The sequence below is a fragment of the Hippopotamus amphibius genome, chromosome 5, assembly GCF_030028045.1.
Source record: "Hippopotamus amphibius kiboko isolate mHipAmp2 chromosome 5, mHipAmp2.hap2, whole genome shotgun sequence".
In the NCBI taxonomy this organism is placed as follows: domain Eukaryota; kingdom Metazoa; phylum Chordata; class Mammalia; order Artiodactyla; family Hippopotamidae; genus Hippopotamus; species Hippopotamus amphibius.
This window is the reverse complement of record NC_080190.1, coordinates 122,475,475-122,712,227: the sequence shown is the minus strand read 5'-3', so window position 1 is coordinate 122,712,227 and position 236,753 is coordinate 122,475,475. Positions and strand designations below refer to the sequence as shown.

Here is a 236,753-nt window from a genome sequence, read left to right as displayed (position 1 = left end):
ACCGGGGGGCTTAACAGAAAATTACTGTCTCACTGTTCTGAAGGCTGAAAGTTCAAGATCAAGGTGTCAGGAGTCCTGGTCCTTTTTGAGGGTTGTGAGGGAGGACTGCTCTAGGCCTCTCTCCTTGGCTTGTAGATGGCCGTCTTGTCCCTGTGTCTCTTCACATCATTGTCCCTTTATGTGTGTCTTCGTATCCAAATTTCCTCTTTGTATGAGGACACCAGTCATATGGATTGGGCCTACCCTAATGACCTCATTTTAACTGGATTACTTCTGTGAAGATTCTATGTCCAAGGGCTTCGCTGGTGGCATGGTGGTTAAGAATCCACCTGCCAATGCAGGGGACATAGGTTCGATCCCTGGTCCAGGAGGATCCCACATGTCGAGCAGCAACTAAGTGCTTGTACCACAACCACTGAGCCTGTGCTCTAGAGCCTGTGAACCGCAAATATTGAGCCCTTGAGCCACAACCACTGAGCCTGTGCTCTAGAGCCTGTGAACCGCAAATATTGAGCCCTTGAGCCACAACTACTGAAGCGCGCTCACCTAGAGCCCATGCTCTGCAACAAGTGAAGCCCCCGTTCGCTGCAACTAGAGAAAGCCTGCACACAGCAACAAAGACCCAACACAACCAATTAATTAATTGTTTTTTAAAAAAAGACTCTATGTCCAAATGAGGTCACACTCTTCAATACTGGAGTTTAAGATTTCAACATGTGCATTTGGGTGGGAAGGGGAGGTACACTATTCAGTCCATAACAAATGTGGTTATGGATTATGGGTTTTAGACAGTATGAAAGGAAGGCAGCCAGCTCTTTAATCAGCCTAGTCTTTGTTTACGATGAAGCTGGGATTTGGGGACCACTAGGTGACATGAACAAGCTAGGCGTAGAGGTTTTAAAGAATGCTCCCTTCATGTTCCTTATTTTCATCTGTGTCTACTAAATCTAGAGAAGAGCCCAACCATGGAATAAGCCCCTTCCTAATTCTGAATGTCCCATTCCTTAACCGAGACCCACTGGAACCCAGGCCCTTTGCCACTTGAGCCTCCACGACTTCACCGGGTCGGCACATGTGGGTCTCCGTGGTGCTGCGCAGTCTGAAGGCCACATGTCATCCTATCAGGCAGCATCACCATCTGTGGAATGAAATTCTTGAAAACAGGACATGTGCAGCGGTACCAAGCTTCCTGATTCTTCTTGTCTTGCCACTCCTTTCTCAACCAGAATACTTTCTTTTACACTGAGGTGATATTCACGTAAAAAAATTAAGCATCTCAAAGTGAACAATTCAGGAGCATTTAGTACTTCACCATCTGTGCAACCCACCCCTTCTATCTAGTTTCAAAACAGTTTCATCATCGCCCCAAAGGAGACCCCATACCTATTCATCAGTTACCCCCCTTACCCCTCCACCCAACCCCTGGTGACCACTAACCCATGTTCTGTCCCTGTGGGTCTGCCCATTCTGGACATTTCGTATCAATGGAATCATATGATATGTGGCCATCTGTATCTGGATTTTTCATTAAGCGTAATGTTTTTGAGGCTCACACGTGTTGAAATATGCATTAGTATTTCGTTCCTGGTTATGACTGAATAATATTCCAGCGCATGGATAAACCACAGTTTGTCCATTCAGTCACTGATGGTCATTTGACTGGTTTTCACCTTTTGGCTATTATGACCATGGCTGCAGTGGACACATGTGTATGTAAATCAATCTGATTATCTGATAGCACTTGGCGCCAGCCTGGTTCTCATTTTCTCATACATTTAAGAAACAAAAGCATGGCTTCGATATTTTATTCTTCAAGTATTAAAATGATATCTGCACATAGTTTTTAAAAAGATGAATAGTATTAGAAGGCTTACAATAAAAACAACCATCCCTCGTCCCATCCATCCCTATCTCGTAATCTCCTCCCCAGAGTCCTCAGCCCTGCTCCTCACCCGCTCATTGGTATCTGGCATCCCTGGTCAAACTCCAGCCCCTGTGCTGGAGGAGTGGAGGTGGGCACCCTGGCTCTGCAGCAGTGGGAGGTGACGTGGAGCCAACCCCATGCCTCTAGCTCCCCTTCCTGTGTGACTGGCTCACTGTTCAGTCAGAATAGTGTGGGCATTTTTTTTTTAAGATTTTTTTTTTTTTTTGATGTGGACCATTTTTTAAAGTCTTCATTGAATTTGTTACAATTTTGCTTCTGTGTTATGTTTTGGTTTTTCCGACGGGAGGCATGTGGTATCCTAGCTCCCTAATCAGGGATCAAACCCATACCCCCTGCACTGGAAGGGGGCATCTTAACCACTGAACAACCAGGGAAGCCCCAGGCATTTCTTATACACTGCCAATCTCCTCTCCTGTCCTCTTTGCCCTTGTGTATTTGTACATTTTACTCTTCTAATGCCATTTATTTAGGTCTTGGGGAGGAGATAAATGCATGTGTTCAATCCACCTTGTTTGACTAAAAGTCCAGTGAATTCCTTTAAAAAAAAAAAACAACAAACAACTCTCTTCCTTTATAACTTGTTAAAATGCAATCTACTTGCCGCGGAGAACATAACAAAAGAAGAATTGTAAAACTACTGTTCAAGTTTGGATACCCCACAAAGCCGACTCAGAGACAAGAGCCTGACAAGTGATTTGGGGGGAGGGGATCCCAGGGGCACAGCGAGGACCCGCAGAAGTGAGGAGGCGAGGAGGCCATGCAGGCGAGAGCGCTATGGGAGCCATCACTGCTGCAGGTGCCCCGGCGCATTCCCGCGGGGACCCTCTGAGAAACGGAAGACACGCCCCGGCCAAGGGCCCCTCTTTCACTGGCGGGCGTTGCTCCTGGGACCTCGGCCCCCCGCCTGCCCTGTACACCGCCACGCGGGCCTTTAGGCAGGAAGCTCTTGGCCTGTAATAAAGGACTCGCGCTGGTGACGAGGGTGGGGACCAGGGCACCGACAGCACCCGCTCAGATGACGCAGCATCTCAGCACCCAGAGAAAACAATTTCACAACTTGCTATACTTCTTTCCTGTCTCTTTCTGTGATTATGTCTACATATATTGTTTTACACTAATGGCATCCCACAGTGCACACGACTTTTTTCTCACTTATTCCCATGTTGTTAAAGAATTTCCTTAGTGTTAGTGAGTAGGAATGTGGGCTCAGGAGCCCCACTGTCTCATTCAAATACAGGCTGGAGGACTTCCCTGGTAGCACAGTGGTTAAGAATCTGCCTGCCAATGCAGGGCACACGGGTTCATTCCCTGGTACGGGAAGATCCCACGTGCCTCAGAGCAACTAAGCCCATGAGCCACAACTAATGAGCCCACGTGCCACAGCTACTGAAGCACGTGCACCTAGAGTCCGTGCTCTGCAACAAGAGAAACCACTGCAATGAGAAGCCCATGCACGGCAACAAAGAGAAACCCCCGCTTGCCACAAATAGAGAAAGCCCGCACACAGCAATGAAGACCCAACGGAGCCAAAAAAAAAAAAAAAAAACAACCCCACAAATACAGGCTGGACCGCTGACCAGGGACCAGGGAGGGATGGGACCACCTCTTTCAGGTTCCTCATCTATGGCATGGAAGGAATGATCGCCCCACCTCATACGGTGGCCGTGAGTGTAAAATGCTGTCACATGGAAAGTTCTTGAAAATTTGCCTGACACATAGTAAGTACTCAGTAAATGTTACCTTGTTTTTCTACATGGTGTTGATGGCTGTATGGTATTTCACTGTGTGGAGGTGCTGTTATCTAATCATCCCATCCTGTTGACTAGGTTTATAATATTTAGACACAATAATCAACACAGTTCACATCCTTACTGCTAAATTTTGGGGCACATCAACAATTATTTCTTTAAAATATATTGTTAGAAATGGAATTACTGGTTCATAAAGTATAGACATTGTTAAAGATTTTATATATGTAATTCCCCTCCAGAAAGATACCAATTTATAATCCAACTAGACCTTGAGAGTGGTCTGTTTCCTGTACTCGATTACCAGCAATGGGAAATTTTATTTAAAAAATATACATTTGGCACCTTGAAAATCTTTAGTTTCAGTGTCATTTATTAAGCAGTTCATCTTTTCCTCATTACATTTAAATGCTTTAATTTCAGACAAAAAATTTTATGTGCATATTTGGACTTGTTTCTGACATTTTTATTGTGTCACAGATTTCCACATTTCTATGTTGGCACCACCTCTCAAAGCCCCAAAAATTCTATTGGGATTTTTAAAAATTGTTTTAAATGTGTACTTTAATTTTGGGGGAAATTGACATCATTATGATAGTAAATGTTCTCATCCAGGAACAAAATATGTCTTTCTGTGCAGCAAGGACTTTCTAAGATAATGATATTCATTCTAGAATCAGAGTTTTGAGGAGCTCAGTTTGTTTGCAACAGTCAGAAATTAATCTTACTTCTGCATTTTCAAATTTGCTTTTTTTCTTTTTGGCCGTGCCCTGCGTCTTGTGCGATCTTCGTTCCCCGACCAGGGATTGCCCTCAGCAGTGAAAGCACTGAGTCCTAACCACTGGACCGCCAGAGAATTCCCCCATTTTGCTTTTTATTTGGCCAAATCTAAGGCATTTTATGATTTCTAGTCATTTTTATCATTTCTCATCTATTTTTAGTTTTCAACTGCTTGTTTTCTCTTCTATACTTCTCTTAGTTCATTATCCTAAAAAACAGCCTTTCTCTTGTTTTAGCTATAAAATGTCATCCAGAAATAAACAGCAGATATTCACTCAGTGTGCATTTGATTCAATTCAATATAAATGAACATTCAGCAAATACTGGGTATTTGCCAAGTAAATACAGTAAATCATATGAATGTGCTACTTGATAACAAAATGAGATATTCTTTCATATTTAGCATCCAAATCATTGGAAAATAATGACTATCGGAGTCCTTGCTTGTGGCCTAATTGAGTTTTCCACATGGTGTCCTGCCCAGCAGGCCAACTCCTGTAGCCTTGTCCCCAAGACAGATTGCACCGATTGGCTTCACGGCATCCTTCTACCTGAGAGACACTGTAAAGACGAGTGCTCTCTGCAGACCGCCCACCTGCCCATCCAGTGCCCTTGGTCCTCTTTCTCCTACCTGGCTTGGTACTTTCTCAGTCCCTCTGCACTGCTTTCCTGCCCCTCCCTTCTTCAGGCATCTTGCCGTGTCTCTGGGATGTTGATTGCAGCCAAAGAGTAGAAACAACTTAAACCTATCGATAAGGGAATTTTAGAATAAATTTTAAATCTGTTCTGCAACTGACTAGCACTGTGATCTTGAGCAAGTTACTTCGCCTTTTTGTACCTGTTTCCTTGATAAAATGGGGATACCAGCAATACCTATTCCATGGGGCTGCTGTGATGATGAAATGGGCTACTCTTTATGAAGCACTAGAAGAATGCTTTATGCCCGGTAAGTAGTATATACATGTTGACTCAACAGAAAGAGAAAGAAAAAAAAAATTCATGTAATACTAAACAATGATAAAAAAATCAGGATTCAATATATATGACATTATTAAGTAAAACTTTTTATAATATATAAATCTACATATAAGACATTGTTAAGTTAAAAAGTGTAATGCAGAATAATACATATATTATGATCACATATATACATATATACACATGTATGTATTATATGTATCATGTACAGATGGAAAATTCTATAGAGGAGTATATCCTAAACTTTGAGCCTAATAACTAATTTCTGGATGGAGAATTCTTATTTTAATTCTGTACACTTCTATGCTATTTGAATTTCTTAATAATAATATTACATTAATATATTGCTTGTAAAAATGAAATTTTATTTTAAAAGAAAAAAACAGGCAAAAGGCATGAACAGACAATTCACAAAAGAATACAAATTACTTCCAAGCATGTGAAAAGATGTCAAGATCAGTAAAATATAAGTCAAAACGAAGAGACTAATTTTTGCCTATCGAAAAATAAAAATGCTTAGTAACATCCAGGATTAAAGATTTACTTGTTGATGAAATGTTGGAGTTTAAAGAGGAAAGAGGGGAAATTTTATTTCTAGCTTTGTGTCGTGATGTCAAATACTGACAAACTCACATCAAGAAAGAAATTGCATGTAGCATAATATTTTAAGATAAAAATGTTATGCTGCTTTTTTTGCATTGGAAGTTTTACACAAAAGGAAGAGTTTCTTGAAAGAAAAATATAAAGGTTCAACATACTCTGATCATATGATCCTTCAATAACTCTCCTTAGTATTGACCCATATAAGTTGAAAACTTACATTAACACAAAAACCCTACACACACTGGGCCTTCCCTGGTGGCGCAGTGGTTAAGAATCCACCTGCCAATGCAGCGGACATGGGTTCGATCTCTGGTCCGGGAAGATCCCACATGCCTCGGAGCAACTAAGCCCGTGCACCACAGCTACTGAAGCCCAAGCATCTACAGCCTGTGCTCCTCAACAAGAGAAGCCACTGCAGTAAGAAGCCCGTGCACTGCAATGAAGAGTAGCCTCTGCTACAGAAAGCCTCAGCTACAGAAAGCCCACACGCGGCAACAAAGACCAAATGCAGCCAATGAATAAAAAAATAAATCAAACAATTAAAAAAAAAAGAATGGATGCTATTTAAAAAAAAAAAGCAAAAAACAAAAAAACTCTGCACACAAAGGTTTATAGCAGCTTTACTCATAAATGCCAAAACTTAGAAGCAACCAAGATATCCTTTAATAGATTAATGGAAATACAAACTGTGGGACATCCAGACAATGGAATAGTATTCAATGCTAAAAAGAACTGAGCTATTAAGCATGAAAAGACATTGGAAGAACTTTCAATGTGTGTTGCTAAGTAAAAGAAGACAATCTGAAGTGCCACATACTGGATGGTTCCAACTATATGACATTCTGGAAAAGGCAAAAACTATGGAGGCAGTAGAAAGATCACCGTGGGGAGGGAGGGATGAATAGGTGGAGCGCAGGGGAGTTTTAGGGCAGGGAAATTATTCCATATAACCCTCCCATGGTGGATACATGTCATTATGCATTTGTCAAAACCCACAGAATGTGCAAATGCAAAAGAGCGAACCCTGATGTAAAGTACTGAGTTTAATAACAACATATCAATATGCATTCATCAATTGTAACAAATTATCACACTGAAGCAAGATGTTAATCCTGGAAACAGGGATGGCCAACGAGGTACCTGGAAACTTTTCTATAAACCTAAAACTCCTGGGGAAAAAAAAGTCTATTAATTTTTTAAAAGTGTAAAGATTGAGGTTCATGCTTGCCAACAGATCTCCTGATGGGAGAGGCACAGGCAGAGCCCAGTAATCTACCACAGCTGAGCTGCTCCCTCGGTTACAGGCACGCCCAGACACTTGAAGAAGGAAGAAGGAAGCATGCAAATGGCAGACAGATTTAGCTGGTTTCTTTGCATGAGCAGAAACCCCATCAAAACATTAAAAATCACTCTTCTCTCTGCCCGGTAATATCTCTCCAACCGCGGCCTCGACACCCCTCTCTTGCATTTTTACTCACACCTGGACCAAATTCTACTGTCAGACTCTGTTTCTCGAGTCGGTTCAGAGCCACACATGAAGACACCCAACTGGCCCTCCTGGTCTGGTCTCTGATGGGTCCTGAGCAAGACAGGTGGGCTGCTTGTAAACTCATGCCACTTTTGTGCCACGTGTGTCTGCAGGACACCGGGTGGCTCTTGGCCACAGAGACATCCTCTTCCTTCAGCTTCATCCACCTGGCTTCCTGTGTCCCAATTTCAGATTCAGTTTTCACTGAAACATAAAGTCCAAGAGGGCAGGGAATGCTCTTTTCACTGTTTTGTTCTCTGACATATCTCCTACACCTAAAACAATGACTCATTCATAAAAGCAGTGTGAAGAATAAATGGATGAGGGCCTTCCCTGCTGGCGCAGTGATTGGGAATCTGCCTGCCAGTGCAGGGGACATGGGTTTGAGCCCTGGGCCAGGAGGATCCCACATGCCACAGAGTAGATAAGCCCGTGTGCCACAACTACTGAGCCTGCACTCTAGAGCCCAGGAGCCACAAATTTTGAGCCCACGTGCTACAAATACTGGATCCCATGCACCTAGAGCCCGTGCTCTGCAACAGGAGAAGCCACTGCAATGAGAAGCCCACACACCGCAAGGAAGAGTAGCCCCCACTCTCTGCAACTAGAGAAAGCCCATGCACACCAACGAGGACCCGATGCAGCCAATAAATCAATTTATTTAAAAAAAAATGGACGAATAAAGAAAGGAAAAATATAGACATATGTTTTTTCCCCAACGGTTACTTTTTTGGAAAAAGCTCTCTCTTTCTCTAAGATTATATCCTTCCTACTTCTTCGGTGTTAAAATGGCTTTTTCAAGACATAGTGGTTGTCCCTGTGGGAGGGACATTTATTTTTCACTGTCATCCTTCAAACCTTTTGATGTTACCTGTTCAAAATAAATACAAATTTTAAATAAAAACAAAGTAATTAAGTCCTTGTTTTTATGATGGCAATTTTTTTTAAAAGTCCATAATTGGCAAAATAAAAAAATTTAAATTACAACCTTGGATTAATTTCCTAAATTTACTTAATTTGATGTTTGTTTCTAATAGCAAACCCCCCAAACCCTGCAGCGCTGAGTACAAGGTCTTGCACCTACTCGGAGTTCAAATACTTGAGTGAGTGAACCGCCTATAGTTTGAAATGCCTGAGGTGGCTGTATGGACCTCACAATAAGTGTGCGTCGTGACACGGTTAAGGGACCTTGCCACTGTCACTGTACTCTAATGACAAACTCCTAATTGCTTCCCCCACCACGAGGCTCTCCCGCTGCTTCCATCTCACACTCCCCATCCATCTACAGCACCTTTGGGGCCGCGCGGGGGCGGGGGCGGTGTGGGCTGGGAGGATGGGGCCCTCCGCCAGGCTCCTGCTGCGCGTGGCGCTGGGTTGCAGGTGTGGCTGTGTCTGCGTCACAGCCACTTGGGGCTTGTTCCAGGGTCACGGAATCGAAATGGGGCTGGGGGGGTGTCCTGAAATCAAGTTGGAAAGACACCCTGCCAGACTTTGACGCCGCTCTGCCCGCTCCCCTCCAAAGGGGGTCGTCCTTACCTCCGCATCCTGCCAGCTGGAAAAGCGTGACCTTATTTGGAAATAACATCGTTGCAGATGCAGTCACACTGGAACTGGGAGAGAGGGGGCTTAACCCAACACGACTGGTTTTTCCCGAAGAAGAAAACACCCTGTGAAGAGGCAGACACCCAGGAGAGGCCACGTGCCACCCCCCGGCGGAGATGGGAGGGCTGCGGCCGCGAGCCAAGGACCGCGGCGCATCCCCCAGGCTGGCCCAGGCCTCGCGCATGCGCCCAGCGCCTGGGAGGGGTACGGCCCAGCCCGCCGGCCCTTCTGCTTCTGCATAGAAGCTAGGCCGCGGGGTCCGCGAGCCTACGGTTCTTTGTTACATCAGCACTAGGAAATGGGTGCAGATTTGAAATGTAAGACTTCTGCATTGGGTGAAAAGCAGGCCCACCAGTTTTTTTGTTTCGTTTTGTTTTTTACCTTCAGTAATGTAATTTGAACTCCATGTATTTATCGAGCTCTGTGAGGTAAGTACTTTTTTATTCCCCCCAAATTTCGCACTCCCTGGAAACAGATGCTCACATGGCACTCAGTATCCAAGGGGGTTCCTGCTTCAGCAGCTCTGGACACTCTGGCTTGGTCTTCAGCTGGGGTTGGAGGTGGGGAGGGGGGACCCCTGCGGACCTCGTTCAGGTGCAGGTTAGGATTCTGCAGGTCCGAGTACAGCCTGAGCATCTGCGTTTCCAGCGCGGTCTTTGATCACATGGAATTGTTCTGGTCATTCCAACATGCTTGAAGCCCCAAAGCTTTAGTTCACCGCCCGTCAGGGTCCGGTGGGAAACTGCGGGCTCCTTTAGAGGACAGCCAGGGCCTGACTGGGAAAGTGTCCAGAACAGGCTTCCCAATCATGGGTTGGATCAAGGGATAGACTCCTGCCAGCTCTGGGATGCTCGCTCCCACAGTGACAGGGGACAACGTCCCTTCTCCAGGGTTATTTATTTTTATTGCCAAGGTCTTATCTTTTGGATTCCAATTTACTGATGAAGAAACGGTTAAAATGCCTTGCATGAGATCGTGGAGATTTTGTTATCAGCTCCACAGTTTCCAGCTTGTCAGTGCCTCTGATTCCTCTCTGGGATTTCAAAGCTGTTCCTAAGTCCAGCTGCCCTGAACACTTAAAGCTGCTTTAATAGTAATAAAACTAGTAATTGCAATATTTAAATTAAGTAATAATTGGAAAAGAAGTCTACTTTTTTTTTTTTCACTTGCCAAACATCTAATGGTTTAAGCAGAGAAACTTATTGTTGGGACATTTTAACCACCTTAGGAGTGATGGTGGGTGGGATAAAATTTAAAAAGCTAGCATTGCTTTTTTATGTTAACGTTTGACAGTGTGAAAAAGGGTCTTTGTCAGATTAAGAACAGCCTTACCCTTACATCAGAAGCATGTACCTCGAATAAGCTTTTGTTCCTTCTGAGGACACAGCATTGAATCATAACCCCCACTTCATCGCTACTGAAAAGTGCAGGACACTGAAAGCACCCCACTGTCCCCAGACGGCCTCTGTGCGGACAACTCCCTGATTGCATTTCTTTAGGGGGGTTTATTACCGTGAAGAAAACCTCTTTTACTTCTACCACATGATTTGACACTAAAAATTATTAGAAAGAACTTAAAACCAAAGCCACGACAAAAAACAAAACACAACCAAAAAAACCCAATGTGTTGTGTATGTGTATCATTTTTATCCTCGGGACCGGTTTTATTGTTTTTGGAACTATTACAAGACTTCTGTTAAACATGTTGAATGTTAAGAGGAAACAGACTCTTGGCAAATGTGGAAAACCAATTACGGAAAACGTCTCTGCTAGAGCTGGAGAAACACAGGGAGGGACAGAGGAGCAAGTGCCCCTCCCTCTCCAACCACCGAAAACACACAGACGGTGCGTTGCCTTGAGGAAAAATACGGCTGTTACATCGTTGTCTTTACTTTTATATTTACAGGCAAAAGACAGTAAAATGATGCTTCTCAGTTAAATCTACTTGTAATGGAGTAGAGTACAACATACAATTACTTTTCTTAAGGTGAATCTGATGTAAGGGAAGTAATATTTCCAAAATAAATAACCTAGAGTATGACTATTTGCTCTACAAAAAGAAAAAAAAAAGCCTCTCCACTAATGAAGAAATCAAATTACCTTAAATTTTAAACATTTGAATTGGAAATATTAATTCACTTAACTTTTGAGAGCATAGCTATTGTATCAAGTGTGGTAAGAGCATGCTATCGTGTGAATATTAATTATAAGATGTACTTTTATCTATGTACATACTGACAAGATTGAAATAAATGACACTTCAGTTTTGAATTGATTAAACTTTGAAAAGCTAGAAAACTGATCTCAGGAAAAAATGAATAGAGGAGACAAAATCTTTTCGGCTGTGATTCATTTCGTGATGTTATTTGTGTGTTCCTTGCTGTGATTTATTTCATGGTGTTATTCATGTGTTCCTTGCTGTGCTGAGTGCCAAGATGTACAGGTGAATAAGACATGGTCTCTGACCTCAAGGAACGTCCAGTCTTGGAAAGGCAAGGCAGCAGTTCAAACATGATGTGGTCAGGGAACAGCAGAGGCAGCCCGAGAGGAAGGGGCCTGGGACGTCTTCATAGCATATTTGGGACAGAAAGAGCAGCAGGCTCGAGGGTCCAAGTGTGTGAGGAGAAGGAGGAGTTTGCTGTGGGAGAGAGAAAAGATGCAGAAGGGCCAGGCTGCAGGCTGCACTGGAGGAGTGGGTCTGGGTCAGATCCTGGTGGATGTGGGAGGCAGGAACAGCCAGAGGAGGGAAGGAGAGAACCATTCATTCAGGTTTTTTGAAAAGACTTTTAAGAAGTGTGGGCAGACTAAAAGGAATTGACAAGGGAAGGCATCTGGGGACCAGCATTCCCACCAAGGCTCAGGGTTACAGAGAGAAGATGGCATTTCCAGAACCTGGCTGTGTTCTGGAGCCCAGGAAGTGACGGCGGCCACCTGTTGAGTGCTGAGAATATTAATACAAAGACAAATGAGAGTGGGTGCTTGTTATTAGATTTAACGTAGTTTTACATGTTTGTAAGGTGTCTTAATACTTGGATTTGAGAAATATCAGATGGTAAGAGCTTAATTATGGACCTTTGTAAAAAAAAAAATGATAAAAAGACAACCACTGGCTAATAAGAGGCCAGATGGTTCTCTCTGTGGGGCCTGCAGAAGCGTCTCTGCTGCCCCTCTGGGCACCTGGGCTGTTGAGACACTGATGGTGGTTGTGCCCGTCACCCACTGGTGGCAGCAGGAGTGGTCGGGCTGGGTTTGCAGGTGCTGTGCTGCCCTCCACGCTGCTCTATGGGCTTCCCTGCCAGTGTCTCACTGGAGATGGAGGAGGCCTGTTGACCAAGGACAAAGAGCGCAGAGTGCTGTCATGGGTGCTGGGTAGGGGAGTGGGGGACAGCCAAACACGATGCTGTTATCCCTCTCAGCCCTCAGAACGTCAGATCCTAACGCTGATCCTTCGTCACAGAAGTTAAAAAGGCTCAGCCAACTCAGTTTCCAGGACAGTGAGCATCAGAAACCACATGGGTTACTGAGTCACACATGGTCCCCTTCAGAATAATTTTATTTCTAATTTCTTAACCCTCCTCATACAGACACTTGGAATGAGCGAAGACAGGGACAGAGCCAGAATGCCCTCTTTCCACCTGTCTTGGGCAGAGCTACAGATGAAAACTGTAGTGGCCACTAACTATAGGACCAGCGTCCAGACAGAGCAAGGTAAATGTGAGGGACAGTGACCCTGTACCCTTGATTGTCAGTAAGGATGTGCCACTTCTCAGCTAAGGTACACACGGAAGAAAAAAGGCAAAAAAAAAAAAAAAAAGTCTTAAAGGCACAGCCCTTTGCCTCAGCTTTATGCTACTTAGCCCCCCAGATTCCTATCTTGCATTCTTTTTTTTATTATTTTTATTTATTTATTTACTTATTGGCTGTGTTGGGTCTTCATTGCTGCGTGCGGGCTTTTCTCTAGTTGTGGCAAGTGGGCTACTCTACCTTAACGGTCTTCGGGCTCCTCATTGCGGTGGCTTCTCTTGTTGCAGAGCATGGGCCCTAGGTACTTGGGCTAAAGTAGTTGTAGCACTCGGGCTTAGTAGTTGTGGCACACGGGCTTCGCTGCTCCGCAGCATGTGGGATCTTCCTGGCCCACGGATTGAACCCCGGTCCCCTGCATTGGCAGGTGGATTCGTAACCACTGCACCACCAGGGAAGCCCTTGTCTTGCATTCTTGATTCCTCCTCCCTTCTCTGTCTTCTAAAGGACTGGCTGATTTTTAAGCATTCAGACACTAACCTGAATGACAACAGCACCTATTCTGGCACTGACACCAATTAGATGCCGCTAACACGGCCAGTAGGTATTATGGGGGTCCTGAGAAGCAATATGTCAGAAAGAAGAAAAAGAAGACAGAAAAGCAGAGAGTGAGGGGACTTGCTCATGTGCTACTGTCCATGTACAGGTCTGTTTGAAAGAGAACAGGAGATGCAAATCTGAGGGGATGTTTCTCTCTTAAAAATGATAGGGATGCTTGACTTTCTGTAGAAACATAAGTACAGGTGGCAACCTTGTATCTATGCAGTCACCTGAAAGAAAAATGAATGACAGGGCTAATGCAAAAATATTTAAATACATTACTGTCGAAAAGAACTGATAAAAAATGAATAATCGTATGCATAGAAATAATTGTCTGTCTAGTGAGTGACTGAAAACACAGAGCCAGCTGCTTTGAGCAGACTCAGACAGGATTTTAGGCCTGAGTCCCAGCTCTACACCCACCAACTCTCTGACCTTGGGCAAGCTACCTGACCTCTAGAGCTTCAGTTTCCAGATCTTTAAATTGGGGATACTTGTACCTGCTCCCAAGATTTTTCTTGAAATCTGTTTTAAATGAAAAGTCCTCCTTTTTTAAAAAATCTGTTTTAAATGAAAACATGCTTCTGTTTATTTATTTATTTGTTTATGCTGCATTGGATTTTTGTTGCTGTGCTGTGCACAGGCTTTCTCTAGTTCTGGTGAGCGGGGGTTACCCTTCAGTGCGGTGCACGACTTCTCATTGCCGTGGCTTCTCTTGCTGCAGAGCACGGGCTCTGTGCACCCGGACTTCAGTAGTTGCAGCATGCGGGCTCAGTAGTTGTGACACACGGGCTCTAGGCATTCTTAACCACTGTGCCACCAGGGAAGTCCCCAAGATCAAAGAAGACACTTAGAACAGGATTTGGCATATACCAAGTGTTCCATAAATATTATCACTCTATACAGACTAACCTATAGTTTACACATCAAATACCACAGCAAAAATCTTAAGGAAAAAACTTTCTGGAAAAGTCTCAAACCTATTTGGTAAGACATTGCATGCCTTGTAGACTGTATCATATTACCTGCTGCTTGGGTTCCTTGTGAACAACTTATTTTTATTTCACTCAGCCTAACCTCTAAATTTAATAACTCAAGTAAAATCAATTTAATTAGAGAAATCAACAATTTATTTGAAGTTTAAATAATCAAAACTAAATTTGCTTCACTCACAGACATCCACACAACTATTCATGTTTCACTTCTGGAGACAGCTAGAATCTTTATGCTGATGATTTCTGCTTTTTCTTTTCTCCTTATTATGATGGGAAAGGGTGAGGAGCCTGCAACAATTGTCATTGGAGGAAGCTGCAACAGTGTTTAAATTTTTTCCTTGTATTTCTCTCTTTCCATACCAAAAGGGGGGGGGCATATCAAATTAGCATACTTTTGAGGAAAGTCTGTAAAACAAACTCAGCATCAAATCTGGTTTAGTGGAAATCCCTCTATTAAAGAATGAGGTCATGTCTCTTACAATGAATCATGTCCATTAAATTTATCTTTTCTGGATACTTTCCTTCCTGCATTTGTTTGTCATTTCCAAGTCTCTAGTTCTTGTTGATCGCTCAATTAAATGAAAGCACTGATTTTTTTTTTTAATTTTGAAGAGGGCAAGAAACAAGCTAGAAAATATTGTCTGTATCAACACATCTGCTTTTAACTCTACAATAATTTTTCCTATCCAGTTTTTCTAAAAAAGCAAATACCGACAAAACTCTCCAAACATTTTCCATTTCTGTATCTCTTATTTCATGGGTGCCTTCTCTCCTTTGCCACTTTCCTATTCCTTTGATACTGGGAACAAAATAGAAAAGATAGTTATTCCTTATTGTAACATTCCATTACCTTGAAAACTTCTTTAGGATGAAAGAAAACCTTGCTCTTCAAGTTGACTAATAACTGATTGATCTCTGTACATTTCTCTACTGCTCATTTTCCTTTATGCCAAGATTACACACTGAAAGATTACAGCTCCACTTAACTCCCACGTATTTTCCAAGACAATGGAAGGAGAACTATAATCTCTTTAAGGGTTCTTTATAAGGTCTCATCTATTCCAAGGCCTTGAGATATGATCCAGTACATAGGATGTATCAGGATTTTACGTCCAGAATCAGAATCAAGAATTATTTTAACAGTGGAAGCAAACTTGGAAAGCTACCAGCCCAGTGTGCTTTTTTACATGTAAGGAACTAAGACCCAGAGAAGTTGTAGTGTCTAGAACAAGGTTATTTCCTATATGGATGTATATATAATATATATATTGCTTAAATTTTTATAAAGGATATTCAGATGAATTAGCACAGATTCTAATTAAACCTTGACTAAGCCGTCTTTATAACTGTCGGCGATTTTCATTTACCTTAACATGTTTTATCTTAAAGGAAACCTTTATGTCAAACACAAATGATTTTATTTCCTAATGGAGATGATTTTGTATTTTGAAACAGCACCTTGATTCCATTCTCTGATGCCATGACCTCGTAAAAGTTTGGTTTTCCCGCGCCGGGTTGCCACCGCGGCAGGGCCTGCGGGCCGGAGGGCACCGGGCCGCCCAGAGCCCACGCTCCGCACCCATCTTGCTCGGTGGAAGGGCGGCGGGCAGGGACAGAGACGGCCGCGACCAGACAATGTCCTGCATTCACGGCGGCCTCGGCCAATCACAGGCCGGCGCCTCCCGGCCCCGCGCGGCGCCACCGGCCACGCTCGGGCCGGAGGAAAACCTGGCCTCCGGGCGGCCATCTGTGGCCATGCCCGGGCCGGGCGCCGAGCTCCACCGCGCCCCGCCCGGAGCAGGGGGCCCGGGGCGGCGGGCGCCGCGGCGTCCCCCGAGACGGGGGTCGGGCACGGAGGGCAGGACGCGCCGCCCCCTCCGGCTCGAACGCGGCGCTGTCCCTTTAAGACGAGCCTCCTCCCGGGCCGAGGAGCGCGTCGGCGGCCCCGCCGCGGGGGGCAGCGACATCCGGGCTACCGGGCTGGCGACGGCGACGGCCCCTCGGGCAGCTCCCGGCCCCTGCGGGACGCCCGGCTGGCCGCGGCTGGGGGGGGGGAGGGGCGCCGCCGGGGAGTGCGGGGGGCCTTCGGTGCCACGTGAGCCCCCAGCCCCGGTGCGCCCCGCCGTCGCCACCGCCCGCCCCCGACCTCCGGGTCGCCGCGGCCCGGACGCCCGGGCCCGGCACGCGGGTCACGGACGCTTCGTCCTCGGGGCCGCGCAGCGCGCGCCCACGTCGGGCCCGCCCCACCTCCTGCGCGTGCACGGGGGGGCGGGGCGCCGAGGAGGCAGCCAATCAGCGCCGGCCAGCCCGGGACCGCCTCTTAGGTCCTCGCGGGGGGCGGCGTGGGAGGCAGAACTTCGTGGGGGTCGCGGTGGGTGGGGGAAGCGGGAGTGTGGAGCGGCGGGGAAGCAGGGCGCGGAGCCCACCGGCTCCAGCTCCGAAGCTCCGCGGAAGTGAAAGGGCGGGAGCGGCAGGGAGGGGCGCGGGTCGCGCGTGAGAACCGGCGCGGGCGAGCGGGCGAGCTGGCGGGCGGGAGGAGGGGGGCGGCGCCGGGAGCAGGTGGTGCGGCCGGAGGGGGGGAGGGGAGGGCGGGAGGGGGTGGGGGCGAGTAGGCACGTCCCGGAGATAGGAAAACCGGGATGGACGTGCCGAGTTAATGAGCGTAAAGCCAGAATCTGTCAGGGCTTATTTATGCAGCACGGAGAAAGAACTTAAAGAAGTTGTGTGCTTACTGGTGAGAGATGCTCTAAGATCTTCCTCTGTCCGAGTTTTTCTAAAGTGGTTACATGTTTTTAATGTCTGGTAATATTTATTAAAATTGAGAGTTGATCACAATATTTTATCATGGGATTTGGGAGGTGGGGGGGAGAACCAAAGGCATTTTAAAAGTGATTTCATTTCTGTGATCTCTTCCACCGAAAATTTGAGAAAATAAATGTTTCAGCAATCGGATATACTGAGCTAATTTTTAGGGTAGAGTAGGGGGTGTATTTGAACATGAACAAACCCCTACCCTGAAGTGTCATTTTTCTCACCTGCACAATGAAAGCCATGAGCTTCTCTACCTAATCTCGCAGCATGTTTTGTGATTCGATGTGCATTTGAGGAAAAGTGGAAAAGAGCTTTGGCCGGTCGCGCCAGAGGGATTCCCTGGGGAGCTGTCCTGTGCCACTTCCTCCTCTGAATGGTCTCGTCCACTCGTAGAGCGTCGTCCTGCTTCCAGCCCGCCCCGTCGTGAGGTCCAGGCACAGTTAACTTGGGTGCCACGGAAATCTCATCATCTGAGTGTCCTAAAGTGTGCTCCGCACGTCCCCTCCAACTTCCCTTGTTTCCCATCTGAGCAACTGCATCACTGCAGCTGGGTCCTCAGTCCCTCACCCCATCCTCCAGTCGTTAAGCCCCAGGATCCGTCTTACTTCCGTCGCCTGTTTGTCACTCCTGCCATGCTCTGGCTTCCTCCGTGCAGGCCACGGGCGTCTCCCACCTGGTTTACCGTGGTTACATGCTCACTCGTGTCTCGGTCTCGGGTTTTGACCCACCCCCATCTCGACATTGCAACCAGAGAGATTCTGTATTGCAAAGTAAATCGGATCGTGTTACCCACGTTTCAACCCTTTTAGAGAATGTCTGTAAGATAAAGTCCTATCTTCTTAAATTCTCTTTATAAGGCCCTCCTTATCTGTCTCCAGGTGGATCTTTGACCAGCGGCCACTTCTCCCACCCGTCCCCGGTTCCAGCCTACCTGAACTGCTTTCAGTTCTCTCAACGTGCCCAGTCCTCTCCAGCTTCTGCAGCCCTCCCCGATCTCCTTTTCTGAGAGGTGGCTTCCTTCCCTTCCCTCACCTCCTTCCCCAAAGTGAGAATTAGGGACAACCAATGCACCCCTACGTCTGCAGCAAACCATAGCCCTACACTGCAGTTGCTTGCCGTCCTGCTCAACTTTGCTTCCAGCTGCTAGGAAGATCCTGGCGATACTGGTGGAAGCCCAGTGACCCTTTTAGAGTACACAGTGATGGGCTCAGGAAACCGGTAGCCTTAGGTGTCTACTGATAGATTCATTTTGTATTGCTGTATTTTTCAGTTTTGAATTCCTCTTCTCTTAGTTACAGGTTTCTCTGTAAAGAATAACATTTTAAAAAATGCTAATTTTACTTAAACCAATGCAATGTTTTTGTCACAATTAACTGTAAATGTCTTTTAGCAGAAATAGCGTGTGTGGTTTGTGAAATGAAATTCTGGACCAGTGGTTGCTGGTCAATGCAAATGGGCGGAAATGGGTTCCTTTTAAGCTCAGACTCTGAATCTTTAAAACTGAGTTGAAAGTAATGCCCCAGTAATGATTGGGGGAAGGCATGGAAGGAAAGAATATTAAGCTGAGAGTTCTGGTTCCTTGTTTATTATTATTATTAATTTTTAGGATAGCAGTATCCATATATTAAGAAGTTGCTCTGAAACTGACTTTAACAAACAACTCCTGATACATTTAGTATTTTTCTTTTGCTTACATGAGATGTCAGTGTAACAAATTGAAATTCTCATTTTCCTTGTGTTCATTGGAGCTCACAATGCTAGCATATGTACGTTGAGATCTGTAGTATTTCTAAACACCACCCTGCTACACATTTTCCAATAAAGTTAAACAAGAATTCTTTGTTGAGAGATGTAATATTTGGAGAGAGGATAGGGGAATAAATCTTAACTACTACAAATTGTTTCCCTTCAGCCTTGCTCTGAAGGAGATCCTTGTTGGTTTTCTCATTACTGTACAACCAGTCTGTTGACTTTGTTACACTTTGGTGGAAGGGAGTGGAATTTAGTAAGAAATAAAAAAATTTTTAAAAGAAGGGAGGGCAAGTTTGTTTCTTCAGTAAAATAAGCAAAAAAAGGAGATTATGTAAAAGTAAAAGCAAGTAATGTATTTAAACCATACATAAAGCAGAAAAATGTGCATTATAACTATTTACTATTTATACAGAAAAGTATTCTCTCAGTATGTATCATATCTGTTTACAGGACATGCCAAATGATTATTATAAACAAATGATAAGGGGAAAAAATGCAGGAGAAATGGCTTCTCTTGTGTATGTAGGCTTGGATAATTTTGAGTTTAGAAAACATTTTAGGTACTGTGATTTGTTAAAAATCCCATAAGTACATTTTACTTACATTTTAGCTAATTGTGTTTTTTCAGTTTTTAAACCTTTTAAAAAATATTATTTCCCAACTATTGAGTGGTAAAGGATTTTTAAAAACTGTTTATAGTGAAACTTTTTTTTAAATAGCTACTTTTTTTTCTTAACTTTTTATTTTATATTGGAGTATAGCCGATTAACAATGTTGTGATAGTTTCAGGTGCACAGTAAAGGGACTCAGTCATACGTATCGATCCTCCCCCAGACTCCCCTCCCATCCAGGCTGCCACATTAACATTGAGCAGAGTTCCCTGTGCTATATACAGTAGGTCCCCGCTGGTCATCCTTTCTAAATATAGCAGTGTATACATGTCAATCCCAAACTCCCCAACTACCCCTTCCCTCCACCCTTCCCTCCCTCTGTCCCTGGCAACCACAAGATCATACTCCAAGTCTGTCTGTTTCTGCCCCATAAATATGTTCATTTGTATCATTTCTTTTTAGATTCCACATGTAAGAGATATCATATGGTATCCCTCTTTGTCCGATTTACTTCACTCAGTATGACAATCTCTAGGTCCATGCATGTTGCTGCAAATGGCATTATTTCATTCTTTTTTAAGGCTGAGTAATATTCTGTTGTGTGTATGTACCACATCTTCTTTATCCATTCCTCTGTCGATGGACTTTTATGTTGCTTCCATGTCATGGCTATTGTAAACAGTGCTGCAATGAACATTGGGGTGCATGTATCCTTTCGGGCCACGTTTTTCTCTGGATATGTGCCCAGGAGTGGGATTGCATGGTCATATGGCAGCTCTATTTTTAGTTTAAAAATAGCTACCTTTTTTTTTTTTAAAGCTCTTTATTGGAATATAATTGCTTTACACTGTTGTGCCAGTTTTTGAGGTACACCGAAGTGAATCAGCTGCATTTATACATATATCCCCAAATCCCCTCGCTCCCATGATTCCCTCCCACCCTCCCTGTCCTGGCCCCAAAATAGCTACTTTTAAGAGCATATCGGCAATTCCCTGGCAGTCCAGTGGTTAGGACTCCAGGCTTTCATAGCAGGGATTGAACAATCCCTGGTCGGGGAACTAAGATCCCACAAGCTACGCAGCCTAAAAAAAAAGTTTAAAAATAAATTTAAAAAGCATATCAACAGTGACATACATTTCAGCCTTATTTAAGCATGTCAAACCTGATTAGGTGACCACATGAAAGAAACACACATTGAAGGTGAGATCTAAGATTGCCATTTACTACATTTGTTGGTTTTGGCAGAGATTTCAAGTGAATTGGGCATTGAAAATAAACCATCAGCTTAGTAGAGAGATGGACATAGCAGACTGGAAAGAGGGTGGGATTTGGAATTAAAAGACTCAGGTCTAAGTCAGATAGCTTTATACCTTCTGCAGTTTATGTCTGAGACCTAGTTCCCACATTTATAAATTGGGCAACTCTTTACCATCTTGACCACTGTGTATGTGAGGATCAAGTAAGGATAATTCACCCTGCTAGCCTTGAAACACTGGCTGAGACATGGTACTGGTACTGTCCTACACTTTCTGCTTTGGAATTGGAGATATTTAGTTTTCATGGAAATCATAAAATTGTATATGTATTTTATATATATATACACACACACACAAATTATATGTATTTATATATAATACATTATATGTATTTACAATTGTAAATATATCAATATATATAAATATTTACAATTATAAATATATAAAATGTATTTACAATTATATATATATTTATATAAATTTTCACATAAATAAATTATATGTATAAATATATATATAAATCTAAGAAGGAAATAAATTACTTTTTCATAAGCTCTGACTCCTAAGGAGAATTCATATATACTTGCATTTGTTCATGGGTAATAGCTGATATTAGAGACAACTGGAGCACTCTATATAAAAATAATCATTGTAGTAAGGGTGCAGAGGCTTCTGGTACAGTCTGGATTTTGTTATGTTCTGTGTTGAATGCAAGAGCAAGGTGATATGTGTATGTGTGAAACTGATAAGAATGGATAAAGAAAAATAAGGCAGATAGTGAAATATATCTTACTCAGTGCTCACTGTCAAAGGCTAAAAAAGGAAGGTATTCTTCAATGACAGTATTTATTTGTTATTATTGACCCACGATAAATCTGGAGGATAAAGTCACAAAGTGGCGAAAGAAGCACTTCTATTATCCTTGACTCCTTCACCCAAGTTTGAACTATTCGGCCAGCGGTTAATCATCCTACCAGGTCTGACTGAGAACTTATGTGCAGAAAGCTATAGTGCACACAGTGTGGATGGTAAAATAAATACAAGATGTATTTCCTCTCAAGGAGGAGTTCTGAAAAAGAACAGAAACAAAGCCCTAGACGTTTGCGAGTGAGCCTATACTCTTTGCCAGGGAGGGAGGCTGGACAGGCAACTTCCAGCCACTTCTAACAAACGCCCCCAGCAAACAGAGGAGGTGACTGCTGCCTGAATACAACACCCTCACGCTCTGCCCTTCTACTCTCAGGGTCTCCTTCTCTTGGGCCCTAAAATTGTCTGTTTTCTGAAGTTGCCCATTAAAATATGTCTCCCTCGGAGGGGTGTAGCTGGCACTAGGAGCTAACACCTAAATAATCTTTTACCTGCTCAGCAGAGACGGTTCTCATCCTGCTGAGACCAAGAAAGGGAACGAAATGGACATGTAAGAGCACGTGAACAGCCAAGGTAGAAAGAAGGGATGGGTGATCCAACAGAGAGGGGACCCAAAAGCACACTGGCAGTTTTGCTGGGGACAGTACCCCCAGCTCCATTTCTGTGCAGGTGCCACATCCTGCCGTGGGGTTCCAGCCTCTGCTCTCAGGCTTTTGGATCTCTGCCTCTGGCACTACCCATAGTCCTTGACTGTCTTGGGGTCCAGCTAGTTTCACACTAGCTTAAGGGAAACATGGCCTAGAAGAAAAAGCAGTCTGAAGGTCAGAAAACCCAAGTTCTTTGCAACTTTGAGCCATTCAGACCTGCTACAGATTTCAGTTTCCACATTTGTAAATGGAGAGAGAGGATTATGTTCCTCTTGCTGCTAACTTCTCTCCCAACTCTTTTTACTGTAATTAAGCCTCCACCACAGGTAGTTAAAAAACAAAACAACAACAAAAAAACACAGCAGCCCCTAAAAGGTGGAAACAACCCAAACGTCCATGGATGAACGGATGGACAAAATGTGGTCTGTACATATGATGGGATATTTATTCAGCCTTAAAAAGGAAGAAAATTCTGACCCATGTTACAACATGGGTGACACTTGAAGACGTTATGCTGAGTGGAAGAAGCCAGATATAAAAGAACAAATACTGTATGGTCCCATTTTCATGAGACACATAGAGCAGTCAAATCCCTAGAGGCAGAAACTAGAACAGAGGTTCTCAAGGGTGGAGGGGGAGAGGGTTTAGAGAGTTACTGCTTAATGGGTAGGGAGTTTTAGTTTGGGATGATGAAAAAGCTCTGGAGATGGACAGTGGTGACAGTTGCACAGCAATGTGAATATAATTAATGTCACTGAACTATACACTTAAAAGTGCTTAAAGGACTTCCCTGGTGGTGCAGTGGTTGAGAATCCGCTTGCCAATGCAGGGGACACGGGTTCTATCCCTGGTCCGGGAAGATCCCACATGCCGCAGAGCAACTAAGCCTGTGTGCCACAACTGCTGAGCCCATGTGCTGCAACTACTGAAGCCCATGCGCCTAGAGCCCATGCTCCGTAACAAGAGAAGCCACCACAATGAGAAGCCTGAGCACTGCAACGAAGAGTAGCCCCTGCTCGCTGCACCTAGAGAAAGCCCGCATGTAGCAAGGAAGACCCAACACAGCCAAAAATAATAAAATAAAATAAACAGATGTCCCTTTAAAAAAATGGTTAAAATGGTGCATTTTGTCTTGTGTGTATTTTACTACAAAAATATTTTAAACAAACAAATCTGGATGTGCACAGTGGGAAACTGGCTGAGGACCCGTTTGTGTGGTCTGCCTGGTGCCTTGCACCTGACTTTCCTGGGTGACTGTTTGAGTTTTGACCCAGCCTCGGTCTCTGCCCACATGACAGGCCCCCCTTGGTAGCCCTCTCCAGGGAAGGCTGCTCACCCTCCCTCAGTGTACAGGTCTCTCCTGTACCTGGCCTGCTGTCCAAGTTCCCCCAGCTCCTCCCAAGCAGAACTCTGAGCCGTGGCCTCCGTCACCCTCCAGAGCTGTCACTCCAGCCTTGAGTCTGGCTCTCCCATGTCCACTGAGGACAGTGCCTGGAACCACCCCACTTCTCAAGTGCATCCATGTGTAGCCTGTGTCCGAAACCTCCGTCCTTTCCCGTGACTTTGATTTTATTACACCTACTCTTCAACCCCAATGGAGACCCAACCCCTTAGCCTCTCTCTCCCCCAGCACTCACTCTGCCCTCTGGGGGTTGTCACAAGTGATCCCCATTCTGCACAAGTTCAAGTACAGATAGAGTTGGGCTGGTATGTACCTCACTCCAAATCTTCAGAGATCAATTCTCTTTCAGCTCCGGTTGGCCGTCCCGAGGCTGTGCCACTATCTTTGTGCTCCAAGATGGAGGCTAGGCTGAACTCCAGGAAGGAATCAGGCAAGGGTGTAGGGCGCTCACCAACTGTCTTTTTGGAAGCCCCTTAGAAGCTCACATGCAACATTCTTGCTTATACGCTGTTGGGCTGGTTTAATCACATGTAGCTGCAAGGGAGGCTGAGATACACAGTCTTTGTTTTGAGCAGCCGTGTACCCAGCTAAAAATTCCCATTGGTATGGGAGAAGAGAGGCACTGAATATTGAGGGGACAAAAAGAAGCGTAGGCCATGCCTGAGTTTTAAAAAGTCATAAATATGTCAACACCATAATCCAGATTTTAGATGTCTTCTTCCCAGCTTCTAATCTCCTTTGTTGAAAAGTCACGACATTTACCAAAAATATTTATTTATTTATTTTTGGCTGCATCAGGTCTCAGTTGCGGCACACTGGATCTTTTGTTGTGGTGCACAGGCTCTTTGTGGGGGCACGCAGGCTTCTCTCTAGTTGTGGTGCGTGGGCTCCAGAGTGCGTGGGCTCTGTAGTTGTGGCTGCGGGCTCAGTAGTTGTGATGCATGGGCTTAGTTGCCCCACAGCATGCAGGATCTTAGTTCCTCAATCAGGGATCGAACGCGTGTCCCCTGCATTGGATGGTGGATTCTTAACTACTGGACCACCAGGGAAGTTCCCAGTCATGACATTTAGATTCAGGAGTTTTCACACTAAGTAAATCCCTTAATTTCCAGGCTTTCTCCTATTACCAGGTAATGAAAGAAACAAGTACTATCAGCTTGTCCTTAGGATAAGGCTCAGAGATGGGGTAGAGGGGGGTGGAGGTGAGGGGTGTCAGTAGAGAAAGGGCTCAGTAGGAACCAAGGCAGGATGTCATGTCTTAACATGTCTCGTCTGGCCCCTGAGTCTAACAGGCCGGCCTGGCTGTGTCCTGTTTTTCCATGGCTCAGCTCTACAGGGCCTGTTTCTAGTCCTTCCTGTCCTTGAGCACCTGCAGTTCCACCCCGGGAAGCTGGAGGTCTCTGCTCCTCCATGGGCCACTGTGGATGCCCTTCTCCAATCACTCAAGAGGAGGTGTCCTCAGAGGCCACAATCTCTGCCACGAGGCAGGGTGCAAATGCTGCCTGCAGGGGACCCCAGCCTGCGCCACAAACCCGCTCTTGCTTGTAGCCAGCCTTGTAGCCTCAGCCGCCAGCCCAGATGGCAGGCCTTTCACTCACCTACGCTTTCACTTTCATTCCAACCTTCTCCCTTCTCCATCGGATCTTTTTTCCTTCCATTATTTTTCCTCCCTCCCAGTCCCTTCCAGTGTCCTTCCAGGTTTCCAGTCGGAAACCCTGACTCCTCTTATGGCTTTGTGTTGCTTTCATCCTCCAAGCTTAACTCACTGTAAATCACCTCCCATGAATCTCTAAGCTCACAGCAGGGCTGGCCCTCCATCCCTCCTCTGTAGCTGAGGACACTGATCCTGGCTCTGCATCCTCCATCCTCCCTCCCTGTAGGCTTCTTCCTCTCCTTCTGCAGACTTGTGAGAGCTCTCTTACCTTAAGGAAGGGCTCCCTTGTCTTTGCTGCTCTGTCCCTTTCCTTTCTTTCATCGCCAGATAAGGAAATACACAGTATCTACTGCTCCCAGTGTTTCCTCACCGCTCCTAACTCGATTCCCTGTCATTGGGTGGCAACACCACATCTTTGACATCATCAGTGACCTCCAAATTACCTCATCCAGGGAAGGCACCAGATTCCTTGCTTATAACACCACACTAAGGTCATTGCCCTTCCATCAAAATATTCTCTTGCCTTCCATCACACTACACACTGCAGTTCTTTTCTTACCTTTTATGTTCACTCTGGTCAGCGATAAAACATTGATGCTAACAGCTAGTGTTTCACGAGCACTTATTCTGTGTCAGGCAGGAGGTAAGGTGCTTTATATACAGCATTTCCTATAACCCACAGAGTGTTGACTGTGAGGGAGATGCAATTATTATCCCCACTTTACAGATAAGGAAACCATGGCTTTCGAGGTACAGACATCAACAATGTGCTCATGATGACAAAGCCAGTAAGAGTTAGAGCTCAACTCGAACCCAGGTTTGCTAAATTCCAAACCAGGAGAGCACACTGCTTCGACTCCACTTGTTGTTCCTAGTTTCCTGATTTCACCTGAAATGGGAGACTTTCCCAGGACTTTCTACTCTGGACTACCTGCTCTCTTGCCTATAGATGTTTATTTTACAAATCAGTGTTCTTTAATGGAGTGAACACTCTCCTTTATTCATTTATTTTTAACCTATTTATTAAGGAACATTTAAACACACAGAGAGAGAGAATTGTGTAATGACCCCCTCCCCTGCCCCCAGGCACCATCACCCAAGCCCAGCACCCATCCACGTACGCCACTCTTATTTCATCTGCGCCCCATTGCCCATAACCTCCCCCCCTGGATTATTTTGAAGCAAATCTCAGAAATCATATCAGCTCATCTGTAACAGTCCAGTATATTTTTTTAAATATAAGGACCCTTTAAAAAAAAAAGGAGCCTTAACGACAAAAACATTACTATATCTTAAAATGAAAAAGAATCCCTTAATACCAGCAAATATCCAATTAGTCATATTTCCTCAGTTGTCTCATAATTTTTTTAGAGTTGCTTTGTTCAGATCAGAATCCAAATAAGGTCCACACATTGTACTCTTTAAATCCCCCTTAATCTTTTGATTCCCCTTTTCTTTCCATCCCCCCACCCCACCCCCACCCCACCCCCGCAGTTTATTTGTAGAAAACACCAGCTCGTTGGTATTCAAAATCCACATTCCGGATTTTGCTGATCACATCTCTATGGGGTTGTTTAACACACTGGTCCCTCCACCCACCCAAATTTCCAGTAAACTGCAGTCAGATCTAGAGGTGGGGGGACTTCCTAGCTCGTGCAGTAGTTAAGAATCCACCTGCAAATGCAGGGGATACAAGTTTGATCCTTGCCCCAGGAAGATCCCACATGCCACAGAGCAAACTAAGCTCATGCGCCACAACTGTTGAGCCTGCGCTCTAGAGCCTGTGAGTCACAACCATTAAGCCCATGTGCTGCAACTACTGAAGCCCATGCACCTAGAGCCCGTGCTCCACAACAAGAGAAGCCACCGCAATGAGAAGCCCGTGCACCACAATGAAGAGTAGCCCCCTACTTGCTGCAACTAGAGAAAGAGCCGGTGTGCAGCAACAAAGACCTAACGGAGCCAATAAATTAATTAATTAATTAAAAAAAAAAAGATCTAGAGGTGCAAGCTGATTCAAGTGCATTTTTTGGCAAGATGATTTCATAGGTGAAATGATGTCTTTCCATCAGGAATCTTGTCTGTGTCCAGCTTCATTCCTTTATCTTCAGCTAACCGATATTTGGCCATCATCTCAAACTCATCACATCTAAAAACAAATTTATCTTCCCCCACACAAGCTTTCCCTCTTGACACTGTCTGTTTCTGCCATTTCTTAAAAATGTTGATTTCTTTTTAAAATTTTATTCACTTATTGATTTATATTGGCCATGGCATGGTATGTGGGATCTTAGTTCCCTGACCAGGGGTCGAACTTGCACCCCCTGAATTGGAAGTGCAGAGTTTTAACCACTTGTTTCTGCCACTTCTACTGTCCTTTTAAATGACTTGGGCTTCCAGTCTCAGGGCCATCCTCCACTTTCCCTCAGCTCCCACATTCAGTCACGAACACCCACCCACTGATTCTCTCTATAGGGTGTTAGCATCGTTTCCCCTTGATTCTAACACCCGTTGCTCTCGTACAGGCTTTAAAAGTATTTCAATACCCCTCCCCCTACTGTTCTCTCTTTCCTCAGTTCCACTTCATAAACAGCCACTGGACCAAGGTCATACCTGACATCTTCTTTTAGCGTTGAATATTGGAGAGTCAAATAAACAATTACGCAAGCCCTGGAATAAGGCAAAGCTTCTCTCTGAGGATAATTCTGGATTTGTCTCAAGGGACACCCATGGCCCCACAGTAGGGGAAAGGCGAAGTGTCCTGTCACCCTGGCAAAACTCCGCTTGCTAGCTTTCTCGATTTTCCTGGTAGGCTGTTCACACTTGTGTTTGTCTGGTCCTAAAACATGTGCCTGGCTGTCGACCAGCGATACAGATTGCCAGCCACCTAGGCTCTGCCCTCACGTAAACCCACTCTCTGGCTCTAATTACAAACCAAACACACAAACACCCAACAATACAAAGAACTCCCAGCTGAGAGAGGGACAATCGGGGAAAATTCTCTAGGAGACATGATATCTATCCACTCGTCCAAGAACTTTGTTGAGGTAGATCCGTGACCCTCTGCATCCTGCATGACCTTCAACCAAGATGCTCTTGAACATGAACCTGCTAACAGGGGACACAACTTACTCTCTCCTGTGAGAATGCCCATGTGACACTTTCTTGTAAAATTCGACAGAAAGAACTGGTATTCAACGAGCTGGCTAGACATCCTTCTAGCCATAGGAAAAGCTATGGGTTTATAGTTTCCCTTTCTACCCTGGCCATCAGGAGCCTCAGATATTGTACAATTGCAAAGCTCAATAACCAGTTAATCTTTTTGGTTAGAAACTCTATACTTTCTCCGTGGTCCTGAGCTCAGTTTCTATTTTTACTTGAATAATTTTGTGCTGTTATCTTCTAAGCTTCTTAAAATGCATTTTGGAATGAACCCGTGTATACCTTGAGTAAATAAGAAGCTACTACATTCCTCCGCCCAGGCAAAGGTCAATTGATTTACCTCATACGACTCCAAGGGTGCTTATTCTGTGCCTTCTGATTGGAATGCTGCCCCATCCTCCGGTCCCACCAACACCTCTCTCCCTAAAGCCCACCCACCCCAGATACCCCAGCTCCAGTGTTCTCCCCTACGAACTGTCCTGACTGCCCCAGCCTAGAGCAGGCCTTGCTTCCTCTGAGAGCCTTTCGTGCTGTTTGTACACTATTCACTTACCACTCCCATGCACTGTCTTTTATTTTTAGTTTTATAAACTTTTTTTTTTTAATTTGAAAGTAATTTGCGCACACAGTAGAAAATTCAAGCAGGACAAGACAGGTTGCACAGGAAACAGGTGTTTGTCATCCACAGTTGCCTCAGAGGCAATCACTGTTGTGATGGTGTCCTTTGTGTATCATTCCAGACATACCTATGTATTCACAAACACACACATGAATGTACATATAGGCACACATATATGTACATATATGTATATATGTGTGTACTTATAAATCCTTCTGTCCTTTTTCCCACAACTATGAACATACCATATACATTCTTCTGCATCTAGACTTTTTTTTTTTCATACAACAGTGTAGCTTGGCGATTATAGCAATCAGTACATAAATATCTACCTCATTCTTTCTAATACCTGTGCAGCTTCTATTGTAAAGATAAAGTCTAATTTATTTGATTAGATACACCATCATGGTCCATATCTCTCTGATTAAATGTACTCTTTCTGAGGGCAATGGAGGGAAATTAACCACATTTAGTATAGTCCTCCACAAATCCAGAGTATGGTACCTTCCACAGAGGAAAAGCTTCATAAATAACTGGTTATCAACTTTTATCAGTACATAGTCAAGCAGAAAGTAATTCTACTTTATACAAATGTTTTAGGAGTAATTGGAGAAAGTCTTACACCATTAGCCAGTCGACTGCGTCCATGTTTCACTGACACTTTCCATGGTCTAGGCTTGACCTAGCTATACTAGGTCTCAGCTCATGAAGAGAGGGCTGCAGGGCCCTTAGCCTGGGGCAGAGCTCCCAGGGGAGGCAATGGGTCCAGCCAAGGCCCTATGTCCAGAGTGAGGAGCAGGGAATCCACAGAGAAACACTCGAAGAAGAGAGAACAGGAGTGCATGAGGAAGCCAGTCTCTATTCGGCTTACGGGAGCTGAGGCCTTCACCAGGCAGTGGGCAAAGGAAGTAGCTTGAACTGATCTCAGGAAAGGAGGAGTTACAAAGTGCCAGGACCTCGCTGGAGGGGTCCTAGTCTTAAAAAGGGTGAGGCTACACCCATCTTCATAGATGTGTTATTCGTAACAGCTACAAGGTGGAAACGGTCCAAGTTTCCATTGACAGAAGAATTGATAAGGAAAGTGTGGTCTCTACATATGATGGAATATTATTCAATCTTAAAAAGCAAGGAAATTCTGACACAGGCTACAACAAGGATGAACGTTGAAACATTGTGCTAAGTGAAATAAGCCAGATGCAAAAGGACGATATGGTATGAGTCCACTTATGTGAGGTACCTGGAGTTGGCCAGTTGATAGGGACAGAGAGTAGAATGGAGGTTACAGGAAGGGGAGAATGAGGAGTTAATGTTTAGTGGGGGCAGAGTTTCTGTCTGGGATGTTGAAGAGGTTCTGGAGATGGATGAAGGTGATACTTGCATAACATTGTGAATGTACTTAATGCCCCTGGCTTGCACACTTAAAACTGGTTCAAGTGATATGTTATATATATTTTATCACAATTTAGAAAAGGTATGAGGGAAGGGAAATGTATATAATTCTAGAACATGGTATTGTTTCCCGAAATGCAGTCATTCTTGTTCCTCTGCCTTGATCTGTACCCTCTCTGAGCCCTCATGGACTATTCGACCCTTGGTGGGAGAGGTCTGCTAATATTACATTTTCCTTTTCTGAGACAGGTAACAAAGAAATCGGTTATTGGGGAAACCTGTGTAGCCATACTTATGCGACTTTCAACCCAGGTGACTGAGGAGTGACTGAAGGGCAGTGGCTTGTGAGGGCCCCACAACAGCCCTGGGAGGATGGGATGGGGACCAGGTGCGTGGTGTGCAGCCCTGAGTCCACTCAGCTCCTGCCTTTTGGATCCCAGGAAGCTCTGCCTGGAAACTGAAGTCAGTGTGTGGAATGACATCCAGAGAAACTGCCAAGAGGATCACTTAGGAGACGGGTTGACAAGGAGTCTTGCTAGCTTTCTAAATGAAAAGCCCCAGTATAGCAGCTCCATCACATTAGAAACACATTAGAAACATATTAACAAGTAATTACTTTGGAGGAAGTTAACTCTGTTAAATTACAAATTAAGATACAATTAGGAATGTTTCTCCTTTCAGATTCAAGTACACAGAATATTTTTTTAAAAAATGATTCCTACCTTTCTGTATCCAGCCATCCTAGCACCTTAAATGCAACACTCATTCCATAAACATTTGTCACGTGTCTCCTCTCTGTCCGGCACCGTACCAGGTGCCGGTCCTGGACCAGCCTCTCACAAATCGGAGTGCTGTACTGGATGGGTGTGTTCCCGTGACTACCATATTTCACCGTGGAGCAGTTAGCAGAGAGCAGTCTGTGATTCCACCCAGGAGAAGGCATTCGTCATAACTGGTTTCATCACTCTCAAGACTGTCTCATCCAGAGCTGCAGCCTAAAGGAGATCAGGTGAAAATCAGGGTGCAGATTTGTCTGTCAAATGTGACTTTCCCACCTTCAGAACAGAGGAGAATGTTCACAACTGGATGTAAAGTTCAGTTCACAGCGGATCGTGAGAAAGGCAAGGCGTCTTTTCACAGTTATTGGATTTCTGTTTGGGGTTGAGAAGACCTGGGTTTGGATCCCACCTTTGTCATTCATAGCAGGGCAACGTCTCAAGCTGCAGATTCCTCATCTGTAAAGGGGGGTCTGCAAAACCCAAATGCAATATTTTTTCTACTCTGGGTATCTTGACCAGGGAGGCAAAGGGCTGGAGTACCACGTGCTAGCAATCATTTTTGGCAAATGCCTAAATGTAGGAGTATCATGAGGTCTGACGCATGGGGTATGAAATTAGGCAACCTTAAATTATGACCTGTTCTCCTTTTACATACCAAAGCACAACTTTGAGTGTGACACAGTTCAGCCTAGAATTGTCCAGGAACTTGTAATGATAATATTGTGTCCCCCGTATGACACTGACACTGCTGAGATCACCAGAACAAAAACAGCACCCAAGGGCTTGAACTGCTTAACACTGGAATCCAACCAAATGAGCCGACAATGACTCCCCTGGGTGAACTGGCAATTCTCTAGTCAGACTCCTTTTCTCCAGGGTGGGACATCGCTTAAGAAAGTTGCATTACAACTTGGTGCCTCTACAGTCTCAGCTCAAGATTCAAGGAGTCTCAAGACCCCAACGAGGGTCCTTTTACTTTCTTTTCACAGCTTCTTTCTTCCCCATAGAGACTGTTCCAAGACTTGAACCCTTGCCTCAAATCTCGTGACTCTTCATGAACATTTCAATCTTAGTGGATGATTAGCCACTGAATTAAGAAGAAAAACAGGACTTCCTAGGTGGCTCAGTGGTTGAGAATCCACCTGTTAATGCAGGGGACCACAGGTTCGATCCCTGCTCCAGGAAGATCCCACATGCCACGGAGCAACTAAGCCTGTGTGCCACAGCTATTGAGCTTGTGCTTTAGAGCCCAAGAACCACAACTATTGAGCCCATGTGCTGCAACTACTGAAGTCCACGCACCTAGAGCCAGTGCTCTGCAACAAGAGAAGCCATCACAGTGAGGAGCCCGTGCACCACAACAAAGAGTGGCCCCCGGTCGCCGCAGTCGCAGCTAGAGAAAGCCCGTGTGCAGCAACGAAGACCCAAAACAGCCAATAAATAAATAAATAAATTTATTAAAAAAAAGAAAAACAGAAGCTGTTATAAATGCATTTGCTTAACTCTCTGGCATCTCTCTCTACCCCAACCTGTGAACTTCTTGCTATTGTCACCCTGTCTTTCTTTGATTAAAAAACACAGGTGTTGCTTCTCCCACCCACCCTCAGCTGGACACTCCTTCCTCCCCGTAGGCCCTCCTGTCCTATGTGGTCATCCTCACCCTCTCCCAGCTCCTGCCTCTTACTTTAAAGTAATGCGTATCACCCTGATATTAGAAAACAAAACAAAACACAAAAACCCCCAAACACTATTTACTCTCTCTTTAATGTGCATTCACCTCTAGATACTACCCCATCTCTCTTCATTTCATAACCGAGCTTCTGAGAAAGAGTCTGAAATCTGCGCCATCTGTTTACATTTCCTCAACACCCATTCACTTTCTCTCCCCTCTGCCATTCAGTTTTCACCCTCAGCTCTTGAAACTGGGGAGGTTTACAAAGACCAAGTGCCGTGAACACTTTTTATTCCTTCTGTACTGGTTCTCTCCGTGACACTTGGCACTCTTGCCCCTTCCCTTCTAGAAGCTCTTCTTCCTTGATGTCTTACTCTTTCTTTCAGACAAATCTCTGTGTGGTTTCTCCAATGGCTTCTCTTTGGATGTCTCCCTTGATTATTTTTTCTGCATATCTCGTAATGTGTTTTACATGGGTAAGTAATGGTCCCAATGAATCACTCCTCCCGGCTCCCGGGGTGTTGAGCCTGGGCTAGACCACGTGAATTGCTTTGGCCAGTGGGACATCAGCTAACATGAAGTCTGCAGAGGCTTGATAAGGGCTTGTGTCTTGGGGCTTACCTTCTTGGAGTCCTCAGAAACTTCCATGTCTTCTGGATGACTAACATGAAAGACCAAGGAGAGAGAAAGGGAGAGAGAGAGAGAGAAGATGTCAACGACCCCAGGTTTTTCCAACTGAGCTCAGTGCCAGCTAGCCCACCAGATGAATGATACCTTTTTGTTTCCAGCCACCGAGGTTGGGGGTGGTTTGATATTCAGTAACAAACAACTGAGGACACCTGGTATTTTAAAGATTCCTGTTGTCAGCCCCCTCTCCTCCCATGTTGTATGTTTTTCCAAGCATCCATTCCAATGGTTTTAAATATCATTCATACCTCGTAATTCTTACACCTACATTTCTAGACCAGATAAATCTTCCAGGTTCCCATCTCTTATTTAATGGACATCCCCACTTGAATATTCCACAGACCACCTGGAATTCCACACCAAAACACCGTGTTCTTCCACAAACTCCTTCCCGTTTATTCCTTACCTTGGTTAGTGATGCATCTATTAACTACTTACTCAAGGAGGGAACTTAAAAGTGAATCTTCACCTCCTCCCTCTCATGCACTTATCAACAGTCAAATCTTTTTTTAAAAAATTAATTAATTAATTAATTGGCTGTGTTGGGTCTTTGATGCTGCACATGGGCTTTCCCTAGTTGCAGAGAGTGGGGGCTACTCTTCCTTGTGGTGCGGGGACTCCTCATTGAAGTGGCTTCTCTTGTTGTGGGGCATGGGCTCTAACTGCATGGGCTCAATTGTTGTGGCTCACAGGCTCTAGAGCACAGGCTCAATAGTTGTGGGGCACGGGCTTAGTTGCTTCACGGCATATGGAATCTTTCTGGAGCAGGGCTCGAACCCAAGTCCCCTGCATTGGCAGGTGGATTCTTAATCAGTGCACCACCAGCGAAGTCCAACAATCAGTCAAGCATCACCAAGTATGTCACCTAAATCTCTCTCACATTTATTCCTTTATCTCCATCACCTTGAATGCTGCCCTGGTCAAAGGCCTCATCATGTTGTGCTCTGACTATCACCAGCGTCTGCTCACTGCCTCCCTGCTCTGAGGTTTGGTCCAGACAACTGGCACATCTGTATGTGTCCTGATCATTGTCCTGCTGACATCAACTATGGAATAAGGTAAAAATTTCTTAATATGCTACTAAACACTTTCTGACCTGGCGCTACTTATATTTCCGTTCTCATTTTCTGCCCTTTCCCTGTGTACGCCGTGCTCTGAGCCAAATTACTCGCAGTGCCGACACTAGCCATCTGCCCCATGGATGTCTCAGACAGTTTTCCTGCCTGGTGTACCTCCCCACCCCTGCCATCTGCAGAGTCCTTGAAGACTCAGATTAAATGTCACATCCTCTGTGAAGCCTCCCCTGCCTATCTGGGCAGAAGCAAAATGTGGCGTCTCTTCTTCTGAACAATCATGTACCCAATGGTACCACAATTGTACACATTTTAATTGTAGTGACATGCTTAAATGTCTGTCACCCCTAATAGATTCAGAGAGCTCCTCCAGGGCAGGGGTGGCTTTATTTTTATTTTTGTAGCATCCAGCACAGTGTGTGATGTACAGCAAACCATTGAATGAATAGGACACTGTATTTTCCCACTTTTACTGTTCTGTAAAAGTATCTTATTATAATTGGCTAAGCTAGCACCGCGAATTTCCATTTATTAGTCTAGAAATAGAGACGTTGCTCAACATGACTTAAGATAAGTCTGGTGATAAGTCACGGAAGTTGGAGCGGGCAACTGAGGGGAGAAGAGGCAAAAGCCTCGTTCCAGGTGGGCAGCAGGGCCTTGTTGGAACCACGGCCTCCTGGTTCCCCAACAGTGCTCCTTCCAGACAGAGCACCGCCTCCCTCCACCACAGGGCGCAGTGGTCCCGCACCACTGCTTTGTGTTCCCTATGGGATGACAGCCCATGTGACAAGCATTTAGGAACGTCTTGAGTCCAAACAACAATAATAAGTGAGGAAGTGCTTTAATTTCTTCCCTTTTCTTGCCTTATGAGGGTCTCCTCTCTTTTCTCCCTGCTTCAGGTCTCATTTCCCACAGTCTGCACCCACCACAGAGACCTTTCAAAGTAAGGATCTGACTCGTGACTCTCTTGCTGAAATCTTCAGTGGGCCCCCAACGCCTCTGGGATGCAGTTGAGAGCTCTCCTTAGCCCTATCTACTTCTCCAGTCTAATCTACTACCTCCCCACCCGCCACTTCTATAAGCACATTTGTGCGAGGGCTCTGGGCCACCCGGGGATGCCAAAGGACAAGGCACAGCCATTGCCCCCAAGTAGCTCACAACCCAGTGAGAAGACAGGACAGGAATGAATGGTTGGTTGATTGATTGATTTGGCTGTGCCTCGTGGCATGTGGGATCCTACTCTCCTGACCAGGGATCGAACCCATGCCCCCTGCATTAGAAGCTCAGAGTCTTAACCATTGGACTGCCAGGGAAGTCCCAGGACTGAATTATAATTTAATGTAAACAAGTATTGATGGAGATGGGCGAACAAGAGGACAGCCAACCCATCCTGGGGGGTCAGAGGAGACTGAGCAGGAGTTGCCCTCCATTTCCACTCAATATGGAACCACTTGTAGTGACCTCTGCTCACTAGCCTTTGAAACCACTGGACCTCGTGGTCATCTGTCCTGCTTTCTTTGTTCCGAGGAAATCCTTAAGCCTCCCTTCTTCTAGGAAGCCTGCTCTGCTGTCCTGGCAGCAGGAATCACTCCTTTCTCTATGCTGCCATGGACCATGAGCTCCATGTGAACAGGGAGCTAGCTGTGTCCTCCAATGCTAAGAGAGTCAGCCACATAGTAGGCATTCAGTCAATGTTTGCTAAAACTTAGCTAACCATGCTCTCTTTGGGAGCCAACAGTGGCCTAACTGTAGCCCCAGTGGCTTTCTTTTCACCTGATAGCTTCACCTTTCCAGTCTCGACAGTTGCCAGCAAAGGCAGTAGCCACCCAGTCCACTAACCATGGAATATGGAGGCTGAACTTCCAGATCCAACCGGATTCTTTCTCCCATGAAAACATCACCCAGGAAGGTTATGCTGTCCTTCAGTGATGCAGGAAATGCTTTTCAGACTTCTCTTTTTGGTGCTTTCTTCAGCATTTATAGCCCTCTAAATACCTATAGCGTTATTTTTCTCGATCTTTTCTTTTGCTTAATTTTATGAATTAAAAATACTTTACTCAGAATTTATTACAAGTCAAATCTTAAAAACTTTGTGAATAGCTATCATATATACTATTTAAATTCTATATATTTTCAATGACTGTCCATCTTCACCATTTAAAGGCAAAATATACTGTTTGGAGCTTGCCAAAATCATATGGACACAAATTTGGTAAACGATAAAGTAGTTTTTAGTGGGAAAAAAAAAGAAATTGGGAACTAAAGAGTGTTATTTGCTATGACTTGCAAATTAGTTCTGAACACAGTTTCAAAAGATGAGTTCCAAAAAATGCATCAGAGTAAGTCCTCAACACGGGAATTAGTGTAATTGATTAGTGTAATTGATTTTAACAATTTGGAGGAACAGATAGGGAAAAGCAGATCATTTTACACTGAAGGTGTTCTAAAGTTTGGGTGTTAGAGGTTGATACATTATGACTATGTTCCCAAACAGAGACAAATATTTATTTGTCTAAGCAGTAATGCAGCCCAGCTATAGGTCAGTTAGCATTAGTTTGAGTTCTTGGAAGAGACTGTTTTCATTCATTTCATGCAGCCTAGAAAATCTTTTTGTAGCAGGTCAAGTTGTCTCTGAAATTTTTCTCAAACAGTCATCTGGGGGCACCCACTTCTAGGCCCACCTCCCCACCTCTTGTACCTTTCCACTGCCCTCTGGCTACACTGAACTCAAGCCGGTCCTATTCCCCAAGGGCCCAGACTCCAAAGTTACCATTTTCTCTTAGTACTAAATCAAAACTACCAACCCATTAGGTTGAACCCTCCAAGAGGGCAGGAACTTCGGTCTGTTTTGTTCATGACAGTATCTGCAGCACCTAGAAACAAAGCCTGGACCTTCTTAGACACTCAATGTCGCATGAATGAATAAATCTCTAAATTTGTTAGTCCCAGCTAGGTGTTGGGAGGAAAACAACCCATTGAACTAATTTACACTTATTTGTGAATGACCAGGAGTCCCTTATCTCTCCCTAAGGAATTTGCATACTCAAAGGGAAAGCTTGTGAATTCAAATTATTCTCAATGGGAAAACTTCAAGAGTGAAGTAAACAGAGAGAAAACATTGGAGGCTAAAGGGTAGGGTGGGGGGAGGGGGGGAGTTATGACTCAAGCAGGCCTGAGCTGCCTAGGAGTTTGCCCGGAGGCCTTCCGCTTTCCAAGGCCCCTGCAGCTCTGCACCGTTACCACTACTGAAAGCTTAGAGACTCCTCCATCCTGTCAGACCCATGCTGGGACAAGGAGGGAGATTAAACCAGGAAGGGGCTGCAGGGCTGTTGGTTTCCACCTTGAGCTTTGGCTGTACTATTTTACCATTTTTCATATATTTTCAAAGGGAAGTGTCCTCACTTTCTGGTTAAATATACAAGGGCAGAGGGGGACCTTCTCATAGTCAATACTATTTGTTAATTAAAGGTTAACTAATATACTTTCGCTTTATGTAGATGTCAGTTTTTTTAGTTGTAAATTGACTTGAAATATATCCACATGTGACAATGAGCTGGGTATACTGTAGAGGAAAGAGAAAACCCCTTTTATGCCACTTTTATGTCCTCTAATATGATCTGTAACTGGTGATTTCTTTGTAGACATGTGTCCTGTCTTTAACCTCACCCCACTCCCACCCACCCAACACACCCCAAAGTATCCCCCATATGCTTTCACTGAGAGATATAAACTTAATGGAAATGTAAACCTAACCTCAGAATTCTGATTCTTTGTTTATGAAATGGACTATAAAAAACGTAGAAGTTGCTTTCAGCGATTCCTGATTTTCTAACATCAGAATTTTCTGTAGTGTCAACCTTCTTTCTGCTGTTTATTTGTAAATCCCTTGAATGAAACACGTCTTTCAAAAGACCAGTGGTCAAAAGACCATTCAAATATATGATGAAACAAAGCCCAAACCAGTGCATTTCAATAAATGACAGTATAATGTAACAAATATTTAGAAAATCATTACTCAGGAAATATGTTTTAGTGATTAAGTCTAGGATAATCCAACTTAGTTATTGAAGAGTTGTAATAGTAATATAACCAAATAGTTTTGATTAATCTTTGGTTCGAATAGAAATATTGTGATAGTCTTAGCACTACAGGTGCTGAATGAGGAGAAATTATATGTTGCATAGTTTTGCAATTTTTTGAGTTTATTTTGGAGTCCCATAATAGCAATTCGCTTTCTTCTGTATCTATTATAGGTCTGTGTTTGGTTGATATAAGTTCCTTCCTTGATTTAAAAAATAAATGTAATCTTTTACCTAATAAAACCATCTTGAAGTGTACAACAGTTGACGGTTTAAAAAAATTACAATTGCTTGGTATTTTGCACATAAAAGGTGCTTGTTCAATGTCTGTAGATCTATCTCCTAAAAGAAAAATTAGTAAAAGGAAAATTTCTCCGGGTTTAATATCATTTTGTACCGGGAAGAGAAGCAGAATAAGAGGCTTGGGTATCCAAGGCTAGGAGATCATACAAAAGTGCCATTTTGGCCAAAGAATGATTAAAACACTCTAGTCCCGACACGTTTAATAATGGGCACACAACCTATTTCTTTGTTTCATAACCACTGCGCTCTCTCTCGCTTTTTTTGGCATGGCAACAAATTCAACAAAATCAACGCCATCTAGTTAAACTTTCTGATTTAGTGGTGGATCCGGCGGTCCTGTCAACGAGGAGGTAAAAAACCAGCAGCGTGGGGAGGCAGGAGAAATCTATGTGAAGCGGAACGTGCCCATTCTCAACCCTCCCATGTGGGAAAATCACTCCAAGTTGAAGGATAATTCCAGAAGCGCCGTCCCAGCCGCTCCAGCCGCTGCCGTCCGTCCGCGCAGCGTCGGAAGCCCCCTCGCCGCGGCCGGGAGGCCCGCCGCCGGCCCGGGCCGCCGCTTCCTGCCCGCGGCCGGCGCCCCCGGACCCCGGGAAGGTGCCGCGCGGGGGAAACGTGGCACCGTCTCCCGCCCGCGCCCCGGGCGCTGCCGCGCGGCGGCCGAGCGCTCGGGGGGAGCCGGGCCGGGAAGGCGGCGCGGCGGCCGCGCACCGGCCCGCGGGGAGAGCGGCCCGCAGCGCCGGCGGCCGCCCGGGGACGGGAAGTGGCGCCCGGCCCGCCCTCGCGGCCCGCGGCCCCGCGCCGCCCCCTTTCTCTCGGCCTCTCCCTCGGCCTCCGCCACCCCGGCCGAATTCTTGCATAAATTATGCCAGGCGCGCCTGACGTCAGGTGGCGGCGCGCGGGCGCGGGCGCGGCGCGGAGGCAGCCGGCGGCGGGCGCGCGCGGCCCCGCGGCCTCGGGCGCGCGCGGCGTGCCGGGCGCGCGCAGGCGCTGGCGTGCTGGGGCCGCGGCGGCGGCGGCGGCGGCGGCGGCAGCGGCGGTGGCGGCGGCGGCGGCGGCGCGGGGGTTGAGCCGTGGTGGTGCGGACGCGCTCGTGCTCGGGAACTATCGGATTAAACTTGAATCGAGTGAAATTACACAAAGGAGCGCCGCGGAGGAGGCGGCCCGGGGACCCGGAGACCCTGAAACTCGCCAGAGCGCCGTTCGCCCCCGGCCAACTCCGCGCCCGAGGATCCAGCCCCCCGGCCGCGGCCGCCGAGCCAACTCCGGAGCCCGCTCTGCGTTTTGTTTCCCCCTCGGCTCCGGGCAGCGGAGGAGCCCGCCCGCCCGCCCCGGTAAGCGCGAGAGTTCGCCGGGCGCCTCCGGGAGGGGCGGCGGCGGCAGGAAATCGCTCCGGGCCGGGGCCGGGGCCGGGGCCGGGGCCGCGCGAGGAGTTGGGAGCGAGGAGTTGGGCGTGTGCGGGGCGAGGGGCGAGGGCGGGCGGGGGCCGCGGCCGGCGCAGGAGCGCAGCGCCGCCCGGGCCGTGTCGCCGGCGTCGCCGCCCGCGGGGCCCGAACCCGCGCCCCGAGCGCCGCCCGGCGCCCCAACTTTTGCCTGCGCCCGCGGGGCCGGCGGCGGCGGCGGCGGCGGGGGCGCGCGGTCCGGCCGAGGGTCACTTCCTCGCATGTAAATGGCTTTTTGTTGTGCTGCCGGCGTGGGGGGGGGACGGGGGACAGGAGGGAGCGTGTCTGCGCGCGGGGGAGCGCGAGCGCGTTTCCTCCCGCCGGCGCCGAGCACGAGTTGCCGGCTCCATTCGAAAGAAAAAGGAAGGAGGAAAAGTTGGGCTGCAACTCAAGTGCGAGTGGGCGATGGGCGCGCGGGCGCGGGGCGGCTGAGCGGCGGCGGCGGCGGCTCGGGGACGGCGGCGACCCCCGCCTCCCGCCCCCGCCCCCCGCTCCGGACCGACCACGCCGCGCTCGCCGGGAGCGGCGGCCGCACCGGCGCGAACAAAGTGCGTCCCTCCTGGCGCGGCGGCGCCGGCCCGCGCGGGGACGGCCACCGGGCGAGGTGGGTCGGCGGCGAGGAAAGTGCGCGGGGCGCCGCGTGGGGCGGGGGCGGCGGGAACACGCGGCGCGGGGGGCGTCCCGAGCCCGGCCCGTGCCGGCCGCCGGCGCGGAGTTGCGAGCCCGGAGCTGGGGGCTCCCGGGGCGCCCCGGCGGCTCCCAAGTGCGCGAGGAGGAGAAGAAAGGGAGCGGGGCAGGGGCGAGCGCGGGGAGGCGCGCGGCGAGGAGGGGACCCCACCTTGCCGAGCTGGCCCGGCCAGCGGCGGCGGCGGCGGCGGCTGCATAATAGCGACTTTAAGCCCCCGGAGGCAACTCGGCTCCCCCACCCCCGAGCCCTGTGGGGGTCAACGCCGGGGGGGGGGTCACCAGGTGGCCCCAGAGGTGGCCCGGGTGCGCTCTGCCCCCGCAGAGATCGGTGGTTCGGAGCGTGAACGGCGAGGTGGCTGGAGGCCAAGCGGTCAGCGGGGAGAGGAAGGAGGGCGGCGGGGGACGCGTTGTTTGTTTGGTTGGCACCGGGGACTGGGCTTGCCGGGGGTGCGGGGGCGCGGGCACCAGGTGGGCTGCGGTGCGGTACGGGGCGGCCGCGTCCGCGCGGGGTGAGCGCGGCCCGGGGGAGGGGGGAGGGCGGCGGATCCCGGGCGGTGGGGCGGGGCGGGGGGGCGTCGGGAGGCTCCGGGGAAGGAGCCGCCGGCCCCGAGCAGCCATCATTACCGAGCCGCCTTTCTCCGGATGGCTGTGCCTCGAGGAGCCCCGCGCCGTGGGAGCGCACCCCAAACTCCCGGCCGGCCGCCCGCTTTGTGAGCGCCCCCGTAGAGCGGACGGGCGGGGAGTGCTCCTGCTACCGGGCGGCCGGTTTTCCCGGAGGTCACTTTTAGAGACTGTTCACGCCTCGATTTTAAACTAGTTTTTTTCCCCCTCTTCTGAACAGACAATGGACAAAAGAAAAGTAGCAACCCACATGGAGAGTTTCCTTTTGAATTGCTAGAATTAGATACACTATCCAGCTCTCCACTTGCTAAGTATACTTTTTAGTTTCCCATTGTATATTATCTAGCCAGCGATTTAAAGAACTTATCTTGAAATATGTCCATCCTCTGGGCTTGATTTCTGGGCTATATTAAATATTTTAATTTATTTCTAAAGGATTATGTGAAAGCCCGGATTTTTATTTTCTGAAAATTCTAATTTAAGCCGTCTTTGCAGTGGGCAGTACCTTTCAAAGTGGTTGAGTGTGTTTTCCCCCCAATTCTCTCCCGATAAGGGGAGGCGTGAGTATTTACTAAACATAATAATCAAATAGTAAAAACACACACACACACACACAAAAACCGACAAAACTTATTTCTTCACAGATATAGTCTAACGATGGCAAAAAAAAAAAAAAAAAAATCGTAGTGACTAAGATCTTAGCAGTTTGGGAACCTGGTCTCTCCCAGTTATAATTCCATTTAGATTGTAGCGATGTGTAAGTAGTAGGTAATTCTTGTTTCAGAAATAACTTGAGCAGTGATTCTCCGAAGTTGAGTCCGCCTCCCAGCCCCCAGAGTACATCTGTCGCGGAGTGTTTTTGTCTCGCTGTTGCACAACAGAAGCCCTCCAGTCTTTACCCTAAAATGGCAGCTTTCATTTGACTGGGGCCCATTCATTGACAGTGATAATAAAGAGGCTGAAAGCTAGATGCTTGGGGCACGGAGCAGGGCTGGGTTTGCCTTTCTAGGTGATAGTAAGTGGGAGACATTTTATGTTTTCCAGATTTGCTCACGAAAAGTTTGTTTTCCCTGAAAAACCTGCACTGTGGGGAAAAGTTGCAAAGTAAACAGAATTTGGAAGTGGAAAGGGACTTGCAGCAAATTTTAGAAACTAAGTTTTCTTGTTTTGCCAAATAGTGAAATTATGACACCCCCCCCCCTTTTTTTTGGTAACCAGATAAACGGACAGTGGATGTTTGTGAGGCTTGTAACAGGTGAATTTCTTCACCGTAACACTCGAGAATTGTTTTCTAGTGCTATGGATTTTAATATTTATAGTCTGTTGATATTCTCTATTTTTTTCCCTCTCTGTGCAAGCCAGTAAATCAAAGCTTGATGAATTCTATTCTAGGCTTTTCAGGATTCAAATGAGTTTCTTGATCAAAAATCAGTAATAATAATAAAGGGGCTGGTATCTGAATTCCAAACTGTAATTATGTTGGTTTAATAAATGAAATTATATTTAAGTCAATTAAAAAATTGCTTCCTTTTCTATGTCTTAATGTGGAAGTGAGGATAGAGAAATGATATAGGTCACTTATAGGTGATGGTGATTGTTAAAAACGCAAACATTATTTTCCTCTTTTGAGGAAAAAGAAAACACTTTTTTTTCCAGATTGAGAATATATGTCAAGTTTAAAATAACATTTAGTAACTTAGTTTTAAAACAGTACTTTCATAGATTCTCATGTACTTGGTCTTGTTGTTAATCAGTTCAACTTATAGGACTATTCCCAAAACTTTCTTTTTCATTAGAGTCTTACTTTTATTGAGTTGAAATGAATACCATGGGGAGTACGTTTATAAAACTGTATCACAGAAATGTTATAACTTTTTCTTCATACAGATGCAGTCAATAATGTATTACCTATGGTATAGTTTTTAAGTAATTAGGTCAAAAGAAAAAAGAATATTTTTGCCGGTGAGAAAATACAGTCAGAGTGCTTTTAGGTATGTGCTGTGTGACCCATAGAGCTAATCTCAGTGCCAAGTTTAGTTATTTCAAACCTAGACGAAGGGCATTTTATTCCCTGTGCTTAGGAAAGTTTGCTTGTTACACAGTCACCATCCACCATCCACAGTCACCATCCACTTTTTTTTTTTTTAATATGCACTGTAATCTGATTATTGTCAAAAAACCATCCACTTTTGATTCAGCAATCACTGGTGAGCTTTCCCGTGTGTAAAAGGACAAATAAGAGGTGGTGCTTTCCCTGCAGAGAGTTTACTGTCTAGTAGAAGAGAGTGTTCTATAGGTAACCAAATACTCACATTTTAACTTTTAAGATCAGCTTTGGAGGCAGTAGTTACCATTCATTTTTATTATCCATACATGGCCTTTCAGGTTTGATAGCAGTCACCATGGCTGTCTTATAAACATCTATAAATAAGGCATTGCAAGAATAAAAATGCTTAGTCAGGGCTGAGCAGAGTGTGTGGCTGCAAAAAATGACCCTTAAAATTTCAGCTTTATAACAGAGTGACTCACTTTCAGTTTTCAGATGCTTTCTAGATGTAAACAAACCAGTACTTGGATGGATATAGGTCACATAGCTAAATTCACTAAGGTAGATGGGAAGGAACATTTGGGGTGATGTTGAGATGATATCGGGAACATACTGGCCCTATGTGACTCTTTGTCTTGTTCGTTCATTCACAGGGACACATTTGTATATCTTTGAAAGGGTATTCTTTTTATGCCCTTTTAGAAGTTCAGAGTTTTATATTATTATATCTTATCAGGTTTCTAAAACCATTATAGTTCTGTCATTTGGGAGATAAATTTTTCCTTTTTCTCTAAAAAACTTTATTATTCTGTCCTACTTTTTTTTTTTAAACTTTGACATTCAAAGATGATGGATGATGTTAAACTATAAAAGAAATTGGGGATAAATGATCACTTAATTTTTCTACAAAAAATATGAAGATGTAATGATTTATTTTAATCTGGGTATTACCCAGGTTGGGTTGCAGTTATGGCAGAAGCCCATAGCTGATTATGGTGGTTTTTATGAACTGGGATGGTAATTAAAAACATTACTACCATTCCTTTATATTTTAATTTTATAAATATGTTAAAATTCTTAAACCACACCTGTGTGATAAAAATAATAGAGACAGGAAATCATAATGATGTTGTCAAGTAGAAATTCGTCTTATAATCATTAGTGAATCTTTGGATATTTAGAGCATGAGGACCTTGGAGAGCTAGTCGAAGTCACTCATTTTACAGATTAAGAAACGAAAGCCCAGAGAGATTAATGAAAGGCGCTGCCTCTGGCTGGCCACCCAGTCATTGCAGAGCTGTCTTGGTCATGGTTGTGCTCCTGGTGCCTGGCTGGGTGCTGGTGCAGGGGAGTGCTGGATTGGGCTTTGTTGGATGACTGAGCTGGTTCTGGAAGAGTCTAGCTCTCCCTCTTATGTCCTCACTCAAAAGCACCTTTTGGCTTAAGAATCTTACAGGCTCTGCTAACATAGCTCTTAAAGGTGTTCTTAAGCCAACAATATTGTATTTGCCTCTGACTGTGTTATGGTTTGGAGGTTTTTTTTTGGGGGGGAGGGGAGGTATGATTATCCATCTAGAGAAATACAGAGAAAATTATTCCAAGATTTGATTACTGTTTTCGTTTTAGAAGTATGTATTTGTTACCGTAACTGGATTTCTGTACCGTTAACTAATGTTAGGTGACTGCAAACATGACTGTTTTCTCCATGAAGTATTTTTGGAGGATTTTGTTTTGTTTTGACTTTGAAAACTAAAAACTATCTTTTTAAAAATAAAAATAATGTAGTATAGTAGTGAAGAAGCATTACTTGGTAGTGAGAGGCTGATTTGTCCCTGGGCTTGTTTGGCATCCTGTGGCCATGTGGCATCAAAGACACTTTATTCAGTGGTCCTTTTGGCCTCACACCACTGCTGTAGGTGTCAGGCTTGGCTCTAGTGGCTAGTGACTGGGCTGTGATCAGTTTTTTTGTTTTATCTGTTTTCTTATTCATCGATTCAAGTATTTACTGGGTACCTGCTACCTAAAAGGTGCTGTGCTGTGCCTTAGTTAGGAATGCAGTGGTGCCACAGGAGGACACAGTAGACTCACGCAGTAAACAGAGCTGCCTCAAGGTCGTAGGTGGCATGCGTTGGATACTGGAAGGAGGGAGAGTCACTGGTTACCCCTTAGGAGTGGCTTTAGCTCTGCCGTCCAGATGATGGTAGAAGAAGGGGGCAGTGCTAGCCCACCTGGAGGGAGGCAGCTCCTCTGAGGTCTACCGAGAGCAGCTAGGTGACATGCTAGAGGCAGGCATAGGCCAGCTTGGGCGGGGCTTACAGGATATGGAATTTGGGATTTTAAAAAAAGGCAGCAGAGCCACTGGTGAGTGTTAAGCAGTGCTTGACATGAGCAGGCTTGTGTTTGAAGATTGAATTGTTGGGTGGGGCAGAGGAGGGAGGATAAACTGGGAACCACGTCCTGCCTGCTATTGTTGTGGTCCTCGGGTGGGGAGGGAACAATGGTTTGCACTAGACTGGTGGCAATGGGGATGGAGAAGTGGACAGGTTGGAGAAATATTTAGGAGGCTCGATGAATTGGACTTGAAGATAGATTTGTTCCCAGGGAGAGGAAGGTGTCAGGGAGTGTAGGTTTCTGGTGTATTCCCTGCATGGCTGCTGGCCGGTGATGCTGTTCACTGAGGTGGGCAGCACCTGACGAGGACCAGGTTTGAGGAGGAAGTTCATGAGTTCTTGAAGCATGTGACAGAGGTGGCCGATAATGGACCATGAAACCATTGTTTCAGCCTTCTTTCCGTTGCTAGTGGCTTTCTAAAACTTTCCAAAATAGTCTGCTAGCTTTCCCCCAAACATGTTGGCACATGATGAGCCCACCAAGGATTGCTGCTGGGGCCAAGGGAATGGGAGAGAGGAAGGAAACTTTGTTACTTACCTCAATGTGTGGCACTTTGTTACTTGCCTAATAGGAGTTTGCTTGCTCATACAGAGGAGAGAACCCTCTGCTAGGCAGACTTTGCCACATTGTGTTCTTCTGTATCTCCACATTCTGGAGGCTGCTTTCTGTTGCTAGTTATGTTTTGGGACAAGGTCCTTATCCTCCCAGCAGATAGCTGGTGGGTCCCACTGCTCCCATTGGAGGAAGCTGGTTGCATTTTAGGAGCCAATTGCTGCCAAACATAGGTGTGGTAGAAATGAAGACATTACTTGGATAATTGTGGAGGGAAATACCATCGTCAGAACACTTAACTGTTTTTTGGGGGGATGGATGGGAAGCATGTATAAATTAGTTTAATATATCTTAAAAGTCACTTTGTTCAATTATTATAAAAAGTGGATGATGTGGCATGATTGATAGCAAATGAGAGATGCTAACTGATAAATCCAGAAAAGCGTCTAAGTTGCTGACTTTAATGTTATACGAGAAAAAGTATGAGAACCCTGGACATTCATCTTGAAACTTTTTTTTCTGTATTTTTAAATATAGTTTATATAGTAATGATGTTACCCGTTTATTTTTTATTATAGGTCAGACTTTGAGCCTGGTGTGCAGGGAGACCTTTCCTGGGACGTGCTGTCTCTGGTTAGGGCTCTGTTTCAAAGGTGTTCTGTTTGACCCTCGTGACTTGATCAAGTCCACCAGGGCCCTCCCTGACTTCCTCAGGGTGGGCATGGTTGTGTGGCTTTGCAGGTTTTTCAGGGGTTTGCATTAGCTTTAGGGGCATGCTTCGTCTGAAAGTTTTACTCTCACTTCTAGTGGTTTTGAGGGATTATTTGGAAACATTTAAAGTTTAGGGGCAGTAATGTTCCCATGTGGTGGAATAGTAGAAGAGCTGGGTGTGCTGAGTTCAGGTGGACTTGTGCCAGCTGTTCTGTGGCAGCTTTTATTTCTAACACTTTCTTCAACTGGTTAGTTTTAAATTTTTCAACAGCCTTTAAAAATACATTTCTCTTGTTCGGTCCCATCAACAGTGTATTCGTATGGTTTTCGAACCTGTTGCTTTCCTAGAGGTGTAGACACTGCACTGCACGCTGTGTGCAGGTCCTGTGATGTGGGCTCTAGTGGGAGAATAAAGAGGATGTTTATCCCCCCACCCCAACCCGGCTTCAGCCTGTATCTCCTCAACACGGGTGCGGACAGAGAGCCACTGTCACAGAGCAGGGGCCGCACGGGGCCTGGGCAGGAAAGCCTTTGTGCAGCGAAAGGCAGGGAGGTGGACACGTGGCTAGTTTCGACATGTCAGGGACTCTCCCTGGTATCCTCCACTTACACGTCAGAGATTTCTACTCCGTATTTGTGGTTCGTCTGATAAATGGGTACATGGTACCTCAGTAATTAATTTTCCCCTTGTTCTGCAGCAGGTTATAGACTGCTTTAAATGACTAAAGAGCCCACTTTGTTCTCTTTCTGTTCTTCTGAAGGAAACCATAAACACTTTTAGAGTCAGTTCTGTTGATGTTTAAAACACAATTAGCAAATTACATATTATTTTCACACACAGAAAAAAACCCATCATCTTCACCTTGATACTAAGTTGGCAAGTAGTGAGAAGCCCCTTGTGGAATTATGTGCCTGCCTTTAGCTTCCAAGGCAGGGTCTGCCACAGCAGCACGTGGGGCACAGGTGTGCAGACATACTCCTTATAAGGTTGGTGATGTATTTGAACGTTATGGGTCTAGAAATTATGGATGAGACTAATAATGTATTGTAACTGTTAAGCTTAGATCCTCAAGGTGACCTTTTTTTTTTTTTTTAAAACATCTCTATTACAGTGTTTCATGTTCTTATAAACTTGACCTGTTTGTGCTTGAAATTTTGCTTTGGCCAATTGCAGGTGTATTGATCTTGTCAGAAAAATCATGCAGACTCATCTTGAGAATGTAAAAGTCTTGATTAAATTAGGAAACTTTATTTTCTCTGTAAGGTATGTGTTCAACTAAAATAGTGCAGAAATAACATTAAAGGTAACAGTAATAACCGTGACAACTGCTAGTGGTTAGTTACTCAGCATTTTCAATCAGGTAGGCATTATGCTAAGTGTTTTTTTTGTTGTTGTTGTTTGTTTGTATTTGTGTTTTAGCTGTGTTTGGTCTTCATTGCAATGCGTGGGCTTCTTGTGGCTTCTCGTTGCGGAGTACGGACTCTAGGCGCAGGCTTCAGTAGTTGCAGCACGAGGGCTCAGTAGTTGTGGCTCGTGCGCTCTAGAGCACAGGCTCAGTAGTTGTGGCTTGTGAGCTTAGATGCTCTGAGGCATGTGGGATCTTCCTGCACCAAGGACAGAACCCGTGTCCCTTGCATTGGCAGGCAGATTCTTAACCACTGCGCCACCAGGGAAGCCCCTATGCTAAGTGTTTTAATGGATTGTTTCATTTACTCATCAGAACAACTCTAGGAAATAGGTAGAGTTTTTTTCCCCATTTTACAGATGCGGAGACTTGGGCTGAGAGGTAAATCGTCCAGGGCCACACAACTCTAGTAGGTGCCCGAGGGTTTCGAATCCAGGTTGGCCAGTGTCCAGAATCTGCATGCGCGACTGTGTATGGTCCATCGCCAGCCGGACCAGCTCCAAGGCTTCTATCACTGCTGTCTTCATAGGTGAAGATCTGATAAAGATACCAGCAACGTCCTGTCATTCTGTGTCATACCCTTTTGTTATGACCTGTCAGCCCATGCTCTTCTGTCCATACTTCCTCTTTCTGTGGCTGTTATACTTATGGGGGCATATATCTTGAGATGTTTTCACCTCTAAGACGATCGGGTTCCATGCCTTTCACCCTAATCACCCTTCCCCTCCCATGGAGATGAGGAGAGCAATTGCTCTTGTGGAGGTTTTATTCTGCGGTGGCCAGGAATTTGAGTTGTGACATCAGACAGATCAGCTAGTGAATCATAACGATAGGAATAATAATACTCTCAACCAGCCAGGGTTACGGCGGAAGATTGTGTGAGATATCCCACCTGAAGCACTTGGTATAGCATATGGCATATTTATTGAGTAGTTACTAGTATTAGTAGTGCACTCTTAGTCATTGAACATATCAAACCATGTGTCTTGGTTTTATTTTTAATTTAAAAAGTCCCCGTAATCCTAAATCATGACCGGCCAAGCACGAGAGGCCCGCGGTGAATCCTGGCTGCACAGTTTTCGCCTTTCCTCAGGAGTGGTGCGTGCCCGTGTCCAGGCACAGAGCCGGGCGTTCCTCGCCTGATCCGCATGTTGGCTACACAGGGGTGACTCGGAGATCCCAGATACGAAAACTGATGCATCCAAGGGAGCAGTTCCTTTCTGGCAGATGGGAGAGACCCATCTGCTGGCTGAGTTGCGGCTGTCGTGCCAGGGAACCTGTCGTTCCTTCCTTTCCCCATGCCCGCAGTTCTCCAAAGTTGGTGGGGATGTTACTCCGGGGGAGCAGTGGTGGGCATATCCCAGCACTTCTGGGGGTTAGAACCTTCCCCTACGGACCCAGGAGGTGCAGGGTGTTCTTAGAATCTGTCACCCTAGACCCTCGAGTCTCTGAATGTTGGGAGTCAGTCCACCGTTCCCCCAAATTTTGTTTCTTGCCTAAAGAATAGACAAGAAGGGATCTAAAATGGGAGTAGATTTGGGGTGGGGTCTGGCAGTAGCAAGGAGAAAGCAGCAGGTTCCGTGCCTCTGGAAAGGCGAGGCTCTGGGGCCGCTTCCTTGGAATCCCGCTGCTCTCCAGACTGGCATGACTGTGGGAGGGATGGAAGGTAGACAGCTTTTATTTTATCTTATCCTATTTTATTTTCACTTAAAAGTGACTGTAAAGGGAAAATGAAATAGGGCAGAGTAGAAACAGGTGACAGACACAAGCCTGTGGAAGTTCCCGTATTCTTCCATCCTTACTGCAAGGTTGGAAAATTGTAGAAGTTTCTCGAATGACATTGGCTCTAAGGGCATGATCTCAGTAGCTACCACGTGTGGCACGTGGGCTTTCTGTGAGTTTGCATTTTGCTCACCTATTTACTTACGTGAACTGTTGTCACTGACTGCCATAGTAGGATTAATCAGAATGCTGAGGTAGAAAAAATAATTGCCATTTTGTAGGTGAGGAAATGGAGTTCTAGAGATGGTTTAATAAATTTGCCCAGAAATACAGCTACTCACGGTGGAGTTGGGACTCAAATCAGGACAGGCTCATTTAAGACCCTGCAGCATTAACCTCTCTACAGAAACTGCTTTGGGGGGGGGGTCCCATCAGAACGCCCTCGGCCTTAGAAGGGCAGCAGCAGCATCTGTCAAGACTTGCACACCTGCGCTTTCGGGGCCCGGCTCAGGCAGTGACACGCAGAGGCCCAGAGCGGCCCGCGCACGGACTATAGTCTGGGAGGCTTCCTTTCCTCACAAGTCATATCTTATCAATTGCGAACACTCTCCACCTAAAAGACACTTGCTTATTGTAAGACTTACTAGTGTTCCACCCTGTTTTTGTTTATCAGTCCAAGATGTGGCCAACATCAGAGTGTTCAGCTTGCTGCAGAATTAGCTGTCCCCAAAGTTTCTTTCCAGTTGTTTATCCAAGAGATATTAATTCACGTAGCATCTTTTTCTCACTGCAAGGGACTCACGTTGCTCAGGCAAGAACACAGGATGCTCCCTAAGCTCCCAGCCATAGCACTTGCTCTTCGTAAATGGTTAACCTAGTGAGCAGCCAGCCTCCAGGAAGTACTTGCACACCGCTTCTGCTCTCACACCGGACAACGGGCCATCCCCTGCAGCCGCACACTGCATGGTGTCAACAGGTCTCAGATTCAGATGCACTCGGGTGAGTCAGAAATTATCCACACTCCCCTGTAGAATGTACAGAAGTTTTAATAGAACCGGAGTGTGGATAATTTTTGACTCACTGGTATATAAAGCAGTAGGCAGGCGTATATGTTGTGGGGTGGATGTGTGTTCCTTTTCCAGAGGATTTAAAACAGCAATAATATCCAATCCTAATACTACTTTGCCTCTTAGAACTGTTCTATGGTGACATGTCTAGATCCCTATGTGTGTTTTTTTTTTTTTATTCCTTCACAGTTGAACAAACTGTTGCCCAGCTTGAGTACAGTAAACCTCTCGTTAAAACTTGAAGTTTTGCTTTTTTGGGTGCACTTAAAATTTTAACTTTTTTTGATTGTGTTATGTTTCAGAGAGCTAGGTTTATCACCTGAATTAGCATTTTAAGTTTTCTATTTTTCTTCTGTTATTAGAAGACAAAAAATAAAAGTCCGGGTAGGTGTATGAAACAAAGTTGAAGTTTATAAGGAACTTTGTGGCTACTGTGGGCTGTTGAGAGCCGTTCCCTTTAGCTGCTGGGGTCTAGCAGGATAAGGAGAACTCTGTCTCATGTGCTGTCGGATACTTAGCAGCGATGCAGTACAATGACACAGTCCGGTAATTTCCCACATGGTTTAGCCCACGGATGGTGACACGGCTGTACCCGAATTGCGGGCAGGCAGGCAGTGTCACTGTGCACTAGCCGGGAAACGTGGTGTTTGTCTTGGTGTGAACAAAAGGCGATATACTACCCGAGCATCTGCACGGAAGCCTAGCTTTTGCTGGTGGATTGGTGACATAGTCACTCACTGCAGCTCAGGCTTTTCAGAACTTGAAGAAATGCCCACATCATGGGCAGTATCCTTTAGGGATCACTGCCACTGTGATAATAACATTCAGAAGAATAATAGCTTCACTTGGCAAACCTGAGAATGATTTGACTACCCGTACCTCCCCTAAAAAAGACTGCTTGAGCCAGCTGCTGAATTTAGTAAGTGGTCTGATTTGCTTTACCTACCCACTCCAGGCTAAAGGTAAGAAAATGGGTCTTTTTATTCAAAGCATTACAGCATTAATTCATATCCTTAAGAAATTTTCTTGTGTATCTCTTATTCTCCCAATATTCTATTTTGTGAAAAGAACCCCAGCTTTCCCTTTTCTCACTGTTTCAAGATAGTTGCATAGAAAACGTCAGTCCACCATTCCCGGGCAGAAGAGCTAACAGAGTATGTAGTGATTTCTGGGGGAGGAGGGCACAGCTGCTGTGAGCCTGGCCTCTTGCCTCTGTCCTGCAGCCTTTCAGCAATGGTCTCTCCTCTCCTCCCCTTCCCTTCCCTCCCCTCCCCTCCCTTTGCCAGGATTCAGAGGTACAAGGTGGTTTTGCAGAAACAGTGCATCCATTGGTCTTTAAGGAGGAGGAGAATGGTGAGCCGGACTGAGATAGCTTTTTCATCTCCAAGGGACCTATAAAATGGATCTGTTTACATAATTTTCAGGATCTTATATAATTATTTAAAAGTTAATTTGGTAAAATTAGAATGACTAATACGATAGATATTAATTGGGCCTTAGAATGAACACAGTCACCTGGGGTGCTTGTTAAAAGTGCAGATTCTGGCATTTCCCTGGCGGTCTGGTGGCTAGAACTTGGTGCTTTCACTGCCAAGGCCTAGGTTTGATCCCTGGTCAGGGAACTAAGATCCCACAAGCCTTGTGGTGCAGCCAAACAAACAAACATGCAGATTCTTCAAGAGTAACCAGTTTCTTTTTTTTGTCTTTTTACAGAATAAAATTTTACATTATTTTAATTAAAGAGAAAGGAGAAAGAAGGAAGCATATTAAAAAGAATGATGTGGGGATTTGCTGGTGGTCCAGTGGTTAAGACTCCACGCTTCCACTGCAGGGGGCATGGGTTTGATCCCTGGTCCAGGAACTAAGATCCCAGATGTTGGGACTTCCCTAGTGGTCCAGTGGGAAGACTGTGCTCCCAATGCAGGGGGACCCAGGTCTGATCCCTGGTCAGGGAACTAGATCCTTTGTGCATACCACAACTAAGAGTCTGTGTGGTGCTACTAAAGATCCTGTGTGCAGCAAGTTAATACCTGTTGCAGCTGTGTGGCACGCACTGGTCCAGGTGGTAGGAGGCAGACCAAAACTCAAAGTCTGTTGGAGTTAGAAGAAGCCAACACAGAACTACTTGATGGCATCTGGTTTCAGGACTTAATGAAGCTCAGGTTCTTGATGTCTCATCACAGAAAGAATTAAGTGAGAGACAAAGTGATAGGTAAGAAGTGGATTTATTGAAAGACAAACACACACCACAGACAGTGTGGGCCATCTCAGAACGTGAGGAAAGGCCCTACACCAGTTTTTTTCTTGAATTAACATCTCTGTGGGCCATCTAGAATCTGAATTTTTATCAGGGTGCTTCTGATATACTCTAAAAGACCACACATTTAGGCCAACATGTTAGTTATACAACGAATGTACCATGGAAATACAAAACAGTTCAGAAAAATGGTAACTCATGTATTTTTACAATATTTATTGGAATTATGCAAGTAATGTTATTCTCTTACACACAAATGGGTAACATAGAGCTGCTATTTGGGATACTAATTATGTAATAGGTAAAGGTGGACACGTGGTTGAGCTTGGAAGCATAGTCCACCTTAAAGGTTAAACGGGACAGAGAACAGCCTGTGTTGTATTTATTAAATTTTATTTTCATTTCCGTCACAGAACAATTAAAAACTTGTTTTATGTGTAGTTCTAGTTTATGCAGATGAAAAGGGAGTGGGCTTAGCAGGCAGCAGTGACTATTTCGGGGCGCCCCTTCCAAGCTGGTGTTATTTCCAAGGGCAGGTCAGACATGTGACGTGAGAGTCGGGTGGCAGGTAATTTGGTGGGTGGACTCAGGGACGTCCTTCGCCGTGAGAGCCAGGTGCTCCCGCGGGAGGTGATGAGACGTGGCTCCCGGGCTCTTTCCTCAGCTCTCCTGCTCCCTGCCGTCCCGATTTGTTCCTCACGGACTCCCCGCCATCTCCTGGGACCTTGGTGGGTGTGTGTGCGTGTGTGTGTATGTGCACTGTCAGGGTCCTGGCCCTTCCCCAGGTGCTCCCGTGGCTCCTGGTGCTCCCGTGGCTCCTCCTCCCCCTCTCGCTTCCTGACTGTGGCCTGCACCCTGTACCCAGAGGGCCCAGCTCAGGCCCACGGCTCCAGCTCCTGTTTCCAGGTAGTTAACTCTAAAACTGTATTTTTGTTTCCAGTATCCCCCCAAAATGGCTGTGCTTAATGCTCCCAGCCTGTCTGAAACAGTAGTCCTCCCAACACCCCCTCCTTCCTGCCTGAAGCCCAGGCCCCGCATCTCAGCATCTCAGCCCACACCACATGCTCCAGGTCGGCCCGCATCCTGGCCACAGCCGGCCCACTGCAGGCTCCTGAATTCAAGAGGCTCCTTCCGCAGTGCTGTACCCTGGCGACACCCGCCCGCCTGTTAGAACACAGTCCCAGGCCTGCTGAGCCCTGGCTGTCATCGTCGTCCGCACTGGGTGGGGACCCCCACCCTCCCTCCCTGCTCCCGGCCCTGCTTCAGTGCCTGGGCAGCTGGCGCCCTGCTGCCCTGACTGTGGGTCTGGAAGCACCCAGGCTCCCACAGAGGGGCCCTGCCTCTGGCGCTGCTCCTCGCCTCTGGGTGCCGCGGGGATGACGGGTTTAAAGCGGAGGCTCTGTCTCAGGCGGGGCTGGGGTGCCCTGTGCCTGTGGCCTGTCCCCTCCCCAGCCTCCCCAGTGACAGGTTCCAGCCCCACCTGGCTGTCCCCCAGCCAGTTCAGAATGTGCGTGGGGAGAGGAGGTGAGAGTGCCTCCTCAGACCCCGTAAACCCCATGCCCGTGTCCCTGGCTTCTGGTCGGAAGGCCTTTTCCCTGGTCGTGGTGTACTGGTTAGGTACTGAAGATGCCCTATGAGTTCGTCCAGTGGTTTGCAGATTAGCACAGGAATGTCCGTGTTATAACCTTATGTTGGAGGGAAAACTATTAAACTAGCACCTGCAATCCTTTTAGGGGGAGTCGCTTGCTGCTGTAAGCATGGCCGCAGGGACTGTGCTGGAGCGGGTGTCCTTTGCACCAGGAACCGTGGAATCGGGGCAGATGCCTGCCTTCCACGGCGGGCATTCAGGAGGCGCTTCAGAAACGGGCCTCCAAGTTCATGTCAGAGTGAGCTTTTACATAAAGGCCGTACCCAAGTTGGCTGTAGGAAGGACTTCATGAATGCAAAGACATGGCCAGTAAGGAGCAGGGAAAATTCAGCAGTTTTCAGGTTTCCACCTCCAAAGGGTAAATGGTGATTTCTGTGTGAGGTTTACCATGAAGTCTTTTTGGGTTTTGGAAACATGGATGTGTCTAGTTAATAATACACGTGGATGTGTCTGGTTAATGTTCTCACGTTAACTCTTTTCAAAGATAGCTAAGGATTACAAGTGTGCAGATCTTAAGAATCTTCTTGCTGACTTTTTGGTATGATTTTAATGTTTGTGAAGGGGTGCTTGTGGACAGTTGTAAGTGTGTTGACTTGTGTGGGAAATACTCAAAATGCTCGCCGTGGCTGGGAGGTGCAGTGTAGCACACCTGTGATGATGTGGAACAGGACAGCACGGCATGTACTTCGGTGCTGAAAATGTGTGGTGCTGTTGGCGGAGGGCTTGCTAGTGGAGGAAGAAATCAGCAAGTATGACCTGTGCTCTCTTTTGATAGGTTGGAGGGACTGAGGAATGACATGAGCAGAATCCCAGAGATACTGTGAGGCCAGGGTCCCCAGAGCAAGCTGCAGTGTCGGGGACTGTGCCCCCAGGGAGGGGGTGCCCTGCCACACATCCGCCCTCCTCTCCACCTCCTGGGACTGCAGGGAGCCCCGTTTCTGGGCTCAGGAGGGTCAGAGGTGGCTGGGAGGAGAGGGGCAGGGGTTGGACAGACGGGGCTGAGGGTGGGCTGTGGCGAAATTGGAAGTTCAGACCCAGTGAGATCCTGTCTTGCCTTAAGTGATGGAAATGGAGTTGAAAGGTTAGTTTTGCAACATGTGAGGGATTGCACTTGAAGAGGGACTAGAGGCAAAAAGTCAGAGGCTGTTGAAACAGCTCAGGCAGCTGGCAGTGGAGCGGCACCAGGGCCCACTAGGGCCAGGGGAATTGAGTGGGGGCGACCCAGGGAGAGGGGGGGCCTGGGGGTGAGGGGAGCGGGGTGAGGACTGGTCCTTCCAGGGGCTGATGCAGCGCTGAGAGTGGCTTTGAAGCCTCTTTTCAGGAGAACCAAGGTTTGATGTTTTGAACTTCGATTAAATCCCAAAATAGGAAACATTTGAGGAGAGTGAGATGTATGAAAAGATAAAAAGGTCACTTTAGAAAGCTTCCAAAATAAAGCTACATCACCCACGAAGCTGTGCAGCCTGCAAGCCAAAAAAAATAGCGACATAGTAAATCCTTTTTTTCTAAGTAAAGACAATGTCTTATGAAAATGATTTTGGAACTGTTTTCACGTGTAGTTTGGCTTTATTTTTTTAAATGTCTTTACAACATGGGCACAGAATAATATGAAAGAGTTCTGTAAAATTGCTCCTGTTGCTCTTTTGAAGTCAAAATGGCATGGTGGTAGTTTGGGAGTTTGTAAGAGGCTTACACAGTTACTACACACGGAAGTTGATCTGTTCACCATAGTTGAGCTTTCTTCTGAGCGTGTGTTCTGACGTTAGGAGGACCCGTCTCGCCCTTTTGTACTTCACCTGCTCTGATGCGTGTGTGTGTATCTATTTAAAAAACACATCAACAAATACAGTAGAGAGGGCTTCCTAGGTGGCGCAGTGGTTAAGAATCCACCTGCCAATGCAGGAGACACGGGTTCGATCCCTGCTCCAGGAAGATCCCACATGCCGAGGAGCAACTAGGCCGGTGCATCACAACTACTGAGTCTGTGCTCCAGAGCCTGTGAGCCACAACTATTGAGCCCATGTGCCACAACTACTGAAGCTCACGCGCCTAGAGCCCGTGCTCCGCAGCAAAAGAAGCCACTGCAGTGAGAAGCCTGCACATCACAATGAAGAGTAGCCCCCGCTCACCGCAGCTAGAGGAAGCCCGTGTGTAGCAATGAAGACCCAACACCACCAATAAATAAATAATTAAATAAATAAATTAATAAGAAAAAAATGCAAGAAAAAAAAGAGTAGAGCACAAAAAAATAACTCTGGCCCCAATTTTATACAAATTAAACCACAAGCCTAGGAAAAGCCTAGGGAAAATATATCAATTTTAAAAACAAGTAGTTTCAAGGATGGGCAGTTTCACTTAGTGAAAAGCTCTGATTGCAGAGTAACACAGGTCTGGCTTGAGTCCCTGCCCGAGCACTTACTGGCTGTGTGACTTTGGGCGAGTGACTTCGTCGCTCTGTGACCACAGGCAAGTTTTTAAACTTATCTGAGACTCAGTTCCGTCAGCGGCGGCGGCGGGGCATGGCGGGCGTGCTGGGCTCCGAGCCCTGTTGGGATTCGGGCAGCGATGCTGCGGAACTGCCCCCCGCAGGGCTCGCGGCGTCGTTAGTCCTCCACAGGTGGCAGTTATTTGGGGTGTGGGTTTTTATTTTAATCTTTACATTTGTAAATATTTTCTAAATTTTATACTGAAAGGCACTTTTATAATCAAGAGAAACAACCATCACCACCCCAAGAAGCTATCTTGTACCTGATATGGAAGAAAACTCTGACAGTTTTTCAGTGTTTTGTGGTATAGACAGGGGAATCTTCATGAAGTAATCTCAGCTGGTTATATTTCTGAAACGAATACCCCAGGGCTTGCCTCTTGGGGTTTTCCTCTTTTCTAGATCACTGAGCGGCATTTGACTTATTTTTTCTACCTCAGAGGAATTTTGTTCTGCAGTAAGTTGAATTTAAGAGACCTCTGCCTTTTTTTTTTTGTTTTCTGAAATCAAAGAAAACAATCATCTTTTAAAAAACTTTTATAGATAAGATCTGAATTTGGTTAGTATTTACTGCACATTTAGCACTCAGATTTCAGTGGTAGCTTCTGTACATCTCACCTAATTGTTTAAGTATGTGAGCATGATTTTGATATCGGGGAGGTGGAGGAGAAAACAACCCCTTGAGAGTTTTGAGCTTGAGTTAAAAGGCTTACCGTGTCATGGAGTGAGTCGATGTATGCTGGTGGGAAGGGTTGAGCATCTGGAACCCTTGGAACTGGCCTTTCTCATAGAAGGAACACATTTGGGCTGCATGCAGCTTGGAGAAGCTTTCAGGCTCTGTTTTCTTCATAGGAGGGTAACAGCTTTGCACTTATACTAAAATAGCTTCAGAGCTTTTGTCTCCTTGAAGTTATGTTACCTTTCATGTATCTCAAACATTGTTTGTTACATGTATGGCAAACAGAGGAGGAGAAGAAAAGGAAAAATGAAGACAATTTTTAATGTTGTCTCCTAAATTAATTACAAATCAATCGGTTGATGGTAATATAAAACTTAAACCACAGAATCCAGAATACATGCAACTGCATTTTCCTATTGTACTTCATCACATCTAAGATGGTATCAGTTGTAAGATAGATCCTATTTCTGACCTATGGGAATGTGAAAAAAAAAAAAAGGATGTCTTAGAATCAATGAAATACGGTAACGAGTGAAAAATTAGAAAATCTTGTTTGCAGTCACTCGTATTTTTCAATTTTGTTTACTGAACAAAAAGCAAAATCACCTGACTGCATCTGAAATTGGAACTTAAGCCTCTAATGTTTAGCAAGAAGATTTCACAGCTGCCTGTCACTTTAATTGCACCTGGTGCCATCCTGTGCACACCTTGCTGCATCCGTTGTGAACGGCACGTAGAGCACAGCCTGGACAGGCTCATGAATCAGGCATTTCAGCATGAACCTGCTTGGCTACTGGACCTAATGTAAGCAGACAGTGGGCCACTCTTTATAGTGTTAATCTGCCAGACTGCTGTCAACACATTGGGTACCATAAAACAGTGTCACCAAGACCATTCCACAAGGGTGATGCCAAAATCTATTAAAACTCACAGTAAAACAAGAAACGTGCTGCTAACCATTAAAAGCCTGACTTGACAAACAATCAAGGATTTGGGTATAGATTCTGAGCTTAGTGCTAGGCTAGTGCCCACATTGTACAAATGTACAACGAATGGTTTTTGTTTATAGGTTTAAAAATCTAATTATTCAGTGATACAAAGCAAAGAAAGGCCCCCCCCCCCTTTTTTTCTTTTTCTTTTTTCTGGATCTAGGGTAGTTTGAGAGGATTTTGTACAAGGTAGTGGGAGTGCAGACTGGAAAGAATACGGACCCAAATATGGACCTAATGTAATGATGTCAGAGATTCCTCCTCTACCAGCCATAAGGAAGAAAAATTTTCGAAATGATAGCCATGTGAAAATGCTTTAAACGTCTAATTGGAGATCGGATAGGTAGCATGGTAGAAAGATCAAAGCCAACAGCTCTGGAGTCAGAAGGCCTGGGTTTAAAGCTTGGTTCCAACACCTATTTACCTTTGGCACCTTGGGCAAGTTAATTAACCCCCAGCCTGTTTCCTCTCTTACAAGATGGGGTTAATAATAGTACCTTCTTCACTGTCTGTCACATGCCAGCCATTCATTAAAATGAGCATTTATTCACATTGCCATGACTTGCTTTGTTTCTTAGTAAAGAGAATGTGAAAGTGAGAGGTGCAAAGATTTGAGCGCCTTGGTGTCTATTAGTATGACTGTAGAGGTTTCAAATGGAGATGGTAGATAACGCCTTGCTTGGAGTTGCAGTGAGCATCAGGCAGCTTGAGAGCAATTAGTTACTCAGAAGAGACAGGATGATTGTGGTGACTACCTGTAGAGCATTTTGCTCTGATGCCTGGGTGAGGGTTTTCTGGATTTTCCCCCGTGTCTTGTGGTTGAATAAGGAGTGGTTTTAACCTGACAGTGTGGACTCGGGTTGTAATGGAGTGTGGGAGCTGTGCTTTGTGCAACAAGACAGGGGCGTCTCTGTTTTATCTCACAGATTCTTCTATCTTAGGTGATATGAACAAATATTTTAATGTCACCAAAAAATACATGACTAAGAAGAACTGGGATGATTTCAAAATTACTAGTTGTTGATATTTTAACTGTTTTGTTGCTAGTCACCCAGAGTGAGCCAGGGCCATGTGACAGGTCCTGTTTTATGTTTTATCACGTTACCTTTTTTTTTAAGCCTGGGATGACCTGTTCTGCTGGTGCTAGCCCTGTGTCTCCCCTGTTGCTGTGAAATATGGCCCAGCTGCTCTGCTGCCTTCCGGAGAGCCCTCTCTCTACTGCTGGCTGGGGTGGGGGCAGGGGGCATAGAAAACTAGAATAAGAAATAGGGAAGGACTTTAAGGAGCTTATAGTTGAATTAACTTTCACCTCCTCTTCAACCCCATGCGCCACGGACTTCTAGGGTCATCCCTCACATTCTGCTCTCAGCTGTATCATGGGTTAGATGAACTGTTTTTTTCTCTTTTTTTTTTCCCGTCTTGTTTATTGTTGTTATTGTTTCATAGCCAGAGCTTGTTTCTGTGGAAATATTTTAGATTCCAAACAGCCAGGTTTCAAAATATCATTTGGGGTAAAACTAAAGACTGAATTGATATTTGTTGATCACTGGCCTTAGGCTCTTTCCAACCGTACGGGCAGCTTTCACCTTCAGGAATTGTGTCTAGGACATCTCTAGAAACTTCCCACCTTAGAGCAGTTACAGCAGCACCTGGCCGTGCTGTAGGCAGTACATGGACCTTTTCCTTTGATGTCCCACTGAGACAGGGTGTTGACCTGAGAATCGTGTGTATCTCAGCCCAGACTGGACAGAGACAAGATGAAACTGAAGGAACCAGGACCACAGAGCTGGAGGTTGCCGTGTGTGACCAGCCAGGATGAGAGGATGAGAGGATGCCACGTCAGGTGGCAGCATAGCTGTAGAGACCTGAACACGTGGCCGGCGCCGGGACGAGTGAAGGGGTCCTGCCTGACCCAGCCACATGGTCCACGCACAGGGAAGGTGCAGCCACCAGCCCTGCTGCTCGTGACCATCGGAGGCAGTGTCACCTCGCAGCTAGGAGCATGGGTTCTGGAGGCAGAATGGTTCTCATTTAGAGGCCTCACCATGCCACGTGGCCTTGGGAAAGCGCCTTGACCTCTGCAAGCTTGGTTCCTGAGGGAGCTCACACCCAGTGCTGAGCAGGACCCTGGGTGGGTGGCAAGCCTGTCAGTGCCTCCCAGGAGGCAGGACCTTCCAGAAGCAGTGGGCTGGTCTCACAGATTAGAACAGTGTGTTCATGTGAATTTTGAGCTGAGTGAGGTTTGTGAATAATGTCTGTTTGGGCTGGAAAATAACCTTATGGGAAGTGAGCATGTGCCCGCGTGCAGACGTCACCGCAGGGTGGCTCAGGGTGTCCCACGTGATGGGCCATACAGGTGGCTGCGGCTCGGCCAGGCCAGAGGACCTCGGGCTGGTGCAGAGGTGCGGTGCATGCCTCTTTGTAAGCAGCAGTGGGTGAGCCCCCGTCTGGTTGTGAGACAGCCCGTGTGACATGCCTGGTCCTGAGTGCTCTGTGATAAGGTGCCAGTAAAGGGTGATCGTGATGGATGAGATCACGCCACAGACTTAGTCTTTCAGTCATGGGTTTCATCTGCAGAAAGTCTTACGTTCCATTCTCAGCATCTTTATTTCCCCAAAGAAGTGTAAGTCCCTTAAGGTGAAGTAGGTTATTTTTCCTCCTCCTCCATTTCTGCGTAAACTTGACCATGTGTTTGGGAGTGGGTGGGGTTTACTAGTTGAGAAGGAGAGGGTGTTTCTTCCTCAAAGGCGATATTGTGGCTTCTCCCCATAGCATGGACTGTCTGATTGAATCCTGATTCTTTCTTGCATAGACGTCTATACTGTATAATGGGAGTGTTTCTTAATATGATGCTGTCTTGGAACAACTTTTTATCAGGTAATTACAATTTTTACTGAGAGAATTTTATTAGGAAAGGTGGATTTGGTGAGAAAAAAAAACTGCTCATTTGAAAGGTATTCAGTTAGGTAACAGCTGTATGTGAACTTAGAAGATATTTTTAAACTTTCTGAGGATTTTTACAAGCTTCTCCCCCACTCTTTTTCGGGGGAGGCACCCATCACCACTGCAGCTTGTTTGATTCCTCTGTAGAGGACGTTTACCCTGCTGCAGGGCTGTTTCTGCCTCTTTTGCAAATCCTTCAGCCCCTGGTGCCAGGCTCTGTGCAGAGTCAGTGGGGCAGGAGGCCTGTGCTTTCTCCCTTGCCGTGTTGGGTTTTGGAGGCGGGACGAAATAAAGACAAAACCAGCTCCTCCACTTACCAGTTTTGTGGTTTGGAGAGTTACTTCATTGCTTTAATATGTCATTTTCCTCATCTATAAGATACGGGCAGGTGCTGCTTCAGGGGTAGTTATGGGGAGTGTGTGTGTGCGTGTGTGTGTGTGTGTAGCACCTAGCCCAGTGCGTGGTCCATAGTGAGCACTTACTAAAATGTTAGTTACCCTGCCCCCCCTGTTTTAATGTTAATTTTCCATATGTGGTGGGTATATAATCTGGCAAATACAGGATTTTGTTTTTCCAAATATGACACTTTAGGTATCCCTCCTGATTTCTATGTGGGTTGCTGTATCTGTATCACACCTCGCTTCTTTTAGTTCTAATTTTGGTTTCCTCTTCAACTTAACTGTCCCTTCCAACTTTCTAGAACAACTGGAATCTATTTAGTCCACTAACTAAATAAAGCTTTTTATATTAAGACCTCCCAGCGACAAGCGTGTGGGGAGGAGACTGTGGTTTCAGTTGTAAACTTAAAAACAAACTCCCTCACCCCAGCTCTTCCACTGTCAGAGCTGTGCAGTTGCTGGAGAAGGGGACGTGGAAGTGATGGACATGAGCTTGTGCTCTTAGGCACCTGGACCTGGAGCCTTACGGTGACTCTGTTACCTGCTCAGCCTCGCCAGGCAGCAGGGAGGGATGCTCGGGGGAGGCGTGGAGAGACAGGGCTGCCCTGCAGCTTCTGCAGAGGATGTGCCGGCCCCTAATTCTTCTATGAAATGTCGTTGGCCAGTCAACTGATGTGAAATGCAAGGACGCTTACCCTTCCTCTCCCGTTGGTCAAGGTGGGGTTATGGGTAGGAAACAAAAGAAGACAAGACAACAAGCAGTTTGTACTTTCATTTTCCCCATTGTAGGACTTAGATCTTGGAAGCCGTTTTAGGGTAACTTCTTGAAATCCTATTTGGTTAAAACTCTGTCCGTTGAAATTACAGTCTCTACCCCATGGGCCTGACCCCAGGACAAAGACAAACTCGTGATGCTTGATGGTGGAAGCACGGCCTCGGCTCTCATGTTGTTTAGCCGCATCATAAAATTCACCCTCCATTCCTTTGTTCCGTGTGCTGAGACCCACACTGCTCCACCCCTCCCGGCAGGGCCGTCCCACCCGCAGCCCCGCCACCCTGGTGCCGCCTTGGACCACGTCTTTAGTTCCAGTCTCCAAACCACCCTCCTGCCCTGTGTTTGGCCAGTGGTCCAGCCTGAGTTGCAATTCTGTCTCGTCTGTGAAACAGCCCCCGACCCCTGCCTCTTCCTGCATCTGCCTTCATTCTGCCAAATTCATCTTGATTTCAGCCTGTCTCAGCTCCTGGGTCTGCAGTGTAAAATTTCCACTTACTCTTTGAAGACCACCCCACCTCACCCCCCGCCCCCACTCCCCTCAGCCCGGCTTTCCCTCCCCCTCCCCTCCCCTCCCCTCCTCCCACCTTCACCACCACTGATCTCCTGCATCTCTGATTGGTGCCCAGTCTTAGGCCCCTTTCTTCCTGGTGCTCCCCTCTCCTTTTTTTTTTTTAAATTGAAGTATAATTAATTTACAGTGTTGTGTTAATTACTGCTGTACAGCACATTGATTCAGTTATACACATATATACATTCTTTTTCGTATTCTTTTTCATTGTGATTTATCATAGGATATTGAATGTAGTTCTCTGTGCTTTACAGTAGGATCTTGTTTATCCAGTCTATATATACCAGTTTGCATCTGCTAACCCCAAACTCTCAATACATCTCTCTCCCACCCCTCTCCCTCTTGGCAACCACAGGTCTGATCTCTGTGTCTGCGAGTCTGTTTCTATTTTGTAGATAGGTTCATTTGTGTCATACTTTAGATTCCACATATAAGTGATATCATATGGTATTTGTCTTTCTCTTTCTGACTTACTTCACTTAGTATGGTAATCTCTAGTTGCATCCATGTTGCTGCAAATGGCATTCTTTATTTTTTGTGGCTGAGTAGTATTCCATTGTGTATATGTACCACGTCTTCTTCATCCATTCATCTGTTGATGGACATTTAGGTTGTTTCCATGTCTTGGCTATTGTAAATAGTGCTGCTGTGAACATAGGGGTGCATGTATCTTCTTGAATTACAGTTTTGTTTAGATATATGCCTAGGAGTGGGATTGCTAGATTATGTGGTAATTCAATTTTTAGTTTTCTGAGGAACCTCCATACTGTTTTCCACAGTGCTGCACCACCTTACATTCCCACCAACCGTGTAGATCCCCTCTGCTTTTTAAAACTTATTAAACCACTCATAGAAAAGTTTCTTCTTTGGTTGAGTTTCCTCAGTGCTCAAGTACTTGATCATATATTTTATCTCACTTTCCGTAAAGTATTGGCCATGGAATTCGTTGTTTCACGTTTTATTTACTGATCCAAAAGAGTAGGAATGCTGTCTGTGGGCTGGGCTCCGTGCCGAGTGTCAGGGACACAGAGGTGGGCACAACTATACCAGGCGCCTGCGGCCAGTGTGATGGAAGGATATTAGGTAGACAATCACGGAAAAGTGCAGCTGCAACAGTTGTTTAAACGTAAGGAGCAGCATGTGGTTTGACTTGGATGCAGGAAGGCTGGCTTACCTGAGCAAGGCGAGCCTGAGCTGGGGCCTCCTGCTTGGAGGCTGGGTGGCTGCACTGGGGAGAGCTTGGTCTGAACCCCAAGAACAAGGGGGCATTTACTCTGTGCTGTGTGCCTAGGTTGGAGGGGGCTGGAGGTGGTTGGGAAGCCCACTGCCTAGTCAGTGAGAGGACGTGGCGGTTCCGCCTAGTGTGGTGGGTGTGGGTGTGGACAGAGGTGGACGGGGCTGAGGAGGGTTTCACAGGTAAAATCAGTATGGTTTGATTGTAGATCGGGTGTGGGAGCCTTCAGGGGAAGGTGTCCTCTGTGACTCCTGAGCTTCTGGTCTGCCTGCACGGCCAGCTGGGTGACTGATGTCCATGGGGCCACCTGGGCACGTAGGGTGCCTGTGAAGCTAACGAGGTGTCCTTTCTCTAGGACGTGAGGTGGGGCTGGTGGAGTCCTGGCTGGATCTTCACACCCACCTGCTTCCTGCAGCCATTGGGTAGCGAAGGATCTGACAGTCACACACCTGACTGTAGTAGCTCCTGCCAGACACCAAGATGCAGGCTCCCTAGCTTTTCCTTCCCTCCTTTCCCCTCTCAACCAGGTGAGATTCCCCCCCCCCCGCCTCTTTTTTAAAAAAAATCAAATGGCAGAGACCAACAGGTGGAAAAGATCCAATTGAGAGATGGATTATATAGGATTGTATGGGAGAGCAAAGGGCAATTGATGGAGTAAGATTCCTGAGAGCGGGGGAAGGGGCACAGCCCAGAGCTAGAGGACCAGCCTGACCTTGGGCGGGCACAGCTGCGCTGTGGTGACAGGAGGGCAGGGGCAGTGGATGGGGGCAGGTGTGAGGAGGCAACTGTTTTCCCTGTAAAGTAGGAAGTGAGGCTACCTATTTATGCCTTGCCCATCCAACCAGAGCGTAAATTCATTGGGGACAAAGAGGTATGTATGTATAAACATGCTTATTTGGTTCTTTCACAGCCCTCGGTTGAGTTACTGAATTGTTGGGCTTCATTGAAAAGTTGGATTCATTGAAAATTTAGACTTGTTACTTGGGCTTATGCGTGAAATTGCATGTGGAAGACAACTCACTATTTTATCAAGTTTGCAACAATATTAAGTGCTGTCAACATGAGCCGTACTACATAATTCCTGACTACTTCCTGAGTGTTGCTGACTTAATTTATGGTGAGGTATCCGTAAATAAACCTCATGGGATGAAAATGGTGGGATTCTTGCTAATGGTTTGATCCATGGACTTTAGAGAAATATTTCCCCCCCACCCCTTTGAGATTTAGGTATGAAGTCCAAAGATAGTGGTGACACATGTAGAGGAGAAGCCAGAGGGAGGAAAGCTACATGGGTCTTTACATCACCCTCTGTGCATTGATCAACATTATGTAAACAAGTGAATCACGTTTGTACTGTGTTTCATTGCCCACCGGGCGCCTTAACTCACTGTAATCTATGTGGCATTTCATAGATGAAGAAATTTAGGATTTACCCAAAGCCACACACATAGTGGGTGGATGAGACCTACTTGATTCCAGTCCTCATGAATCCAGGACAGGCAGGTGCCTCCCCACCATGAGCATCCTGAAAGCATCACTTACGTTGTTTCAGTGGACTCCAGCTCTGCAGTTCCAAATAACACAGAACATCTGATACAGACCCACAGACTTTTTATACTGTGGTGATTATGCTCTTTTTCTGATTGCTGTTGGGTGATGTAGCAAGGTTTCTGATTACTATTTTATTTGTTTTCTAATTACATCTGTGCAGAATTATTTAAAATGGTTAAAATTTGAATTTGGATTAGGTAGCTGAGGCATTATGAATTGCTTAAGTTGGTGCCGTTCACGAAATAGGAATAATTTAGCACGGCCCTTGTTTATAGTATGTAATATTTTTTAAACACTTGATAAAATACTGAATTTTTTGAGACAAGGGAAAAATTTGGTGCTTGACTAGAATTTCGCATATAGTTAATAGAAGTAATTTAAACAATATGCTGAAACCTTGTCTGAGAAGAGTAGGTGATGAAAGAACAAAGGATGATCCTGGGCCACTTGCTACATGATCGCATGTTCCGGCCTTGTTAATGGATGACCTTGTTCTAGTTGTTGAAGAGTCATAATAAAAAGTAAGAATTAGAGTAATAACAGATAAAAAGATAAATTAGAGAGTAACACATTTATCTTCAAATTATGAGGACATAAATGTGATTTGCTGATTTGTCTTAAACCTGTCAGTTAAGATATTTTGTCATTAAAAAAAGTGAACATGCTGAAAGTTAATTTTCATATATGAAGAAGGAGGTTCTTTTTAACATTGTTTACCATTAAGATCTTAAACGGCTGTAGTATTTGGCCAGTTAAGGCGTTGAGGAGAGTTCCTGGAGGCATTAGCTTTCATGCAGGATTTAAAGAATGGATGACAGCTGGAGAGACGGGTCATGGAAAGGGGGGGGTGGGGAAGGCAAGACAAGCTTTGTGTTTAGGAAATAGGAAGAATGTGGTGTGGATGAATTAGAGTAGATGTGAAGATTAGCTTCAGGAGGGCTTGTGGATGCGCCTGGGTTTATTTCAGGGTTGGGAGGACCCTTGAGGGCTTTCACACTAGGATGGTGTGGATGGTGTGAAAGCTCACTAGACCTGAGCTTCAGGCCCTCCGTGATCAAATTCACAGCCAGCCTCTGCCCCGCCCCCCAGCCCTCCTCCCCATCATCCAGGGATACTGTCTCCACGTCCACTCGCACGTTCTCCTTGTAACTCTCCACGTTCAGAACACCATCACAGTTTGTACATTTATAGATTCTGCTTCCCCTCAGAGCCTCGCAGATCCTGCCCACATTTCCATGTCTGCTGGACCATTGCAGAGACTTCTTATGAGAATTCTCTGCTCATGCCTGTTCCAGAGGTCTCTCAAATGCCCTGATCTCCTCATCTCACACTTCTGCACCCCCTTCTTTGTGTGGTTCCCTCAGAACCAAAACTGACCGCCTCCTCCAGGCACTCAGGTCTTTGATTCTTTTTTTTTTTTTTGAAGAACTTTTATTGAGATACAGTTAACAGATAATAAACTGCATATATTTAGAGTGTACAGTTTGGTATCCCAATCTCCCAATTCATGCAGGTCTTCGATTCTTCCTGCCAGCCTAACTCTGTGGCCGTTAGTTTACCCTTGTTTAAACCTATCCCATAACCAGGCGTAGCTGGGCTGCTCGTGGTCCCTGGGCACGCAGCACACAGCAGCTCCCGTCCTCCGAGCGCTGCTCTTGCTCACCCTGCATCCGTTCCGCCCCACCGTCGCCTGGCAAAACCCTATTTGTCTTCAGATTCTGTGTCAAATGCCACTTCCGTAAAGCCATTTATTTCTTTTAAAAAAAAATCGTTTAAAATTTCTTTTCTATTTTTTGAAGTTTTTTTAAAAAATAAATTTATTTTATTTTTGGCTGTGTTGGGTCTTGGTTGCTACGTGTGGACTTTCTCTAGTTGTGGTGAGTCAGCACTACTCTTTGTTGTGGTGCGCAAGCTTCTCACTGCAGTGGCTTCTCTTGTTGCAGAACACAGGCTCTAGATGCACAGGCTTCAGTAGTTGTGGCATGTAGTCTTAGTAGTTGTGGCTCGCAGGCTCTAGAGCACAGGCTCAGTAGTTGTGGTACACAGGCTCAGTTGTTCCGCAGCATGTGGGATCTTCCCGGACCAGGGCTCGAACCCGTGTCTCCTGCATTGGCAGGCGGATTCTTAACCACTGCGCCACCAGGGAATCCCTTAAAGCCATTTCTAATTCTTAGCAATGGAGTACAACTTCCTTACCTTATATTGTCTTCTTTCTGGTTGTTTGGAGTACACGTCCCCCTTATAGATGGTTCAGTCAGTAAACACACAAGTGAGATGTGGCACCGTCTCATCCTCCCGTTGATCGCACGTTCCTGTGGTCCCCATGGATTCCTTGCTACCTGGTCCTTCCCCAGGAGGATCACCCCTTCTCTGTGGTGCTGGACTCTGCCTGCAGTACGCTGCTTTTGCAGGATTTCTAAGATGACATTGCCCTGAAATATCTACACTGCCTGTTTTCTTCTTTTACACAATAAGTTCTTGAAAGGCAGTCTAGGGCTATTTTAATATTTTTTTTATTAGTATTTTCCTGATTATGCCTATTAAGAGTTAGATCTGATTTCGAACATAGTTACGTTGTACATTCCCTAAGACATAACCAAGGTGCTTTTGTATAGCTTGGGACACTTTGGTTAACTTGTTGAAATGGTGGATACCCTTAGAGGAGGGAACCTTGTGTCTGCTTGACTAGAATTCAGCGTGAGGTTAGAGAACGGTGAGGAAGGTAAATATAGTGTAAAAAGTCACAGAAGCTCATTCATCTTATTTTTGTATCCCTATAGCAGCCGCATACAGCCTATAGAAGTAGGTTTACAGGTTTTGATTAATTGAAAAATAAACAAAAACTCTTAGGTAAAAGCTGTTACTTTGTAACTAAGCTATTAGGTGCCAAATCACATTGTGTCCTGTTAGGGTTCATCAGGAATTTCTTGTTTACTTTTTATTCCCAGAACCTAGCACAGTGTCTCTCACATCCTTATACAAGGTTCAGTTTCTAAATGGAGATTGAAACTGTGTTTAAGGGTGAAAGGAAACTTTAGTTACAATTCTTATTTCTAATAGCAATGATAGTAGAACTGACAGTTAAAGATAGGGACTCTCTTATAGAGGAGTTTAAAAGTGTCATAGTAATAATTTGTATCAATTCAAATATTTTAAATTTGTTATTAGCAGTGAGGTATTTAAGACTGGAGATTCATACATAGAGGTTGGTAGGAATAGTTCTGGAGATTCTTTTAAAATCTCAGGTTTTAATTCCTTTAGTAATATTCATGCTAGTTGCTCTTGAAGCGATTACAAAAATTTAGTCTTAGTTTCGGAGAAAGAATTCTCCAAATACCAGTTTCTTCTTTACATCTTGTTTAGATGAAAGGTTCTCCTATGGTCTTTCAAAAGTGGAAAGAAATTTGAGTTATCAACATACATGTTATTAATTCATTATGATTCTTGTGTAGGCTTTTTAGTTGTAAAGATGTTGTCTTTATCTCACTGATGATGTCAGTCCCATCAGCAGCGTTCTTTTCAGTAACAAAACAACACTCACCCTGGAAGCAGTGCCCCGACGGAGGACAGATGTCATGACCACCCGTGGATGGCCCAGGGGTGAGTCCCTGGCACTCAGAACTCACCGTTCCGCTTACTCTCTGCCTTGTGGAAAATGACCCTCTGCTTTGTCTTTCTTCACTGGACCAACTGTACTAACGTTGGTAAATTACCATTCTAACCTGCAGTTGATTCTGTCAAATTTATTTGTTTATTTATTTTTAAATTTTTTAAAAAAAATTTTTATTTATTTATTTATTATTTTTTGGGGGGTACACCAAGTTCAGTCATCTGTTTTTATACACATATCCCCGTATTCCCTCCCTCCCTCAACTCCCCCCACCCTCCCTCGAGTCCCCCCCACCCTCCGCGTCCCAGTCCTCTAAGGCATCGTCCATCCTCGAGTTGGACTCCCTTTGTTATACAACAACTTCCCACTGACTATCTATTTTGTCAAATTTAAAATCAAATTCTCATCAAGATTCAGAAACTGGGTGTCTTCTTTGGTTGAGAGCACACAGCCGTTTTTACCTGCCCTCTACTCCTTTTGGTGTTGTTTCAGGAATCATGTAAGGCCACACATGAGTCCTTAATCTTCAGGTATTTTAGATGTGAATATTTGTGTCATGGACGATTCGCCGGACCCTTCTAGGATATGAAAACGGTGCGTTTTTCCGAGACTAGGATGACACGTGTACCTAAAGAGCAGCAAGGTTGGAGGGGGCAGCACTAACGCTTCACTTAGGTGTGGCTGCAGGTGGGACGTGGACGGTGGCTCGGATGTCTCCCTCCTAGATTCCGGCCTTAGAAAGGATTGGAAAAACACGGGGTGTGTGCAGACATATCTCCATGCCCTCACGTAGGCAGGAAAGGATATGTAAGAAACCTTTAAGATCTTTGGAGGATGAGATCAGGGTCGGCGGTGGGAGGCAGAAATAAAACGCATTTTTCAGTTTTTATTCTCTCTTGTTGGATTTTTTTTTCCTTGTCATATCAGGTTATTTTCACACAAAATCAAGCAGAGCCAGCTAACATCTGGGGAAAATGATCGTTGTGCTATCACAGTCTTCCCTTCAGTTCTGCTCCACTTACTAGACCCCGAAAGTCTTGTCCACGTGGAGCTGTGAGGAGGCACTGCTGCCCAGCTTTATGATAAAATGTAAAAGCGAACAGCGTTTGCCTACATTTAGTACTTTTACTCATAGACTTCAGTGCAGTCCCACATCCCAGTCCTAAGGGAAGAACGTGGTGACCCTTGGGGAGAGCATCTCTGAGACTTGCCAAATCCCATTTCAAATTCCATTTCAAGACTAGAAGGTTATAATGGAGTCCAAAGCAGTTTCAAGGCAGAGTGTGGCGGCCTCATCAGATACAGCTTTGTGACCTGGTGACTTATAATGAGGGTGGCATGTAATTAGAAATTGTCCCCGTCTTTTCTGAGTACTGATGAAAACCATGGCTCAGAGGTTAATTCAAATAATAATTAATATTGGTCTCTGTCAGTACAGGGTGGTAATGAAATCTTTCATTGTTTGACGACTTTGACTTTAAATGTTGAGCGATTTGTGGGGAAGTGCTGGCGACGGAATGCAAAATGGTGAAGTTTGCTTTTCGGAAAGCGTCGCACATGAAATTTCATCGTAACCTGTGATCGTCTATGGTAGAAGCTCTAACGTGGCGTGGAGATATCCGTGTTATTCTGTTTCTTAAAGTGACAGTTACTCAGGGTGATATTAGGAAGGGCCTTCCCACTTCCTGCTGCATGTAGTGCACGCAGCATGCAGTGTCCGATTACCCCCTGAAGCCTAGCAGGTTACACGTGCACGTTAATCTAGAGACAAAAACGTCAAATGGCTGGCTGACTAGAGAACCTGCAGTGTCCTTTGCAACCTTGAAAGTCAACGATTCTGTACATTGGCGTGTCATGTTTAGTAATACGTGTTTCATATATGAAGTTGGGAATTAACAAAGTAGAAGATAACACTGCGAATGTAAGGAGGTTGTTTGGAGATGCAGAAATATCAGTTAGTAAATATCAACTCCAGCTTCACAAATCTGTCAGTTTTGTGACAGTAGGATTGTTTGACCAAAATAGTTTTTGTGGAAGGAAGATGTTTAGGCAGGACTGTTTTTATTTTATTTTACCTTTTAATTATTTATTTTTGGCTGCACTGGGTCTTCGTCGCTGTGCACAGGCTTTCTCTAGTTGCGGTGAGAGGGGGCTACTCTTCGTTGCAGTGCACGGGCTTCTCATTGTGGCAGCTTCTCTGGTTGCGGCGGAGCACGGGCTCTAGGTGCGCAGGCTTCCGTAGTTGTGGCGGACGGGCTTCGTTGTTCCGCAGCATGTGGGATCATCCTGGACGAGGGAGCGAACCCGTGTCCCCTGCATTGGCAGGCGGATTCTTAACTACTGCGCCACCAGGGAAGTCCTGGCAGGACTGTTTATAGAAAGTAATTACACATGCATCATTGAGCAACTTGCTCTAAAATGAAAATTGCAGTTTTCTTTCTTGAAACGTTTGTTGGTGTATCACTATAGCTTAACCTCAGAGAGTGATGTTTGGTGTCAGTCTCAGCAGCCTCGTCTTTTATAGGGAAAAGTAACAGAGCAAAAGAAGAGGAATTTTTATGAAGTCTGAGTATTTTGAGATGCTTCTGATGCCCAAACAGTAGAACCTTTGTAACACATGAAAGGAGACGGAAGACTAGCATTGGCCACCTTGAACCTTTCACCAGATTCATTCACTCACGGCCCGTCTTATTTCATTCTCACGCGGCAGGTTCCGCTGTGCTCTGTATTATTTAGAAGCGATCCCAGATAGCATATTATTTTACTTTAAAATATTTCAGTGTGTATCACCGAAAGGCAAGATTTCTCTCTAAATTAAATTGCTGTAGAAGCTTGTCTGAACATCCTAAGGAAGTCTTTCTCGATATAATTTGAAGGCAGTGCTTCATTTGAGGAGCAATTTGCAAGCACTTTTTTTCTTTTGCTAGAGAGTGGTGGGTGACGGGCATTTGTGGCACCGTTAGGATGAGTAGGTTCCATTTGATTTCAGAAGTGACCCCAGTTCTGAAATGAGAACGACAGGATCAAAACACCGTTTTATTTACAAAGGTGACGATCTCTGTGGGGTGTGGGCGTCAAGACCGTTTGGAGGCCAGAGGCTTTGGGGGAGGTGGGCACAGCTGATGAGGACCTTTTCAGGAGTGGTTGCTGTGTGGGGTAAACCCACAGAGATTCTAGGAGAAGACATCAGGAAAAAGGCTCACACTGCACTCAAAGTGACCTTTCCCCCCAAAAGCCCGATCTTGTCGCGTCTCTGCTTCATACCCTCTGTCGGCTTCTCGCTGCTTTCACACAGGCCAGGGGTTCCCACGTGACTTTTAAGGCTTTCTCACCCCTCAGCCCCTCTGGCACTCTCATTTCTCTGCCTTGGTCTTGACGGTCTGCTCTCTTTGCCTCAGGTGCTATGCAGGCCACGCCCTCTGCTGGGGCCCCGCCCACCCACCTTTCCTCACCTGCTGGTCTTGCCCTTCCTTCAGGTACTCCCCCCCATGGTCATCGCTCAGGGGGACCCAGCCCAGCTGTAGCCCGGCTTAGGGCCCCTTCTCGTGGCCTCAGTGGCCGATTCTGCTTTCCTAGCCCCCACCCTGCTGGAATTACCTGCTGGGGGATGGAAACACCAGCGCCTAGAACGGCTCAGCTCTCGTCAGAGATGCGCTCACGGGGTGGGTGAGTGCGTGTACGGATGGACTTAACAGGCCAGCAAGGGCAGGGCTGGGGCGTTGAGGGTGCAGGTGACGCTCAAGGGAGTGAGAAGGAAGGAAATTCTTCTGGCAGTGACAGAAGAGTCCAAAAGAGAAGTATTCTGCTTGAAACATTTGTTTTTTGAGTTCACCCAGTAGCTGAATGCATGCCTCCTGAGATCCGTGAGAAACGTGACTGGGGGGCGGACATGAAGGTCTTACAGGTGATGTTACGAAACGGCAACATCGACACGGCCTGCCTCCTAAGGGAAGTCAGGGTGAGAGCCGGCGGTCCGAGGCTCTGCTCTGGAGTGTGTTCTGGGTACTGGGCCGGGTGGGCTGTTGCTTTCCTTCTAGTTGTGAGGGTCCCTTATAGAATCGCTCTGGCTGTGCTCAGCGAGTGACTCTGCAGCATACAGGTGGCCCGCGCGTATCGGGCTTGGTAAAGGGAGCTTCTCCACCTCTGGCTGCGGGTGAGGTCAGGTGAGGCAGCTCGTGGGTCCATGCCAGCTTTGGAAACACCATAGAACAAGGCTTCTCCATTTCCTGTATATGGTAACACTACCTTAAACAAATAAACAGAAAACCAAAAAAAGCCACATGAGACAGTGGAAAAAACCCTAAACTTGGGAAGGAAATGCAGGCCCTTGTTTTGTTTCCAGCACTACCATATACAGACAGAACTCTTGCTGGTTCAGGCTTCTTCCCTGAATTTATAAAGGGCGGGAATCCACCTTCACAGCCTGCTTCATGGGACTGTGTGTGCTGCGGCATGAGACGGGATGGGATGCCCTGGGATGCAGTGCTTCCCGACACCTGCATGGTCTCTGGAGCCTTCATCACGCTGCCATCCGAGATGGAAGCCTTGGGATGCTCGTTGACTCCTCACCTCTCTCTCGCGCGACGCATCAGATTTGTCCTCGGAGCCTGTTGGCTCTACCTTCAGGCTGTGCAGAGTCTGACACCTTATGTCTCCAATCTGACCCCCCGCCCATGTGGCTGTCTTCCTGCTGGAATTCCTGTAGCAGCTCCCTGACTGGTCTCCCCATCTGCCCGCCACCTTCAGACTGTTTCCTCCAGAGGGGACGGCTCTCGGTCCCTGCACACTCTGCCCAGCGCCCTCCAGACCCTCAGCTCCCGATCTTCAGAGTCCTCTTCCCGAGAGGCTTCCCCCGTCCCCGCTTTAAAATTGCACCCCTTCCTCCAAATTGCCTGTCTCCCTTCTGTGCTGTGGTTTTTCTCGTCTTACCTTTTACTTATTTTACTTGTATTTTCCTTATTGACTCCCTCCCTGCTCACTGGACTGCAGTTCAGCTCCACAGAGAGGAGAGCTGCTGCTGACTGCCACCTCCCCAGCCTGGAACAGTCTTCCGCCTGCGCCAGGTGCTCAGGAGCAGTTCTGGGTAAAAGTCCATGGAAGTTCATCACTGGAGGGAAAGAGGTTGTCCGTGTGCTTCTCTGTGGTGTATGTTTTTGGCATGTACAGCAGGTCAAGCTTCACGGAAGTTATACTGCAGTGGCTTTCAGACACTTGGCATCTCTTCTCTTTGCAGTGGTCCACCTAGCAACCTAATTAGCAAATTATACCTTCTGCCTCCTGTTCAGGCTTAGGTTCAGCATTTTTAGGTCAGAGTAACACGCGGGTGGGTAATGGTGTATCTGTCTTCAGGGCGTTGCATTGGGGGATGTGAGGTCTCTCCGTCCTGTTTACTGCTGAGGTTTGGTTTGATCATGTGGTCATTCTGTCTTGGAAAGGAGGTTATTAGAATTCCGTGCCTAACCTTAGTTTATTGTCAAATTAGAATCACAGTGATTGGCCTGCTTGAAAATGAAGGAAAGTGTGTCACTGTGGTGTTTTCATTTAGTTACTTGTTGCTGGTTAATAATGTAAACACTTTGGTTAGTTCCTGGGCTTGGCAATTGATGCCTTTGTGTAGAACTTCTCCAAGAGCTCAAAATAATTTTCTATTTGTTATTTCACTGTAAGTTTTGTTTATCTAGAGACAGAGTGACTAAGGTCTTGACATGGACAAGGCCTTGGCAGTCGTACAGTAAGCGGCCACAGAGTCTTCACTGGTGCTTTGCACCTGGACACAATGCCACTCGAGTGGTTATGCAGTTAAACCTTAGCTGTGCAGGCGATGGGTGGGCAGGAGGACTTGAAAAGTGTAAACTAACTAGCATCAGAGTTGACTGATGTAAGTCTGATCATGGGTTCATAGATAACCTTTCACATTCTGGATTACCACTTGAGAAATGCGTAACACTTTGTATTCAGGCAAGAATTTGTCACCCCTTGGGTAAGAAGCTTTGGAGATGATGGACTTCCTTTTTGATTCAGATAAGTCTGAGTTATGATTTCAGATGAGTAGACTAAAAATAAGCTTCCAAAGCAGGGGTAGAGAAAATTTGAACTTCTTTCATTTTGTACTTCCACAGTTGTTAAGAAATTTAGATAGGTGGATCAGTTTTATACCTTTAGAATGTTTGGAGTGTGTGTGGCGTTTCAAAGATTCATAAACCTTTTTTTCCAAAATTCCCTTGAAAGTAAAATGTATTTCAGCCTTGGACCAACACATGGTTATATTATTAGTATTGACTCAACACGCTGTCTCTATATCGTCTTGTTTGTGAATTATCACTTGATCAGCTCTGTACTAGGCACCCAGGGGGCCCTGGGATAACAGAGGTGCACAGGGTGCACAGGCCCACCCTCCGGGGGCTCCCAGCCCGCAGACCCTCATCAGCATGTGCAGGGCACATTGAGAGCAGACCACAGGCACCTCCGTCCCCACGGCTGCTCTGCTAACCGGTGAGGAAGCCAGGGCTGTGTGAAATTTAATAACCCAGCCAGGATTCCCAGCTCGCGGAACTTGGATGGACGCTAGATCAGTATGACACAGGAAAAAATAAATGGTAATAAATTATTTTTCTAACATCTGCCTGGTTGTAAGGATGCTCATTCCAAAATATTCATCCCATGAAACATGTTTAAAGTAGAATATGAAAGCCCCCACCCAGTAAACTCTGCTACATGAGTTATTCCTCTAGGTTTTTAGCGGGAGAAAGGTTGTCACAGTGCAGATGTGCTGTACATATTGCAACTCCCTTTTTTTCACGATACTGTGGCGGATCTTTTCCTATCAGTACATAGAGCTCTACTTCATCTTTTCAAATAACTCCTTCCGTGACATCCTGTGCCATGTCACTTCATTTGCCCGTCCTCCTTTAATGGGCATTTAGGTAGTTTCCGGTGTTCCCCTGTTGAAATCAGTGCTGCTGTGAAGATTGGCCCTTCTTGTCCATCTCCATGCACCTGTAGGGGTGTTGTGGGGGTCCATGTTGTAGGGTGCCTGTCCTCTGAGTTCACCATGCTTTCGTGGTGTGGGGGTTGCCCATTCTTTCTGCAGTTGCCCCCTTGGGACATTATTGTTCTTTGCCAGTTTGGTAGGTACACTTCTTTCATTGTCAGTGAAGTCAGGTGTTTTCCATGTGTATTTTGGTCTTTTGTTTTCCTTAGTTTCTGTCCTCTGCATCATGTGCTGTGTGGCCCCTGGCGCCTGGAATCGCTCTCTGGTTGAAGATCAGATGTGAGCTTGTGCCCTTTTCTCTCTTCTAGGGGAGGGTAGAGGTTAAGGCCACCAGCTCTGAGAGCAGTCTTGGGATTAGTGCCGCTGCTGGAGCTTCTGGCACTGGCTCCTTGGTGGGCTGCTTAACCGTAAATCCTCCGTTTCCACTCCTATAACGGGGGTGACAAGGATTAAACAAGCGAGGGCATCTGGAGTCTTCGTGCAGGGCCTGGCACCTGAGTGATGCCGCCAGTGTGGGAGTTGACTCTTCCTTCCTCCTCCCCTCCTGCGGGAGCCCCTGAGTCCTGCTCAGCGGCTCTGGGTCCTCATTAGGGCTGGGATCCCCTGGACCCCCGTCTGCTTGTCCTGGCGTCTCGGGCTCTGCCGGTGAGCGCCTGGACCAGCAGCGCCGGCCTTGGCACGGGGCCCGAGCGTTCCCGCTGAAGGTGGTTTACAGACTGAACCATGTTCCCCCAAATCCACATGTGGCAGCCTTGGTCCCAGAGTGACTATTTGGAGATAGGCCTTTACACGGGGGTAGTTAAGGTTAAGTGAGGTCACACAGGTGGGGCCTTCACCCAGTAGGATGAGATGATGCTACGTTCGGGCCAAGGGCAGAGCCTCAGGATGAAACCTACCTGGCCAGTTTCTTGAGCCCGGACTTCTGGCCTCCAGAGCTGTGAGACACGAATTTCTGTAGTTCAAGCCCCCCCAGCCTGTGGTACTTGGTTGGGGCAGCTCTGGCAACTGGGATAGTTGTCCTAGTGGATGGGCGTCTGCCTGGGGTATCGTTGTTTCTAGGCCATTGGTCCAAACATCAAAACCACCTGGAGGGCGTGTAAAATACAGATTGCTGGGCTCACCCTGGCAATTTTCAAATTTAATAATTTTCAGATTAAGAATTTCAAGTTTAATAGGTTTGAATTGGTCCGAGCAATCAAGTTTCTAACAAGTTCCCAGTGGCATTGATGCTTCTGGTGCAGGACCACACCTGAGAACCATGAAGCAGTGTGTGGAAGGGTTTCAGGAAGAGCACGCGAGACTTGCGGTCGGGGTGTTGGTGCCCCCACCCAATTACGGAAGTCTTTTTAAACTCAGTTCTGTCATTTGTGAAATGGGGATAATATTTCTACAGATCATCTCATAGGGTTATGGAAGCTAAGATAGGTAAATAAAAGCTTTGGGTCGTCCTGATCTTCAGACAAAGTGGTGGGGGTGGGGAATGTTGCATTCTTGTAGAAAGAGAAGAGCAAATGGGTGGAGGCCAGAGTATTTTAACAGTAAACTCAAAGCAAAGGGAATATGTTCCATTCCTTTTCCGCCCTGACGCTGCCCGGCATTTGATTTGCTGGCTGTGGGGGCTTTCTCTTTATACCTTCTTCTCTGCATCCCTCACCCAGCTCCTCTTGAAAGCCAGGCATCCTAGCCAAGCGCCTGGGTTAGAGAGTGTCTGGCTTTCTATCGTCAAGGATGTCCGTGGCTCTTTTAGTGGTCGTGGCATCGGAAATTTCCGAGTTTCTAGTTCTCCGTGGGTAAGACTTGCTTTTCGTGGCCAGGTATTGTGTTTGAAAGGTCTTTTTTTGGTTTTGTTTTTTGTTTTGCCATGTTTGAAATGTTTTATGGTATGAAAGTTTTAAGTGTATATGTAATTACTGGTAGGTATATTGCATTTTCAGCACTGTTGTTGACCAGCGATGCCGATCTTAATCATTTAGAGCTGTGGTTCTCAAATTTTGTGGCCTCACAGCCGCTGAATACTCTTATTGATAACCCTGAAAAGCTGTTGCTTAGGTGAGTTATATCTGTTGGTATTTGCTGTATTTGAAACGAAAATTATTCGAACATTTTTTTAGCTAATTTAAAATAACATTAAATCTGTGACATGTTACTATAAATAACAATTTTTATGGAAAATAATTATTTTTCCAAACAAAAGTCCAGTGAGAATGAAGGATGTTACTTTATATTTATTTTTAAAATGTTTTAATTGAAGTATAGTTGCTGTACAATATTAATATGTTACAGATGTACAATATAGTGATTCACAATTTTTAATGGTTATACTCCCTTTATGGTTATTATAAAATATTGGCTATATTCTCTGTGTTTTACAGTATATCCTTTTATAAAAAATCCTTTATTTTAAATGGAAGTATAGTAGATTTACAAGATCGTGTTAGTGTGTTAGTTTCAGGTGTACAGCACAGCAGTTTTTAAGTATCCATGTACACTTCTTCAGATTGTCTTCCTTTATAGGTTGTTACAAAATATCGAGCATAGTTCCTGTGCTATACAGTAGGTCCTGGTTGTTTATGGATTTTATATATAATACTGTATGTATGTTAATTGCAACCTCCTCATTTATCCCTTCCCCCACCCCCATTTCCCCTTTGGTAACCATAAGTTTGTATCTCTGTTTTCTGGGGTTTTTTGGTTTCTGTTTTTTTGTTTTTCTTTTCCGGATTCCACATATGAGTGATATCATATGATATTTGTCTTTCTGTCTGGCTTACTTAGTATGATAATCTCTAGGTCCGTCCATGTTTCTACAAATGGCATTATTTCATTATTTTTTTATGGCTAAGTGTACAGTACATCCTTGTAGCTTATACTAATAGTTTGTACCTCTTAATTCCCTACCTGTATATTGCCTTCCCCCCATTACTTTATATTTTTGTAAACCTCTTTATTGTCTGGTTCAAGAGAAGACAGATTCTGATAGCTGCTGTACATCCCATCTGTTGTAATATGTTGTTTTGGTTGAAGAACGTGAAGAAAACCTGGCATGCAGATTTGTAGTTGAAAAGGGAGGAATATTTGAATAGCCTTTTCAGATAATTTGATACTACACTAGAACCATAAGGAGTAGTTTCTTAAAGGTTAATTGCAGTGTGGACTCTGAAATCCTGGGAGAGAAATACCTGTGTTTGGTTTCATTAAAATTCGTTGGTGTGTTTTGCAGTTTGAATGGGTGTTTGATCTGTGCGTGGTTTTGTAACATCATGTGTTGGTAATTTGGAAAATATTGGTTCAGTGAATTACACAAATCTTTCAAATGTTGACACATTTCATTATACAATATTTTAAAAAATCACATTTGTTAATATCACCACCCATCTAATCAGAAAAGACTTTAAGTGTTGGTAAGCTGTCAAGTTCTTGATGGTGGATAGAGATTTTCTAAAAAAATTCTGATTTTTGCTTTGAAAGCTCAAATTTTATCATTGGCAACAAAACTGTCAATTGTTTTCCTTGAAGTGACAGACTTATTTTGTTCACTTTTGAGAAAAATGCCTGCCAAATGCTCAAGTCTGATTAACTATAGTTTGTCAGTTTTCTTTCCCCCCAAGTCAAAGTGCTGCTCTTTGAAAAAAGCTTGCAAACTCAGTCGTACAACCTGTTTCTGTACCTGCCTTGAATCGATTGGTTTCCGACCTCACCACCACCTAGAAGGATGCGGGGATACAGGAGTGGTGGTGCAGAAAGCAGCTGTCTGTGTGTGTAAAAGCTGCTCAGGGACACTTTGGGGAAATGTCGGCTGGTTAAAAGAAAGAAATCCTCAGAATATAGTTTACTTAATACACCAGACATTATGCAAATGAATGTCGTTTCCTTCAATCTAGTGACCTTGGAGACAGAACACCACGGTCAGTGATAACAGCAATGGTTAGGACGTTTTAGAATGCCACCTTATTTGGAAGTGCTTCAAGTTATGACTCTCGCTCACTTCATAGATCGTGTTTGGATGTACTGTTTGAAGACTGTATTGCCTCCACTCTGTTAACATTTTCCCAGTGACGTATAAATACACTTGTCTAGTCTGAGAACAGGGGGCACACTCTTCCACAGTGTCGGATATTTATTACAGTAGCACCGGCCCCTGTCTTGGGGTCTGAGCGTAAGACCAAGTCTTTGCTCTGTCCCTGACTAGCTGGGTGACCTTGAACAAAACACGTGCCTCCTCACCACTTCTGTGTAAGGTCAAGTGATTGGATTAGGGCTTCAGTCTTTTAGCACTCCTGTTCTGGTGTTCCCAGGTTCCAGAGGCATGAAAGTAGGATTCCCCATAATCTGGGCAAGTGTCCTGCAGGAGATTGTCCATAGCCTTCCTGTCCCTTCCCGCCAGCCCTGCGTCTGCTTCCAGAGGTAGCAGGTTAAGCTCGGTGCAGATGTAGGCAGGACCGCTGGTGTCACTGTCTGCTGTGTGTGGTTTGTGAACAGCCACTTGCAACAGTTAAACAAGATCAGGTCTTAAGTAGCCCTTTGTGGGAGGTGACGGAGCACTTACTTTCATATTTTCGTGGATGAGGAAGCTGAGGTCCAGAGAGCTGCTGTAATTTGCCTGAGGTAGAGAGAGTGTCAGAGTCAGATCGAGCTGGTTTTCCCCAAATTTCTCGATGCTGCTCTTCTGCCTCTCTCCCCAGCCCCCAGGTTTCTTCTTCACTTCTGTCTCTGTGACTGTTACAGGATTTTCTAAAGCGTTGAAGACATCATGGTTGGGCATTGTTCATCTTTGATGAGAGGTGGTGATTTTATTAGCTTTTAACGTTTATAAACTTAATGTTTGACAACGGTCAACAAAAGTTAAAAGATGAGAAAATGCTGATGTGAACCTGTAAGCTTGTGTTGACATGGGGTCCGCCCAGGGCTGTTAGACACAGAAAACCTAGCGCAGATAAGCTTGGGGGTGAGTCCTAAAGCAGGTGGCCGGATGTGCAAATAAACATTTGGGTGTTTCCCGTTTGCCTTCTCGTACCAAGAACTAGAAAGTCAAATTTTTGTGGATTATTTGTTGAGAAGACCTCTTAAATTTCTATTTCTTCCACCAGCAAGTCTGAGCACCTGCTCATCTTGGCCACTGTGATGTACACCAGGATGAGAATGTGGGTCTCTGGGGGCCATGGTGGGGTCTTCCAGCTCCACGGGGGCGGGGGGTGGTCTAGGCAGGGACCCATAGGGCAGAGGTGCCCCGCTTTGGACTCCAGACTTGGGGAAATGGGTTGTGGGTTGTTAGAGAAGGGGATGTTCTAAAGAAGTTGTCTGTGATCTCTTCTGAAAGCTGTTAAAATAGTGGAAGCTGAGGTCAGGGATGGTTTGGAGGTGAAGTCTCTTGTGGCTTCTTGACGAGAGAGGCTTCCCATCTGCGTGGTCAGGGCATCTGAGGAAAGAAGCATCCCAAACTAGACCTTCGAGAGTAATCACAGTGGAGAATAAACATTTTTATATATTTTCTGTATCACTAAACATGTTTTTGGTAGGAATTTGAAGTAGTAGTTAAGTCATCCTCACAGCACCCCTGAAGATGACAGTGGACAGTAAGCTGCTTCGTTATTGGGAAAGGACGTTAAAGAAGCTATTTTGCTCTTGAGTTTGTTCAGCAAATGTGTGGGAAATGGAAAGAATGTATTCAGCCCCTGGTTCTTACTTCAGAGCGCTCCAGGGTGCCTGGTAGCCGCGCTTGGGACCCCTAACGTTGTTAATTTACTGGAGGAATCGCAGTTGGGTGGCCCGGAGCTTCCACTGCTGGTGCTCGGGGTGCCGGCGTGCTGCCACTCCTACGGACGAGGAAAGGAGGTGTGACGTTACCTCCTCTGGGAAATTCGCTTCAGGTGGCCGCTCGGGCTCCTGACGTTCAGGAAAGGACCCGGGAGCAGTCCAAGGCCTCTCTCCTGGAGGTGGTGCCAGCAGGTGCCCTGAGGCCCAGCCTCCCTCTCTCCGGGTGGGCTGAGGCCGAGGGGTTGCCCGTGACGCCCCTTCGTACCACGAGTGAGCGTGTTCTGAGAGATGATCGTTTCATAATCTTCCCGTGTAAACCAGGTGCTAGTTTACGTTTACGGAGGAACAGTTGCTTTAGAATTGCTAGTGTGTTCAGGCAATGTTACATTTAAAACTGAAGCTTCACTGAGTTGTTTACATGTCATATGTTGGATTTATCGTTATAATCACTTTTTATCAATTATCTGTGCTTCTTGAACTTTTGATTATTTTTCTGACATTGAAAGTGTGAGTTTTGGAAGAGGACAGCTACACTTTACATGAGGCTAATTGCAGAGCTGCTTAGGTCAGTGTCTCCGAGTGGAGGGATGTTTGCCATTTTGTTCAGCCACCTTTCCAGCTCCCCACCCTACAGGTGAGAAGCCAGGAACCAAGAGGCTAAGTAACTGGGTCAAGGCCACACACAGCCTGGTCGACACATTTTGCGTATCTAAATTTCTCTGGTTAGAGGAGAAAGTGATCACATTCACATTGTGTACTAAGTGTGTGCTGGGTGCCGAGTCAGGCGCTTTGTGTGTATACTCCAGTCTTCGTGAGTTAGAGGTTGGTGGTATTATCTGTACTTTACAGATAAGCAAAGGAAGTTCTAGAACAGGATGTCATTTCAGAGTTGGCCTCAGACCTTGGGTTCACAGTGCCCTTTTTTGGCTCTGCCCCTCGGTTCTGTCGATTCTTGGGGTCTTTTGTGGTTCCATACAGATTTTAGGATTGTTTGTTTCTTTGAAAAATGCCATTGGCATTTTGATAAGGATTGTAGATTTGTAAGTTGCTTTGGGTAAGATGGACATTTTATTTTTTATTTATTTATTTTTAAATTTGTTTATTTTATTGGCTGTGTTGGGTCTTTTTTGCTGTGTGCAGGCTTTCTTTTTAGTTGTGATGAGTGGGGGCGACTCTTCATTGTGGCGCACGAGCTCCTCATTGCCGTGGCTTCTCTTGTTGCGGAGCACGGGCTCTAGGCGCGTGGGCTCCAGTAGTTGCACACGGGCTCAATAGTTGCGGCTAACGGGATCTAAAGCACAGGCTCAGTAGTTGTGGCGCACGGGCTTAACTACTCCACGGCGTGTGGGATCTTCCTGGAGCAGGGATTGAACCCGTGTCCCCTGCATTGGCAGGCAGAGTCTCAACCACTGAGCCACCTAGGAAGCCCTAGGATGGACATTTTAACAGTATTAATTCTTCTAATCCATGCGCATGGAATATCTTCCTGTATATTTGTGTCTTCTTCCATTTCTTTCTTTAAAATTCACACCTCACAACCACTGCCTCCCTCCGAATTCAAGCCAGTTGAAGCCATGGGGCTGAGACCACATTCTCTTGTTTCCTTCTTTGCGTCTGTGCCTGCTGCTCTTACTGTCCCGGGGAAGAGGCGGGTCTCGTCTACTGTGCTGTGCGTGGATCGCGCCCATGTCCCCTCCTTAGAGACGTGCACCCCGGTTCCTCCCCTTCTGTGTGCTGCATCTCAGACCTCTTGCTCTCCGTGCCTTCTTCTGTTAGTGTTTGTATGTCTTGTCCAGCATGTGCTTATGTGGTGCTTACTAAGTGGCAGGCACTGTTCTAAGTGCTTTACAAATGTTAATGTACTTAATTCTAACAACCCCATGAAACACATACTCTCACTATCCCCATTTTATATTGAGGTGCAGAGAGAGTAAGGAACCTGCCCAGGGTTACCTGACCTGGGGTGGAACACCACCCAGTTGCTCTCATGCTGGGGAGACAAATACTTGTCCTTGATCCGTCCACTTCCACGCCTGCCCAGCTTTCTTTTCCTCTTCTCAGTCCATCATCTTCTGTACTGTTTCTCCCCATCCATCATCACCAGAGCTGAGCGCTTCAGCTTCTGCCTCCACTACTTTATAGAAACCACTCTTAACATACACACACTGGAAAGTTACTCAACCATGAACAAGAGTGAAACAACACCATTTGTAGTAACGTGGATGGACCACTCTTGAATGCTTTCTCTATAGCGTTTGAACTTTTTTATCACTTCCTTCTTCCAGCTTCTATGTGGCATTTGCTTCTGTCTTACTGGCTGACTCTGCTGTTCCATATTCTTTGGGAGTCTGTCGTCGTTTTTCTCCTGTCAGTTTAGAATCTGTCTAAACATACTCTCTGGATGATCTCGTCTGCTCCTAGACTTTGCCTTCCTTCTCTTTGTAGTAATTTGAATAGTAGTATCTTCATTTCAGCTTTCTCCCTGGAGTGCTCTTCACTCCCGTGTTGTGCTGCTAACTGGGTAGCTCCTTGTGGACTTTCTCTCCCCCCTCCCCCAATAAATCCCCCTTCTCTTCTGTTCCCTATGTTTCAGTGCATGGTATTACCATCTGCTCAGTTACCCAAGCCAGAGTCCTGTCCTCCTAGACTCTTCTTCATCCTCCAGCATCCAATCAGAAACCGAGTCAGATGTCTGGGAGTCCTGTCTCGAGAATCTCAGTCTTCTTTGCTATACCACCATCTCTTATCAAATTCCCATAAGAGCCTTCAAACTGGTCTTCTTGGCCTAGTCTTATGCTATTCCCGCCTCTCCCAATCTCTGATCCATATTTTAGTAAGGGAGATTTTTCTCCTAAAATGTACATTTTTCTGAGTGGATGAAGAAGATGTGGTGTGTACACACACACACACACACACACAGTAGAATAGTACTCAACCATAAAGAATGAAATAGTGGCATTTACAACAACATGGATGGACCTAGAGATTATCATACTAAGTCAAGTTAGACAGAGAAAGACAAATATTACGTGATATCACTTACATGTGGATTTAAACAAAAATACAAATGAATCTATTTACAAAACAGAAACAGACTCACAGACATAGGAAACAAACATGGTTACCGAAGGTGAAGGAGAGGGGGAGGGATAAATTAGGAGTATGGGACTAATAACATATAAACTATATGGTAGATAAACCACAAGGACCTGCTGTGTAGCTCAGGGGGCTGTACTCAATATCCTGTAATAACCTGTAAGGGAAAAGAATCTGAAAAAGTGTGTGTGTATATATATATATATATATATATATATTCGTATAACAGAATCACTTTGCTGTACACCTGACACTAATCCAATATTATAAAATATAAAATATAAAATATTGTAAAATATACATCTTTCTAAACAGCGTCACTTAAAAATTTTAGACTGACTTCTCCATGAATTCAGAATGAACAATGAGGGCCTTCATGGTGTGGCCTCTGCTGAAGCCACATCGAGGCATTTGTAGACATCTCCGTATGTGGGTTCTGATCCCTACGCCTCGGAAATGGACTTTTCAGGCCTCTCTGCCTTCCTCTTGCCCAGACCCTCTACTTGCCAATCTCCATGTGCCCTCTAGGTCTCGGCAGCACTGCCGGTGAATTTCTTGTCATGATGACAAGTCAGCTGAGCTCTGTTTGCTGTGTCCAGTTCCGTAGCTACCTGAGTGGCTGTTGAGCACTTGAATGTGGCTGGTGTGACAGAGGAACTGGATTTTAAGTTTTGTGGAATTTTAGTTAATTTAAATAGCCACATGGGGCTCCTGGTGCTGTGCTGGACAGCACAGGGATGGAGTGTTGGGAGGGGTGCCTGTGTGCTGCTTGGCTTTCCGTGCTCATCTCCACCAAAACACTTCCCCGAGAGCAACGCGATAGCTGATAGTATTGGAGGGGTCAGAAGAAATTCACAAAAAACAAACTCAAGAACCCAAAGCATTTGTATGAACACACAAGAATGTTATAATGCAGAAAAATGATTTTACTAAAAATGACTTATCAAGAACCAGTTATTTTCAGCATGTTCACATGGTTACTTTTTTTTTACATCTTTATTGGATTATAATTGCTTTAAAATGTTGTGTTGGTTTCTGCTCTACAACAAAGTGAATCAGCTGTATGTATACACATATCCCCTCCTTCTTGGACTCCCTCCCACCCTCCCCACCCCACCCCTCTAGGTCATCACAAAGCTGATCTTCCTGTGCTGTGCAGCAGCTTCCCACTAGCCATCTGTTTTACACATGGTGTATATATGTCAATGTACTCTCTCACTTCGTCCCACCCTCCCCGTCCCCCACCGTGTCCACAAGTCCATCCTCTACGTCTGCACACATGGTTACTTTTTAAATGCTAGATTTACATCTGAAAATTTAAAATAGAAGCTGTGGACCAAGGGGGTCATGGGAAATTAATAAGCAAAATTTCTTTCAAATGTTTTGATTTTGGGTGCCAGATAACATTATAGTTTTAATGGTACTTGATACTGGATTATTAGCAAATATTAATGGAACTTAAAATAGGTGAGAAAGCAACGTGTAGAGAACTTTGGACTTTTTGGAGAAAAGGTGTAGAGCTGTAATAAGCAATAGATAGCGTTTAATGCATTCCTTTCTTGGGTGCACCAGAGTATAGGTAGGACATAAAGTGGGGAGAAAAGATTGCTGGGTCCTCTGAACCCTGCTGATAGGAAACGCACCCGGTCACATTGCTCTGGGAGGTTTCGTCTGAAGGCTGGAGCAGGTCATCACACAAACGAGGACCTGCGAAGCTAGAAGACTGTCACCAGCATGCGGTCTGCCTTTAAATGGCACAGCATCCGCAGAGAGATGGAAGATGGTTTCATGCCCTGCCCCGACCCAAGGCTCTCGCTGCCCTCATGTGAATAAAATCTTAGGGAGGCAGTGCTGCTCATTGATTCTCCCATGTTTTTGTGGCTGGAGGAGGGGGTGTTAGGACTATATGGGGAGATGATGTAATGGCGAATTCCTTAAACACTTTGGGGCCACTGGATCTGAGCCCCAAAATGACAGATGTAAAATGCAGGGTCTTCCTTGATGCACTCACCGATCTGAGCACGCAGGGCGTATTTATAGAGACAACAGGGGATGGTTCATGATGAAAGAAAGTACTGAAATACAGGCTATATTTGCGAGTTAACCTTTCAGCAGGGCACCATTTATTCAAATAAAAAATATGGAAAAATGGAAAGAATTCTTTTAATGGTAACGTAACAACATTTAAATTCATTTCACAGAAAAAGAGATACATGATTCTGACAGGTTAAAAAATTTTAACTCCCAGGTTGGTTTGCAACCAATAAAAATTATTTGGATACTGATGACCTAAGCAATTTGTAGTACCAAACGGTGTTTTAAACTTTCTTCTTTACCATGGCGAGAAAAACCCTTTGTCCTCACTGTTCTAGGACGAAGGGGCTGCGGCAGCTAAATGTGCAGGGCTCCTGACAAGTGACCAGAGCAGGGCACAGAGGGCTTGTGAGGGTGGCTTTGAAATAGAAGCTTGAGATACGTGGTCTGTCAGAACATTTTCTGCTCTTTCTAGGTATGAGATGCAGCCTGGAAAATGCAGTGTAGGCGGTTTTCAATTTAATGGGGCACTTGGATTTACATATGGAATCTTGAAGGCTGTTTTAGAAAATTTAAGATTTTTTTGGTCATAGCCACTGGTCCGTCCGTCCTTCCTTCCTTCCTTCCTTCCTTCCTTCCTTCCTTCCTTCCTTCCTTCCTTATTTTTGGCTGCGTTGGGCCTTTGTTGCTGCGCACGGGCTTTCTCTAGTTGTGGTGAGCAGGGGCTACTCTTCTTTACGGTGCTCAGGCTTCTCATTGCAGTGGCTTCTCTTGTTGTGGAGCACGAGCTCTAGGCGCTCGGGCTTCAGTAGTTGCGATGTATGGGCTCAGTAGTTGTGGCGCACGGGTTTAGTTGCTCCGTGGCATGTGGGATCTTCCCGGACCAGGGATCGAGCCTGTGTCCCCTGCATTGGCAGGTGGATTCTTAACCACTGCGCCTCCAGGGAAGTCCCTAGCCACTAGTCTTTAAAGAGACTAAATGCTCGGTAGCATAGTTAGAAACCTTTATTTATATTCTTTAGAATTGTTTTATAGGGAAAATTGCGACTACTTTCAAATCACCTCTGAGAAATGGACATGAAGTAGAGAATTTGGTGCGTTTAGGGATCTGCTGGACGCGGGAGGGGAACGTGGACAGTGTGGGTGGGTGTAATTGACGTAAATACCATAACTGATGAAACTTAATTATCCAGATTTTCCTTGTGGATCATCATTTTATTAGCAACTGTTGTAGAGGAGTTACTACAGATGGGTGGGCGCCTCAGCAAACTCTGTGTTTTAAAGTGGAGTAGGTATCTGGTCCTTTTCATATTCTTTGATTAAACCAAGTACAAAATTCAATAATATGGCTTCATTGGTAGCCTTAAACTATCTCGACTGTCCTCATTATGTGAAACAAATGTCTCACCTTGTAGTAGCTCATCTTCCGACTTTGGCTTTTCTTACCTTATAGTCTCTTTTACTTGCTGACTTGAGGTAAACTTAATATTGATCTATGATCAGAGTGGACACAATGTAGAAATTTATAACTACATAATAGGATCCCTTTTCAAACTGAAACGTAAAAGTTTACCTGCAAGTTAAAATGATATCCTACTATCAGGAATCTTGTACACTTATGTAAGAAGCACATAAAGCTAGAATTGACTAGTCGAATAATTTTTAGGGGAAATATGGGAGGCAGGTCATTACAGGAGACTTTCAATGATGCAGAAGAGTTTGGTGGTGCAGTCAGATAATAAAAGAATGTGCTACAGAGTGTATTGTAGCTTTTGGGAAACAGATTTAGGTTGTGAATTAATTTACTTAGAATAATATAAAAGATATTTCATAACGTTAGCTTTCCCCATGGCACATAGCGCATTGGGAGGCTCAGAAGATTTCTGGTTAATGAGGAGAGAGGCCAGGTTAGGGGTGAGCCTTTGCTATGAATTCAGGAAAACAGACACGTACAGAGTTTGTGGGTAAAACTTTTGTCTTTTATTATATGCAAATATGAATGAAAACACTTAATTTGGCTAAAAGATATTAGGCTTATTTAGCTGCACAAAATGGATAGTTTTAAAAATAGTTATTTTATTGTAATAGTTTTTGATAATGGTTTTGACTGTCAAATAGTTTTGTGGCGGCATTGTAGAACCCTACTGCGTTCATAAGTGTATGTATGGAAAAAAGTTTCCAGCTTTGTTATATGTCAGAATGATTATGAAATAATGAATGCAAACTGTTTACTGTATATTCCAGCCTTAATTCCATTTCCTTTGTCAAGTATAATTTCTTGAAAGAGTAATTTGATACTGTAGTCACTGAGTACATGAAATTTGTTTCCTTCCATTTTTTCTGTCTATAGATTTCCCTTTTTGAGACCATGTGCAGTTTTCCAAAATACTTTCTCTAATACTCTTCCAAAGACCTCCTCGACCCTCCCTAACAGTTCTCTTTCACTGTTTTGTTTTGTTTTTTGGCCAAGCCATGCAGGTCTTAGTTCCTCGACCAGGGATCAAACCCGAGTCCCCTGCACCGGAGGCGTGGAGTCCTAACCACGGGACCACCAGGGAATTCCTGTTTCACTTTGATATTGGTCACTCACCTGATGGAAACTGGATTTATATAATTGCTGTGTATTTCTCTTTTGCATGAAATATGGCATCTGAGAACACCCTCCAGGTCGCTGTGTGACCTCTGCCCTCAGTGTCCTGTGACACTTGGTCTGGCTCTGAGCTCAGGTTTATTCATGATGGATACGGCCCCCTTCTTGTCGCACGTGCTCTGCTCTCGCAGGGAAAATAGATAAATTATTTTCAGCTGCAGTGTTGCCGAAGTGGTTTTTTTTTTCTTTCCCTTGAAGGAAGAGAACGTTGGAGGTGTGTATCAGAGGAGACTGTTTAACCACACTCTCCCTGCATTTCAGCAAGGCAGAATTAGGGTACAGTTTTAAACTCCCCCTGCGCTATGAGACCAGATCCCCCTTTCAGCTTTCCAGAACCTTTTAAAATGCAAAAGAATGTAGGAAATTGCCATATCAGTTGGTTAACCAGTGACAGCTGTAGTAAGTGTACAGAAAGCGCGGTTCTTACGGGAGCAGGCGGCTGTTCACTGGCTTTTCCGCCCCTCAGCATGTTGCCCTTGGAGCCCTCCAGTGCTTCAGGGTTGCTTTATAGGAGTTTGGGATCACCAGGGCATCCCCAGACGGGGGCGGGCCCGGGTAGCTCCTTCCTTCCCTCCTTCTGTTCCGCTCTCACTCCTTGTAGGCTTGGCTTCACCCACATGTGGGTGTACGTGTGTGTGTCAAGTCAGTAGCTTGAAATAGATCAGAGTGGGAAAATATATTTTCAGATGACTTTTCTCTTTAGTCGGTTAGTAAACACATGATGTTTATAGACTGGCCAAGTTTTGTCTAAACTATCCCAGGATGTTTTAACAATATTAATGAGCAAGATATACTAGCGATCACCACATTTTGTAAAATTTGTATTACTCTTCCTTTAGTCTGCACTTTACACATCCTTGCCAAGTGGGTTGAAGTACATTTCTGAAGTTGAGTTTTTCCCAGACCCTCATAAATTACATACACACAAAATTTCCATTTTCTTATTTCTGGACCTGTCTCTCTTCATTTGCTTTCCCCTTCACCTACAGTAAAATTAATCAGGGTGGCATTAAAAAGATACGGGTAGCTGCACATATTTTACAGAGATGTTTACGCACATGGATGCGGTGTGTGCGGCTCTGAACACAGGTGATGGCCCCCTCCCCCGCTGCCATATAATGTTGCTGGTCGTGTTACTGGAATGTGTACCGGCCTCTTGCTGGGCCACGTGGAGCGGCGTATGGAAGGAAGGGGGCCCTGGATGTGTTTTCCTAGTGTCTGTGGTGGGGTGAACAGGTCAGCCGTCTTCTCTCTGGGCTTAGTCTTAGAAGGAGTTGATTTCAAGGAGTGATATTTCAGTGTTGAATTGTGGGGTGTAAACATCATTTTCTGGAGGACATTGGTTCTGGTGCTTTAGTGGCACAACTTAACGTATAGAACAGTATGCGCCTTTTGACTAATTTAGGGGGAAAAAAAGAGTGCTGAGACCATGCACTTGGTATAAACTGTTAGCTAAGTGCTATTTCATTAGTTGCCTTGAAAGAAAACGTATTAGTCCCAGGACTCTTATGTAGAAGAAACCCATCTTTATCTGAAAGGCAGCTCAGAATATCCAGACTCCTCAAACGTATGTGGAAATAACTGAAGTGTTTCTGCAAGAAACCTGTGAAATAGGGTGTTATGAAACATAGCATTAGATATTAATGTTAACTGCATTTTTTTTTGTCTTGCAAAAATGATTGTCAAGCAGATGGACAGATGTATTTTTAAAATTAAACCACTTTTAGATGTCTTTTCTTTGACAAATTAAAGCTTGTCACTAAGGATTATTCCTAATTCTTTGGATGAGGTCAGTATTGTTTCTTTTTGGGTCATAAATGCCAAGACTCCCTTCCCTTAAATGTAAGGTGGCATACCTTTGTTTTACTTGCTTTGTAATTACCTGCTGTTGATGATTCCTTTCTTGAGGAGAATCGCAGCAGCTGTAGCTCAAGAGGAGCTTGGAGTCTGCAAGCAGGACTTCCCAGACTTCTAGGTGTGCAGGAATCACTGGGGTGCCTTGTTAATAACATGCAGACTCCCGGGGCAGGAGGTGGGGGTGGGCCCAGGATCCCACATCTCTCCCCAGCCCCCAGGAGGTGCCAGTGGTTCCAAGACCCTCCTTCAAATGGCAAGGCTGCAGTCTGCAGGGAAAGAGGCAGGTAAAGAGACCAGAACAAGGCGCTCTTGGTGCTTTGGTAGCTCCTGGCCGCAGTGTGGTGGGAATACTAGGGAGGGCTTCAGAATCAGCCTGGTGAAGGGAGGGCTGAGGGTCTTGATGCTTCCCGGGATGGGTGGTAACAAAGAAACTGAGCCCATGAGTAAGAGGCCAGACTGACCGCACAGCGAGGGGTTGAGGAGGCAGGTGTGGAGGTGAGGAAGGTGTGAGGAGGTGAGAGGATGATGCTCGGTAAACTCCCAGTGCTTTGGTGGACCCAGTCTGGGTGTGGGTGGAGGTTTCAGGGGCAGAGGGAAGGGAATTGGTGAGTAGAATGGAGAGGCCCATGGGGGTCTGATTACAAAGTGCCTCGCCACCTGCTGGAGCATTTGGGCTCCATCCTGGGAGCCAGGGAACTGCTCAAAGGATTTTGATTAGAGGGGAGAGAGGACACATTTTCTCTCTTACAAGATCATTCAGTCAGCTGTGTGAGCATGTTGAGACTGGACTTGGGAGAGCCAGTCATCCTGTAACGTTCTGCCCTTCACGAAAGCACGGTGCCTGATGACGTCAGAGAGTGTATGAACTGGAGGAGGAGGTAGATGTGTGAGATACTGGGGAGGAGGATGCTCAGGGTGGTCAGTGGACTCAGTGTGCAGGCTGTCCCTGGGGCTTATTGGAACAGCAAGCTGCACGGGACAGGGGCCACGTCTGCTCGTTCATGCTTTATGCAAAGTAGGCCCTCATGAAATATTTTTGAAGTGAATGAGTGCTGGGAAGGATCCAGGGTGGTTTTCCATCACCTGGCGGGGTGGGGGGGTGGGTGGAAGGAGCGGAGCTGTTGTGGGGACGCTGGCAAAAGCACAGCCTTGCTATGCACAACGAAAAGTGTCTCTCTTCAACTAACAGCAGCCAAATTGGAGGCTGCCTAGTGATATAAATGGAAGCTAACTATAAACGCAACTCTTATTTCCTTCTTCTGGTTCTGTTTTTCACGTGGTGCTTGGACTAACATAGACCTTCTGAAAGACTTCACATCCTTTTTTGTTTTTGTTTTTTTCTTTTTTTTTTTTATTGGGGTCTAGTTGTTTTACCGTGTTGTGTTTCTGCTGTGCAGTGACGTGGAGTTGCCTGTGCTGCACAGCAGGTTCTCATTAGTTATCTGTTTTATACATATTAGTGTATATGTGTCAATCCCAATCTCCCCATTCCCCCTGCCCCCGCTTTTCCCCCTTGGTGTCCATACGTTTGTTCTCTACATCTGTGTCTCTATTTCTGCCTTGCAGACCTGTTCATCTGTAGCATTTTTCTAGATTCCACGTATATACATTAATATATGATATTTGTTTTTCTCTTTCTGACTTTCTTCACTCTCTGTATCTTTTTCTTCCAATGAAATAGTGAATAAAAATGGTGCACAAAGCCACTAAGAAAAGTAGTGGCCTCACTATAGCTGTGTAGATTTTTGGTTGTTAAAATCAAGCTTGCCAGTAGTTCATTAAAGAGCAGTGGTAATATGGCAGCCGTGAGTGAGAAGGATTTTGAAGTTAATTATTCCCAAGTGTCTGAATTGTGTGTAGTTGAGAATCATTCCTAACATAATAAAAATCATTTATTAAGAAATAGAAATATATGTTGGGAGACATTACAGAAAGAAATATTATAGGTTGAAAATATAGCTAATTAACATAAAATATGATATATGAAAAGAATACTATAAATTTCATCACAGGGGGTAGGTATGGACCTTTGAAAGAACTCTCATCTCTGAGCTGGAGAAAACATTTTTCATCAGCGAGAATTGCTACCATTTAATATGGTCTTCACCTAAGAATGTTGCCTCTAGGGAGAAATCTATAGCAACGCTGTCCGTGGAATTTTCTGCCATGATGGAAATGTCTCACGTGTGCACTGTCCACCTGTGCACTGCAGCCACCAGCCACACAGGTGTGTTGAGCACTGGGGATACAGCTTATGGAACCAAGCAACTGAATTTAAAATTTATTTAGTTTTTTAAAAAGTTAATTTATATTTATTGGCTGAGTTGGGTCTTTGTTGCTGTGCGCAGGCTTTCTCTAGTTGCAGCGAGCAGGGGCTACTCTTTGTTGTGGTGGGCTCAGTAGTTGTGGCTTGTGGGCTCTAGGGCGCAGGCTCAGTAGTTGTGGCACACGAGCTTAGTTGCTCCATGGCATCTGGGATCTTCCCGGACCAGGGATCCAACTCATGTCCCCCTGCGTTGGCAGGTGGATTCTTAACCACTGTGCCACCAGGGAAGTCCCCTGTATTTAGTTTTAATTACTTTAAACAGAAGCATGTGGCCAGTGGCTGCCGTTTGGGGTAGCACAGTCATAGCACAGGCACACCGATGAGGAAGATAATGTGGAGGGTCTGGGAAGGGCAAGATGTGGTCCATGAGGCACACCTGGAACTCACTGGTCATGGACTGATGCTGTAACTGGGAGGCGTTTCCTGCCTCTCTATCTGGGTCGCTGTCCATGGGATGGATGTCTCCTCCCCCAGCGACAGGTAGCATGGGCAGACCCCCCTCTTCCTCACCCCCTCCGGCACTACCGGGGGCCACGGGTGGGGCCCCGCCGTCCACAGGCCTCGTGATCGAGCTGGAAGGACTCTCAGTGTGAGGAGAATCCCAACGGTACAGAGCCTTTTCTCTTCTGTCCGTTCCCGGGTCGGCTATGGGTCCGTCCCCCTCGTGACGCAATTTGTAGCCTTAAGGGTCTAGAGGCATCTCCCGGGCTGTGCTGAGGGTAGGGAGATGTGTTCTTCCCGCTGCTCTGCACTCCCTTGGAAATGCGGGCACGTGCTCCACCCAATCCTGAGAGTCCTAATCAAGTTCTGTTGCAAACCTCAGGCCCTTGGGAGGTGGAGGAGAGAGACGAGAACAGTGCAAGTCAAGCTACAGGACACTAAGGTGGTCTTCAGTATCTACAGGGCAGCTTCCTTTCACTTCATACTTGCCCTACGTGCTGGAGATTTATGAAAAAAATGGACCGCACGTGGATGGCATTCTACTTCCACAACCGGATACAAAGTGGTTGAGCTGTAGGAAGTATTTTGCCCACAAAATGAAAGGTGTTCTGTGTTCACCCCTCTCCTTTCTAGCTTTCCAGGCCACTCTGATACCGAATTAAAACTTGGCTACACAACCACTGTCCTACTTTAAGCAGAGCACAGTAGTGAAGCGTTGTTCGTGTAACCTTTAGGAAGTCAGAACTTCACTTCAAAATCTTAATGTGTATTTTTACACAACTTCTTTCCTTCATCTTGGTTTGTTGTGCCTCCCCTGCTTTTGTCCCCAGTTTTTCGGGTGCTGTTTACTTGCCTTTTGGAGCTGCCTGGTATTCATCTTGCTTATTCCCCAAAATATTAACCAGTAGCTTCAATATGGTACTAATTACGTGCTTGCTTCCTGAAAGTTATCCATAGTACAAGTAAAGATTTTCTTGAAACTCTCTAATGTTTGGTGGTTTCATCAATTACTAAGGTGACTTGTCTCTGAATAAATAGGACCCCTTTAATAGTCTAGGCCTTTAATATTTAACCCTCGCTGGTGAGCTGCCATCTCATCTGTACGTTTCTCTTTCGTCTTTGGGAGTTGTCTGTCATTGAAATATCTCATAGGAGGTGTTTACTCCTCTGAGTCCATAAAAGGGTTTCTTCATCTGTATAATGAAGAGAGGCTTGGATTAGGAGGTCGCCAAAGTGCTGGCCAGCTCTAACTTTTCATCATTGGTTCCACGGTGAGCCTCCACAGAGAAGAGACTTTCCAGCAGGGCGCTGAGCAGAAACATGTGATTATGTCCTCATTACAGGTGTCTGTACTGTTTAGTATATAACATCACACACAGTTAAAACGCTTGTCATCATAAATTACCAAGAAATACTTTGTAAAACGGTGTCCTAAAGTTTTAGACCGTACCCCATGAATCTTAATTTTTATTTAAAAGGTTCATCATTTACAGATGAATGTAACTTCCATGAGGACAAAAGGGAACTTTGTTTTTATTCACTGACATATCTCCGGCAGCTGTGATCAGTGCATGGATCATAGTAGGGGCTCAGTAAATCTACTTTGAATATATCAATGTGATTTGAGATTTAACTTGATTTTCATTTAAAGCCAAATCCAATGTAAATACAACTTGAATATTTATTTCCCAAGTGATAATGATGAGGATTATTTGGTAACACCCATAACTTATGTTTCTTCTTCTTTTTTTTAAACAGTTTTATTATTTATTTATTTATTTATTTATTTATTTATTTAATTTATTGGCTGTGTTGGGTCTTCATTGCTGCACACGGACTTTCTCTAGTTGTGGCAAGCGGAGGCTGCTCTTCATTGTGGTGCACGGGCTTCTCATTACCGTGGCTTCTCTTGTTGCGGAGCATGGGCTCTAGGCGTGCAGGCTTCAGTAGTTGCGGCACGTGGGCTCAATAGTTGTGGCTCGCGGGCTCTAGAGTGCAGGCTCAGTAGTTGTGGTGCGTGGCTTAGTTGCTCCCCAGCACGTGGGATCTTCCCGGACTGGACTGAACCCGTGTCCCCTGACTTGGCAGGCAGATTCTTAACCACTGTGCCACCAGGGAAGCCCCTGTTTCTTCTTTTTAATAATCTATATCGGTGCCGTACAGTATGGTAGCCATTGTCACCATGTGCACATTTTTGACTTGCAATGTGGCCAATAGGAATTGAGATATTCTTTTTTTTTAAAGAACTTTTATTGAGATATAATTGACATACAATAAACTGCATGTATTTAAAGTGTACAATTTGATATTTTTTTTCTTATTAGTAATGTATATATGGCAATTCCAGTGTCCTAATTCATTCCACAGAATTGAGATATTCTGTAAGGGTGGAATACATACTGGGTTTCAAAGACTCAGTACCAAAAAATGTAAACTGTCTCATATCAGTTACATGCTGAAGTGATAATATTTTGCATGTATTGGGTTAAATAAAAATTATTATTAAAATTAATTTCACTCTTTTGGGGGTACTTTTTAAGTGTGGCTACTAGAAAATTTTAGACCTATATGGCTTTGATGTGATAGCTCATTGGACAGCGCTGATTTAGACACACAAAATGTAGACAGTGAAAGTAGACAAGGGGGCAACCTTCAAAAAGGAATTTTAAATGAATATCTTTGATAGGGACGAAATTAAATGTTGCAGCTGTGACTTGGGAAAGTGGGCCTTCAAATGGTCTTGATCAAATTAAAAAAAGACCAAAATAAATTAATTCGATTAGCTCAGATCAGAAATATGAAATCCAGCTACCAGCTGGATTCCTAGCATAGACACCAGCCGAGCCTTGAGGTCAGGGAGGGGGCAGGAAGGCGGTGGTGGCTGCCCCAGCCAGTGCGAGTGGTGACCAACAACAGACTAAAGCCGTAGTGTTTGGACTTCTCTGCCCGGACTTCCCCTGACCGTGGTCGCAGCTGCAGTGGGCGACACGTTTGCTGTACCAGGTAATGCTGCCATTTCTCCTGCTGTTGGGGAATGGCCTCTCAGTGGAAGGAGCAGGGAACTGGAGACCCAAGTGTCGGGTAGGATTCCTCACAATGAGTGTTGTGTTCTGTTCCTTCCCGGGCCTGTAGGCAGCTCTTTCCCCTTCTGCTCAGCCTTATAAAGTGAGTGCCACCTCCATGCGGCCTCCCCAGGCAGTGGACCGGGCCACCCCCTCCCTCTGGGCTCCTTTCCCCCTGGAGCTGTCTGGGAACCCCAGCCCGTCTGTGGCGGTTCCTCCCATGACATGTGGTGGGTCCTGGAGGATGACGCCATTATCCTGGAAAACAAGGCCATCCAGGACGGCTGGGCGTTACCTTCCTTAAGCTAATTTGAAAGGTTATTTTGGTACGTGGTTAGTCTGCACGGCTGGTTTACGCTCTTATCAAGTCCATTCCCATATTTATTTCCTTGAAAGCTAGAATGAGCCTTGACTAAATGAAGACTGACTGCGTAGGCTTTTTAGGAGTAAATTCAATTTATAAATATTTGTTTCATTTGGCACTGGAGATTTCGACTTCTCTTTGGTTTGGATTTTAAAGCAGCTATGCAGTAAAGCAGCATGTCTGTAAATGAAATGGCTTTCATGCTCACCTTATTTCCACCCACCGACCTCTGTTTTTGGAGAAAGTAGATCAGAAAATTCATGGCAGTTAGCGGCGGAGTGAGGAGACCTTTGGCTTCAGCTGACAGCTGTCGCCTGAACACTGCCGACCTGGAGACCCTCTCAGGTGTTCTGTCTGTGGTTCTGACAGCAAACCGGAATGTTGTTTACATTTTCTGGAGGCGAAGTTCTCCCCTTGTTGGGGGCGTGTTAGAATAGGGCAGGCGGGTTCTCAGCAGAACTGGCTTGTCTCCCCTCCAAGCCGTCCCCATTCCCATGCTCCTGTGGACGTGTGGCAGTAGGATTTATGGCTGGGCCTGTTTGTAACATCCCTTTTGAAATTCTTCAACTAGATACTGTTTTTTCAAGTTGGGCAGTATCACACCATGCTTCATGTGCTTATGAAAGAGGAAAAAAATGAGTTAAATTCCAAAGATGTTTAAGATTTTGGACATTTTTCCTATGTGAATTAGTTCTTTATTAGGTCGTTGATTTAATTAGCATTCAACAAAAACACTTTCCTGTTTCGATTGTGGAAACATTCTTTAAATCGGTTATTTTCACCCGACGGAATCCAACACAGAATCCGTTCGCAACTGTTGGCTAAAGCGCAGAGCCGTGGTCAGCACACACCTTGTGCTGAGGGATGGGCCTGCCCCCCTCCCCTTCCTGCTCTGGCCTGCCTTGTTCCAGAAGAGGTCAAGGCGAGGGTGAGGGCTGCGTGGACATTTTGAACTTTATTCTGTTAAAAGTTTCAGTTCTGACCATTTTGGGGGAAAGTCTTCCATCTCTACTGATGACAGTGGTCATCTTCTAGTAACTGTCCGCCCAGCTGAGTTTGTCTGAGTGGTCACACGGCTCTGGTCCATCCCCAGAGCCCCGGGCCTGCGGGTGGACGGCGAACCTATCATGGGACTTCCTCCGGTGGGGGGGAGGGGCGGGCGCGTGCTGCTGGGGAGGAAAGCCTTTCTTCCGGTCTCTCCGCGCCTGGTGTGTTCCTGCCGTCGGGCGGAAGGGAAGATGAGTTATCACTGCGCTCGCCAGCGGGCCTTCCAGCATCCTTGCCGCCGCCGCGTTCTCCTTCGACGCCTCTGTTGCTGTTTCGTAGTTGGGTGTATGTGGGCCGTAAATATCCAATTTGTACGAAATGACTGATTTTGGTATTTGTCTAATCCTCTAGTCAATTTAACTAAGTTGAGCTTTTCACAGCCCTCGGTGCTGCGGCTGCTCATCTGATTACACTGCTCAGGGGAATAAGGTTAAGGGCGGGCTGTTGGTAACCAGAGCATTTCCAGGGCTTTCGTGCAGCAGATGGGCTGCTTGGCGATATTCATACATCTGCTGGCCTGCTGTGGCAGCTGCCGCTGCTTCATGTTGTGCTCTTTTGTTCTGTTCCATCCAAGAATGGAACGCGAGCAAGTGTAGTGAATGGATTAATTTAAGGTTAAGGTTAGTGTTTTGCTTGCTTTCTAAGTAACCGCTCGTAATAATGCTTCTGGTAGAAGCTAATGAGTTTCTCTTAACGTGAACTAGGTTTATAAAATACGGCTCAGCAAGGGGGCTAGATTAGTATTGTGGATGGAGACCAAATTCAGACGCGTACAATGCTGGCAGTTTTGATCATTTGTTCCTAATTCTTTGTTTTCTTCCTCCCCCCTCCCCACCTCCCACTCCCCTTCTAGGACCTATATCCAGACTTTGCCTGACACTGCAGGGTCCAAGAGAATTAAAGAAATATGGAGTGACATGAAGAAGATTAGTCAAGGATTATAGGCTCTGAGGACAAACCCTCAGTGAAGTGAAGCACAGACAAGCTCCTGAGCTCTGGTCTGGAGGAGCCGCGTGTTGGGAGAAGATGGCGGATCCGGGAATGATGAGTCTTTTTGGCGAGGATGGGAATATTTTCAGCGAAGGCCTCGAAGACCTGGGAGAATGTGGTTACCCTGAAAATCCCGTGAATCCCATGGGTCAGCAGATGCCGATAGACCAAGGCTTTGCCTCCTTGCAGCCATCCCTCCACCATCCCTCCACGAATCAGAATCAGACCAAGCTGACCCACTTCGACCACTATAATCAGTACGAGCCCCAGAAGATGCATCTGATGGAGCAGCCGAACCGAATGCTGAGCACTGCCCCTGGGAACGGACTGGCGTCTCCCCACTCGCAGTACCACACCCCTCCCGGGCCCCAGGTCCCCCACGGGGGCGGCGGCGGCCAGCTGGGCGTCTACCCGGGCCTGCAGAACGAGCGGCACGGGGGGCAGTCTTTTGTGGACGGCGGCTCCATGTGGGGCCCCCGGGCTGTGCAGGTGCCAGACCAGATCCGAGCCCCCTACCAGCCGCCACCTCCGCAGCCCCAGCCGGCCCCGTCGGGGCCCCCCGCGCAGGGCCACCCCCCGCACCTGCAGCAGCTGGGCGGCTACATGGCGCGCGGGGACTTCTCCATGCAGCAGCACGGCCAGCCGCAGCCGAGGATGGGCCAGTTTCCCCCAGGTCAGGAGGGCCTCAATCAGGGAAACCCTTTCCTCGCGGCCCCCGGCCCCGGCCACCTGTCGCATGCGCCCCCGCAGAGCCCCGGGGTGGCGCCCAGCCTGCGCCACGCGGTGCAGCCCTTCCACCACCACCCCCCCACTGCTCTCCACGGGGAATCCGTCGCCCATAGCCCCCGGTTCTCCCCCAATCCCCCCCCGCAAGGGGCTGTGAGGCCGCAAACCCTTAACTTTAGTTCTCGGAGCCAGACAGTCCCCTCACCTACTATAAACAACTCAGGGCAGTATTCTCGCTATCCTTACAGTAACCTAAATCAGGGATTAGTTAACAATACAGGGATGAATCAAAATTTAGGCCTTACGAATAATACTCCAATGAACCAGTCCGTCCCAAGATACCCCAGTGCTGTAGGATTCCCGTCGAACAGTGGTCAAGGACTCATGCACCAGCAGCCCGTCCACCCCAGCGGCTCACTTAACCAAATGAACACACAAACTATGCATCCTTCGCAGCCTCAGGGAACTTACGCCTCTCCGCCTCCCATGTCACCCATGAAAGCGATGAGTAACCCGGCAGGGACTCCTCCTCCGCAAGTCCGGCCCGGAAGTGCTGGGATCCCGATGGAAGTCGGCAGTTATCCAAATATGCCCCACCCGCAGCCGTCTCACCAGCCCCCCGGGGCCATGGGAATCGGACAGAGGAACATGGGCCCCAGGACCATGCAGCCGTCCCGTCCGTTTCTGGGCATGTCCCTGGCCCCGCGGGAGCTGGCTGGGCACCTGAGACCCAATGGCTGCCCCGGCGTCGGCCTCACAGACCCCCAGGCGATCCAGGACCGGCTGCTCCCAGGCCAGCAGCATCCGGGGCAGCCGCCGGCCTTCCAGCCGTTGCCAACCTGCCCTCCGCTGCAGCCCCACCCGGGCCTGCACCGCCAGTCTTCACCCCCGCACCCGCACCACCAGCCTTGGGCACAGCTCCACCCCTCGCCCCAGAGCACCCCGCAGAAAGTGCCTGTGCCGCAGGTAAGGGGGCGCGGGGCCTGCCGGCCTGGCCGCGCCGGCCGTAATCGCTGAGCTGCTCTCACCGGAGTTCCCTTTACACTTCGTGAAAAGCTGCTTCATTCCGAGGTCCTTAATTTTTATCTTGCAGGCTGCTCTGGAATCTCATTTCCTGTCTTTTTCTGTTACTCCCTTTATTTACTCTCTCACTTACTGGCTTGTGCATTTATTCACTGTTTCAAAAAATCTTGAATCCTACTGTCCCAGCAGTTGTGCTGGAGCTAAGGGTGCGTAGAAAACTAAGCCTGGGTCCTGCCTGCAAGGAGCCCTGTTCTTACTGCCCGCGGGAAGATGAACACTGGAGCTAAATGTTTTTTCCTTCTCTTTATCCTTCTATGCTGTTCTCTCTCTTTCTGTCTCTCTCTCTCTCATTTACAAATACACTGAAACTTGGTTTCCAGCAATGTTTTATGTTTTTGTGGTAGTCCTTTTAGAAAATTATTATTTTTCCTTTGGGAAGCTACGACATGTGTTCTTCTGTAATACTTAGTGGACCAACTGTTGAATGTTAGTATGAACTTGACTTGCGAAGTGTGGAAAGTCACAGTCAACGATCATGCACAGCAGTGGTATCTGAGAGATCTGGGTACCTAGTACTAAAAGCAGAAGTCTTCCTTTTTTATAAGCTGGGCTTTTATCCTATGGAATTTATAAGCAGACAGATTTAGATTTTAAGCTCTAGTATTTCCAAAGATATCTTTCCATTGTAAATGTTGGCGTTTGTGCCCTAGGTCTAGGAAAAGTGATGTCTGTATATACAGGTTACTCGGAGTGCTATTCAGAAATATGTATTGAACTTCCACTATGACTGCAGCCCTGTGACTTTAGAGCTGTGAGACACAACGGTTGTTCTTAATGGAACTTTTAATCAGTTTGGGACAACAGGACCCATATGTGCAAGTATAAAGTGTAGTGAAAGGCTGCGCGTGATTATACGACAGGTGTCCAGAGAGAGGCAGTACCTGTGCATGAGGGTGCCAGGAGTTTGGCTAGGACTTGGCCAGGGATGTGAACCAAGGATGACATTTCAGGTTGGGGGGTGGTTCGTTAGAGGGGGCACAGGATATTGAGTTTGCTGCAGGGCAGGGCCAGGTGGTAGAGGTTTGATATTGTTATAAAGAATTTGGACTTTGCTGGGGAGCCAGTGATATCAACTAGACAGTGCGCGGTTTGGCTGGGGAACCAGAAGACGCACTGTGAGCCTGTGGTCCAGGCCTGTGAGGAGAGTCTGGCCCAGGGACCAGGAACCAGGGAATGGGAACAGAGGGAATGAAGCTAACTGCAAATAAAAGGGTTGGGTCAGGAAACAGCCTTTTGGGGCATCCCGGGTGGAGAAGTATTTAGATCAGAGACCCAAAAGCTTCAGCCTTGGTGGGACTGGAGATGTGAAGGTCAGGAAGGTCTCCGGGGACCTCAGGACTCAGGACACGCTGGGGTTTCAGGGAAGCTGCGCTCAGAGGTTGGGCACACTTGGAGATTCTCAGGAGTAGCCCTGAGGTCAGTGGGGGCCACGTGGGCCTCGGCTACCTGGCCTGTGGTGCCCGGGAGATAGCTGCTTCCCTCCTGGGGAGCCTCACCTGCAGTGATGGGAATGGGCTTCCAAGACCTTGGGCAGTGTGGAGGGTGTGAGAAAGGGCACCTGCCAGCTGCTGGGGCCTTGGCTTACCTGGCAGAAATGAACATGTCTTAGTTTCCTGGGATTGTTCTTTTCTTGTTCGTCGTTAGTTTCTTACTAAACACAGGATCTTTTCAGAGCAGTGGTCCTCAGACTTCTCCTGGTGTCAACATCTTCTGTCCTCCCTGGAGGACAAGCACAGTTTGAAGGAGATCCAGTGTGGCTCTTATCCCATCCCTGGATGAGAATCGTTGCTCTCCTCTAGCTTTCCTTAGTTCTAAGAGCACAGATTTCTCAGTGGGACTTCAGGAGACGTGTATGAGTATGTGGACTCTGAGTCCCTGGGCGCTGGCGGGCTGTGCCCTGGCAGACGCTGGGAGACACCAGGTGGATTTCCCTTCTTCTCCAGCTCCATCTTCTCGAGCGCACTATCATGGACAAACTCGGAACTGTTTAAGGGTATAAACAAGTACATTTGAGGTATCTTTATTATGTAAGTTCAGTTGCGTTTTTTAAACATTTTGCATGGTGTTTACTTTCTCATTTCTGCTCAGCTTTACATCCTCTGCAGCTTGTGAAGCATACAGTTCTGAAAATCATACTAGGGAGGTGTAAAGTCTTGAGACGAGCATAGACTTTGAAATCAGAAAAGTGTTTGAATTCCAGCTCTACTACTTATTAGCTTGGTGGCCTTAGGCAGCTTAACTTCTCTGAACCTCAGATTTGTCATCAGTAAAACAGGAAAAATAGTACCCATCTCAAAGGGTGTTGAGATTAAGTAGGGTAGTATATGCACATCAAGTCAGTGTGATCTCTAGCCTGTGGTGTGTACGTAAATGTGAATTCTCCTGAGGTTTTAGTTTCTGATCTCCTGTACTGCGAACCTTGCTTTGTAACACATATACTGAATACAATGTAAAATTACTTTTATTTTTAACAAACAAGTTACATATTATGAAATATAGCCATAGTTATGAAACATTAAATTTGACTTGTGCAAACATGACCCCCCTTTTAGCCTGTGTTACTGGGTGTGGTGAGGATAATGAGGTAGGTTCAGAGTGCTGTCACAGGATCAGTCCTAAACACCTCTCTCCCCGTAACTGACTCACATTCTACTCTAGCAAACAGTCTATTATTATTATTGTTTTGCTTTAGAACTACTAAAATTATTTTACATTTCATATATGACTGGATGGTGGTTCAAAACCATGCTGTGTAGCACGGAAATTATTGGGTTGGCCAAAAAATTCGTTCGGGGTTTCCCATAAGATGTTACCAAAAACCCAGACGAACTTTTTAGCTAACCCAGTACCAGAGTAAGTTGAAATATTGGTGCAAGTTGCTGAATTATTACATTCAGATAGGCTTGTTGACTTTTTTATCTTGCGTTTTTTACTTTTGAAAAATAAAAGTTATACTTTTTAGATGTTTCATAGGTAGTGAATAGATATTTTCTAAATTCTATCACATGTTTAGGTATCTTTGAAGATAAGTTTAACTTACTGAAGAGTCAGCAAAGGAAAATATTAGAACCGAGGCCAGAGTTCATCAGGCCATGTGTTCATTGTGTGGACGCAGTCTTTAATGGAAGCTCCAGACCAGCCCGATGATTTGATAAAATTTAGAGGGGAAGAGAAAAATCTAGCTTCTGTTTCTTTTCAATAGGTGATTAGGACAGTGGTTCCCTTTTCATCTCAGACTGATCTACCTACCTACCTGTCTGTCTACCTATCTGTCTACCTGTATATGATTAAATAACTTATTTGTATTTTAATGTTTTCTTCCCGTTTTATTGAGATGTAGTTGGCCTACAGCACTGTGAAAGTGTGCGAGGGTGCAGCACGATGATTTGATTTGATACATCAGGAAGTGATTGTCACAGTAAGTTTAGTGAACACCCATCATCTAAGTACAAATGAAAGAAATAGAAAAAAAATTTTTTCCTTGGGGTGAGAACTCTTAGGATCTACTCTCTTATCAGCTTTCGTGTGTAGCATAGAGCAGTATCCATCACATTTATTGTGTTCTGCACTGCCTCCCTGGTACGTACTTATCTTACAACTGGCAGTTGGTACCTTCTGACCACCTGCATCCAGTTCTCTCTCCCCAGCCCCTGCCTCTGGTAACCGCAAATCTCATCTCATCTTCTATGAATTCTTTTGTTTGTATTTGAAGTATAATTGACCTACAACACTGTGTTAGTTCCTGTTACACAACGTAGTGCTTTGATATTTCTGTACGTTTCAAACTGGTCCCCATAATAAGTCTAGTAATGGTACATCACCATGCAAAGATATCACATAATTGTGGACTATATTCCCCACACTGTACATTTCATACCGGTGACTCATTTATTTTGTAACTGGAAGTTTGTACTTCTCCATCTCCCTCACCTATTTCTCTTCCCCAGTCCCCCTCCCCTCCAGCAAACACCTATTTGTTCTCTGTATCTATGACTCTGTTTCTGTTTAGTAATGTTTGTTCATTTGTTTTGCTTTTTTAAGATTCCACGTGTAAGTGAAATCATACAGTATTTGTCTTTCTCTGCATCTCAGACCCTTTTATGCTCCTAAAAATTATTGGGGAATCCAAAGATCTTTTGTTTATGTGGGTTTTATATGTTGATATTTGTTGTCTTAGAAATTTAAACTGGGACTTCCTAGGTGGCGCAGTGGTTAAGAATCTGCCTGCCAGTGCAAGGGGACACTGGTTCGATCCCTGCTTCAGCAAGATCCCACATGCCACAGAGCAACTAAGCCCGTGCACCACAACTACTGAGCCTGCGCTCTAGAGCCTACAAGCCACAACTGTTGAGCCCACATGCCACACAACTACTGAAGCCTGTGTGCCTAGAGCCTGTGCTCTGCAACAAGAGAAGCCACCGCAGTGAGAAGCCTGTGCACCACAATGAAGAGTAGCCCCCGCTCACCACAACTAGAGAAAGCCCGCGTGCAGCAACAAAGACCCAATGCAGCCAGTAAATAAATAAGTAAATAAATAAATATTAAATAAATAAACTGCCCTGAAAAATAAAATATATTAAAAAAAAAAGAAATTTAAACTGAGGACAGTTTGAAATATTTGTTACTCATTTTTAAAATGAGTAAAAATAATAAACCATTATGTTTTAACAAAAATTAAATTTTTAGTTGATAAGCAGCTGTTTTCCAAAACAACAAAACATTAATGGCATTGTTTTACATTTTCTGAAATGTTGAATTCTAACAGCTGTTTCTGTGTGCAGTTTGCATGCAAGTCATGAGCCTCTGGCCAAGTCCACGTGCATTTGGAGAGAATGAAAGGCAGATAACATCTCAGTGTCCGTATAAAGACTTCGCAACCTCCACTCTGAGAACCACAGGTGTGGAAGCGGGAGTGTAGGCCTTGGAGACCACAGTTTCTGGGTAGGAGAACTAGTGCCTGATTCCTGACCCCACAACCTCAGGCAGGTTACTTAACCTCAGGGCCCCGGTTGCATTCTCTCCAAAATGAGGGGTGATATACCTTCCTGGTTAGAGACCTGGAGAGATTAGCAATAACAGGGTGTCAGACATGTGGCAGGGACTCAAAGATGGTCCATCATCACCGGGCTGCAGAGTTTAGGAAGTAATCTCAAGCACTTACTCCAGTGATAAGTACGACCAGACCTGTTGGCCTTCCTTCACTTGGTTTCTGGGAGCAGTTAGCAGACATGGAGGCCCCACGTCCTGCTCCTCGGGAGAGAGGAATGTCTCGTCGGGGCAGAGGCGGTGCAGGTAGCCTCCGGAAGATGCACCGTAGAAGTGAGCTCACGTGCTTAGGGGCAGTGCCTCATCCTGTCTTAGGAGGGCAAGATGGGGGCCTGGGAGGATGTTTCGGGGCAGGCAGTGGCTCTGCGGAGCTGTGAAGCTTCAGTTGAGTTGAGAGGAGGATGGGTGAAGAGGGGGGAGGAGAGGGTGTAAGGCTTGGAAACAGTGAGGGTGAAGAGAGTGAGCCTGTGGCCTTGCACATCCCTTAGTGTTACTGGAGTGTGGGGCCGAAGGCTGGGGGAACCCCCTGCAAGATCCTCTTACCAGCCCCCGTGTCCACGGGTGCACCGGGAGGATGCGGAGGGACTGGACCCGGCACCATCCTTGGGAGCAGGAAGAGAGCAGAGAACAGCCAGGTGGATGCCAGTGAGGACCACCTAGAAGGAAAGCACAGAACCTCATTTTGTTTGTTTGAAGAGCTTGTCTAAGAAAGACTGGTTATGTGGGTTGTCCTTCAGGTTGCAAGCGAATTTCTGAATAACTCATCCTGCTCGAGTCTTGCATGGGTGAAGATTCATGGATTACACTCTCAGATGGGCAAGTCCTGGGGGGATTTTTAGGTTCTTCAACATTGTGTCCTTAGAATAAGTATATTTTGGATGTATTTGTGCTCCTTTCATTAATTTGGTCCTGAAATACAGTCATGGTGAAGGAGGACAGAAGCAGGAAACATTTTTAAAGGCCCACTAGGATTGAGGTGATTGATAGTCATTTTTCTGTCCTAATTTTCCCCTGGGAGATTAAAATAAAAAAGATCCAGAAGAATCCATTGTGCAACTTTTCCAGTTCTCTGTCTTTCCATGATGTGTTATGAATATCTTTAAAAAATAGCCTTTCTGGGAAAACCTTTTCCTGGTAAATCTTCAGTAGAGAAATCCTCTCGGTTCACCCAGTAAATACAGAATTGCAGACGTGAGCAGGGTAATTGGCAACTACTAAATACATCTAATGGCAAAAGTGGGCATGCATCTTATGCCTCATTTATGCAAACTGTGATCAGAAGTAGAAGAAGGGGCCTTTTTAATCGAGTAGACATATCCCTGTGAATACTGCTCCAGATAGACTTATGCTCTCACAGCCCTAAAGATATCCGCTGGAGATGGGGAAACACATCACCCCTGAAGAAAACCCAGCTTTGGCCTGAGTGGCACCCAGGGGCTGTGGTCCGGAGACAGGCCCGCACGGTTAGACCTGGCGGAGCAGCCGCCCGCAGCGCTGACGGGAAGTCTGGGGAGCCCTGCTCCCCCACGGGCTGGTCTTCAGAACACCGCGCATTAAGACACCCATTCCTCCCCGATGGCTCTCGACTTCCCTGGTACATGAGGTGCTCCCAGCGGCCTCCTGTTTTTCATGAAGACTGAAGGTGTTTCTTCTGACCACCTCTCTGTGGTATATATTGCTGCTCAGTGAGCACTGCCCTGCATTTCCCCTGAGCACAGCTGGTTTATCCAGAGGCTAGTCTTCCGGTGGGTTGAAATGGAAGATGCTAAGTGTAGAGGTAAAGCAAAGAGAAAGATCTACTCCGTCTGTCCTTTTACCTCACAGTCTGAAAGCATGAAATGAGCCGAATGCTAAGTGGTAGCCTCGCCTCTTAGTGACTTTTCTGTTCTAAAAGTATTGTTTTCTGTGACTGTCAAAGATATTGTAGGTAATGTGAAGTTCATTTTTAAATTTACTTTTGAAGCCTGCATATTAACCATCTGCTGGATGTCCCAAGTAGCCAGTGGGTTTTAACTTTTAAGAAGCCACTTTTAGATGCTGCCTTTTTTTAAAAATTATTATTATTTTAAGCTCTTTATTGGAATATAATTGCTTTACACTCTTGTACCAGCTTTTGAGGTACACCAAAGTGAATCAGCTGTATTTATACATATAGCCCCATATCCCCTCCCTCCCGTGACTCCCTCCCACTCTCCCTGTCCTGGCCCTCTAAGGAGATGCTGCTTTTTAATCTTGTTACTCAGTTGCCTTCATTCAACTCCATTAAAGAAACATTTACTGAGCGCCTGTTGTGTGATGGCACTACGTGAAGGACAGAGATTGGTGGTGTGGCAGAAGGCAGGGAGGAGGTCAAGGTCTTCCCTGAGATGGATAGGGAATTTTGTTATTTAGGTATAATCTGGTCATCATTTCTTTGAGTACCTGCTGTGTTCTAGACCAGTGCTGTCCAACTGGATGCAGGCCGCATGTGTTATTTTAAATTTTCTAGTAGCCACGTTAAAAACAAAGAAAGTATATGTTAGTATCGTATATTTAATTAACCAAATGTATCCAGGATATTATTCCGACACAATCAGAATAGAAAGATATTTTACACGGGTATTTGAGGTCCGGGTGTGCTGACAGGCAGAGCCCATCTATCTGCGTTTGCATCTGTATAGGGCAAACCTGCAGCCCCATGTGGCTGGCGGCTGCTGGGTTGAACAGTGCAGAGCTACACTCTTTCCATCGCAGTTGCTTCCAGATCTTTTGGAAAACAAGGTAGAGTGTAAATAAACTAATGCACATATAAATAAATTTAAAATTGTTTAGTAATGACAACAGTCAACCTCCAGCACAGGTGTTAGCACCCTCATTGTAAGGTTGGGAAAGTAGTAGCATTCTTTAAGGTATGAACAATACATGTATTGTTGGAGGGGTGTGTGTGTGTGTGTGTGTGTGTGTGTGTGTGTGTGTGTGTAGTATCAATATCAGTTCCCGAAAAGATAGATTATCAAAATGAAATTTCCTTTGTTTAGATTTCAAGGAAGGCTGTCTTTCTACTTTCTTGTAGGGAAAAAAATAACATTTTTCTGAGAAAAGTAGATTCCAACCATTTTCAAGATTTTAGTTTCACGTGGTTTTTGGATACTTTTAATAGTTACTCCCCGCCCCCCCAACCTTTCTTTGCGCCTCTGTCTCTAATGCTGTTCCTTTATGAAGTTGGTCCTCCAAGGATGAGGGAGAGAGCCTTCATTTTCACTCTCACACATGCACTGCCATGTCCCTGTACCCCCTCTCACCCCTTTCCTTTCACCTGTTTCTTCTCTGCTGCTTTTTCTTCTTCGCTTTATCAGAAAGGCAGTGTCTGGCACTGCAGACCAATAGTTGGCTGGGGGAGGAGAATTGGGAAAAGGCTCGGGGACAATTGAGGGAAAAGCACTGCTGGACCTGACTTGGAGAATTTACCTTAATCTTGCCATCTGAACATTAGTCTCCATCCTCTGTAGTCCCAGCTGTCAGTCTGTAGGTAATCTCTAAGTAACCACGGGGAGACGGCCCTCACTCTTCCTTTGTTACTGAATACAGCTCTTTATCAGCGAAGGAAGTCCGTAGCAAACTTGTACTTGTGCTCTTGCCCTACAAAACCTTAGTAGGTGATGGTGCATCACCACGAGTGAGGTTTCATTTTTTACTTCACTTAGTGTGAAAATCGGAGCCTTCTAGGGGCTAGACCACGGCACTGGGTCAAGGTACTAGTGAAGAACTTGAAGTTGGTGAAAGGCCAAGAAAATGGCACCATTTTAAAAAGTCAAAAGTCAGCATGGACACAGAGGCGCTCGTGATTCTGCTTGCTTGTGTCCTGGTCTGAATGGAACCATGAGAGACATGGTCTGGTAAGACTGGTGGGATTTCCTTAATTCTCCCTTTAATGATCAAATCAAAATCATCACCCAGGCAGTTATTTGAAGGAAACGTGCTGTTTTGATGCCCATTTGTGAAGAGGGTGATAATTCTCATCTGCTTTATAGCGTTTTTGGTCTGTTCTCTGCCGCCTTCCGTGTTTACCTCTAGATAATTCCGCACCACAGATTTCAGAGAATTCTTAGACTTGAACGCTAACTGGATGAAAGCAAAAAATAGTTGTTTTAAGTTGTAGGTAAGAGGTGTTAATCTCGAGAGCAGTTTTATTTTGTTGGTTTGTTTTGGCTGTGGGCATAAAGAGTGGGAGAATATTGAAGGCAGTGCAAGCCGCGATGTTGGAAAAGCCTTGTTAAGCGTTTCTCCAGTGGTGTTAACTGTGCTTCCCTGCCTCATCCTGGGCTGGCCGGCCAGGTGTGCCGCGTTAGCATAAGAATCCCACCCTCGCCCTTTGGCGGGCTGTGAGGTCCCTGCCTCCTGTGTGTTGTTCGGGGTCAGGAGCATTACAGGGTGGGCTTCCCTGCTAGTGAACAGGCAAGGACGTTCAGATCATCCTTTTTCCACAGCTTTAATAAAGTTATATTTCTGGATGTACTTTTTAATGAAGTGGCAGTATATAGACTTAAAGTTCTTATTGAGTATGGTAATACTTGAAATCAAAGTTCAATTTTTAGGTCATGCCCCTAGATGGACTCTTATAGTGTGAACATTCTCTTTAACTTAGAAAAAAATCATACGCAATTGTGGGATTATTCAGAGTTATGCTGTGTTGTCTTCACTGTTAATGTTCAAAATGCCTCAAAATGTCAGCGTGAAGAGATGGTGGAACTTTAATGCCACTGTGGAGGTGGCTAGAAATAGACAGTGGGGACTTACGGAGAATGTACCTTAATCTTGACATTTTACTGTTACCCACCCTCCCTGCTCTGTAGTCCCAGCTGTAAATGTCCAGGTGAGCTGTGAGTAGCCACGGGCAGCCGTGGCACTGGGACAGTTACTGGGTGTGATGTGCTGATGTTGCTTTAACTCTGCCCATTGCTGAGCTGATGCCATTTCTGGCTGCTCTGACACTGTGCAGACATTTCACAAAGGAGAGCTGATGAAACTCATGGAGGCATACCATGGATTAAAGGAGATAAGCCAGAGTTCTTTAGGGAAACAGTTTGATGATTTGATAAAAAGTTAGATAGTATTTTATTTTTATCAGCCATTCCTCTGAATACCTGATATCCTTTTCACTTTAACTGTATTCCCCCAAACTCTGGGGATGTTAAGGGAGCCCCCTCATCCTTCGCGCTGGGGTCAGAGGCCACAGTGGTTCGTGTGCTCCGTGTCTTCAGTCACTCAACTCTGTCTCAGCCAGGTGTCCCTCTTACTGTGAAATGATGGTAGAAGACTTGGCTTAAGGAAGGAAATATTCCAGGGTCTGATTTTGCAAAAGGTCTGTCCTTAGAGCCGAGCTTGAAACTCACAGCTTTAGTTTTAGCAAGGAAGTTAAAAACCAATATTTTCATATAAATAAAGCCTCTAAGCTAGGGTGAAGGAAGAAAAAAAAAAGACAGAAACTAGTCATTTATGGAAAAAGTCATTTATAAGAATGAGCCAAATTATAAGATCAATTTTAATGTTTCCCTGGTTGCAAACTTGAGAGGAAATCCTCTCCATGCTGTGCCGCATTAGATGCTAGAATAATAATTCCTATTAAATATAAATATAGTTCCAAGAATAAGTTAATGGGAAGAGATGTCAGTTTACTCATTTCATTTAGAGTTTCCCTCCTCATTTTTTAGATGCCTCACACCTGCTCTTGGGGTAGTGGCTCCCCGGGCTCTGCACCTCTCTGCTGGCAGGAGGCGGCTGGGGGGATGGGTGCAGAGCTGTGAAGACCGTAGGCTTCAGGGCACGGGGGGTGCATTTGTGTCTCGCTTTTGCAGGGTTTTGCTTAGCAAAAATTTTGACAGCAAAAAATTTGGATATGTCCCTAAACCTTAGTTTCCTGAGGATAATAATTGTACCAATTGCACAGGATTATTACGAGGATTAAAAGAGGTAATGTAAAGTTTTTAGCACAGTGCAAGGCGTGCAGTAAGTCCCCAAAGAGTGTTAACTATTTTACTATAACTTTGGTAAATGTGGTTGTTGAAATGAGCTCTTGGAATTTTTCTCCCCATTTTCTATTCGTTCACAGTGAAGTAGGAAAATGTTCCCCTATCTTGTAAAATAGAACATTGTATCTCAGTGCCTTAAACACCAGTGTATCAGATTCTCTATAAGGCAAACTAAAATTTTTAAGGAGCAGGGGGAGCAAAAATTGCTATCACACTACTGTATTTCTTTTTAATTGAGTCTCTAGGAAATGGGATAATATAGATAAAATACTGACTTCTTTCTCAGTGTTTAATTTCTTCCCAATTTTAACCAAGGTGAAAACCATCACTCAGTGTTTAGCAGCTTAAGGCTGTGAGGGTGAAGCCAGCATCCTGTTTTGTATTGTGAGGGTAGTTGGCTGGTGTTCCCTCCAGCATCCAAGAGGTTAACCCGCGAACTCTGTTTACACCTATATATAGTAAGTCTTGACTTGGTTAAATATAAATTTAAACTTACAGCTGTTAACCACAAACGCAGCCATCCACTTCACCCGGTTGTCCTGGCCAGCATCTTGCTGTGTCTTCACCGCGGGCTCTCACACACCTTGAGCTGAAACTGCACTGTTGGATTTGTTTGGTGAGTGGGTTCTTGGGGAAGTAGCGCTGCCTGCAGTTGTTGTCAGCTCACTTGGTTTGTGAGTGTCCTACCAGTTACGATCTTTTTAATGTTTCTTTATCCTAATCTGTTTTTTTTTTCTTTAAAAAGTGACTTCATGTTTTAAAGTCAGACAGTCACAGAAGGAAATAAAACAGTTTGTTGTAGTTTGATTTAGTTGCTAAATTTTTAAAATATTGCCAAAAGAGGGTGATTCACATTTTTGAGTATGAGAGGTCTCCAACTTTGGAAATGATTTTTATGTAACTCAAAACACTGCTACCGCTTTTTGAAGTTTGCTGCTTGGAGTTAACGGAACTTTAGAGCTGGCAGAGGTTGGAGTCTTGTTCTGCAGGAAACATCAGAGTTGAGTCTTTGCTCCAGTTTGGAGATAAAGGAAGGGGCCCTGTGGCTTATCATCTTCAAACTTTATGCACCACAGTTTTTTACGTTTTACAAAAATATTGGTTGAAAAGTGAGATAGAAAAGAAGTAAGTGGAGAACCTCTTAGTTACTGTCTCATGTTCAGATACAACGTGTTTCTGGAGTATGTGTGGGGTTTGCATCTCTTACCTTTTTGACCTGTAACCTACAATCAGTGTGTAAAATGAAGTGCTTCCTTCACATTATGGAGATACTGTTGCGTGGCGGCAGTCCAGGCCTGTCCTATGCTTTCATTTGATTCAGAGTTTGGGGGGGAGGGAGGGGCCGGATCCTAAATATACTTAGCTGGGTACTGAAGCTTGTCCGAAAAGTAACGTTTTCCAAGTTACTGTTTTTAAAGAAAGTTTGCCATGCTTTTGGATGTCACACAATAACGCGCTTGTAGAAAGTGTATAGCCCCGTGCTGGCTGTGGACTTGCTGTGATGGAGAATGGTCCCTGTTTGCTCTGTCCGGTATGGAAGCCACCAGCCACATGGGTCTCCTGAGCATCTGACGTGAGGCGACTGAGACTGAGGAAGTGAAATTTTAATGTAAGTTAACTTAAGTTTAAATAGCCATATGTGGCTAGTGACATACATGTTGGACAGCTCAGTGCATATAACCAAACAAAATAAATTATTTAAATCACAGGAAAATAAGGTGTAACGAGTAGACCTAGAAAAGACAGTGTTTTGTTGAGTGCGTAGCCAGTGTAAGCTTTGTGTTTCTACTGTTATTCTCTCAGCTCTCAGCATATGGGCCCCGCTAGATAGGGAGAGGATATAGCGAGTGATTCATCCATGGTGACACACTGTTCACCTCGTTATTTTTGGAGTAAGGCTTTTTTTTATTTTTTAAGTTTAAATCCTCCCATTTAATTTTTAAAAGTTAATTTATTGGCTGCATTGGGTCTTCGTTGCTGTGTGTGGGCTTTCTCTAGTTGTGGGGCGCAGGGGCTACCCTTCGTTGCTATGTGCGGGCTTCTCATTGTGGTGGCTTCTGTTGTTGCACAGGCTCTAGGCGCGTGGCTTCAGTAGTTGTGGCACATGGGCTCAGTAGTTGTGGCTCATAGGCTTAGGTACTCCGTGGCACGTGGCATCTTCCCGGACTAGGGCTGGAACCCGTGTCCCCTGCATTGGCAGGCAGATTCTAAATCACTGCATTACCAGGGAAGTCCCTGGAGTCAGTCTTTGCTGTGTACCAGTTGGCGCTTAACACAGTGTACCCTCTTTAGTAATGTGAAGAGAGTGTCTTGTTTTAAAGTATAAGTGATCTTTCAGAAAGTTGTTTAAATTTCTTCCCCAAAGTCATCCCAGTCACAAATACTTCATATAATAAAATGTTTGCTAGTACTTGGTTTAGGAAGTTGAAAAGCTGTTATTACAGGTGATAAAATTGATTTTTTTCGTCGAAAAAGATTTTTCACAATTTGATATTAAATTCAGTCCCCTCATTCCTGGAAGAAAAAATTTCAAAACGGTTTCTCCATCGCTTGTGGGTGACGTCCTGCTCATTGGCGTCCCAGGCTGAACTTTGCACGTCTGCAGGTCGGCACGTGTGCCTTTGTGGCCTTTATTCCGCATTGAAGACAAGCAGAGAAACTGTAGTTGTTCTGTTACTTTAGGGTGAATTAGCCCTGTGTTAAGACGGATATTCTTGTTCCCAGATTTTCTAATGTATGGTTAATGGCAGAGGGTAAATGGGATTAATAGAAATCTAGGTTTTAGTCCTTAGCCGATATTTTTCCAAAAAGGATTTGAGACATTTTGACAAAAGTATGTGTGTGTGAGAAATAGAAACAGGAAATCGGGTTCTGAAATGGAAAGCAAGGAAGTATGCTAATTACGGCCCTGGCTGCAGGGGCTGGGTGCCCGGCACCCTGGTGTGTGCAAAGGGAGCAGGAAAAGTGTATCATCTCATCAGAAAGAAGGGAATTTTTCCCCCCTCAGAGACTTTTTTTTCCTGGCATGAAACCCTAAGAGAAATTGTGCCTGGTGTGTTTTATATGTAGGAGGTGTTGACGGACATCACGAATGCTTTTCTTGACAAGAGTAGTTTTACAACAAATGTAGAAATGGTTCTGGGTTTTCCATTTGTTTTGCATCGGCTGGTTCCTTCGTTGACCCTGGATGATGCCCTCCGAGGGGGTAGCACTCCGAGCTGCGCGGCGAAGGCTGTCCTGTGAGGGCTGCTTTGACCTGGCCCAGGTGATACATCCCAGAGCGTCTGTTTGGTGGAGTCCATGGGCTGAGGATGCCTGAAGTGACGGGTTGCCATCTTCCAGAGATCTCTGGGCTGTTAATTAGGTCGTGATAGGTTCTTGACAGAAGATAATTTGACAGTTCTCTAGGTCATCAGGAGTCTACATTATTGTGAATATGTTTAATGCTACTGAATTATTCACTTTAAAATAGTTAATTTTATATTCGTGACTCTCAACTCAATAAAAAAAAAAAAGAGTCTAAAGTACTAATTTTGTATCTTATTGGTGGAGAGCCAGAGCCCTGTTCTTTGGAAACCAGATAAGAGGGTTATTGGGTGAACATTCTGTTTTTCCTGGAAAGTTGGGTTCCTAGGAGGCGTTGTCACCTGGATGGAAATGTCTCACCTGATGCTGGCATTTGGGGCCATAAGAGTGATTGTGGGTAAATCCAGGATTTCCTCTAGCAACAAAGGCAGTCCTTTATTAAGCAGTCAATCAAAACTGCAGAGCACCTTTGTCCAGTGGAATCTTCTGGAGGATGGACGTGTCTTATGCACTGTCCATCACGGGAGCCTGTAGCCACTTGTGGTTATGAACATTTGAACTGAGGCTGGTGAGACCAAGCAACTAAATTTTCTTTAATTTTAAGCAATTTAAATGCCACATTTGCCTGGTGACTGCTGTGTCCAAAAGCACACTTCTAGAGTCATCGAGCAGAGGTGTTCAGTTTTTTGTCCCCTAAAAGAATTTTGAAACAAAAAACTTTTAAAATTATAATTTTATTTTTTCAAATAAATATGTTAAAATGTGTTTGTCTGACCGTCACCACTAAGCAGGCGTTTGCCCCCTTTGGTGTTCATTTCTTACTAAAACTCTTTGCTGCTCAGGAGACTCCCTTGGGAGGTGACACTGAGCAGAAAACCTGAATAAAATAAAGGGAGCAAATCTTGTAAACATCTGGCGGGAGAGGGGAGAGCCTGTGCAACGGCCCCGAGGCAAGAGTGTGCCTGGGACATTGAGGGGTGGCAGAGAGGCCAGTGTTGGGAGTGTAGGGAGAGAGAGAGTGATAGGAGCTCTGGGTAGAAGAGTAAAAGGGGGTCAGCTCAGGTAGGGTATTGGGAGCTGCAGTAAGGAGTTTGCTCTGTGAGTGAGATGGAAGGCTGTCTCAGGCTTTGAGCATGCGCGTGGCACGGTGCGTTGTGTATTTTAGCAGGTTCACTCTGCTCTTCTCTGTGAGGACCAGATAGGAGGGCAGACGTGGTCCCACAGGGGACGGTGATCCGGCAGGAGGATGCAGTGCTGGCCTGGACTAGGGGCTGGTGGTAGGAAGTGGCAGTTTGCGCCGGTGGATTGGAAACGGTGTTGAGAGAACGGGAGCCAGCAAGGGCTCAGCTCTCGTGGTCGGGAGGCCGAGATGCAGCTCAGGGCAGAAGACTCAGGCTTGGCTTAGATGTGTCCAGTGGAGATTTCAGGTCAGCAGTTGGGTGCGGGAACCTGGGGAGGAGTTACCATTGTATAGGTGGTATATGCTTGCCACAGGGCTTGACGAGGTCGTTTAGAGCAGATGGCTAGAAGAGAAGAGTGAGGCCAGGGCCCTCGTGCAGCCCGTCGTTAATACTCTAGACGAGAGACGAGGAGCCAGGAAAGTACAGTGAGAGGTGAGCCCACCGCCAGGTGCACGTCCTGGGTCCCCGGCGAGGAGTGGGTTGCCAGGTCCAGTGAGACGAGTACTGAATCTCAGCAGTTTCAGTCTTAAGTGTCAGGCCTTTTCAAATCTTTATATGCTTCTTGCCAACATAACTCTTTTTTTAAGTTGTGAAATTTTAGCCGAATTCTGAATCTGAGGTTGCAGTTCACTGAGGGACGGGGATACCAACACTTAGCAGCTACCATGTACCAGGCTGCATTGGCTCCTGAGGTTCAGAGGTGAATAAGAGAAGCCCGTGCAAACTTCCCAGACTTGTAATCTTAGGGGAGAAGGTATATAAAGTTTTAGTGCAGCACTTGGCATGAGACAGACGCGGAGGTGGATGGAGTGCGGAGAGGAGCTTGTGATAGAGGCGTTGCAGGGGGTGGTGCTGAGATCAGTATCAGAACCAAGGCTCGCCTGACGGGCAGCCACTGCTGCCTGCCTCCAGCCGATGCCATCTTTACACCGTACACGATAACCAGCCTTAAAGTTGATGGAGCTGTTTACGGGGGGATGTCCACTTGAAAAACAAAGTCAGCGTACCTCCCAGGTACCAGCAGAAGTCCTTGCGTATTGCTCCTCCCGCTTTCCTACCATCTGCTGCCACTAAAATAAAGAAGGAATGAACCTGTGTGCGGCGGGGTGGGGTGGGGGTGGGGTGCAGGTCCTGTGGTGTTGCTTGAATTGACAAGACAAGCATTTCTTCTGAATCTCACATTTCATCTTTACAGTGAAAGTGAAGTTTGCAGACCACTTATATGTCAGGTGTGCTTAGCTATTTGATCATTTCACTGCCCCGACCCTGCCCCAAACCCTTAAGCAAAAATTCTGATGCTTAAGGAAGATGTGCTTTTGAGGTTACTTTGAAACCCTGTTGGCTACTTGCCATGTACTCTTGGGGAAATGCTTAAGCTGGTGGTTTTCTAACAATTCTACTCCATAACCATGTAATCAGAAATTTCCTTAACGTCTAGGTGTACGTCTCTGTTGGATAAAATTAGGACAATCTTCAGAAGCCCTAGGCAGGGCCGCTAGAATCCTCCCAGAGGACTGGGTTTCCCGTCGGTCAGGGTGGGAGGCTCTGGCTGGCACACTGGACAAGGAGCAAGCGCCGCAGGGCCCCCTCCTCTTATATCAGGGAGCCGTGGGAGGGGCCCATCTCCCCGTTTTTGGTCCGTCCTTTGCCAGGCTTCTGGGTGACCTGTCTCGTGTCTTCGTGGACCCTGTGCAGGTTCTTTAGAAAAGCTCCTCTGCAGCTGCAAATGAGCCAAGCCCTGTCTTCCTCTACCTGCTGCCCTCTCTCTCCTCCTCAGACTGAACTGATTCTAGTTCTTTCAGATCTTTTCATCCCCCAGGACTTCTGGTCCAGAACATTTGCCTGTCGTCTAGAGATCGCTTGCTCTGTAAGGTCTTTTCTGACCCCACTGGCTGTCTGGGCTGCCCCTCTGGGCCCACAGCAGCTGTACCCTCACTCATCTTGGCACAGGCGCAGCGTGAAAGAGCGTGGCCTTGGAGTCCTGCTTCCGTCACGTGTGAGCTGTGTGACCACGGGTGAACGGCATAGCTTCTCTGGGTCTCAGTTTTCTCATCTCTACAGTAGGCATCATACTAGTACTTGTCGAATAGTGTTGCTAGGAGGATTACGGGAGCTCACAGACGTGGGGAGCTTAGAGTTGGGCCCGGCACATGGTATATCGTCTGTAAACTGCTTCTGCTGTTAGTGCCTCCTCATTATATTACTGCTCCTGTGACTCTATTCTTGCTGCAATACTCTGTCGCCCCCACTGTGTTCCGAGTTAGGTGAGGGTTCCTGTCCGGCACCTTCTGTGGTATCCCCAGTGCAGGGCCCATCCCGCCTGTGATACCCCGGCAGCGCCTGGGAGACAGGAGGCGCCGTGGCGGGTGTGGGGAGAGTGGGGAGGGATGTCCTGCTGGAGGAGGTGCCTGCGGGGCCGAGTTGCCCCTGCTGGGTTAAGGCAGCCAGATCGAGGGTCACCGCTCAGCCACCTGCAGGACTCCAGCCAGGGAGGGTGGGTGGGGAAGGCAGACGACAGCGGGGAGACCAGCAAAGAAACTGAGGGTTGCCCAGAGCAGTGCTGTCCAGTGGGAACCAGATGTGAGTCCCAGGTGTTGAGTAAAATCACCTCGTTGTCACAGTAAAAAAGCAAAAAGAAGCAGGGACGCTCACTTAAATATATTTAATGCATTATATCCAAAATACGTTTTCAGCATATGATAATTGAATATCCTTTCAACAAACAATATTTAATACAAAAATATTAATGGGATAGTTCACATCTTTCCCCTGAAGTCTGTGAGCTCTGGGGTGCTTTATACGTGCGGCCCCTCTCAGATCAAACCTGCCACATTCCCAGGGCTCCAAGGCCACGCACGTCTGCTGGCTGCTGCCTCGGACCGCTTGGGCCTTGGGAAAGGGTGGGTGGGAGGTAGGGGGTCTGGAAGGAAGATAGCGGCCGTGTGCATGGGGGGTCGGGGAGGGAGGATTGGGCTACTACAGTGCTCGCTGGCTTAACCAGGTGCGTGGTGGCCCTACAGGTAGGTGGAAGGAATCAGCAAATTGTTTCAGCAGTAGAGGGGCAGGAGGTAAGATCATGAGTGAAGTTTTGGCGTTTGAGGTCCACGTAGGCCGTCAGACTTCATGGTGAGTGAGCCTCGTCTAAGGCTTTATGACCTTGGGGCCTAGGAACTAGGACTGGAGCTCCTTAAACCCAGTGAGGACCCCCGGGCCATCCATCGCTCCAGCCAGCTGAGGCCCCTCGCTCAGACTCCAGGCCTCTCTTCTTGGGCTTCAGCAGAAAATAGATGATCACCGCCCCGGGAGATGGGCTGTGGTCAGAGCAAAAAACAGAAGCATGTGTGTGTCAGAATTTGCACACGCCTTAGCCTTCCACCTAAAGGAACTGAAATATTTTACAGGTCAAAGTCATTAGAATGTTAAAGTTTATTTTAAAAATTTACATATAGGAAAATTATAAGCCATCTTAGGTAAAAATATATAATCAACGTAGTTCAGCAATTACTGGAAAATGTCTGCAGCTTTTTATTTTTGAAGGTCAAATTCTGAGAACTCTTTCTAGGTCTCTTCCCCTGGAGTGCTTTTGTTGGGAATGAGATGAGGGGTGATAGTCAGTTCATAGCAGAGGGACAATGCTTGGTGCCTGTCGAGCCTTATTTAAGGATATTTAAAGGTGAGGTGAGAACCTCACCCATCTGTCCACCCATCCATCCATTCTCCATTTATTCATCAGTCGGCATTTTTGAGCATTTATAACGCGCCAGTCGCTATGTGAGGTCTTGGAGATATAAAGAGAAGAAGCTATTCTCTCCTTAAAAAAAATTCCAGTTCAACAGTAATGTAACTGCAATGAAAAGAGAGAAGTGCGTACTTGTATGGGAGTGGATAGGCAATGTCGTTATTTGCAGGGCCAGGAGGAAAGGGGCTACGTGAGTCACGGAAAGAGGAGTAATGAAGGAGAAATTTGCACAGACGCAAGGCAGAATGTGGTTCTTTCAGAGGACGGCACGTGTTTCAGCATTGCCTTGGAGGGGTCAGTAGAATGTGTGCTCATGTACGTACGCGTTTATTAGTTCCACAGCGGCTTGAGGCACCCTTCTGGGCACCTTGGGGGCACAACTGCTGCAAGGCTGCAAGGAGCTCTGGGAGCGTGAGCCTGTGATCAGGACAGAGGCTGGAGGTGTGACATCTGTGTTAACATGTTAACATTTGAAGGAGGCTTGGGGAGAGTTTGATACTCAGTCAGTAAATACTAGGGCTTCAGCATGTATCCCTTCCTGCTTTAGGTGTTGGAGAGGGAGACAGGCAGACACATGTTCTTGTATATACGGGGATAAGTCAAAAATTATCCACACGCTGCCTGTAGAATTTATTTTAATTAACTTTTAGAAGAGACAAATACATCATTTTTCGACATAATCTCCTTGCTTTTCAGTACGCTTTGTCCATCTGTTAAGCATTCGTATCCCCTCATTAAAAAATGTTTTAGGCCGAGCTGCGAGCCACAAGTGCACCGCTGTCTTCACGTCTTCATCAGAAGTGAATCTTTGTCCCCGTAGGGCTGCTTTCAGGGGACCAAACAGGTGAAAGTCCAATGGCGCAGGATCAGGACTATAAGGAGGATGCTTAAACACCTCAAAACGAAGTTTTTGCAGTGTGTTGACAGTGTGGGCGGAAATGTGCAGACGTGCACACCCTCAGACCACAAAGAATGAATCACTGCACGCTACTCTTCTTTCGTGCAAATCACAAGTGGGGCATCCATTTTTGCTCGCACTGCAGTTACAAATGAACTGATGTAACACGTTCACACCTGCACAGCAGTGACTGGGGAGACAGCAGCCTTGAATGGAAAGCACTGATAAGACAGTGCAGCCCACAGAAGTTTTAACATAACCGGAGTGCGGATACTTTTTGAATCACCCTCGTGTATTCTCCTGTATACTGCTGACCCTTGAACAACTAGGGAGTTGGGGCACTGACCTTCCGCACAGCTGCAAATCCAAGTGTGACTTACAGTTGGTCCCCCATAAGTCCATGGTTCCCCTGTATCCACGGCCCTGCATCTGCAGGTTCAACCACCATCGACCGTGTAGTACCTTAGTATTTACCATTGAAAAAAAAATCCTCGTGTAAGTGGACCCGCGCACTTCAAATCTGTGTTGTTCAAGGGTCATCTGTATCGTTCAGGGGTCATGTGTATGTATAAAAACAGTCTTTCAGAGACTCAATCCAGAGGGCTGGAAGGTCTAATAGTAAATAGCTGAGCGATGTGGTAAGTGTTACCAGCCTGGTGAGAGTGTTTGACTCTACCTGGAGAGATCAGGGAGGGCCTCGGGAGGAGGAAATGTTTGGCTTGAGTCTTGAGGACGGAGTAGGCTTTAACTGGGAGGAGAGAGGAGCAGCAGGCATTCCAGGCCGGGGAGTGACTTGTCCGCAGGCACGAAATTGGGGAAGAGCGCAGTGCGTGTGTGTGACTGGGCTGCTGGCCTGCGGGGCCTCGTGTGTGGCGGGGAGGGGTGGCCCAGGGCTGGGAGGGAGTGAAGGGAGCACCCTGACCAGCCACGCCGAGTGGCTCCGTTTTAGGTGTAGTTGATGGGGAATCTCTGACAAGTGGTACAAAGAAAAGCAGCGGAGGTGATTTGCATTTTAGAATGGTCTCCAGGACGATGCAGAAGCTCCAGTGAAGAAGGTGAGCCCAGCAGGAGGAAGACGGGCCTGGAGTGGAGGATGTGGCCGGAGGAGAGGCAGGTCTTAACCACCAGTGGGCTGTGGCCGGTGAGGGTGAGGAGGAAACCAGGGTGGGGGACCGGGAGTCACAGCCACTGTAGTAAGCATGGTGGGAAAGCAAGGTTGTCCGCGGAGGAAAGTGATTTTGGTTTTCAGCTGATCTTACGGTGCTGGGGCAACATCCAGCCTCCGTGCATCGAGCATCCGGGTCTGCTGGACTAAGTCACGTGGAGACTGGACTCCTGGGGACGCCCAGACCTGGGGGAAACACAGAGGAAGAGGGTCAGGAAAGGGCAGATGAGGGAAGGATGGTCAGAAACAAGCTACCAAAGGGAGTAATTACTGTGGTAGCAAGGAGGTTTTCCTCCTCCAACTTTGATTTTTGAAAAAAAAATGTTTTTTAAAGATTTATTTATTATTTATTTATTTTTGGCCGTGTTGGGTTTTTGTTGCTGCATGCTGACTTTCTCTAGTTGTGGAGAACACGGGCTCTTCTGCATTGTGGTGCGTGGGCTTCTCATTGCAGTGGCTTCTCGTTGCAGAGCACAGGCTCTAGGCACGCAAGCTTCAGTAGTTGTGGCATGTGAGCTCAGTAGCTGTGGCTTGCAGGCTCTAGAGCACAGGCTCAGTAGTTGTGGCGCACAGGCTTAGTTGTTCCTCAGCATGTGGGATCTTCCTGGACCAGGGTTGAAACCCATGTCCCCTGCAATCGCAGATGGATTCTTAACCACTGAACCATCAGGAAGTCATGATTTTTGAAAATTTTAAATCTGCAGAAAACTTGAAGGAATAATGCAATGAATACTTTTTTATCCTTTACCTAAAATCACCAGTTGTTAACATTTTGTTACATTTGCTTTAATCTATTGCTGCCTCAGCCCTCTTGATGGGAGCAAGGGAGGTAGCCATGGAGAAGTTTGGGTGAAGAGCTCTGAGGGCAGAGGCAGCCTGTGCAAAGGTCCTGAGGTAGAAGGGCTTTTGCTCTTTGCTGTTTGACAATAAGCAGGGGATCAACATGGTTGGGGTGGAAGACAGTGGAGGGCTGGGGGGATGTAGGAGATGAGGTTAGGGAGGTGGCTGGAGTCCATGTCATCTGAGGCCTTGTGGGCTGTGCTGAGGACTTTGATTTTACTGTGGATGAAATGGGAAGGTACTAGAGGTTTTGAATAGAGATGTGACATGGTCTGATTTACAATTTTTAAGGATCAGTCGGACTGTGTAGCACATAGACTGAGGTGGAGGGCAGACTGGGGATCAGAGGTTGGTTATCGAGGCTGTGGCAGTGTCCAGAGAGGTCTCCTGGTGCTTGGACAGGATGGAGTGGAGAGGTCATCAGAGGGCATTTCCTGCCTGTTGAGGGTGGAGCCAGGAGGACTAACCTACTGGATGGAAAGTGGTAGGTGAGGCTAAGCCGAGAGTCAGGGGTGACTCCACGTGTTTGGCTTCTGCTGCTGGTAGAGTGACCATTTATGCCTTTTGGGGCGTGCAGGTGGCTGTGTCAGGCAGACAGTTGCATAGGGACGTGTGGAGTTCAGGGGAGGGGTCTGGGCTCCAGGAGGAACCTTGGGAGCCGTCAGCCATGGGTGGGTGGTGTTAGAGCAGTGACACCTGCTGAGGGAGGAAGCATAGATCTGAGCTCCAAACGTGAAGGCCCGGAGCACCACAGGAGTCATAGGTGAGTGGAAGAAGGAAGCTGGCACAGAAAGAGCACGTGAGAGGGGAGGGCTGCCTGGAGGTCCATGAAGGAGCCGGGGTGAGGGCTGTCAGCTCCTGCTGACGGGTCAGGGGCAGCGAGGGGGAGAGAGGGCTTTGGGGGGTCTCCGGGAGGAGGGCTGACCCTTCAGGTAGAATGTGAGTGTGAGCTCTGTCTACCAGGAGGAAGGCCCCAAACACTCGCTCTCTGGAGGATTCTCTTCTAAAGGGGAGCAGAGAAGAGTGGCCAGAGCTGGTCAGGTCATCGAGGACCTGAGCGAGGGGTGCAGGGAGTTGAAGGTGGAGAGGCGTGTGGAAAGGCTGGAGGCCCTGTCAGGGCGGGGAGGGAGGTACGTTTGGAGGGTGCTCGCTGTTTCAAATCATTCCCGAGGTCCACTTCTATAAACGGCCCTTGTGACGAGCGTTGCTGCCAGGCTGTCGGGCAGTGGGTGGTGGGAGCCCGCACGGGGCTCCTGGCTGGGGTTTCCTGGCCCCGGGGGTGAGCACCTGTGCTACTGCGGCCCGCACTCAGTTGTGTGCTGAGGAGTCTGGGGTCCCCGAAAATCCCCTGTCCCCGCCTCCCTGACGTCAATGGCTCCTTCCTCCAGAAGTGGCAGCAGACCTTTCAGGGGTGGGGGGGCGGTCCCTGTCCCACGGCCCTGGGGGTCATGCCTGAGTGGTAGTATTTGCCTCCTACTGAGAGGATTAATAAATATCATGAGATGTTATATTGAACAGAGTAAACTTACTGAGAGAAAACCTTGTCGATATTAGGTATCTGTGAAATGAGATAATTATTGCAATGCAGTTATAAAAGTTTTCCTTTTTATAAGTGGGAAAAATAAATTGTGTATTTTAAGATTTCATTTATATTTCTAATTCTGGTATGTCTTATTTAATTTGGGGCTTTCTAGTGTAGATTTTAAAATCAAATTTATTTTTTGTGTTTATCTAAGAAACTTCCTTAGTAGTTCCCTCTGAAATAATCGTCACTTCCCATTTCACTTTACAAATGCTCATTTCTTTTCAGATGTGTGGGGCAGTATGTAAGCCGGGCTGAAGTAGGGAACATCACACTGTAGAGTCTTAGAAGCCTTTACAGATCAGCTCATCCACCTCTTCATCTTATAGACAGGAAGTTGAGGCATCTTGAGAAGATTGTCTTCACAGTTGACTGTTAAAGCCCCCACCGAGAAAATCCCCAAAACCAAACCTAAGTCACTTCTCTAGTCCATCCTGCTGTTCTTCCTTCAGGTGACTTATCACGAAAGAGCTGCCAGCAGACAGAGCAGCACGCCTGGGCGAGCGCCTGGCTGATGCTGGCATGCTCGGTGAGGGCGCAGACCCACATCACCCCGAGAGACCGTGACTGCCTCAGGCCCCTGGGCCAAGGTCGCTCCGTGGCTGCCCCCGTCCCTGTTCGCTGGGTCCTTCCTGGTTGGAGATAAATCCTTTCTGCGTGTTGTGTCCTGTTTGCCACCTCTCCCTGGGGGTCTGGATGGTAACAAACACTTGTGAGATGGTTCCCAAGATAATTTCTATTTCTCTTTCTGAATTTTCCGTAATAGAAGCAAAGGAGAAAATCTTTAGGGTTCCTGAATTAGAGAAGTGGTTAGTGTTGGACTGGACGTTAGGTGATTGTGAAATTTTGCACCTACAGAGCTTATTATCTTAATACTTTTGAATAACAATGTTAAACTGCCACGAAAAAAGCCTCACTCCTTTGCTGATGTTCATACGTAAATATTGCTCAAACACACTATCTCATTGTGAATAAATACATTCTCATTCATTCCCCTAAGTTACATTTTAAAAGGGAGTATCAAAATATAAATATTTATTATCTTAGGCATAAGTAATATCTTGTCAGAAGGCATCTGAAGTTACATATTTTCAAAAAAGTGATGAATTTTTAAATATAAATAAGTTGAAAGATTACTCAAATGCACATCACTACATAACAGCAGCTTTGTAGCAGCTTTGAATTGTTTAAATGGTTTCAAATAGGCACAAGTATCTGAGAACTAAGAAGAAGGCTGCTTGAATGGATGTTGACACTGGGTGCGGGGTAAGTCACGCTGAGGTTTAAACTAAAACAGCTTAGTTCAGAGGGTACTGCTGTTTTATCACCATATTTAAAAATCTGTTCCTCTTTTACTCCCTCAAACTGAGCTCAGGGATATAATGGATCCCATTATAGGTAAAAGGTCTGTGACTCAGCCATCGAGCTACTCAAACTCTTGGCTGTTTTAATTGCCACCATTAAAGCTTTAGTACTTTTATCTCATAAAAATAGATATCATTGATGTAAAATGTGTGCCTGTCGAAGATACATTGGTACCTCTGCCCTGATGGTTAGCTAATCATCGTTTCGTGTTTGAAGTTAAAGTTTTAGGCAGATGGGAACTTGACATAGATTACAGTGTTGTTCAGATTTAGTCACTTAATTAAGAAAATTCATGTAGTAATAAGGGTAATATCTAGCTAGGAGATCATCGGAAAAGCAACTTGTTTTGCTTTATATTTTAACTACATTTAATTGGAAGGATGGTGGATTTTTAGCAAGTTCGTTCTTGAACCCCAAGGAATAACGACATTTCTCTGATTCTGATGCCGCAGCTTCAACAGTTCAAGGGCAATACCCGAGTCACTCTTCCGTCCCTGTTAGACACATCTGTGTAAACTTAAGTGTGGTAATTGGCGGTGTTTCTCTGCCTATCTTATGCAAAGGGGAAAATATCAAGGTGGGAAGGAAACTCCAAGAACACAGTGGGAGCTGAATGTTAAAATGTGAAAAGCGACTTTGTTCTGGGCTTTCCCTCCAGTACGCGCCCCAGTCACGGTCATTCATTATTCATATGTCTGTGCACAAACAAGATAAAATGTCTCTGTAAGAGATCTGAAATGAGTGCAAGAAAGTTTCACCTCCTCACTGCTCTGCACACGCTTATTGCTCTATAGTACAAATAATAGCAAATAATTGGTGGGGGCAATTCATTAAGTTATTTTCTCTTCTGCAGTTGTAATTGTGGAATTGTATTCGGTTGCAAGAAAAAAAATCTGACTGTGAAAGGGTCTCAAATTTGAAACGGTTCTAAAACCAAAACCTACCCACACAGAGCATTTGTGAGCTGATATACATAACCAGGCTTCCCTTCTTGCCCAGCTGTGTAGATTCAATTATAATAATTTTCTCAGTTGCATAACATTGCTGTTTGTTTATTACTGCGTTATTAGTCAGTGAATGAACCTCCCTCTTTTTGACCCCTCAGCAGTGTTTATAAAATACTTAATTGCTTTGGTATCTTCTGTTTCGTGTGTAATTCCAGCTGGAAGGAGTCATGGGGACACAATCCCCTTTAAGTGTTAAAACGACTGTTTCTAAGGTGCAGTAAACTTTCTGTTAAAATATATAACAGGGACCTTTAACATTGCTTGTCGTGCGGTTTCTTTTCTCTTTCTTCTTTCTTTTCATTTTCTTTCTTTTTTTTAAACTAGAATGAAATGATTTTCTTTTAAAATCTTTTGCCGCTGGTGGCCTCAGTGCTAGTTAACTGTCTCACAGCGTCAGGCTCCAGCCTGCCTGTGACAGCTTCACCCTTTATTTCATCCAGGTTCTTCCTGTCGGAGTGGGTCCCACCTCTGCCCAGCTGTTACCTTGCACCCAGCTCTCTGTCATCACGTCTTCCTCCTCTTTGAAGACACCGAGGCCCGGGTGGGTGAGCCGTGTAGTGGCTGACATGTGGGCTCTGCAGAGAGGTGGCCTGGGTTGAGTCCTGACTCTCATAACCAGGTTTTTGTGACTTTGGACAAACGCATTAACCTCTTTGTGTGCGTTAGTTTCCCATTTCTAAAATGGGGATAATTTCACCAGGTGGTTGTGAGCCCGGAACGGTGCTTGGCACAGAAGAGCTCTGTGTAACCATCAGCAGAGCAGCGTCACAGAGGGACAAGGAAGTCCCGTTGTGCTGTCTGTCCTCCTGCGGACAGAGAAATGTCTAGCGTGGAAGGGGCACCCGGCCTGGAAAGAAAAGACTGAAAAAAAAAAATTCAGATTTGAGTGGCAGAGGATTTTAAGGTGTGCATTATTTATTGCTGCATAACAAACTGCCACAGATTTCATGGCTTAGAGCAGTATTGCTTTCTTATGCCCCGTTTCCGTGAGTCACAGTTTGAGCTCAGCTTACCAGCTTCTCTGCTCCGGTTCTCCCCAGGCTGCAGTCAGGTGTCGGGACAGCGTTCGCATCTGGAGCCTTGGCTGGGCAAGGCTCAGCTTCTGGGTCCACTGGGATCGTGGGCAGAATTCATCCTGGGTGGCTGTGTGACTCAGGGCCTCAGCCCGGGTCTGCCCTTGACCCTGGAGGCTACCCTTGGACCCTGGAGGCTGCCCTTGGCTTCTGACCACAGGGCTTCCTCCCAGCTGGCAACAGGGAGTGTCTGACCCTAAAGGGGGGCCCACACCCTCTTCACAAGTCCCGCTGGTTAAGTCAGGCCCACCACAGCAGTCTCCCCTTTGGGTAACTCAAAACCAACTGATTTCGGCCCTTTAATCGCACCTGCGAGGCTCAGCTTCGCCACGTTCTGCCCAGGTTTCCCCATGGCCAGGAGGTGAAGATCATGGGGTCACCTTAGAATTCTGCCTCTTACAAGGTGTGAATGAGTTTTTTTTATAGGACAAAGTAGTCCATCATTAAGCATTTATTGCCAACTAGATTTGCTAGACTCATAGGCTCTGAATTGGGAGAACTTGCCTAGTGTAAATTAGCTTTATCACTGATCTCCTTATAAATGCATTTTTCCCCCTTAAAGATTGTTCTATTCCCATTTCTACACAAACCCCTGGGATTGTTTGATGTTGGTGAAGACACACTTTCCTTTCAGTCTATTGAGGTTTGACTTTTTAAATTCATAGGAATAGCATCGTAAGTTACTGTTCACATTGGCCTTTTTAGACCAGTAGAAACCCAAGTGCAAACTTGGGATAAATTGTTCCAACCTAAGGATCAAACTTACTGTTTAGGTACAACAGCGACACTAAAAAATAATGGAAGTGTACATTTAAAAATGATTGAATTGAACTAAATGATTTTTAGTATGTAAATTTAGTCTTTGTCCTTAGTCCCTCGAATAGGATCTATTTATGCAAAATGTGTCGACCAGCCCAGAAGCACTGCTGTCTTGTGTTTTGCCAAGTTTGATCGCTGGTAAGCTGGGTGGCTTCAGCTCTGAATGTCTGCTGCCAAGGTCAAGCCTCCAGACACCTCTTTGAGAACAGTATGGATCTTAGAGATAATTTGAAATAAGGAAGAGAAATGCCTGTGAACTGGGATTGTTTCTCTAGACTCTCATTCCCTGGTATTTGTGGGTGGAGTCTGTTCAGGGCAGGGCACCACATGCAAAGTGGTGAAGGAGGAAGAGAAGAGGGACAGGAGAGGCGATACAGTTGACTTTGCTGAGGACCCTGAACGTGTTCATTATCTTTTCTGCTTTCACTTGTAGCAAGTAATGTCTGGTAAAAGATAACACTTGGTGATTTGCTGCCTTTAGGAACCAAGACATTCAGAACAAGAGGGTGAAAGTATGGCCGCGTCTCAGGTTCCTCTAATGGGATCAGAGTTTGGTTTGCTTATTGTAAGTCAGAGGCACCATGATGCCACAATTGCAGACCCTGTTTCTTCTTGGGGGGCTGCTGTTGGAGGAGAATGGGTGTCATCTTTATGGGTGGGTGGTCCTGCTGCCTGCGGGGGCTTCCTTCCTCCACCACCATGTGCGGTCCAGGAGGCCTAGGAAGTTACTCACCGGTCCAGCGATCGGCTTTGCATTGTGTTGAGTTTGTGCTTGTTTCTGTTTCCCCCTGCCCGGTGATGCTCCTCTTGGCCCCTCTACGTTTCCCTTTTTATTACAAGTGCTTTGGGATGGAAGATTCTCAAGATCAGGGACACGGTCTGATGACCCACATATGCTTTTTTGAAAACTAACACATCTTAAAACAACATTCAAGTCTTGTCTAAACAAGTAAGCTAATTTTCCCAGGCCCTTATGAAGCAATGGAGAAACATCAGAAAAACAAAAAACAAACTTCAGAACTTTAACATGACTTCAACTCTATGCCCTCGGCGCGCGCGCGCGCGCGCGCGCGCGTATGTGTGTGTGCGCGCGCGTGTGTGCGTGTGTGTGTCGGGTGGGGCAGACAAACGTTATTTCACTACATGGTTTTTAAACGCAAGCCTATAACTTGGTCTGGTGCTTTTTCTGAGAAGTAGAATTGACCAGTTACCCAGCTGGTGTGGTGGCCACAGAGCTGCACCCTCGGGCTGGCACCTCCCAATGTGACAGCCTGGTGGCACAGACACAGAGAGGGGGCGGCGAGAGTGAGGATTTGTGGCCAGACGTCCCGTTCTCCACTGGGAGGGAGTCCACGCCACTTAGAACTTCTCAGACGCTTAGGAAGGAGGTTGGCATTGGCGGAGTCTCACTGCTGGGCTCTTCTGGTCCAGCTGACTGTAGAAACACCACCGCATAGGGTGTCACACGTTACAGAGGCCGTGCGACACTTCCTGTGGTGTGGTTCCACCCTGAAGCCTGGAAGGTGGCCAGTATTCAATATGTGATGGGAAGCTATTTAACATTAAATTTAACATGACCAGTTGGTTCAATATTTTCATTATTTTGGACGGTACCGATTCAAAATGCATTTATGACGTAGATGCTGTCACAGTGGCTGTTAAAAATTTCGTGCCTGTGGCAGATCTAGTCTAAGGACAGAACGTAAGCAGAAAACCAAAGTTTTAGAAATGCCTTAAGATGATTTTTAGATGAGATACTTAACAGTAATTAAAATTTTTTTCAATTCTAAAATTTAATGATTCTGAGGGGCGCATTAAGATAAGTTATTGTGTTATATTTCAAAATTCATTTTATTTAACTTAGTAATTATCTTCACTGCATATATATTATAATGGAAATTGTACAAGTCAGATGATTATATGATTATCCTAATATTCCTATTTTATTCCTACATCTGAGCATAATTGAGTGAGCTGTTTCAGTGCCTTTATATAAAATTGTATTTATTCGTAGTCATATACTATCTTATAAAACATTTGATAACCACTTCTTTGAGACTGGCGTTCTCTCTCTCTCTCTCTCTCTCTCTCTCTCACATCCCTGCCACAGAGGTGATGGATTTGCCCTGCGTTAGCTATATCAGTATAATCCAGAGTGTATTTTGAAGAGCATTTTTATTCCAGATGTTCTTGGAAAAAGAATGCCATGGTTAAATACCTGTGTCCTCTCCCCCCTCAGAGAGTAGTAAGGGCTTGGGGAGCTGTGCAGTAAAGGAAAATGCTTAACTTTGTTTAACCCAGAATTCTCAGAACTCCTGTGACCTGAGTCTGCTTTTCTCAGAATACCTTTTAAAATCCTAAACTTACAAAATGTTGTTCTATACTTTTTGCATTCTCAAGTCACATAATCAGTAAGCATGGTATTGTTCGTTTTTGTGTTTGTGTTCATAAAAGTATTCACTCAGTAAGTATTTCTTTCCTAGAAATTGTCTTTAAAAATGAGCTGAATAAAACTAACTGATATGTGAAAGGCTTAAACTTGAGGCCCTGACTCTGATACCAAACTTAGTCAAGCAGAAAATATTTCTTGATTCTTTTCTTAAGATTATTTCTGTACTTATTTTATATCAAAGGATCAAAGTTAAAAATGATTTCAGTTGACCATTCAAACTAATATGTGTTCATCTTCATGTCCTTCCCCTCGAAGAAGGTTGTAAAAGCTACTTGTGATGTGTTTTTGTGCCTTCAGTCTTCCCATCCTGCACGTGGTTTGTTGCTCGGGCTGGTCCATTGAGGAAGGAACCCCTGACCAGCATTGGCCCCCCCTTTGGCCCCAACCTGGCTGCCTTTCTTCCAGGAAGCCCCCTTGGTGTCCACCTGGGTTAGGTGCTCTGCTCTCCCCTGGCAGGTACCGGGGCTTCTTGGTTTACTGTTTTTTGTTTTTTTTTTTTAATTTATTTATTTATTTATTGGCTGCATTGGGTCTTCGTTGCTGCACATGGGCTTTCTCTAGTTGCTGCGAGCGGGGGCTACTCTTCAATGTGGTGCGCAGGCTCCTCGTTATAGTGGCTTCTCCTGCTGTGGAGCATGGGCCCCAGGCGCATGGGCTTCAGTAGTTGCGGCACATGGGCTCAGTAGTTGTGGCTCACGGGCTCTAGAGCACAGACTCAGTAGTTGTGGCGCACGGGCTTAGCTGCTCCGTGGCATGTGGAATCTTCCCAGGGCAGGGCTCGAACCTGTGACCCCTGCATTGGCAGGCAGATTCTTTACCACTGTGCCACCTAGGAAGTCCTGCTTGGTTTACTGTTATATCCTCAACTACTTGTTGGATGAAGAAATGAATTGGGCACCAAGTATTACTGAGCTCTTCTTTTTATCAATGTAATTGACAAGAAAACGATGTTAAAATCTCAGTCGGACTTACTGAACCTTTGCTAAATGCTCTTCTGAACCCTGGTACACTCTTTTGGTTGGAGATGGTGCTCCCTGGTTCATACCGGAATTCCTTTTTAAAAGAGTGCAGAGGGCCTGAGAACCTGTGGAATGCTGGAACAGTAGAAGTGAAGGAGGCCAGTAGTAGGAATGTGTCTCCAAACCCGTTTAAAAATCCTCCAAAAACCAGTTGTACTTTGCACCTTCTTTTCTTCCCTCTCTCTTGGCCGCGCGGTGCGGCACGCAGGATCCTATTTTCCAACCAGGGATTGAACCTGTGCCCCCTGCAGGGGAAGCTTGGTGTCCTAACCGCTGGACTGCCAGGGGAGTCCCTATACTTTTCAGTCTTAAGTGACTACTTAATATTTGTATTTTTACAAGTCACTTAAATCCGAGTGTAGTGTTTTAAGCTTGTATTTGTTGTCTTAGCTGGCCAGCCACTTCTCCTCCAGAATCTTCGTTTCTCTGAGCTCACTGGTGACTGTCTCCCTTCAGCCTGATTTGTGGGGAGGGACGTGTCTCCCGGAAATGCCATGTTACTCTCATCCAGTTGGTAGTGTCTTTTCCTTATTATAAAGTAATGTTTTGATTTCAGACGTGTTTATGCCACTCAGTAAGTAGCATGTTTGTCCACAGATGTCCTGTATTATAGAATCATGTAATACATGGTTTGCAGGGATCGTCCGTGCTGGAAACATTGCACACTATTTGCTCACTCATGGTCCTCGACCTTCGGAGCAGGTTGAGGCTTCAAGACCATAATTAAGACAAAACATGGTTAAATAAGATAGCCTTTTAAGTGAGAAAATGCTGGTTAATGTCAGAGGGAAAGCACACTGGAGGTGGATGAAGAGTGTCTTCCTATGCTTTTTTTATTTTTATTTTTTTAATGTGCTTCTGATGAAGGCCCCTGAGCATTTTGAGTCACCTTTACTTAAAGGTAACAGAAGGGTTGGCCTCACCTCCCCGGCCCCAGCTCTCCTGTGGTTAAATTTACATCCTGTCTATTCTGCTCTTTCATATGAGTCAACTTGTTTATGTGTTTGTCTAGTTTATATGTTATGAAAAATGGAGTTAAGGATAAAAACGATTATCTTTAGTTTACAGTAATTTTTTGGACAACACACTCCATGGATCACTTTTATTTATTGTTCAAATATTCGTCATTCTGCTTTAGTTCCAGAAGTTCATGGCACAGTCCTTATATATTCCATAATGTTCCATATGGAATTATGATAGCAAATGTGCCAAGCAGGAAGTCCGAGAGGGCGTATTTAAAAATACCTTTGGTATCTGACATTCTCTGCTCTTGCCCTAATAAATGAGAGGTTTTTAGGAATGCCCTATATGGTGATATCAGATGTTAATGGCATTGATTACCTGTCAGGCAGTGGGAATTGATGGGAAAATGTCCGCTGTAAAATGAAATAGCATTAGAGAAGACCGTACCATGCTTGGGGTTGGGGGGGCGGTGGAGCGGGACGGCTGGGCCTGGGAGACTTTGTCAGGGTATTACTGTGAGCTCCAGGTTTTTTCCCCCACATGATTAAGGCAGGCCATCTGTTCTTTGTTAAATGTTTACAAAAACAGCTTTTCTCTAAAAGATTTAAGGAGATGTGGGTCTGGTAAACACTATAATATTTCTGAGCACCTTTTCCACCCTATTTCAAATAGTACCAAAACATAATTCTGCTGCATATCAGACAGGATTAATATCTTTTTTGTATTTGGTCTTTATGTTTTTTTTCCTTCTTATGGAAGATTAAATTTTTAAGGGATACTAATTTATGGCTTCATTTATTACTGAAAGGAGCATCCAAAATGATTTGTATGCTCAAGTGCAGATAAATTTCCAATCTTTTGGTATTATGTGTTATGTGCTTTTTCTAATTCACAAATACAGACCAGGTATCTCTCATCAGAAGCTGGCATTTGGTTACCGGAGTTAATGCCATGCAGATTAAAGAAAGGTACATATACCTGGAATTAATTCACCATTCTAAGCTGTAAGCATTGTTTACTGGTAGACTTTCCTCTTTCCCGTTCCAGGAAATGCTTTTTCTTCCATTTGCTGAGAAATAGCTTGTCTCAGATAAGTTTGATCTCTGTGTCTCTGACAAAAAGATACGACTTTTTCCTTTTTCCTTCCATTAAGAAATAATATGTAACAATGAATTCTACTGCAGCAACTTAAATATGGTAAAACTGGTAAATCAGATCCCGTTAATTCTCAGCTAATGATGATTTGGATTGCTCCTTAGTTGATGTTTGTTAAGAGTGTTTGTGAGGGAAGGTGGAGGGCAGGTGGGTAACTTTTCTCAGGATCTGGTCAGTTGTGTCATCCCTGAATGGACCTCGCATCCATGTGCTCCTCCTCACTCTTCTGCCCTGGTCTCTGTCTCCTCCTGTCCAGCCTTACTCTCCTTCAGGGTCTTTCTCTCTCAGCCCTGACCAAGAAAGCACAATGTGTATTTTAAGGTTCTCTAATACCGTAGGATTTTGGAAGAGACTTTGGAAATCATCTAAACCAAATGCTTCATTTTGCAGATGAAGAAAAAGTGAAATGATTTTCCCCAAATAATAAAGGTCATGACAGGGCCCAGACTAGAATTCTCTCTCTCACCTCACAGTTCTGGGCTCTTTCTCTTACATTAGTGCAAATGGAGAACTGAACGTAGGTTTCTTCAGTAACTGTAGTAGGTTTTATTGGGAACAGGATAACCAGTTTCTTTTCTGGCAGTGATTTTTTTTTTTAGTGGGGTTTTTTTTTTTTTTTTTTTGGGTCACTGAACACTTTGGAAATAAAGTGAAGCCTGCGGCACCTTTCCCAGGAGGATGCCCATGTGTGAGGTTTCAGGAGCCGGACAGAGTCAGAAGAGCGCTGGATTTAGAAAAACTAGATTCAGATGTCAACCCTGTGCCCCCCCCCCCCCCCCCCCGGCCTTGGGTAGCCACATGGCCTCTCAAATTTTACTTCTTTTCTGAAAAATGAGGGTAAATTATCACATTTTGGTGTGAGATTCATGTACACAAACTCCTGAAAGCACATCGCTTAGTGCATAACATGAAATAGATGCTCAGTAGACGTGGGTTATATTGGAATCTGATCTGTAGCCCTTTGCGGGTGGTAAATAGTGGCTCTTGGGCTCCTCTCCTGTCCTCTGCAGACCTGGATCTGGGCTCTCCTGTGGCTCCTCTTTTGGGAGTCATGTGTGAGGGGCACGGGTCTCAGTTCTGTCACTCGCCTCCAGTGTGTTCTTCACCTGAACGTGTCTGTGTCCACACAGAGCTCCCCAGGCTGGCGTGGGCATCGAATGGTGTCTGGTGTAAAGTGCTTACTTAGCACAGGCTCAGCTAAGTGCTAAGACTGTTCAGTATGCACTTGCGGCTGTTATTGCTGTTGCTGTTTATATTACAGTTACTGTTCACTGTCTGGAGAAGCATATGAAAAAGGCAGAAAATGAGTGACATTTGCAGATATAACATTTTTCAAGTATTGCATCGAAATGTAAAGGCTCATTAGATGTCATAGTTTCCAGTGGAGACAGATGGTCCTCTCTCCATGCCCTGGTTTGTATCATGACCACTAAGCATCTCATCCCAGGTATTGGTATTCTCCACCACATTTAAGACCATTTCTGGGTATGGTCTTAGTGGATGCTAAAAATCGCCTGCAAGGCACGTCAAATCGTCAAATTGACTATTTGGGCACACGCTCTCTCTCTCTCTCTTTCATGCGTGTGCTCTCTCTCATTCTCCCTCTCTCTGTGAGATCTGGAAATGTAAAGCTTTAATAACTTAAGAAAAACAGTGTCTGCGTTTCCTATCAGTACAAGAAATCTAACCAACCCAAAGTCATTAAGCTTGTATATGTGCTTTTAATTTGACATTTGAATGTCATTTAAATCAGAAATGGCCTGTACTGTGTAAGATTTATGTGTTTACACTCGAATTTCAAACTTTCATGGTATCTGATTCTTAGAATGCTCAGTACACTTGTTCTTTTTAAAAGCGACTTGATTATATATCCTTAATTAGAGTTCCCTTTCTTACATGGGGAAAATTCCACTTGAATTCCGTCTTTGAGGCTTAGCTTTCGCTGCTGTTTCATCCTTCACCATTTCCTGCATAGGTGCTAAGAACATGGAAAGTGTCTTTAGCTGAATGAGAGATTTTCTTCCTCCTGAACAGAATTTTTTACTGTCTCACTAAGTTGCCCTCCTTATTTATTTAAAAGCTTTCTTGTTGAAGAAATCTTTTTTTTTTTTTTTTTTTTGGATGAGAGAAAATGATAGGTTTCACAACTGTGTAGTTGGTTAAGTTTGCTACCTTGAGTGTAGAGTAAGTTTCAGAAGCATCAGCCACTAACTTTCAGTTCCTTTCTTCACTACGAAGAATGATAAACTAATTTCAATTCCTATTTGTGTCTCTTAGCATTCTCCATCGGAGCCCTTTCTAGAGAAACCAGTGCCGGATATGACTCAGGTTAGTGGACCGAACGCTCAGCTAGTGAAGAGTGATGATTACCTGCCATCAATAGAACAGCAGCCCCAGCAAAAGAAGAAGAAAAAGAAAAACAACCACATTGTTGCAGAGGATCCCAGTAAAAGTTTTGGTAAAGATGACTTCCCCGGTGGGGTGGATAACCAGGAGCTAAACAGGAACTCACTAGATGGGTCCCAAGAAGAAAAAAAGAAAAAGAAAAGGCCGAAGGCAAAAAAAGATCCCAAGGAACCGAAAGAACCCAAGGAGAAAAAAGAGCCCAAGGAACCCAAGCCCCCGAAAGCCCCTAAGATTCCCAAAGAGCCAAAGGAAAAGAAAGGAAAAACTGCCACGCCAAAACCCAAATCCAGCAAAAAGTCAAGGTAGGCTGTGGGCGGAAACACCGGTCGCCAAGCACAGTAGAGACACACCAGTTAGAGCCCGTGGCGTGGGGGTGGGGCGCGGGGTGGGGAATGGGGGCGCGCTGATGTTGTCCTCATTGTTGAGCTGCTTTCTCTCATACCCAAAGCAGGACGTTAAGGTGTTTAAGCCCTAAAAGTTGAGGGCTCAGTTATTGTGAACTGTTGATTCGGTTGGTAGATGTTTAGCAACGTTACTGGATAAAAATTATTATTTTAAAATCACTTTCTTGTATTTTTGTGAAAATTTGTCCTTCAACAAATAGAACGAAGTTGCCACTGTAATTGTTTGTAAGCTTAGACCACCAACCTCGTTTTCAGCGACAGTGCCAAACTGGGTAAGAAGGATTACAGAAGCAAGGCGAGTCACTGTATTTCACGAGTCACTATATTTCACTAGGCTATTCGGTCCTGCTCCCCAGAAGTTGAAGCGGGAGAATTAATTCTCTCCACTTGGCAGGCGGAGTAAGCCTTCCGGGGGCAGGGTTGAAATCCTAGTAGGCAACGTGGGAGAAATCAAATAGCAGTTACCCATTAGATATGCATTTGAGAATAGCATGAATCTTAGGTCCTAGGAAATAGCCTCCTCCTCGCCATACTTCCCCTCCGTACTTCCCCACCAGCTCTCTGACCCCCCAGGAGGCATATTTATTCAGTAAGAAAAGCTGAGAGGAGAAGACATTGAAGACTAATTTTTTTCATTTGTACCGAACATTTCTTACAACTGTTCTGAACCGGTTCCAAACATCTGAATCTATTTTTCAGAATATGGCTCATGTTAGAAAATATAGTTTCCAGATGGAGGTACGGTCAGAGTTGGTTACCCCAACCCGTTTGCGAACTCCAGTAGAAAATACGCCTCACCTCCTAGCCCTGTGTGCGAATGCGCGAGTGTGCAGGGCGCATGCGCATTCTGCCCTTAGAGTGACGTGCTCGACCCGGCATTGACTCGGGCTTTGCGAGCTCGCTGGCCTGGCCGCTCTGGGCTTGTGCGCTTTGCTCTGTGTCAGGAGCAGGTACATAAATAGGGGTGGTTTCTGTGACTAGAAGATGCTGTAGAGTAGAAGAGAGAACTTGGATTTTCAACTTCCTGCTAAAAATGTCTAAACAACCCAATACATTATTCTGTAGTGTTTTGAAAGTTTGAATCATGGTCATTTAAAAAAAATTTTGTCACCAGTACTTTATATGTGGCCCAAATAACTGAATTACAGTTGGCCCTCTGCAGAGAACCTGAGCATCCGCGGATTTTGGTATCTGCCAGGGTCCTGGGACCAATTCCTTGCAGTTACTGAGGGACCACCATATATTCAGTAATTCAGTCTTATCGGTGACTTAATATTTGCATTTACCTGTAAGTGCTCTTTGATGCCTCAGTACGTGATCTCTTAATTGAAAACCATTATGTTTTTCTTCTTATGAACACTCTTCTAAACTCACAATGCATTATAAATTCTGTTTTCATTTACTTAAGCAGTAATTTATTAAGGGCTTACTATTTGTAGGTACTATATTAAGTCTTGGGGATGTGACCCCAGAGGATACAGTTAGAATTTCAGTCTGACTTATGAGGTGGTTTTGAAAATACGTAGTTGCTTAAATCTAAGTATCATGCTTTTGGTGAGAGGAAAGGAGAAAAATCAAAATCTAAAAAGATAACATTTTTTTAAACCTTAAAATGTAAGAGTGTGTGTTCTAAAAAAGTTTTCTGGAATTCAGAAAATATATCACCAAAACTAACTGTAACCTCAAAATACATCTGTCTCCAGTTTTTAATGTTAATTTTTTGAATTTATTATCTAATGGTAAAAATTGATAAAGGAAAAAACCCCACTATTTCTTGGATACTCGTCACACATTTCCAAATATATTCTTCCAAGCTCTCAGTGTACCTCAAACTGACCTATCTTTAAAAACTTACTTTAGCATACCCTTAAGCCCTGTAGGATACGTTGGGGCAGATATTACATTGCCCTGTTTAACAGTGAAACTCGTTGAAATTTCCCTAATGGCCATAAACAAGTTTTAGGAACTTGGGGCATCAAATCCAGTCATTCCTGGCTCACCCACCTCCACCTCCTTGGCGCAGGTACAGGCTCTGCCTCTATCCGCTAGAGGACCCTTCAGTACAGGCCCATCTGTGCCCTCAGCTACCCAGCCTGAGACGTGAGTCTCTGTGCGCGGTGAGTGGCTGGCGTGGCTAAGTCTGAGTGATGGCTTTGCGCTAGAATTGCATGCTTTTGGCAGGAGGAAGGCATGTGATTATCTTCTCCCAAGAAGGAAGTATAGTACTTTTCTCTCTCTCTCTTTTTTTTTTTTTGCTGTTGACTAGTAGTCTCAGTTGACGGCTGCTGTAGGTGACAATTGTTTTTCCCCAAGTGGTGTGAAAGTAACTGAGGGGAACCCTTCATTAGAGTATGGAGAGGTACAAGTGGGAAGGGGGCGCATCCCAGAGGGCCACCGAGAGCATTTGTGGCACCTCTGCTGGCCCTGGCAACTTGACCTTGTAGGGCTGCTTGCTGATTTAGGATGAAGTGTGGTGAGGACATGCCTGAGAGGTTTTTCTGTCGTTGATGGTCAGATGGGGATGGCTGTCCAAAAATATGGTAACTGAATAGAGATTGTCATTGAATTAACCCATTATGTTGTTGAGCTCCAGTGTTTCTGCAGGTCAGGTGAATGGAGTATCTCAAATTGTGGTCTTGTTGTTCCTCTAAGTGTAGAAAGGAAAAAGCATCCCTGAAGCAAGGATAAGTAGATTGCACACAACTACATGTAAATTCTGAATAGCGTAGCAGAATAATTATGTAAATTGAATATGCGGTGATGAGGGTAATAGGAGGTTTGGGTTATGTCAGTGCTGGTGTTGAATTGCCAGAGCAGGTTGCTTTAAGCGCTGGAATACCGCAGTGGCAATTTTGTTTTGCAAAACGTTATGTGATACCAGTTATTTCCATGCTAGAATATGTTAACTTGATGAATTTGTTTATACAGAAAGTAATTCCCCTACAGAGGGCTGAAACAGAGGGGATAAACAGAAATGGAAGGAAACATTTACTGTGAAACTACTCACATCTTTCCTGTTTGGGTCACTCTACATAGTACCAGTGAGATTCTACCAACAAATGCACTGTCCTTTGAGCAGCTGGTGATGGCAGTGACCCGCTGGGGGTCTGCATCATGTCCACGCAGGAGAGAGCTGGTTTTTTGTCATTCACACGCTCGCAGTAATAAAGGACATGAGGAAGGTGGCTGTCATCGGTGGAGCCTGTTTTCCTTGTGTGCCTTCATCGTGTCCTTCTCACTACCTGTCATCCCACATCGTCCCTTAAAGTCTTGAATTTGTGGCCATTCCCAGAAAACTGGCCCTTTTGGCACCTAAGATACAATTGGGTCTGTCTTGCCTGTGCAGGAGAACCTAAGAGAATCTGCCCAGAAGCTGTTACCTAGAATGGCAGTGAAACAGAAAAAGGTGTCAGCATTTCAAAAAGGTGTAAGCATTCAAAATCTTAATGGGGAAACATAAAGGGCCACATTCCTCTTTTCTAATTAGGACTGTATCTTTTTTCTCCCCTTTCTCTTTCACATTAAATATATATTTTTCTGTTTGTCTAGTGATCTCCCCTGATGTCTTTATAGCTCTCAAATATTGGCAGTTAATATTGAACATAAAAGCTCAGACAGTTGTGGCCTGGAGAGGATGCCCTTTTGCATATGGAAGGATTCACAGAGCTGAAATATGAGGACCTGTGGTCTCCTCTTCAATGCGTTTTCTGTTGTGTATGCTTGGGCCTTGTGAAATGAGAGAGAATTTGGAGGAAGTGCTTCCTTTGAATGACTCTTGGAGGATTTAGTGGTCCATTTAGCTATATAAAGATTCTTTGAATGTACATAAAGAAAGGAACTTGGCCAAAGGTTGTGACTTGACTACTGAAGCTGCAGTTAAATGAAGCCATGGAGATTTGCTTCTAATGCAGTTTCTAGGAACTCATCTGGTTCCTTGCTCTCCTCTCCACCCCCCGGTGTTAAAGTTAATGGGAAGCTAAGATGCTCCTTCTCAATTAAGAGTGAAGATATTTTAAACGGAAAAGTAAACATACTGCTCTTACTTTAAGAAATGTACAGAGTACCAAAAACACATAAAGTATATTTTTTGCATACCACACGGTCATTAATATTTGTGTTGCTATTTCTTTCTGAGGAACTTAGCTTTTCAGATATTGTTTTCTCTATTATGATCTGAGAGTAGCAGTCTTTTCCTGAGAAATATTTTTATTCAGCCAGCAAGCCCAATGGTTGTGTATGTTGACAAACTAATACATATTTTATACTGTGTTCTTATACATGTAAAATTTCAAAGCAAAAGCAAAGCATTAAACTTGTTTTGCTGATAAGTACAGAAAACCTAGATAGTCCGATATCTCCCCACCAGATAATAAGGTAAATTAAACCAGCAACTTTTCTTCTTCTATTTTCTTGTTCTTTCTTTTACTCACATGCTGTGACTTAGCTTTGACCCAAGACGTGGGATAGTTGAACAGACTGGATGAGGTATATTGGATACTGTGCCTGCAGAAGAGAGTGTAGGTTTCTCTAACATGTGGTCACGAAAGGACTTTCAAGCGCTTTGCTGTTGGTGAGGAACAAGGAAGAAGACGTGTCCCTGAGCATTGGTGCATCTGCCCACTCTCCTGCCCTGTCCTCTCCTGGTCGTTATGTCCAAGCTCTGGGCCAGGTATGCGACCAGGTGTCCCCTTTCCTGCTGGTCGCAAAGATTGTCTTCTCTTTGACAAAGGGGCCACGGGGTCGTCTCAATCCTACATCTTTTTTTCCCTCGGGATAAGCACCTCAGAGCCTTCCCTTTGCCAGTGACAGGCCACGTTATGACCCGTCCTCTGTCTGTTTTGTCTTAACTCAGGATGAGCAGGGAGGGCGCTGTCGGCCGCTTTTAGTACAGACTCTGCCACCTCTGACAGCATGTGATCCCCTTTACCCTCACTGGGTGAAGGGGCACAGGGTGCCCAACAACACTGACCCTTAGAAGCGAGTTCTGCTGACTCCCGGTCTGTGCTGCACGCAGGCATGGGCCACACTGGCCTGCTGGAAGTTTGTTCCTGCGCGTTCAGTGAGCTGCAGTGGCCATGAGAGCGGTGGCCTGCTGGCCTTGTGGTTTGTGTGGGAGAGGCGAGGTGGGTCCCACTGCAGCTGTCAGGAGAGAGCTGAGAGGTGAGGAGGCCCTGGGCGGCCATAGGATGTTAAAGGGTGATTTTTCTGGAGACGCAGTCCTTTGAAGTCTTTCTTCAGTGGAATATTAGGGTGGAGTGTGTGCTGCCGTCGGACATGCGGTGGTGATGTCAGAGTTGGAAGATAAAGAGCAGAAGGAATCATAGGCTGATTTTTCAAGCTATCGTTAAAAATGTCTATGGATATGAAAAGTATGAAGTTCTGTACAGTTGCAAAACTCATCACGTGATACGTTAAGATCTTTTTGCAAGTTGTCTTCTGCCCAGACAAAGGCCCCTGTGAGAGCATCAGTCACGTGAGAAGCCAGCCCTTCCTTCTGCCACCTGTGCATACAAGTCTGTGTGACTGAGCTCTAAATGTTACACAGGGAGCCGGAGAGCGTGAATTAAGAAAAAGGACACTCCATCCCTACCCCTGTCTTTCTGTCTCTCTGTCTCTCTGTGTTTTAATTTTAGAAAGACAACGCCTTTGAACTTCTTTTAGATTAATAATTTTATATGTAGCCTGATTCCTGTGGGAGCAATGTGACGTCATAGGAGTCATGCTGCTGCTGGTGGGGTGGGGTGGTGAGATTTTCTCGTAGGCCTTACCATTTGCTCTGCCTAATTCTCCACCTACATACCTCATCTGATTAAACCGAGGGTGGGCTGCATGTCTCACGGGTTGTCTAAGCCACCCTGGCAGATCAGAGAAGATACTTACAAATCTAGGGAGTGGGGTTCTGGCTGCTAACACTGCCCTCACTGTCCCCATCCCAGGTCATGGGAATGCTGGGCGTGAATAAGCAGCCAAGTACTGGCCCTGCTCTTTGGCAACTTGGAAGCCTATCCCATAGTAAAAGGGCATTGAGAGGTGTGCTTTCTGCACCAGTGTGTGATGTCTAACTTACCCCGTCCTTCCTACTGCATTGCAGTGCCTGGCGGTGCTGCAGAGCTGGGGCAAATTTTGTTTGTTTGTTTTATTTTTTATTCATTTATTTATTTATTTTTGGCTGCATTGGGTCTTCGTTGCTGTGTGTGGGCTTTCTCTAGTTAAGGGGAGTGGGGGCTACTCTTGGTTGTGGTGTGTGGGCTTCTCATTGTGGTGGCTTCTCATTGCAGAGCACAGGCTCTAGGCGCACCAGCTTCAGTAGTTGTGGCAATGTGGGCTCAGTAGTTGTGGCATGTGGGCTCAGTAGTTGTGGCTCACGGGCTCAGTAGTTGTGGTGCACTGGCTTAGTTGCTTTCTATCATGTGGAATCTTCCTGGACCAGGGATCGAACCAGAGTCTCATGCGTTGGGAGGTGGATTCTCAACCACTGCACCACCAGGGAAGTCCTGGGGTGGGGGGGGCGGGGGGCACATGGGTAATGTTGATGTTTGTTGAGCTTCTGAGATCGGATAACACATCAGCTTACCAGACTTCGCTTCCATCTTACTTCTGGTGGATCTTAATTCAGCCCATAAAACTTTAATAATCTTTAGATTTGCAATGATAATTTATGACTACATGATGTCTTTTTTCCCCCCCATCTAGAATATATTCAACATTAAAAATGGATATAGGTCTTTCAGGAGAACTTTCTACTGTACTTTCTCTTTTATTTTTTAAAAAACATTCTTCTTTATAAAATGGTCAACTGGAACTCTCCTCAGGACAGGGTTCTGATGTTATTGGAAGGCTACCTGGGGATGGGCTGGAGTAACAGAAAACATTCACCAGGGAAGGTTCCCAAGGCCTGGAAGGTCCCCCAAAAGGCCAGGCCGGTGCTGGGCCCATAGGACGTCTCCATGAGGAGGTGAGACACCTTCAGGCCGGTCCCAGGCTGGAGACTCGGGCTCTGGAGCCAGGCAGGTCCTGGCCCGGTCCTGGGACGGCCGCTTCCTGGGCTAAGTGTGTAACCTCTTTGACCCTGTTTCCTCATCCTTGGACAGTTTGATTGTAAGATGTGAAGGCAAGGCCTGTTGAATTTGAAATGCACATTTTTAAGTGAGAGCCAGTTAGGTTTTTGTATCTTTCCTAGCTTTTTTGCTAGTCCCTTCCTAGAAATTTAGCACAGTTAATGTACTTCGGGAGTACTTGATGCCATGAGAGCTACTTATGGTAGCAGTTTAAACTATTTGTCTTCAAGGCAAAGAACTTAAAACATCTATTGATAATTTGTCATTGAAATTTGTTGTTCAGAAGTAAAATACAAGGGTGAGTCAAAAATTAGCTGCACTCTGGCTATAGAATTTATTTTTAATTAACTTTTAGAAAAGACAAACATCATTTTTTGACATAATCTCCTTGCTTTTCAATACACTTTTTCTATCTGTCAACAAGCTTTTGTACTCCCTCTTTAAAAAATGATTTAGGCTGAGCTGCGAGCCACAAATGAACTGCTCTCTTCACTTCTTCATCAGGAGTGAATCTTCGTCCTCGTAGGGCTGCTTTCAGGGGACCAAACAGGTGAAAGTCCAATGGCGCAAGATCAGGACTATAGGGAGGATGCTGTAACACATCAAAACAAAGTTTTTGCAGAGTGTCGACAGTGTGGGCAGAAATGTGCAGACATGCATTGTCATGCAAGATCACAAGGCCCTTGGATAGCAGTCCTCTGCGTTTAATCCAAAGTTTAGCTTCAGCTCTTCAATGAGCATCTCTATCCATTCATACACACTTGTTCACGATAAGACACTTTCTCCACACTGTGCACAAAGTCTTCGATAAATAACGGCACCAGGTGCACCCCAGACCACAAAAAACGAATCACTGCACGCTGCTCTTCTTTCGTGCAAATCACAAGTTGGAGCATCCATTTTTGCTCACACCACAGTTACAAAGGCACTGATGTAACACGTTCACACCTGCACAGCCGTGACTGGGGAGACAGTAGCCTTGAACGGAAAGCGCTGATAAGACAGTGTGGCCAACAGAAGTTTTAATATAACCAGCGTGCGGATACTTTTTGACTCACACTTGTAGAACCTGTCCCCCCCCAGCCCCCTCTTTCTTTCACTTCTCAGCTCTCCTTCGTCCTTTCTCAAGCAGAAGCGTCGGGTGAAGAATTTGTGGGTGGCGTTTAGGAGTCGAGGTGCGGCTCAGCACCTGAGGGCTGACTGCCTGGGCAGGCGGGCAGGAGGGGGGCCTTGCTCTTGCCCCCCGATCCGGCCTAGGTGCTCTCTGCCCCGTGTTACCTTGTAAGGGGTCTCCAGCACGTGGACCGTCTGCTGACCACGGGTAGGCCCCTGGCCTAGGGAGCTCTGATGGCCTTCGTGTGAAGGCACTGACGTGTGCGTTTCTTGTCTATTGTGCAGAATTTGTCTTGACTTTTACTTCATTAGTTTGTTCTGTCACCTGCATTTTATCACATCCCAATTTAGTTGTTAAATAAAATTTTAGTCTCAGGACTTTAACATTTTTATTTTGTTGGGTTAGTTTTGCTGCATGGTGTATCACATTTTATGTTGCCTTCATTGATCCTTTTAAACTTTTAGTACTTTATCTTGTCCCTTTTTTAGTTTATGCCCTTATCTTTTAATTTTCTTTTTCATTGTTTGAAAACTTAGAGGAAAATCTGAAGTTGAGAGGCCAGACGCTTTTTTCCTGCCAACCCTGAGACCTCGCCCCTAGCGGCTTATGTATTTTATCGCACGTGATCTTTCTGAATCATAAGTCACACCTTTCCTTTGCCACAAACATCGCTCACTTCTCATCCATGACGTTCATTTTTTTATTAAAAAGCCTTCTGAGTATGTAAAATATAAGGATGTGTTACAATACTCTTTGCTCTTCTGAAAAATGGTAGTATGACACTTTGGCTTGATTTCCTGAAAACAGACCTGTTTAACCTTCACGAGCCTCAGGGCTGATTTTCTCCAGCGTGAGGAGGCTCTTCACTGACGTGTGCTGTCTTGAGTGTCTGTGTGGTGAAGAATCCCCCTCGTTTTCCAGACGGCTTCACTATCTGACTCTATTCCTCTCATCACATCTGGTTCCACAATATGGTTCCTTTTCAAACTTTCTTTCCTCTGAGGACCTAGATCCTTAGGCTGATGCTTTACCCATGTTTACCTGCACTGCATAATATACCAGGGCAGCTAGCTGGCTTTCCAGGAAGTTCTTGTCCTTTGCATAGAGTCTGGTTTAAAAAACCTGTACTCTTTCTCACCGAAAAGACTTTGTTATTTATGTGCTGTATCTTAGAAGGATTGGTGTGTCCAGCCCTGTTTCAGGTGCTGTCCCTGGGCCCATCGTTGTGGACTCTTACAGCCGCACCCTGAGTGCGGTCCTTCCGAAGGGACGGTTCCCTCCACGTGCATCCCTCCTCTCTGAACCCGACACTTGCTTGTCAGAGTTCTCATCGGGGTGCTGTAGGCTTTGATGATGTGGGGTTGGGGGACAACCACAGAACTTTAGAACTAAGTGTCGCTTAGCCACCTGCCCACCACTGTGACCCCCCTCTCATGGTGGAATGGGACACGTAAGTGAAGCTGATGCAGGGACAGTGGCCCTGCAAACCTCCAGCAGCATCCTCAGAAAGACATACTGCTTTCAAGATTACAAGGGCCTGCCTAGCTTCATGAGGGGGTAGCCCTGTATCTCGGCTGCACCAGTAATGCTGGGTGGTGAGGATCAGGAAATGAAAGAACTTTGTGAGCTTGGAGGGGAAGCATACAGATGTACAGACTCTGAAAACTTGCTGGGTTTCACTCTGTTTTGGTAGGACTTTAGGCTCACTTTACTGAGCTTCATAAAGATAGAATCTATGTGGGGTTTTCGTAAAGGAGTTAAGGAGAAGAGTGCTTTAGCTGCATGTAGCTGGGGCTATGGATGTGTTTGCTGTTTTCACTGTTACTTGAACTGCTTAGTTAAGTCTATCAGCTAACGTTTATAAGTAGCCCACCTGACCAGGCACGAGGAATACAGAGAGAAATTAGACACAGTTCCTTCTTGAGCTTACAGGATAGTCAGAGAAAAACACACACACACACACACACACACACACACACACACACACACACACACACACACACACACACACACACCCCCCTCCCGTGAGTGATTTGGTTTTACTACATTGTGGTAATGTTACCACCCAGTGTCGTATATTTTTTTAAATTAATTAATTTATTCATTTAGGCTGTGTTGGGTCTTCATTGCTGCGTGCAGGCTTTCTCTAGTTGTGGCGCGCAGGGGCTACTCTTCATTGCAGTGCGCAGGCTTCTCATTTTGGTGGCTTCTCTTGTTGCAGAGCGTGGGCTCGGCATGCAGCCTTTAGTAGTTTCAGCACATGGGCTCAATAGTTGTGGCTCGCGGGCTATAGAGCTCAGGCTCAGTAGTTGTGGCGCATGGGCTTAGTTGCTTCACCGCGTGTGGGATCTTCCCAGACCAGGGATTGAACCCATGTCCCCTGCATTGGCAGGCAGATTCTCAACCACTGTGACACCAGGGAAGCCCCAGTGTTGTGTATTTTAAATATCCCCTGTGTGGGGTACATCACGTGGCATGTAGAGAGTATGAGATCTTACTAATCCAAACTTTGGTGGCCCGAAAATGGTTCTCTGACTGAATGATGTCCGACTGAGCCTTGTAGATGAGTAGGCAAGGGGCAGTGGAGGGAGGAGAGGTGTGGATACGCTTTGAGGAGTGGTCCTGTGTATCTGCAGGGTGGAGGGTTTGGGGTGTGGGAAAAGTAGAAAAATAAAGTTCATGTTGCTAATTGTAAAAACTGTACACTGAGACTCTCAGACATCAGTACACATGGGACTGGACTTTGGGCAGAATGATTCGGTCAGGTTTGTACGTGGGCCGGTTGCTCTGGTGGTGCCTGGAGGCTGGGTTTGCAGGTGATGTTCGGGTGGCAGGACCACATCACGGAGCTTGGGAATGCAGCAGGCAGGGCCGATCAGAGGAGGCATGAGGACAGACGTGGCTTCTCCGGGCCGAGGCCAGTCACGGCTGGACCCCGCACAGCCCGTTCTTCCTGGCCATCCTGGCTGGCGGAGCGCCGGGCTGAGGCCAGCGCTGCAGCTGTTGGAGGCGCCTTGAGGTTCTGGGTTTGCACCAGACAGCCCCGTGGTCTTGTCCCCGAACTTGTAGTGTCGGGTTGAGGCGTGGTCCTTGTTAATAGCACCCCCTTCTCCCTGACTGGAAGGGCTGCCCTCTTCATACGTTCAAGCTTCCCAGATTATAACTTGGAAGAGGAATGCATGTGTGGCCATGTTTTGGCTTCGGCATTATGCAAGACCAGCCTCGAACCTTACAGAATTGAGTCACGGCTGTGGCTGTGGGGTACATGTCCTTTCTCCAGCAGGCCGATGGCGGGTAGCCGTGCCCGTGACTGGTGACGGGGACGAGGCAGAGAGGCCGTGCTTACGGTCGAGGTGGGACCTGGTGCGTGCCTGCACTGAAGCAGTGGCCAGGGACGTGGAGGCGAGTGGCCTCAGGGCTGGTCTGCTTGTTTGTCCTTTGAACTGGTGTTGATAAAGGACGTTCCTTCTCTTTGCATGGCCTAGATGACGTGTTCACGATGCGGGGGGGGTCCCTTCCCTGAGTCTCCTCAGTTGATTCCGCCCAGTGGGTCTGAGCCACAGTCAGAGAACAGCTCCTAGCTGTGTGTGCCGGGCGCTTGGAAAGGTCAAATCTTGGAGCAAACCGTAGTTACTAGCCTCATTTTATAGATGAGAAAACTGAGGCTCAGGAAGATGAAATGACGTATCCAGGGTCGCAGACAGACAGGTTATGAATGACAGAGTTTGAACTTAAACCGAGGGCTGTCTGACTGAAATCAGTGCTCCTAACCATCATCAGCCTCACTGGCTAAAAAAAAAAAATCTGACTTTGGCTTTTTTGGGGCAAAGCAGTTTTAATATAACACATAGTTGAAAATTCAAAGGAGCTTATTGCCAAATAGTGGCAAAGGCAGCCTGATGTAAGTAACTTTATCTTGTCCTTGATTGTAATGTCTTGGGGCAAACACTGAAGACTTTGTAGCTTTTTTGACTTGTGTTTTTGATTTGTATGTGGATGTCACGAGAGGACGTTAGCAAGGAAAGGCTTAGCTGGCTCTGAGCAGTGTGAATAGCACAAGGTCTACTGAGTTTAGAAGTCCTCAGTCATCCGAGCTGGGGTGCGTGCTTCCCTTGGCCACAGGCGGTTTGTCCGCGCGTTTGGGGAGGGCCTGTCCGACTCGGCGCAGTCTCCGGGCTGCACGGAGGGCATCCGTGGGAAGGGCAGATGCAGGATCATCAGCACTCCTCTCCCCCAGCAGGCTGACGTCTCCTCAGACCTGGGCTCTGGGGGGCTCCGAGGCAGCCAGCCCTTTTCTGCCCCAGGATAGTTCACCCGGGTGCCGTCACCCCGCTACATCAAACTGTGTCCTTCGCTGTGGTGCGGAGAGGGCACGGGGGGAGGGCTCCCTGCCAACTTTCTTTACCTGGCAGTGGTTCAGCTCTGTGACAGGCCTACCTCTGATTTAAACAAATTTGAGAAATATGTAAAGTTTTGGAAGCAGTTTTGCACTGATTTGATAAAAGAAACCACAAAACACTGCAGCGCAGGTGTTGAGAATGTTTGAAAGCTGATTGAGGGAAGCAGATGGCTTTAGTCAGTGGCATCCAGCCAAAAGAGCAGGTGCTGGTCATGTGACCGCTGGTTACCAGGGTAATCTGATTGCTCTTGGCGTGCAGATGAAAGGAAAGGGGCCCAGCGTTCAGCTGTAGTATTGTATAATTTGTGGCAGTTAGAGCGGAAATAAATGCTGGAAATGGAGCCTCATAGTAGGGGAGACTTCTGTCCATGTGTAGCGTAAACACTAGGACAGTTGGATGAGGAACTGTTGTATGGATTTTTTTTTTTAATTTAAAAAATATTATGCTTTCTGTGGATCTTTTGGGGGCTTAAAGTTTTTAGGACACTGCTTTTTTTTAATTAATTAAAAAGAACTCTTTAAACCTAAGTGCTGTTTGCGATAGGCTTGAATTGTCGTAAGTTTTTTCCTTATGTAGCTATTTACTGGGCTAAAATATTAACAGAACAAAACAGAAACAAGCTCTGAGTATTTGAAAATGACTAGTTTATGATTATCAGGTATTTCATTTATTCATTACAAAAATGCCTTTTAGATGTGTGATTATTTTAACAAATACTTTTGAAATATTTTACATGACACATGCTTTACGTGCTTCTTTTATGCCTATAAAAGCATATAGGTATCTTGGCCTCTTTTCCTTTTGTAGTAGTTGGGACTGAAAAAAAATGGTGTTTAATGCATTCTGACAGCATACTTTTCTAGGAATTTACAAACAAACTTTTTAAAGGTTTTTGAAATTTCTCTTTCGTTTTCAACATTTAGTAGAATTTTAGGCTCTCTTGAAATAGTAAAAATAATTGTTACTAAGGTTGGATTATTTTAAATGTTGGATAGTAAATGTTAATAATCAATATTAGAAAACCTTGGGGCCGGTTTGGAAATTGGTACGGAAGGTAGCACCAAGTGTGCATTCTAAAAGAATGGCAAATAAAGATTCTAAAGGGGATGGTAAACTTAAATGAAAAAAATTTTTTCTTACAGTTCATTCTTGTCTTTTGAGTTATGTGACATTCAGATCCTATTAACATTTGATGGAAACATACTATGAAACACGTACTTGAATTATTGGGGCCATTTTGCAGTACTTTTGTATTTTGGAGATCTAGCATAAAAAAAAAAGGTTAGCACCAAAATAAAGCTTATTTTTACTTAAGAATACAGCGTTAAGTAAATTTTTGTAGAAGAGGAGATTGCTGTGTATTTTCTTATATTTTAGAAGGTTATAAATTGGATAAAAATGTAGCTGAATGATATAAAAGAGGGCACCTAGTAGTACTGGTCAGGAAAAGGACTTAAATAGGAGTATTTAAAACTCTCTGCCAGAGACACGAAGAAATGATTATTATGTTCTAGTTTTCCTTGACAGTTTTAAAAAACCTATCCTGGTACCTTAAAAACTGGATAGCAAAACGACGTCTTAATCCAGTTTTTCATCATGGCTGGTGTGTTGGCAGGGATTGTGCACTGTCTAGATGAACAAATGTACTCGGCGTGGTAAATTAGGAGTTTTTGCATGCGATTTCTTTTTAATTAGGTCAGATATTTGCTGAAGGTCATCAATATGTGGTTTTGTCATAAAAACTTAACTGAGAGTACTGTTTAACTCTGGATGGCCAACATGAATTGATCACCAATTGTTATTGATACTTTAGGGGTATTCATGTGGGAAATATAAGCACGGGGCATGTGGAAAACCTCATTAAAAAGTGAACGCTAAGTGATCCACTTTGAATTCTAGTAATAAGAAACCTGATTCAGAAGCAAGTGCTTTGAAGAAAAAGGTCAACAAGGGAAAAACAGAAGGTTCTGAAAATTCAGACTTAGACAAAACGCCCCCACCATCTCCTCCTCCTGAAGAAGACGAGGACCCAGGTGTTCAGGTAATACCATTATTCTGATCCCGAGCGGTGGCTGTTGGTGTGGGTAACTTTAGCTGCATGTCAAGTGCGCTGGCCCTCCCTTCTTTGTTGTGGAGCTGCTGTAGAGATGGCTTCATTGTCGCCCGGAACATTATATCCGTAGTGACGGGAGCTGGGGGGCCAGCCCCATGTTAAACTCCTGACTGCTTGGTTTTGCCGTCTTTTACTCTGTGATAAATAAAACGGAGACTCTTCATTTATTTCTGTAAATGTGTCTTGGTGTTTATGTAATGTCGGTATTGACGTATACTTAATATATTGGTTCATTTAAAGCTTCGTCCACATTTCTAATCTTCTGCTATGTTTGGTTCCTTGTCAGTTCTTTTGTTTTGCAGAACAAAAAAATCAAGATGTAATCTGTAGCTCGCCTTCAGGCTCCTGACATCTGACAGTCAGAGTCAAGATGTATTTGTGTAATACTAAAGTTTTCTATGAGCAAGTTAGTGACTTTCTGGATGGCAACACTGCACAATTTTCCACTGTTAGATTCTCCTGACTTTTGGAGAATTTTATAGGAATCAGTGGAAAAACTGGCCCTGAAATAAACATCAGGAATGTAGGTTCTTGTGTGTAAAGCACACTGCCTTCACTGATTGGACAGTAAGTAAGGGACCCCTACACGTGACCATTAAACATTATTTCCTTGTTACGTTCCCTGGAAGCATGCCAGCATGGTCCTCTGGGATGGCTGGGAATGTGGCTTCTGTGAATGACATCTAAGTTATCAAGAAGCAGTTACTGAGGATCCTGCTAGAATAGCAAACAGCCCCTGGAAGCAGGTTTGACCTTTTGTAATCACTTGGTGCACACTCAGTTCTTCTCCCCACACCTACCAATTTGCTTAAAAGTTAGAAACAAAATACTTGCAATATGCAGCTCTGTGCTAAAGAATTTCATATAGATTTTGTTTGTTTGCTTGTCTGTGTGTGTGTGTGTGTGTGTGTGTGTTTAGCCAGAACTCTCATATCTGTAACTTCACAGAACGGCCTAACCTAAGGAGACCTGAAAGGGAGAGAGAGAAAGAGAGAGAAAGAATGAATGTGTTTTGGTTAGCTTTGGTTCCATAATGTAACATAGTGATAACCTCCGGCAGTTTGAACTAATTTTGTAATTTCCTCTTACTTTCCATATCAGTGAAAAGATACTGGGAGGGTAAGTAGACATCTTTTTGAAAATTGTTTAGAGAGTTTTTAATCATTTTGAATTTAATTCTTCTGCTCACAGGTGTTTTTTGTTTGTTTGTTTTTTGTTTTCCTGAATTGTCTTTGCTTAAACAAGGACCGTTATGCAGTAGCATTGGGACAATATTAAGAAGACTTTTCACACAAGTCAAGAAATCCTGTTGTTCTTTCACAGAGTCACTGCTATGGACTTTATGAAATACTAGTGATTTTTTTTCCTTCTGCATTTCAGTTATAGAAAAATGCTAATCAATGCAAATGAACATCTCTGGTGCATCCTTTCTAATTGGCTGGTGTTGAACTGTCATGGGCTGAACAGCTAACATCCATAACCATACAAGTCGATCCTTCTCAGTGTCTCTCCTGTATCTCAGCAGCACAGGAAGTGATGCTGACTGCTTGTTTGTTGTGTTTCTTCCTGTAGCACACGCGTAAAGGGCTTAAAGTTCTTGAGTTTTATGATTGATTTGTTTAAACATTAGTAAACGCCATGTCTTTTTTTTTTTCTTTTAACAAACAGAAAATTGTGTCATAAAGAACTACAACAGTGAGATTGTGGCTACACATTTAAATCTCCTTTTCAGTGTACCTGTTTTAACTATACGGAACCTTTCTTAAACAATCCAGGTTTAACAAGTTGACCTGTTATTTTAGTGTTAATTCAAAAGTTTTGAGCTTTAAATGCAATTGGTTTAAATGCAATTCTTATATTTTATTTTGATACCATAAATGTTTTAAATAGTAATAGTTTAACAGACCATAAAGAAGCCTATTATGTAATAAATAATTTTATTTTTTGTTGGGAAATTGGAAAAGGAACCTTGATATCCAAAATAAATGAACTTAAGATCAATTATTATTTAGAAGTCAGAAAGCAATATAACATTTAAAAACTTCAGAAAATTGAGTTCTAATTGTATTTTTTTTTTTTTTTTTACTCTTATGATGTGACCTTGTATCCACTATTACTAACCCTATCACTGTTGCATAGACTATAACACAAAGTTGGTATGAGGAGAAACTTTCATTATAAAAGTTATGTTCACCAATACATACATTTCTACTTAAAAAAAAAAAACAACTTTAAAAAAAGCCCTTGTTTTATTGTACTGGAACATTTCTTTAATGTGAGAGTGGGATTTAGTGTAAAGTGGATTTGTCTTAGACTCTGTCCAGGGGTGTTAGTTACTTGCGGTGGAAGGTGAGTTGGGGCAGTGTGGCCCCATCACAGAAACCTGATAAAACGTCACAGATGTCTTGTTAGTGGTACATTCTCCTTATAGTAATGACATACAGATGAAAATATAGATTAATCCATTTCCATTTAGCTAAATCGATGTATCAAGTGAAATACATATATTATGCTAAATTTCACCAAATTAAAATATTGTTCCTGATAATAGACTTTTCTATCGTAAAGAAACTGACAACCAGAAGTAGGGGATGGTAAAGTGAGCAGAAGAGGAGGAGTTATTCCAGATCGGCTTTGGGAGGAGAGGAAGGAAGCCGTACAACGTAGCCTAGCTTTGGAGCCTCGTTGCTCTCTGATTTTTCCTTGGGAAGGTGGAGCTAGTTACTCATGACTGTAATCCTACTAAGGGCATTTGGCATTAACTGTGTATCTCGCGCTGTTTTAAGTGCTTTCAATGAATTCCCTTATGTGTTCTTCACAGTATCCCTGTGAGGCAGCTACTATCACTACCCCTATTTCTGCAGACCAGGAAACTGAGGTCCCCAAAATAACTTGTCCAGGGTCACATAGTAAGAACCTGGGCTTATTCTCACGTGGGCCCTCAGCTCCAGGACCCATGGGGTCAAACTGTCCTTGGTGACATGGGGCAGGATGGATGGTAGCAGGACCCCCACTGGCCTGGGTGCCACCTGCACATGGAATTGGTTATTCTTTGCCGGGGCGGGGTGGGGAGGAGGGCTGGAGAGGGGAGTCAGAGGGGGCGTCTCTGGTCCGTGTCACTGCTCCCTCTGGTGTGAGCCACTAAGAAGTCTGTTATTAAGATGTCCCCCCAAATACCTCCTGTCAGAGAGGCCCTGGCTGTAGGGGTAAGAGTTCACAGCCTCGAATGATGCGTCTGATGGTCCTGTTATACCGAGTTGTACTGAGCTGTCTGACATCCCCCGAGAGCAGGGAAAACACAGACAATACAGTGAAGTTCAGTGGGTCCCATTCTTTGAGACAAGGTGTTGGGGGCTTGTTGGTCCTGGCTAGCGTCCCATAGGTCCCATACCCGTCCCTCCCGAGGTCCACACAGCAGGGTAATTTGCCTCTCTCTGCCCTACTGTCCCAACTTTAAAATTCACAAGTCTCTTCGGAAAGTTTTGTTTCATAATTCTTAGAGAACAGTATATATCAGTGTACTTTTCTCAGTATTTTTATTCCTTCCATGTGCTTTGCCAACTCACCTATAATAGTCTTGCATTGATCAGTAATTTAAAACTCACACGTCATTTTAGAGTTGTCTTAGATTTTATCACATGCACGTATTAATGAGAAGGTTATTTCTCTCCATTTTAAATTAACTGACAAAACTATTTCTATCAGAAAGGTTAAGCAGTCTAGAATTGTTTGAATAAAATGTGCAAAATCCTTCCTTCTGCAGTCATTTCACTCTCCAGAGTTAATAGCTGTTAACAGTTTGTTGTGTCTTTTCAGATATTTTTTTGTTTTTGAAAACACACATTCATTTTTTTGCAAATATTCATTGAGTCATAGGGAAGTAAACAAGATATACAGTATGTTTCTCTGGAGGAGTTTATATATTGATGGCCCACACGTACCAATACATACACAAGGCTTTTTTCTCATCTTAGAAGAATTATAAGCTACCTATTGTTACACGACTTGCGTTTCTTTTTACTTAACCATTTGTCTTCTAGATATTACCCAGATACATCGTGTAGCTTACTAGAAGTGTGCTTGCCCGGAGGGGTGGGCATGTTTTACATTTTGACCACACTGTCCTGCAAAGGTGTATTGGATTCTGTTTTGACCACTGTGGGAGAGGACCCATTTTGCCAATAATCACTATTAATATTAGCTATTAACAGTCCTTCACATTTTAATCAGTGCAGTAAATTTTTAAAAATTCCTTTTCATAGTCACTCATTATAAATTCTGCCATTCAGTCTTTCAGCTCGTTAAAAATTTTCAGACTGTTTCTTTTAGGACCAAGATTAAAATATAAACTTTCTCTTTAAATGGGCTCCCGAGATATTTTTGGTACCTTGGATAATAATGTAACAATAGTTATATAGAACTTTATAACTCACAAATTATCTTCTCATGCCTTCACTTTTTTTAGCCTTTTTATTATGGGGAAAATTTTTTAAACGTGCAAAAATAGAATCGTATAATGAACCCCTACATATCCATCACCTAGCTTCAGTATTGCCTTCACTTTTGAGCAGCTCACCGGCTGAGCGAGGAGGAAGATGTGCTGTTACTTCTACTTCCCAGTTAAAGGTCACGAAGCTGGGAGTGGCAGGGCCATCGCGGTCCAAGGCACCTGACTTCAGGTTTCCCCCATTTCCAGTATATTTGTTGCCACCGTGCTACCTTATGTGATTTACAGGGTCAGCATCATCAGCTTTTCTTTAAGATGATGATTATCTTGTAAACGTACCTTGCCATTCTGAGAAGCGGTGAAGAGCGTCAGCCTTCTAAACCCATGCTGTCGGCTCTTTGTTTTAGAAGCGACGGTCCAGCAGGCAGGTGAAGAGAAAGCGATACACCGAGGACTTGGAGTTCAAGATCTCTGATGAGGAGGCCGATGATGCAGACGCCGCTGGGAGAGACTCCCCCTCCACCACCTCGCAGTCCGAGCCGCAGGTGAGTGGCCAGGTGTGCGTGGTTCGCGCGTGCATCTCAAAAGATGGGCTGGGAATTTTATAGCTGGAACCAGAGGAGTTCAGTCAAAGTGTCAGACTTTGAGCTGGGAACATTCATCTTGTGTTGGCAAACACACTATGGGAAATTAGTTGTTTAGGAGTGTCTTTTAAAAAGCCCTGTTCACTGAAATTTATTTTTGTACAAGCCTGTGGTATGTAATTTGACACAATTTTGGAGAATTAATGGTCTCTGTTGAGGACGAGTCAGAGCTAGGCTGCAAGGAGGCTGAATTTACCTCTGAGAGTTCAGTGCTGTGGCTTCTGGGAGTTTAATAAACCACTCAAGCTTGTCTCCTGCTGCTTGGCACCGTAAGAACCCCTTTATGAAATTACTGCCTTGTAGTACCCAGCAGGGCATACTTTATTCTTTGTGCAATGTAAATGATGGATAAAAGAGTTTGTATAAAATATGGGTAATAATGGAGGATTGATTATTGTGAAGATCTTTTTTTTTTTTTCCCCTTAAAGGCCTCTTCTTACCATTACTGTGCTTTAGTTAACAAACGGGTAACCCATGAAAAATATATTAAATGCAGTTTTGTATTTTACTTGTTAATTTGCACTCTGTTAAGTTGATATGTAGCATTTTTTGTGACCTCCACAGATAGAAGCTGCCTGCAGTAACAGAATGATGAGTATATTTACCCCATGGGTCCAGATGAGGAAAAGTTATGTCTGACTGCTATCATGCAGAGATCATTTTCTTTTGGCAGCTGGAGTTGCTGAATGCTCCTTGGTTTTGGGGACCCATGCTACTCCACGGAATTAAACCACATAATCATGAAGTAGCAAACACTGATCTTCCTTTTGCCTTTCTGCAGAGGGAAATTTTTGTTTTTTTCAGTTGTATTTCCCACTGGTGATTAAACCCAGTGATTTAAAGGGTATGGAGGGAGGTGCAAAAGGGAGCGATTTCTCGCTTTTATACTCAGAATGAACTGTTTTCCATTTGGAATCATTCATTCCACTTTGTCTTTTAGGAATCTGTTGATGCAGATGGTCCAGTGGTAGAAAAAATTATGAGCAGTCGTTCAGTAAAAAAACAGGTGAGCACCACGTGAGTTTCCAACACCTGTGGTGTGTGTGCAACTCTTTTTTTTTTTAATTTGTTAATTTATTTATTTATTGGCTCTATTGGTTATTTGTTGCTGCACACAGGCTTTCTCTCGTTGCCTCAAGTGGGGGCTACTCTTCATTGCGGTGCGTGGGCTTCTCATTGCAGTGGCTTCTCTTGTGGAGCACAGTCTCTATGCACGCGGGCTTCAGTAGTTATGGTGCACAGGCTCAGTAGTTGTGGCACACGGGCTTAGTTGCTCCGTGGCATTTGGGATCTTCCCAGACTAAGGCTCAAACCTCTGTCCCCTGCATTGGCAGGCACATTGCTAACCACGCACCACCTGGGAAGCCCTGTATGACTCTTATTTTTTGCTTTATAATTTCCTTTAAAAATTTCACTATCATAAAGGAAAACTTCTGGCTATGTTTCTAATCCTGTCTGATTTATAAGTCTGATATCAATCTTTGGGATATTCAACCCAAAATGAAATTAAAATGTGTCAGTCAATGCTGTATTGTCCCATTTAGAGTAGGCGAGAACTCAAGTGCCTCAAAAGGAATGTATAGGACTCTTGAGAGTTGTAGGCTGCCTTTTTCATAAGTATTATTCATAAGAAATCATAAACATGAACCTATATCGTCTCTTTTAGGAAGGGCCCCCTCCACCCAAGTTCTCTTTATCATTTTAGCAAGTAGGTGTTTTCTCATACTTTTCATATCATTTTTTATACGCAATTGGAATATTCATTAATTTTTTTTTATTAGTGCATAAGTGAAATACAGAACTATTTTCAGTGTACTTTTTGAAGATAATATGACTTATGCTTCCAAAGTGTTCAGAATTCATGTTGATCTGCAAAGGTGAGCCCCAAGTACCTGTCAACTAGCCTGGTGCCCTTGTTGCTAAGGGGCACATACAGTCTGTGACAACGAATTCCAGGAACACTGCATCTTCCTTTAGTGATGGAGACTCCCTGTTTCATCCCAACCATTTGCCTTCTTTCCAGTTTGAGAAAACACTTTAGTTTGAAGAAGTATACAGACATCCAGATGCATTTGCATATTCTAGCAAACTGTGTTTGTGGTCTCTAGAAGGTGGTCTCCTTTAGATACAGGTGTCTCTTCTAGCTTGAATCATTGTCAAACGCAGAGTTGTTTCTTTTCATTTGCTTTCAAGGTGGCTGGAAGTACAGCCTCATTGTTTTGACATGTAAAATAAGTTTTTTTTTTAAAAGATGTAATGTGTACACAAAGTATAACTTCCAGTGAGAGATGAGGAATGGAGGAATTATGGGATTTAAAGTGAACTCCTGGGTTTATCAAATAGGAAACGTTTACTATTCAAATACTACCTAGAGCTCCTTGAAAATGGTGTTGCACCAGCCGTAAATGTCTCTTTACCTTTGCTTCATTACTCTTTGCTTTTCTATTGTGTTATTCAAAGTGTAGATTTTTATCAGAAGATGTAAGTCTGGCTCAAACAAAAATAATCAAGAGCAACATGTTCAAGATGTTTTCAAAATGAGTGTACAGAGTGGGGGTGTATGGGTGTCTATCTGATAACTCTTTGAACATGAGGATTTCCTCTCCGATGAACATAAAATCTCAACCAAATTTCCCACCTGTTCAAGCAGAAATGAGCACTATTTAACGAATTAGAAAGGTTGCATTTCTGTCCTTCTACTGACTCTAGAACTGTTAACTTGTGAATTGTAGATATATGGCAGAACTTAAATGCCTGATGTACTTTAGAGAATAATCCCCTTCACCGAATTGAAGTGACTGGTTTGAATAAGTAGTGTATGGTTTGGATGGGCTATATTAATTTTCATTCAATTGATAGTGCTTCAGGCATGCTCAGCAGATTTGGGGGGTTGCAAATTATAATAAGCTCTGTTATTCAGAGCTATTTAGACTATGCACGATGCAGGGCATTGCTTTTTCTTTCTTTTTTGCCCGCTCTAGGGCTTGTTTTTGTTTTTGTTTTTCTTTCAAACCCTTTAAAGATAGGTACCCACAGTTTAGAAGTAGGTCTTGCTATCCTTTACAGATGACCAGGCTTATCTTAATACAGGCGATTAAAAGTCGCTGTAATTGTACATGAGGGTAGAGTATTTGTTGAGAAGGTGAATATTAGGATGGAGAAAATTAATGGGAAATTTTCTCTGGAAGGAGAGATATGCCTTGAGGTAGGATTTAAAATAAGAGGGAGGTTTGGCACTCATTGAATTGCTTGTAGATTACTGGTATTTCATAAAAGGCAATAAAAAATCATTAGAGTGTTGTAAACATTAGCAGGTACTAACTTTTTAAACTGCTAATGTTCTCGAAATAGTAACTTTAGTTATCAGCTTTAGTAACATTGGAGGAAAGTGTGGCAAATAGAAACAAAAGGAAATTTGAGATTTTCCTTTGGATTCTAGCTGTGCTGGTCTGTTTCCTATTACCATGAATAATTGAAGACGTGGCTGTGAGAAGGTGCCTTTGTCTCCCCCTGGCAGCACTATGGAAACTGGCTAAGGGCTCAGATCCTCCCCTGCACGGTGCTGACACATAGTGGGGACTCAGTTAATGGTTTTCACAATCAGCTGACCTCCTCACTGTGGCCTCAAAAGGACCATCCATTATGACAGAGTCGTACAGACTCACACAACTCATCCGGCAGAACCTCCCCAATAAGCACCTCGCTCATAAGCTCTCAGGCCCTTATGTTGCTCTAAACCCAAATCAATGTGCCTGAGACCCAGTGGAAGGGACATAAGTGGTACTTGTATTTGAATTTTGAGGTAGACTTAAGAATGGACTTTCCGATTGTATAAAGGTTCATTCTCTTCTTTTCCACATTTAGTCGTCATGTAGCCCCTTCTGATTTGAGTTGTCTTTGGTGGAAAACAGTTCAAATCCTTTTTGCTTCAGAGGGTCAAAGATAATTTTGAAAGTGGCTTCTGTATTATTATGTTATGTTTTCTTCCTGCGTGGACTGTGGTTTGGTATCTCTGATAGATTCACACCTTCGCTTTACTGTTGCCTTGGTCGGGGCACTTTCTCATTCTTTTGTGCATCATTTAACAAAATCTCTGCCTTTTCACACTGCAGTTTAGCTTCTTTGCCCCAGTGTGACTGCTTAATTTAGTAATAGGATGCTTGGGAAAGGTCATTCTTTCCGGCCTACAGGATTATCATTTGCCTAATGGCTGTTTGAGAATCCAGGTGACCGGAGGAATTGATTTAGCGCCTGGAAATCGTGAGATTTCTGTTTCATGTGAACAGTGGGACAAGTATGGTTTAGTATGTTTGGAACTTTCAATTTCATTTTGATAGGCCGCTTTAGGAGTCTAATGAATGGAAAGATACACACATTTCTCAAAACTAGTCTATTGAGCATGTAAAATTACTTTAAAGGACTCTCAAATTTAATGGTAACTGTCCTAGAAATAAATTTGAGTTTTGTGTGTGTGCATATGTGTGCATGCACACATATGCCCTGACTCAGTTATCCATTGGGTATGCCCGTTATAGAAAGGTTTCTGAACATTGGGGCCTGGGGGGTAGGGGCTGGGGCTGTTTTCAACCGTCACAAGAGTCTGGTCAAACTGACTGCCATTTAGTGAATAATTAAAATGATGCTTCTGAGGGCTTATGAATTCACACACTTTTATTAATTGTTTTGCTATAAGTAAAGCAGAAGAGGCCAGCGTGATCATATTTATATGAAACGAAGGGCACAACAGCTGTATCACAGCTCTCCACTCCCACTTGGGGAGAGCAAGAAGGCGATCCAGTATGTGTGGTCAGTTAAACAAAGCACAGGGCTCTAATTCGGGGCATCCAAAAGAAATAGGTCCTGGGACAATTCCGGTCCTGGGACAATTCCGCACCTGGGACAATGCCAGGTGCTACTAAGTGAGGTCTCGGAACACAATCGCCTCCTCCCAGACAGCTCGAGACCCTCTTGTTAAGATCTCCACGGCATACTGCCAGAGGCATAGTTGAGCATGGGGAGAAAAGGGGACAGACAGTTGAATGCATTAAGAGTTAGAGCTTCCTAGAGCAGAATAGAGGCAGAATGAAAACTCTCTCTTTGTTCAAGAGTTGATCTGTGTGCTTTGAGGCCCACTTAGAAGTTACAGATGGGGAGGCCACTTAGAATGAGATGGAAAGGACAGTACAGGAGGAAAGATCTGGAAGAATGAAATCAGGAAATAACAGAGCAGAGAAAGGATAAAGATACGTCTTTTAACTACCTCAAAGATACGTAATTTTGAAAAACTCTTTCAGAATTGAAGGAAATGTGGTTAACATCAAAAAAGTAAAAACAGCAGACCAGACATTCAAATTCCACTCAAGGTTTGAATTTCATAATATGCTATGAGAAGCATCACAAGATCTAGGCTCATCCTGGTTCCCCAGTCTCCCCAGCTGGTCAGTGTTTTATCTTTGTTCTTCTACTGAAATCTCCAGTTCTGTACAAAGAGAATATCTCTTGAAATGAAGGCTGAAGTGTGGGAGTGGAACAGGGTAATATTAGGGCTAGAAAAATGTAAAGTGAGTCCGGGAGGGATTGTTACTTGAACGAGAATTTACCTATACGGTAATTGCAGGTTTATGTTGCTGGCTCTTGAAGGCACCTGGCAAACATTTCTTTCATTTTGGACAACTAAAAGTCTGGGACACGCCACAACATTGTAAATCAGTTATGCGCCAATAAAAATTAATGAAAAAAAATAAAATCTGGGACACAGAAGGTTTTCTGAACACACTGGTTTTAGAAGCTGCTTTAGGGTGATAACCATTTATAGATCCGTTAGGGATCTGTATAGGACCAGATATTAATGGGTTTTGACCACGCTTCTGAATATCCTGTCTTCTTATTGGTGGTGTCTAGGCAGATGGAAAAGTGCTTAAAACTTAGGTTTAACTGATAGATATGAAAGCTTTGAAGAGAAATTTAAGTTCACAATCTTTGACGGTAGTTTGAGGATTAGGGACTGAGGGTGTTCCTAGTCTCTTTGAGCGGATCCAGTGCCCGTCTGTCACCCAGTAAGTCTTTGCTCTTTTGTTTGTCTTCTGCCGTGTTCCGACTTGCCTTACTTTTCTTCGCATCACCTCTGAGGCAGTTTAGCTGCCAAATGTGACTCTCAAGGCAGGTGCTCTTGTAAGAGTGTAAAAGCAATCTCTAAACATCTGTAAGTGGTGTTTATGTTTTACATCCCTGATTTATTTGATCAAATGTTCCAGAAGAAAATTACATATTACGACCTGTTTAACAGCCTACAACCAAAAGGAGAAAGAAATATTGACAGAGATGCTTAAAGTATCACATGTGCAGTGCCTTCTGCAGACACTGCAGTAGGCAGGATCGGGGAGCTATTTGGCTGAAGGGCCACGGTTCTAACCTTACCTCAGTGTAGTATTTGGAGTGTTAATTTTATTTGGCTGCTGTGTGTGTGAGACATCTTGTCTGAGAGATTTTAATTGTACCATTGAGTCAAACTAAAACTGTGAATAGTGATGCACTGAAATTACAGCCTAGGAACAAGGTTTAGTTTTATACGGTTTCTTGTTTAGAGTTATTAACTATATGGAGGAATAAATGTCTTTTAAATATTTTAAAACATTACAAAACCCACAATGTAAAGTTGCCATGAGGAGGCCAAAAATAATACATATGGCCTTCAGGAGAGCAGTTGCTAATTGGCCGCTGCCTGAGAAAATGGTACACGTGGCGTCTACTTAACACTGTGGGTTTGGCAGAAAGCCAGATTTGGGGTCAGGTTGTTGTGAATGAAGCTGCATGTGGTTAGGGAGGAGTTAAAGTGATTCATGTCTGAGAAGCCGGAGCCCGTCAGGGAGTGAGCATGGTCCATCCTCACCCCCTTGGCCTCCCACCGGCTCACCACGTGCTCATCCTTCCAGGAACATCCTGTGCCACTTCTCTGATGCCCGTTTGTGTCCACATGGGAGCAAATCATTACTTTTGGAACATTCTAGTAGATGGTTTCAAGTATATGCCTGAAATTTTCCTCTGTTGCAGAAGGAATCTGGAGAGGAGGTAGAAGTTGAGGAGTTCTACGTGAAATACAAAAACTTGTAAGTAGATGGCAATTTTTCTTAAAATGGGGGAATATATTTTCGGTACCAAATTAAAACGTAATCAGGAAAATTTTTTTTAAAGATTGGCAGTGGGGATTTTGGTATGGTGTATTCAGTGGAGGCCTTTGCCTACTAACTTTTGTATCTTGATAGTTTATGAATTTTATTTTTCTACAAAATATGTAATTGGTGTAAAGGTTGAGTAGCTTTCGTGCATAACCAAGAAGTTCTTTTTGGAGGGGGAAGAAAACTTATACAATGACAGGAAAGGAGGAACGTAATACCTGCCTGACCTGTGAGAGTGAATTCTGCTCTGTGGGGCCAAGGCTCCCTGCCTTCCTCCGTGCTCCGGATGCCTGGCACCCGGGATGAGAACTCTGCTCTCGGGTGCAGGCACTAGAAAATCGTGACAGCACTCACGTTTTGAAATGCAGTGAGCTGTGATTTTGTTGCTCTGTTTTCATTTCTAATATTTGTCTAGTGAATTTGAATTGCGTAACTTCTAAAAAAAACTGCATCAAAAACCACCATGAGGAGTTGTTCTGATTGTAGATGGAGGTAGGATGCTAGGGCCACGCGTCCTCTGACGAGGCAGCCTCGCTCGAAGCATCCACAGTCGTCCTGCTGAGGAGGACAAATAACAATCACAGAACAAGGGCAGAAATATTCGCTGGTAACATGAGAGTTAAATGTACTTTAAACTCTGTGAATGTACTTTAAGCTGTTTAAGGCAAGGAACTCAAGTACCGTATTAATAAATGCTCGGGTTTAAAGAGAGGCTTTGGGGAGCTAAGAAAATTTATCCTACTCTCGAAAATAAAAGCATCAGGCCTCATGGTTTCTGTCATCCCCCCCGTTGCAGTTGGCACCGTGTTAGTTCACGGATGCATTTCTGACTTTTGCAAGCAAAACCTTTTGCCAGGTAAAAAGATGGAGTTTCTTATGAGTGTTATTGTAAGAGTTCAGTGAAATGAAAAATGCTCGGTAAACATTAGATGCTGTCATCACTTTGCACCAGAGCTCGGGGAGTTCACACACATGCCAGTTACGCACAGGCATGGCTTTGCATAGTCTCATAAGGAGAGTGGAAAGACGTGATGAGGAGGAGATAACTAAGGAAGCTGGAGAGAGAGAGAGTCCTCTGGTGGATTTATCAAACCACATTCAAAGCAAAGAGGTTTAAGTGTCAGTTGCCAAGAAAAGGTACCACTAGACAGGCATCCATCCCAGTCAGTGTGTGGCGGTGGGGCCAGAGGTGCTTGGTGTGTGGGAATCACCTCTTCTCACCTGTGACCAATCCCAGTGCAGTCCCTGACCAGGTGCCAGGGGAGACGAGTCACCCGTCATCAGTCATTTGAGATGAGGCAAAGCAGTGCTAAAAAATAGCTTTCCTGTCTGATACTATTGAGATCTAAGGGAAGTTAACATTTCCATAGAACTAAAAGTTTTTAACCTTTCATTTTGACGTAATTTCAGATTTACAGAAAAATTGCAAAAATAGTGCAAAGAATTCCTGTTTTTCTTCTTATACTTAAAAAGTATCTTGTAGGAAGATACTTTGAGACTATTTTTTAAGTATGATAGTGGTTGCTGAGTGGTGGTTTAACAATTCCATTGTTCCTTCTGAATTTGTTGGTTGGGTTTCTACTGTAAGGAAGAGCTTACCTTCTTACCTATTTGCTTATATATAGCTGTGTAGGCGTGTGGAGTCTTATTTTATTCAGTGGGTCATAATTCCTCACTGTCACATCGTTATTTACTTTGCTCACATTATCCCAGATCTGGCCAGTGGGAGCCCCTTCAGGCTGTCTCCTCTCTCCTTTTGCCTTGTCCCCATCCCTCTTTGAGCTCTTCCTTACTTTCTGGCACCAGACGATGTTCTAGACTCACCTTGCAACTTCCTTGTTTAAGTCCTGGAATTGGTCCTTTCTCCAAGGACCCTTGGTTGTTTTTACTGGAGAAGGGCATTTAGAAACCAAGATTTGGGTACAAGGTGTGCTCATTGCTGCTGGGGAGTTGCTGCTTCCAGGCCTCTCAGTGGATGGGACTAAGAAGGGCATGCACCTGTGTGTGTATATATACTATGCATGTATGACATACATACGTATGTTCCACATATGTATATGTTTATATATATACACACATGCACGTCTGTCTACCTGCCTACCAACAGGACAAACAATGCCTTTATAGTGATACTTCCAATTTTATTTCAGTACCACAGGATTCATTCTATTCTTTCCCCTTCCAATGTTAATAACGTTTTTTTTTAACTACGAGAAACCTTGCTCTTATTATCCATAATATATTTTCTTATTTGTTAATCCTGGAATGTGTAAGAAGTGGCTTCAGAATTAGTAGGCCATATTTCTGTGAAAAAGAAGCCTGCTACTAGAGTTCATTCAGTATTTGTTTAGAATTTTTTGTCTTTAGCCTGATGATATAGAGGCTAAATGCTTTTTTCAGCATTTCCTCTGGTTAGTTCTTCTCCTCCCCGCCCCTCTTCAGTGTGATGTTTTATTTGCTGCCAAGTTTGGTTCATTAGTTTCTGTTTGTATTTGTATTCCACTTTAGGCTGCACCCCATCCTTGCTGCTTTTTTTTTTCTTTTTTCAAGTTCATGAGATGTTAACACGGTTGAATAGTCAGAACAGTACAGAAAATGATACCCAAAGAAGAAGTGCCATCCTCCCTTCCTTTCCACCCCATTCCTACTTACCTTCTCATTAATCCCAGATTTATCCTTCCTATAAGTTTTGGCATGAATGTGCAGATAGATAGATAAAAAGATAGGTAGGTAGACTTTATGTATTACTTCCCCTTTTTAAACATAAAAGAATAGCATCAGTACACGTTTGCACTTTGCTTTTTTCACAATACTGTATGTACTGAGTTATTCAACATCAGTGCATAGGGTCTTCCTCATCCTTTGTTACAACTGTCTAGTACTCCTTTGCACGGCTGTGTCATAACTTATCCAACCAGTCTCCTGAGTATGTTGGCATGTAAATGGTTTCTGATATTTTATAGTTATAGATAATGCTGTTATATATATTCTCATGCTTATATGTTTTTGAATTGTTGGAGGCATAGCTTCAGGGTGAATTTTTAGAATTGGGGTTGCTAGATCAAAAGACATACATAAATGTACTTCTGTTAGACATTGCAAAAGTCCCTTCCCGAAGTGTTGTGTTAGTTTGCATTCCTACCAGCAATGTAGGAGAGCACCCTATTTCCCCACAACCTTTCTAATGTAGTGTGGAGTTTTTCTGTTTTTTGTTTTTTTGTGGGTTTTTTTTTGGTGGGAAATCATATTTCAGTACAGTTTTAAATAGCATTTTCTTTTATTGTGACTGACTTAGAACATCTTTTCGTAAGTTTGACCATTGTTGTATCTTGTTCTGTCAATTGTGTTCATATCTTTTGCCCATTTTTCTATTGTGCTTCCCTCAATTTTTAACAGTTCTTTATATATGTGAGATATTAGTTAGTCCTTAATCTGTTATATGTTGCAGCTGTCTTTTCCCAGTTTCAGTTGTCATTTAGCTTTATTTATTGTTGCTTATAGCATTGTAAGTTTTAAACAGTATTTTGTATATTTAGATTTATTAATCTTTCCTTTTATAGGATCTGACTTTAGAGTCATAGTTAGAAAGCCTTTTCTACCCCCTGGTTAAAGAGGAATTTGCTGTGTTTTCGTCTAGTATTTGCATGGTTTCATCTTCTCTGTTTAGGTGCTTCATCCGCTTGGTGTTTATTCTTGTGTATGGGGTAAAGCATGACTCTAATTTTATTCTTTTCCAAATATTGTTGTTTCAGCACCATTTTTTTAAATCATTTAATAAATAATTATTTATTTATTTTTGGCTTCATTGGGTCTTTGTTGCTGTGCAAGGGCTTTCTCTGGTTGTGACGAGCAGGGCCTACTCTTCATTGCTGTGCGCAGGCTTTTCACTGCAGTGGGTTCTCTTGCTGCAGAGCACCAGCTCTAGGCACGTGGGCTTCAGTAGTTGTGGTACACAGGCTTAGTTGCTCCATGGCATGTGGGATCCTCCCGGCCCAGGGATCAAACCCATGTCCCCTGAATTGGCAGGCAGATTCTTAACCATTGCGCCACCAGGGTAGTCCCCCAGCATCATTATTAAAAAGCTCATCTTTGCCCCAGTGATTTGAGTTGCAACCTTTACCATGAACTAAAGATACATACATATTTATTGGGTCCATATCTGTTCTTTATTCTAATGTCCTCACACTGTTTTACTTAAAGAAGATTTATAGTGCATTTTAATATTGACATATCTAGTTTCCCCTAACATGTTTCCTTTTTACTGTTTTCCTGGATGTTTTGCATGTTTATTTTTATATGTAAATCCAGCATTCACTGTCTAACTCCGTTGAATGATTGTTTATATTTTTATTTACATTGTGTTAAATTGCAAGTTTATGATTTGTGATGTTGAGTCATGCTATCTAAAAACAAGGATGTGTTTCCAGTTGGTTCAACTTGACTTTTGTGTCTTTTAGGAGGGTTTTAAATACTTCCTTATATAAGTTTCACACACTTCTTATTAAATATATTACTACGTATTTTGTCTTTGTTGCTGCTGTAAAAGAGGTTTTCTCTAACATTATTTCCTCTAACTGGTTATTATTTGTGTGAAAGGAGACATCTGACTTCTGTCTGTTAATTTTATATCATGCTACATAACTGAATTATTTTATCTTATTATTTGAGTTAGTTTCCTAATTGATTCTCTAGGGTTTTCCAGTTATGTAGTCATGTCAGCTGCAGATAGAGAGAGTTTTACTTCTTATTTTCCAATGATCACTCCTCTTGTTTTCTCTCATCTAACAGCATTGACTGATGCCTGGAATATGATATTGAATAGTAGTGGAGGTGTGGGCATCCTTGCCTTGTTTCTGATCCTAGTGGAAAAGCCTGTGGTTTTTGTCCACTTAGTTAAAGCGGAGTCTCTGCCTGAAAGTTTCAGCCCAGTTTACAAGAGGAAGAGTGGGGCTGCACCCCGCTGCTCAAGTGCCTGTGTCTCCCTCAAGGCCACCCTGGCGGTGCTTTCAGGCATGTGCACCTCAGCCAAGACAAGAGTGCTGACTGCACATGTACCTTTTTCTATCCAATAATTAGTTATAATAATTGGTTTTGGTTATAGCAGTATTGCATATTATTTACTGAAAATTTGGAAAATACAAATTGAAAGTAGAAAATAAAATGTATTCAGTCATACCACCCAGAATGATTGCTACTAACATTTTGATGCATTTGCATCTAGTCTGTTTTGTGTGTGTGTGTGTGTGTGTGTACAGGGTTTCTGTCAATTGACAGCTATACAAGGCATACGTATCTAAAGTCCTTATCTCCCACAGTCAATTGTAGAAGGACTAAATTGGTCCCACCTATGAAAATGCATATTAGATGTTACATAAATAAAAATGATATATATATAATGTCAGAAGCCTTTTCCTTATCTTAATCATTTTTTTGAGAGGTTTTATAGTGGCTGCATAATTTCTATAAGTAGCAGTCCCTTGATTTGGAAAGCACCTCATTTCTTTTTAATGTCATCACCACAAAGAGAAATAAGGGACAGTTGAGGTGTGGGGGTGGGGCAGGGCAGGGAGAGGATGATGGTACAAAAGAGTATTGAAATAACCAAGTGAAAGAACATCAGAGGTACCATAAAACATCAATAACTGTATACCTGTGAGTCTCGGGGATGAAAAAGGAAGGGTGGGGAATATTCAGGTTCAGGTCAGAGAAGACACAGCATGTGCTCAGAGCAGGCAAGTCTGAACCGTAGGAGACTAACCAGTGCAAGGAGAGGGTAGGCAGTAGGGAATGAAAGATTCACAAGGAACCCCAAGGGCCATCATCTTAGAGCCGGGAAAGGGCAACTGACTAGAAGACGACTGGGGGCCAAGGGTTCCAGAGCTGGTGGTGGTCCTTTGCTCGCCAGTTGCTTTAGAAGGAGGAAGTTCGGTTTACCTTTGCTGTTTTAAATTTGAATTCTTTTAACATGGCAAAAACCTTTTATTTCTCAATTAATGATAAAAGGCTCAAAACAGATTCATAATTAAGGCCACCCTGTAGTGCTAATTGTTTTGTATTGAAGTGTAATCAATTCACGTATGAAAACAGCTTGTTATTAGGTCCTTTCCTTTTCTTTTTTTAATGGGAAGTGGGTAAGAGAGCTGCAGTACCAGGGCAGGAGGCAAATTTTAGGCACCATTATTGGTTTTCTTTTCTTATTCTCAGACATCAGTAGTTATACTAAACGTGGCTCGGCAGCCTCTGTGAGTAATTAAACAGGTTATTACATTAATTATCTGTTTGGTTGATTTTGGGGGAATGATGATGAACATGTATAATAAAGGGTTAATTATTTGCTACCTGTTTCAAGTATATTATTTTATTCCTTTAGCTCTTATCTTCATTGTCAATGGGCATCTGTAGAAGATCTGGAAAAAGATAAGAGAATTCAGCAAAAGATTAAACGATTTAAGGCAAAGCAGGGCCAGAACAAATTCCTTTCAGAGGTATGGAAAACCTGGTTAATTTTCTAAAGTATTTACATTTTTAAAATGTTCTGAGTTTTTAATTTTAGGTCAGTATATTAGGAAAAACTAGTTTGCCTCATTTGGTGCTGTTACTTGCATGTTGGTAACTGGTTATTGCTAAAATAATTTGTAAACAGGAAATTTCTCATTCTTCCTGTTGCTTAGTTCTAGAAGATACTGGTCCTTATGATATTATGTGGAAATATGATGGTATGATTAAATCTTGTAATGGAAGTACAATTAGTAGACAGTGAAAAAAGTCAGTAGACAAAAGTGCTATTGAACTTTATCAGGTTAAAAACTCTACAGTGAGTATTAAGTGTAAGTTCTAGGATATAAAAGTTTATTTCTGTTGGGGAAGGTGTGTGACAAATTTCTTTTGTTCAAGTCAGTGCCTAATTACAGGGAGTTTTCCCTGGACTCCTTTTCACAGATAACAGGCTGTGCTGTAAAAGTTGGCATAGTATCTAGAATCTTTGCCCACCCCCTTTATCCTAAGTTATCAGTTAAGATGAGAAGGTACCCATACCTAGGGCAGGGAAGAAGGCCTGCATATTTTAAGAAGTGTCAGGTTCCCCTCCAGTGGAGTCAATTACGTTGACAAAATGCTCTCATAGCCTGCTTCCTGGGGTCGCTGGGCTAGTGATCCCCAATTTGGTTTCACTTACAGCCTCAAGCAAATAGAAGAGAAACCGTCACATTGAAAGACTAAACTGGCTGACTTACTAGTTTTCCTCTCCATAGAGGAGTTAGCAGAAGGTAAACTGTAAAGAAGTGTGAAATTTGGTGCAAAGTAATACCTGCTTCACGACCAACTTCACACCCAGTGCCTTGTTGGAGATTGGGGGCCGGGGCGGGGGGACGACAGAAGAGTGTTCAGTTCATGTCATACAGTCAATCCTTATACTTTCAGGTCTGAATCTGATGTCCATGGCCCGAAAGTCATACTGTAAAATCTGCACTGGATGGGCGGTCAGGTGGAGGGGTTCCACTAGGCAGATGTGCCCGCGTCACTGAGCACTAGGCTCCTTGCGTGCAATGGTCAGCGCCGAGCAGGTGGAGTTGCTTGGATGTGACTCACTCCTCGTGTCCTGGGGAATATTTAGGTGATTCTTTCTTTGAAAGGGCAGTTTCTGAGAAAATACTGGGAAGTTCTATTTTTCATGCCCCTTCATGAAACTAAAGTTAAATGTTTGTGACATTGGGCAAGTCGAAATCCTTAGCTTCCTTCTAGAAGGAGACACTGTCTGTTCTGCTGATTTTTCTGTGCATCCTTGGTGAGAAAAGGAAAGAATACAGTGGTTACCACCACCCCGGTCCTTAAATCCTGGTTCTGTTCATTAAACTTATTTGACTGTGTTTCCCAGAGTCAGATGCACTTCATGGACTTGGGCCCAGCCCTTGCTGTCTAGTCTGTCTGTTACAGTCTCTGTGAATCACTTGTACCAAGGCTGAAATACATTATCTTGTTGGTAACTTGGTAACTAGAAATCTTAAGCTTTGTCTTGAATGGAAGTAGCATAAACTTGGTCTGAAAAGATGATCCAAGGGTTAACAGAGGGTACTATTCTGTTCCCCTCTTACTCTTTCACGTGTGTGCGCGCGTGTGCACGCACACACACACACACACACACACACACACAGAGCATACCACCCCACACCCACCACATGCACCTGTTTGTTGTGTCCCATAGGTGGTCTTGGCTTCAGGTACCCCATGGTTCTGCTTCTTTGGGATTTTTAGTTACAACCACTTTTGCATTCTCTGTTTCATCTCAGGCTTCCTTTTAAATCACTGCAACTAAAAAGATTATCAAAACTGGAAACTGCGTCACATACATGAGGCATAGATTACTTGTTTGAAGGAAAAACGAGTTTAGGAGAAAAGCTAAGGATTTTAATTTAACAATGAAAGGTTCTGTTTAAGAACAAGTTGTCTTAAAGAGCTTTTATCATAAAAACCTAGTTTATGGAAAGTTTTAGTGTTTATGCGGTATATGAATAATACAAAGATATTGCGTACCTAAATCTAGAAGCTTTGACAAAGCCAGTGCATTTAATATATTAACATTTGAAATTAACTGAACATTTCAGTTGTTTTTTTTTGCCTTACTCATGAACTCTGTGTCAAGGCCTGAGGCGGTTGAATCACACGTTGGTATTTCTGCTTTTGTTTCATAATTTACAGTTTAAAGCACCCAAACTGGGTGCTTTAAGTGGGTTCAGGAGCCCAGGGAATATTTGTTATGCTCGAGCTGTCTGTGACTGAACAGCTCTTTAACCTGCATCTCGGGACTACGAACAGTATCTAAGCAGCTTCTAATATGTCTTTGCAAAGCATTTTAATGAAGTTATATTATTGATAAATTAATCTCTAGGAACACATAATAATGTGTCTTTTCTAACTTATCTGACTCTGACTTCTTTAAAGTATGGCTTAGTCTGTAACTTCCTTTTGAGCCAAATTCTGTTCTTTTACATGAGATAACTTTGCAGGCAAGCAGCATTACTTTACTTTTGTAAAAGATTGTTAATATGTCGGCTAAAGAACCCAGTTTTTTAAGCCTCATTTCTTTATCCTTAATACTTTTAGCCAAATGCTGTATGTTCAGTACAAATAAATCATTAGAACACTTAGATGAACGCCAAGACTGTATTCAAATGAGGTACTAATATTGATTGGCAAAGACAACCAAACATCGTAAGCTCTGTTCACGCTAAAATATGGAATTCACTGGTCTCGGCATTTTTAGCTTTTGAATAACATTCTGCAAATGATGCTACAAGGCATCAGACAACTCCAATAGTTATGAGACTCCAACAGCACTTACTGTGCATGGCTCTGATTCTTCGTTGAGAGCTGTACTTTCAAGAATGCTAAATGCGTTGCGTGCCATAAGCCTTTTGGATTGCTCATTAGTGAATTGTAATTTCACACTTCATTTAAAATATTCTTAAACATTCTCTCACAGTAAAAAGGTTTCACACAGTAATTAAAAGACCCAGTTAACAAAGTCTGAGAAGTCTGATTTCCTCATGGGGAGTGATTTTGCTAAATTGTAGCATTTCAATTAATAAAATAGAACTTGCCAAATATAAATTCTGTATTGCTGCGACCCAAAATATTATTTCCTGGTGAAAAGTGAAATAGTGTTTACTCTCAGGAGTTAAATAAACATTTTAACTTTTTTTCCTTTGGTGTAGATTGAAGATGAGCTTTTTAATCCAGATTACGTGGAGGTTGACCGGATAATGGACTTTGCACGTAGCACAGATGACCGGGGAGAGGTAACAGAAGACCATTTGTCTTAGGGAGCAGTGACTCAGACGGCTTATGTGTGTTTACGGAGAATGATCACGGACTCCTAGATCTGGTCCTGGTCAGAGCCTTGGATTATGACACACTTGGTCTAAATTTAACTGAAATTTATTGACTTACTATTAGTTTTAGGACTTAATCATCACTGTAAATGTGTTCTTTGTTTAGTCTGAGAACTTTTTTAAAAGAAATCGGTTTTCAATGTGAAGCAAATAGATTGTCGTTTTGCACAGTTTCAGATATGATCAACAAAGAATTCAATATATTTTCATATAAATCTGTTATATATAGCACCAGTTTCCCTTATAAAAAGAGCGCTCTTGTAGCAGAATGCAATTCAGTGATATTTAACATTTGGACATCCTTAGTGAAGTTGATGAACCTCATTTAATGTGGTACACAGAGGATACTGTGAACTCTTTCTCTGTGAGATCCCAGTCTTGCCATGCTCACGTTGCTTTGCAGAACCCTACGAGGTTGTAAAGGACAGTTGGTAGGGCGTGAGAGTAAAGACAAGTCTAATGACTTCTGAGCATTGTGTCTTAGTGAGGACATGCCCACCCACCATGACGTCTGTCATTCCTAGCTGCTTCTTGTAAATTAAACTTTATAAAGTGTTTGAATCTTGCTTGTCTAGTGAGTCTGCAGTGAACTCCAAGCTGTATCACGAGGTTCATGATGTTTCAAAGACCATATCTGTAACATGATGTTTACTTTTCTAGTTTTGCTTAGTTGTATGTAAAAAAAAATTTTTTCCCCACAGTATATTTACATAGTACAGCAAATGTTTGTAACACGACAACCAGGTCGGTGTACCTTGGTCCTGAAATGAAGATCAACAAACTCAAATATTTTCTAGAAGAAAGCCAAAGCAAAATATTTTGCTCTCCAGACTTCTAGAGCTCAAACATATTATTGTAAAGTGATTGGATGCAAGCAGTATCTCTTTAAGAAAAAAGAAGAAATTCAATAAATTCAAGCCTGTTTCTCATTCTTTAAGAAAGTAGCCAGTTAGGTAAATATGTAAACACACCAGAAGCCTGATGGTTTATTTGCACAGATAAGAATAAGGCTTGAATTCAGCTTTGTTATTTGCTAGCTATTTCTTTATACTTTTTGACTTTTGAACATGACTTACCAGTGGCTGCGATAAAAATCAGTTTGTTCTGATAATATACAATAATATTTCCAGTTTAGACTTGAGACTCTGTAACTTAAGGGCAAGTCGTTCAGTGGTCATAGTTTTAAAACTTCTACCTGCTCCGTCTTACTGTGGCTGGGGTAGTGTCTGTCGTAAGTGAAGTAGAACATGTGTGTTTCATACGAATCCAACTGTGCTGTATTTAAACCGGCCCAGCCTGTGACTCACTATCTGGTGAAGTGGTGCTCGCTGCCTTACGAAGACAGCACGTGGGAGCTGAGGCAGGACATAGACCAAGCCAAGATCGAAGAGTTTGAGAAGCTGCTGTCCAGGGAGCCGGAAACAGAGCGCGTGGTAAGGGCTGGCGAGGGGCGGAGGGTTGAATTTGAAAACAGGGCAGGGCTGTGGTCTCTGAGAAACCACTAACGGGATTTACTGTGTTTGAAACAGGAGCGACCTCCTGCTGGTGATTGGAAGAAATCGGAGAGTTCCAGGGAGTATAAAAACAATAACAAACTCAGGGAATACCAGTTGGAGGGAGTAAACTGGCTACTTTTCAATTGGTACAACATGTATGTACAATGTGTTTTCCTTCTATTTAAAAAAAAAAAGCCTACAGTAGCTCTTTTGTAGTCATCAAGAGTATGGATGAAATATAACTTAACATTTTAACTCCCTAATAGAAAGTATTAAAAAAAGGCAAACACCAGAAATGGGCTTAATATTTGTTTACTTAACAAATATCAATATAGAGATTGATAGACGTGTGTAGAAATAATTTTTATGTCTTAGAGCATTTTGTTTGGAAATATGTTTGACGGTATCTAAGGAAACATCTGAGACATGCATTTATGAGTATAATAGAGCTATACAGCTGTCCTGTATGTGTACTTACTAAAGTTTCCTTGTTGTATTTCCCTCCCAAAGGCGAAACTGCATTTTAGCAGATGAAATGGGCTTGGGGAAAACTATCCAGTCCATCACCTTTCTCTATGAGATACATTTGAAAGGGATCCATGGCCCTTTTCTAGTAATTGCCCCCTTGTCCACAATCCCCAACTGGGAAAGGGAATTCCGGACCTGGACAGAGTTGAACGTGGTTGTGTATCATGGGAGTCAAGCTAGTCGTCGGACCATTCAGCTGTATGAAATGTACTTCAAAGATCCCCAGGTAAAGCGTCGCAGGCGGGTGGTCCTTTTGCTTATGGGCATTTTAAGGTGTGGGATGTTAAAATGGTCTCAGACTTTTGAGGGGTTGGTCTAGATTTTGCAGAATTGAGAAATTTGCTTTAGATTTTTTACCCAATTTGTGTTTGTATTATAGTTCCACATCTTATGATTACAGGTCTTTATCTATAGTTTTGGTCATTCTAATGATTGGAATGAATGAAATTTTTTTTTCTTTTACCTTGGATGACTGCTGAAAATCATTTAATGTATTGATATGCTAATTTGGTTTATTTTGCAAGCCGTAAAAGAAAGCGAAACAAAAAATGGAGTTAATGTGAATGGAAAGAATATTGTGTTATTTATTGTTACTAGAAGTGAAAAATATTAGGTATGTAGGATTAACTGGTACATACTTTGGCTCTTAGTAGCAATTGCTATGATTTTTAACTGATTTTAGTTACCTGTATGCAATTATCCTATGATGTTGACAGTGAAGCATTATAAATGACAAAGAAAGAAGAATAAATAGTATATGTTAAAATAGTTTTAAGCAATAGGTGGTAAATGGAAGTCCTATAGCTGGAAGTAGGACAGAGTTTTGTTTTCTATGTTCGTTTGCCTTGAGTGTAAAATCTGACTTATAATTAAATACTTAAAGAGAAGAATATTAAGATCTAGTTTGTTGTTGATCTTTAGATTTGGGAAGTTGTCATAAGTTCTGAGTTGAAAGTTTTTTTCATGTTAGCATATTAAAAGTAAAAAGTAAGTTACAAAAGTGAAAAAAAAAGTTTTAAAAGGGAAAAACATTTTTTAAAAGTTGTCTTAATACATAATCCCTTTGGCCTTTCACCTTTTGAAGCCTGTAGGATGTAACTAGAATGGGCACCCTTAGTGGCACTTTGCTGCATATGATCTGTAAGGAAATTGGGTTGGAAATTTTACTGACAATTTTCAGACTTCTTGAAAAAGAAAAGGTTTTAAAGCTCTGCTGCACCGTGACAACTTAAAACCTCCAGTATACCTTGAAAATAAAGTTTGTGTTACCTAAAATAAAGATGTCCCTGAAGGGATCAGTACATATGTCTTATGCTATGTATTCTTCCCTAAAGTTGTTAATGTAATCTTTAATGCTAAGTAATAACCCAGAGTTGTTCTTACAGGGTCGAGTGATAAAGGGGTCCTATAAGTTTCATGCCATCATCACTACGTTTGAGATGATTCTGACCGATTGTCCTGAGCTGCGGAACATTCCCTGGCGCTGTGTAGTCATTGATGAAGCCCACAGGCTGAAGAATAGGAACTGCAAGCTGCTGGAGGGACTCAAGATGATGGACTTGGTCAGTAGTCACGTTGGCAATTCCCTTGACCCCGAATAGAATTCTTACTGACTCAGTATTCCTGCTGCTCTGATTCTGACTGATACCTTTGAAGGGTGTTTGCAAAGCCTGTCAAATGCTGTGATGTATGCCCCGAGCTTTCAGTTTCTTAAAAGTTGCTGCCGTCTTCTTGATTCTCAGGCTGTTGGCTGGTGTCTTTGCACAGTTGTATCACAGCAGAGGATAGTTATGGTGTTTTCACTGAAATGAGTTTCAAGAATTTGCTTTTCCCTTTTGTTTGGAAATACTGCCATTTCATAAGCTGTCGGGCCAAACATTAGCTCCGCGGTGATAATCCAGTTATATTCCAGGGCTCATAGGTTTTGGCGTCCAGGGGCCAGAAGGACTTGTAGGTGAAAGTTCTCAGTAAGTCGAGTGGATATCTGGAATAGGTCCAGTTTGTGCAGACACTTAGAATTTGGGGGCATTACAGGACTTTGAATTTGATCTGGAATTTTAGACACGTCTATCCCATACTCTTCCAGCTTCCCAGAGAGGTCAGGGCTTCCTGATGAGGTTTTTCTAGATTTTTTTTCAGTAGGAGTTTCAGGGGATAACATATTGTAGAAGTGGTAGGATTTAATGTATTTTTCTTTCTACACTGCTGTATGATTTCCTAGCAGAAATCACTACATGACTCAGTCATCCTCAGCTTTCTTTTTTCACTCTGTAGTTTACAAGGTGGATTTTGATCACTTGTTTATATTTTTAATGTACATTTAAGAAGCAAATATATAGTTATTTAGCATGCCTTGGATGTTTTGATGAGTTTTTTAAAAGTACAAAAAGATTTTTAAAATCCCTTTAATATTGACTTCTCTAGATTAATTTGATCTCTTGTTAATTGGGAGTTTGATATGGGAAGGAATATTCTGAATGTTCGTGGCTGTAAATTTTTTACTGAAGACTGGTACCACCGAAAAGAACACTTAAAAGCTTTCTGTTGCAGCTGGTTCTTTGAAGAGGCTTCTTTTATTCCTAAATTAAGGGGATTGGATTAGCCAGCTATTCTTTTAATTAAAAACAAACAAAATCTAGTTTTGTTTAAAGGAAAAAATCTGACTGAATTATCCTATTTAGGATGGGATCTCCCATCCTTAAGACCTTTCTCAGAGCAGTTTGTATTATTTGGTGTTCAATCCAGAAAACAAATTAGCACACTTAGAAACGGTGAATAGTCTTGAAGACATGAATAAGCATATGGAAAAGAGGAACTCTGTGGCTGTATTTGGTCTCTCCAGGTGACATTTTAGTCTTACATCGAAGTAAACCTATTAATGTTTAGGTGAACATTAACTCTCATGAAATATCTAAGCACGTCTCCTGAGATAGGGGCCCATCTTCACACGGGTCCACATGAGACACAGTCATGGCGCCGTCTCCTGGAGGTATAAATAGTCATCTGAGTGTATGTGAGTTGTTTTCTGTTATTAGTGCCTGTGCTCCCGGATAGTAGATTCTAACTGCAAAACAGCCCTTCACTGGTGAGTGTTGTTTGTTTAACTGTCAACATCAAACAATCTAATTGTCATTGGGAGATTTCAAAGGATTTTCTGTCATTTATGGTAACACTTCATTAATGGATTAGAATCTGCTACCCAGTCTTCCCTCACCATTGTCATATAATGGCACATGTATAAGATGATGGTATCTGTGTATCATACCAGGGCAAGCCGAGAAGGCTGGCCACCACCGCAGGTGACCAGCCCTGGGATCCTGACTGTCACATCCCTGCCGGCTGCCCCACGGACTTGGCACACCTGTAACTCCTTCACGTCTCACCATGGGAAGCTCTGATTAGCAAATGAACAAAATAATTTTTTTCTGATGATCAAGAATCTTTACTCTCACAAGAGTTGTTTTCTAGGTGGAGCACATCACTGTTCAGAATTAGAATATGATTATATTTATCCAGTTCTGAACAGCTCATTGCCTGGTCTTTAAATCCTCACTTAAAATATACCTCATGAGAACTTATACACTGGCCACTTTTTATTCATCTTTCCTAGAATTAGTCACGGTGAAAATAGCAGATAATAACTATATGCAGCTACGGAGCAGGTCACAGGGAACCGCTGTTACCTGTACTAGATGAAGTTATGATGAAAGTGATGAGGGTTATCTTTAAGTGTGTTCTCTGAAAGAGAGGACCAGCGAGTGTCTTCAGTTCTCCCGTCACAAGGGAAACCCTTGTGAAGATGCTGGGATGCGGGATATTTATGGTCCCCACTGTCCTCCACAGGAGCCCTGGAGGCAGGGCCATCTCCTTGTCCCTTATTGACGAGGAAGGGATGTTCTAGAGATGATAGTAGTTGGTCTTTGTTTTTTTTTTTTAACTTTTTTTTTTTTTTGCTGTGTTGGGTCTTTGTTGCTGCATGTGCGCTTTCTGTAGTTACGGCGAGTGGGGGCCATTGTTTGTTGTGGTGCACTGGCTTTTCATTGCAGTGGCTTCTCGTTGCAGAGCATGGGCTCTAGGTGCTCGGGCTTCAGTGGGTGTGGCATATGGGCTCAGTAGTTGTGGTGCACGGGCTTAGTTGCTCCACGGCATGTGGGATCTTCCCAGACCAGGGATCGAACCTGTATCCCCTGCATTGACAGGCGGGTTCTTAACCACTGAGCAACCAAGGAAGTCCGGTAGTAGTTCTTCATGGATTCTGTTATGTCATCTTTCATTGTCAGGAGGCCTCATACAAATTAAAGATTCTGTTGAAGTGAAATTAAATGGATGTCACTCCATCAGAGCTGAAAAGAATGGTAACGTTTTCAAGCCAAAAGCTTAGCTGCTGGCCTAGTTGAGCTTGGAGGTGATAAGCTTGATAGCCCATATCTAACCTGACATTTTGTGACACCTGTACATTAGTTGTATGTTACGTAGTAGTTACTTTCAGAAGGAAACCTGGTTTTATTTTGCTACTGATGCAACCTTACCAAAGGGTCATATGTGTAATCGTTTAGTATAACTGGCTTTAAACAGCCCTTAAGGGGAAGCAGCATAAAAAAGAAGCTTTTTTTCCCCCCAAATAAGGTAATTTTGAAATTAATAACTTAAAAGGCTCTCTCTGAAATATTTGGTTAGCGGCTCAGGGTTTCACTTGGTCATAAAGGATATAAAAAAAATGGGAGACAGTCTTTAGTACCAATACAGCTCTTCCACTGCAGTAACTCTTTTCCTGAATCTGTGGCAGTATTTTAAAAAAATTCTTGGATAAAGTAATTCCAGACTTGAATATGTCAGAGATCATGGCCCATGTTACTCACCGGTATGGTTATACATTAGAAAATCTTGAATTGATTTGCAAGCTCCTTACTCTTTATGAATTTAATGATTTGGAAGATGATGGTGATCTGCGTATCTTCCTAAGTCAGAGACCTCTTTTTTTGAAAGGGAGCAAAGGAAGAATAAAAGCAAATTGCACTGCTTCACCTCGCTTTCGAAGTACTTCATTGACAGCTATGACACGGTAGTTATTGAGAGAATGAGCTTACCCTTAGGTGGGTCATCATCCAGTGTTTACTGAGCACATACTTTCTGCTCGGCAACCAAGCATGTCAGACTTCCAGTTCAGAGTGTTGCTTCTGAACCTCCTAGAAGGTGTAGCCACTTTCTGAAATAGCTTTATTAACGGTGCTGTGTACCAGATGGCCAAAGTAGAAAATAGTAAGGCCCTTAAGATTAGTAAATTCACCGTCGTTAAGACTGGTCACCATGTCTGATACATAGAAGTAGGAGGACAGGGGTACAAATGGCATAAGGAAAGCTGGAGAAAGAGCTTGTAAACAGGAAGAATTGCCTTAAAGAAATACCTGCCTTGGTTCAAGGAGACAAAGTTAGAAATAGCATCTACTTAAAAAACAAAAAGTGATCGTGGCATTTAAAACCAAGCTGACCTCTGCTACTTTGAAATGTTTGGAGAACAAAATAGTTTTTCATGTGCTGTTGCCTGTGGAAGAGCTTCTTTTGTCCCTGAAGTGAGTCATGCAGGAAGCAGATGGGCCGGAGAGAGCCTGTCCTGTAGAAAGCAGGGAGAAGCATGCGAGCTTCATCTGAGCCTAGGGACTGTAGGGAAAACTTAAGCTTTGGTGGGGAAAGAAGCCTTGAGACACGGGACCTGCGAAGCCACAGCACCAAAGTGACCTAAAAATCCCAGGAAAAACCAAAATGGCAAGACACGTTTATGGGACCTGGGAGTCTGTCTGAAACAGAAACCACATTTCTTGCATCTACGCCTTCGGATCTAATTCCTGTATTTCATGCAGGGTGGGTGCTGAATTTCGGCGTTCATGAGTGGAGGTTGGAAAATGCCTATCTTGGGAGAGGCCTCGGTGTTAAGATGTCCTTTGTTACAATTTGCTCAGCTGCTTTCCTTGCACCCCTGCAGGAACACAAAGTGCTGCTGACGGGGACCCCGCTCCAGAACACGGTGGAAGAGCTCTTCAGCTTGCTTCACTTCTTGGAACCAAGTCGATTCCCTTCGGAAACCACCTTTATGCAAGAATTTGGTGATCTGAAAACCGAAGAACAGGTATTTACCAGGTTTCCTTCGTATTTCAGTCACGTAATTGAAGATGAACCCCTGAAAGGGCAAAGCATTAAGGTTTAACTATTTAAACATGTAAATTATACCCATTTCCCACAACCTAGTAGGCAGGTGAGCATTATACCTCCTTTCCTTGGACATTCTGAGGCTTCCTGACGGTGGTGTTCTGGTTGGTTGGTTTGGCTCTTTGCCCTCTGGAAGGGCTGTTGGGATTTGCAGGGAGGTTCCCTTACCTGTTCCTGTACTTTTCAGCCACCGTGCTGTCGAGTTTGGTGGTTTTGCCATGTATGCTTTTGGGGATAGTTTCAGAAGCTGCTAAAGTTTGTCGAGCTGCTTCCCTCCTGGAGTTCTGAGGTTCTAGTCTCGTTTCTTACTTGGTCACATTGCTGGCTTTTCCTGAGTCTACATATTTTCATTTAGAAACATGGGTCCTAACGACCCTGCAGCATTTCTGTGAGAGATAAATACGGTCTCGCATATGAAAAGTGATTGGTTATTTCATACATCGTGAGAGTCATGTAGGTGTTGGTTATTAGGCTGTATTTGAAATACACACAGAGATACACTTGAAATCTTGGTCTTCATGTGCCCCTTCCCCTAACTTACTGTCTAAAATCTCTTAGCTTAGTTCAAAGTGAAGTCTGTTTTGTTTTGTTTTGCTTTGCTTTTCTTAAAATAAGAGCTGTGTGGTGTGCGGTATCCTACTGCCAGCCAATAGAAAAGAGAACAGAGAGGGACATCCCCGCTCGCTCACTGGTGCAGGGACCAGTTAGCTCCTGGCTTCCTCATGCTTTCTAGCAGCTCTTTCTAGAAAGGAAGAGAACTGAAGTGTGGCACTCCCATGACATTGTCTCTTCCTTAAGGGCTTAAGACAAACAGAAGGGAAAACTAACAGAATAAATGGGGTTCTTTTCTGCTGTATGGCTACCGTTCAAGCCTTCTGGCTGTTCAGGACTCCTGGGCAGGTGAAGTAGCCCATCAGAAATTCACCATTCAACCTTCATGCGTGTCTGTCGTGAGAGCTGTAAGATTAGTGCCTTTATACCCTTCCTGGGTTTTGACAAATGCAAATGAATGGTAAATAAATAAGAGAATCCTGGTTTTTCATGTTAGAATGTTTTACCATGCCAGCAAATCATGATACCATCATTTACTTAAGGTCCTTTTTTAGGTGCAAAAACTCCAGGCTATTCTAAAGCCAATGATGTTGAGACGTCTCAAGGAGGACGTGGAAAAGAACTTGGCCCCCAAAGAAGAAACGATCATTGAAGTCGAGCTAACAAACATTCAGAAGAAATATTACCGAGCCATCCTTGAGAAGAATTTTACGTTTCTTTCCAAAGGTGGTGGTCAAGCTAACGTACCCAACCTTTTAAACACTATGATGGAATTACGGAAGTGCTGCAATCATCCTTACCTTATTAACGGTAAGCTGCCCGCCTGGCGCCCTGTTTCAGTAACTGTCAAAGCCCCAGAAATCCTTTTCTCCTTCTAGACTGACAATTTTATGGTTCGTAACCCTCCCAGTGTGGGTGTCATCATCTTCCTGTTTTCCACAAAGCCTCCTTCTGTGTCGCTGAGGGTGCAGGACCCCTTCCCCCACCAATCCCTGAAATAGGACCTCACCTCACCTTTCCCTGTACCTTCGTCCCACCCCTTGAAGGCCTTGAAGGGAGGTGTCAGTGCTTGATGGCTAGAAGTCATCAAATGTGCCAACAGTCGAAGAGAAATTAGCCCCTGATTGAAGTTTCCTTGCTCTGTGTGTGTGTGTGTGTTTAGATCAGAGAAGTTAAAGAGCACCTTTGGGGTGAGAAGCAGCTGTCAACCATCTCAGGACTTTGATGGGAATAAAGTTCTCGCAGTCGGGAGGCCTCTAGCATCCGTTCTCTAAGAGAGTTTATCTTGACTGTTGATAATAGTTGATTCCTGGTGCTTTGTGGTCTTCCTGTTTTCTTAACTAACTTGATCGTGTTTTGTACCTGATATGAGTAAAAACCTGTATCATACCCTTCCAAAAACATTAGAGGAATAAACCTTTCATGCCCGTGACGTGTAACATTCCCTGGGGAATACAAAACCCTTCAGTTTGTCAGGGATTGAGATTGGGAAAGCCGTTCGAAAGCGATGGCATTGAGATGAGGATTTTGCCAGTCAGGGTTAGAAAAAGAAAGGCCTTTTAGGCTGATGTAATCACATCAGCAAAGAGGAGGCAAGAGAACAAAGGGGAACGTGCGCGAGGCATAAAGCATGCATAAGAAACAGCGGGACAGGGAACCTTAGACACAGCGGATCTTCTTGGGGGAAGCCTAGCTTCTAGCTCGTGGAGTTCTGGTGGAGCTGAGAAATGACTAGAAATGTGATTCAGGATGATTGGTCTGGCAACACCGTATAAAATGGACAGTTGTAAGGAAAGACACACGCAGAAAGCCCTGCTAGGGGGCTACTGCTGTCGTCCAGGCTGGAGTTAATGTGGCTTAAAGAAAAGTGATGACCAGCTCACTCAGGGTGCTTGTGTGCAATTATAATTGGCCAGCAGTGCAGTTAGGCTCCTTTCTAGGGGAGAAGGAACAGAGCCAGGTTCTGTCATGATCACGATCCATGAGGATCTAGTACAGCTGATTTTAAAGAGTTCCTGGTCTCTCCCCCTTTTGTAACTTACCTACCCACCACCACCTCACATCCAGAAGTTGCAGTTAATAAACGACAGAGTGGTCCCTACCTGGAACCATGTCAACCCAGCACACGAGGTCGTGGCTGTGGTATGACATCGCTGAGTGTCTTTTTCAAACTTTATACTTGTAGCTTGGTCTTCTGAAGAGAGTATCATGTGTGGTCATTTCATGTTTAATGCTGCCAGCCTGCTGATCACCGTGTGTTTAAGAGCTTGTGAGGCTGTTGTGGTGAGGGTCACCAGCCTGGTCCTGAGCTGGGGAGATGGAGTTAGGGCTGAAGGTGGTTGATGGTGAGTAAAGCTGTGTGTGTGTGTGTGTGTGTGTGTGTGTGTGTGTGTGTGTGTGTGCGCGCGCGCGCGCAGGCACACACACACGTGAGAGACAGAGACACACTTTTTTATTTAATGTCTGTTTAAAAAAAAAAAGAGGAACAGTAGCCTCCAAGGGGAAAGAAAAGGCACTCACAAAAGAGCTGAAGTGCTGCAGCAGGACACGTGGGGAGGGACCGTCTCCGTGGTGGTTGGTAGAATCCGCCCTCGGCGCCTCAGTTTCCCTCCTCCGCAGGCTACGTGCTGATCACGTGCCTTGAGCGTTGAGGTTGGGGAGAGGTTGGGGAGGGGTTGGGTCCTCCTCCCTGGCTGATGGCTCTCCAGGGTCATCCTTTGTTTGGCCCGAGGCTCTGAGGGCTTCCCGGGCGTGCATCTGATTGGCCACACCTTGAGGTCAGCTTTTGTGTCCTACAGCAAGCTAGGGAGTGTCTGTTAAGCAGATATCCTTGTATGCCTTCACGTTGGGAAATTGTATAAAAAAAATACACACACAGATGCACTGGGCGTTACGACTGCCCAGACGACCTATGTAGACGCTGTGTTTCAGAGGTTGCTCCGGGGCCAGGACTGTCCATTCTCATTCACAGTCTGGAGAAGGAAGGACAGAAATACAGACCAGACACCGGCTGCATGCTCATGTATCGATTTTGGAGATTAAGTGGACATTTGTGTGGGTGGTGACAGAGCATAAGAGCCCCAGTCAAACAAAAGTTCAGTTCCGCAACGCGCGGCGTTTCTGTGATGTGGACGGTGGAAGCCACTGTCTGTGTAGGCCGAGAGCGGTAACAACAGCGAAGCAGAAGAAACAAGTTAGAAGTGATTGTAGAACATAAGCTGGATGTGAGTGGGAACTGTTTCTGACGTGCACTGAGATTTTTCCGTACATGCACAGAACACTGTTGGGTGTCGCTGGTTGTTGTTTTTCTTGCTAAAAGTTAAGCAGGTGACTGGGTGACGTAAACAGAGTCACTGTCATTGGCCCAAGCTTTATTGGAACAGAACATCCAATTTTAGGTTCCATATGTGAGAGTGGAAATGATGTTGAAGGCTTGGTAAGGGCCCCGATGGCTCAGGGTGACTTACGAGTCCTGTGGGGGGTGGGGGTGGGGCGGGGAGAACAGTGGGCAGAGAGGAGAGAAGACTGAGCTCACGTGATGGAGTGAATTCCAGAGAGAAAATGGTAATCTTCAAAAGAAAATAATTTCTTGTTTGCAGCTAATATAACCAGATAATGCTGCAGCGCCTGCCCTCACAGTGACCATCTGTTTAAGGAAACAGATTTCCACACTTCTTCAAGTTGTCTCTGACGTGCGTGCACACACACACACACACACCGCCCCCAGACACACTTTTAAATGTAGTACAAACAGGACTTTAATTTAGGGCAGTGCCAACAGAGTATCTGGCCTTATCATAACCTATTTCCAGTGAATTTGCTGATTGATGTTTACAAATCTAGCCTCAAGGTGAATCTTTAATTGGTAAACTTGAGGATTTGGCCCTCCCATGACTTAGAAGGAGGTATTGCTTTCCTCCCCAAGTCCTTCCCTGCCCTCCTCTCTTCAGCTCTTCTGGACGTGATGCAGCACTACAGGAGCCGTGTAGGAAATGCGTGTGCTGATATTGTGAAATGAAGTGTTATTAGTGTCAACTGGCTGCCACTTTAAGAACCTAAATTCACAGCAAAGAGCTGAATTGATTAATTCAGCAGGAAATTTGTCACATAAGAATAAAATGTGTTTTAATTCTAACTATGTTTGATGACATGAGAATTCATTGGTAGCATTGAAAAAGCAGGAAAGTTATTTTTGTCATATAAATAAATTTAAAATGAAAAAATTAAATTTCTCTGATAATCTGACTGAACTTATGTTTTCAAATTTTTTTTAACTAAAATAATTCTAACATGTTTATTTTGTCAAAAATGATTATTTCATTTTTAAAAACTATTCACTGGCCATTAACTTAAACTAGAACACTATTTTATTTTGATTATGGATTGTAATCTTAATATGAACAAAAAGTACCCAGATATGAGTACAATCTGTTTCTCAGTTACATAGAGCTTGTAGTATGTTGTCCAAGAAGAACAAACTTTTTGAAAAGACCTGATGTAATATATGGATGTAAATCTGTTTTCCCTGTCTCCTTAGGGCCTTCTTGTCCTGAATCTAGAACCTCGATTTCTAAAGTTCTTGTTTTAAAAAACATTATTCGACTTTATGCAAGAACATTTTTTCAAGAACATTCTTTATTCAAGAATGTTCCTACCAGTGCTCTTAAGCAGCATTTTGGTTTTTACCTTTTCCTAGTACAAACCTTTGCCGTTTATTCCACTTAGATTAAAATCCTGAATATTAGCCTTTTGTTCACGTGGAGGAGGGAGTGAGAGCCAGCAGTTCCGACCCACCCGGCGTTTTCTACCAGGCCCTCCCTGAGAAGCAGCGGCGTGCTGTGCACAGACCTCAGTGCCTGGTCCAGGCATTGGTGGCTTTAATCTGGTCTCAGTAAGATTCTTTGTTGATTAATAATAAACAAGCTGTGTTTCTGCGTATGACCATGTCGTGACTTAACTTCCACAAGTGCCCTGAAAATGGAAATGGGGGCGTTACTATCCCGTCCACTGCTGCGGGCCACCCTTCTGTCCTCACGGCTCTGGTGGCCCAACTCACCTGACCTTTGAACCCTGTGAGGGTCCTGCACCCCCATGCTGCACACAGTTCGTTCATGTTTAAAACCAGTGGTAAGAAGAGTGGTTTAAAGTTCCTGGTACGGTTTAAGGCTGGAGACCAATCTCATTAGCTGGATTTGTTTGTATTTTCCAAAGGATAGGTGACCACCCCGCATCCCCAGGGAGGGGCTGAGCACAGTGGCCAGACCCTGATTAACCCCCAGCCGGAGCAGCCAGATCCCTGCTGCCTAATTCTAGTTCCGCCACGTAAGCAGCTGCAGGAAGCTTAGCGTGCTGCTCCCTGAGCGAGCGCGTCTGGGGTCGGGGAGGAGGTGGGAAGGCTTCCATCCCCAGGAAGGTGCCCCTCTCTCCAGGCTTCCCTCTCTCCAGGCTTCCCTCTGATGCACTCAGGCTCGGAACAAGCAGAAGCCTCTGTGGGGCTATGAGAAAAAGAGGGTTAGGTGTAGAAGTCTTTCGTGAGATAGAGGTTGGTTTTTGTTTTTTTTAAAGCTTTGGACAATTCAAGATAGAATTTCTGTACTTTAGGAAATTATCAGATGGAGCGAGCTGTAGAGATCACAATAGCAACGTATGCTCAGATCTCCTGAAAAGTTCCTACAAATTTTCCTGGAAAATGGACTCCTTTTTGTTGCAGTCCTTGTGGCTGTATTAATATGCAATTAGATACACAGATGACTGCCCTTGCACTGTAATTGTTAGAGCTCTGTTCCCTTGTCTCTTAGTTTCAGAACAGATTTTGTTATTTGTATTTATATTCAGCTAGTAAACAGTTCTTCATTTCTTTAGCATTTTAGGTTCCAAATTTTCTGTAGGTATCTGACCCTTGGCTTGTTTCTGCCACTTCTGGCTTGACAGTCTGTTGTTGAAATTCAGTTTCTACAGACAGCAAACATTTGTTTGTTGGAAAATGTGGGGGTCCCCCCGCCCGTCCACCCTACAAACGCCTAAATGTGTCACGCTTAAAACTTTGATCCTTTCGGTACTTGCATGGTTTCGTGTGGACCCCCCTGCCGGCCGCTGGATGGATGTGTTTATGAACACGAGCCCCGGTCCCCACAGTTTGCGGTGGGCTTTGAAAGCAGGTTCATTGTTTTTAGCAATAAAAACCTCTTACAGTACTCCCGGTATGCTGTCCAATCTCTGCAGGTGCTGAAGAGAAAATTTTGGAAGAGTTTAAAGAAACACACAATGCCGACTCTCCAGATTTTCAGCTCCAGGCGATGACCCAGGCTGCTGGCAAGCTGGTGCTGATTGACAAGCTGCTGCCGAAGCTGAAGGCCGGCGGCCACAGGGTGCTCGTCTTCTCCCAGATGGTGCGCTGCCTGGACATCCTGGAAGACTACCTCATTCAGAGACGGTGAGCGCCACGCGCGGGGTGGGGGCCGGGGAGGTGCGGGGCTCCACGAGCTTCACCTCGAAGCACTCTGGGTTGTTTTGTCTTGTTTTTGGCTGCACCGTGCGGCACGTGTGATCTTAGCCTCCACGTCCAGGGATCAAACGCGCGTCCCCTGCAATGGAAGTGCAGAGTCTTAACCGCTGGACTGCCAGGGAGGTCCCTCGAAGTGGCGTTTGTGATAAAGGGGACACGTGTCACACCTCTTTCTAAAAGCTATAGATGGGCACAGCAGTTATTCCACGCGCCGCTTGCTCTTGTGGGCAGTTCTGCTTTCCAGGTCTGTCGATTGGCTGGGGAGAATAGTTCTTACCCAAAATTGAAATTGTTTGTTGTTTCACTGGTAGAGGTGTCAGGCCTTTTCAGAGCTTAGATTCTTCACTGGAGAGGAAGTAAAAGAAACTTTAACCTTTGGGGCATTCAGCCAATTGTATGAAAAACTACACCACCACCTACTTGCAGTGAAATTACTTCTGATGAACAATACCATCCTGTCCGTATAGATCCCATACTGTAGTACTTTCCTTACAACACCAAAAAAGGAGCAAGTGTATTGTGGCCATTTGCCAGGCCTTCTCGTTAACACTGACGTTTTCTAGGTACCCGTACGAAAGAATCGATGGCCGGGTCAGAGGAAACCTCCGCCAGGCAGCTATCGACAGGTTCTCCAAACCTGACTCTGATAGGTTTGTTTTCCTCCTGTGTACGAGGGCAGGAGGTTTAGGCATTAATCTTACTGCTGCTGATACCTGCATCATCTTTGATTCCGACTGGAATCCCCAAAATGACCTCCAGGTAAGCGTGCAAGAAAATCTCCCCGATGCCCTCCCCCCCGCCCCCTGCCCAAGTCGTTCTGCTGTGTCACACCAATAAATTAAAGTCATGGAGTCGCTCAGGCGATGTCCCATGATCGGGGCAAATGAACCAGCTCGTAATCCATTTATTAATAACATGAAAGTAATTTCTCAGTGTGTTAAGTAACCCTCACTGTTAAACTGCACCCCTGTTTATTGGAACAGATGCTCTTTTAACTGACAGTCGAGTCTTTTCTTTCTTTGGTAGCCATTCATTTCCTTTTTCTTCCAGGCTCAGGCTAGATGTCATAGAATAGGACAGAGCAAATCTGTGAAAATCTACAGGCTGATTACAAGGAATTCTTACGAAAGGGAAATGTTCGACAAGGCTAGCTTGAAGCTCGGTCTGGATAAAGCTGTCCTGCAGTCCATGAGCGGAAGAGAAAACGCTCCCAACGGGGTAAACCGTGCAGCCCACGCCACACATCCACTCTCGCACGTACTTTACTTAGCTTGTAGTGAGACGTCATCCAGCATCTGATTATTTTTTGGCCTCAATATTTTAAGTGTATTTTGTCACATTTTCCTTTGTTGTAATTCAGGTTTACCCTCTTTGAGAAAAATGAAGCATTTGTTCAATCTACAGACATTTCAGTTCTAAATGATTGTTAAATATTTTCTAAAACAGGTACAACAGCTTTCCAAGAAGGAAATAGAGGATCTTCTCCGGAAAGGGGCCTACGGTGCACTCATGGATGAGGAGGACGAGGGGTCTAAGTTCTGCGAAGAAGACATCGACCAGATTCTCCTCCGCCGAACCCACACCATCACCATCGAGTCCGAGGGAAAGGGCTCCACGTTTGCCAAGGTGCGGGTCAGTCCCAAGGGGCAGGCATCTTGTGGAAGTGAAACAGAGTTTGTGTAACGTGCCCCCGGGAAGCTGCCTTAAAAGGCACGTTAAGAAGTCAGTGATTAACTCTGGATGGAGCCCGCGATGCGTGAAACAGCCTTTGTGCTCTGGGCTCTGTTCTCTGTGCCCGGGGTCATGGGTCCCCCTCACCGTGTCCCACGCGTGCTTCCTGGCTCCGCAGGCTCATCCTTTACCTGTGTTCTGGCCCCGTCCTCTCTGCTTTTTGAGCCTCTGCTCCGTCATCATCTTCCTCCTTTCCTAAGAAAGATCCTGACTCCTGACAGAGCCTGAAGAACAGTCAGCCCGCTCCTGTCTGAAGAAGTCCCCCCTCTGTTTTCCCCTCTGGCTGCAGCCCCGCAGCTCTTCTTTCCTAGCGAAGATCCACACAAGCATTATTTAGGCTGCTGTCTCCCCGCCTCCCTTTCTACTAATTTCCCAACTGCCAGCTTTCACCCCTCCTCCACCTCGCAACTCTACCCCCCTCCCCCCAACCCCTTCTGAGGCTTCATCCATCTACACTCAGGCCCAAGGCCACACTTCCACTTTTAACAACTTTATTGAAATGTCATTTACTTCCCATAAAATTCACCTATTTTAAGGGTACCATTCAGTGCCTTTACCATATTTACAGACTTGTACACATATCCCCACATCTAAGTTTAGGGCATTTCCATCACCCCATTAACAGTCAGTTGTCCCCGCTTCTCCTTCCTCCCGTCCCCTCCCCCTCTAAGTCCTGGCAACTACTCATCTACTTTCTGTCTCTCTAGGTTTGCCTCCTCTGGACGTTTTGTATAAGTGGAATTTCAGCTTGTGGTCTTTTGTGTGTGGCCTCGCTCAGTTAGCATGTTTGGAGGTTCATCTGTGTTGTAGCCTGCGGCAGTGCTTCCTTCCTGTTTATTGCTGAACAGTATCCCATCCTGTGGCTGTACCGCATTGACCACTTGATAATATGGACACTGATTTTTTTTTTTTTTTTTTAAGGATAGTCTATTTATTTAAAATGTATTTTTTTTTTTTTTTTTTTTTGGCTGTGTTAGGTGCATGGGCTTCTCACTGCAGTGGCTTCTCTTGTGGAGCGCGGGCTTCAGTAGTTGTGGTTTGTGGGCTCAGTAGTTGTGGCTTGCGGGTTCTAGAGCTCAGGCTCAGCAGTTGTGGCGCACAGGCTTAGTTGCTCCACAGCATGTGAGATCTTCCCCTACCAGGGATGGAACTCTTGTCCCCCACATTGGCAGGTGGATTCTTAACCACTGCGCCACGAGGGGAGTCCCCAGGGGCATTGATTGTTGATCCATTCACTAGTTGATAATGAAATTTGGGTTGTTTCCATTTTTTTGGTTATTATGAATAATGTTACAAACATTTGTGTAGAAGTATTTTGTGGACACATGTTTTCATTTCTCTTACACGTATACTGGGCATGGAATTACTGGGTCGTATGGTCACTCTGTTTAACCCTTTGAGGAACTGCCGGACTGTCCTCTAAAGTGACTGCACCATTTGCTCTTCCCACTAGCAGTGTTCAGGGTTCTAATTTCTCCACATCCTCACCAGTGCTTTTTGTTGTCTGAGTTTTTGATTATAGCCCTGTGACTAAGTGTGCAGTGGTAGCCTGCTCTGGTTTGCTCTGCATTTCTCTCATGCTATTTAGCATCTATTCGTGTGCTTATTGGCTAAATATGTATCATCTTTGGGGGAATGTCTATTCAGATCTGACAACTTTGAACTCTTTTGAGTTATTTATCTTTTTTATTGAATTTTAAGAATTCCATGTAAATAACAAAGGGAGATCAACTTGATGATGGGTGATGCCTTGGAAGGCCGGGAGGGGGAGGGTGGGGGGGCGTCGCAGGAGAGAGGGGATATGGGGATATGTGTATAAATACAGCTGATTCACTTTGCTGTACCTCGTAAGCTGGTACAAGAGTGTAAAGCAATTGTATTCCAATAAAGAGCTTTAAAAAAAAAAAAAGAATTCCAGATAAAAGTTTCTCATCAGATAGTACAATTTGTAAATATTTCTCCTAGTCTTTTCTTAATGGTGTTTAAATTTAAGAAGCCCAGGTGACCCATTTTTTATTTTCAATGTTTGTGCTTTTGGTTCATTGTTTAACCTAAGGTCACAAAGATTTGCTCCTGTGTTTTCTTATAAGAGTTTTATAGTTTTCACTCTTAACTTTATGTCTCTGATCCCTTTTGAGTGAATTTTTGTGTGTGTTGTGAGGCAGAGGTCCTGCTGCCTCCTTTTGCATGTGGATATCCACTTCTCGCAGCTACTCCAGTCTTGAAAGGCTCTCCTCTCTGGGCTCTGTGACCCAGCACCTTCTCCCTCACATCTTTCAGCCTTTTTTCAAGTTCTTTCCTCTGCCCTCATGGGCACTTCAGATTGGGTAGGTACCAAAGCAGGTTCATCATCCCTGTTCCTCCATCTTCTGTGCACACATGCGTGCATGCATCCCCCTTGTGCGCCCCCACCCCAAACACACAACCCTGTTTCTTCACCTGAGTCACACCTTTCAGGTGCCAGAGTTGGGTGCTGAGGTTTTCCTGGCTTCCTCCTCCTTCAGGCTTCACATCCACTCAGATTCTAACTCTTTTAATTTTACCTTTTAAAGACTACCTTCTAGACTCTCCTTTTCCTCATTTCTGCCAGTCTTCACCGTTTCCTCCCTAAACTGCGGCCACAGCCTGAGCCTGTCCTATTCTAATCTACCCTCGCTGCTCCAGGACACCACTGTGGTCCCTCTGACAGGCGACTTTGGATATGGTTGTGTCCGTCTCAAGATTATTCACATTTTCAAAGAGTTCCCCACTGCCTCAGAATGGAGTTCAGACTCTGTTAACAGGACACACGAGGCCCTGCTTGATCCAGCTCCTCCCTTCCTCACCAGCGTGACCTTGGGCTCCACTCCCCTGACCACCTGAATCCCCGGCCACATGACACGATCGCCTTTCTTCTCTGTGCCTTTGCACACGCTCTGCCCTGAACGTTTCCACATGCTTTCCTGTTCTATAGGCTTCCAACACCCTGTTCCAGGCACCATATTCTGGACAGTCTGTTTTCTCTTCCCAGCAGTGGCCTCACTGTACCCCCCAACCTGAGCCTAGCTAGGGCTCCCGTCTGTATATCGGTGCCCCTGTACATTCCTTTGTTATTTATTATGCTGCGATGTCATCTTTTATTTCCTAATCTGTCTCAACCCCTGGACAGTGAGCTGCCTGAGGGACAGTCCTTCACCCCAGTCCCATGGACCACAGCATCTGGCTCACAGTGGAAGGATGTGTACGTGTTCAAGCGAATGCATAAATGAAAGCTGCCTTGCATTTTTCCTCTGAGTAAAGTGTCTCAAAGTAATGCATATTTTTGTCCCCTTTAGGCCAGTTTTGTCGCATCTGGAAATAGGACAGATATATCCTTGGATGATCCAAATTTCTGGCAAAAGTGGGCTAAGAAGGCTGAATTGGATATCGATGCCTTAAATGGGAGGGTAAGAGAGAGGTCGGCTTCAAACTCTGTCTGATCTCCCCTAGGGGTTGCTTTTTCAGAATTTTTAAATGTATCTGCTATCTTTTAGAACAACCTGGTTATTGACACTCCAAGAGTGAGGAAGCAAACCAGGCTGTACAGCGCGGTGAAGGAGGATGAGCTGATGGAATTTTCAGACTTGGAGAGTGATTCGGAAGAGAAGCCTTGCACAAAGCCGCGGCGGCCGCAGGACAGGTCCCAAGGCTACGCCAGGAGCGAGTGCTTCAGAGTCGAGAAGAACCTGCTCGTCTATGGGTGAGTCAGGCTCATGTGAGAAACGGGATTTTATTCGAAAGATGGTTAGAATTCCAAGTGGCATAGAAAAGCTCTATTTGTGTTTGGATTTCTGTGACACCCCGTAGCAAATGCCTTTGCCGCAACCTGGGTGGGCCTGGGGCCACTTGGTTATAGAGCTCAAAGCTGTGTAGATCCTCATGGATTTGAAGGGGGTTGTCCCTTAAGGAATTATGTCAGACGCAAATTTACTTGCTAATCATTAATAACTCAGGATGAAATCTCAAAATTACAAATTTTTTTCCTAATATACCTTCCCATAAAATGACCACTACGGTAATGTTTCGTTATTTTTCTGTTATAAGAATTTATTAAAGGCAATCATCTCACTTGTAAAGCTCTTCCAACTAACCTGAAACATAAACGGTGGTCGTTTCAACTGTCTGAATGGGTCATGTTTCTCCTGCTGGACCGCAGGATGCACATCTGATCCGTCTCTGAACCTCCGTGGCTCCCACAGGGAAAGGCAGGGTGCTCGGTGAGCATCTGAATTTGTAAATAAGCGTGCTCTAGCACATGGTGGGTCTGTAGGCAGGTACCACTCAAATGAAAAAAACTGCCACCAAAACAATATATCCGTAGATCTGATGACATCTGCCCAGTGATTTTTTTCTTCCAATGGATCGTCATTCGTTTCAGAAGAAACAAACATTCTGCTAACGTGGCAGACAGGGCTCTTACCTGGCCCTTGTCTGTCTTGTGGGTCCTTTCCGCGGGCACCTCAGGCTGCTGTTAGGACAGCTTCACCTCCTGCCGTGCGCCCTGCTCCGTCTCATTTCTGTTTCCACAAGCAGCCCCCTCCCACCCACCGCCAACACAGACGTGATGCGCACGCCACCTTTTGCCCTTGGTCTCTGAGCAGGCGACACCTCGACACCTGCCCCAGAGGGTCTCCCTGCCCTTGCCATCACACTCAGCACTTTGGGTGATGGCCTCACCTGCTGGAGCCCCCCGTGAAGGGCTCCTTGAGGACCTGGGCTCCCTCTTCGTGTCCTCAGGGCAGAGTGCGGTGCCGGCAGGCACGGTGAGCGCTGGGTCAGTGGTTGCTTCTGCAGTAAAGGAGGTTCCACTGCAGCCCGTCCCATGTGTCAGCCGCCGTGTCACCTCTCATTGTCTCTGCAAGCCCAGGTCTTCCCTGGCCATCCCTCTCCATCTGAGCCCTTTGCTGCTTCACCCGCTTCCGTGTTTCAACCTAACGAGCAGTTGAGAATTTTGCTGCTGACTTTAGAAATGGAACATGTTAAAAACTGCTGAAGCTGAGCAGTGTACGTAGGGCATGTGCCTTTCAGTGAAGCCCTTCCCTCCTCCCATAGGCATCACGTGTGTTGAACACCTGCCACTGTGCTGGGACAGTCAGGCCGCCCCTCCCCCTCCCACCCCCACCCCGAGGCAGGCAGGTGAGTGAGTAGGAAGGGCAGTAACGTGCGGAGAAGCCACACAGGTGTGCACGTGCCCGTGGGGCAGAGGCACATCCTCTCTCCTCTAAGACGCAGCTTGAGCGCTTCTCCCCACTTCCGGGGGTGGGGAGTCAACGCCGGAATTCCGCAGGAGGCGGCGTGAATGGATGTCATGATTTAGCCGGGGTAAGAGGGAGGGTGGGGCGTTGGGCAGGGAGAAGAAGAGTTCTTAGCAGACATCGGTGTGTCCAAAGGTACAAAGGTGATTTGAGGACCTGGGAGAACCTCTGCGAAGCCCCAGGGAGACCAGGTGGGGCAGAGGCAGGGCCGCGGGGCGAGCCGTGCCCCTTGCCGTCCTGGCTGGTTCCTGCCCTGAGTGCCTGGAACCCAGGGAGGAAGCACTCACACAGCGTCTGCCTGTGCGCCACGCACGTGGGTGTGTCCACAGTCCTTTCTGACCCCGTTTCACAGGAGGACCTGGGGGTGCTCTTGTACGTGGGACCTAGTGCCCCTTGTTTCAGAGGGAGACTCTGACCTTCCGTGGCCTTTCATTAATGACTGGTGCGTCCCCAGAGGTGGAGGGATGCAGCCGCACCCTCTGCCTGTGTGTCCCTGACTTGGGGGCAGTCACACCCGCCTCTTGTCACCGTCCATCTCAGATGGTGGGTGAGCGTTGGAACGTATGAACCACACCCACATGAAGCGGAGCAGAGGGTTTCCAGGTCAGCGCCTGCCCTGCCGTGCAGTGAACATGCGTTAAGCTCTTGTGCCCTGGATTGCTTCCATATCACCTGATGTCAGATGTTGCTCGTTTTGACCCAAGCTCTCCTAACACTGCCACCTGACTGTGAAACCAAAGCCCCACGTCTAAACCCATAGGCACCGTCTGCATGTGAATGTTTGCTTTGCAGCTGGGGGCGGTGGACGGACATCCTTTCCCACGGCCGCTACAAGCGTCAGCTCAGTGAGCAAGATGTGGAAACCATCTGCAGGACCATCCTCGTGTACTGCCTCAACCACTACAGGGGGGACGAGAACATCAAGAGCTTCATCTGGGACCTGATCACACCCACGGCCGACGGCCAGACACGCGCCCTGGTCAATCATTCCGGTGGGTCAGCGTCTCGCCTTGTACCGAGGGGTCCCGGGGATGCTTGGGACGCATCCCAGGCTCTGCGTGTCCCTGTCTCACATGGATATTCCTGACCTTGATATGGTAACAGGGGTTGTGGAGAGCTTCTATTGTCATGATTATGACTACTCTGATTGTAGGTTTATCAGCCCCGGTGCCCAGGGGGAGGAAGGGCAAGAAGGTGAAAGCCCAGAGCGCGCACCCAGTGGTGCAGGATGCTGACTGGCTGGCTGGCTGCAACCCGGATGCCCTGTTCCAGGAGGACAGCTACAAGAAGCACCTGAAGCACCACTGCAACAAGTACGTCAGGGAGGGCGGGCACGGGGAGCCAGCGGCCCTCCCGCTTCGTAAACGTGCATGTATTCAAGTGCATGTGTGCACTAGATATTATCAGCAAGACTATTATACTGTGTTTATTGTCTTGGCACAACCTTACTGTTTTTCTTGAAACCTGATGTCAAGTCACATGGCAGCCTACCTTGAGACGACTGATTTGTGTGTGGTGGGGGGGTAAAAGATGCATAACATGATTTTACCATTGTAAACCATTTGTAAGTGTACAATTCATTGGGAATAATTATATTCAGACTGCTGTGTACCCATCACCACTATCTAGACCCAAAACCTTTTCGTTGACCCCACTGTAAACTCTGTACCTATTAAATGACTGTCCTCACTCGCCACTGGCCTGACAGCCACTGTGCTGCCTTCTTTCTCTGTGAATTTGCCTATTCCAGGTACCTCCTAGGTGGAATTGTACAATATTTGGCTTGCTGTGTCTGCTTTACTTTACTTAGCATGTTTTCAGGGTTCATCCATGTTGTGGCCTGTGCCAGAATTTCGTTCCTTTTCATGGCTGAGTATGTTCCGTTGTACGTATAGACCACATTCTGTTTATCCGCCCACCCACTGGTGGGCACATGGATCGATGGATACCTTCTGGCTCTTGTGAGCGATGCTGCTGTGGACGCTGTGGGTAACTGAGTTGTGGCCTGTGCGTGTGAGGGAATCAGGGTTAACTTTATCTGATCCCACCTTCAGCTGACTGCTTTCAGTGGAGGGACTGGCGAGTTCACATGGTATTTTTTTGCTCTGCAGTGCCTCAGCTGTGGGGGCCTGTTTTCTTAACTCTGAGCTTAGAGTCACACTCCTTACCTTTATTTCCAGGGCCTGGTTATATATAATTGAAGGCTATTGGATCTGAGTTCATTCCAGGGCTTGGAGCTCTGTGAGCTGCCGACACAGTAGGCCGGCATCTGCGTGGCTTGATTCTTGCCTCCTCTGAGTGTGTGTGTTCAGTGTCCGGCTCAGGCAGCACTGCCGTGGCACAGCGCTGCCCCTGCCTGGCTCCGGGCGACCGGGGCAAGCTCCTCGACCTCGTGAAGACTCACTTTCCTTATTCATCAAATAGAGCTTAAATAAATGACTGTCTCTCTTTTAAATTGTAGCAACAAAAGTCTGAGCACCTAATACTGGCAGCACGCCTAGTGCTTCCTATGGGTTGTGTGTTTGGGTTGTTTAAGATAAGTGGTGCGCTTTCATCCCCACGGACGTAGCAAGGAAACTGCGTCTCGGGTGTGCAAGGTCCCTCAGCTAGTCAAGGGGCATCATGGTTCTCCCTAAAGTCCTGCCCTGCTTGTAGCTATTAGAAAACTTCTGTTTCTCTGTGGTTTGTGTGAACTTGGGGTCCATAACCTTCCGGGTTCTGGATTCAGACAGACCGTAAATGAAGGGGTTTAGTGCGGACACAATGGCTCCTGTTCCTGGACCCCAGTGTGATGGTGGCTGTTTCTAATTTCCCACTCTGATGTCAGTAACAGACTTCCGTAGGGTAACCGGTCCAGTTAGCACGTGAGATGTAACTGTGTTCTTCACATCTTCCCCTGGGTCTCAGGAGAAGAACTGGCAGTGCCTCTTCCATCTCCTCTCTGGGATGAGCAGTCAGAGAGAAAATGAGACCCAAATTCAGGGACCTCCTGGAAAGTAGCTGGCCAGTCCTCTTCAAACGTTTCAAGAGACAAAGACAGGAACTGTCTCAGGTTGAAGGAGACGAAGGAGTAGGACAGTTCAGTGCACACGTGCTCCCGGCCTGGATGCTGGTCCAGAAGACGGGTGCCAGTGGGGCAGCCGCTGAAATGAGAATGAGGTCTTGGGACTCGTCAGGAGTCCAAGCTCCTTAGGGACAGAGGCCACCTTCCGTCACCTCGTTATCCTGCCAGGACCCACCATGTATTCCACAGGGGCACTCAGCTTGCCAGTGCATTGGTTTGAACTTTTTCCTCTAGAAGAAAGGTGACATCCACAGCTGGTTCATGAAAGTCTCCACAAAACAAATTCCTCACGAGGTAGAAAACTTTGTCTTCCACCAAAGGGACAGAAACCATTAGGATCACTGCTGCCGCACCGAGTTTTGGTGAATAAAAGAGGGTCCAGCTAAAGGTGGAGGGTATCCTCTTGTTGAGCATCCTCTGTAAGGAGAGCTGGTCTCGTCTTGTGCCAGCCCTGGGGACCCTCACTGTCACTTTTCTTCTGCTGATTCAGTGTGACACAGCCAATTTTTAATCTTACCAAAAGAAAGAGTTCTTTAAAAAAAATGAGTTATCCAAAAAGATCACTTACCGTGGAGTGCGTTCAGGTATTTACAGCCTCACGCTTTGCCCGCCGAGAACCCAGGCTGGCGAGCAGCAGCCTGCTGGTGGAGAGGAGGGCGGGTCGTGGGGTGTCTGTGTATGATCAGGAATGGTCTGTCGTGGCAGAGCTGCCCCTAGTTGTCATTTTGATATTTTCAAGAACAAGTGCCACATCCCTCGAGACAGTAGGAAGTGGTGGAGTCAGAAGGCCTAATTCTGAGTGGTCCATGCTCACGGTGACCCTGTGACTTTGGATATGTCACTTGTCTTCTGTTAGCCTGGGTTTTCATGTTTGTAAAATGGAAATTATAACTTGCCCTACTTCGTCATAGAGTTATTATAAAGATCAAATGAGCTAGTGTTAGTCGATGTGGTACATGGGTTGTAAAGTGTTCTCCAAGTGTGTGATGGGGTTATCCAGCGATGGGAATGGCACTTGCTGTTACCTACTCATGGCCAAGGAGGAGGTGTTCAAATATCAGTCCTGAACGCACATCAGGGGCTGTCCAGCAGGAGATGTAGACTTGGAGTAGACAGGCCATGGGGATTTACCAGGTGGGCTTTATTGAAAGAACTGAGGAAATCCAAGTGAGATCGAAAACCTGGTTCCTAGAATGCCGTGAGTTTTTAAAAACTGATTCCTTGAAAATGACTAGGAACTTCAGCAAATTGGAAACATTTTAGTCTCCTTTGTGATGTTTTATTATTTGTTAATCTACACCTTAGGCTTCCAGGTAATATAAGCCAGGAGTAAAAAATGTTTACTGTTCCTTAAGGGGAAAGGATGAGGATTCACCCCCCACCCCCATCTTCCTTTCTCGGAAGCAAAGTTGTATAATCTGAAAAACCTGACATTCCATATTGAGGGTTTATTGTAAGGTAGTAAAACCAGATTTTATATCTCGTTTATTCCTACAACTTCTGATGTGCTTCCAAAAATGGTATTAAGGCAGCAGCTGAGGAAATTTTATGAGATAATGAAGCAGAACAGTTACTGAAAGCCATCTGCTCAGTTGTTTACAAACTTGCTTCAATACTTCAGAGGCAGTGGTGGGCTACGTGTCTAAACTTCACAAGCTGCACTAGGTAGAACTAAATGAAGTGCGCCCGGGCCGGGCCGGGCTCGGGCCCTCTCTGTGCAGGGGGAGCGGTTGCCAGGCAGGCCTGTTGGAAGCCAGCAGAAAGCACCACACAGAGGTGATTATGTGCCACCATCTGTCACGCTTCAAGCCTACCATACAGCATGGCTAATCAGCCTTGGCAGGATGATGGATGAGCAGCAGCAGCTGCCAAAAGCCACTGTTGGCAAACAGTCCCGAAGTTAAGAACTTTCCCCCCCTCCGTCTTCCCCTCCAGGGTCCTGCTGCGTGTCCGCATGCTGTACTACCTGAGACAAGAAGTGATAGGAGACCAGGCCGAGAAGATCCTGGAGGGCGCTGACTCAAGGTTGGTGCGAGCCCGCAGGCGTCCCGTTCCCCGCCGCCGCGATCCGGGCGGCCGGCCCTCCACACGGAGTGCGCCTCCAGCCCCCGTACACTGTCAGTAGCGCATCTCCCTTTTTGCATCTCGAATGCAGTGTGTGTCCTACCAGCCTGGGGACGTGATGAGAATCGGGAAAAGCCTGTTTGTATGTACGTGTGGACGTACAAAAAGGTGTGAACTAAATGACTGCTGCTTTGGGGTGACCTTTAAAACGGGGCCCTGGGTGATAAAGTTCACCTCTGGCCCTGGTAGGACGTGGCTGACTTCTGCCCTTTCTTTTAACCTTTGCTCGCGCCTTCCAGCCCCCATCCCCCACCCCCACGACGCTCAGGTGCTTGTTGTGGGAAGGGGGCGAGTGTCGTGTTCGTCGCTGGGCATTCTTTTCTAATCCTGGAATTTGTTTTAAATATCCCATGTAAACGGTTGTCTTTATAGTGAAGCTGATGTGTGGATACCTGAGCCTCTGCACGCAGAAGTCCCCACAGATTGGTGGGATAAGGAAGCAGATAAGTCCCTCCTGATTGGAGTATTCAAGCACGGTAAGGGCCAGCTCTGTTGGACCACATCTTGACCGCGTGGCTTTGTCTTTATTTAGAGCTCTTTGCATACTCTTTCCAAAGTCATAATATTAATGAGGATAGTTCCAAAGGACTCTTGGCGTCTACCATTTTCCTGTACTAAAAATCTAATATGAACTGTAAATATCAGATGCTGTTTTTGAATGTTTGTGGAGTATTGAGAAGAAAACATTTCTTTCTTGGCTGTAAATAAAACCCAAACCATATTTGTTTTAATAATAGCCAAGTTGTCCTATAGCTCTCCCTAAACTTTGCTTCCAGTGCGGCTCCCCTTGCGAGCTCTGCCAGCCCGTGTCAAAGTGGACGGTGGGCTTAACCTCTGCTATTAATCTGTACAAGAGCCTCCTGGGCTTTGTTCCAAGCAATATTTCACAAATGTCAGTGCTGAGAACTCGCGGCTCCCCTGAGTGGGATGCAGCCTTGTTAACTTTGAAAGGCTGGGATGCAGAACTGGCGTGATATATACAGTGAACGATTCCTGATCATAATCCCGAGGCTCTGGAGGTCGCGGAGGTATTCTCAGCAGCCCAGCCTGACTAAAGGGGAGAATGATGGCTTATAAAACCTTTCATGATTACAGTTTGGCTTGCGGCTCTACAGCAGTTAGGAGCGGGGTGTTGTCGTACACATCCTAATTGAATTGCGCTGTTCTGCCTGTGTACCGCAGCCGTGTTCTGTGAGCTCAGCCTAAAAATCATCTTCCCGCAGTGCACTGTTGGAATCTGCCATCTTCCATCTAGTCAGCTTGGGCAGTCAAAAAGCAAATTGCAGTTTGAAAACCATAGAGGGAACAGTGTCATCTTACTGACATGCATCATCCTAAACCTAATAAGACAGGTTCGCTGGCCTGACGTAGACAGGGATGTTTCAGGCGCGTGCCTGCAGGACCGAAGCTGTTCACAGGGAGGGTGGGGCAGACCACCGCAGAGGTCACAGAAGAACTTTACGGAGCCTTTTAAATGCCAAGCAAAATTAGATCTTGGGGACAATAGGGTCAAACATCTTCCCAGGCATCTTGCAGTTATTCTGAACCTGTTTTTCCGTTAGTATCTGCAGTCATTCTGATAACATCCCTGAAGTGTAACCTGCCCCCATCCCCCAACCCCCGAAATCTGCCCTGGGATGAGTGTTCCGTGCACGGGCTACTACAGCCTGGTTCATGTAAATACAACATAGATGATCATCTCCATCGAGAGATGAACTTTGTTGTGAGGCGGCCGCGCTGTGATTCTATGAGTGACGGGCCTTCGTTGTTTCCGTGTGTGTCCTCTGTGGGCCGGTGGGACGGCACAGGGTATGAAAAGTACAATTCCATGAGAGCTGACCCCGCGCTGTGCTTCCTGGAACGAGTTGGTATGCCCGATGCCAAGGCCATCGCTGCCGAGCAGAGAGGAACAGACATGCTAGCAGATGGCGGTGACGGGTAAGAAGGACATTTTAAAATTTTAATAAACTTTATGTCAGTGTCACATCTACTGGCAGGGTTCAGTTCTTACACGGCACCGTGCATTACATTGCATCTGATTTGGACTTAAGTGATGTTTACCAGTATAGTCTGTTTATATATCATAATGACTATTTAAACACAATATACGATCTAGATAATCTGCAACTTGTCTGTCTTTTCCAAATGATGACAACCCTCCCCCACCCCCCCACCCCACACCCCGCCCCTCATGGCTGCAGGCTTTGAATACCGACAGAGTCGCTTTGGATGTCAGACTGAGAATTCAAAGTAGCATCAGGCAGGCTGTTACTCTTTCCCAGGCTCCCTTCAGTCTCTTGCTAATCAGTGTGATTTAAACATTTTTTTAAAATTTTATATAGGGGAGAATTTGATAGAGAAGATGAAGACCCAGAGTATAAACCAACCAGAACGCCATTCAAGGATGAAATAGATGTAAGAACTGGAGTACATTGGCTTTTACAGCAACAGTAAAATATTATATGCCCATATAAGACATGTTAAACTTTATAGATAATGGTCTTTTCTTTAAAAGATAAAGCAAAATAAAACCCCAAATTAAAATAATTTCTCTTTCTCGCTTTGCTTTTGAGGAATTTGCAAATTCTCCTCCAGAAGATAAGGAAGACCCCATGGAAATACGAGGCCCAGGTATGGCTCCCTGAGAGCTGGGGGGAGCAGGACTGGGGAGTGGGGTGCAAGCCTTTCCCCGTGGCTGGGCTGCTGATGCTTTACCACCGTGGTATCTTCAAGCACCGCTGCATCTACGCTGACTCACCTCTTTTGTGAAGAATTCTAATGCCTGTTTATTCTTGGTTTTTCATTATGTTGAATTTCTTTGATAAAATAACTTTTTTGGATTAAGATTATATATTTATGTTTTACACCAGTTAGTGAAAACTCTTAAGGATCTTTAGAAATACAGCTCTTGGAAGCAGCACATTTGTTAAGTATCTGAAATTTTGCCGGTTTATTGAGGCTACTGCCCTTTTTTCCTAATGTAAAATCATTAGCTAGCAATTATGTGATTATTTTTTACATTCAAGATTATTACATTACAGGAGAGCACCCTTATCATGTAGTTTGTGGCACAAAGTACGTTTCGTTACGTGGGATTGATATATGAACTTGGTTTTCCCCCTAAGGAGCTGAGAAAGAAATGATTTTACAAGTCCCACACTAATATATTCCTTATTTATATTTTAAAAACGGGGGCACTGTGACCCCCTTTCCTAGGCTGGTGTTTGAATGTTAGTGAGTCACCTTGTTTCCATGGGAAACCCTGTGTATTGCACGGTTGCAGCTACACATTTCAGAAACCTTCTCTCCGCTCCCCCAGGCAAGCACAGCGAGGGCAGCGCTGAGTTAGACCAGCTGTACTGGCCCAACACCTCGACCCTGACCACCCGTCTGCGCAGGCTCATTACTGCCTATCAGCGCAGCTATAAGAGGCAGCAGATGCGGCAGGAGGCGCTGATGAGGACCGACCGGAGGAGACGGCGGCCCCGGGAGGAAGTGCGGGCCCTGGAGGCCGAAAGGGAGGCTATAATATCGGAGAAACGGCAGAAGTGAGTTTCTTAGTGTTTACCCAGCCCCTGGTACCTTCCTCTCTCCTCTGCTCTTCTCCACCCGTGGGAGGCAGGAATCGCATCCAAGATAACAGCCGTCCAAGCAGCACCCTCCCCGTGCGCCCCCCCCCCCCCAACAAAAACAACCAATAATAAAAGCAAGCACTGTGAATTAAGTTTAGGGAAAAAGAGGAAAAGCAGTAATAAACTTTAAGCCTTTTTACGCAGGTGCAAGTCCAGCTAATGTCTCCTTTCTGACAGGTGGACCAGACGTGAAGAGGCTGACTTTTACCGCGTGGTGTCCACTTTTGGGGTTATTTTTGACCCCGCGAAACAGCAGTTCGATTGGAACCAGTTCCGCGCCTTTGCCAGACTCGACAAGAAGTCCGATGAGAGTCTGGAGAAGTACTTCAGCTGCTTCGTGGCCATGTGCCGGCGGGTATGTCGCATGCCCGCCAAGCCGGATGACGGTAGGTGCCCGGGGCGCGGGAGCAGCGGGGCGGGGACGGGACGGGCACCCTCGGGTGACACGCGCTCCTCCTGCTGCAGAGCCGCCCGACTTCTCCTCGGTGATCGAGCCCATCACGGAGGAGCGCGCCTCGCGCACCCTGTACCGCATCGAGCTGCTGCGGAAGATCCGCGAGCAGGTGCTGCACCACCCGCAGCTGGCCGAGCGGCTCAAGCTCTGCCAGCCCAGCCTGGACCTGCCCGAGTGGTGGGAGTGCGGGCGGCACGACCGGGACCTGCTGGTGGGCGCCGCCAAGCACGGGGTCAGCCGCACGGACTACCACATCCTCAACGACCCCGAGCTGTCCTTCCTGGACGCGCACAAAAACTTCGCCCAGACCCGAGGGGCGGGCAGCGCCCCGGCCCTGAACCCGCTGGCCCTGGGGTTCGGCCAGACCCCCGCCGCCGCCCCCGCCGCCCCCGCACCCGCCCCCGGTCAGGAGGAGAAGGCGGGAGGGGCCGAGGCCAAGACCGGGGAGGCCGACAAGCCCGAGGTGAAGGAGGAGGAGGAGGCGGCCAAGGGCGGCGGGAAGGAGCGGAAGCGGGACGGCGAGGCGGAGCCCGGCGCCGGGAAGAGCGAGCCGAAGGGGGTGGAGGTCGGTGCGGACACGGGGCCCAAGTCCATTTCAGAAAAGGGTTCTGAGGAGGACGAGGAGGAAAAGCTGGAGGACGATGACAAGTCGGAAGAGTCTTCCCAGCCTGAAGGTAACAGGCCTGACCTGACCCCACCCCCGCAGGTGTTTTCATGTCACGTGACCAGTGCCTTTGAGGGTGGGGTGGGGATTTTTTTTTTTTTTTTTTTTTTATTATTTTATTTTATTTTTTTGGGGGGTACACCAGGTTCAATCAACTGTTTTTATACACATATCCCCATATTCCCTCCCTTCCTTGACGCCCCCCCCCATTCCCCCCCACCCTCCCTGCCCCAGTCCTCTAAGGCATCTTCCATCCTCGAGTTGGACTCCCTTTGGGGGTGGGGATTTTTAAGGGTAGTGTGTGTACATGTTCTTTTGTGAAGGGGTAGTGGCAGGTCATGTCTAGATAGACGTTTTGCTCTGAAATGACGTGTAAACATGCTAGTTTAAACAACTTGAGTTCTCAGCAGGAGGGTTTTACAGACACTAACAATTTTAAAGCAAAGGATGCTTAATTTATTTTTCATTCAGAAGTAAAGGGTGGGAGTAGAATCTGGGAAGAACCACTTCTCTTCCTAAGTCCCAGGTAGGTTGCCCTACCTGACCCAGAGGAAGAATAAAGCCCTGAGTTGTACTTTTCTGCCAGAGCTGCAGCTCCGAACTGTGGCAACAGGTTAGTCCTTTTCCTGGTGGAGGAACAGAGGCTCTTCCGGGTCAGAGACTTGGCTGTCATTCACCTCCTCTGAGACTTCTTCACACGATGCCAGATGACTAGTGATGTAACCTCCCTAAGCCTCTGCTTCCTCATCTGTAAAACGGGAATAACACCATCTACATGAAAGGGCCCTTGCAAGCTTTCAGTGACAAGATTTGTAAAATGCCATAGTAGGTACTGGATAAAACAGGGCTCACTGGCATTCAGATACTGAATCGTGTCTTTTCTACACTTCCTTTTCAGCACTATTCTGGTTGTGAGTGATGCACATTAACTCATTTCTTAGCAGGAGCTGTCTCAAGAGGGAAGAATTTTGATGAAGAGAGCAATGCTTCCATGAGCACCGCTAGGGACGAAACCCGAGACGGATTCTACATGGAGGACGGAGATCTGTCTGTAGCTCAGCTCCTTCACGAAAGAACCTTTGCCTTCTCATTTTGGCCTAAGGTTGGTGCGGTTTTGTTGTTGTTACTGTCTTTTTTTGTTTGTTTTTGTTTGTTTGGGTTTGGAGGGGGGGTGTTGGTTTTTTGTTTTTTTTTGTAACCAGAAAAGAATAGGGTGGAGGAAATCATTCAATCATTCTAGCTTGATTTTTCAAATAATTTTAAGGTAAACTTTGACACAGTGTATGAAGGTTGTAGATTTTTCTTGTGAGTTTTAAAAGAATAATCTGGGAAAGCTCAAAGAAAAAAATTCTGTGAAATACTTTTGTATTTGGATAGGAAAGTTGACAGGAGGCAAAGTGGTCTGTGGATTATGATTTCAAAAGACTCACCCATTGGCAAAATAAAATGTATGGATCTTTTTAAAAAATATATTTTTTTGTGGTAAAAAACACATACCGTGAAATTTACAGTCTTAACCATTTTTAAGTGTGTAGTTGGGTGCTGTTAAATATATTCATGTTGTAAAAGAGATCACGACTTTTTTTATGTTGCAGGACTTAAACTCCATACCCGTTAAACTCCCCTCCCCCACTGCCCCTAGACAACCACTTTTCTACTTTCTGTTTCTGTGAATTTGACTGCTTTAGCTTAGATATCTCATATAAGTGGAAGCTTACAGTACTTGTTCTTGTGTGACTGGTTCATTTCACTTCGTGTAATGTCCTCAAGGTCCATCTGTGTGAAAGCAGGTAACAGGATTTCCTTCTGCTTTAAGGCTGAGTAATATGCCATGGTGTGTACAGACCACATTTTCTTTATCTGTTCATCCATCGTTGGGACACTTGGGTTCCTTCCTTCTCGTGGCTTATTGTGGTGTTACTGTAAATGTGAATGTACTAATATCTCGTTGAGACCCTGTTTTCATTTCTTTTGGATATGTACCCATAAGTGGCATGGCTGGATCATATGGTAGGTCAGTTTTTTTTTTGAGGAACCTCTGTACTGTTTTCCATAGCGATTGTACCATTTTGTAATCCCAACAACAGTGCACAAGGGAAAATGTGTGGACTTTTAAAACTGCATGTTTTGGGTTTTTTTTGTTTTTTTGTTTTTTTAAATCCTGAAGCAGAACTTTCAGGTTTAAGACAACTTCATATATTTGGAGACCTGTAATCTTCTGAACTGGGGAGAGGGTGAGCTGTTGACCCATTTGCTCAAAGACATTACGAGATAATTCCAAATGTAGTTATCTATAACCAAAAGCAAAGTGGAAATTACTTTTTTGGCTAACAAGCATAATTTTATAATAAATCCCTGTGTAATTTGGGTCTGTTTTTCAGGGTGGGGAAATAATCATCCTGATCACCATAACAGAGCCGTCTGGTTTCAAACAAACAACACAAAAAATGCTTCGGTCCACTCCTCCCCAGGCTGGTCTCCCACAGTGTTACTTGTGAAAGAAACAATGTGGGGTTGTTAACTGAAGAGTGTCCCATTGGAGACATTTTTTCCCTCTGTATGTCCCTTATTTCGCCCATTTTGCTAATCTCCCTTATTGAGTTGAGAAGGGAGCTTCCCAGATCAGCCCAGAGGTCTACAGTAGCAAGCACTTTTAATCTAGGGAAACTGGGTCTAAGAGCTGTAATTAGAAATTTTTAAAGTACACGCTTCAGTGCAACTTGAAGTGATAATAGGTGGGGGGTGACACTCATCTGGTGTCCCTAGGTTGGTGCCCATTCGTAATGCTGAACTTTATTAATAGTGACACTAATGATGTCCCACTTCCTGGGACAGGCTGCGGTCCAGCCCGGGGACTGCAGCCCCAGGGTGTCGAGAAGCTGAATGGAGGCTTCCATTGTCACCTACCGACGTGCACCAACAATCTCTAGCCGAAGGAACACTTACTTGTAAAACGTGGGGGCATTTTCGAGGTGGTGGTTATGTAACCTTCTCTCATTTATGCGATTCAGTGTACTTAATTGAAAAACACTGAGTTTTCTGTGTTGCGGCCACCTTCGGACCTCACACCAGAGTGAAGCGGTTCTGGTGGGTTTGGTTTATTTCCATGCTTGTTTGCTTTTTGTGTACTTCTGCCTTTTGCCCACCGGTTGACTTTTGAGCTTTTTCTGCTCTTCAGCGTCTTGGTGAATATATTTATCTCGTAATTTTCACCAGGTCTTTGTTACAGTTTCGTGTGACTTTTCTTCTCCCTCCAGGACCGAGTAATGATAAACCGATTAGACAACATCTGTGAAGCAGTGTTGAAAGGCAAATGGCCGGTAAATAGGCGCCAGATGTTTGATTTCCAGGGCCTCATCCCCGGCTACACGCCCCCCACCGCCGACAGTCCCCTGCAGAAGAGGAGCCTGGCCGAGCTCTCCATGGTGGGCCAGGCGAGTGTCAGCGGGAGCGAGGACCTCACCACTTCCCCTCAGTTGTCCAAGGTCAGTTAGGGCGCTCTGCCGGTGCGGCTTAAAGATGAGTCCTCTTAACTCAGCTTGGAAGCTCGTGTTTACTGGTCCAGCTGAGAAATAAGGAGGCTGCTGTTTCCTCACTCCGTTCCGCAGCCTCGGATGTTTCATTCCTTAGGCTTCTCATTCCTGGTTTCCGCAAGCCAGCCTGTACGGCAGGTGCAGTGTGGGCTCACTGTGGTGTTGGGGTTTTTTCAACAGGAAGACGCCCTCAACCTCTCCATCCCTCGCCAGCGGAGGAGGAGGAGGAGAAAGATCGAAATCGAGGCCGAAAGAGCTGCCAAGCGGCGAAATCTCATGGAGATGGTGGCCCAGCTGCGGGAGTCTCAGGTGGTCTCGGAGAACGGACAGGAGAAAGTTGTCGATTTATCAAAGGCCTCGAGAGAGGCGGCAAGCTCTACCTCAAATTTCTCATCTCTTACTTCAAAGTTTATCTTGCCTCATGTCTCGACGCCCGTGTCTGATGCCTTTAAGACTCAGATGGAGCTGCTCCAGGCAGGCCTGTCCCGCACGCCCAGCAGGCACCTGCTCAACGGCTCCCTTGTGGACGGAGAGCCCCCCATGAAGAGGAGGCGGGGAAGGAGGAAAAACGTGGAGGGCCTCGACCTGCTGTTCATGAGCCACAAACGGACGTCATTGAGTGCAGTAAGTGCAGGGGCTCGTGCCCGCGCTGGTGGCCGGGGCCTGGCTCTGCTGCCCATGCCGGGGCGCCCGCCCCCTCGGGGACGCGGGTCCAAAGCCGGCTCCTTCCACCAAAGAAGGAGGCACGATGGACAGTGTCATGGCTCCGAGCCGGAAAATTGTGTTGCACGTTGGCACAGATGGCTCGGCCGGAACCGTGTGTAGCTGGAGGATTTATTCTTCCCCAGATCCTAATATGTTGCTCCCTCTCGGAAGACTAGCCCCAAACAAAAACACGTCCTCCTGAGCCTGTAATCGTTATCTCTGAACCCTCGAGGTGGAAGAAGCTTCTGCTCTTAAAAGCATCAGTGTGTTTCCTGGCGTTTATTAGATTTGTTCAGTTTTATACTTAAGATTTGTGTTCATGTGCAAAGCCAGTGGTTGCAAATTCTCCTGTCTTCATAAGTAGATATTTTAAAAATCTCAACTGAATTGAGGTCTGTGCCAGTTTAGGTTTGCGTGAAATATATGTGTCAGTGGATTTTGACATTTTCTTCTTCAATTCAAAGGAAATGAGTGCAGTGTAATCAAAATAACTCTCTTCCCTAATCCACTGCAACCCTCACCTAAAACGTGCCACCCAACTCACGATGAGGGTTTTACCCCCCAAAACCCGATTACATGAAGTCCCTTTTTAAAGTGCTAAAATTGGTACAAGCCTGTGGATTTGAAACCCAAGTCAGCACAGAGGTGCTGGAGCTCGTGCCTGAGGAGCCGGGATGCAGGCAGCAGGCCCATCCCCTGGGCAGCAGGACACAGTTTGGGAAATACTGAGGGGAGACATTCGTTTCAATATATTTTCCCTTATTTCATCCCTATTATTATTTCCCTGTTTTTTATTTCTCGAATTTAGAGGAAGCGTAATAACTTAAAAGAGTAGGGAAGCAGGGTCGAATTAGAGTCTGGAAGTGACAACATAGTCTTCACTGAAACTTGACCCCTGGTGGGGTCTGATTAAACCAGAAGCATCCAGGTGGTTAAAAGGTAATTCGTTTTCAAAATTCATTACAAATGTACCATTCGTAATGATGGTCATTTTTGTTGATCATATGACTACTTTTAGAATCTTGTAAAAATATACCTCACCGTGGATCAGCTGTGACAGTGGCTCCCTAAGTTAAAACACTGTTTCTAGGAGTGTGATCCCCAAAGTGGCATTAGCTTCCTGCCGGGAACCACCCTAACGCTCTGATAGGTTTTGTTCACTAAAAATCCTTTCTCTGTAAACATCAACAAATCGGGGCGTTTCTGCAGCTCACGTGGCTTCCTTTACGGTTGTCTTTCAATTTGAATCTCATGTTTGTCTGTGGACCCAGTGTCAGGGGTTAACAGTCAGTACAACCAAGTGCTACTTCCTGTTGTAATTATACACCCCATATCAGACTTGATTCATTCACATATTTTAAGGTGTCCCTAGGAATTTATTTTTTTCCTAAAGTCATATTTAGCAACCTGGTCCAAAATTCCTAATAGATGTTAGAGAATATATTTTTATTTTCATTTTTATTTAATTAAAAAAATTTTTTTTACTCTTAACTGTTGGAATTTGGGAATTCCTTGTTTGTGTTATAGAGGGTTATTTGTGTGCACATAAAATACGAGACAGCTGGTTGAGCTGTAAGTAAGTTGAGTAGTGAAGAGGTGTAGAGGTCGGCAAGGTTACTTGTGTGGAACAAGAAAATCCTTAAGTCTTGTATCATGTGAACACTGAAACTGGAAACCGTAGCCATAAAGTAAGGGTGCAGCCATCCTGCATTGAGCAGCGTTGTAGAAGCCGACCCCACCCCGTGCCAGGCACCGGGATGCAAAGGATAAAGGCCTGACAGGTGCTTGCACCAGAGAACTAAGTGTTTAAGATGGGTGACAGATAAATAACATGTCACTGTTGTGGGGCATGCCTGGGGTACTTTGAGAACCCAGAGGAAGAATGAGAATGGAGGGAGGACGATATGGGGAGAAACAGTAGGGGAAGTTTTCCTAGAGAAGGTCATACCTCGGTTAAATTTTGAAGGTTGTGTGGGAGTAAGTCATTTGGAAAGAGAGGCAGGGAGAGCATGTGCAAAGAGACTGAGGCCACAGAGAGCCTGTCATGTCTGGTGAACTGAACGTTACTGGCCAGGGAATTTGGTGAGGAGGCAGCTCCAGCAGAGATGAGCAACAAGGTAGGATGCAAATCACAGAGGGCTCTGATTGCCATGCTAAAGAACTTGGATTTTATCCGGAAGGTGATGGGGATTCACTTATCAAAACAGCTTAAACAGGGGAGTGATGTGACATAATTTTTGAACTAGGAAGGGTGCATTTTAGCAAACTGCTTGTGTCTAGCAGAGTGGAGTTTGGATTAAAGAAGGGTAGAACTGGCATCAGGGGGACCATTTAGGAGTAATGCAGTGATACAGGTGGTCAGCAATGGAGACCTGAACCAAAGCTGGAGCAGTAGGGATGGACAGATGGGCCTCACTGAAGATGTCTGCATGCTGAAACAACAGAGTTTAAGGACCAATGACTAGGTGGTGGTAGAGTCTTGACTTTAGTTAGTGTTGATCTCTCCAGTGTTGCCACACACGCCTAGTAGGAACTATTGTACTACCAACAAAAATGTACTGATCACAGAGTACCAAAAAGCTACGTTTAAAGTGGCTTTTGGAACATTCCTTTAATTGTAATTTCTTTAGTGACACCATCCAGGGATCCCCAAGAGAGATTGCGAGGCCACTTTTCATGCATGTCAGACTCCACTGCCTGTGTCGTGTTCCTAGTGGCTTGTTTAAGATCTCAGATGTGGAGCAGAGATGGACAGTGAATTTTCTATCCCATTACTAACTCTACAGTGTGAAGCATAAGTTCCATCTTCTAATTTAATAGCTGTTCCCAAATTGCCATTGTTTCAAGTAACTTTTCCCCTTTTTAGATCAGAGATCCATTATGCTGGGCTAGCATTTTCTCAGACTAGGATGTTGGCAGGATCTCTGTCTTCATGTGAGAATTCTGACCATTGTCACCTTTTTGCAGGAGGATGCTGAGGTGACCAAAGCTTTTGAAGAAGATATAGAGACCCCACCTACAAGAAACATTCCTTCTCCTGGACAGCTGGACCCAGACACACGGATCCCTGTTATAAATCTCGAAGATGGGACTAGGCTGGTTGGGGAAGAGGCTCCTAAAAATAAGGATTTAGTCGAGTGGCTGAAGCTGCATCCCACTTACACTGTCGATATGCCAAGTTATGTACCAGTGAGTATCACAGAGTGTAGAGTTGGGAGGATTCTTGCTCCATCAGTCCATTTCCTTCTCCCATTCGGTGGAGAAATCCCTGGTCCCTCTGCCTTTTGCTTGCCTGTCTGGTCATCACAAACGTTCCCCAGATTTTGTCATTGTATAGTCCACGTTAGAGAAACTAGCTTCAGGTGTGTCCTACGTAGAGGGCAGTCTTGCAGTTATCTGAAGACGCCTAGTATGCATTTCCTTGCTTTTTCCTTCTCCCACCAAATAGACGTGATTTTTTCCGTTACTCTTCACACGGCATGGTTTCCAGGTAGTCTTGTTATTGGGAAAACACTCCCCAATGCACTCTTAATTGGTCTCTGGACTGGGTCTGTCCAGCAGAATATTAGGAAGCTGTTTCTGCAGAGATCTGAGCAGCTAAGGCAGCCCAAGACTTTATTGGCTTCTTTCTTAAGCAACTAACACTCAGGCCATTTATTAAACATTAGACAAGATCTCCAGATGATTTGTCACTTAAACTGCTTGCTAGCTAGCAGTGCAGGTGTTGTACGTCCTATATTTATATGATTGAATTTTTAAAAACTTAGGTGTAGGAGTTTACATTTTATCTTGTTGAGTTCCTGCCACTCAGAATGCACCCTCCTGCAAAGGCTCTTTTATCCATTGGGTTGTTTCTCTTCATGTACAATCTTGTGTCATAGATGTGAAATCATCTCTATATCCATTCGAGCCACTGAATAGAGATTAGCCGAGGTACTAGAGAAAGTTGCCTTTTAAAATACCATGACTTGGTTAAACATTTGAAGAAAAGACTTTAAGTACGTTATTGAGAGACAAAAGGAAAAGCATATTCTCAGCGTGTAAGTTTTTCCTTAAGTAAAGGAATGGGAGAATACTTTTTCCTTTCAAAGAAAACTATGGTTTCTGATAATTAAAATGATTCTTGAAACTTCTATAGTAATTGAAAATGGCTTGACTGTTCTGTTTGTCATTTATATAGGAAAGAATAAGTACTAACTACAATTTTACTATGTTTTTGTTTTTGTTTTTGCAGAAGAATGCAGATGTGCTGTTTTCCTCATTTCAGAAACCGAAACAGAAACGACACAGATGTCGAAACCCTAATAAATTGGATATAAACACTTTGACAGGAGAAGAAAGGGTGCCTGTTGTCAATAAACGAAATGGGAAGAAGGTAAACATTGGGAAAGGTTGTTGATCTCTGTGATTTCTTTTCCCAGAGAGAAGTGTTTTATTCTGACAGCTTTTATAGGGGAAAAGAATCATGTTTCTTCCAGAATACATGTATGTGACCTGTGTATGTATATGTGTAGAGATACAGATGGGGAGGGGGAGAGGGAAGAATTTGTTCCTAAATCATTTTCCAAATGCCTCTCCCCAGATGGGTGGAGCTATGGCACCTCCAATGAAGGATCTACCCCGGTGGCTGGAAGAAAACCCTGAGTTTGCAGTTGCCCCAGACTGGACTGATATAGTCAAGCAGTCTGTAAGTACAGACTCTGCCTTTCTGACCAGAAAGGTATCGGTACAAAACTTTTTTCCTGAATTTTTCTATATTTTCTGTTGGCCATTAATTATTTAATTATAACTTATTCCTGGCTTAAAAGTTGACATAATACATCATTTTCATGCATGATTAATACATCATCATTCCTTGTATCAGTATGTCATTAATCCACCAAAGTGGATTAATTTGACAGCTCCAATTTAAAGGGATTGTATAGAAATGTACATTCGCAGTCTTAGAGGTAGACTTACTCTAGGGAGGAATGCCCCAGGTAAACCTGGTTAACAGCATCTGTGGAAGGGAATTTATGGTGGTTGAGATCCTTACGATGAACTGTGACTTCTGATTTTAAAATAAACAAAAGAAAAATAGGGCAGTTCTGCCTAAACATTTATTTCACTGTTTCTTTTTAAAATTAGTTTGATACAGTCTTGATTCTTTTGTCTGTTTAAAGTATACAGTAAAAGTGCTTATTTTTCTTTTGGTGTACAGTTCTATCAGTCTTCACACACGGATAGTGCCTTGAATGGCCACCATAATCAGAATATAGACAGTTCCATCAGTCGCCCAAACTCCCTCGTATTATTCTCTGTCCCCCCCCCAGCCCAGGGTAATTGCTTGCTCATCTGTTCTCCATCCCTAGAGTTCTGTCTTTTTGAGGATGTCATGTAAACAGAAGCATACCTTACGTAACCGTTTTGAGACGGCTTGTATTGAGATTCATCCAAGTGGTTACATGTGTCAGAGTTTCACTGCTGGTCAGTGCTCCTGTGCGTGGATGTAGCCCTGTGTGTGCTTACCCATCACCCAAGGAAGGACTGTGGGCTGTTTCCAGATTTTGTCAATTATGAGTAGAACTGCTACAGACATTCGTTTTACAGGTTTTGGTGTGAACACAAGTTTTTGTTTTTCCAAGGTAGATACTAAAATATAACTTAAAATTTTTCAACTTCCTTCTGATGTGTTATGTCCCGAGATAGCTGTGGACGCAGACACCTTGACCTTTACCTCACCGATAGAGTACCCTTTAACATTTTTTTTCTGCAATTCAGCAGCTGTGTGAGGCTAAAGAAGAGAATTTTTGCTTTCAGAGGTTTTATCCTTGAGCTTTTAGGATGGAAATAATTGCCCGTGTATTTCCATTCCCAACGCCAGCGCTCAGTTCATCATAGAGGCTCCCGTGGAAATGGAGTTTTCTTCCGCAACTCTGACAGCCCCTCTTTGCCTCTCCCTTCCTTTCAGGGTTTCGTTCCGGAGTCGATGTTTGACCGTCTTCTCACTGGACCCGTGGTGCGGGGAGAGGGCACGAGCAGGCGAGGACGGAGGCCCAAGAGCGAGATCGCCCGGGCCGCCGCCGCCGCCGCGGCCGTGGCCTCCACGTCGGGCATCAACCCCCTGTTGGTGAACAGCCTGTTTGCCGGGATGGACCTGACGAGCCTGCAGAACCTCCAGAACCTGCAGTCTCTGCAGCTGGCGGGCCTCATGGGCTTCCCTCCGGGACTGGCCACGGCGGCGGCCGCCGCGGGAGGCGACGCCAAGAACCCGGCCGCCGTGCTGCCGCTGATGCTGCCGGGCGTGGCCGGCCTGCCCAGCATGTTCGGGCTGGGCGGGCTGCTCAACGCGCCGCTGTCGGCCGCCGCCGCCGCCGCTGCCGCCGGCAACACCGCGGCCGCCGCCCCCGGCCCCGCGGAGCCCGAGGACGGCGCGTCCAAGGCGGAGGAGAAGGGCAGCGAGAACGAGGACGAGAACAAGGACTTGGAGAAAAGCACAGACGCCGTTCCGGGCCCGGACTCTGCGAATGGATCTGTGGGTGCTGCTACTGCCCCGGCCGGCCTGCCCTCCAACCCGCTCGCCTTCAACCCCTTCCTCCTGTCCACCATGGCCCCGGGGCTCTTCTACCCGTCCATGTTTCTACCTCCGGGACTGGGAGGATTGACGCTGCCCGGCTTCCCCGCCTTGGCGGGGCTGCAGAACGCCGTGGGCTCCGGCGAGGACAAGGCCCCCGACAAGGCTGAGGGGGGCACCTTTCAGGAAGAGGAGGCCCTCGAGGGCAGCGATGCCGAGGAGAGCCTGGACAAGACGGCGGAGTCCTCGGTCTTAGAAGATGAGATAGCACAGGGCGAAGAGCTAGACTCACTCGACGGGGGGGACGAAATAGAAAACAATGACAATGATGAATAACCAGTACCAGTTCCAGTTAAAGTGTTTAAAACTTTTGACAAGTGGTAGTCCTACTGTTTACACTCACAGTTAATGTTCATACCTAGTTTTATAAGCTGTTCTGTAACATAGTGTAGCAAAAGAAAAAAAAAGTCCAAGTCATGTTATACAGGTGTGTCAAAAGGTATCTTGGTCATTAAGTATTGTGCAGTGCATTATTTATTATCCCTAGGAGAGATGAAATTTGAGAGATGATCATGTCTTTTTAAGGAAACTTACATAATGCTCTGCTTTTTTTTTTTTTTTTTTTTTCCTTTTCTTTTCCTTTTGGTACCATTGGTATTATAATAAAGAGCAATTTGTAACCGAGTGGCACAAATGGAAGGAAGTGCTGCTCAAAGGAAGTATGAAGTTATATATTTAATTTTTTAATTTTAATTTTTTTTTTTTTTTTTTTTTTGCTGTGAAGGTCAAAATGAAATTTACCATACATATCATACTTGCTCATTTGTTTCCCTTTTTGACTGTACAGGGGTTCCCACACTTGCGCATCACACACACCCATACACTCTGACAATCTCCACCTTAGTGTGAACGTCTCTGTCCCGAGGCGCAGCAATAATAAGGCAGCTGTTGAATGTGAAGGGTCCCTTTGGAAACTAACTTACTGGGAGGGTTCTCGCCAGACAGAACTGCAGTTCCATTGTCTCGTGGTCTTGTAATGCACTGGTATAAACAAAATAAATAGATGAATTAATAAAGAGAGAAGAGAGAATCAGGTACCTTTTTTAAATTAAAGGACTTTGTTACTTTAGCCACAAAGCTAAAACAGCATTACCTCAGCTCTAAACTAGCCTTGAAGTTTACAGACATGACTTTGTAAATGTATTGTTTTTCTTTGTTGTGATGGCCTTTTATTTTTTTTTCTTTGAAAACTGCTATCATGTAAGATAAAATGTAAATTGCTGCCAACTGTAGTAATGATGCTTTTAATAAAAGTGACCCATGATATGCAGAGATGTAATTATAGAATGTAGTAGGGTAGGGGAACTGGTGTTCACTCTATTTTTTGTATTCGCAATAGATGCAAATACAGCATTCTGGCCTTTGTACAGTTTCTTGATATATCCTCCTATATCAGATTAGCTGTTGGTAATATGCTAAACTGATTGTCTTCAGACCAGAGTGGAAGAAAAACCTTAAATTACCTTCACATAGTTCCTCTCCAGATATCTCAACAGAACCACACACTAAAACCTCCCGTTACTCCCTCGAAAGGGCATCCGAGACTGAGCATCCTTAGAAACGTGTGCAGCGTCTGATAATGTGGTACACCGAGGAACAAAAGGGCAAAAGAAAAATGAGGCTTTAATAGGCATAGTATCTGGGTCGTTTATGCTCGGTGAATGGGTAGAGAAACACAATGCTGTGGTGTCAGCAAGGGACCAAGGGCACTACCGTGTCCTGCGGACCAGGTCTGTGTGCAGGGCCGTCGAGCCCCACGTGGAGTAAAAAGGGACCCACTGAGGCGAGCGCGTGCGCATGCTCACGTGCTTACGCACGCACGCACAGGCCAGGGAGCTGCTGATTCGCGCAGCTGTTTATGACCTTTGATATTGGAGGTAAAGTAGAATTTGAGGTCCACCGTTCTCCCCTTGACGTTGTCACCTGATCAAACACAAGGCTTCACGTCCCTGCGGTTAAAAAGGAGAGGAAGAGAGGCTGGGGTTGGTGTGCGCGGCCTCCCTCCACGCAGGATGTAGCGCAAGACAGACTGGCCGCTTTCCTTTTAGATAATGAGATTCGGTAAATTCACATCCAAGATGAAAATATGCCCTTAATGATTCTGGAAAAGGAGCTCCGTGAAGCCTCCACCTTGGAGACCCCATTGTGGCTTCCTCCGTCACGGGACTCACCTCTCTAGAAAGTTAGCGCCTGGGTAGTGCGCGGGCAGGAAGGTGCCTTGAAGACAATAGCTGCTGGAATGGTATTCTTCAAACGTGGCAAATAAGACTAGATCTGCACAAAGGATAGAGAACTTAAATATTTAAGTAACTGGAAGATTTTTTAAGCCTTAAAATAGGACCTTAGGGAGGATATATTTCATAAAATGAGTCTTAAACGGTTTTCTCCTGAAATTCTTTATAGCATTGGAAGTTTTCCTATGACCTTCTGTATATAGAGCACACAATGCTGAGAGCAGTGACGATCTTCAAAGCAGAAGCATCAATTGCTTGTGGCCAGAAGGAGCCCTGGCATGATAGGTAGGTCAGCAGCTGGCTCTGAGTCATCTGGGATTTATCTGTGAAGGTGGCCTTAAAGTCATGCAAGTTTCCATGTTGGAAAATGTGGGGTTTTTTTTTTTTTTTCCTACTGGAATTACTTCTTGATATGAGATCTCGAATTTACCTAAGTAAGAAATATTTTAAATTCAGTCTGATCCTTCGTAACCAGTGTTCGTTTCGTGCTCGTATAAATTAATTCACTGAGGTGCTAAGTGCTTTCCGTGGCGTTGCTACTTCACCATCACTTCTCCTCGGTGGGGGGAAGTGCTGTTCTTCCATGAGGAAACTGAGACTTGGAGACTTAAGTAACTGGCCAGCAGTAAGTACAGGAGCTGGATCTGAACCCAGGCAGTCTGACATTAGCACCTCCTTACAGTTTCCTGAAATATTGCTCTTAGGTCTCTGAAATAAAATGTTTAGTGATGATATGAAATGTCTAGGGCTTTTGTATTTTTACATTCTACCCCTGCCCCCCGTCCCTTACCCCTTCATAAGGGACCTTAAATCTCAGATTGGGAATTAAGAGGCAGTCTATATGAAGCAGAACCTGGAAGAGTGTGAGCTCTGACCAGGGAAACTTGAGTGCCTGTTACCTCATTTAAATTTGGATTTATCTTGCCCCGTGAATATTTCTAGTTTATGAAGAAGTCAAATCTCTAGAAAAGATTAACTTAAGCCTCAGAGCTAGTAAATTGCAAACATGGTTTTTCAACTCAGATTGATCTAACTCCTGGGATATTTCAACCCCAGGCACTTAACCTTTGCCTTGGGGTAATTGACATTCATCGACAAATATTTACTGGGTGCTATGTGCTAGATACTCTTTTAGTGGCAAGAGTAACAAAAAACAAAGCAAAAATAGACAAGGGCCCTGCTGTCATTGGGCTTATATGCTAGTAGGGAGAGATAGGTGATAAGCAGATACAAATACAATTTTTGTAGATGAAGGAATACTTTTAAATAAGGTGATGGGATGGTCAGGGAGAAGCTCTCTGTGGAGGGGACAACTCTGCTTACACCTGCGTGATGAGAAGCAGTGGCCGGACAAAGCTGGTTGGAGAATGTTCCAAGCAAATGGAAGAGCCATGGCAAAGGTCTTGAGGTGACAATGAGCTTGGAAGACACAGGGGCTTGGGAGGTAGAGACCAAACTGGTCCTGGCAGAGGATTTGGATTCCTTTCTAAGTGCCAAAGAAAGTCCTTGGAAGGCTTTGTGCAGGGAAGTGATATCATATTCATGTTTTTTTTTTGTTTTTTTTTTTTTAAATTATCACTATGGCTGCAGTGTGAAAAAAAATGGCAGGTAAAGAGAAGTCAGGAACTCCATTTGGGAGGCTGCTGTAGCAGCCTTGGCAGTAGGTAGCAATGGAGATGGAGAGCAGTAAATGAATTTGGGATGTGTTTTAAAGAAATAGAGCCCCCAATACAAATTATGTTAATAATTTGAATTAAATTTTCAAGATTACTCCTACTGAAATATACCCAAAGGTAAAACCAACAGATGAAGAACGTACATTGTGCTTTTTTTTTAAATTCCATGATTAGTGTTAATAGAAAAGATACCAGGAACAGAAATCTTTCCTGTTACAAAGTTATCTTTTCAGTTAAGTGAAAATTATTTGTTAATTATCTTTGGGGAGAGTTTTCAGAAATTATTTCTAACAGGTAGTGCAGGTAAGAAGGTGTGTGCACTGTTGAAGTCATGTGTGTGTGCAGCGAACATCAGTGTGTCTCTAGAGCTATCAATAAATTTAAATTAGGAAGCAAAACAATATACGTGACCTCTACGAACAAGCACTTAAAAGTCAGAATATATCTTATTCATTCAACTTAGCCCTCTAATGAGCAATTTTATGTATTTTCTTAGCACAGGTAAGATGTACCACCGTTTTACAGACATTTTATAGGAAAGTAAACTACATTTGGCAAAATAGATGAATAAACTACCATCTGGAATATTTAATCTAATGTAAGACTCCTTCAGGGAAAGTATTTCATCATTGAATTTTTTGAAAGGAGAGTCACACAATTTGGAGATTTTTCTTACAGGAGTCAGGATGGTGATTTTCAAAGTATTTGGAGCTGTGTAAGTCATTTCTGTGTTTAAGGTTTTTGCTGAACTCTCCTAATGTGCCTGTTCTTGAGTCTCCAAACCAAAACTAAAAAGCTCCGTGTGTGTCTGTGCTGGCAGTGTTGCTCCACCCTCCTTACAGGGCTGTTGGTCTGTAGATCTTATTTTGCATCTACCAGTGTAGAGTTGAAGTTTAATTTGCATCTCCTTAGTGAATGTTTACCATGCAATTTAAATGAAATCGAGGAATAGGATAATGATAAACTTTCAAATGTCCTTTCATCTGACATCTTTATCTGCAGAACAATTGACTCCTGTCATTCGTGTAGCTCCTAAACTGGTTGACATTTCCACCAATTGAACAAAGATGGCAAAACCCGTCTCCACGCACACTGTAGACAAGTTATTTAAGTGTAGTGGTGTCTCCCACTAGGTTTCTTCCTGTGAACTTTCTCACTCACGAGGTCTTTACTGGGCTCGGAGATAAATCTGTCCTGAATGTGAGTCACAGTTGAAGGACAGCATCATAGATTTCAAGGTATAATCAAAAGAAACACTGTCAACATACTGTTTAGGAATCACTTAATACTCTGTTCCTGGCGGCTTCCTCTGTTGTCCTTGCCCGCCTCTGCATTTTGATCTGAAAGCTCGATCTCAAAATTACAAATAAAAGCAACCTGATTCTCTTCTGTGACTCAAGCCAGGTACTGCAGCAGCTTCATATCCTTTGCAACCCAAAACCATCTCCTAATTGTCAGCTGCAGTGAAAGCGACTTCAACTTGGATGTAGGCTGGATGACTGAAACCTAAGCGGGCTGTAAATTGAATAGTTTGGGGAGCACACGTCACACCGTAGAACAGAAGATTCACCCTGTTCAACATGTTTCACCATGTTTCCTTGGGAGTCAGGAAGCTCTTAACATTTTAGAATTCAGCATTTTTATTTGTTAACAGACACTTGTGAGTTAATCCACACCACACCCCGGTGAGTGAGCCCGAAGTTCTTGCCACCACCCGTTCACCTGGTGAGGCAGGATCCCTGGCCCAGTCTGAGTGCTAAGACAAGCGTGGTGGTGAGAACTAGTATTTAGACTTCTTCAGTGGAAGCCATGTCCAGCAGTGGGCTGTCTGTCTTAAGTATCAACCTGCTGTTCATGTTAATTCAGGTCTGTGATCTTAAAAACCCCCAACCTAAAATAGAATAAGCTGCACCCTTTTTTAGTAACAACTGATGCTATAATCTGAAGAACAAGCCAGAAGTTTTCAGAATCTCATGCTGCAAGACAAATGTACCCCAGGACAGGACAACTAAAAGATGTTCAAGTTTAAAAAAAAAAAAAAGTATGCAATTACGAGCTTGCTTTATTTACATGCATGCTGTTTTTGTCATATAACCTATGCAACTGATAGTCTAAATATCTTTGCACGTTATTGAAGCTTATTCCTTAGAATTTTAACAGGCAGCCCCAGCTGAGTCTGGGACTTGAAGTCCCTGCGAGGTTGGGACATGACCCCACCAGTCTCCACCCACAGGGCTTTTGTGGGCGCGGTGGCTCTCGGGACAGATTTGCATATCTGTGGCTGCAGAGCTCCTGTTCTCTCACGAGGCTGGAAGCCCTGTGAGGCGCCTCCAAGATCCTTTCCATCTGATTGTGAGAGTCCCTGGAAAATGAGAGCAGCCAGCGGGTCTGACTGTGGAGGCATTGTTCTAGCCTGGATGAAGCTGGCCTGCTTCTCGGCCCCAGGGTTTCTGCTGCTTCAGCCTGACCCGCTCTGAGGGGGGTTACATAAAACCATTTAAAATTCTCCCTTCTCCCTCACTCTCTAAAATGTAAACTTACAAACAAACCCCAAGCCCCCTTTTCATTTGAGCCTCATTTTGTGCAGAATCTGTGTGTCCTGAGAGAAAACAGAGAGAGGAAAACAGCAATGGCAACTCGAAGACAAGGTGCTGGGCTCGGGCCCGTCAGTCCACAGCCGGCTCATCACCACAGCCGGTGCGGGGTGGGGGGCAGGGTGCAATTCAAGCTGAAAGTGTCCCTTTACATTTCACCCAGAAAGCTGTGTGTTGCTGGGAGATGTTCAAATATCAAATGTTTATTACCATCAAAGTCCTCGTTTTGAGGACAGTCACTGCAAAACCCCAAATACCGTTTGTGATGTTAGGGAAACAAAAGCTTTTGTGTTTATGGGGTTTGTTTTGTTTTGTTTTGTTCTTAATGTGGTTTGGGAGCAGGCCAAATGAGCGCAGCAACTCCGACCTGTGAAAGGTGAGAGGGGGCCGGGAGACCAAGGTGTAAAATAGACGCAGGAAGAAAAGCAATTTTGCAAAGCATTTGGTGTTTCTTTCTCCTTATGTTTGGAGCTCAGATGACTCAATGGCCAAAAAACCCATCTCCAGTCGACATGCTCCCCGCACACGAGAGCTTATTTCTCTGTGTATGTTTGTGCGTGTCAGCAAGCGCACGATTTTATTTTGCAGGCGGTGTAGCATTAAGGCACAAGGGAGGGTTGGGGTGGGATGAACTGGGAGATTGGGATTGCCATATATACATTACTAATAAGAAAAAAATATCAAATTGTACACTTTAAATATATGCAGTTTATTGTATGTCAATTATATCTCCATAAAAGTTCTTAAAAATAAAAAGGCACAAGGGAGAAGGGAGGACTGATCTCTGCCCCCGTCATCTAAAATGCTGCTCATGTGATACGTGTATCCTCATGGGGGACAGGAGCCGCTCCCTGCCCTCAAAGAGACATGGAAATCCACCGTAACTTGAGGGTTTAGGCAGACTTACAGTTTTAATACCTGTTCCAGGTATGAAATATCCCAGGCGGTCGATTGTCAGCTGTGTCTAAATGTATTGAATAATTAAGGAGGTTCTGAGCCCCCAGATCCTGGGAGAGGGCTGTCCTTGGCTGCAGGCAATTTTAGCTCCTGCACCTGACCACCAGATCATGAAGGGCTTTAAACTGATCTTAACTCGAAGGCACGGCCATCTAGGCTTCTGAATTACTGCCCCCCACCTCCCAAAAGGCTCACACATCAGCCCCTCCTGCATGAACACGGTGGTGATGCCACTTCTCTTGTCAGTGCCCCAGAGGTGATCTGAAAATGACGGCAGCGGGGGCTGAGAACAGCATCCCTGTGGCCCGTGTCCGCAGCTGATTTCCTGCTGGACCTGGACACCTTTGCTTGGTGGATTCAGGCAGCCATTCTATGCTTGGGGCTTCCTACATGAAGCCTCCTGTCTCTCAAGGGCGAATGTCGTGGTGTCTTTTTGTGTATGAAGGACACTCTTTTTTTTTTTAAGCTCACTAGGGAAAGGGAATAATAGGCATCATTCTTGTTCTTAAGCAGCCATCAGTTGGCAAATATTTAATGTGCAGCTGGAGGGTATGTGGAAGGGCGGGGGCAGGGACAAAGGGTGTGGTCAGGGTCCTTGCTCTCTGGGCCCTTCGCGTGTTGCCCACGTAGTTTGTGTAAATAACCCATGTCTGCCTGCAGTTTACAGATTGCAAAACACGTGTGCAGCCATCATCTCCGCAGATAGAGCTTTAAAACCGCAAATTTAAAGTTGTGACTTCAGAGATGGACGCTATGAAGGCTCAGCCATCCCCGGGTAGCCAGTGGCCTAGTTGGGTCTTGCAGGCAGGTGTTTGGACTGTAAACCCAGAGCCCTTTCTACCACATTATGTCAGCCAGCAGGCAACTCTGCCATGCGCAGCAGGACAGCCCCGCTCGGCCAGAGCTCGGCTCCCCTCTGAACCTCACCGCCCTCGTTTGTAAACCTGGAATAAAACTAAAAACACCACCAAGCATGCCTTCTTTGTTGTGTTGTGTGAAGATGAGAAATAGTGACTGTGCAAAGTCCTCAGTGCCTGGCACTGAATTGACATTGTAAAGCAATTGTACTCTAATAAAAAAAAAGTCTTACAAAGAATAAATAAAACCATCCTCATCTAATGAGTTAGCTGAGCGGCGTAGGAGGTGCAGTCAAAAAGCACTGAGGGGGCTTCCTAGGTGGTGCAGTGGTTAAGAGTCCGCCTGCCAATGCAGGGCACACGGGTTCGATCCCTGCTCCAACAAGATCCCACATGCCGCGGAGCAACTAAGCCTGTGTGTCACAACTATTGAGGCTGCACTTTAGAGCCCATGAGCCACAACCATTGAGCCCATGTGCTGCAACTACTGAAGCCCACACGCCTAGAGCCTGTGCTCCGCAACAAGAGAAGCCAGGGACAATGAGGAGCCCGCGCACCACAGCGAAGAGGAGCCCCCACTCACCGCAACTAAAAGAAAGCCCACACACAGCAAAAAAGACCCAACACAGCCAATAAAATAAATCAATAAAGTAAATGTTTATTTAAAAAAAAGAGAATATTGTACTTTAAAAAAAAAAAGCCCTTGAGGGAGTGGCTGGGGTGACTGGTCTGCAAGGACAGTCCCACGGAAATGAGGCTGATGCCTGTCCTGAGAACACAGGTCAGTTCTTGGTGGGTGAGGGCAATGAAGAGCCTGAGGAGGGGGTCTGGGTGCGGGCGCAGCCTCCAGGCCGCTGGTTCTCAAACACTGGAGAGAAATACGATTGGCAGTGGGACCTGGTACATAGTCACATTTGAATATGAATTTTTTTCAGAACTTCTCACAGTACAGCATATTCTTACTTTCTCTAATACACTCTTCTCTGTGGTATTCTATTCCATTAAAAAATAAATGATCACCCCCCTCTTTAGGATTTAACAATGGATGGTGGCCTGCTTTTTGGAAAATTGTGCTTTAAAACAAGGATTTTTAACTTGGGCCTGTGAATGGGCTTTGTGGGAAGGAGGTGAAGGTGGCCTCAGATTTCCTGGAGTTGGATGCGCAATTGTGTGTGTGTGTGTGTGTGTGTGTGTGTTTTGCTGGAAAGAGTGTCCCTAAGTTTCATCTGATCCTCAAAGCATCTGACTCTGTCTTTGAGAGGGTAGTGAGAAAGAGAACCAGAAAATTAGTTTTGAGTTGATTGGGAACTGCTTTTAATGCCGCTTAGAAATGGAGAACTGATGAAATGCCAGTCCCTGAAGAGGAAAACCCAGTTCACAGTTACACTGAGCAACCCCCACACGCCTCCTGGACAGAGGACACCTCTCTCCACTGTGTAACAGTCAGAGGTCATGACTGCCCCCCTTTCTCCTGCATCAAGTCAAGATGGAAGGAGCACCTACCATACAGGCCTGTTTTGAAGACTGGATGAGACCACGCATATAGAACCACGAGCAGCACGGGCACAAGACAGACACTTTCACAATGTCAACCATTGTGCACAGTGACCCTGCGTGATGGTGGTACCACAGGGAAGGTTGTCCCCATTGTATCTGCTCCATTCTTGTATGAGTGTGTGTGTTTGTTTTTAGTAGAATGAATTATGTCTCTCATTCATTAGGATTGAGGCTGATAGATAGAAATTCAGGGCAATGAAACATACATCTGGGCCTCTCCCCGCGGTCCTCATACAAAGCTAGAGGGTAGAAATGAATCCTTTCCTCCCCCTGTGGCTTTTGGAAGCTGGCCCCAGGGCCTGACTGGCATGCCCAGCAGGCTGCCCTAGGTTCCTGGGTGCCCAGATGTGCCTCACCTGCCAGTTGGCAGACGGCACCCACGGTCACCACCCAGGATGCCCAGGATCTGCACTCAGGGCCCTACTTGCCCTTCGGTTTAAAAATCGAATCAGAACAAAACAAAATAGGCCTGAGAGAGTTTCTGTTCACTTTCCATCCTTATGAAGAAGAATGTGAGTTGAGAAGAAAAATGCTTGTGTGTCAGTTGCTTGCTTTGGGGGGAGGCTGGATTTCTGCTTTCTTATCTGCGAAGCCCACCTCGTTATTTGCTGCCACGCTGCTCAGTCCTGACGCCAGGCTCCACACAGCAGTAGCTCCTCTGGACACAGCAGTGGGCAATGCAGCAGCTCAGGCTGTGCTGGACACGGATGGACCGTGAGGTCAGGTCCTGCTCCCCAGAGGGCTGAAAAGCAAGCAAACAAGTCCTCTGCCAGAACCGGCTCTTCTTTTCTAGAGCTTGGCTTAAAAGGACACAGAGACAGAGGTTTTGCTGGTTTTAACAGCTCACACCTGGTAAAGAATGAAAATGTATATACCTACAAGAATTAGGCCTATTTGTTTTTTTCTAATGAAATTTTTTTTTTAATTTATTGGCTGCATTGGGTCTTTGCCACTGCACACGGGCTTTCTCTAGTTGCGGCAAGCGGGGGGCTACTCTTTGTTGTGGTGCACAGGCTCCTCATTTTGATGGCTTCTCTTGTTGCAGAGCACAGTCTCTAGGCACGTGGGCTTCAGTAGTTGTGGCACACGGGCTCAGTGGTTGTGGCTCATGGGCTCTAGAGTGCAAGCTCAATACCTGTGGTGCACCATCCCAGCCACTCTGTGGCATGTGGGATCTTCCTGGAGCAGAGATCGAACCCGTGTCCCCTGCATTGGCAGGCAGATTCCCAACCACTATGCCACCAGGGAAGTCCAGGCCTATTTGTTTTAAATCAGGTGTTTTCTACTGGAAAAAGACATTCTGTGCTGTAGGCTGAATTGTAACCCACCCCCAACTCACACATTGAAGCCCTAATCCCTCACCCCAGTGCTTCAGAATGTGGCTGATCTGGAGACAGGGTCTATCAGGAGGTAATTAAGGTAAAACAAGGTCATATCAGTGGGCCCTAATCCAGTGTCCTTACAGAAAGCAGAGATTAGGAGACAGACCGAGGGAAGACCATTCACAAGCCAAGGAAAGAAGCCTCAGAAGGAACCAACCCTGCAGACACCTTGATCTTGGTCTTCTGGCCTCCAGAATGGTAAGAGATTAAATTTGTTCTTTTGGCCACCTAATCCAGCAAACTAACACCCTGTGTGCTTTATGAATTCATATAGTAACAGTCTACAAGTCTGGCCAGTCATATCAGAAAAGGAAAAAATAAGAAACCATCACAGAGAAGTAAAAAGCAGTGGTTAGGAATACGGACTTGGAATGAGTCTGCTTGAATCCTACGCAGCCAATCACCAGTATATGCCCAGGGCAAGCTGCTCCACCTCTCTAGGCCTGTTTGCTTAGATGTGGTGGTGATGGTGATGATGGTGGTGATGATGTTGGTGATGGTGATGTTGATGATGGTGATGGTGGTGATGGTGGTGATGGTGATGATGCTGGTGATGCTGGTGGTGATGGTGGTGATGGTGATGATGTTGGTGATGGTGATGGTGGTGATGGTGGTGGTAGTGATGGGGATGGGGATGGTGGTGGTAGTGGTGATGGTGATGATGGTGGTGATGGTGATAGTGATGATGGTGGTGGTGGTGATGATGGTGATGGTGGTGATGGTGGTGGTAGTGGTGATGGTGGTGATGGTGATGGTGATAATGGTGATGGTAGTGGTAGTGATGGTGGTGATGGTGATGATGGTGATGGTGATAGTGATGATGGTGACGGTGGTGATGGTGATGATGATGGTGGTATTGCCTACTTCACAAGCCTGCTGGGAGGATTCAGTGGGTTACCATGTGTCCAGCACTTAGCACTGAACCTGTACCTAGAATAGTATCTGAGCGGCTATTTTGTTACTATTACAAACCTGACACTTGGCTTCAAGTCTGGAACCTCCTCCTTCCCAGATGTGTGACCTTGAGGAGGTCACCACCCCCTGGGACTACTTCATCTGCACAGTGAAGACCCAGTGACGCTTGACAACCCTTTCAGTGCTAATGTTTTGTTATTCTAAGAAGTGTAGATATGAACCATTCTGCAGGAGCAGTGAAACATTTTGGTGAGTTGTGAGAGGCATAACAATTTGGGGGGTTTCTATACTCTATGTGTTCATGGTTGACAAACCCAAGTAAATGGGGCGCCTTTAAAGAATAATCTTCCAAATGATTGCCTTAAAAAAAATTCATACCCTTGGATTCTGTAGGCGTTAACACAGAAAGGAGGAAAAAAAAAAAAGGTAAACTTCTGCTTTTAAACAGTGCAAAGTGACTGCAGTAAATCTGTTTAGGTATCATCGTGTTTGACTTTAAGAAAATGGCTGAGCTATGGGCAAGGTAATTCAAGAAGATATAAATGGCTGCATTATAATAAGCAGACACCTATTTTAAACATGATCTATGTTTTTGAGAAAATTCATTACAATAAGTCTTACAATACCAACCTCTTCAATGAATTTTTCATGTCTGCATACCAAGATATATATAAAACGATTGTAATCATATACCTTTGGGGCAATGCTGAGCGCCAGCTGTTTCGGGGATGATTTATAGGTTGCCATGCTCAAGGTTAATAATCAGGAGAAACAGGTTACAGTATGCAATGTATTTATGTCAGGTTAGAAGTTCAGTTAGTGGAGATAGCATGTTATAAGGAAGCACACACTTTTAATTATTTTCTAACTACCCTCCCCCACTCCATTTCTCTGCAATAAACTAAAAATAAATGATGTTTTACATAGGGAACCCTCTTGCCAAGCATATCTTCTGGATACTGTTGGCTTTATTTAAAGGGAAACGACCGCTAGGAGTTATTAGCTGTACATGTGAAAACACAGCTTGAAGGTACTTAAACATCTGTGCAATGGGCCCATGTATAGAGTACGATAGAGTTTTATAAACATCAAGGTAATCATGGCTTTATGGAATGGCAGCATTTTGCTGCTGGCAGGATTTCTAGCAGGATTTTCAGAGATGCAACACATGCCATCCACAAGTCCATCTCCGAAAGCACTAAAATGTGACTTGTCTCCCTTTGGAGACAAAATTATTGCATCAGTTTCATAAGAATCTCAGAAATGTTCCCTTTTTGAATTGAGACAAAAAATTACGTTGTCCTAGGAAACTCTTTTTACAATAAATAATGAGAAAAAATTTTTTTTTCTGCAGAGGGTTGAGTTCATTGCATTCTTCATTCATCATCATTGGTCTCTAAAAGTCGCTCTCTCATTTCTTTTTTTTTACTCTCTTTTACCCCAGTTCTGATCTCTCAGCTCCCACTCACCTAGGAGACACTTTCTAATGTGTTTATCACAGATTTGTGTGTTTATTTTTGCTTATATTTTTTTTCAAAAAGTGTGGTGTTTTGTGTGCCCACACACATATATATTTTGCTAATTTTTTTGCAATAATTAAAAAATATTTATTTTATTTTTGGCTGCGTCAGGTCTTAGTTGCCGCACACGGATCTTTCATTGTGGCTCACAGGCTCTCTAGTTGTGGCTCGAGTGCTCAGCCTTAGTTGCCCCGCAGCATGTGGGATCTTAGTTCCCCGACGTGGGATCAAACCTGCATTGGAAGGCGGATTCTTAACCACCGGACCACCAGGGAAGTCCCTACACACATATAAATGGTAGTTTATATATCTCATTCTACTTTTTTAATTTTGTGAGTATATCTTATTTTCACAGCTTTATTGAGATATCATTGGCAAACATTACACCAAATATGTTTAGATAACTTTGGACACCTGTGAAACCATCACCCAAATCAAAATAATGACACACCCATCACCCCCCAAGTTTCGTCTTGTTTCTTTGTAACCCCTCCTCCTGCCGGTTCCCGCCCCTCATCTTCAGGCAACTACCCATCTGCTTTCTACCACTATAGATTAGCTTGCATTTTTTGGAATTTTCCATAAATGGGATTATACAGTATGTACTCCTCTTTTTTTTTTTTTTTTGTCTGCCCTCTTTTACAAAGCATAACTGTTGTTGACATTCATTTATGTTGTGTGTATCAATAGTTCATTTCTTTCTGGGGTAGAGTAAGTAGCATTCCATTGTGTGGATATATCCCTTTATGTACCTAGTCACCTGCTGATGGGCATTTTGGGTTTTTCCAATTTCTGGCTGTTATAAGTAAAGGTGCTATGAGTTTTTTAAATAGAGATACACTTCTGCTACTGTTGGATAAATACATAGAAATGGAATGCCTGGATTACATGGTGGGTATAAATTTAACTTTTTATAAAACTGCCAAACTTCTTTCCAAAGTCGTTGCAGTGCTTCATTTTCCTGCCAGAAATGTTCCAGTTCCTCCACACGCTTGCCAGCACTTGGTGTAGATGGTCCTCTTAATTTTAGACATTCTAATAGGTGCATAGCAGTGTATCATGATGGTTTTAATTTGCATTTCTCTAATGACGAATAAAGTGAAGGACCTTTTATGTGCTTATTTGCCATCTGTATATCTCCTTTGGTGCGGTGTCCAAATCTTCTGCCCATTTGTGGAGAAGGGTGTTTGTTTTCTTATTATTGAGTTTTAAAAGTTATTTTTATAATCTGGATACAAGTGCTGTATCATATACTGTATAATTCATAAATATGTTCTCCTGGTCTATGCCGATTTTTTTTTTTTTTCATTCTCTTAATAGAGTCTTTGGAAGAGCAGAAGTTGTTAGTTTGGATGAAGTTCAAGTTATCAACTTCTTTTTCTTATAGATCATACTTTTGGGGTTGTATGTGAACTCTGTCCCATGAATCTATTTGTCTTTCTTGATGCCAAAACCGCACAGTCTTGATTACCGTAGCTCTGTAATAGGTCTTGAAGTCGCATAATCTAACCGATTTCGCTGCCTTTTTTCAGATTCCAATGGCTGCTTGTATTCTTTGGCTGTGGCCCTTCCTCTGTCTTCAGAGCGCCTCACTCCAGCCTCTGCTTTGTCCTCACATCTCTTTCTCTCACTTTGACCCTCCTGCCTTCCCCTTATTAGGATGTTGTGATCACATCAGGCCCGCCCAGATAATCCAGAATAATCTCCCACCTCAAGAGCCTTAACTTTACCACATCTGCAAAGTAACAGTCACAGGTCCCAGGGATTAGGACAGGGACATCTCTGGGAGGCATGACCCAGCCTACCACATGCCACATGCATCTACCACATCTGAGGTACACACCTTCCCGATGATGGATGCCAGATCAGCCCCTACTCTCCATCACTACAAAGAGTGCCGCCGGGAACATCTGCGCTCATGTCTACTTGCGGAATTGGGTACAAACTGCCTAACGATGTGCACGCAGGAATGAGATGGCAGGGTCGCCGGTGTGTGCCTGCACTCACTGAGCCTGAGCAGTGATGGGCTGCTCCCCAGAAAGGCAGCACCAGTCCACCCTCCACAACCAGAACCCATGTTCCCCTGTCTCCACGTCCTCCCCAGTATGTGCCGTTGTCTATCTTTCTAATTGTTGCTGGATGGAAATTTATGGCCTGTGGTTTTATTTTCATTTTTCTATTTACCAATGAGTTTGAGCATCTCTTTGTGTTTATTAGCCTTTTTAGTTTCATTTTGTAAATTGCCTGTTTAGCTTCTTTGCCTGTTTTTCTGTTGGGATTGCTTTTTTCCAGTGAATTTGATTTTACTTAGAAAGTGAGTCTCCAAACCTATATTGAAGAGGTCTTATCCTAGATTTTCTTGACTTGGTAGTTACCTTTCACATTGAGGATTTTATCTATCTGGATGTCATCTTTATAAGTGCAAATATGTAAGGATGCAGTGGTATTTTTCTCCTCAGAGTGAACCAGTTTCCCCATTACCAGCTACTAAGAATTCCATACTTTCTCCATTAGTTTATAGTGCCACCATGATCGTATATTAACTTCATGCGTGTGTGTGTGTGTGTGTGTGTGTGTAATATTCCATTAGCCTCTTTGTTCTTGTACCAATATCACATTTTTTTTACTGTGGCTTTATGATATACTTTGTTATCTAAATAATGAGAGAGAATAGTAGAGAGAGGACAATCCTCTACTATTTTCGAGATGGATTTAGATGTTTTATTTTTACATATACATGTTAATATAAGTTCCTCAAAAATTCAATTTCTAATCACTATTATGACTGCATTGCAATCATGGGTTAGTTTAGAGACACTGACGCACTTAAACTAGTAAATCATCCATCTAAGAGCACGAACTATTTCCCTGTTTTTTTCAGGTCATCTTCTGTGTTCCTCCTCAAGTTTAGTTTTTCTCCACAAAAGACTTCAGGATGCTTAGAAACTTCATAGATTTTGTTGCTATTATGAATGAAGGATTTTATTTTATTTTTCATTAAAATTTCTAGCTGGTTATCTTCTGCTATTTAGCAGGTTGATCACACTGACTAAACCTGGTTAAACTCTTGATTAGTTCTAATGGTTGATCCGTTCACCATCCCCTCCCCACGTGGATGAGTCTATCATCTGCAAACATTGCCAATTTATCACCTTAGAAAACATTTCTCTCCAGAATCCCATGAAAGCTTCATTGCCTAAATTAGGGAGTCCTCGTGGAAGACATCTCTC

General features: G+C 45.0%; 2 protein-coding genes across 3 annotated transcripts; one reads left to right on the top strand and one right to left on the bottom strand.

The window, feature by feature from the left end:
• Window positions 1-39,716: 39,716 nt before the first annotated feature.
• On the bottom strand, window positions 39,717-41,609 carry LOC130854287 (basic proline-rich protein-like). The gene is made up of 3 exons (XM_057736995.1): window positions 41,114-41,609; window positions 40,476-40,968; window positions 39,717-40,281 (listed from the first exon to the last, which is right to left on the bottom strand). The coding sequence occupies exons 1-3, from the start codon at window positions 41,607-41,609 to the stop codon at window positions 39,717-39,719; spliced, it is 1,554 nt and encodes a 517-aa protein (XP_057592978.1).
• Window positions 40,299-221,095, top strand: CHD7 (chromodomain helicase DNA binding protein 7). Of its 2 annotated transcripts, none has more exons than XM_057734511.1 (38): window positions 40,299-40,617; window positions 101,542-103,370; window positions 139,383-139,813; window positions 154,387-154,528; window positions 159,455-159,592; window positions 160,632-160,697; window positions 166,742-166,797; window positions 173,237-173,351; window positions 176,577-176,660; window positions 178,049-178,186; window positions 178,283-178,404; window positions 178,760-179,003; window positions 180,163-180,339; window positions 184,758-184,901; window positions 186,088-186,343; window positions 191,756-191,966; window positions 192,602-192,797; window positions 193,089-193,256; window positions 193,485-193,664; window positions 197,084-197,194; window positions 197,282-197,487; window positions 199,835-200,034; window positions 200,196-200,355; window positions 204,042-204,131; window positions 204,603-204,706; window positions 206,039-206,168; window positions 206,573-206,645; window positions 206,804-206,861; window positions 207,550-207,778; window positions 208,040-208,248; window positions 208,328-208,990; window positions 209,925-210,082; window positions 212,238-212,465; window positions 212,694-213,137; window positions 216,186-216,407; window positions 217,453-217,593; window positions 217,801-217,905; window positions 219,169-221,095. In XM_057734511.1, exons 2-38 carry the CDS (start codon window positions 101,715-101,717, stop codon window positions 220,105-220,107), a joined length of 8,994 nt encoding a protein of 2,997 aa, XP_057590494.1. In that variant the 5' UTR covers window positions 40,299-40,617; window positions 101,542-101,714; the 3' UTR covers window positions 220,108-221,095. The 2 variants fall into 2 exon arrangements, with proteins under 2 accessions (XP_057590494.1, XP_057590493.1); XM_057734510.1 differs by having other exon boundaries at window positions 209,922-210,082.
• The last annotated feature ends 15,658 nt before the right edge of the window (window positions 221,096-236,753 follow it).

What these genes read in the sequence shown, in the direction of transcription:
- LOC130854287 (XM_057736995.1), bottom strand. Translation starts at nt 41,609, where the DNA reads ATGCAGCCGCCGCCGCCGCCGCCGCTGGCCGGGCCAGCTCGGCAAGGT. An exon ending in CATCGCCCACTCGCACTTGA is followed by an intron (nt 40,969 to 41,113) that starts GTTGCAGCCCAA and finishes CCACGCCGGCAG; the next exon opens with CACAACAAAAAGCCATTTAC. An exon ending in CGGGGGCGAACGGCGCTCTG is followed by an intron (nt 40,282 to 40,475) that starts GCGAGTTTCAGG and finishes CCGCGGCCCCAG; the next exon opens with CACGCCAGCGCCTGCGCGCG.
- CHD7 (XM_057734510.1), top strand. Translation starts at nt 101,715, where the DNA reads ATGGCGGATCCGGGAATGATGAGTCTTTTTGGCGAGGATGGGAATATT. An exon ending in AGAGTCTTCCCAGCCTGAAG is followed by an intron (nt 208,991 to 209,921) that starts GTAACAGGCCTG and finishes CTCATTTCTTAG; the next exon opens with CAGGAGCTGTCTCAAGAGGG. An exon ending in ATATGCCAAGTTATGTACCA is followed by an intron (nt 216,408 to 217,452) that starts GTGAGTATCACA and finishes TTGTTTTTGCAG; the next exon opens with AAGAATGCAGATGTGCTGTT.